The 281,980-nt window shown below is 50.3% G+C and overlaps 3 protein-coding genes across 4 annotated transcripts; 2 read left to right on the top strand and 1 right to left on the bottom strand.

The window, feature by feature from the left end:
• Positions 1 to 101,202: 101,202 nt before the first annotated feature.
• On the top strand, positions 101,203 to 231,518 carry ARHGAP32 (Rho GTPase activating protein 32). The gene is made up of 24 exons (XM_084275008.1): positions 101,203 to 101,311; positions 117,818 to 117,909; positions 118,997 to 119,038; positions 119,443 to 119,527; positions 141,132 to 141,218; positions 155,250 to 155,387; positions 156,583 to 156,675; positions 158,999 to 159,121; positions 161,003 to 161,080; positions 168,734 to 168,815; positions 175,782 to 175,832; positions 178,414 to 178,488; positions 196,601 to 196,750; positions 211,761 to 211,863; positions 214,625 to 214,769; positions 215,428 to 215,510; positions 218,279 to 218,386; positions 219,241 to 219,386; positions 221,396 to 221,597; positions 222,372 to 222,517; positions 224,434 to 224,508; positions 225,809 to 226,663; positions 227,368 to 228,272; positions 229,119 to 231,518. The coding sequence occupies exons 1-24, from the start codon at positions 101,204 to 101,206 to the stop codon at positions 231,366 to 231,368; spliced, it is 6,222 nt and encodes a 2,073-aa protein (XP_084131134.1). The 5' UTR covers position 101,203; the 3' UTR covers positions 231,369 to 231,518.
• Positions 231,519 to 237,198: 5,680 nt separating this feature from the next.
• Positions 237,199 to 242,093, top strand: PTS (6-pyruvoyltetrahydropterin synthase). Of its 2 annotated transcripts, none has more exons than XM_084274898.1 (6): positions 237,199 to 237,298; positions 238,883 to 238,962; positions 239,644 to 239,660; positions 240,656 to 240,712; positions 241,018 to 241,088; positions 241,548 to 242,093. In XM_084274898.1, the coding sequence occupies exons 1-6, from the start codon at positions 237,225 to 237,227 to the stop codon at positions 241,687 to 241,689; spliced, it is 441 nt and encodes a 146-aa protein (XP_084131024.1). In that variant the 5' UTR covers positions 237,199 to 237,224; the 3' UTR covers positions 241,690 to 242,093. The 2 variants fall into 2 exon arrangements, with proteins under 2 accessions (XP_084131024.1, XP_084131023.1); XM_084274897.1 differs by having other exon boundaries at positions 239,638 to 239,660.
• Positions 242,094 to 243,206: 1,113 nt separating this feature from the next.
• On the bottom strand, positions 243,207 to 246,838 carry LOC311200773 (uncharacterized protein). Its single transcript, XM_084275073.1, has 4 exons — positions 246,638 to 246,838; positions 244,743 to 244,953; positions 244,014 to 244,072; positions 243,207 to 243,414 (listed from the first exon to the last, which is right to left on the bottom strand). The coding sequence occupies exons 1-4, from the start codon at positions 246,798 to 246,800 to the stop codon at positions 243,287 to 243,289; spliced, it is 561 nt and encodes a 186-aa protein (XP_084131199.1). The 5' UTR covers positions 246,801 to 246,838; the 3' UTR covers positions 243,207 to 243,286.
• Between the last annotated feature and the right edge of the window lie 35,142 nt (positions 246,839 to 281,980).

The following is a 281,980-nucleotide window of genomic DNA, read 5'->3' as shown; positions in this document are numbered from 1 at the left end:
GGCAGCAGCGTTCATCTAGTTAGAAAGATGTTCAGCCAGTATTTAAGCCGCTGGTAAGAGGCATCCACATCTTGTTTCAATTTATCAGACAGCCTGCTCCTGCTAAGAAACATTTGACATGGCAGAGCTCTGTCAAACAGCTCAGAGGTTGTGGTTTCTGTCAAGAGGACCCAAGCCCATGTTAAAAACATACAAGGAGCAGCCTAGCTCGGTGTGAAGTCAAAGAAAAGGCAGCTCAACAAAAGATGCCTGCTGTGCTGCATGGAAACTGCCCCTGAGATCTTAAGTCAGAACAGAAGTGATAGAGCCCAGGGTCTGGCTTAGGAAGAGGATGTGTGCTGCTTGCACGTGGAGAAGCACTGTCCGTGTTCAACTGCTCAGGTCTGTTGTTTGGTAGATTAAAACCAAAAGAAACCAAACCACAAGCCAGGCTGGAGGAGAAGAATTGTTCTGTTCCACACAGCTGAAGTTTGTGTGAAGGCAGAAATGGAAACTGAAAACAAACCCCATCCAAAGCAAAAATGGATTCTCTTGCTCTTAGGGCAGGTGGGATGAAGGAGCCCGTGAAACCTAGAGAGAAATGGGAGGAACATACAAACAGGAGGGGAGATAATGGCAGGACAAGGGGGCTGGAGTGAAGCTGGAGGAGGGAAGGGTGAGAGGAGAGATTAGGGGGAAGTTCTTTGCAGAGAGAGTGGTGAGGGGCTGGAAGGGGCTGCCCAGAGAGGGGGTGGGTGCCCCATCCCTGGGGGTGTTCAAGGCCAGGTTGGCTGGGGCCCTGGGCAACCTTGTGTAGCTCCAGGCCTGGAGGTTGGTGTCCCTGCCTGTGGCAGGGGGGTTGGAGCTGTGTGACCCTTGAGGTCCCTTCTAACCCAGACCAGTCTGGGATTCTATGATTATATAAGGGAAGATGGGAGAAATCACAGCATCCCAGTCAGATCTCCCAGACTTCTGGTGGTCCAAACATTAAGCACAGCACCAGAATCTACTTGTCACCGCCAAGTTTCTCAGCATCCTCAGATAAAATAACTTCACACACTTATAAATTACCTTTTTATGTGAAATCTGTGAGGTGAGAAGCTCCTTATTTTATATAAAGCACCTAATGTGCTGAAGAAGCAAGTGATGGGCAGCTGTCAGCACACACTACTATTACACTGGGTGCATTCTTTACTTAGAGACCTAACGAGATAATTATAGCTTTAAAAATGAAAAACCTAAAAGAACTCGAGGAACTCCAGGCAGCTAACAGTTTCTGCAGCATTTGTTCCTCACCACAATTAAAAAAAGGTTTCTTTGAGAATTCATGGATTAAATATACAGGAGACTGAATATTAAATTAAGAACAGAGCATGGGACATTCTTCTCTCAGTTTGGTGGTTGGTACAGAAAACTTGCCTTGCAAGGAACGCTCTTGTTTAATGGCTTGATAAATTGGATTCCCTTCATGCTGTTTGCTCTTGCCTTCCTTAATCTCTCCTAATCATAATAATGATTTTTTTTGTCTGCAGTACATCTGACCTACTTCCACATTCTCCCTACCCTGCTGTTCTTTTCTGTGTTCTCCATGAAGTATCTGTATCCCACCCACCACCACCACTTTGTCCATGGAAAATTCTCAGTGAAATTTTCTATCTTTTAAAAATCTAAGTTAGATCCTTGGGTGAATCAGGACTTGTTTTGATTCTCACCACCCAGTGAATGCTGGAAACCTCATGGTAGGGTTCTCTCCCTTTTTACCCTGTATCAGTTCTGAGGTACAGTTGGTCTACGTGGAATTTGTTGAAGCATTTGAGCCACGAGGCTCTGACAGAGACCTGGAAAATGCAAGCAGCAGAATGCAACTTTTAAGCAATCCAGCAAAAATAAACTACAATTTGGTGATTAAAAAAATAGAAAAAGATCAAAGCATCTTCAACAGAGAGGAGGGGAAGAAAATAACTGGCTTGAAATAGGGGCAGGTGCATCATGCCAGACAATTTAAACAGCATCCATCCTGAACTCTGCCTGAAGCAGAAGGATAGCCCAGGGATTAGGGGTTTAATAGAGAATTTAGAATTAGGGATTACAGCCCCTGCTCCACTACAGCCAGTCAATAAGCTTTGGCCATAAACAAAACAGGGTTAAAATTTTTTCTCCTCTCTCAGGAATATTAAGAGACCAACAACACTGAATATTGACAGGCTGTTGAGTCTAAATACAATCTGAAAGAATTAATTCTTGGATGTGATCTTGGACTCCTAGCATGGGAGCTTCACAGGCATTTAACCTGAAGGCCATGATCCCTCTGCCCGGTACCTGTGTGCTCCTGGAAGCATTCTAATTCATAATACACTTACTAACCTAGAAGTATCCTGGGTGGCTGTGGGTTTGCACAGACCTACACAGTCCCTGATCTGAGGAGGGCAATACTTTAACTCATGTGTAAACTCTGGTATAGAATGGTCTGGGTTGGAAGGGACCCAGAGACAGAGACAGAGCTCCAACCCCCTGCCACAGGCAGGGACACCAACCTCCAGGCCTGGAGCTACACAAGGTTGCCCAGGGCCCCAGCCAACCTGGCCTTGAACATCCCCAGGGATGGGGCACCCACCCCCTCTCTGGGCAGCCCCTTCCAGCCCCTCACCACTCTCTCTGCAAAGAACTTCCCCCTAATCTCTCCTCTCCCCCTTCCCTCCTTCAGCTTCACTCCATCCCCCTTGTCCTGCCAGTCTCTGCCCTTGAACAAGCTGATTCCCCTCCTGTTCCTCTGCTCCCTTCAGGGACTGGGAGGCTGCAATGAGGTCCCCCCACAGCCTTCTCTTCTCCAGGCTGACCCAGCCCAGCTCCCTCAGCCTCTCTCTGTAGGGGAGCTGCTCCAGCCCTCTGATCAACCCTGTGATCAGCACAGGCAGGTGCTGATGTGGACCAGAGTGTCACGGCGCAGGGGAGCCGAAATCCAGACAAGGGGAATCAAAGTGTGCTGTGTCTGATGCTTTTTCAGGTCCTACCTCTTGACACAGCATGTTGCAGTGAGGTGGGAGAGGGAGGGTGGCTAAAGCAAGCCAGCAGTGACAGAGTAACACTGAAGACCTCAGGACTGCTACTATTTCTGCTCAGACCTTAATTATTTTCCATTTTTTACCAACTCTGCTCTCCCCTGGAGATCAGGAGAGGTAATAGAAAAGCAGCTTTTGCATCAAGAAAGTAATTTCTTTCCTCATTTCTGGCACAGTCTGCTAGGAAACCTCCACAGAGGTCATGCCTGTGGATTCTCATTACAGAGTCACTTTGTTCTATCTGAGCCACACTCCAGTTTTCACTTGATGTTTTGAGTGACTAAGTTAAGTTGAGCTTTCTATATCTGCCCTGGGAACAGGGCTGGCTGGACATGCTGGGCTTGGAGCTACTCACCTGGCTGGGTTAGGCAGGAGCCAGGTGACTGCACACATGAACTGCACTGTTGCCATAGCTTGTGCTGCGACTACAAAGCAGCAAAGCAAAATCAGGTTAAGTGGAAATCCAGTGTGGATTCCCACTGGGCACAGCACAGTAATTCAGCTTTGGAACTGGTCTGCATGGTGCAACTGATACTGGAAGTTTTGGGAAGAGCAGTACAGAATCCTTGACAAGCACTGAAAAACAAATAGTAATCAATAATCCTAATTTCCCTTGTGTCTGTCAATGCTGCTTAAATAATTGCTTCAGCAGCAGTATTCCTGATTTGCTGCAGCATGGGGGAAGAGGAGAACCTGGGCCCACGTTCAGGGAACAGAATGTTTAGAGCCAAGCAAGCAAAGACAAAAGGACAACAGGAATCAAAGAGTGTTGTATCAGAGCCAAGACCACAAAGCAGTCAGAAAACCAGTCTCAGAAGTAAATTGCAATAAATAGCAGGTACTGCAGTACAGAGAGAGCTGAGAAACAAAGGTATTTCCTGTGCAATAAACCAAGTAGCATGAGGGAAGAGAAGAACTAAATTTAAAGGGACAGCCAGCCTCTCACTGTGCTTCCTGCTGCTTTTAACACTTTGGTGACAAATCAGCGAGGCACCTGAATATTGCAGCGTCCAGGGGGAAGGTGTCTCACTTCCCCAAGAACCTCTGCAGTTATATTTTACAGGTGCCAAGCCAAAGCACAATGAGGATATGTGACCAAAGTCAGACAGTTTGTCACCTGGCAATGCAAGAGCTGAATCTGAACCTCCCCCAGTTCAGACCAATGCTGGGCTCCCTTTTAACACACAGACACACAGAGACACCCAACACCCCTCCCCTTTGTAAGAAAGGATGGGAAACTGGACTCAAACTGACTTCAGTTTATTTAAACCCCAGTGAATCAGCTCCTGATGAGAAAGTGCAGAATCATGCAGATCTGATGGTTCAAATCTCAGGGGAATGCTGAAACACATCCATTTCTTCCCTCCTTTTTGCCTGCATGAAGTGGATGTGCTGGGTGCCATTCCTGGTGTTAACAGCACAAACCCCACCATGCTAACTAAGCATTTGCATCTTGTCAGATAATTTACAGAGTCCAGAGAGGTTCTTCATCCAAGAGCTGTTCTTCTCCTTGCCCTGTGTCTTCAGTGGGTTAATTACAGGGCTCATTCTGGCTGGTTATCTTGCACTTGTCAGAAGAACTGTGCGAAGCTCCCCTAGAAATGAGAAAAGAAAGACTCCTAGAATAAGGAGGTTTAAAGGAAAAAAACCAACCCAAAAGCAATCAGTTCTTGACTGGAGTGTATATGTCTAATAGTTAATTATGATGCTAAATGATAAGGGAGCTGGGCTGGGTCAGCCTGGAGAAGAGAAGGCTGTGGGGGGACCTCATTGCAGCCTCCCAGTCCCTGAAGGGAGCAGAGGAACAGGAGGGGAATCAGCTTGTTCAAGGGCAGAGACTGGCAGGACAAGGGGGATGGAGTGAAGCTGGAGGAGGGAAGGGTGAGAGGAGAGATTAGGGGGAATTTCTTTGCAGAGAGAGTGGTGAGGGGCTGGAAGGGGCTGCCCAGAGAGGGGGTGGGTGCCCCATCCCTGGGGGTGTTCAAGGCCAGGTTGGCTGGGGCCCTGGGCAACCTTGTGCAGCTCCAGGCCTGGAGGTTGGTGTCCCTGCCTGTGGCAGGGGGTTGGAGCTCTGTGACCCTTGGGGTCCCTTCCAACCCAGACCAGTCTGATTCTAAGTCAGGGAATCTGATGTTAAAAAAAAATATAGCTACTCTCAGAAGACACAGAATCTAATGAATGTTCATTGTAAATCCAGCTCCTAAATATGCTGCCCACTGAGATAATGAAGAAGGGTTCAGTCAGACCCAGGCATCTCTTTAATTTCAGGTGCAGAACTGCTCAGTGTTGTGTGAGGCTGCTGGGGACAGCCAGGGGTGGAGAGGGATGATGACACACAGACAGCTGTGGGGGGACAATCAGCAGAAAACAGGGTGGTGCAGCCCAGGCTGCCAGCCTGGAGGAGCCCCTGCCCAGTTCCCTGGGGGCTGGAAGATGAGGACAGGAATAGGGCCATACCAAAGGCTTGGGGCAACAACTGCAAGTAGGATTCCAGGCGTAATTCTTGGCTTGATAGGGCTGTAGAGATGCATGTGTGGTTATGTTCAGCCCTTTTATGGAACAGAGATAAATTCTACCATGAAGACTTTGCTCCTTGTCAGCTATTCTTCTATCACAGCAATCCTCACATGTAACCAGATTCCCTGGCAAGTATTTTTACTTATTAATGCCACTGAATAACCAGCACCTGCCCTTTGGGTAGCAATACCTGGTGACCCTTCTTTATCCCTGAGCTGAGAACAAAGCTGTTATTATATTACCTTCCACAAAAAATCAGCAGCAGCTCCAGTGAGATAACGTTAGGCAGCAAATCTGTTAAATAAGTTGGGATGTGCTTTCTGTTTTCTGACCTACATATTTCATCAACTTGTGTTTCCAAGGGACTGATAGCACATGGCTCTGCTCCAAGGACAGGCTCAGAGTTTCCATATCATAAGTGAGCTGCAAAAAAAAAACAAACAAGCCAAACAAAGCCACAAGTGATAACACAGCGTTTTGCAACCCATTTCCAGATGCAAGGCGCTTCCTATCCACCTCCTGACAGAGGGAGGAGCCCAGCACCTAAGAGGGATTCACAGCTTCTGCACTGGCATGTGAAGCACATGTTAGGAAACTGGCCTTGCAAGGGACCTTTCTTATGCCTTTCTTGTTTGCCTGGCCCAATTGTCACTGTAGGATGCCCAGAGGGAAGGCAATCACATAAAAGCATTGCACACTTGACCTAAGGCCAATTTCTCTCCAGTGTAAGTTAAATCAATCAGCCAAGGAACCTTTTAGCTAAATTCCCTGCTTATTTCTCATCCTTTCTCCTTTCTGCCCATTGTCCAAAGCCACCCTCAACCTTTCCCTTCTTTCCAGTGTTTTTTTTTTTTCCCTCCAGCTTGTCCCTAATCCCATAGCCCCATAAACTGGCTGGCTCTGTGATGCTGCCTCCACTTATCTGGGATTCTCCACCAGTGTCCGAGGGCTTCGGAGCAGATATGGAACAATCAAGTTAATCTGCTGGTTCACAGGGCCAGCCCAACATGAGATGGGTTCCCAAAGACATTTCCTCCAAGAGCACTTTACTCACCCCTTTGTCTCTATGCCCTGTAGGTACAGGAAGCTGGGAAAGTATCTCACAGCTGCTGTTGAACTTCCCACATCTCTTGTGTACAGTTCTTATCACTATTTCTTCTCACTCACACAAGATTTCATCTGCTTGGGTGCACAAGACTTTTTCCTCTCCTGTTCCAGGCGTTTGGGGTAGCTAACACCAATGGCCAGAAGTCTGATGTGTGCCAGCACTGATCCCCTTTTACTTCCAGTAAATAAAGGTTGTAATCCTGGTATGGCAGCAGTGTAATGGTCCTGGTATCTGCACAGCTCTGCAGCTAGATATCAAGCCTGAGCTGCACTGCTCCAAAGTTCAGTGTTCCTATCCCAAGCTTGCTTTCTCTCTGCTAGTCTTTTTTTGCAGTTTTAACTTGCCTTTAATCTACAGATCAGGATTTCTGTAGAGTACTTCAGGTGAAATAATGCCTGTACAAGCCTCAAAGAATTATCACAGTCACAGAACCGTAGGGGTTGGGAGGGACCTCCAGAGCTCATGGGGTCCAACCCCCTGCCAAAGCAGGGTCCCTAGGACAGGGCACACAGGCCGGTGTCCAGATGGGGCTGGAATCTCTCCAGAGAAGGAGACTCCACAACCCCTGGGCAGCCTGTCCCAGGGCTCCCTCACCCTCACTGGGAAGAAGTTCTTCCCCACATTGGTGGGGAACTCCCTGTGCTCCAACTTGAGCCCATCGCCCCTTGTCCTGTCCCCACAGACACTGAGCAGAGGCTGCCCATGTCCCCCTGTGTCCCACCCTTCAGATCTTTATACCCATTGATCAGATCCCCTCTCAGGCTGCTTCTCTCCAGGCTGAACAGCCCCAGCTCACTCAGCCTTTCCTCACAGGGGAGATGCTCCAGGCCCTTCAGCCCCTTCGTAGCCTCCTCTGGACTCTCTCCAGGAGATCCCTGGCTGTTTGATCCCAGGGAGCCCAGAACTGGACACAATGCTCCAGGTGTGTCCTGACCAGGGCAGAGCAGAGGGCGAGGATCCCCTCCTGTGACCTGCTGCCCACACTCCTCTTGATGCCCCCAGGATCCCATTGTCCTTCTTGGCCCCGGGGCACACTGCTGGCTCATGGCCACCCTGTCACCCACCAGCACCCCCAGGTCCTTCTCTGATTACTATTCCATTGCCCCTATGGAGAGCAGTGTGTTTGGTTACATGAGGCACTGGGCGAGACTGGAAGTGTAACTGAATAAGGTGATTTTTAAAGCCCTGAACCTCTTCATGTGTACAGAAAGGTGTACACACGCAGTCTCTGGGCCTGCGTGCTACATAAAGTTCAAGTAGGTGTATGTACAAGCAGAGCAGAATAGAACTTTCCATTCCAGCTTGTCTCTTTGATGTCCAAATCCACCCAGATGAGCTCTCAGGCTGCTGAATGGAATTCTTCCAGCCATTGGGCGTATTTCTCCTTGCGTGCAAATGTGATGCTGTGCTTGGGATGGAGTAAAATTGCTCCTTTGACTGCTTGCTCTTCAATCCCCCCTTTATAGTCTGGTAAACGTTCCTGGAGCTATATGGCCATGAAGCATCTGTGAAATCCAGTGCCTGGTTGGGTCAGTCACATGGTTGTTCCTCAGAGAGAACAAACTTCAGGCAAGGCAGTCCAGCTACCGTGACCTTGGTGAGAAGCAGGACAGCCTTGCAACTGCTTGCCTGCTCGTGCCATTTCTCTCTTTAGACCACTTGTGCCCAGTTGTCCTGACGTTTGCAGACTTGGGACTTCTGGGTATAATCTGAGACAGCCCCCAGCTGTCAGACTGGCATTGCACCATCAGTTTTCCAAGCAGTTACAGGTGCTGGTGTGGGTGGAGAACTGCCTCAGCTTGCTCTGGTAATGAGACCAGAGATTGAGATGAATTCAAGAAGTATGTGAGCAGGAGCCCTGCAAGGCTGAGGAGACTTTAGCTCTTGCTTCAGTGACTTACTGACCAAATGCTCAAGATCTATGAATAAACTCAATGCTTGAGAATTTTTCTCCTAGAGGAATGAGCCTGGTTTTGGGCAGTGAGGAAATTAGGGAATTCACCTAATTTGGGAATTAGGACAGGCTAGCGTTATACCCACCCGGTGAGGAAACAGCTGGGGGAGAATATGACCATAAAACATCAAAGCACACCACTGAGTAAAGCTACTGGGCTGAGGGAAACCAGCAGTGCCCTGGAATCCAGCACTGCTCCTTAGCTGGGAAGGAGTATCTGAGCCGCTGTGTGATGGAGATCAGCTGCACAGGGTAGAGCAGACCCTGCCTTGTTTTCACAGTGACTGATTTAGTGCTGCTCCCTGTCGTGTTTAATGCAAATTATGTTGTGTAATAATTAGTGTATTTATGCCTGTGTGTGTGGTGAGAGCTGCCTGTTTCTATTGGTGTCTCTGCGTTGCCTGCAGTGAGTGAACGCAGCAGATTGGAGCAGGCCTGAGGCCTAGCCACGCAAGCTGGACAAGCAGCCTGGGAGAAGTGCAGGGTGTCTCATGGTTTTAATCCTAGATTTTCTCCAGTTCTCTTAGTGGCTTAACCCCTGCTACAGGAGCTATGACATCCAGATGTAATGATGACAACTGTTGGCAGAGGGCTGGGCTGAGTTAACCCTAGAAGCTGCTCTTTAGTTGGGAAAGAGGTTAAGAAGCCGAAGGGTGACTGCAAGATGGGGGCCTGAAAACAGCAAGGGAGGGAATCTGGAGGTGGACTGCTGAGATGGGGAGAGCTTAAAACAAAGTGAAGGGCTGTCAGGGTGCAAACTGGGGTGAAGTTTGAAAAGTCTGCACTCACACCCTCTGAACAGCAATCCTGGCAAGAAGAGCAAGTGAAAGGAGGGCAAGTGAGGGGCTGCACCGTGAGGAGAAGGACCTGGGGGTCCTGGTGGGTGACAGGGTGGCCATGAGCCAGCAGCATGCCCCGGGGCCAAGGGGGGCATTAAAAGGAGTTATTCTGTGAAATGATACCACTGTTTGTCAATGTACTGGGCAGCTAAGGAGAGCAAGCTGTGAGCCTGCAAAAGTTGGGAGCTCTGAGCTTTCGGTTGAAAGGTTTGAAGAATGTGTAGTTTTTGTGACGATGGGAGTTTTCAAAGCCTGTCAGGAGTAACTGCTGATAGCTGTAAGTGTGCAGAGTCTGGGACAATAGCTCTGAGACATGTGAGCTGCTTCCTATCACCATGTGCTGTGCCAGATGCCAAGGAACAACATGGTAGTTAAGGACCTTGCGGTGGATTTTGGGCTTTGTGGGTAAGGAGACAGCACCTCATCAAGATGTTGCATAGTATCCCCTGAAATGGGGGAAGAATGTAATTCTGTGGGCTAATAAAAGAGGGTGCAGAGAATACATAAATTATATTGATGATGACAAGGCACAATCATGTGACACTTTGTGCTCTGATCCTGTCAAACCTGCCCAGGTAATTGGGATGAGCCAGGACTGTACCCACACAGCTCACTGTTGATAAAACCTTGGGGCACTGGAAATGGGTTTGTTGGCTCCATACACAGGAGATTGCAAGTCTAGTTGTGTTTGTGGAGGTGATGCCTACCTATCCATCACTGTTCTGAGTGACTCTGAAATTCCTGGATGAAGGATACCCAGAGCATGCCAAAGTAGTTGATCCTTTCCCTCTTTATTAGATGCCTCCGTTGCTTTAGGTTTAGCCCTTCCTTACTCTGACTGCCTCTCAGTGCCTGATTTTTGCAAGGCTTGTTTGTTGCTCTTCCCAAGCAGAGGATTTTTCATGATGCCTAACTAAAAACAAATGGTGGGCTGCATGTGGGAATGCAGCTTGAGAAAACCAGAGATCAAAAGAAAGGTCTTGACTCTGTGCTGAGGATCCCTGCTGCATTTCCCCTTTAACTGCCTCCCACCAAGCTTGTGGTTTGTGATTTGGAGCTCAACTGCCTTTACTTTTTGTCCCAACATCTTGGCTCTAAGGAAAAAAAAATAATAATAAAAAGGAGAATGTTTTCCCATCTCAAACTTTCTCTGTTTCTTGTTTGTCGGTCCTTGGTCTTGCTAATTTTCTGGAAAACTTCAGTGGCTCTTCCTGATGCCAGCAAACCCTTCAACTTGAATGAAGAGCACAGAGCCCTTGTATCCAGTTCACCCAAACAGGAAAGGACTGATCTGAATTGCTTCAGCCCTTGCCAGTTCTAGGTTGCTGTTCTGTGTCTAGAGGGCTCGTCTGCCCTTTTCGGGCTGGATCTGAAGGTCACCCGGCCCCCATCACCTCACCAGCAAGTTAGCCAGGGCTTTCAGGACAGACAGTGCACCCACAGGATGAGAGGGAGGAATACAGCTGGATGTTGCTTCCTCCACGTCTCATTTTCTAGTTCCAGCTTCTAAAACGTGCCACACACTCACTTAAAGGTTTTTCTCCCCAGTGAGGTCTTTTTAGAGCCATGTGGCTTGCTACACATGTGCTGGGGTTTTTTCCACCATCCTCTTTTCCCACTGAGGGACAAGGGGAAGCAAATTGAAGAAGGGGGTTTTGGGGGGGCTTTTTCATCCAGGGTTGTGAAGGAAAAGATGCCTTGGCTTCTGCTGAGACAGGCTGCAGAGGGGTGGTGTTTTACCTATATATGGCCTGGTTCTGCTTTGAGAAGATGCTTATATGAGATAACACCATCTCTCTTCTCCCTTCACTTCACCTTCTGCTCCTCCTAAATATTTTCCTTGAAGTGAAATGAGAAATATGTAAGACAACCAGCTTCATTTGGAGGTTTCTGTTGAGCTTTCTGTGTGTGTTTGGAGGAGATGCTGATGCCACTGCTGAACAGCACTAGACTCTGTTTACAAAGTAAACTGGGACCACAATAAAGAAATGTGACAGGAAAAAAAAACACGGGTGGGGGAAAGGAAGAGTGAGAGACAATGTATTTCTGTTCCTGAAAGCTGCTTTGCATTTCTATGGCACCTTTCCTCCCAGTATTTCAGGGCACATCACAAGCATTAGTCATGCCTCACGCTGGATTTGGGAGATGCTGAGGCAGTTCCTGCCACAATTTAGAGAATCAGGCTCCTGGATATATATAACCCAGGGAGAAAGGCGAAGCCTTTCTGTGCTCTGGGAGCCAGACAGGTCACTGTTGTGTTCAGAGAGTGTGTTGGGGTGCTGGATTTGCACTGGGACTTGTAGAAGGTTACTGCAGAGGAATTTATCTGATTTATTGGAATTCTTAAAAAGCTGAACCATTGAAAAAAGAACTATCAGTGTAAAAATGTGACTGGCTTCCTTTGGTTTGAAGCTAATCTTCATTTCAGTTAGCAGAGCTTGTAACTCAGTTATGGTGGGGACAGCAGGTACAGGAGTGTTGCTAATGACAATCAAAGCCAGGCTTTCCTCCCAGAATTAGATGTTAGTGGTACAAGCAAGAGACTTTATCCAAGTAACTCCAGTAGCACGTTTGGCACTGGGTCTTTACTAATATTCCTAGCCATGTTTTCAGAGAATAAATCTATCTTGTCTTCACAATGGATATAGTGATGCTGGCTGGCTGCTTGTTCAGCTGGTCCCTCTGTGACATGCTGTGCTCCATCCCTGAATGTTTTGTATTCAGAGATCTTGGCTCCTATTCATCAGAGTATTTCTATTTCCTGCAGGATTTTATGGCTAAGTTATTTTATTTAGGCTTGTTTGGGGCTTTTTTTTGGTTGGTTGTTGTTTTAATAATACCTTTAGGTATCAGAATCCCCCTGACTCATCTAGAACAAAACCAGAACGCTATCTGTATGCTTGAAGCTGCTCATCCATGGCTGCTTACTTGTACTGCAACCACCCAGGAACAGAGAGCCTTAGCTGTTGTCAGTGGTGATGCCACAACTTGTTGCTCTTGCAACAGGCTGAGCAGGAAGACAGCTAAAACAATGTGGTCACGTCTGGCGTGTGCGTTGTGCTGTTGGTAGCAAAGAGAAGTAACTCCACGATTTTACCAAGGGTTGAAGCTTTGGTGGGGATGAACCCTGCTATCCCCAAGGTAAAAAAAAACCCCAAATACCAAAAAGCCCAAGGTAAAACCCCCCAAATACCAAAAACCCCAAGGTAACCCCCCCAAAAAAGCAAAGCATAGTTGATCTGGAGCCTTCAGTTGTGCATGTTCTTGCCCACATGGGCACCACTGAAAATCCAAGTGAATTTGAGACTTCCAAAGATACACACTCAGAATAACTGAGATCAGCTTTTTAATGAACTGTGAGGTTAAGACTACTTAGCAACCCCCCAAAAAATCACTGTCCTCTGAAAGGCTTTGGCTGAAACAGTCATCGAATACTCGTGGTGCTTGCAAACAGCAGTATAAATCTGCAATGATCTGTAGGCTTTACCCAAGGAATTGGACAGTTTTCCACCTCTTTAAACTCATAGAATCACAGAATCATAGAGGTTGGAAGGGGCCTCAAGATATCATCAGGTCCAACCCCCTGCCAAAGCAAATTTGGCAAATTTACCCAAATGCTCTGGTTAGCTAGTGGAGCAGCCTTCACATAGGTTACATACTCTATTTACAGTATTCCACAGATGGAAGTGAAAATCAAAAAGCATCAAGCTCATGGAAGAGTTTCAACTGTGCCTCTCAAACCATTTCTGTAAGTGTTATCAGGTTTGGCCATTTCAATGGAGCAGAGTCTGGCTGGAGACCTGTAACTAGCACTGCTCCCCAGGGCTCCGTGTTCTGTTTAGTCTCTTCATTGATGACCTTGATGAGGGAATAGTATCCACCCTCAGCAAGTACACTCTGAGGGTGAGGGAGCCCTGGGACAGGCTGCCCAGGGGGTGTGGAGTCTCCTTCTCTGGAGAGATTCCAGCCCCATCTGGACACCGACCTGTGTGCCCTGTCCTAGGGACCCTGCTTTGGCAGGGGGTTGGACTCGATCTCCGGAGGTCCTTTCCAACCCCTTTGGTTCTGTGATTCTGTATTTGCTTTAGCACCACAAACAGAGCTGGCATTACCTTCCAGTCACAACAAAGTACATGCCAGGTGCAGGGCCACACGTGTGACCCCATGTTACCCACAACCGTCCCCCTGGGCCCACGCCAGCCTCCCAGTAACCACTGTGCAGCGCCGCTACCGAAGGAATAAACCCAAGGCAGCAATCAGATGTGTAACCTCTGCGGTCACCAACTGGCTTAATTATAAGGGTTTGCCACATTGCCTACTGCCAGCAAAGTCAGGATGGGTGTTTCTGAAAGATGCTAATGATACAGTAAAATACCTACTGAGCACACTATAAAGTTTGGGGTCAGCTGCTGAAATGCAACACCGGGGTAATGTCTTCATCAGAAGATGCTCTGCTGAAGCACTGCAGGTGCTTTTGCCCAACAAGGCACCTCGCTCATGTGGAGGATGGAGTCTGTGGTTAGTGCTTCCACCTTGCTTAGATGTTTGCACCAAGTTAGCCTTTTCTGATAAAACACCACTGTCTCCAGGCTGGATTTGATGCATTTGAAGCTCCATCAGCAGAGGGGTGGCAGCAGGGACAAGGAGGGGATTGTCCCTCTCTGCTCTGCCCTGGGGAGGCCCCAGCTGGAGTCCTGTGTCCAGAGCTGGGGCCCCAGGACAAGGAAGATGTGGGACTGGTGGAGAGGGGTCAGAGGAGCCCCGGAGGGGATCAGAGGGCTGGAGCAGCTCCCCTATGGAGAGAGGCTGAGGGAGCTGGTCTGGCTCAGCCTGGAGAAGAGAAGGCTGTGGGGGGACCTCATTGCAGCCTCCCAGTCCCTGAAGGGAGCAGAGGAACAGGAGGGGAATCAGCTTGTTCAAGGGCAGAGACTGGCAGGACAAGGGGGCTGGAGTGAAGCTGGAGGAGGGAAGGGTGAGAGGAGAGATTAGGGGGAAGTTCTTTGCAGAGAGAGTGGTGAGGGGCTGGAAGGGGCTGCCCAGAGAGGGGGTGGGTGCCCCATCCCTGGGGGTGTTCAAGGCCAGGTTGGCTGGGGCCCTGGGCAGTCTTGTGTAGCTCCAGGCCTGGAGGTTGGTGTCCCTGCCTGTGGCAGGGGGGTTGGAGCTCTGTGACCCTTGGGATCCCTTCTAACCCAGACCATCCTATGATTCTTAGGGTGGAGGGGGAAAGGCTTTGCGTTGCAAACAGGGTGTGCAAGCAGCCTGGCCCATGGGCAAACAAGTCCTGTGGCTGAGGCAAAGCACCTTTCTTCATCTTGCACCAACACAACGCAGGTGGGAGAAGCCTGGTTCACACCCCTCCCGGGCCCATCCCCAGGAGAGGGAGCCTGCCTGCCTGAATCAAACCCCCCACCCAACCAAAGCAAGGCCCCTTCGGCGCGATTTTCAGCCCTCTCCCTCCAATGTGCCCGCTCGGAGCACCGTAGGAGCGGCTGCAGCCTGGCCACCAGCACACGCCCGGCGCGGCGGCCGAGCCCCATCCCTCCCTCCGCCTCCACGGGGCACCTCCTCCCGCCCCACATCCACCCTCCGAGCTCAGCAAACCCTTCCCCCGCCCGCCTGACCCCGAAGCCTTCCCCAGCCACAGACACCGCTCCCTCCCCCCCAAACACCCTGCCCCACGCCGCTACCAGCGACTGGGGGCTGCTCCCCCCACCCCACCCCGCAACCCCCCGCAGCCCCAGCTCCAGCCAACACCTCAGCCCCCTGTACGCACCCCGTCACGACCCCCCCCGCCCCCAGACGAGCGGCCATCACCACCGCCCACCCCTCAACACCTCCCTCCCCCTCCCGGGAGCGAACCCGCCCTTCCCCCGGCGTCGGGGTGGAGCCAGCGAGCGGCGGCAACGCGCATGGGCCCCGCAGCCTTTCTCTGGAGCGGCGAGTGTGTGTCGGGAGGGGGTGTGTGCGCCGGCCGCGGCTCTCCCTCGCCTCGCCTCGCCCGGCGTTCCGCAGGGCTCTTCCTCGCGGTTTCTCCCCCGTCCCCTCCTCACCTGCGGCCGCCATGCCGGTGCTGGCGGCGGGACGCGGCTGGTAGGCGGCGGGAACGGCGCCCGGGCTCGGCCCCCGCTGCGGCGGAGCGAGGTGAGCGCGGGCAGGGGAAGGGGGCCGAGGCGGGGGTGGGAGGTGGTTTCGTGTCGCGATAGCGCCCGCAAAGTCGCGAAGGTTGACGCCGGAGGGGGGGGGGTGGCGAACCGCCGGCGGTGTGGGCCGGCGCCCCGCGGTCACCCAGCGTGGCCGGGCGCAGGGAGCCGCCGGGCAGCCGCCGGTAACGGGGGAGCGGCGCTCCCGCATGGCGGGGCTTGCGCGCTCCCGTGCGCTTGTTCCGCGCCTCTCCTTCCCCCCCCCTCCCCTCCCCTCCGCCCCCGCGCAGTCGCCGCCCTCCAGGGAAGGTTTCCGAGGTGGGTAAATCCTCGTAAGCCGGGCTTTTCGGGGGAAGCAGGGCTGCGTGGCGCTGGGGCTGGCTCCTGCCGCTCCCCTGCTTCTTTGGGCTCGGGGAGACCGGGCGCCGCGCTCCCCGTGCAGCTGCCGCCCGGCTTTGTGCTTGGCCCTTCTGCTCCTTCTCCATTGTGGTGGCCGTTCCATGGGGGACGTGGAGTGGGGCCCTTCCGACGCCTCCTTAAGCCTATTTTCGGGAGCGATGGGGGTCTCCTTGGGGCGCTGAGGGCCACCCGTGTAACCGCGATGCGGAGGAGCGCCCGTGGGGCTCTGCCTGGGCTTCTGGAGATGGTTTTACCTGGAAGACCTGGTTGGTTTTACCGCTGAATGGCAGTGGGGAGGCGAGCAAAGGGAGAGCAGCGTGGGGAAGGATCCGTGCCCTGGTTGTGGCTGGAGTCACCTCCCCGAGCAGCCCGCACAGGTGAGCTGAGTCAGCCCGGGCTGTTTTCCACACCACCTGGCATCACTCCCCTATAAAAAGGCCCAGTGAGGGTTTGGGCTCTTGGAGTGATGGCTTTGACTCTGAGCAAAGGGAAGATGAACCGGTGAGACGTGTGTGTGTGTCATGGTGTTCCTTTTGCAAGCTCTGTGCCCCATCTCTTTCTCCCCTTGGAACGTGGCTCATATCCTGGCTCCAGACCGGACCGATGGCCCTTGAATTGTAAGCAGGTGATGGGAACAAGTCATTATTTTGTTCCATCTCTGTACGTTCCACATGGGATAGTGCAGAAAGCAGCAGCACTTTGGACAGAGGCTGGGACAATTTGTTGTGTTGGATGATACAGTCATTGGGAGGAATCCAGTTTAGGGGAGCAGGTGAAAAAGCAAGATGGTAGAAGCTTAAAATACGCTGTTTTGTTTCTAAGAAAGAGCTGTAACCCTAAAGTGTACAGTCCAAATGTGTCCAGATATCCCTCTGGGATGTGGAACAGAATGAATAAGTTTCCAAGACTTCCAGAAGAATATCTGTTCCAGGTGTTTGAGGTTTGGTGGAGCATGGGCTAGATACCTTTTCTACAGAAGCAGGGGTTGGATCCCCTGCCTGTGCTTAGTTAGAACCATGCTGTTTCTTTCCACACAGATGTTCTTTCATTCCAGCTTTTGCAAAACCAGGTGAGCCTCAAACAAGCCATTTAGTTTGTCTGGGAAGTAAGATGTTACATCTACTTCATGGGAAGAGAGTGAGGGAATAGTTCCTGTGTTTGGACTGATGTGTTGGCATCAAACTTTTCAAAGGTTGCTTCTGTTGTGTGCACCCTGGATGGGTTTATAATGTTTGAAAACACTGGAAGAATCCAAACTGGATTCCTCTGAGTGCACGTAGTGATTGAGATGATGAAGTGTGTGTGGGGAGAATGGAGGGAGAGGAGAGTCTGGCAATATGTGTTTTGGATAACCTATTATTCGGGGAGGCAACAGAACTGGGAGTGTTACTATGGTATCAACACCAAGCAGAAATATTAGCCCATCTCTAGGAGCAGGTTATTGTTCACTCTTCCAGCTTGTGGTCTTCAGCTGGGGCTCGTTTGTTGAAAGAGTATTTGTCAAGTGTTTTGAAGAAGCAAAGAGCACCTGGGCAGGAATGTCACCAGGAGTGGGGGTTGTTTCACCTTTAGATCTCCTGTGTGGTTTGTGGCTGGATGTTGAGGTGCTTTTCTGCTGCTTGCTGATGGATTGTGAAAGAATCTGTATCCCAGTCTGTTGTGCTGTAATAAGGGAACAGTGATGTCATTGAAACGAAGGGGGAAGGGTTGCAGGGGTGACTTAACTGCCTGAAGATCACAGAAGGGAGTGGAGGAAACCTTAACAGAACAGGGGAATAGTGCTACTTGGGCGGTTTTCCACTGGGCTTCTGCAGCTTTTGTCAGCTTCTGAAGAGGAGAAGTCATTTTGCTGTTTGAATGCAGTGTTTTGTGTGATCTCAGGCCACGTGGTGGGGATGATTCCAGTCTAGTTCCTCTATTTCTAACCCAAATGTGCTAATGCTGTAATGTGTTTATAGAAAAAAACCCCACCAAACCCAGAACCAGTGTGTTTTTCAGGAACCAGATAAACCTGTTTCCAAACAGAAATGATGCTTTTCGTACTTTCTTACAGCTAGAGGAGTTTGCAAAGGATAGAAAACTGGAATGGGCTCCCTTGGCCTTTGTGTCCTCCTCTCCATAATGAAGAGGAAGGTGTTGGCCTCTTCATGAACTGGGGGATGATTTTGGTTCCCACTTCCTCTCAAAATACTCTCAGGAGTTGTCCTTCTCTGACTGCTGTGGCTTGTGAGCTTGGCAGGAGGTGTTGTTTCCGAGCTCTTGGCTCCATACCCTTTTGAAAGGGAAGAAGATAGCAAGAGGTGCAGGTAAATTGGTGAATTTTACTTGCAAAAGCCTGGACTGTTGAGGCACCATCCCTGGGTGTATTGAGAAGATGGGTAGATGAGGTGCTGAGGGATATGGTTTAGCACAGGACAGGAGTGGTTGGACTTGATGATCTCAAAGTCTCTTCCAACCCACTTGATTCTTTGATATTCTGTGGCTAATTGGTCTCTTGAGACTGGGATAGGGGTGGCCTTTGTTGGGGGCTGGTTCCCTCTCACAGCTGCGCTCTTGGAGTCCCTGGTTTCAGTGACAGCAGCAGCATCTTGGACCAGCAGAGCCTGGTACAAGGCTGTACATCCACACCGAGGGGTTTGGGGGGTGAACACACAGGTCTGAGCTGAGGAGGGTCCTGCCAGCCCTGTGCTCACCCTGTCAGATGCTTGCTGGTGTGATGCTTGTGCCTAGGACAGTGAAAGTTGGGGTCTGGGAGCTGCCCTGGGGATGGCTAATAACATAATGTAAAAGGGAGAAATCGAGGTGTATGTCAACATTTAAAGTCAACAACTGTTTTCCTTGGAAAAAAAATAAGGCCATTTGGTATCTGGGGTGAAGCAGGTCAATGAGTCTGGCCGGGGAGCATGTGGATTTCCAGAGTGATTTCTATTCTTATGCTAATCCTTTGAACAAGCTGGCCCTGCCTGTTGGCCAGTGTGAGAGAAGGGGTGTGCATACTGAGGGCACTGAAGGAAAGCCTTTTTTTTAGGCTTTATTGTGATGCAGATTAGGTCTTCCAGCCAACAGGAATTTGGAGAATCACATAACCTCAGGATATAATGGTCCAGTTTGTGGGGCAGCAGTTCTGGAGTAGCCTGAACCGGTTTGGATGCAACTCTTTCTATCCAGTGTGAGTTGTGTGGTTGTGTTTTTGATTTGGTTTTTGTAAGCTTGTTGGCTCTAAATCCACGTTGTTGCAGGAAACAAATTGATGTTGACCAATTAAAGTGGGAAAACTTGACATTTTCAATCTTTAATTGTTGTGTTGGGTTACAGGTGTAGGAAGGCAGCAGAGCTGGCACTGCTGATATGGCTTTGAGCTGCTTGTTTGAATCCCACTTATATGGGGGGTGGGCACCTCATTGCAGCCTTCCAGTCCCTGAAGGGAGCAGAGGAACAGGAGGGGAATCAGCTTGTTCAAGGGCAGAGACTGGCAGGACAAGGGGGCTGGAGTGAAGCTGGAGGAGGGAAGGGGGAGAGGAGAGATGAGGGGGAAGTTCTTTGCAGAGAGAGTGGTGAGGGGCTGGAAGGGGCTGCCCAGAGAGGGGGTGGGTGCCCCATCCCTGGGGGTGTTCAAGGCCAGGTTGGCTGGGGCCCTGGGCAACCTTGTGTAGCTCCAGGCCTGGAGGTTGGTGTCCCTGCCTGTGGCAGGGGGGTTGGAGCTCTGTGACCCTTGGGGTCCCTTCCAACCCAGACAATTCTATAGAGAGACATTCCATTGCCTGAATTTCTACTGTGTGAAACACTTTTAGGCACATCAATACTTGAATAATCTGCTTGCTTGGGTCCCTAGGTGTGTCTGTGCCAGTTGAAACCAGGTGAAATATGTAAAATCTTTCTTGGTAGAGGTTTTATTTGTTGTATCTTTGCTTCCTAGAGTTTGTTTTAGAAATAAGAAGTAATGAAGCAGTGGAAAATCCAAAGGAAATGCTCAGAGTTGGGGGTTTTGTGGTGTGTTACACACGCTGCAGTGCTGTGTGCTGTCTGCCCTGTCCACAGGGGCTTCTGCAAAATGAGGAACTGGGCTGGGGCTCCGTCCTGTGTCTTATTCCACTGGTGGTTTGTGTCTGTCAGTGCTGGGGTAGATCAGCTTTACTGCCTCTGTGTGTAGGTGGGGTTAGATTCTTTGGAAGTGGGTGAAATAATTAAAAACTGCCCTTTAAACTATTTAGCAAATTGGATTTGCTTTGCCAGCAGTGGGACGGGAAGTTAATCGTGTTTAAGCTGATGTTGACTTCTCCAATCTGATTTTCTCTTGGAAGAAACTTTATTACCTAGCTGTTAAAAGCACAGTTAATTAGCTGCTGATTGTTTAAGCTGCTAAACCAATGCTACCAGGTTTATTGTAATCAGTTTGGGGAAGGTGCCCTGTATGTGCTTCCTCCTGTTATTGTCTTGCTTTTGGATGAAACACAACACTAACTGTTGCCATACTAACAACTTGGAATACATTTAGATGGTATTTTCATTTCACTGGTAGTTCTTTGGCTCTGTGCTTGGTTACAGGACACGTGTGTAAGTCTGGACTTTTGAGTGTCAGCTCTTGAGTTTTCTTGACAGGCTGGAAAGGTGGGTCTGGGTGAACCTGGTGAGGTTCAACACTGCCAAGTGTCAGGTGTTGCACTTGGGCTGGAGGAATCCCAGCCACAGATACAGCCTGGGAGAAGAGCTCCTGGAGAGCAGCCCTGCTGAGAAGGACCTGGGTGTCAGGGTGGGTGAGGAACTTCCCCTGAGCCAGCAGTGGCTCTGGCAGCTGGGAAGGGCAATGGGATCCTGGGCTCCATCAGCAGAGGGGTGGCAGCAGGGCCAGGGAGGGGATTGTCCCTCTCTGCTCTGCCCTGGGGAGGCCCCAGCTGGAGTCCTGTGTCCAGAGCTGGGGCCCCAGGACAAGAAAGATGTGGGACTGGTGGAGAGGGGTCAGAGGAGCCCCGGAGGGGATCAGAGGGCTGGAGCAGCTCCCCTATGGAGAGAGGCTGAGGGAGCTGGGCTGGCTCAGCCTGGAGAAGAGGAGGCTGTGGGGGGACCTCATTGCAGCCTTCCAGTCCCTGGAGCATGTCCTCCTTGTGTGGCTTGAAGCCACCACCTGAACCAATAGTTGAGCATCAGCTACTGATCAACAAAACATTCATCCTCTTGTCAACTCTGTTGCTTTTGCTGATGGAGAAACTGCAGTTGCTGCCCCTCTGTTCCCTTCCTGGTGCACCCGGTGCTTTTGCCTGTCTCCATCTCAGACTGTAATGTTTGTGGGTGGAAAGGATTGGGTTTGTGTAGCTGTTACAGCTCCTTGGTATCAGAGAAGGTGGAGTTTCTCATATACCCTCCATTAACTTATTAAATGGAGCACAGGGACTGTGGAGCCTGGCTTCCTATGAATTTCAGGGTAAAATGAAACACTGAAATATCCCTGAGGTTACTAGTTGGATGGAGGGATGTTTGGTCAGCCACAGCTGAAGTTATGGCCTTGGATCTCCTCCTCATGGTAGGTCCATAACATAAGGTCACAGGGGCACAGTGATGTTCTTGGATAAATTCACAGAATCACAGAAGGCTTTGGGCTGGAAGGGACATGAAAGATTGCCTAGCTCCTTCCCCCTGCCATGGGCAGGGACACCCTCACTAGACCAGGTTACCCAAAGCCTGGGCTTCAAGGTCCCTTCCAGCCCTGACAATTCTATGATTCAAACAACAATACCCAAACAGCTATTTCTCTTGTTTATATTCCAGCCAGAGCATAAGGGATGAGAACACAAGGGCCAGGTATGGAAAGCAGCTCCCCAAACACATCTGTACCTCATGAAAAGCTGATAGGGAAATAGTTGATAAACTTTGTAAAGCTACTATCAGATTCTATCAGCTGCTATGGAAATGTTGAGGGGAAAAAACCCAAGCAAGGTGTGTTACTGACCATGGCAACGGGCTTTTTTGAATTAAAAATTAATTTAAAAAGAAAAAAAGACTGAAATTACCCTTTTTAAAAGATTGATTGGGGCTGGCAGGTGGGAGCTGACTCTCTCACAGTGCTTCTTGTGAAGCACACAACCCAAAAACTATCAGAGCTGCCTTTTCTCCCCCCTTTTAACTAAATTGTCCCTTCAAGCTAGAGCATACAGGCCATCTGTTAGGAAACCTAATGAAGACATTAATGAATCGTAACAAGGAATAAAAGGGTAAATCCCAACAGATATTCCAAGGGCTTCTGCAACAATCAAAATTACACTCAAACAGGGGTTGTCCAGCAACGTTGTTCTTCCTGAGAGCCACAGCTCTGCCCCCAGTGAAGTCAGAACACAACCCAGTTTTGACTTCTGCATTTCAAATTTTCTATTTTTCTTTACAATGGCACAACATAAAGAGTCAAATACATAAAATACATCAAAACTGCTTTCAGAACTTCAAACAGTGTAGTTTTTGTTTCCCTCAACAACTCTCACAGGCACCTCCAGCACGGAGACCAAAAAACTCACCTCCCAACAGCCAGGAAACAGCGTTACTGAAATCAAAAAAACCCCAACAAACCAAACCCAAACAACCCACAAACAAAACCAACACCCCCAAAAACCCCAAACACAACCCCCCCATCCTAAACAAAGGTAAGGTTTTCATAGGAATTTGCTTAGTTGGTGGTAAGTGTAGCTCAGATACAAAACACACAGAGGAATAAGCATGGTCTTCTTGAAGGAAGAGTTCTCCTGCCACTTGTAAGAACCCAACACCTTGCCATCAAAGTTATTTTTAGCAAAACTGATTATCTCAATCTGCCAGTCAGCGATGACAGAGCTTTTCAAATACCACCTTTCATCCTTGTATCTTAAAAGCAACTCACCAGCAGTAATTCAATTGCTGTTATCCTCATCTCCAACTGTCTTCTGGGGCTCTGGCTGAAGGACCACTACTGTGTCCAGGTACTGCTGACTTCCTCACCAGCACAAGTGTCAGTCACAGCACATGATGGCACACAGACTTGTTCAGTTAACATAAAGCCTGCTAAAAAGTAAATGAACACCCAGAGAGGGAGAAGGAGCTGGGGGTGTTGAGCCTGGAGAAGAGGAGGCTGAGGGGAGCCCTTCTCCCCACCTCCCCTGCCCTGCCAGGAGGGTGCAGAGAGGTGGGCGCTGGTCTCTTCAGCCAGGGGCCAGGAGCTGGGACAAGGGGCAATGGGCTCAAGCTGCGCCAGGGCAGGGTCAGAGCAGCTGTGAGGAGAGAATTCTTCCCTGGCAGAGTTGTCAGGGCCTGGCCCAGGCTGCCCAGGGAGGGGGCTGAGTCCCTGCCCCTGGGTGTGTTTAACAGAGGGGAGATGAGGTGCTCAGGGAGCTGGTTTAGCACAGGACAGTGATGGTTGGACTGGATGATCTTAAAGGGCTTTTCCCACTTTGTGACTCTGTGAAAAAGTGCGGGTAATTTATTCTGGAAGTGTAAATGAGATTCCCTGGCCCTTTGGTTGAGCCATGCACAAGCTTCATTCTTAAAGTTCAGTCACTGGTAATGGCTGCAGCTTCTTTCATTGAAGAAACAGGAACAAAAGTTTGTTTGTAACTGCTCTGGAACTGAGAACAAAGGCTGGGGGACCTTTGAACCTTTGTGGCTGTGTGTCTGAAGGAGGAATTGTTCAGGAATGGGAAAAACTGCCAGAAGACCAGGGGTCTGCTTTTCCTTATGCCTTTCTCCAGCAGTGCTCAAGGACCACATTGAAATCAAAAGGGGAGGAAAAAAAGTTCCTTAATTGGAAGGCTTTCTTGCTCCTTCTTCCCACCAAGCTCTGATTTGATAATCAAGTACATGGGCATGGTTATTCTAGTGCTCTTTTTTTTTACTGAAGCAAGCTTTAAACAAACAATTGTGTGGGCTTTTTTAATCATTTTTAAAGAAATCTTAATGACTGGTTGCATCCTTAAAGCCCTCACCCTCTCTCTCAGATGTTCTGTGTGAAGAATTTTGGGCCTACGAAGCAGTTTGTTTTCTAATGGTGTTCTAATTTCATGATTGTTAGGATTTCACAGGGATGTTTTCATTCCATGGCAGCTGTCTCCTCAAGGAAGGTGGGAGGGGAGGAATCAGTGGTTCCAAGCTGGAGGAGGGCAGGTTTAGGTTAGACATTGGGAAGAAAGTCTTTACTCTGAGGGTGGGGAGGCCCTGGCACAGGGTGCCCAGAGAGGCTGTGGAAGCCCCATTCTTGGAGGCATTGAAGTCCAAGTTAGATGGGAGTTCAGACAAGCTGGTCTAGTGAGGGTGTCCCTGCCCATGGTAGGGGGTTGGAACTAGATGATCTATGAGGTCCTTTCTAACCCAAAGCATTCTGTGGTTCTGTGGTGGTGTTCTGGAGAAACTGCTACTTCTTGGCAGAGTGCTTTGGCTCCTGTGGTGGGGGTTATGGTCTGCACTGGTGGTCCAGCATGAAGGTTCCACTTCAGGCAGAGATCTGTGCCATATCCTTCCCCCTCATGAATTTTACAGGGCTTAAAGATGGGATGGGCTGTCCTGAAAGAACAAATTCTCTACATTGCTTTGTGCAGAGAGATGAAAAACCACGTTATCAAGTGGTTTGTAGTTTTTCTTGCCAGTAATGAATGTAACACACTGGCTGGAGAAAGCATGGTGGATGGTTTGTAAGTGTGAAGATCACAGGTGTGCCTTAGCACATCTGTCCCCTTGCCTCTTGCTCAAGGAATGCTCTGTGCTGCTTGGGAGTTGTTTGGAGGAAGGAAGATGTTTTCCTGGCTGGTGAGAGCATGGCTCAGCTGTTCTCTGGGGCCCTGGTCCCCATAAAGCAATTTCAGGAGCTCTGGATGACAGGGAAGAGCAGCAGCAATCAGACATGGTTTAGCTGACAGATAAATGTGTCAAGCAGTGATTCTTCTCATTGCTGGAGAGGAAAACAATCCGTTTCTCTTTGAATTGTTTGGGTTCTTCAGTCCTGTTCCTTCCCCTTGCTGTCTTTTCTGAGGGGGTGCATGCATCATGGGGTGGCAGTCAGGGTGAAGCTTGGTGTGTCCAGCCTGACTTTTCAGCTGTCCCAAATCACAGCAGACCTCAAAAGTCTTCTCTTGCTTCTCCAAACTTTGGCTGCGCTTTCTATAAAATTTGGTCCTCTTAGAGGGAAATGACCCTTTCTGTCTTCCAGGCAGTGTGTAAACCTGGCCCCTTGGAGCATGGGATAAGATGTCACTGCAGAGAATATTCTTTACCTAATGTTTTCAGTCATCTGTACAGAACCTCAGGGGTTGGGAGGGACCCCCAGAGCTCATGGGGTCCAACCCCCTGCCAAAGCAGGGTCCCTAGGACAGGGCACACAGGGCTGTGTCCAGACAGGGCTGGAATCTCTCCAGAGAAGGAGACTCCACACCCCCTGGGCAGCCTGTCCCAGGGCTCCCTCACCCTCACTGGGAAGAAGTTCTTCCCCAGATTGGTGGGGAACTCCCTGTGCTCCAACTTGAGGCCATCACCCCTTGTCCTGTCCCCACAGCCACTGAGCAGAGGCTGCCCATGTCCCCCTGTGTCCCACCCTTCAGATCTTTATACCCATTGATCAGATCCCCTCTCAGGCTGCTTCTCTCCAGGCTGAACAGCCCCAGCTCCCTCAGCCTTTCCTCACAGGGGAGATGCTCCAGGCCCTTCATCCCCTTCGTAGCCTCCTCTGGACTCTCCCCAGGAGATCCCTGGCTGGTTTATCCCAGGGAGCCCAGAACTGGACCCAATGCTCCAGGTGGGGCCTGACCAGGGCAGAGCAGAGGGGGAGGATCCCCTCCTGTGACCTGCTGCCCACACTCCTCTTGCTGCCCCCAGGATCCCATTGTCCTTCTTGGCCCCGGGGCACACTGCTGGCTCATGGCCACCCTGTCACCTGCAGGTATGCTGAGTGATTGAGAGTTGCATCAGGAGGCTGATACATCTTTGGCTGTTGAGTTGTATTAATTTAGGGAGAATGTGGCTGTCTAGGGTAGAGCTGAGTAGCTCTGGGAGCGTTTTCACCTGGATCACAAGAACTCCTCCTTGAGTGCGTCGCTCGCCATAGGTACCCCACAGCATTTCCTTGTTGTCCAGTGCCAGGGTTAATAATTAAACCACAGTTCATGTCTAAGATTAAACTTGGGCCTGAAAACATAGAGATGGGTGTTTCAGACAACTTAATTTGTCAGTTCTTCTTGCTAGCAACCATGTGTGAGGAGGAGGGGTGCCATATGGCTGCTAAATATAACACAACTTTCTCCTGGAAGCAGTCTGAAAAGTACAGAAGTTCACAATCTGGCATCTCCTGGTTTTAATAAGGATGTGCCACAGGTTTTAAGAATCTGAGGAGTGCAGACTAAGGTAATGGGAATAGAGCCAAGATGTAATCCAATAAAAATCTAAGTATTTCCTGCAAAGAGGTGATGTTGGCTGACACACCAGGAGAGATGCTCAGCATTCTGCAGATACTGGACCCTTTGTTAGCCATTTCGTGACAGTGTAAGGGTAGTAGTAGCTGTCCAGGTTACATCAGCTTTCAGTGCTCCCTACTCTTGAGGTCCAACAGCTTGTATTCTTGTTTTCTTTAAATATTTGTGCTGTTACATCATCCCAGTTCTGAGATGCTGGAGACCTTGATCTCCTTCTGTAGCTGTTTGGCTCGGCTCAGGAAGACACGGTTGTGGTGCCAGGGCTCAGGAGTAGTTAGTCTGGGTTGTAATTCCATTTTAAATTGTGTTACTATTACTACTTGCCTTTTGTGTCCTTGTGGAGATGCTGCCAAAACACAGATGTGGTTCAAGAGCAGAAATATAACTGAAATAGGATGGCAGTTGTAATTAATGATCTGGAAGTTGCCTGTGTATCTGGGTTTGAAGGGAGTGACAGCGAGCGACACACAGTGTAGTGGCTTCTACTCCAGGTTGCTGTGAAATACTCTGCCTGTAGGTTAGTAGTTGTCTGATGGGAAAGCCTGCAAAGAACACACCTCCAAGATAATTGTGCTTTTTTATATTGATTTTTTTTTTCCACCTCCAAGATGAGTTGTGCTGTCCCCCCCTCTCCTCTTTTTGAAAGAGAAACATCCAAAATAGGTACAGAACTTCTGATATAGCAAAACCCTTCAGAATACCCCTGGTGTAAGAGTGTGAGTAATCCTGGGGCTCTGTATAGGATGAAAGGCATCGCTGAGATCTGATAGGAAAAGCTTATCCTGGAAAAGAATCAGAAGAGAAACTATCTGGGTTGTGTTCCTTAAGGCCCTTAAAATATTTCAAAGGGAATGGGTATAGATGTAAGGCTGGGGTTTTGGTGACTGGAAATGCAGTTATGCAAATCACAGCTTGTCTGGGCAGGGAGGGGTAATTTATGTGCCTGAGCACATGTGCTCTCTCACCGTTCTCTCTGTGAAGTTGAATTCTAGACAAGAAGAATGCACTTTGTTGTTCTTTAATAATAAATAACAGCATAGCAGTTTTGATCTTCAAAGTGCTCCTCAGACCTTAATTAATCTTCATAATGGCCCTTTGAGAAAACAAAGAGTAGTCTCTACCCTTGTGGACAAGGAGCTCCTTAACGTGGAGGTGCTGGAGGATTTGACACATGGGAAGGCTGTGCTTCCATCCACTGAGGTCTGGACAGGCTGGGGAGTTGGGTGGGGAGAAACTTATGGAGATACAACAAGGGCAGGTATAGAGTCTGGCACCTGAGGAAGAACAACCCCAAGTACCAGTATGGCTTGGGGATGGACCTGTGGAAGAGTGGTACAGGGGAAGGGGACTTGGGGGACAGCAGGATGCCCATGACCAGCAGTGTGCTTCTGTGTTTAAGAAGGCTGATGGCATCCTGGGGTGTGTTAGAAGGGGGCTGGTTAGGAGGTTGAGAGAGGTCCTTCTGCTCTGCCCTGGTGAGATCCCACCTGGAATATCGTGGCCAGTTCTGGGCCCCTCAGGTCAGGAAGGACACAGAACTCCTTGGAAGAGCCCAGCACAGGGACACCAAGGTGATGGAGGGAGTGGAACCCCTTCCTTGTGAGGAGAGGCTGAGGGAGCTGGGCCTCTTCAGCCTGGAGAAGAGCAGACTGAGGGGTGACCTCATGAATGTCCATCAATATGTAAAGGGCAGAGTCAGGAGGCCAGAGCCAGGCTCTGCTCAGTGATGGCAGCGACAGGACAAGGGGCAGCGGGTGCAGCTGGAGCAGAGGAAGCTCCATGGGAATAGGAGGAGGAACTTTGTCCCTGTGAGGGTGACAGAGCCCTGGGACAGGCTGCCCAGAGAGGCTGGGGAGTCTCCTTCTCTGGAGACATTCACACCCTCCTGGATGTGTTCCTGTGGGGTTTAGTCTGGGTGATCCTGCTCTGGCAGGAGAGGGGGTTGGACTCGATCTTCTGAGGTCCTTTCTAACCTCAGTGGTTCTGTGATTTGCCAGGGGCCACGTTGTCTGTGATGGTTGGGACAGTTGCTCAGAAATTCCTGGCATTGGATGCTCTGGCAAGTTCTTGAGGTTCTGTTGCTTCTCTCATTTATGCGTTAAAACTTCCAAGAATTGGAATATATAAAGAAATGCAGTTCTAAATTCTTTGTGGAGTTTTGGATTTCCATCTGAGTGTGAACTGATGCATATGCATGTTGGAATTTCCCTTCTGAATATTCCTGTGGGCGCAGAGTGCTGAAGGTCTGTGTGTGTGGGAGCAGGTATGTGAAACAGCCTTGAGAGAACCTGGGTCTCAACTCTTCTGTCACAGAGGGTGGCAAAGAAAAGGATGTAGAGTCTACAGGACACGTGGTAAAGTGTCTCTCAATCCACCTTCTCTAATCTTCCTGTGTCTTCATAATTAAGGGGAAGAGGGGGATGGATTAAAGCTAAAGGAAGGAAGGTTTAAATTAGATATTAGGGGGAAGTTCTCTGCAGAGAGTGGTGAGGGGCTGGAAGGGGCTGCCCAGAGAGGGGGTGGGTGCCCCATCCCTGGGGGTGTTCAAGGCCAGGTTGGCTGGGGCTTGTGTAGCTCCAGGCCTGGAGGTTGGTGTCCCTGCCTGTGGCAGGGGGGTTGGAGCTCTGTGACCCTTGGGGTCCCTTCCAACCCAGACCAGTCTGGGATTCTGTGAAGAGGAGGAATTAATGACAATGCTTGATTTTCAACGTTTTTCCTACATAGCTGTTGATTTGCATCCTAAAACAGATTTAAGGAGCACAGGCCAGTCAGAAAACCTGTAGCCTACATTTGGAGAATCAAAAGAAGAACGGGGAAGTGAAACTGGGGCAGTTCAACTGGAGAAACAGATCCAGAGGAATTGTAATGTAAAGGTGGTGTTCTCCTGAAGTAACCAAAGGCTTTGTTACACCTGTGGTAAAATAAAACTGTAGGTGCTTCTTACTGCTGAAGGTAGGGGACTTGAAATGATGGCTAGCATGAGAAATGCATAGGTATCACAGAATCACAGGGGTTGGAAGGGACCCCCAGAGCCCATGGGGTCCAACCCCCTGCCAAAGCAGGGTCCCTAGGACAGGGCACACAGGTCGGTGTCCAGACAGGGCTGGAATCTCTCCAGAGAAGGAGACTCCACACCCCCTGGGCAGCCTGTCCCAGGGCTCTGCCACCCTCACTGGGAACAAGTTCATATCTGTGGTGGGTTCTGACATAACAGATCCAAGGTCAAAATGTTTAATGCTCTTAGTAAACTCCAGATAGTTTATTCATGAGCTGTGGTGCTTCAAAATAAGGAGTAGCCCCAGACTGGGGGTGGTATAATAAACTCCAGCTTTGGCATGAGGCACTGTAGTTTCTGCTGGCGTTTGGGGTAATTTGCATGAGGAATGAGCGCTGCTCTGGCTGGCGGTGATAGAAAGTTGACACCCTGTTAAACAGGTTTGAAGAATTCTTTGGTATGAACAGCTATGTCAGCAGGATCCTGCAAGTCCTGCCAGAAAACAGTTATGCTTAATCCAGGTGACCTTGCCATCCCTGAAAGGTTTGCTGATGCTTCTGGCTTCGTTGGGTGAAGTTCTTTTCAGTGTTCCTGCTGTGCTTCAAGAGCTCCTGATGATTTTTGTACAAGGGAGCCCAGAACTGGACACAGTGCTCCAGGTGGGGCCTGACCAGGGCAGAGCAGAGGGGGAGGATCCCCTCCTGTGACCTGCTGGCCACACTCCTCTTGCTGCCCCCAGGATCCCATTGTCCTTCTTGGCCCCGGGGCACACTGCTGGCTCATGGCCACCCTGTCACCCACCAGCACCCCCAGGTCCTTCTCCACAGAGCTCCTCCCCAGCAGGTCACCCCCAGCCTGTCCTGATTCCAGCAGTTATTCCTTCCCAGGTGCCAGACTCTGCACTTGCTTCTGTTAAACCCCATCTGGTCTCTCCCTGCCCAGCTCTCCAGCCTGTCCAGGTCTCTCTGGATGGCTGCGCCGTGTCCTGTGTGTCAGCCACTCCTCCCAGCTCTGTATCATCGGGTACTTGCTGAGGGGGAACAGTATTCCCTCATCAAGATTGTTGATGAAGATGTTAAATGTGACCAGATGATTTGTCAAAGGCTTGAAAGTATTAACACTTGAACAGCATCTGAATTTTCCTGTATCACTGTTCCCAGGAAGCTGGATCCTGTTTGTGTGGGGACACATGGGTGGCATGTTGCTTTGGAGAGTGATGTTTTTTTTGAAAGATGCTTTGCTAAGGTTGTTTGCTGACTGGCATATGGTGTGACATAAGGTGCTGTTTACCACCTCAGGGTCGAAACTTACAGGGAGATGATTTTCTTTTTTAAACATTTAAATTTATTAAGTACTCCTAGATGCCTTCCAACATTGGCCTGGCCAAATCAATTTACACTTTCCTTTTCTTCTCTTTGCCCCATCTGTCCGTGACAGTTTGTTTTCTCCTTCTTATGTTGTAAATAGACTGGAGTGTTTAAAGGGCTGAGGGTGTCGGTGGCAACTAGTGCTTGCAAATCTCTCCTAACTGTGTGTGAGGCTGCAGCTGGAGTGCTGGGTCCAGTTCTGGGCTCCTGAGCATCAGAAGGACATGGAGGTCCTGGAGCGTGTCCAGAGAAGGGCAACCAGGCTGGGGAAGGGGCTGGAGGGCAAATCCTCTGAGGAGCGGCTGAGGGAGCTGGGGGTGTTGAGCCTGGAGAAGAGGAGGCTGAGGGGAGCCCTTCTCCCCACCTCCCCTGCCCTGCCAGGAGGGTGCGGAGAGGTGGGCGCTGGTCTCTTCAGCCAGGGGCCAGGAGATGGGACAAGGGGCAATGGGCTCAAGCTGTGCCAGGGCAGGGTCAGCCCAGGCTGCCCAGGGAGGGGCTGAGTCATCTTCCCTGGATGTGTTCAAAAAAAGGGTTGATGAGGTGCTCAGGGATCTGATTCAGCTTAGGATGGGAATGGTTGGACTTGATGATCTTCAAAGGTCTTTTCCAACCTGGTGATTCTGTAACTTTTTACCTGGGTGTGGGGTGTCTGCTGTCTTCCTATGAGATGGAAACCTGTGCCACACCAACTACTAGGCTGGAAAAATTGCTCTCTAGTATAAACTTCTGTAACATCTTTCAAAGCCATCACAGCTCTATCTGGGAATAAAGAACTTTTGAAGCAGAGCAATGAGGATGAAGAAATGGCATTGTTCCCTTGAAACTCTGGTTGGTGGCTGAAGGAGGAGAAAATAATGTGCAATAAACTTACCTTAAGGCTGCTTTTCACCAGGTTAACATAGTGGAGAGTTTCTGGAAGAATACATTGAGCCTTTCAGCACTGGTGGGGGGTGTTGAAATGAAAAAGCTTTGGAGGGAGAGAAAAATGCACTGGACTTTAAGTGTGACTCTTTTATGCTGTGGAAGTTGCTGTTGGGGTTGCTGTCTTCCAGCAAACTATTTGTTCTTATGTTACTGCTTTTCCAACAAATACTTCAAATATTCCCCTTAAATGTATGTGTAACTGCAAATCTTAAACATGAAGATAAGTGAAAGAGATGCTTGAGGGGAGATGTATATAAAAAAGAAATTCAAAAGAATCACAAAATCACCAGGCTGGAAAAACCTTTTAAGATCCAGTCCAACCGTCCCTGTCCTGTGCTAAACCAGGTCCCTGAGCACCTCATCTCCCCTCTGTTAAACACACCCAGGGGCAGGGACTCAGCCCCCTCCCTGGGCAGCCTGGGCCAGGCCCTGACAACTCTGCCAGGGAAGAATTCTCTCCTCACAGCTGCTCTGACCCTGCCCTGGGGCAGCTTGAGCCCATTGCCCCTTGTCCCAGCTCCTGGCCCCTGGCTGAAGAGACCAGCGCCCACCTCTCTGCACCCCCCTGGCAGGGCAGGGGAGGTGGGGAGAAGGGCTCCCCTCAGCCTCCTCTTCTCCAGGCTCAACACCCCCAGCTCCCTCAGCCGCTCCTCAGAGGATTTGCCCTCCAGCCCCTTCCCCAGCCTGGTTGCCCTTCTCTGGACACGCTCCAGGACCTCCATGTCCTTCTGATGCTCAGGAGCCCAGAACTGGACCCAGCACTCCAGCTGCAGCCTCCCCAGTGCCCAGCACAGGGGCACAAGCCCCTCCCTGGGCCTGCTGGCCACGCTGGGGCTGACACAAGCCAGGATGCCCTTGGCCTTCCTGGCCCCCCAGGCACACTGCTGGCTCGTGTTCAGTCGCAGTCACCCAACACCCCCAGGTCCTTCTCTGCCTGACAGCTCTCCAGCCACTCTGCCCCAGCCTGTAGCTGCTGGGGGTTGTTCTGTCCCAGGTGCAAGATGCTGCACTTGGCCTTGTTAAACTTCATCCCATTGGTCCCAGCCCATGGATCCAGCCTGTTCAGGTCCCTCAGAAGAGCCTCCCTGTCCTCAGGCAGATCAACACTCACTTCTCCTCCCTCTGCTATACTGCCTTTTTTCTTTCCTGGTTGCTGAGGAAGCAGGGTTAGAAATTGGGAGCAATGAACTCATACAGGCCTGATGTGTTTGTTGCCTCAGTGTGCAGGTGGTATAACAATGGGGTAGGTGAAGGTCCAGCCTCTCTGTTTCCTGTATTTCCAGATATATGGCTAGGTAACCTCACTGCAGCTTCGTAAATATTGGTACTTGTGGTGTATTTAATACACACAGTGAGATGCCTGGAAAGGAAAGGGTTGGGTTGGTTTTTTTACTTAAGTTATTAAACTCTTTGTGGTATGAAGTTCTTTCACTGAACAGAAAAATCTTCTCTGGTTACATGAAGCTTTGCAGAGATTAAGAGATTGAAAACTGAAAGAAAAAATGTCTGGAATTATAAATCTGTTTCTTAAAACTGATTTTTAGAACGTGGAGAAGTGGTTGAGTGAGTGGTTCAGAACTGCAGGGCAATGCAGTCCAGTTGGCTAGTCCAATGCTTAAAACATCAAGCAAGACTTGAAGAGCCTTTCTGAACAGTATGAAACGTCCTTGTGGAAGTGTTTAAGTGAGTCTGGTTTTGCTTACAGGGGCCATACATTTAAATAAGCTTAAAATGTAAACACAACTGCGTGCCTTCTGAGGAAACATAAAGCAATGTGCTTCCCCCCCACCCTGAACTTTGTGCTCTCCAAAGTTTGCCAAGCAACCCCTCTTTGATGGCAGCCAGGAGAAGTGTTGGCGTCCTGAAGTGAGTTTACAGAGTCATCAAGCTGGTAGTCTCATCCTTTCCCTGTATGGGGTGGGATAAAAGATGTTTTTTTCCTGGATCTTATAATTCAGTGGAGGGGGAAAACTACAGGCCAAGTGGGAGAGAGACTGGGTGTAAATACCTTGTGATGGCAGCTCAGCCATTCTAGAAGAGGGATGGTGCAGGAAGCAAAGCACAGCCATGTGCCAGCAGCCAGAAGGGCTGGAGCGTGCTGTGGGAAGGTTTGTAAAAGCAACTTAGAATCACAGAATGATTTGGGCTGGAATGGACCTCAAAGATCATCAAGTTCCTACACCCCCAGACAAGGTCCCCCTCAAGTCTTAGAGTGGCTTTCCTGCTGCAGAAAGATATGGCCAGAAATAAGATGTAGAGCTCTTCGAGTGAGTCCAGAGGAGGCCATGAAGATGATCAGGGGGCTGGAGCACCTCTCCTGTGAAGCCAGGCTGAGAGAGTTGGGCTGGTTCAGCCTGGAGAAGAGAAGGTTCTGGGGGGACCTCATAGTGCCCTTCTAGTCCCTGAAAGGTGCCTATAAGAAAGCTGTTCCCCAGGGCATGGAGTGATAGGATGAGGGGTGATGGTTTTAAACAGGAAAAGGGAGATTCAGGTTGGGTATTAGGAAAAAGCTCTTCCCTCTGAGGGTGGTGGGTCACTGGCACAGGGTGCCCAGAGAGGTGGTGGAGGCCCCATCCCTGGAGACATCCAAGGTCAGGCTGGATGGAGCCACCTGCTGTAGTGAAGATGTCCCTGCTCACTGCAGGGGGTGGGACTAGATGGGCTTTGAAGGTCCCTTCCCACCTCACACATTCTGTTACTCTGAGTAGTCTTGTGGCTGCTGGCCCGTGGGCTTCCCTCGGTGGCTGCAGGAGGAGCCGTATGCTTTGGGCACCGGTGTCCTGCCCGTTGCCTGGCACACTCAGAGCCTGGTCTGTGCACAACATCTGTGTGGCACAGCACCAGGATTTTAAGTACAAAATATGTTAAAGAATTCCTGTTGCTGAGTAGATGCTTCCTGAAGTGAATGGTGCTGAAATCTGATTGCCAGTGAGAGGGTGTCTGTGATCTTCATTTTGTTGCAATGTTTCTACATCATTTTAGGGAGAGGGGACAGAGCTGAATCTTTAAGACATTTTCATTCACGCTGTTTCTGACAGTCGAAATGTTATTGACCAAAAACATGTTTGTGTTTGTTCACCACGAGTACACTCTTTGTGGAAGAGGTACCATCTGTTTCAGTTCTTCTGCATCTGTGGAGATTTTATTCTATTTTTTTTTCCTCTGGGTAGACTTCTTTTAAAGATCTGTAGTAGGTGATTAGTAGTTTTGTGTGTGTGTGGGGGTGGGTTTTGGGGTGATTTTTTTGTTTTGGTTTTTAAGGAAAAAGCCCTTGGTTGAAGCAGCAAATCCCACTGATGCACTCTGTACAGGTATGACTTAAAAGCAACTTCTGATTATCACAGAATCACCAGGTTGGAAAAGACCTTTAAGCTCACAGAGTCCAACCGTTCCTGTCCTGTGCTAAACCAGCTCCCTGAGCACCTCATCTCCCCTCTGTTAAACACACCCAGGGGCAGGGACTCAGCCCCCTCCCTGGGCAGCCTGGGCCAGGCCCTGACAACTCTGCCAGGGAAGAATTCTCTCCTCACAGCTGCTCTGACCCTGCCCTGGCACAGCTTGAGCCCATTGCCCCTTGTCCCAGCTCCTGGCCCCTGGCTGGAGAGACCAGCGCCCACCTCTCTGCACCCTCCTGGCAGGGCAGGGGAGGTGGGGAGAAGGGCTCCCCTCAGCCTCCTCTTCTCCAGGCTCAACACCCCCAGCTCCCTCAGCCGCTCCTCAGAGGATTTGCCCTCCAGCCCCTTCCCCAGCCTGGTTGCCCTTCTCTGGACACGCTCCAGGACCTCCATGTCCTTCTGATGCTGAGGAGCCCAGAACTGGACCCAGCACTTGAGCTGCAGCCTCCCCAGTGCCCAGCACCAGGGGATTATGAGATGTTCATTATGAGATGTTCTTTTCCACTTCTGGGTTTGATGGGTGTGTTTGACTTGTGGCTTTTTTGCAGCAGAGGGAATTTCTAACTCCTTCCTCAAGTGGGTTTGCTACAACACAATTGTAATTGTGCTCTAGTACAGCTGATACTGAGCTCTATTGTTGTGGAGTGAACTCCTCCCCTCTCATCACGTTTGGCTATTGTGTTAAGCTATCATCCATCCAGCTACCTCAGCTGCAACTGAGCTGCAGCAAGAGATTATCATCTTCTCGCTACCTCTTGCTGTCCCCTCAGGTCTGCTAGTCTCTTTACACTTCTTGTCACACCATAACCCAGTTCTGCCAAAGTGCTCTGGGTTAGAAGTGCCACCAGACAGCTTTGAGAAGGGCAGGGATGGAGTTGCAGGTACCACTGCCACCTGGGGACCTGGGGCAGCAGTACTACCCTGGAGCATTAGTATTAAATATGGTGAGGATTACATTTAATGTCACAGAATCACAGAAAGCTTTGGGTAGGAAGGAACCTCAGAGATCATCTTGTTCCGATCCCCTGCCATGGGCAGGGACACTCACCAGACCAGGCTGCCCAAAGCCCCATCCAGCCTGGCTTTGAACACCTCCAGGGATCCAGGGGCTTCCACAGCCTCTCTGGGCACCCTGTGCCAGGGCCTCCCCACCCTCAGAGTGCAGAACTCCTTCCTAACGTCTCACCTAACCCTGCCCTCACTCAGCTTGAAGCCATCGCCCCTTGTCCTGTCCCTGCCCTGCCTGGTGACAGCCCCTCTCCCTGTTCCTGTAGTATGGGTAGGCCGCAGTCAGCACTGGAATTCCTTTCAGCATGGGTAGGCCGCAGTTAGGTCTCCATGGAACCTTCTCTTCTCCAGGCTGAACCAGCCCAACTCTCCCATCCTGGCTTCACAGGAGAGGTGCTGCAGCCCCTTGATCTCCTTTGTGACCTCCTCTGGACTCGCTCCAGCAGCTCTACATCTTATTTCTGGCCATATCTTCCTGCAGCAGTGGTAGCTGTGCTCCTGCTGACTTCAAATGGGTTTGAAATTGCTTGGTGTTTAGGAAGAAGCTGGCACCATCATGCAGAACCAAAACTGAAGTCAGCAGTGGAGTGGTGGTTACCACCTTCCTGGTGCTGTAACAGACATCAGCATGGGAAAACATTTAGAGGGAATTCCAGTCCACATTGTCTCAGAAGATCAGAGATGATCTTTGCTGTGTTAACCAAGAAGATGCTGCAAAGAGTATTATTTATGTACTTGTTCCCCTTCAGGAGGGTTTATCTCTGTCTACTTTTTAGAGAGAAAGCTGGAAAAAAAATCCTACTTTTTCCTAGGTGTTCCTGGTGGTTGATTGTGTTTGGTTTTAGAAGAGGTAAAGTGCTGCTCTTGCATTCTGCTTTAATTTATTTCTTTGAGGAAAACAGCATTTGGAATAGGGCTGGTGATGTGAGGTTTGCAGGGCTTGATGTCGTGAACATGACAGGGCTTGAAATGATAGGGTGGAAAAAAAAAATCCCTGGCTCAAGGTAGTTTTAAAAACAAATGAGTTAATTTTCTGTGCTTCTGGCTTTGGTTGGTTGTGGTTTCTCTTCCTTTTTGTTGCACTGTGAAAGCTTCCAGGGGCTAAAGCCAACCTGTGGCCTTAGAAACCCAGTGCTGCTATTTGTTGTTGGAATGTCTGGAGTAAGATCTGTTCTGGTTTATAAAAACCCACCAAAGAAACAAGTAAGCCCCAAAAGAAAACCAGAGAAAGAGATCAGGCAGCTGGCAGTGTTGGGCTGTTTCGATTGCTGAATGGATTCTTCTGAGTAGAGCCCCAGACAGGTTTGGGTGGGAGGAGAGCTCAGAGCCCCCAAAGTCCCACCTCTGCCATGGGCAGGGACACCCCTCACCAGTCCAGGGTTCCCAAAACCCCATCCAACCTGACCTTGAACCCCTGCCAGGGCTGCAGGGGCAGCCCCAGCTTCTCTGGGCACCCAGTGCCAGGATCTCCCCGCCCACAGGGAAGGGGTAGGGATCTACATGTCGTCTCCTTCAGCTTAGTCATTACCCCTTGTCGGTCACGCCCTGCCCTTGTCAACAGTTCCTCTCATTTTCTTGTGGGGGTCCTGTTAGGGACCAGAAGGGTCTCTGAGGTCTCCCCACAGCCATCTCAGGCTGCTCCACCCCAGCTCTCTCACCCTGCCTCCATAGAGGTGCTGTGTGGGAAAGGGAATGCTCCAAAGGGTGGTAGGTTTGGCTGCAGTGATATTTACAGGCCTTCAGCTGCCGGAGGTGCAGCAAACCAAACCTTTCAGAAACAATTTCCTTCATAAACACTGTTCATTGAAGTTACAGATGCACTTGATTTAAGACAGGGCTCTGACGGCTGCTGAGCCTTCAACACGAGCAGCCCCCTTCACGTCAAGGGAAAAAATGTCTTTAACTTAAAGCATATGCTGAGCTGCAAGGAGATGGAAACCAGGGTAGTATTGAATGATTGTGGGAATTTAAACTCATTCCTCTCTACTTCTAGGGGGAAAAGGGCATTTTCTTCATGCTTCATTTCTCAATTTGGTAATTCCTTTGAGGGCTGGAGCAGCTCCCCTACGGAGAGAGGCTGAGGGAGCTGGGCTGGCTCAGCCTGGAGAAGAGAAGGCTGTGGGGGGACCTCATTGCAGCCTCCCAGTCCCTGAAGGGAGCAGAGGAACAGGAGGGGAATCAGCTTGTTCAAGGGCAGAGACTGGCAGGACAAGGGGGCTGGAGTGAAGCTGGAGGAGGGGAGGGTGAGAGGAGAGATGAGGGGGAAGTTCTTTGCAGAGAGAGTGGTGAGGGGCTGGAAGGGGCTGCCCAGAGAGGGGGTGGGTGCCCCATCCCTGGGGGTGTTCAAGGGCAGGTTGTCTGGGGCCCTGGGCACCCTTGTGTAGCTCCAGGCCTGGAGGTTGGTGTCCCTGCCTGTGGCAGGGGGTTGGAGCTCTGTGATCCTTGAGGTCCCTTCCAACCCAGACCAGTCTGGGATTCTGTGATTAGTTCCATTTTACAGATAGGAAAGATGGTCCTCTATAAAGTAACATTTCATCAGTGGAAGTACTTCTGATCTGAGACCCTATTCCAGCTATTCAGGAATGTATCTGGTAGGCAACTTGGGAGTCCATGTGGCCAGCACCCTGATGTGTTGCTGTGCTGTGTTACACATGAGCACATTCACCAGTAGATGCTGCAAATCCATTTGAGTTTCTATGGATTGAGCCTCAGCCATCAGTCTTCAGCTGCACCAAAGCTTAGGCCATAGCACTATTTAATCTTTTTGCCTGTTTTTTCCTTTATTTTTCCTTTTATATGAATGAAATTTTGCAGCTTACCTTGTCTGATCGTGCCTCTTTAAAATGTAGATTATTTTATCTGACAGCCCCTGGATTTTTGGCTTCCACTTGTGTATTTAAGAGGAGGTCACCACTTGAGCGTGAGAAAAAGTGGTTTATTGAATTGCAAAAGAGCAAACTTGTCCCTTTGAATCCCATAGAGAACAGGGGGACATTATGTGTATTGCTGCTTGCAGTTGGCCCCCCTGCATTTGGCAAGCACCAATGGGAGTGGGGAGTTGAGCTGGAGTATTGTACTTGCTGCTCTTAGTGCTGGATCCTGAAGGCTGGTGTGTCTTTAGGTTTCACTGAAGTCACCTTATCATTAAATTAGTCAAACAAGTGTGAGTGGTGGAAGTAGCTTTTAATTTTATTTCAATGGATTTAGTGGTTCAGAATTTTTCCCCCTTGTGTTCATTCACAGTGAATAAATCACAGCATTAAAATGCTGCTGGTGAGATCAGAGAATCATAGGATGGTCTGGGTTGGAAGGGACTCCAAGGGTCACACAGTTCCAACCCCCCTGCCAGAGTCAGGACCACCAACCCTGGAGCTACACAAGGTTGCCCAGGGCCCCATCCAACCTGGCCTTGAACACCCCCAGGGATGGGGCACCCACCCCCTCTCTGGGCAGCCCCTTCCAGCCCCTCACCACTCTCTCTGCAAAGAACTTCCCCCTAATCTCTCCTCTCCCCCTTCCCTCCTCCAGCTTCACTCCAGCCCCCTTGTCCTGCCAGTCTCTGCCCTTGAACAAGCTGATTCCCCTCCTGTTCCTCTGCTCCCTTCAGGGACTGGGAGGCTGCAATGAGGTCCCCCCACAGCCTTCTCTTCTCCAGGCTGAGCCAGCCCAGCTCCCTCAGCCTCTCTCCGTAGGGGAGCTGCTCCAGCCCTCTGATCCCCTCCGGGGCTCCTCTGACCCCTCTCCACCAGTCCCACATCTTTCTTGTCCTGGGGCCCCAGCTCTGGACGCAGGACTCCAGCTGGGGCCTCCCCAGAGCAGAGAGGTGCAGAGACTCCCAGCTGCTCCCAAAATCAGGTGTATCCTGAGAAATGGGGCCTGGAGGATTGGACATGAAATGTTTCTCTGCTTGAATTCAAACAGAGGAATCTGAGCAGCTCCTCTGCCAGGGCTCCTGTATGGCACACTCTCTGGGTTCCAAAGCCGTGGCAGATATGAAAGCGTTGTCATTGCTGGCAAACTAATTGTGCCAAACTTTATCAGGCTTTTGAAAGGCTTTTTCTCTAATTGAGCTGTTAAATTGGTTTAGCCAGAAGATGTGCAGCAGGAAATAATAAAGCCTGTTTTCTTCTGGGAGTATTTTTAATTCGTATTTTGGATATTTGATACTTGGAATTAAATATGGGGGAGTCTGGTGACTGCAGCCTGTTCTGAAGGGAAGTATCAACAGAGGGGTAGGGATTTCCCTCCTGACAAATGAATTTCTGAGCTGGCAAATCAGTCCTCTCCTCATTCCCAGATTGATATTTATAATCTATTGAAGTTTGCAGCAGCATCTTTGTTCTGAGGCAGTGTCTGCCACATGCTGTCCAGGAGTTAATTTATCTTGGCATTGACTTTTGTCTAAAACACAGATATTGAACTGGAGTCAGGAATTCAGAACTACATAGACCCTTTTCAGTGAGATTCTGCCAAAGAAAGGGTAGAGAATTGCTCACTGATCTAAACCATTTGATGGTCTCTTTGTCAGCTCCTTGTTTTTTAGGTTAAATACTGGTCTTTCTTACCTAGAGAAGAAGCTCAAGGATGAACTGCCCTCTTGTAAGACAGATGCTGCTAAACAGGGTGATGCAGTTTCACCTTTTAGGATGACTGAACTACAACAACAAAATCTGTGTGGGTTAAGCTGCAGAAGATGGATGGAACTGGATTATGGTTTTAGTTTTTTTCAGTGTTGTCTTGTTTTATCTGTGGGCTTTTTTCCCAGTTTAAAACCATCACCCCTTGTCCTATCACTCCAAGTCCGTGGGAACAGCTTTCTTACAGGCACCTTTCAAGGACTAGAAGGGCACTATAAGGTCCCTCCAGAACCTTCTCTTCTCCAGCTCAACTCTCTCAGCCTGGCTTCACAGGAGAGGTGCTCCAGCCCCCTGATCATTTTTGGGGCCTCCTCTGGATGTGCTCCAACAGCTCCATGTCCTTCTTGTGCTGAGGGCTCCAGAGCTGGATGCAGTATCCAGGTGAGGTCTCCCCAGAGCAGAGCAGAGGGGCAGAATCCCCTCTCTCCATCTGCTGCCCACACTCCTGGGGATGCAGCCCAGGATGGGGTTGGCCTTGTGGGCTGCAGATATATGTTGGTGGCTCGTGTCCAGCTGCTCATCCATGAGCCCCGCCCCCCCCAGGTCCTTTTCCTCAGGGCTGCTTTCCAGCCCATCATCTCCTAACTCAGGTGCAGATACATTAACCTGGAACACAGGGAGGGCTAATGGGGGGGGTGGCTGAGAAAGCAATACAGGGAAGGAATTGCAATGCTCAGTCATGTACAGTCTGTAAAATAGTTGAACCATCTGTAGATAGAAACAGAATGCTGAGGGTCTGAAAATGGAGCGTTCCAGAGTGACTTCCACACATGGCTTTAAGGTCTGTGTGAAATTGGTGGGGTAGTGATACCTTCCTGAACTGAAAGCTGAAGTGTCTGCTCTTCCTCATCGTTGTTGCTGAGTATGTTGGTAACAACATGTTGGTGGGGTCAAATGACTTCTATGCACTTCTTGTTTTGCCACTTGTTCCTAATTCAAAAGAGGTTTCCTTGGTGGTTCCTTACCTCTGGGTCACTGCAGATACATCACATGATCTATGTATCTCATCCCCTTGCTTCTGGGCAGCAGTGTACTTATGATATAGGAGACACAGAGGTTGCATTGAGAATGTAGGAGAAGCTCTGTGGCTTCCTATGGATACAGGGTTTACTTGGCCATGGGTTTATCTAGACACCAGGTTGATGGTTTTCTTCTGGCCTTGAATGATTAGATTGACTTTTCTTCCTGTATTGCTCCCTAGCAATCAAGTTCCACCCTTCCACTGAAGGGCAGTGTAGGAAGAGTGGGATGAGGTGTGATTAAAAGGTCTTCCAGCAGAGGAGGGATGACATGGGGTTTAGCTGAATGTGGTGGTTGCTGTCTTGTTTTCCTCTGCTCAGGCTGAATAACAGCAGGGCAGAAAGGACACCTAAAGGGAACAGATGCTTTCAAATGACAGCACTGTAAATTTGTACCTCTCAGTCACTGCACTGGAGGCACTGGACCTCTCTTCTGATGAGGCATCAGTCCAAAAAGCACACCTAGGTGGTTACTTAATGCAAAATAAGTGTGGCTGGAGGCCTTTACAGACCTGGTCTACAAAGGTGATCCAACCCAGGGATTTCACAGGCCAGTCAGTTTAAATTGCTCCATCCTGATGGATTTTTAGTGGAGCAGAAACCAGTTGAGGATTTAATCCTCTCTGGAGGTTGAAGAATTGTGTCAGGATAGTGTAGGGCTGCATGTGTACATTAATGTGTGTGTCATAATCTGTGAAGAACCACAAACCACATGCTCTGAATACATTTACATTAATCATTGTTAGATGTGCTGCTCTGGTTTCTATAGTGTTGATGAGTTCCTATGTTCATACACCCAGGTCTAAAATGTACCAAATCAGGGGCAATAGGAGATTTAGGGTAGACAGTGGGGGGAATGGAGTGAAGCTGAAGGAGGGAAGGGTGAGATGAGATATCACGGGGAAGTTCTTTACAGAGAGAGTGGTGAGGGTCTGGAACAGGCTGCCCAGAGAGGGGGTGGGTGCCCCATCCCTGGGGGTGTTCAAGGCCAGGTTGGGTGGGGCCCTGGGCACCCTTGTGTAGCTCCAGGCCTGGAGGTTGGTGTCCCTGCCTGTGGCAGGGGGGTTGGAGCTCTGTGACCCTTGGGGTCCCTCCCAACCCAGATTCTATCATCTTGCCGTGGAGTCAGTGTTTCATTTCAAGTGGCCATCATGCCTTGGAAGTACTGGGACTTCTTTCTTTGGCATTGAATTCCAAGCTTTGGAAAACAGTTCAGAGGCTTGGGAGCTGTTGGTGGGATACCATGCCTTTACTACCTGGGAGGCAAGGCCTTGGAAGTTACCTGGAACAGATTGACCAGGAGTCTGCTCCAAATGCTGTAACTACCTCAGTGTGGATGTAGCAAAGACCTTACTGAGGTCAAAACACATATTCAGCTTTGCAAATTGCTCTGAGAGGTCAGCTTTGCTGTCTCTGGGGTAATCACAGAGAGTTAGGGGTTAGAAAGGACCTCAGAAGACCATCTAGTCCAAACCCCGGCCAGAGCAGGACAACCCAGACTAAACCCCACAGGGACACATCCAGGAGGGTGTGAATGTCTCCAGAGAAGGAGACTCCACAGCCTCTCTGGGCAGCCTGTCCCAGGGCTCTGTCACCCTCACAGGGACAAAGTTCCTCCTTCTATTCCCATGGAGCTTCCTCTGCTTCAGCTGCACCCGCTGCCCCTTGTCCTGTCGCTGCCATCGCTGAGCAGAGCCTGGCTCTGGCCTCCTGACTCTGCCCTTTACATACTGATGGACATTCATGAGGTCACCCCTCAGTCTGCTCTTCTCCAGGCTGAAGAGGCCCAGCTCCCTCAGCCTCTCCTCACAAGGAAGGGGTTCCACTCCCTCCATCACCTTGGTGTCCCTGTGCTGGGCTCTTCCAAGGAGTTCTGTGTCCTTCCTGACCTGAGGGGCCCAGAACTGGCCATGATATTCCAGGTGGGGTCTCACCAGGGCAGAGCAGGAGAAGGACATCACTTGACATACTAACCAAAGTATTTTACATGGAAGTTTTAAAACAAGTAATTACTTTGGGGGGGTGGTGTTGGTGGGGTTGGAACTCTCTGATCCCTGTGGGGGTCCTTTCTACCCCAGGCCATTCTGTGATTCTCCCAGGAATTCAATCCAACAGCTGGATTCATCTTGTGTACCCAGCACGTTGGGAAGAGCTATGTTTCCATTTATGTTCAGTATAAATCCCTGGAATTAGCTACTTTTCCCAGTTTAGCCTCTCACTGGTTTTAATGGTTCTGTTGAAATGAAGAGAGAAGCTTTCAGGAGAGCGATACTGGAGCAGTGTCTGTGTTAAGCCTCTTGCTCCCCCCACGCCCCCTCAAGCTTTAATTCCAACCCAGCATCCTATCCAGATCCTCTACAGCATTTCCTTAATCCTAAGAAGTTTTGGATTTAATTATTTTTTTTTCCCTTTCAGAGGAATTTGAATTATTTTTAGTCACACATTTTATTTTTGGGGGAAAAAGAAGAATCCCCCCCCCTTTGCTGTAGTGTGAAAGTGAAGTCACCGGGTGGGTTCTGTGAGTATTCCAGTAGGGATTGGGAGAGTCTTTTTTAAGGTGTAGATGGACCCTTTGTTTAAAACCACAGCAGTGTTTTCTGCCTGTAACCTACAGAGATTCCTGTGTAGCAGCCCTAGACCTTGAAACCCAAAGACCTGGTTGCTTTCACTGTGACTGTGTCCAGTTCTGGGCTCCTCAGCATCAGAAGGACATGGAGGTCCTGGAGCGTGTCCAGAGAAGGGCAACCAGGCTGGGGAAGGGGCTGGAGGGCAAATGCTCTGAGGAGCGGCTGAGGGAGCTGGGGGTGTTGAGCCTGGAGAAGAGGAGGCTGAGGGGAGCCCTTCTCCCCACCTCCCCTGCCCTGCCAGGAGGGTGCAGAGAGGTGGGTGCTGGTCTCTTCAGCCAGGGGCCGGGAGCTGGGACAAGGGGCACTGGGCTCAAGCTGCGCCAGGGCAGGGTCAGAGCAGCTGTGAGGAGAGAATTCTTCCCTGGCAGAGTTGTCAGGGCCTGGCCCAGGCTGCCCAGGGAGGGGGCTGAGTCCCTGCCCCTGGGTGTGTTTAACAGAGGGGAGATGAGGTGCTCAGGGAGCTGGTTTAGCACAGGACAGGAATGGTTGGACTCAGTGATCTTAAAGGGCTTTTCCAACCCTGTGATTCTGTATAAATAAATTAAAAGGGGGTGTGTGTGTGTAATCTTTTGTTAAGGCTGCTGTCTGGGGCTCCTGGCTGCTATGGTAACAGATGAGGGAGAGACACTGCTTGCATGGCAAAGCTTTAATGGGGAAGCAGCTGAATGGGGTGATGAAGGAGGTGGGGGGGAGCTCGGATCCTTTCGTGGTGCTGGGAAACCAGTCACCGGTATGAGGCACAGACTGGGAAGGGCTTCCTCGTTTGTTTACAGATGATTTAAAATCAAATTCTCTTAATTATATTTTGAGCAGGAAGAGTGTCAGACTGGAGCTGGGGGAGCAATAAATTAGACTGTGGGTGGTTTTTTTCCTTCTGCTTTGAATCAGCTCCTCTGTGTAGCTTGTAAAGGTGAGATGTATTGCTGAGTGCTTCTGAAGTGGAGCCCTGAAGGACTTGAAGGACGCTGGTCCTTGCCATGAGAAGTCATAGAATCATCCAGTTTGCCAGGTTGGAAGGGACCTTCAAAGCCCATCTAGTCCCACCCCCTGCAGTGAGCAGGGACATCTTCACTAGAGCAGGTCGCTCAGAGCCCCATCCAGCCTGACCGTGGATGTCTCCAGGGATGGGGCCTCCACCACCTCCCTGGACACCCTGTGCCAGTGATACACCACTGACCACGAGGTTGAGAGAGGGGATTCTGCCCCTCTGCTCTGGGGAGACCTCACCTGGATACTGCATCCAGCTCTGGAGCCCTCAGCACAAGAAGGACATGGAGCTGTTGGAGCACATCCAGAGGAGGCCCCAAAAATGATCAGGGGGCTGGAGCACCTCTGCTGTGAAGCCAGGCTGAGAGAGTTGGGCTGGTTCAGCCTGAAGGAACAGGGAGAGGGGCTGTCACCAGGCAGGGCAGGGACAGGACAAGGGGTGATGGCTTCAAGCTGAGCGAGGGCAGGGTTAGGTGAGACGTTAGGAAGGAGTTCTGCACTCTGAGGGTGGGGAGGCCCTGGCACAGGGTGCCCAGAGAGGCTGTGGAAGCCCCTGGATCCCTGGAGGTGTTCAAGGCCAGACTGGATGGGGCTTTGGGCCCCACTGGTGAGAGGTGTCCAGGGCAGCGAGTTGGAACTAGATGGGCTTTGAGATCCCTTCCAGCCCAAAGTATTCTGTGGTTCTGCAGTGTGGGCACTTGCATGTTCATTGTCTTCTTTGTGATCTTCATGTTGTTGCAGGTGATTGTCAGACTCATGCCATGTAGTTCAGAGCTGCTTTTCTGCCATGCTTTGTGTTTTGCCATTATTCTTCCTGCCTGGAACTGGGAGCAGAATACCTGGGCTTGCTTCTTGAGGGGCTGAGACAGGACAGGGGCAGAACTAACTAGGTTGAAAAGAAACAGTTCTTACCTGTTCCTCATAACTGAGCAAAGTTGTAAATACTGGAAAGTTCAATCTGAGCTTCTGGATTGTGCTGTGAGGTTGTTAAAACGAGCTCTCTGTCGCTGTGGGGCAGGGAAAACGTCCTTGCTGTCTTCAGGAGTCTACTTGTACAAAGTGAGAGGCTTTGTGGGACCTTGCCTGTCCTCTCCAATTACTGCACCCTCTGGGGAGAGGTGGCACAGGTCTATAAAGGACTGTTGGTTTCCATTTCAGGCCAGGCCTTGCGATAGGATGTGAGAGGGAAATACTCCTGGGTCCTTTGCAGCCTAGTTCTCCTCGCAGGAATAGCCTTATTTTGCGAGCTCCTGTGATGTGAGATGTGCCCTGAAGGATAAGGCTGAAAGGCTCCATTGTAGGCTTAGTCCCTCCTGAGCTGGGGGAGGCTTGGCTGGGGGAGGCAAGCCCTTACAGTGCCCACAACCTCTTTGTTAGTCCTGTAAGTAAATGTTTGTTGTTCTCTAAAGGAAAGTTCCATTAGCTGAGCTATTTCCAGGGGGGGTGATGTGCAGGTGATGAATAATAACACTGTAGATGATTACAACCGGCTTCCTCTTTGCTTGTGTGAAGAGCATTTCATCCCTACATGTGCTTTTTGTGTTCCACTTCATAAGTCATCACTGTGCTGCTGAGCTGAGGCGAGTGAGAAGCACCTTGTTAGAGGTGGTAGTAAACTGAAGGTACAGGGTAGGTTAGTTTTCTTGCCTTGTACAAAGCAGTTCCTTTGCTTGAGGTAGTTAGACCCTTCCTGCCAAGACTCCCTTTCTTCCCTGAAAGCCCTCAGGCAAAGTTATTAGTTGGGACTTACTCCTCAGGAATAACTTACTCCAGATTGCAGAGAAGAATTTAAAGAGGCAATACCTCCTTTTCAGCAGTGGCTGTTACAGTGGACAGTGGCAGCTCAGCCTTTGCGTGCGGTGGGATGTGGGATGCACTCAGTCCTTGCTGGTCTCTTGGCAGATCAGAGTCCTGTGCTGGTTTTGGCTGCCAGGGGAAGGTGTAAAACTGTGTATTGAGAGAGATGAAGTGCTACAGGGAGATTACACAGTTGCTTATAGTATGTGTTACGTGTTCACAGCTTCACAGAATTGTAGGAGTTGGGAGGGACCTGAAGAGATCAGACAGTCCAAACCCCCCCCCTCCTCCCCCACCAGAGCAGAATCACCCAGACTCAATCCCCCAGGAACACATCCAGGAGGGTTTGAATGTCTCCAGAGAAGGAGACTCCACAGCCTCTCTGGGCAGCCTGTCCCAGGGCTCTGTCACCCTCACAGGGACAAAGTTCCTCCTTCTATTGCCATGGAGCTTCCTCTGCTCCAGCTGCACCCGCTGCCCCTTGTCCTGTTGCTGCCATCGCTGAGCAGAGCCTGGCTCTGGCCTCCTGACTCTGTCCTTTACATACTGATGGACATTCATGAGGTCTGGATGTGGAAAGGTAATGGCACAGAGGAGAAAAGCTGTGAGCATTTGAAGTCTTTGGGAAATAAAGATGCTCTGCAAAGCCTTTCCTGTGTTAAACAAAAGCAGAGTCTAGAGCTTGAAATAGAACAGAGGTGCCCTGACTTGCAAACTGTGCTGTTGGGAAGTTACTCTCATTTTCTAGCAGGAATCCTGGTGGTGTCATTATACTATTGGTAATAAAATGAACCAGAGAACATTTGTTTCCAGCTCTGTGGTGCTTTCCACAGGCTTCTCTCTGTTCTGAGGGACTATTCTGAATAAAACACGCTGAGGTTTTCTTTTTCATCTGGCTCTGTTGGGAAGTGCAGGCTTTGACCCCTCCACCAACCTCTCTGGATTGAGGTTCTTGCCTGGGTTTGTTGTGGGTTTCTCTGGTGATTGGAGTGAAGGGATGTTGGAGGTTGTTGCTGTTAGTTTGGAATTTTCTTCATCTTCCCAGCTCACTCTGACTCAGAGAAATTATCAGCCCTGTCTCTGCTTGTACATGGCTCTGCTGCAGTCCTCAGGTTGGCTGTCGCACCGTTAGCCTCTCTCACCCATATTTCCAGCAGGTTTTTGCTCTGTCAGCTCTGTGCTGAAAGGCAGCAGCATCTGCAGGGCTAAGTCAGATCCCAGCTGAGGAGGGGGCTGTGGGCAGGAGCCACAAGCCAAAGAAGTGGGATGCTTGGAGCTGGGAGGGGTGGGTATGTTGAGGAGAGGTGGGTTTCTTGTCCTCATAGAGTCACAGACTGGTCTGAGTTGGGAGGGACCCCAAGGATCACAGAGCTCCAACCCCCTGCCACAGGCAGGGACACCAACCTCCAGGCCTGGAGCTACACAAGGTTGCCCAGGGCCCCATCCAACCTGGCCTTGAACACCCCCAGGGACGGGGCACCCACCCCCTCTCTGGGCAGCCCCTTCCAGCCCCTCACCACTCTCATGATTAGGAGGAAATACAGCTTGCAAAGCAAAATGAATGAGCATATGGCAGAGACAAGAAAAGGATTGTCTGCTGGCTCCTGCTGAAGATGTGGAGCCCCCCTGGACCCCTGGGCATTACCTGAAGATCAGGGTGCTTGGGGCTCCCAGAGATCTGGCCCTGGAGACAGACAGATGGCTGCCGTTTCCTGACAGCTCCTGAGAGGTTTGCCAAGGTCACAACAATGTAATACTCTAAATCTTTTCAAACTGCCTGAAATGTGGGTGGACAACTCGGTGCCTTTAATAGCTGCCTGTTTTCTATTGCAGAGGAACAGCTATTTCTGGCTCCTCGCTGTCATTGACTCTTAATACTACAAGGGACAACCTACAGAGGGGAAAACAAACCCATTTCCAATGTTGTAGCACAAGCACTGGTCCCAGAGTACAGTGAAACCTTTCCTTTTACCTGGCAATTACTTCATACCCAGGTAGACCAGCACACTGGGAAGAGTTGGGCAAGACAGGACATGGCAAAAGCTGCTCTGCCTGAACACGTTTCACGTTCCCTGCTAAAGAGGAGCTGTAGGTATGTTGCTCTTGGGAAACTTTAACTGTTCCTGTGTCCTCCAACAGCCTCAACTGAGCTCTTTCCAAGGGCCTGGCTGGGCTTTGTAGCCTTTCAGGAATCCTTTGTGTTGCCAGTAAGAATGTGATTTCTTTATTCTGTGTATTTTTAGTGTCAGCATCACAGAATCACAGGGGTTGGGAGGGACCTCCAGAGCTCATGGGGTCCAACCCCCTGCCAAAGCAGGGTCCCTAGGACAGGGCACACAGGGCGGTGTCCAGACGGGGCTGGAATCTCTCCAGAGAAGGAGACTCCACACCCCCTGGGCAGCCTGTCCCAGGGCTCCCTCACCCTCACTGGGAAGAAGTTCTTCCCCAGATTGGTGTGGAACTCCCTGTGCTCCAACTTGAGGCCATCGCCCCTTGTCCTGTCCCCACAGACACTGAGCAGAGGCTGCCCATGTCCCCTTGTGTCCCACACTTCAGATCTTTACAAACATTGATCAGATCCCTTGTCAGGCTTTTTCTTTTAGAGAAAACCCATCCAGTGGTATCTTGCTTTTAGCCAGGGCCAGATGTGTTTCTGTGCTCCAAATCTGAGGCCCTAAAGCAGAAAGGGATGCTGTGGTAGAGTCCTTCCAAGATGAGGGAAGTGAGGGGAGAGCAGAAGATCTTTGGAGGATAAGATGCTGTTAATAACTGGGGGGGGAAGCATTGGGATTGGTGAGAGATCCTGGGTAACAGGGATTTGTACAGTACCACTGAGCCAATTGCAGAGTCCTCCTTAATTAGCAGGGGTGATGGTGCAACTGTCTGATGTCTCTGAGGGTGGGGAGGCCCTGGCACAGGGTGCCCAGAGAGGCTGTGGAAGCCCCTGGATCCCTGGAGGTGTTCAAGGCCAGGCTGGATGGGGCTTTGGGGAGCCTGGTCTGGTGAGGGTGTCCCTGTCTGTGGCAGGGGGGTGGAACTAGATGATCTTTTGAGGTCCTTTCCAACCCCAAAGCATTCTGTGATCTGCAGGGGAGTTTGTTTGAAAAGTGTTTTCTTTAAGTGTCACCATGAGGAGTCTCACCACCCCCATCCCCACAGTGTGTTTATTTCTGAACGAGCCCCTTTGTCTGTAATACTGGGGATCTCTGAGGCATCAATATTGTCATAGCGACTGGAAGTGCAGCGTTGGCTTCCAGCCAGGGGATCCAGTGATTCACGGTGTGGCTGTGGGTGTCTGGAAATGAAGTAACTTCTGATTCTCAGGTGAATCAACAGAGCAGGCTCTGTGTTTGTGTTGGCCTTGTTTTGGGTTGGTTTTTTTTTTCCCAGGAGGTATTTTGAACATTTGATTTCCCCATATATCCTTTTTTGTTTCCACTTCTACTGTTTTCAAAGCTCAGAGGGATGTTCTCTGCTGCTCAGACACTGAGCACATGGTTAAATCCAGCTCTGTGCTGTGAAGACTCACCTGTTTGCTTTGGTTTGCTTTTCACTTGAGCTCAGCTTTAAATTCACAATGCAGGAAACCTGGAAGCCAGGATTTCGCAATGGACAGGTTTGGGAACAGGTTTGTCCCCCCCATGCATGAGTGTGGTCTCTGTGTAGGACATCACAAGGTGATAATTGCACATGAGGGTTTTCTGAAGGCATCCTCAATTTCTCTAAATGCCCTTTGTGCCCACACCCAATCCTACATGTTGTTTATATTTATAGACTGGAGGAAAAAAAGGAGTTGCAGTGTGCTGCAGATGTGAACAACAGCAGCTGCGTTACAGGTAGGTGTAGTTTTGATTGCTGCTGTTGCTCAGGGCCAGAGCCTCATGCAGAATCCCAGGACGTTAGGAGTTGGAAGGGACCTCTGAAGATCATCTTGTCCAACCACCCTGCCAGAGCAGGATCACCCAGACTAAATCCCAGAAGTCGGTGTCCAGTTGGGGCTGGCGTCTTCAGAGAAGGAGACTCCACACCCCCCCTGGGCAGCCTGTCCCAGGGCTCCCTCACCCTCACTGGGAAGAAGTTCTTCCCCAGATTGGTGCAGAACTCCCTGTGCTCCAACTTGAGCCCATCGCCCCTTGTCCTGTCCCCACAGACACTGAAAAGGGGCTGCCCATGTCCCCCTGCATCCCATACTTCAGATCTTCATAAACATTAATAAGGTTCTCCCTTAGTCTTCTCTTCTCCAGGCTGAACAGCCCCAGCTCCCTCAGCCTTTCCTCACAGGGGAGATGCTCCAGGCCCTTCATCCCCTTCGTAGCCTCCTCTGGACTCTCTCCAGGAGATCCCTGGCTGGTTTATCCCAGGGAGCCCAGAACTGGACACAATGCTCCAGGTGGGGCCTGACCAGGGCAGAGCAGAGGGGCTAGGAACTCACTTTCCTCTGAAAAAGGCCATGCTCACGAATTAAAACAACATGTTCTTGGAAGCTGAGTGTGATTTAAGTCACAGGGAGGCAAAAGCAGTTCTGGCTGGACTGTAGGAACGACAAGTACCCAGGGAAAGCTAATGCTTCTCAGTGCTCCTAGCACTGGTATTACATTGTCAGCAGCTCTTTCTGCGCTGTCAACTTAAAGTCACTGAAGTTGCTCAAGTCAGGATGGTGCCTTGTGTCTCACTGCTTTTATCCTACCACCTCAACTTGAATGTTGCCTCAAAGACTACTTACTTATTCCCTTTCCAACACCCTTTCCAACTCTCATCTCTCTTTGGGCTTGCCAGGCAGTGCTGTGGAACCCTCAGCCTTGCTTTGTGTTTGAAGCTGTCACAGCTCAGTTTGCAGCCAGTGTCAGTCAGGGAAACTTTGACCAAGAGTGTGATGCTTCTTGAAAGGGAGGGATGAAGGGATGGGTTGGAGGGAAGAAGAAAAGGGGGGGGTACAAAGTCCAGGAGTGTCAGTTAAGTAACAGATTGGAAGTGTAGGGCAGAAGGGTTTATTGATGCAGAACTCTCCATACTGTACAGTTCCAATTGAAACCATTCTGGTTTTACTTTGCTGTGTTGGCTGTACAAAGGATTTTGGGATAACTTGCCTTCATGGACAGAGAAAAGAGTGCCTGAGAGGGAAAGAAAATGGAAAACCTGGGTATAAACGAGTTAGAATTTATTCTTGGGAGGTTTTCTTGGGGGGTGGGGAGGTGGCTGTGTGAATTTCTGAAGGAGAACTTTCTTTGTCTTCCCTCCCTGGTGATGGTTGCAGGGTGGTGGTGGGGTTGATGGTGGAAGTGGAGGCTGGAAATGGATGTGTGTTCTGGAGTAAGGAAATAAAGAAGAGAATAGGAGGTGGACAATAAGTATGTGTCTTGCCAGGGTCAGGTTGTGTAGCTCCAGGCCTGGAGGTTGGTGGCCCTGCCTGTGACAGGGGGTTGGAACTCTGTGCTCCTTGGGGTCCCTTCCAACCCAGACCAGTCTGGGATTCTGTGATCTCATGTGAACATGAGCAAACATGCTTCATGCCAGCGGGCTGCTTGTTTTAATGGCCTGCTCTCCATGCAAGGGTTTCCAAGGGCAGTGAGGTGGGAAGGTGGCAATGCCCCTCTCTGTACATGGGATGGGGACAAAGGGGCAAAAGTGACACACTGAATTTCATAGAGGGCTTAATGACACTTCAGATTCCAGGCAGGCTCAGCTGCCTCTGTCCCAGAGTTGAGCTTATGAGCTCTATGCTCAGTTAGTGTTGGGTTTCTTTTCTCTGTAGGTGTCTTAGTAGCTTGGAGGTGGTGTCTGCCTGACAGCTCTCCAGCCACTCTGCCCTCAGCCTGTAGCTGCTTGGGGTTGTTCTGTCCCAGGTGCAGGACTCTGCACTTGGCCTTGGTGAACTTCATTGGCCTTGTTGGACATGGGGTCTTTTGAGAAGTTCTTGGATTTATCTGCAGAAATAACTCAACGTAAACAGCCTTCTGCTCAAGAGTGTAGCTCCTGAAAGCTATACAAGGTCAGATATGCCTCCTTGCTTCAGCAACAAAACCAGGTCACCACACTGCCTGCCTACTTCAATTACTTACAACAGGTAATCCACTGGGAGCAATACCAGGGCAGCAGCACTCACTGAGGACAGATTTCAGAGTCTCAGGATTACCTGGATGTGAAAGTTGGCTCCATGATTCTCTGTTACCAATGACCATGCAGAAATTTGGGTTAGTGATGGAGGAGAGACCAAGAGGCTTGGGTTTAGAGGGCTCCCAGCTTTGAGTCACTTTTCTTTACACCACAGATACACTTGGTCAGGAAATGGAAGAATAAGCCCAGGTACACAGAGGTATTTTCAAAGAGCTGTTCCTTTCCAAACACCTCCTTAGGTGTACCTCCAGGTAAGCCTCTGCACTACATGGAGCTCTTCAGACCTCATTTCTTTTATCAGCAGGCAATTTTACAAGCACCTACTGCAGGAATGCTCAAAATAAAAAGTAGGTGCTTACATATTCCTGCATATGATTAAAATAATAACTAGTTCCCAGAAAGGCCATACGTGTGAAACAATAGTTGAACCTGTGGAAGGGTGCAGGCATTAATTAAATCAGGACATAAATGCAGAAGATACACTGCTGGAAATAACTCCTCCTACAAGCTAGGATGCCATTGGCCTTCCTGGCAAGTAGTGTGCCCGGGGGGCCAGGAAGGCCAAGGGCATCCTGGCTTGTGTCAGCCCCAGCGTGGCCAGCAGGCCCAGGGAGGGGATTGTGCCCCTGTGCTGGGCACTGGGGAGGCTGCAGCTGGAGTGCTGGGTCCAGTTCTGGGCTCCTCAGCATCAGAAGGACATGGAGGTCCTGGAGCATGTCCAGAGAAGGGCAACCAGGCTGGGGAAGGGGCTGGAGGGCAAATCCTCTGAGGAGCGGCTGAGGGAGCTGGGGGTGTTGAGCCTGGAGAAGAGGAGGCTGAGGGGAGCCCTTCTCCCCACCTCCCCTGCCCTGCCAGGAGGGTGCAGAGAGGTGGGCGCTGGTCTCTGCAGCCAGGGGCCAGGAGATGGGACAAGGGGCAATGGGCTCAAGCTGCCCCAGGGCAGGGTCAGAGCAGCTGTGAGGAGAGAATTCTTCCCTGGCAGAGTTGTCAGGGCCTGGCCCAGGCTGCCCAGGGAGGGGGCTGAGTCCCTGCCCCTGGGTGTGTTTAACAGAGGGGAGATGAGGTGCTCAGGGAGCTGGTTTAGCACAGGATGGGAATGGTTGGACTTGATGATCTTAAAGGTCTTTTCCAACCCTGTGACTGTGGGATTCTGTCTTTCACCTGCAGCTGGCATGAAGCTGGTATGGTAGTACATGAGGGTATGAGCATCCTGACTGTAGAAGGTTGAATTTCTCCCCATTACAGTTGTGGTTGGTGTTCTTCAGATCTGCACATCTGTGGCTTGCAGCAGGGTAGCGTTTTGGATCCGTATATCCAGTCACAGAAGAGGTTAGGCTATCGGTTAAGCCTCCTGCCTACCTTGCAACGATTTTCAGAAAGCCTACATCATGAAAGGTAAAATGTTGGAGCACTGAGGTCGTTTTACCATGGATTTTATTGAAAACTTGCTGACTACAAAGTCCACTTGTTTTCCTTTGGCTGACATCACTGAAAGCAGAGAACCCTTCGTGTACTCACATGCCTACAGAGCTGGGTTCCCAAACAGTGCTGTCTTGCACTTTAATGACCTCTCCTGATTGATTTGGCTTCTATTGTTGTTTGCCTTGTCTTTCCAGTAGGGCCATTATGTTCCCTAATTGATCATAACTCGACAGGCTAAGCTTGGAGGGGAAAAAAGAAGCCTTGAGCAGTTGAATTCTCCTTGCCATAGGAACTGGTTCACATAATGAGATAGCTGATGGTGTCATTCTGTTAAAGCTTCAAAAAAAAAAAAATAGGATGGATAATGGCTTCCCATCCATGAATAGTTCAGTTTGGGGCCTTTTTATTCTCATGTATTTTGCAGCTGCTGTTTAACAGGATCTCTGAGGAAACAAAAGCAATTAGAAGATTTTTGGATTTAAATTTCCAGGCGCGTTAAGTCTGTTAAGGTTCTCTCAGTCCAACAGGGCTATGCAAGCACGGGGTTGGGCTTTGTGAGGGCTGCTTGTGCCTCACTGTAAACCTCTGTGGTGAAGTCTTGGTGAATCTGGTAAGGGAACCAGTGGTAACCAGTGAATCTGTTCTGGTTACAGCTAATCATGCATCTGCATTCGTGCGAAAGGAGAGCAAAAATGTGTAGACCCCTTCACACAATAGTAGGTCAGGGGGCCGGTCCTGCAAATGGTTTCTTATCGTAGTCACTTCTGTGTGGAAGGTTTTGTAGGAGATTGTGTCCAGCTTTTCCTTCATCTTTTATCTTTCCTTAATGTGCAGTTCAAATGGTGTAGCCCTCGAACGGCGTAGGCCTCGAACAGCGTAGGCCTCGAATGGTGTAGGCCTCAAAGACGTCTTGTAGAGGATATAAACTTAGAATTGAGCACTTCATGGAAGCAACTTGTGCAGGAGAAATACTCTGTGTGAAAGGAAATCATTCATGGCTTTTAGCTCTTTGAAAACCTATCTTAACACTCCTGCTGGGCTCCTTTCACTCCAGAGCAATGCAGGGGATTAGTCAGCAGCATCTAATTAGGCAGCAGCAAAGCAAAAAATTATGTTGGACTGACTCTGCCCTGATTCAGTTTCCATTCATAGGACTTGAACATTGAAACCCAATGCAACCAGGCCATCTTAGTGATGGCATTTTAAATGTCAGAGCAAGCATGAGGTGAGGTATACTTTAAATGAGGAAATTCAAGGTTATTCTGTGCAGTTTCAATAGCGAAACGGTCTTCCTGGGGTTCAGTGTGGGTCTACGGGTAGCTGGAGTGCCTCCTGGCTCTTTAGTGGCTGTGGTGATTTGAGAGCTTCAATTCCACTCTGTCCTTCTGAAAAGGATGGGACTGAAGGAGCTGCTGGAGAGCCCTTCCTTCCTGGAAGTCTACACTGCCTACTTAGTGATGTACCTGCCGAGCCTGACGCGGGAGAGCACATCTTGGGTTCTTCTGGGGCGGGCTGATGAACAAGTCTTGGGATCCAATAACACAATTCTACAGTATAACACCCAGGGAGCAGAAGTGGCTTCTGTTCAGGAGGTTTGTCTTGGCCCTTCACTGCACAGAAGCACTTCCAGCACATCCTTGGTGGCACCTAGACCTAAGTGATATGTGCTGAGCAGTCTTCTCCAACTTAGGGACCTCACCGAGGAACACTGGCGACGTTTCAGTTCACATTCACATGTGAGGACAAGATGGGGTGTGCTGCTTTCACAGTGGTTCATGTAGGATTACGGGCAGGTGAGGAATTTGGGAAGAGCAACTCTGCCTTTTCTAAGCTGAGGTGATGGTTGAGCTTTGCCAACTGGGGCACTAGGTCCACAGAAAGGAAGGGAGGGATCTTTTTGTGTCGAGCGTTAGAACACAAAGAAGCAAACTGAAGGCTTCTTGTGAGTTTTGGGAGTGTGCAAGTGATGCTACAGAACTTTCAACAAAAGGCATCATTGTAGATGACATGTCATCTGCAATGAACAGAACTAGCTGGGATGTGGTGGAGGACAGAAGAGAGCTAGCTGCTCTGTTCTGTCAGGCTGCTTACTGCTTCCTAGGGAGAAGTGATGATGTTTATCAAACCAGTCTTATTGCTGGTATTGATCGCGCATCAGTAAGGTGTTCCTGAGCCTTCATGGCTCTTTGTGACTCCCCATTTCACACAGATCCCTGAACCTGAGCCTGCAAGCAGTCTGCTGGGGAAGGAAGGACACATACCCAAGCAGCACTGATTTCTTCAACTGTAACATCCCTTTTTGGTGGCTGTGAGTCTGGCTGGCTGTTCTGTTACACCAATGAGAAAAAGGGTTGAATTTCCATACTTAGAGCTGATGAGGAGCTCTTCTGAGGAAAGAGCTGTTGGAAGTGAAGACTGGGTGACTTGAGTGGAGAGGTGGCCACTACCAAAGGGGATGAGGTGTAGAGGAGAAGCACATGGATAGGCTTCCAAGGAACTGAGAGGATGGAGCAGCCAAGAAGGAAAAGAAAAAGAAAAAAGGTACAATTTGAAGAAGAGAGAGAGAAATCTGATACCTTTTTACCTTCAGACATTGTAGAAAGACAGAATCTGGAGAAGTTCTTTTTCCCTGCCTTCCACACCTCCCCCCAGGAACACCATCTGCAAAAATACTTCTCTTTTACAGTCTCTGGAGTCCCAGAGTAGATTAGAGCCCTGATTTTGGAGGAGAGTTCTCTAGGGACATGTCTGCCTAACTTTCCAGCCAAGCTTCAATGCTTTCTTCTTTATTTTTCTTGTTTTAATGGAATGTCCTTAATATAACAGTAAAAGCAACATAACAAGTCACTTAAGGGATTCCAGTAAAAACTGAAGCTATTTAACCTGACTGACCATTGAAGATACCTTTGAAATGATGTTCTGCATGCAGATGAGGTCTTGGATCCTCTTGTTCCTGATGCTCTTGCAGTGCTGGGCATAGGGCAATGTTGTGGAGCTTCTGGCTCACCTGAGAACCCCCACGTTGGTCTCAAACCTCAATTATCTCGTTGTCTTTACGTTTTTGTCAATGTTTTGGGATGAACTTTGGGGGAAAAGTCTTATTTCCATGTTGCTTTGCCTTTGTTTTTTAAGATTGGAAGAGGTACGTTGGAGGCAGCTCCAAGGTGAGTCACGGCTGTATAAATAGAACTGCTGAGCGCATGGCGTAAGCTGCAGTGTGCAGAGGGCAAAAACGCTGCTGAGGAAGGAAAGGCGCCTTGTTAAAGTGGCCACACAGTAAATGCCCATCCTTTAAGACTGCTGCCAAGGGTACCTGCTGCATCACCCTACCACCCTATGGAGAGAGGCTGAGGGAGCTGGGCTGAGTCAGCCTGGAGAAGAGAAGGCTGTGGGGGGACCTCATTGCAGCCTCCCAGTCCCTGAAGGGAGCAGAGGAACAGGAGGGGAATCAGCTTGTTCAGGGGCAGAGACTGGCAGGACAAGGGGGCTGGAGTGAAGCTGGAGGAGGGAAGGGTGAGAGGAGAGATTAGGGGGAAGTTCTTTGCAGAGAGAGTGGTGAGGGGCTGGAAGGGGCTGCCCAGAGAGGGGGTGGGTGCCCCATCCCTGGGGGTGTTCAAGGCCAGGTTGGCTGGGGCCCTGGGCAACCTTGTGTAGCTCCAGGCCTGGAGGTTGGTGTCCCTGCCTGTGGCAGGGGGCTGAAACTCTGATCCTTAGGGTCCCTTCCAACCCAGACCAGTCTATGATGCTATGATATTATTCCAGGAGGATTTGTTAACAGCACTTGAGAGCCTGTAAGCCTGTTTTCCTCAGTAATCTGATCAAGGGACGAGCAGAGGGATTGTTTCCTTTTACTCATTTTCTGAGAAAAAAAAAAAAAGCAGCCTGTCTTACTATCCCTGCCTTCCCTTTGTTATTTTAAGTAGGCCAGCACTAAAAATGGAAGTTAAGATCCAGAAATTTCTTTTGATTAACTGCAAGTTGGAAGGACTAAGTGGGGAGAGCGGATGATAGGGAGGACGCTGGAGAAGGCAGAAGTGGTATCTCTGTGCTCCACCTCTGCATAGTGCAAGAACTCCTGGCTCCCAGGTGAATAAGGAAATGAAATTCCAGTCTATAACTTTATGGGATGATTCTTTTGTTGCTTGATCATATGTTCTAGTTTTGCATGGCTGGGTCCTGGTGGAGAAGGGGGGTGCAGGGGTGGCTGCTGCAAGGAGCAGCCAGCAGCTCTCTGCAGCCCCGCAGAGCAAACACCGGCCGGCTCCAGGCCGGAGTCGCTGCTGCCCAAGGCCCAGCCCATCAGCCATGGGCACAGCGCCTCTGGGAGCCACAGTGAGGAGAGAAAAACCCACCAGCAGCCGCTTTGTGCCCCCAGAGAAGGGAGTGGGAAGGTGGGAGGAGCTGTGCAGGCACCAAGGGCAGGGAAGGGGGGGAGGAGGTGCCCCAGGTGCTGGAGAGAAAGATGCCCATGGAGGAACCCATGGAGAAACCCATGGGGGAGCGGGTGTCCCCCCACAGCCCAGGGACAAGGCCCAGACCCTCCCTGCAGCCTGTGGAGAGGCCCCACGCTGGAGACAGACAGGAGATGCTGTGACCTGTGTTGGGACAAGCCCCTGGCAGCACCTGCAGCCCATGGGGAGAGACAGAGACACAGAGATGAGTGAGGGAGAGAGATCCACACTGGAGCAAGTTTGCTGGGGACAGGGTCCTTGTGACCCTGTAGGGGACCAGGCTGGAGCAGTCTGGGCCTGAGAGACTGAGAGACACTGTGATTGATGGCTGCACCCATAGCACTGACCCACGCTGGGGAAGAGCTGGAGCCCCGTGGGAAAGGACTCGTGTTGAAGTTCATGGAGGACTGTCTGCCATGGGTGGGACCCCATGGTGCAGCAGGGAAGGGGGTGAGGAATGCACTCCCCTGGCAAGGAGGAAAACATTAGGAACGGACTGAAACCCTCATTCCCCCAGCCCCTGCCCCTTCCTGTGCCACAATGGGGGAAAGAAGGGAGCAAAATCCTGACTAAAGATCAATTTGTTAAGAAGGGAGGGGTGGGGAGAAGGTGCTTTAAGATCTGGCTGCACTTCTCGACTCTGGTGTCACTGGGGGTGCAGGGCAGGGTCACCAATTAGGGAGTTTTCTCTCCTTTATTCTGTCTTGAGTCTGTTCTGCCCATGACTCTGATTGCAGAATGATCTCTCCCTGTCCTTATCTCCACTCCTGAGTCTCTCAATACATATTTTCTCCCCTGTCCAGTTGAAAAGGGGAGTGATAGAGCATCTTTGGTGGCATCTGGCCTCCAGCCAAGCCTAAACCACCATGCTATTAAAAAGGTGTTCCAAGTTTCTGTTTGAAGGCGTGGGTTGTAATATATTTCTTGATTTCAGCTTTCTATAAAGTACTGGGAGAAGAGCAATGTGTTCTCCCTTTTGCAAGTCCTTGAAGGTTTTTTTTCCAAAGTGTTCCTCTCCCCTTCTTCCTCTCTTTTTCCTGTGGGAGTGTTTAAAATCCTCAACAATGTTAAAAACACACAGAATTTCACAGAAACTAATTTGAAAAGTTGTATTGCTTTTTAAAGCCTCTTGCCTGTGTGTGTTGTGACAGACCCAGGAGGAATTTTGAGGGAGTGGCTTAAAAAATTCAAGAAGATTCATGAATCCACCCCACAACCCCCTTGTCTCTCTTTAGATTTATTTTAAATAGATCAAGCCAGAACACAAAGTTGAAGGCTTCCAACTGTGAATATGAGTTTTGGGTTTCTTCTCAATGGGATTAAGTTTGGTGTGAAAATTAAAGTGCCTGAGGTAGTGTGGGAGCAATAACTGCTGGACTAGCAGAGTAGGGAGCCAGTCTGTCAGATTAGGATGGAGACATGAGAGAAGAAAGGTGTCCAGAAAGGTACCATGTCTTGTGGAATTCTCATCTATATGAGGGGAAAATTAAGTCTTGAATCACTTGGCAGGAAACCCCTGAAGGTTTTTAATATGAGACCAAACCAGGGGCTAAAGTGTTTGTGCATGGAAATGTGGTCACAGTGAGGATGATGCTTGAGTTGGTCTGTTTTAACAGCTTTACAGAATCCCAGCACCACCAGGTTGGAAAAGCCCTTTAAGCTCATCAAGTCCAACTGTTCCTGTCCTGTGCTAAAGCAGCTCCCTGAGCACCTCATCTCCCCTCTGTTAAACACACCCAGGGGCAGGGACTCAGCCCCCTCCCTGGGCAGCCTGGGCCAGGCCCTGACAACTCTGCCAGGGAAGAATTCTCTCCTCACAGCTGCTCTGACCCTGCCCTGGCGCAGCTTGAGCCCATTGCCCCTTGTCCCAGCTCCTGGCCCCTGGCTGGAGAGACCAGCGCCCACCTCTCTGCACCCTCCTGGCAGGGCAGGGGAGGTGGGGAGAAGGGCTCCCCTCAGCCTCCTCTTCTCCAGGCTCAACACCCCCAGCTCCCTCAGCCGCTCCTCAGAGGATATGCCCTCCAGCCCCTTCCCCAGCCTGGTTGCCCTTCTCTGGACACGCTCCAGGACCTCCATGTCCTTCTGATGCTGAGGAGCCCAGAACTGGACTCAGCTTCAGTTAAGAAAGAAGAATAAACCTGAGTTAGTAACATGGGATCTGGTCCTGGAATAAAACCCTGTGAGGTTTTAGCCTGTGTGTGTAGTGCTTTGTGAGGCCTCTTCCCCAAGGAAAACACTGCCTGGCACAAGTGCAGTGACAAAGGGTTTCTGTGCAGCTCTGAGAACGTGGTGCTTTGTCTGACATGGGCTTCTGTGCGTGGTCCTGGCAGGCTCACGGAGCTCAGCTTCTGCGCTGAGGCCAAGGCTTGAATGCAAGTCTGGTAGTGGCTTTGAAGTAAAAGAACCAGCTTCCCATCTCTGAAGGGGTGTCAGACATGTGAGATGTGATGCAGAGCAGCCCTGAGGAGAAGGACTTGGGGGAGCTGGTGGATGACAAGCTCAATGTGAGCCAACAACGTGCGCTCACAGCCCAGAAGACCAACAGTGTCCTGGGCCATATCACAAGGAGCGTGGCCAGCAGGTCCAGGGAGGGGATTCTGCCCCTCTGCTCCACTCTCCTGAGACCCCACCTGCAGTGCTGTGTCCAGTTCTGGAGTCACCAGTATCAGAAGGACGTGGAGCTGTTGGGATGGCTCCAGAGGGGGACACAAAAACGGTCAAAGGGCTGGAGCACCTCTCCTGTGAAGCCAGGCTGAGAGAGTTGGGCTGGTTCAGCCTGGAGAAGGCTCCAGTGGGAACCTTATAGTGCCCTTCCAGTACGTAAAGGGGCCTAGACAAAAGCTGAGGAGGGACACTTTAGGAGGGTGTGGGGTGATAGGATGAGGGGGAATGGGTTTATATTGGAACAGGGTAGATTTAGGTTGGATATTAGGAAGGAGTTCTTTGCTCTGAGGGTCGTGACACACTGGTATGGGTTGTCCAGGAAAGTTGTAGAAGCCCCATTCCTGGAGGTGTTCAAGACCAGTTTGGATGGGGCTTTGAGCAGCCTGGTCTAGTGAGAGGTGCCCCTGCCCACGTCAGGGGGTTGGAACTAAGATGATCTTTGAGGTCCCTTCCATCCCAAACCAGTCTGTGATTCTATGATTAATTTGGTTGCCCAGGGAATGTTCTTGATGTTGCTGTAGTACATCAAATCTATCAGGTATGTCTGCTGTGGGTAAACTTAGATCAGGGCTATTTGTAGCCATTCCTCCTCCTGTGTGTGACAGGTTATGCCAAGCGATTTTGTTTTGACCTGCCTGGCTTTAAACATTCTGGGCTGTTCCTGCTTTGGAAGCAACACATAGGGAAATGATTGAGTTGCAGGTTTGGGGCTGGAGTTATGGAGGAACATAGCTGGTTGCTGGTTTGAAACTTCTGGAAATGTTATTTTTCCTTCCTAGTTGGCCAATCTGATCTCCTTTCATTGATGCCACCTTATTTTGGGTTGTTAGTGTGTCGTTGGTTCAGAGCTAACATGGTGAGAGTAGGTCCTGTGCTTTGTCACCCTGATCACCCAGAGATGCTGAAATCACTCCTCCTACCTTATCACCCCAGAAAGAGGATTTTTAGGCTTCATTCAGTTCAATTTTGTTTAGGAAAAGAAAGATTCTGGCTGAGTGAAGCCTGAAAGAATCACCAGGCTGTAACAGAAGGTCTGTGTACTGGCCAGAGCTCTGGGAGAGGTAACAGGGTGCAGGAGTGAAGAGGAAGGACGTGCTGGTTCATAAATCTCCGTGGGGTTTGCACTGGGTCAACCTGCCCAGTTGCATTTTTCCATAAATTAGAGTGTTTCAGCATGCCCAGCCTTTTCTTTCTGGAGAGTCTGCTCCCTGCTCAGAGGCAAGTTTCTTCTCTTATGTCTCTCAATTCCACTATAATTGGGGGGGGGGGGAGGTATTTATGGTTGTTGGGTTGTTTTTTTGGTGGGTTTTGGTTCTTAATTTAGTTTCCTGCTGTACTCTGAGCTGGGGTGGCCTCACCTCCAGTTCTGGGGGCTGTTTTGGGTGCCACGGGGTAAGAGGGACACATAGCTATTGGAGAGTGTCCAGAGGAGGCAGGGAGGATGAGGAGGGTCTGGAGGAGAAGGCTTATGAGGAGAGGCTGAAGTCCCTGGGGTGGTTCAGCCTGGAGAAGAGGAGGCTGAGGGGAGAGCTCATGGGGTCTGTGGCTTCCTGCTGAGGGGAGAGAAGGGGCAGCACTGATCTCTCTCCTCTCTTTAGGGACCAGGGATGGAACCAGAGGGAACAGGGTGAAGCTGCACCAGGGGAGGTTTAGGTTGGGTGTCAGGAAGAGGTTCTGTATTGAGAGGGGGGTCAGGTGCTGCCACAGGGTCCCCAGGGAAGGGGTCACAGCCCCAAGCTGGGCTGAGGGCAAGAAGCAGCTGGATGATGGGCTCAGTCCTATGCCCTTAGCAGGGTATGTGTGGAGCCAGGGGTTGAACTTCATGGTCCTTGTGGTGGGTCCCTTCCAGCTCAGGAGATTCTGTGATTGCCACGTCCTCTAGTACCCCTGGGTACTGCCTGTCCCTGCATACAGCCTGTCAGCAGACCTGTCCAAACAGGTTTTCTCATGGTTTTGTGCCTGGCCCTGTTCTCTGGGGGTGTGAGGAAAGGATGGGAGGTCCAGCAGCTGAGGACCATGCATAGGAGAATGCTCATTTCTCAGTGTTTGGCTGTTTTCCTTTATTCCAAGCAGTGTAGGTTACCTTGTCACAGGGAAAAAGGGCAACAAGAAGAAAACCTGGCAATAGCATCCTTCAACTCTCTATTAAAGCTGCTTGTTGTAAAGCTATTAATAATTCTAGAAGCACTTTTCTGAACATCTGTCAGTTCCAGCACTTTTCTTCTAGTAAAAAAAAAGCATTTCAAGCCCTTTTCATTTTCATAATCTTGATTTAAATGCAGCCCCTTGAACTGTGCAAGTGCTAATTGGACACACGCTTTGCGAGGTGCTGGGTGCTTGGTGCTGAGAGGGTTTGAATGGAATCAGCTCCAGGTTCTCCTGTTTGATGTGTGAAGACATGTCTGCAAGCTGCTCTTCAGAGACTTCAAATTATGGGGATGGTCTTGATTTAACTTCTAAATACCAAGCCTTCTCCTAAGGTGAGCCCTCCAGCCCCTTCCCCAGCCTGGTTGCCCTTCTCTGGACACGCTCCAGGACCTCCATGTCCTTCTGATGCTGAGGAGCCCAGAACTGGACCCTGCACTCCAGCTGCAGCCTCCCCAGTGCCCAGCACAGGGGCACAATCCCCTCCCTGGGCCTGCTGGCCACGCTGGGGCTGACACAAGCCAGTAGCAGTGCATGGGGTTGTTCTGTCCCATCCTTCCTGTGTCTTTTCCCCCGGACACAGTGGGTTTTGTCCTGGTTTTCTTGCTGTAATGTGCACCCCAGCTTATGGGGGGGTTGTTCTCCATGCAAAAACTAATGAAAAATTTATGAAAAGGCTCCCCCAGCTCTTTCTCAATCTTCTTTTATTTTCCTGTGGTGTTTTGTAGGCTTATTATAGTTTGAAATGTTGAGATTACACCCACAAGGAAAGCAATTAACAAAAATCTGTGCATCCATAGATTGGAATGAGAGAAAATCAGATTTGGCTTTCATTTCTTTTTCCCCCTTATGAGAAGAAGGAAGGAAGTGTAATCTCTTCTTTGTGTTCAAAACAGCCACTTTTGAAGGGATTGTGAGTGTTCCCTCAGTAAGCTTGGAGATGATACTAAGCTGGGAGGAAGTGTTGATCTGCTTGAGGGTAGGGAGGCTCTTCAGAGGGACCTGAACAGGCTGGACTGATGGGCTGGGACCAATGGGATGAGGTTTAACAAGGCCAAGGGCAGAGTGCTGCACATGGGACAGAACAACCCCCAGCAGCTACAGGCTGGGGGGAGAGTGGCTGGAGAGCTGTCAGGCAGAGAAGGACCTGGGGGTGTTGGGTGGCTGTGACTGAACACGAGCCAGCAGTGTGCCCGGGGGGGTAGGAAGGCCAAGGGCATCCTGGCTTGTGTCAGCCCCAGCGTGGCCAGCAGGCCCAGGGAGGGGATTGTGCCCCTGTGCTGGGCACTGGGGAGGCTGCAGCTGGAGTGCTGGGTCCAGTTCTGGGCTCCTCAGCATCAGAAGGACATGGAGGTCCTGGAGCGTGTCCAGAGAAGGGCAACCAGGCTGGGGAAGGGGCTTGGAGGGTGGCTGAGAAGACTTTCAATGCTGGGGGAGGAGGAATAGTGCTGACAATGTCTCTGTACAGTCAGAGCAGCAGAGGGGTCATGAAGAGTCACTTCATGCTGCAGTGGAATCCAGCTTTGGTCAATGAAGCTCCATGCGGGCGTCACTGGGCTCACCACTGAGCTGGTGAGGTGGCCTGAAAACCATCAGCCCTTTATTGCTAATCTCTAAGGGCAGAGCACACAGTGTTTGCTGGGTAAATGGGAAGAACCTGGCACGAGGCTTAATCCAAGATGTGAGTGATGACACAGACGCCTTAGGTAATCTCTGAATAATCATTCCTCACCTCTTCTCTCTGCTTTCCTGCCGTTCACACTACGCACATCAAGCGTGTCCTTAGCTAGCGAGTGCTCAGATGAGGTGCTTGGATGTTGAGTGTGGAAAACAAAGGCCCAGCTGCCTTCATGTGGATAGAAGGAGTAGAAGTATGTGAACACAGAGGTGGGAGACCTGAACCCTGGTATCTGCCAGCTTGAAGGCCTGAACATTACAGGTTCAGTCATGAATGTGAGAGGATTGATCAGAATGAAAGAGCTGATGACCCTGCTACAGGTTGTTCAAGTCTTGTGACAAAAGAGGGGATCAGCTTCGATGTGATGAGCAGCTGGTTGAAAAGGGACTTGAGGAAGTTCCCTTTGGATGTTCAGAACTGAGAGTGAGGGTTGAAAAGGGACTTGAGGAAGTTCCTTTTGATGATCAGACCTGAGAGCAATGAATGGGCAGGGGAGGAATTTGAAATCTTTGAACTACTCTGTAAGGTCTTCTGGTTCTAGTTATGCAGATGCTCAGATGGCTTTCAGGATGTCACCTGTGTTTCCTTGTTACTGGTAACCTGTTGCACTGGAAAAAGTGTTGCTCCCTTAGGTTTTGTCCTTGGGGGGGCAAGAAGCTTTCAGCTGTGAGAACTCTGAGGTGGTTGCAGAGAAATGTGCTTATGCTAATCACCCTTTGATCTGTTCCCCTGTTACTCAAACCCTTGATTCCAGGCTTGGCCACCTTCCACCACACAGCCTCTCAAGCCATGGCTCTCTTTCACAGGCTGGGCAGTCCAGTAGCATCAAGCTTCAGTGTAAAGGCAGTGTTGCTTTCTTACCCATGAGGTGAGCAAATTTCTTTACAGGAGCATCGGGTGCCTGGCCACCTTCTCCTTTCCCAGGCCTGCTTCTCTCTGCTCCTGAACCTGCTTCTGTTTTCATTGAGCCCAGAGAAACCCAAACCTTGTGTGTGGCCATTGCTGTGCTTGTTTTCCTCTTTCACCTCTCTGTTCCCCATCCCTTGGGGCTCTTTCTTGTCATAGTAGCTTATCTTACATTTTTTTTCCTAGGTTGGGAGAAACAGGTTCTCAAGCCTTGACACAGGGTGCCCAGAGAGGGGGTGGGTGCCCCATCCCTGGGGGTGTTCAAGGCCAGGTTGGATGGGGCCCTGGGCACCCTTGTGTAGCTCCAGGCCTGGAGGTTGGTGTCCCTGCCTGTGGCAAGGGGGTTGAACTTGATGATGTTTGAGGTCCCTTCCAGCCCTGACCATTCTCTGATGTTTACACTTCATCTTGACTAGAAACACATGAAGAGGAAGCCAAGGAGCAACTTTCTCTCATCCACCAATGAGGTGGAAACAAGTCCAAGGCATGAAGTAGACCTGAGCAAGGCTGCTGATGATCTGTTTTGACAGAGCTGACTTCTGAAGGTGTGATTATTTAAGCAAGATCACTGTTGCTTTGATAACATTGAGTTCTCCTTCTCTTTGTCCCCTGTTCCCTAAAGGACAGGTGGCCGAGGTACCACCGGCGCAGGTGGATCACACCTTGGCCACAGCACCACAGAGCATCAGTACAAGCAGAGGCTCGTACCACACAGCAGCTTGCTCAGGCTGGCAGGGGAAGGAAAGCAGCATGGGAATACTGATGTTACTCAGAGTTTAGTGTCTGCTTCACCAGGCTGGTTCCTCTCTGCTTTGGGGTCGGGTTTCCCAAAGGATAAATTGTAGGGATTACCTATTTATTCTATTTCTGCCAGGGATTCCACTGGCAAAAAATACAGTTCCTGACTTAGAGATGCATGCTGCAGTTCCTGAGCTGGCTTCAGAGCTTGGTAGTTCCTCCTTGGCTTCCTTTTCATGTGTTTCTAGTCAAGCTGAAGTGTAAACATCATAGAATGGTCAGGGCTGGAAGGGTCCTCAAAAATCATTGAGTTCCAACCACCTGCCACAGGCAGGGACAGTAGACCAAGCTGCCCAAAGCCCCAACCAGCCTGGCCTTGAACACCTCCAGGGATCCAGGGGCTTCCACAGCCTCTTTGGGCACCCTGTGCCAGGGCTTCCCCACCCTCAGAGTGCAGAACTCCTTCCTAATATCCTGTTGTAGTTTTCTACTTTAACTTTTTATGATATAAAATTCAGATAAGAAAAAAATGAGGCGTTTTCATTGTGGGTTTGCCTGCAGATGTGTCAGTTTTACTGTGTTAATGTTGTACAGAAGTGTCATGAAGCAGGTCCTGGTTGTGGGGGGGGTGTTGCTGGTCTTTGCCCTCATGCTGCAACTGATGGCTTGGCATGCTCTCAGACCAAAGAAGGGGAGGTCATAGCACCCTGTGCCTTCTGCATGCCTGCTTGGCATCTCTAGCCAGAGCTGTGCAGATACATGTCCCTTTAATAGCCCCTGTTGTAATAAAAACTGTATTTGACACCTTAAAAAATAAGGTTGGGAGTTGAGGATGCTCCATGGCATGTTGCTCTTGGTGTCTCAGTCTCCCTCTTGCCTTCCAAGAGGTGTTTGCAGGGCTGGGTTTTTCATTGAGGTCCCAAATTTGTCTCTCCTCCTTCCCCTGATACCAGGCACAGGCACACTCTGCAGTTTGTGGAGATGTTGGTAATGAATCTGAGGTAGTTTGGTCATCGAAAGAACAAGGTCTGTAGAGAAGAATTCAGCGTGGCAGGAGGCGTCATGGTGATGTAATAATGTGTGGCTGTATAAACAGCCTTTGCAGATGATTAATTGTGGGGGTGTGCCAGAGTGGGGGGAGCTTTGTGTTTTAAAAAGAGCCTCCAGCACAGCACTTGTCCAGGAGACCGTGTGGGGAATGCTGAGTCCCTTTTGGACAGGGGTTGGAAGGTGTCTACTGCAGCCTGCCTGGCACTGGTGGGGAAGGCAGGGCTGAAACCAGCCCTTCAGAAAGTGCTGGGCACTGGGGAGGCTGCAGCTGGAGTGCTGGGTCCAGTTCTGGGCTCCTCAGCATCAGAAGGACATGGAGGTCCTGGAGCGTGTCCAGAGAAGGGCAACCAGGCTGGGGAAGGGGCTGGAGGGCAAATCCTCTGAGGAGCGGCTGAGGGAGCTGGGGGTGTTGAGCCTGGAGAAGAGGAGGCTGAGGGGAGCCCTTCTCCCCACCTCCCCTGCCCTGCCAGGAGGGTGCAGAGAGGTGGGCGCTGGTCTCTCCAGCCAGGGGCCAGGAGCTGGGACAAGGGGCAATGGGCTCAAGCTGCGCCAGGGCAGGGTCAGAGCAGCTGTGAGGAGAGAATTCTTCCCTGGCAGAGTTGTCAGGGCCTGGCCCAGGCTGCCCAGGGAGGGGGCTGAGTCCCTGCCCCTGGGTGTGTTTAACAGAGGGGAGATGAGGTGCTCAGGGAGCTGGTTTAGCACAGGACAGGAGTGGTTGGACTCAGTGAGCTTAAAGGGCTTTTCCAGCCTGGTGATGCTGGGATTCACGTAGGGTGAGGTTGAACAGGCTCTGAAGGAATGTGCTCTGTGTCTCAGAGAGGGCAAATGTCCTGTCACACACTTCACCAGAGAGCAACTTGTGACCTGTCATCGATTAGCAGTGGGATGCTGCTTTGGCTCAGGCTAGTGGTGAGATTGGCTTTGAAGTATTGTAGCTTCTTGGTTCCAGCTGTCCAGTTGGTCCTGATGTTCCCCGAGCTCCAGGGCTTTCTGAGCCACGCTGCAGCTAAAACTGTGGCTGCAATAAACGGTGTCAGGATGATGTTGCTTCCAGTCATTTATTCCAAACCAGGTACAGCTCCACGTTGAAATATTTTCCTATTAAATTAATTTGCTTTTGGATTCAAAAGCAGTGCTACATTATCTTGTCTTGCATGCATTATTAATTGTGATCCATTTTTAATTTAATGAAAAATGATGCTGAGAGTGAGGGAGGAAGCTGTCTCACAGCATCCTCACTCTTTCACAGAATTGTAGGGGTTGGGAGGGACCTCCAGAGCTCATGGAGTCCAACCCCCTGCCAAAGCAGGGTCCCTAGGACAGGGCACACAGGTCGGTGTCCAGACGGGGCTGGAATCTCTCCAGAGAAGGAGACTCCACACCCCCTGGGCAGCCTGTCCCAGGGCTCCCTCACCCTCACTGGGAAGAAGTTCTTCCCCACATTGGTGGGGAACTCCCTGTGCTCCAACTTGCAGCCATCACCTCTTGTCCTGTCCCCACAGACACTGAGCAGAGGCTGCCCATGTCCCCCTGTGTCCCACCCTTCAGATCTTTATACCCATTGCTCAGATCCCCTCTCAGGCTGCTTCTCTCCAGGCTGAACAGCCCCAGCTCACTCAGCCTTTCTTTGCATGGGTGATACAGCCCCTGAGATGAATCCCTCTCCTGAACTGGTTTGTTGTTTTCTTTCTAAATGGGCACGCTGTTTCCTGCTGGGTTCTTCTATCTTTAGCTTGTCCCATTCCTGTTTTGGTGAAACAAAGAGAAATTAGCACTGGGACAGAGGGATTTGGAACCAATCATTAGGCTTTCTAGGCACAGAACGAGTATAACCTGTTTGACTTTGCACTTTGCCAGGCTTGCATCTTCCCCCTCTCCTGGAACTGCTGAACTCATGGTTGGTGTGACCGGGTCCTTATGTATTAGGTCTAATTAACAAGGTTATTGTCACTTGGTTAGAAGGGATTTAGCAAACAGCGTTGATCCATCCACTTCAAACTGGGGAAAAAGAAAAGAACAAGAAGAAGAGTTTTGTATAATTTGGGGTTGGGGACCCTCTCCTGTAGGATTTGGAGGAAAGTGGGTTTATTTAGGAAATGTTTTGTCTGTGTAACTTAGTATCTCCTGTGCCTGAGGAGAACACTGTATTGCAGGCATCTGAAAATTACTGGGAGCTGCTAACTGGGAACACTCAGCTAACTGGGAACACTCAGCACCCCTACTGGGTCAAAGGGAATTGTGTAAATGTCAAGTATCATAGAATCACAGGCTGGTCTGGGTTGGAAGGGACCCCAAGGATCACAGAGCTCCAGCCCCCTGCCACAGGCAGGGACACCAACCTCCAGGCCTGGAGCTACACAAGGTTGCCCAGGGCCCCATCCAACCTGGCCTTGAACACCCCCAGGGATGGGGCACCCACCCCCTCTCTGGGCAGCCCCTTCCAGCCCCTCACCACTCTCTCTGCAAAGAACTTCCCCCTAATCTCTCCTCTCCCCCTTCCCTCCTCCAGCTTCACTCCAGCCCCCTTGTCCTGCCAGTCTCTGCCCTTGAACAAGCTGATTCCCCTCCTGTTCCTCTGCTCCCTTCAGGGACTGGAAGGCTGCAATGAGGTCCCCCCACAGCCTTCTCTTCTCCAGGCTGAACAAGTACTCCTAGATTGTGTTGTGTTTCCATGGGGTGTGTGTGTTACAAATTCCAACTTGAATGTTTGAGCTAGAGCTTCAGCAAACCCCAATAATAATAATAACACCAAAACCAAACCCAACTTGGGCTGTTCCAGAGGGATGAGAGAGAAAACCAGCATGGAAAGATTAAAACAACTCCATCAAAGTCGAGCTAATGGCAGAGTCAGGGCTGAAGGGCAGCCATCCATCATCCAAGGTCTCCTCTTGCTTTGCTTGACTTCTCTGCCTCTTACAGCTATCTCCTCATTTTTCCTCCTGTGGCAGCAGTCCAGTGGAAGGTTTTCAGGCTTTTAATGGGATTTTATAGCTGGGTGGTAATTCCTGCTTCCCATTTACGGGTCGGTGTATGAACTGGGAAGCGGAGTGTCAGTTTTGCATGGCTACTTCTAAGGCTGGCTGCAGGAACAGGGAATTAAATCCAGCCTTCTGTCCTCTCTGGAAAGCCAGTAAATATTACCCTGCTTTTGAAAAGGAGGACGTGGTCTAGTGAATACGTGGACGTGATGTATCCCAAGGTTAGGCAGCTGGTGGAGCTGGGAATATGCTCCTGCTCCTGGGAGGCTTACTGGTCACTTGCATCTGGAGTATTTTTTCAGAGTGGAAAGCATCTGGAGCGGGTCAGAGCATCCCTGAGGGTAGGAGGTGCTCAGGACAAAGCAATTCCTCTTCCTCCCTCCAGCTGGGAAAGGGTTACAGCAGTGACAGCCTCAGGAAAGCATGAATCGGCGCAGAGAGGAGGCGGAGGACCGGGAGCCGCTCGCTTCTTGGGGGTTAAATCCCGTGTTGTTGGGCAGATCGCGGCTGGCAGGCTGGAGACAGGGGGACAGAGGAGCGAGGGGAGGGGGGAACCCAACCTCATCCCTTGCTCCTACCTCCTCCCCAGCAGCCTCCAGCCAGCCGAGGGGGTGAGTGTTGTGAAGCAGCGAGTGTGCAACATGGAGGGAGGGACCGGCGCTGCTCCTGCCTTCGCCAGCATCTACCCGGCAGCTTTCACCGCGGGAGCCGTGGGAGCGGCGAGCAGCCTCCATGGAGCTGGAAGGTCAGTGTCACCCGTGGATTCCCCTGCAGGTGAAGGCTCTGTGGAGAGGCTTCCTGCCTCTCCCCACGGGTGGATCGCCTTGTTTATCCGCAGCCCTGCATTCTGGGCAGCGCTGTGTCACAGACCACAGCGGCTCTGCCAGGAGGGCGATGGTTTCCCAACTGCCCGCGGCCAGCAGCGCCTTGTGGAAGCCTAAGAGCTGGGTTGAAGAGGCAGGCACATGGGTTTTAGCATCGAGACAATGCAGCTTCAGTGTCATTTGTAGCATGGTTTTGTGGCTGGGTGTCTTTTCTAAGTGGCTGGGTGTTTGGATGGAGCCAAGGGGAATTTGCCTCGCTGGAGCAGGCTGCGCCGGGGAGGTTGCGCTCGGCGCGTAGAGAGCGGGCAGAGGGTGATTTCACAGCCTGGCCTTGGTGTGACAGGGCTCCTTGGGGCGTTTTTTGGGTGAAGTGTGTCAAATCTGGTTATGAGCATGGCTGCAGCTCACAGTTCTCCCCCCCCCCCCCCCCCCCGCTCCCTCAGGAGTGGAATGTATCCTCTCTCCGTGGCAGAGCGCATCCTCTGCACTTTGGCTGGTGAAAACAGCAGTTGCAAAGGGGCTGTGCTGAGTGCATCTCTCCCCCAACCCCCTGACTCCTTTCCCATGGATAACTAAGTGATATGTGGGTTTAGGAGTGATAGTTCTGGAGGGCCAGGTTATCACCTAGTTAAAAATCCTTGTGGAATGAGACGGTGCCGATTTATCTTCAGTGCTGCTTTATCTTTGTGGCTCCATCACCCTAGGCTTGGATTTGTGCTGCTCCTGATAGGGAATAAGCCTGTTCCTGGGGTGATTCTGTTTGGGATTTTTCTCATTCAGGGCTGAGAGCACATAAATATTTACTGGTGAAGAAAATAAGGGGGGGTTTCGGGGACGACGACACACGACACCACTTGAGGAACCAGTGTAATTTAAACTTGGCACACGTTGTTACCACCTATCCCAGTTTACACATCAAAAGGCTGTTTCTACCAAATGGAAAGTTATTTCTGAACATCACAGGGTCCTGTTTCACTGTATAATCCATTATCAACAAAGTCTTGTTAATTTATGCTAACTCCACCCTCTTGGGCTTCCGCTGCCAGAAACCCAACGGAGAGTAGTTCCTACCAGCACTGCAAAATTTCCTCTGGAGCTGCCTGCTTTTCCCTTCTTGGAGTATTTTGCTTTAGGAAAGCTGCTATTTGAATATCTTCTCATTGTTTATACTACCCAGGGACTCTGTGAGCAAGCTAGTGTGGTAATTTGGGGTCCTCCTTCCATCCAAACAACCCTTTAGAAATTCAAGGTGTGTAAGTGTAGTAAGGCTGGAGCCCTTGCGCTCCCCGGTGTCCTTTGAGGCAGGGAAGGCACCCTACACCGTGTATTAACATCTGCATATATAGGAACCTGCGTGGGCTGGAGGGGATTTTGTAAATATTTCTGTAAATCCCCTCTGTTTGGGGTGAGTTCCCTTGGGAACAGCGTGGAGCTCGCTGCCTCTGTAAGCAGCTTGTAGCGGTGCCGGCAGCGCTGGGGCTGAAGGAAGCCCCAAGTTTAGTGATGACTTGATACAACCTATGAGGTTTCATAGAATCACAGACTGGTCTGGGTTGGAAGGGACCCCAAGGATCACAGAGCTCCAACCCCCCTGCCACAGAGGGGGGGTTTCTTTCCAAATGGGCCTTTAATCCTCAGGCTGCCCCAAAACACAAGGTGGTTTTGTTTTGGTGGGGACAGTCCCCTTTCTTTTGCCTGCTCGTGCCAGATGGAGCAGAGCAGGAGAGAACTTCATCTTAATCTTACTACAGGTGACTCTCTGAGGGGGAGAGTTCTTATTCCTGTTCTCCCTGCACCCTGCTTTTTGGTACAGGGATAGAAACCTGCGTGGTTTCTGACAATCAGGTCGTGTGTTTAACTGCATTCCAGGGTAATTTTAACTTGGGACACTATCAGGTGCTCCTGAGCGATACTTGGAGCGTGGGGAATTGGCTGATTAGAGATGTAAAAGTAAATCTGGACAGAATGAACCGAGCTGATGCCTGTTTCTCTCTGAGCTCGTGGAAGAGCATCGTTCTGAAGGGCAGATGGACAGGTCCCTAGGACAGGGCACACAGGTCGGTGTCCAGATGGGGCTGGAATCTCTCCAGAGAAGGAGACTCCACACCCCCTGGGCAGCCTGTCCCAGGGCTCCCTCACCGGGAAGAAGTTCTTCCCCACGTTGGTGTGGAACTTCCTGTGCTCCAACTTGAGCCCATCACCCCTTGTCCTGTCCCCACAGACACTGAGCAGAGGCTGCCCATGTCCCTCTGTGTCCCACACTTCATTTTCTGCTCTAGACAGTGTTCAGTGAAGGAAAGTAAATCTCCTCTTCTTTTGCCTGTGGTCCTGTGTGGTAAAATGGAATGTTCTTAATCTTAGAACCATAGAATGCTTTGGGCTGGAGGGCACCTCAAAGCCCATCTAGTTCCAGTTCCCGGCCATAGGCAGGGACACCCTCACCAGACCAGACTGCCCAGAGCCCCTTCCAACCGGGCTTTGAACACCTCCAGGGATGGGGCACCCACCCCCTCTCTGGGCAGCCTGTTCCAGGGTCTCCCCACCCTCAGAATGAAGAATTCCTTCCTAATATCCAACCTAAATCTCCCCCCTTCCAATTTAAAACCATTCCCCCTCGTCCTGTCGCTACATGCCCTCCTAAAAACTCCCTCCCCAGCTTCCTTGTAGGCCCCCTTCATTCTTCCCAGCTTTCATTCAGTTATCAGCCTACCACCAAACCCTCCTCAGGGGACTCTGTGGAAGAGAGGAAGACTTTGAAGTGGTGGATGTGATAGACAGAAAGCAGAAGAATTGGGGTGAGATCTGAGCTTTCCAGTCATGAGTCCAGCAAACAAACCAGAAGCTGTGTAGCTGCTGAGTCAGAGCAGGGCAGGTTCACATCTCCCTTTACGTGTACACCTCTGGTGTATTCCTCTGAGCTTACTCTGTATTGGCAGTAGGAACAGGATGCAGTGGCAAGGAACAGGCATCTCCTGTCTGTTTGGCTTCTCAGCATGTCAGTACTCTGTTGTTACTCACCTCCTCGTTGCTCTTCAGTGTTTCTTTGGTGAAGAAGCTTTCTGTGCACTGTTGCTGGACAAGAGCTTGCAGATACCTTTGAAGTGTACATCCAGAAAGCAAGTTGAAACCTAAACCTCAGCACTGAGGTGCATCCCACTGCTGCCTGCTGCCTTGCTCTGGCCTGAGGGTAGAGAATAGAGCATGATTTGGGATGGGGGGGCAGGAGGAATTTGGGCTGGGTACCTTTGCTTTGAAGCACCATTTGTGTTCTCGCTTCTCTTCCATCCTGCAGTGTCAAATACGTGGTCCCAGCATCTCTGGAGATGCTTTGGAGGTGATGTCATGTCTTGTTCTGTCAGCTGTGTTCCCCTGAGTGACCCATAATCTAATTTCTCCCCTTTTTGTGGAAGATGGCAGTAACAGCTTTACCCTTCAGGGCTGACAGCAGCCAGCACATGGTCTGAGATGCTTTGTGGTGGCATCCTGAATGTCCACCCTCGGTTACAACGTCCTAACTGGGAGCACAATGATGGGCAGAGCCAGGCATGATCTCAGTTCATCTTCCTGGGCCAGGAACAGTGTGTATGTCTTGGATCATCTCTGTTAGGCCACTGCCATGGCCTCCACTTCAATTTACAAAGGCCTTGCATTCTTTTTCAGCAAATCCCATGGCTGAATAAACCTCTGAAGCATCCAGGAGGTGACAGTGCATTACTGCTTGTTGGGTTACGTATTTTTAATTACTCTAGCTTCGTTTTGAAGCTCCTCAGAGATCTTGAAACCTCTGGTTAAACAGACTTAGAGAAGGAGTCTTAGCCTGACACTTCTTGTAGTGTTCAGAGACCAGGAAGCCCTTGTTACATGAGCACACTGAGGCTTTAATGTGCCTCTTCAGTTTTTCATTCAGACAGGTCAAGCTGGGGGCAGTTTTAGCTGGGTGATCAGAAGCATCCTATTGCTTTTGCTGAATGAAGGTGATGGCTTTGTAGGGTGTGGACCTGAAACACAGGCAGTGCTGATGGTCTGCTGTCTCCTGGGAAATGAATTTAATGTGATTTGGTTGACTGCAGGCTGAACACGAGCCAGCAGTGTGCCTGGGTGGCCAGACCCAACGTGGCCAGCAGGCTCAGAGAGGGGATTGTGTCCCTGTGCTGGGCACTGGGGAGGCTACACCTGGAGTGCTGGGTCCAGTTCTGGGCTCCTCAGCATCAGAAGGACATGGAGGTCCTGGAGCGTGTCCAGAGAAGGGCAACCAGGCTGGGGAAGGGGCTGGAGGGCAAATCCTCTGAGGAGCGGCTGAGGGAGCTGGGGGTGTTGAGCCTGGAGAAGAGGAGGCTGAGGGGAGCCCTTCTCCCCACCTCCCCTGCCCTGCCAGGAGGGTGCAGAGAGGTGGGCGCTGGTCTCTTCAGCCAGGGGCCAGGAGCTGGGACAAGGGGCAATGGGCTCAAGCTGCGCCAGGGCAGGGTCAGAGCAGCTGTGAGGAGAGAATTCTTCCCTGGCAGAGTTGTCAGGGCCTGGCCCAGGCTGCCCAGGGAGGGGGCTGAGTCCCTGCCCCTGGGTGTGTTTAACAGAGGGGAGATGAGGTGCTCAGGGAGCTGGTTTAGTAGAGGATGAGTATGGTTGGACTCGATGATCTTGAAGGGCTTTTCCAACCCTGTGACTCTGAGTGGCTGCTTGTAGCTTTTTGTGGGAGGGAAGTGGTGAGATCAGCAGGGCTCTGATGGCTTCCACATACCTGATACTCTGACCCCCCCTGGAAGCTGTGACAGTGCCAGAGCTCCGTTGCTCTTGCACAGGGGCTGCCCGGGCAAAGCTCAAGAGTTGTTCTTTCTGTGAGCTGATGTAGGTTTGGTTGCTGGGATGATGGGGCAGCTCAGCTTCAATCTGTAGCCTTGGAGCCAGCGTGGTTTTAAGAAGCAGAGAAGAGATGCTGAGCCCTCCAGCCAGGGGGTTCATTATTGGAGAGAAAAGCCAACCCCCCTCCCCTTCCCTCCCCCAGATACCCTGAAAAGGGAAGCAAGTTTCATAAGAGGTAATTACACTGCTGGAAAAACTGCTGTGACAGCTCATGGCACCACAAGTGGAGTTCTTGTGGGGAAAAAGCCGTGTTAGACATACCAATTCCTTCCCTTTTTCTCCCAGTTTGGTGTATGCACAGAGCTGCCCTGAAAGGCCTTGGCTCTTACCTCCCTGCCTCAGCTTTCTTTGCCAGCTGATGGGTGGTAAGTTTAGGTGGTGGGGTTTTACCTCAAGTGCAGTGATCACACTCAGGATTCTGACTACAGATTGACCCCTGAATTCTGGGTTTGTTTTTTGTTCCCCCCTTCTTCTTTATACAAGTACCCACCATTGATTTTGGGGGCAAAATTAGAAGCTTTTTCTTTTAAGAATCACTGAATCACAGGATTGGAAAAGCCCTTTAAGATCATCAAGTTCAACCATTCCCATCCTGTGCTAAACCAGGTCCCTTTTATTCATTGGGGTTTCTTTATTCCATTTGGGATCAGTGTTGTCACTGTCCCTCTTAAGGGGCTTTTGACTTAGAGGGACACCCCCTTTTCAGGGATCCAGGTTTCTGGATCCATTGGGTCCGTGCTGCTTATGAACTTCAGGAGAATAGAGCCTTAGACCCTTGAGAATGAGCTCCTCTGTTAGGTCAGAAATGCTGCTGTGACACAGGAAGGAAAAACCTACACTTGTTGGCCACGGGGCTTTGTGAAGATCAGGATTTCCCTTCAAGGAATATTGAGTTCAGTCCCCTGATTCTGATTTTCCTTACTCTCATTTCTCTGTTGGGTGTTTTGTTGGGTTTTTTGAGTGAGGAAATATCACACCAAAGCCAACTGTAAATCCTCACAATCATTTTCCTATGAGTCAATGCCCAGTCAGCGTAACAACAGCGTGCACTCTTGACTGCATTTACACAGTGAGCAGCCAGGAAAGCCACCAGCAAGAGTAAGGCTGGGATTGCTTCTTGGAACCTTCTTGGCTGCTCCCTGAGCAGGGAAGAGCATGTGTAGCTATGCCAGCTGGAAGGCAGCTGCTCCTGAAGTCTGGCACCTAATGTTGAGCCCTGTCAAAGTACATAATGTTGAAGAATCCCCATGGGTTTTGTTTGCTGACAGAGAAGCATCGGTGAAAACTTGACTCACAAGGGTGGAGGGAAGGGCTGCTCCATCTCTAGGTGCCAGTCTTGAAGGCTTGTTGCTGTGGGGGTGGAGTTTGAGTGGGTTCCAGAAGCTGTGATGGGTTAATCGAGGGGCAAAAGCTAGAAAGGGAACGTGTTCAGGTGGAGGTGTTGTGTGTTGTGGCTCCACAGGTTATTGGAGGCTCCGCTCCCGTTTCAAGCCATGAGCATCTCTCCAAAAGGACTTGTACCACCTGCAGAACAGCCCTTCAAGGGAATTTGACCCAGGACAGTGATTTTACTGTGTGCTTGTTCTCAGGATTCTGTGGAGAAAGGTTTGGTGACACTAAACCTTTGGCCAGCAGGGACAGGGAGGGGATTGTCCCTCTCTGCTCTGCCCTGGGGAGGCCCCAGCTGGAGTCCTGTGTCCAGAGCTGGGGCCCCAGGACAAGAGAGATGTGGGACTGGTGGAGAGGGGTCAGAGGAGCCATGGAGGGGATCACGGGGCTGGAGCAGCTCCCCTACGGAGAGAGGCTGAGGGAGCTGGGCTGGCTCAGCCTGGAGAAGAGAAGGCTGTGGGGGGACCTCATTGCAGCCTCCCAGTCCCTGAAGGGAGCAGAGGAACAGGAGGGGAATCAGCTTGTTCAAGGGCAGAGACTGGCAGGACAAGGGGGCTGGAGTGAAGCTGGAGGAGGGAAGGGTGAGAGGAGAGATTAGGGGGAAGTTCTTTGCAGAGAGAGTGGTGAGGGGCTGGAAGGGGCTGCCCAGAGAGGGGGTGGGTGCCCCATCCCTGGGGGTGTTCAAGGCCAGGTTGAGTCACCTTCCCTGGGTGTGTTTAGCAGATGGGGAGATGAGGTGCTCAGGGATCTGGACAGAAACTGTTGGACTTGATGATCTTAAAAGTCTTTTCCCACCTTGTGATTCTGTGAATTTGATAAGCTGGCTGCTGGGTTTGGCCTGAGTTTGGTTAGAAGGTCTCATTGCTGGTATCTGTGTTGCCTGTGCTTGGGGCTGGCCAGGGTGTGTGATGGTCTCATGTGTGACACGCTTCCCTCTGGGGAGCGCGAGGGGTGAACTGGAGCGTGTGGCCCAGCGCTGACTCAGGCCTGTGCTTCAGCAGAGGGACCAGAATAACCCCCCCAGGGCTGCCCAAAGCATTTCTCCATCTCTTTCATCCCCAGCCTCTCTCACAGCTCCTTCCAGCTGTCCATCTCCTCCTGTTACATCACAGTCCTCATGCTGCTTCATGCCAGAGACTGGGGGGTGGGGTGGTTTGCCAGGATTTGTTCTCTTAGGGGAATCCCTCCCTCAATTGGGCTGCATATGGAGAGTTGCTTCACAGACTGACAGCCTGGTTTGGAAGAAGTGCCCATCTCCTGGCGTGACTTTTCAGCTCCAGTGTGACTTGACCTTTCAGAAACTTAAAAACCACCAGTCAGCTTGCTGAAAAATCACAAGATTGCCTTAAAAACGATGCCTTTCAGGATGCACTTTTATAATTATTACTTTTCCAACTTGTCCTGCAGTTTGAGATTTTACTGGCAAGATGGGTCACGTTGTTCACCTTCCCTCTGCCAGATGATTTAATAATTACAGTGAAAGCTGAGGCTATTTCTTTGCTGTTTGGCTCTGTGACAGGAGCTTTGTAAATAAGAAATGCTCAGCCCCTTGCAGTGGTGTGACAAGAAATTCTCCACGTGGGGTCTCACGTTATATTCTGATGTGTTTAGGATTAGAAGGTCATGTCCAGTCCCAGTGATGTTTACACAGGTCAGTGTGTCACAGGGCTTGGTCTGGCAGCAAAAAGATTTCCCTGCTTCTCCTCAGCTACTTGAAAAACAGCAGGGAAGATGCTTTTTTCAACATGTGTGTGTGTATATAGGATCACAGAATCCCAGACTGGTCTGGGTTGGGAGGGACCCCAAGGGTCACAGAGCTCCAACCCCCCTGCCACAGGCAGGGACACCAACCTCCAGGCCTGGAGCTACACAAGGTTGCCCAGGGCCCCATCCAACCTGGCCTTGAACACCCCTAAGAATGGGGCACCCACCCCCTCTCTGGGCAGCCTGTTCCAGCAGTCTCTCTGGAAAGAATCATGTTCAGTGTGACAGCATCTCCTGCTCCATGCTGCAGCTTTACCAATATAGGCAGGAGGTGCTCAGCAAACTTCATCTTGTTTAGGCAAAATATACTTGCTTTGCTGCCTTCCATACAGATGTGATACATATTCTTACTGCTGTCATGCCCTGTCTCTCAAACATCCTTTCCCAAACCTCACCCCAACATTCCCCCTTTCCCAGTTGCCCCACAACCAGTTAAATCAGAGGAACAATCCAGCATTTGATGGCACCTGCTGGTGGGTACAAGCAGAAGAGCAAGGCAAAGCGTGGCACATCCAGGGCTGTCACTATCGCAAGGCCAGGGATCTAATAACACAGTATTTTATTGCTACCTCAGGAGCCAGCTGGGGTGTGCTAGAAGTGGGAGGTGCTGTGGTTGCAACAGTGGCCAAGCCTGTAGCTGCTGGGGGTTGTTCTGTCCCACGTGCAGCACTCTGGCCTTGGCCTTGTTAAACCTCATCCCGTTGGTCTCAGCCCATGGATCCAGGCTGTTCAGGTCCCTCTGAAGAGCCTCCCCACCCTCAGGCAGATCAACACTTCCTCCCAGCTTAGTGTCCTCTGCAGACTGACTGAGGGAGCATCCAATCCCTTCATGGAGGCCATTGATAAAGATGTTGAACAGAACTGGCCCCAGAGGAAAGGAGCAGCAGCCTGAGGAGCTCTGTTTCCTGCCCTTTTCCTCGAGCATTGAAATTCCTGCGTGCCAGTTGTAACCATATCTGATTTCTTCTGGAAGGCTGATAGCCCAGTCACTTCATTATGCTGCCTTTCTGCACAAGTGCCAGTGTAATAGAAACGCTTTCATTTGCCAGGCTACCCTTGGGTGCTTGACAAATGCTTTCAGAAGCTGAGCCATGCTTGCTTCCCCCCCTCCTCCCCATTCTGAAAAAGCTCTTAACCATCCTTTTAGGTGAGCACATTGCACCTGCAACCTTGTTTAATGTCTCCAAAACAATCAGCCAGTGCACTTTCCCTCCTAGGTACTTCACTGCATCACTTCAAGCTTTATTTGCCCATTTATTTTCCCAAGAGGGCATTTTATTACTGTCTCCATGACTCAGGACAATTAAAGGTTGCGGTGAAACAGTCCAGCTTCTGATGTGATGCAATATGAACTGGAATGAAATGCTACCTTAGTCATACTGAAATAAGAAACAAAAAAACCTCTTCCTATTAATGCAGCGTGCCCATGGGTTATCCATGAGGGAGAACTCTCCCAGTTCTCTCTACCAGTAGATATGGGGAAGGCTCTATGTTTTCTACCTGGACTTCAGTAAAGCCTTCAGCACTGTATCCCACAGCATCCTGCTAGAGAAACTAGCTGCTGATGGATTAGATGGGTATACTCTTCATTGGGTTAAAAACTGGAGGCTGGGCCTGGAGGGGTGTGGTGAATGGAGCTAAATCCAGCTGGTGGCAGGTCACAAGTGGTGTTCCCCAGGGCTTGGTGCTGGGGCCCATCCTCTTTAACATCTTCATTAATGATCTGGACAAGGGCATCGAGTGCCCCCTCAGTAAGTTTGCAGATGACACTGAAGTGTGTGAGTGTTGCTCTGCTGGAAGGCAGGAAGGCTCTGCAGAGAGACCTGGGCAGGCTGAATTGATGGGTAGAGGCCAACTGCATGGGGTTCAGCAAGGCCAAGTGCCAGGTCCTGCACTTTGGTCACAATAGCCCCATGCAGAGCTGTCAGGCAGAGAAGGACCTGGGGGTGTTGGGTGGCTGCGACTGCACACGAGCCAGCAGTGTGCCCGGGGGGCCAGGAAGGCCAAGGGCATCCTGGCTTGTGTTCAGCCCCAGCGTGGCCAGCAGGCTCAGGGAGGGGATTGTGCCCCTGTGCTGGGCACTGGGGAGGCTGCAGCTGGAGTGCTGGGTCCAGTTCTGGGCTCCTCAGCATCAGAAGGACATGGAGGTCCTGGAGCGTGTCCAGAGAAGGGCAACCAGGCTGGGGAAGGGGCTGGAGGGCAAATCCTCTGAGGAGCGGCTGAGGGAGCTGGGGGTGTTGAGCCTGGAGAAGAGGAGGCTGAGGGGAGCCCTTCTCCCCACCTGCCCTGCCCTGCCAGGAGGGTGCAGAGAGGTGGGCGCTGGTCTCTTCAGCCAGGGGCCAGGAGCTGGGACAAGGGACAATGGGCTCAAGCTGCGCCAGGGCAGGGTCAGAGCAGCTGTGAGGAGAGAATTCTTCCCTGGCAGAGTTGTCAGGGCCTGGCCCAGGCTGCCCAGGGAGGGGGCTGAGTCCCTGCCCCTGGGTGTGTTTAACAGAGGGGAGATGAGGTGCTCAGGGAGCTGGTTTAGCACAGGACAGGAACGGTTGGACTCAGTGATCTTACAGGGCTTCTCCAACCTGGTGATGCTGGGATTCTGTGCTGTTGTTTGTTCAGCTGCCCTAGTCCAGCCCTTTCTTCCTTCCTGCCCCCAACCTCCCCCACCCCAGCTTCTGTCTCCCTGCTTTACCCCCCATCACTGTACAGGTGTGTCCCATTGCACAGAGAAGCTGTTGCCCTCCTCTCATCTTCTGCCACCCTGATGCTTGAGCAGAATGGTGGCAGAGACACTGTGCAGACTTTACCCTAGTGGCACAGTGCCAGGAGTGGTTTTAAGGGCAGGGGGGGAGGGAAGCAATAAAGGCATGGCGTTTTTCAAGAGATTGGCATTGGGGAGTGAACAATAGAAGGGAGTTGTGGTTACCTGATCTGCTTCCCTTTTTCTTCTCCCCCAGCCTTGCACAGCACGGAAGCACCTGCTGAAATTTCACTGAGGTCCAGCACGTGACTCGAGCTGTTTGCCCCACACCCAGGTTCTGCACCAAAGGGACAGTAACACTCCAGCAGCAATTTAGGAGGTTAGAGGGTTAAATGTTCTTGAAAAGCTGTTTGCAGGAAGGTGAGGACAGGTGTGGGTTGTGTTTGAACTGCCTTGCAGCTTGACTCGCTGGTCTGGTTGGACGACACCATCTACACTTACCAGATTAGGTTTAACCTCCCGGTTTCAGGGAGAGCTGCTGAGCTGCAGCAGCCAGGGAACTTAACTTTCCTCCTGGAAAGTTATGCAAGTAAAATGGGAGCTGAAATTCCACGCTGCTTTCTCAGGAGAAGCAACACAGGAGGTGCAGAAGCACCGTGACATCTGGTTTTTGTCCTGCCGTGCCACAACCTGGGGTGACTGGGACCCTCAGGCCAGGAAGGACATGGAACTCCTTGGAAGAGCCCAGCACAGGGACACCAAGGTGATGGAGGGAGTGGAACCCCTTCCTTGTGAGGAGAGGCTGAGGGAGCTGGGGCTCTTCAGCCTGGAGAAGAGCAGACTGAGGGGTGACCTCATTAATGTCCATCAGTATGTAAAGGGCAGAGTCAGGAGGCCAGAGCCAGGCTCTGCTCAGCGATGGCAGCGACAGGACAAAGGGCAGCGGGTGCAGCTGGAGCAGAGGAAGCTCCATGGGAATAGAAGGAGGAACTTTGTCCCTGTGAGGGTGACAGAGCCCTGGGACAGGCTGCCCAGAGAGGCTGTGGAGTCTCCTTCTCTGGAGACATTCACACCCTCCTGGATGTGTCCCTGTGGGGTTTAGTCTGGGTTGTCCTGCTCTGGCAGGAGGGGGGGTTGGACTCGATGATCTTTGGAGGTCCCTCCCAACTCCTAACGCTCTGGGATTCTGTGACTCTCCTTGCTCCTTCCCAAGTCTGTGCTGGCTCCCCTGGGGCAGCCCTTTCTTTCTGCTCACTCCTCACCTGGCTCCTGCCCTGCTTTGCTCACAGAGGAGAGCGCTGGTGCTCTTCTGGGAGCTCATCATTACCGGGCTCCCTGCAGGGTGGTGAGGCAGGCAGGGGTTAACACCAGCTCCCTTTCCTGCTCCTCTGCTTGCTCAGGTGTGCTGGAAAAGGGTGGGAGAGAACGGCTGGTCCGGAGAAACAACTCTGTGCGCTGAGCTGGTGGGAATGGGCAGACTTCCAGGCTGGCAACTCTTCTTCTTTCCATTTATTTCACTTATTTTTGGACAGTAGCTATCATTTCTGACAGCAAAGCCTTTCCAATTCCCTGCTATTTGCTGTTATTTTATTTTTATTATTATTTTTTTTTTCTTTTCCTGCTGAGTCATTGCCCAACTCACCGGCCGTTTGCACCACTCACTCGCTTCCTGGAGTCCTGAATGGGGTTGGTCACCTTCTTTCCTTCTTCCCTCCTCCTCCTTTTGACATAGCTGCATTCCTTTGGAGCACGCTGCAGCGGAGCCCCTTCTCCAATGGTCCCTGGGTGCATCTTTGTGAGCGGGGTGAGTGATGTACTGATGGCAGAGCCTGTGCTCAGGAAGCTGCTGTTCCTATAATACTTTAAAACTCTTTGTTTTCCTTACTCAGGGGGGCTGTCTGCCAGTGCAGACAGATTATCTTGGAACAGAGGGGACAGAAAACCCTGGTCTGCTTGTGCTTTTTCATGCATTCCACTCCTGGCATCTGCTTCTTCAGCAATTAAACACCTTGCATGCTTTGCATCCTCTCCCCTGCATTAGGAACAGGCTCCTCTTGGAATTAGTATCTTCTTAAGCCTGACTTAGCTGTGAATGGGGAGTTCAGTGGGTTTTTTTCTTTCTTCAAATCCTGCCTTTCCCCCCCCATCCTTATGCCTTTAAAAGCAGTGTTTGAGGGATTCTCTTGGCCTGCCTGATGTCAAATGCAAGAGGCTGCCTGAGCCCACAGTGTGTGAGCAGCCAGGGCTCTTAGTGTTTGGAAGGGGGAAAATTCCCAGCTTAATATTTGAAAATGCTTTTGTTCTTAGGCAGGGGTTGTCCTTTGATTACGTTTTATTGCTCGTTATGTACATTTGGAAAAAAACCCAACCCCAAAACCAGAAGCTTGTCCTCTTCCCCCCTCAAATATTTGGGTTTAAGATGCTTTCTCTCTCTCCCCACGCCCCAGTTAATTAGAAATAACAACCACTAACAAAACTAGTCCTTTTCCTGAGCTCTGGCACGCCTGAAGGACTGGGGTGATGATGGTGAATGATGAAGCACTGCAGCAACGTCAGGTCCTCACCTCCAGCATTGCTAGAGCTAAGACAGACAGATTCTCTTTGCTCAGTGCCAACAGACATTTGTCCCTGTCATGGTGGGATCTGCAAAAGCCCACGTTGAAGCTGCTTTGGCTGGAGAGCTGTCAGGCAGAGAAAGACCTGGGGGTGTTGGGTGACTGCGACTGAACACGAGCCAGCAGTGTGCCCGGGGGGCCAGGAAGGCCAAGGGCATCCTGGCTTGTGTCAGCCCCAGCGTGGCCAGCAGGCCCAGGGAGGGGCTTGTGCCCCTGTGCTGGGCACTGGGGAGGCTGCAGCTGGAGTGCTGGGTCCAGTTCTGGGCTCCTCAGCATCAGAAGGACATGGAGGTCCTGGAGCGTGTCCAGAGAAGGGCAACCAGGCTGGGGAAGGGGTTGGAGGGCAAATCCTCTGAGGAGCAGCTGAGGGAGCTGGGGGTGTTGAGCCTGGAGAAGAGGAGGCTGAGGGGAGCCCTTCTCCCCACCTCCCCTGCCCTGCCAGGAGGGTGCAGAGAGGTGGGCGCTGGTCTCTTCAGCCAGGGGCCAGGAGCTGGGACAAGGGGCAATGGGCTCAAGCTGCGCCAGGGCAGGGTCAGAGCAGCTGTGAGGAGAGAATTCTTCCCTGGCAGAGTTGTCAGGGCCTGGCCCAGGCTGCCCAGGGAGGGGGCTGAGTCCCTGCCCCTGGGTGTGTTTAACAGAGGGGAGATGAGGTGCTCAGGGAGCTGGTTCAGCTTAGGATGGGAATGGTTGGACTCAGTGATCTTGAAGGTCTTTTCCAACCTGGTGACTCTGTGATTTGCAGGGTGGTCACAGCAGAAGAAAATCCTCCAGGAGCATGTTAAATTCTTGCTCCATCTCCTCTTTGTGAAACTACATCCCAGTGCAGGTGGGAATGGTGCTGTGGCCAAGCGAGGTGTTTCCAGGGGTGGTTCTTGTAGCCATTGGCTTTGCTGCTGGAGAAGCTGCTCCTCTTTGAAACACCTTTATTTTTCCCTCCAGGGCAGTGTCTGTAGAGATGGGTAAGCAGCTGGTCCTAGTATGTGTGTTTGTACATCTGTCCTTATCTTGTTTTGAAAGAAGTTCAGAAGGTGATGGAGAAAAGCAAGGAGGGGATATTGCATAGAACTGTACTGGTCAGAGCTGTGGGTTGTTGGGAAAGAGCAGACTCCAGCTGAGGGCAGCTCCCACTGTAGGCTCAGTCTTCCTCTGAAATACTGGGTGGTTACTCGAGCTGCGAGTTACTGTGGGGTTTTGGAGAAGGGATGGAGATATTCTCATTGCTCCTGTCTGCTTTGATGCAGGCAGCTCTTGCCTTGATGTTTTCTAGTCTCATGGTGTTTCCAGCACCACATTGAGCCCGACTGGGGTCACTGGGTGCTAGACAACAGCATGTATCATCAGAAATCCTTCTGATGTAGGGTGACACGTGGCACTTCAGCATTGTGCTCCTCTGAGTCGCTCTAGATAGTTAACGGTTGTGTTAGATGATGTAGGATCTCTCAGTCTCTCCTCCAAAAACAAAAAGAAATCTTGAGTAGGACCAAAGCTTTGGCTAATTGTGTGCTCTCTGTTCATCTCTGTGGCAGCAGGAAGCCTGGCAGCAGGATTTCCATTCCAGCTCCAGCACCTCGTGTGGGGGTGGTGGAGGGAAAAGCAGTCGGGCAGCAGCGGCTGCAGCTGTACCCTGGAGAACTCCAGGCAGGAGAGATCGATGGTCTCTTTCCTGTGTGGTGGTTTTGAGGGTTTGGTTTGTTTTTTCATTTGCTGAAACAGGTATTGAACAATTGGGAATTATTCCTAAAGAGCCGAGACCACATCAGCACTGGTTCTGCTCAGAGTGCTGGTGGGTCACAGGAGGGGATCCTCCCCCTCTGCTCTGCCCTGGTCAGGCCCCACCTGGAGCATTGTGTCCAGTTCTGGGCTCCCTGGGATAAAACAGCCAGGGATCTCCTGGAGAGAGTCCAGAGGAGGCTACGAAGGGGATGAAGGGCCTGGAGCATCTCCCCTGTGAGGAAAGGCTGAGTGAGCTGGGGCTGTTCAGCCTGGAGAGAAGAAGACTAAGGGGGGACCTTATTTCAGTGTCTGTCGGCACAGGACAAGGGGCGATGGGCTCAAGTTGGAGCACAGGGAGTTCCACACCAATGTGGGGAAGAACTTTTCCCCAGTGAGGGTGAGGGAGCCCTGGGACAGGCTGCCCAGGGGGTGTGGAGTCTCCTTCTCTGGAGAGATTCCAGCCCCATCTGGACACCGACCTGTGTGCCCTGTCCTAGGGACCCTGCTTTGGCAGGGGGTTGGACCCCATGAGATCTGGGGGTTCCTCCCAACCCCTGTGATTCTGTTGGTTCTGCATGAGGGAAGAACAGACATGTCTCTGAACTGCAGCCAGACCTTCTGACCCCCACAGCACCTTTATCTCATGGCCTGCATTGTGCTCTCAGCCCTACATCTTCCGTATCTCCCGCTGTCGCTTCCATCACCATGTGCATCCAGAATGCTCGAGTGGGTTTGTGGTGGCTCCTGCTCTGCTCTCCCCGTGCAGTGTTGGCCTCTCAGCGACCTGCTTGTTTATGACACGTGTCTCTGCTGTCGAGAAATAATTATGGGATCCCTTTGCGTGGTGGATGCCCAAATGACCCTCACTGGGTTAAATCTGTCCCCAATGACTTTCTGCAGTTGTAGGTCTCCATTTAGCTGATCAAGAACAATCCAGTAGGAATAATAATAGGGGAAAGGATTAATGGTGATGTCTAAACGGAGAAAGGATGAGGCCATGGAGGGGATCAGAGGGCTGGAGCAGCTCCCCTACGGAGAGAGGCTGAGGGAGCTGGGCTGGCTCAGCCTGGAGAAGAGAAGGCTGTGGGGGGACCTCATTGCAGCCTCCCAGTCCCTGAAGGGAGCAGAGGAACAGGAGGGGAATCAGCTTGTTCAAGGGCAGAGACTGGCAGGACAAGGGGGCTGGAGTGAAGCTGGAGGAGGGAAGGGTGAGAGGAGAGATTATGGGGAAGTTCTTTGCAGAGAGAGTGGTGAGGGGCTGGAAGGGGCTGCCCAGAGAGGGGGTGGGTGCCCCATTCCTGGTGGTGTTCAAGGCCAGGTTGGCTGGGGCCCTGGGCAACCTTGTGTAGCTCCAGGCCTGGAGGTTGGTGTCCCTGCCTGTGGCAGGGAGGTTGGAGCTCTTGTGACCCTTGGGGTCCTTTATCAACCCAGACCAGGCTGTGATTCCATGATTAGTTGATTGCTCTCGATCACCCCTTGTGCTGAAAGCATCGTTTTTCCAGCAATCCACTTCTAGGAGGAAAATGAAATCCACCCTGGCTTTGCTTTGGCACTCAGCTACAAACCCCTGAGAGATCTGCCCAGATGAACGTCCTTGGATCTCAGTTTAGGTCACGCTTTACAACTCTGGGGTGGATACTTTGATCTCTGCTGTGAACAGATGTGGTTTATTACTGCCCTGTGCCACGGTGAGACCTGAAGGCTCGGGTGAAAATCAGAACAGCGTTTGTTGGTGGTGCTGCCCAAGGTGAGATCTCACAGCGAAGCAGGAAGGGCTGGAGCAGCTGCCCTTTCCCATCTCTCTCTGGATGTTGAAGTTTCAGAGCTGCTTTTGGCATTGGAAGTGAGAGGTTAGCTCTCTCTTTCCCCAGAGGCAGTTTGCTTTAATACTTTTATATTTGTTCCTGAATCAAACCAAAGAAATCCAAGCTGGGGCTCGGTGATTCCCATTGTTCTGTGATTTCCTTATTCCTTTTCTTTTGTAGGGCAGAAGTGGCAAGGGGGGACTTTCTTTTATTGACTGTCCTGAGGAGTTTTTTAACTTTTATTGACTGTCACTGCATTCTTCTGAAAGAAAATACCAAGCACCCACTAAACAACGGCTTTTAAGTGTTGCCAGAGGAAAAAGCAGGTTTGGTCAGTAATCCACGTGTGCAAAAATCGTGAGGATTCTGTGATTAATTTTATAAAGCCTTTTAATAACTCTGAACATGTCTTGGGGCTTGTAAAAGCTGAATATTCCAAGGCCTGGTTCTTTCCATGGAGTGGTGAAAGAAATTCCGGTTCTGCAAAACCCGAGTGCCAGTTGGGATGGCCCAGCTCCGCAAAGCTCTTAGGCACGTGTTCCAGGCCCTTCCAGAGCATGAAGTATGCATCTCCTGTTCCTTACCCATGTACTTTGAGATGGGTGTTACTGAGCTGAGGCATCAAATGTGACTGGGTGAGACAAGAAGCAGTAAATGAAGGAGCTGCAACAACAGCAGCAGAGCTGAGTGGAGAGAAGGTGGGTCTGTGGAGCTCTGGTTGCTGTTGTCTGCTTTCAGATTTAGAGATTTACCCAAGGTAGTTTGGGGCTGACCTTACAGTGTGCCTATGAGACAGTGTTCACAGAGTCACAGAATCACAGCGGTTGGGAGGGACCTCCAGAGCTCATGGGGTCCAACCCCCTGCCAAAGCAGGGTCCCCAGGACAGGGCACACAGGTCGGTGTCCAGATGGGGCTGGAATCTCTCCAGAGAAGGAGACTCCACACCCCCTGGGCAGCCTGTCCCAGGGCTCCCTCACCCTCACTGGGAAGAAGTTCTTCCCCACATTGGGGGAGAACTCCCTGTGCTCCAACTTGAGCCCATCGCCCCTTGTCCTGTCCCCACAGACACTGAGCAGAGGCTGCCCATGTCCCCCTGTGTCCCACCCTTCAGATCTTTATACCCATTGATCAGATCCCCTCTCAGGCTGCTTCTCTCCAGGCTGAACAGCCCCAGGTCATTCAGTTCATTCAGCCTTTCCTTCTGCTGAGGAAAAGAAGCACTTAGAGGTTTTGTTTTCTAGTGCTGGTTTATCCTGCCCCAGCATCCCTCCTCTCAGCCCTTGGTAGGGGGGCAGCATCTCTTCATTAGGGAGCTCACTGACTCCCTGAAGGTACCAGCAGCCTCATCAGCGGTGTCGAGGTCCTGCTGGGAGAGATGCCATGGATGGCCAAGGGCAGGAGGTCCTGAGATGTGTGTGGGAGTGAGAGCTCAGCCCTTAAGCACCAGGATATTCACTTACTGCCTGTCTCTCTTGGAGCTTGTGTTAAAGCACGCCCAGAGAGCTGAACAGGGCAGGACACCAGTGCATTGGTTAATCTCTGCAGTCCTGTTGGCTTTCTCTGCTTCTGTCACTTTAAGAATGTTAACAGCACTCATCCTAAATGTGTTTTCCTAATTTTCATACTCCTCAGCAGTTGATGCTAAGAGAAGCAGGTTTTCTTCTTAGAGAAAGAGATTCCTCTCCTGACAGGCAGCTGAGACCAACAGGTGGTGATGGATGTCAAGTGGGAAAGGGATTTATTCTTCCTTTAAAAATAGTCAGTAGGAATAGAGGCCCCAAAACTAAAAATAGGCATGAAATAGTTTATGACCTTCTAAATTGCCTTCTGGCTTTGAGTGACAATAGTTAGAGTTAGGGAACACGTGGTCCTATCATAGTATGTTGGTGGTGTCTCAGCTGGCTTCCCTGGGTCTGTGTATGGTTTTGCCAGGGTCAACTTGGAATTTAAAATTGGAAAAGCTGGAAATTCTGATACTGTGAAGTGGTTTAAGCCTGTCTGTGTAGCTGTGACGTGATTGTCTAGTTCTTCACTCTGAGGGTGGGGAGGCCCTGGCACAGGGTGCCCAGAGAGGCTGTGGAAGCCCCTGGAGCATCTCCCCTGTGAGGAAAGGCTGAGTGAGCTGGGGCTGTTCAGCCTGGAGAAGAGAAGACTAAGAGGGGACCTTATTAATGTTTATGAACATCTTAAGTATGGGATGCAGGGAGACATGGGCAGCCCTTTCTCGGTGTCTGTGGGGACAGGACAAGGGGCGATGGGCTCAAGTTGGAGCACAGGGAGTTCCCCCCCAATGTGGGGAAGAACTTCTTCCCAGTGAGGGTGAGGGAGCCCTGGGACAGGCTGCCCAGGGGGTGTGGAGTCTCCTTCTCTGGAGAGATTCCAGCCCCATCTGGACACCGCCCTGTGTGCCCTGTCCTAGGGACTCTGCTTTGGCAGGGGGCTGGACCCCATGAGCTCTGGAGGTCCCTTCCAACCCCTACAGCTCTGTGATTGTGTGATTCTTACAGTAATATACTGTTACTCTATTAATTTTTCTTTAGTTGCTTCCCAAACAATTGAATTCTGGCTCCCTGACTATGAACTTCCATCAAAAGCAGCAATTACAGCTTTCAACTTTGTCAGATCAATCACAGTAAACCATTTAGCCATGCCAGGCTTTCATTCTGTGGTCGAGGATTAAATCCAATCCATTTACCATTTGTTTATTTATGAGGTGTGCTTGAAGCTGCCCTTGTAGGCCTTTCCTATCTTTGCTTTGCATGATCTTTGAGACAGGCTTCAGAAACCTTGCTTTATATAACACAGGGGGACATAATGGAATCTCTTAAGGTGTTGCCAAAGCTGATTTAAAACATGGGAAGTGAAATCCTCTTTCAGGTCAGCACCATCAGCCTTCCAGGCCCATCTCTTGTTTCATCTTTCCTGGGGCTCATGAGATATCTCTGCTCTCTGTATTGCACAATCATTTCCTTTCTTTCCACTGTATTGGTCTTAACTTGGTTTACTGGGAGCATTGGCTTGGGGAGGGTATGTGCATTTTGGGTTTTTTTCCATCTTTCTTGTGATTGTCTTTTCTGGTGGGTGGTGGGGAGGGGCTGTTTGGTTGGGCTTTATATGTAGGTGGTACAAGCTTGAGGTCAGAAACAGGGGTATATCAGCATTCCTGACTTGATTCCAACTTCTTGCTGGGACTGATGTCAGTTCTTGCCCCCTACTTTTTCCACCTTTCCTTGTGGAGTCTTGATTTCTCCTTTGCAAGGCTTCAGGTGTGATAAGGGACAAGCCAAGAGTTGTCTTCATTCTGCTGTCACATATTGTGTGGTGACATTCATGGTTCTTTGCATATTCCTTCCTTTGTAGCATTGTGATTCCTCAGCTTGATCAAGTTGCCTTTAAAGCCTCTGCATCAGGCTTCTCAAGGAATCTCTCTGCTGATTCCCTGTTGACTTCCCTTTCCATGCTGTCACTGAGAGTTAGGGGATTAGGAGATGATGGGCTGGAGAGCAGCACTGAGGAAAAGGACTTGGGGGGGGACTTGTGGATGAGCAGCTGGACATGAGCCACCAATGTGCATCTCCAGCCCACAAGGCCAACCCCATCCTGGGCTGCATCCCCAGGAGTGTGGGCAGCAGATGGAGAGAGGGGATTCTGCCCCTCTGCTCTGGGGAGACCTCACCTGGATACTGCATCCAGCTCTGGAGCCCTCAGCACAAGAAGGACATGGAGCTGTTGGAGCACATCCAGAGGAGGCCCCAAAAATGATCAGGGGGCTGGAGCACCTCTCCTGTGAAGCCAGACTGAGAGAATTGGGCTTGTTTGTTTTAAACCAGGTGTGATGGTTTTACTGGAAAAGGGGTGATTTAGGTTGGATATTAGGAAGAAGTTCTTCCCTCTGAGGGTGGTGGGTCACTGGCATAGGGTGCCCAGAGAGGTGGTGGAGGCCCCATCCCTGGAGACATCCAAGGTCAGGCTGGATGGGGCTCTGAGCAACCTGCTGTAGTGAAGATGTCCCTGCTCACTGCAGGGGGTTGGACTAAATGACCTCTAAAGGTCCCTTCCAACGCGACACATTCCATGATTCTATGAGTGAATCCTGGAAACCTTCAGCTTGGTTTCCCCTGGGCAGGCAGGGATTCTGAGTCCAGGCTGTTAACGTTTCGAAGGGTTCATAGGTTCAGCATTAGCTTGAGGTTTCTGCAGTGTTTCCCCTGCAGTGAAGTCCTGAAGCCTGAAGAAAACCCAAATCAAATGCAAGCTCTGTGGTCCCTTTTTAGCACCCTGCTAAAGCCTGTGTTATTTTGGCCTTTTCTGCAAATGATTTGAGTGGTGTAAATATGGGGTTTTATCAGATGAATGTTTGAAGCTCATTAGTTTTCAGCATAGATTTGTGTCAGCACAAACCTCATTTACATGTGGCTTCTTGGGCAGAATTTCTATTCCCTTTCTGTGGAGCTCGAAATCCTCTTGAATGGCTGGTTCTGTAGGGCAGAGCTGTGCTTTCACGTTGGCTGAGAAATCTCCAGGCACAACACCAGGGCTGTATGAATAATAAATCATGGAATAATTCAGTTACCATTGGCTCTCACCTCTTCTGAGGAGGTCAGAAAAAAAAGTCATTAGTGGGAGAAGCAGCAAGAGGAGCTGAAATGCCTGATGTCCCCATTGGGGGGGTACAACCTAAAGATCACGCTTGGCATTTAATTGAAAAAATATATAGCCAGTCCATAATGAGTATCTGTCAAGCAGGGAATGAACTCCCTGAGATGAGGAGCCTGACATTCAGAGTGCTCCCTGTTTCCATGCTGCCACGTGGCTTTCAACCATCAGGCACCTCTGAAAGTAATTTGTCAAGACTCTCATGTCCTCCCGGGGGAGAGCTATTAATCTGTGTGTCATCAGCATCCAGATGACATCAAAGTCCATGACAATTATGTTTCTCCTCCTGCTACAATCTACCAGGGGGACATGGTGTGTGCCAAACAATCCAAACAAGGGGAACAAGCATTCTCCTGCAACATCTGTGGATAAAGGGAAGGTGACTGACGTTATCTGCCTGGACTTGTGCAAGGTCTTTTGCATGGTGCCCCACCACATCCTTATCTCTCAGCTGGAAGGATGAAGATTGGACAGGTGGACCATCCAGTGGATAATTAACTGGTTGAGAGAACGCAGACAAAGGGTGGTGGTCAGTGGGTCTATGTTCAGGTGGAGGCTGGGAACAAGCAGGGTCGTCCAGGGATCTGTTTAAATTAGATTTGGGGGAAGGTTTAAATTAGATATTATGGGGAAGTTCTTTGCAGAGAGAGTGGTGAGGGGCTGGAAGGGGCTGCCCAGAGAGGGGGTGGGTGCCCCATCCCTGGGGGTGTTCAAGGCCAGGTTGGATGGGGCCCTGGGCAACCTTGTGTAGCTCCAGGCCTGGAGGTTGGTGGCTGTGGTGGTTTGGCCCCTGGCTAGAGGCCAAATGCCCACCAAGCTGCTCGCTCACTCCCCCTTTCAGTGGAAAAGGGGAGAAAATATATTGGGAGGCTTAGGACTCGAGGTAAGGACAGAGGGGGCAAAACAGACTCAGCACAGAATAAAAGACAGAGAAGTGGTTTATTACACTGAGGCAGCCAGGTCTTAAAGCACCTTCTCCCCCACCCCTCCCGTCTCATCAAACGATTTTACTCCCTTCTTCCCCCCACAAGATGGTGCTGGGAGGGGCAGGGAACGGGCAGTGGGGTTCTGGTGGTTCCTCAGAAACTGCTTTCCTGCCCCAGATCTTAACACTTCTACTGCCCCCCACCCCTCGCCTCTTCACACTCTTGACTTTAATCACAGATTCGCTCCCTTCTTCCCCCCATCGCAGCACAGGGAGGGGCAGGGAGTGGGGAGTGGGGGCGACTAAGTTACAGCGATTCTGCTGGCACAAGGGCTTCCAGCTCCTCCTGGCTCTTGCCCATGCTGTGTACAGGGGTTTAGATGCACTTGAGATGGGCTTTGGATTTCAGCTCCACACTGACATGCCACCCCGAGGCTCATCTCTAGTGAGCCTGGTCATACCAACTCCTTCCCCCTTCCATCCTAGCTCTCGATAAGCCCCACCAACTCATGAGCAAGACCTTTCTCATCTCCCTCAGGACACAGCCTTCTGTTGTGACAGGAACCCTGATGCCGACCTCAGCTGCTTTTGTGGAGAGCGTGGCTGTCCCAGGCTCCCTACATGACCGAAGGGGACATTCAGTGGGCAGCAAGATGACAACATATTGTGCTGGGGAATGGGAGGATTCCCGAGGTCCACAACATTTCTGCTGCCCACAGCCCTGCCTCACCTCCCTTTTTGCAGCAGGGACATTCCTCCCCCTCTGCCAGTGTTGAGCTGTCACCCCGTCTCCCCAAGTGCCCACAGCCTGAGCCTTCCCTCTCCCCCAGTTCCCAGCACCAGTTCCCATCTGCTCCAGGGAAGAAATCAGGCCTGACTCCTCTCATAAACAAACAAACAAACAAATGTATTTTATCTACAGAGAAACACTGAGCACTAGCGGCCTGCGTGGTCGCCTGAGCCCAGCGCTTCTTCCCGCAGCCTTCGCAGCCAGGACGGATCTTCTCTGGGCACTGGCGGGGTGCGCAGTCTGCGGCGCCCATCGCTGTCCCACTCCGCGGAGAGGCTCCTGAGGCGCTGGCGGGGCACAGGGCTGTCGTCCTCCCCAGCCTGCTCAGAATGCCTGCGGCGCCGGGGACGTCTGGGACGCTGCTGCTGCTGCTGTGGCTGCTGCTCCTGCTGCCCCCGCGGCCTTGCACGGGGATTGAGGCCGCGGCGCCGCTGGGCCAGCCGGGGGTTGCCAGGCCTTTGCAGCAGGCGGCGGATGGCTCGAATGGGCCGGCGGCAGAGTGGGCAGGTGGCAGAGGCAGCAGTGGCAGCCCAGTGCTGGATGCAGGCCTGGCAGAAGCCATGCCCGCATGGCACCACAGCAGCTGGGTCTTGCAGGGGCTCTATGCAGATGGGGCACAGGTCCCCTGGCTGGTTGTTCCTGGCAGCCGCCAGTGCCACCTCCTCCACTCTTCCAGACGCCTCCATGGCTGCTGCTGGTCCTTAAGTTTCTTGACAGCTGCTGGTGGGACTTGCTGTCGGGACTTGCTGTTGGGATCTGCTGGGTGGCGTACGCAGGACTCACAGGCCGGGCTTCCTCTAGTAGGCCCAGTGTCTCTTTGGCTGCTGGCCGGTCTCAATCCGGTGTGGCGCCGGGAGAACTCTGGCTCAGCTGCTCTCTCACAGGACTCCAGAGTCTTGTGTGCTGTGGGCACTGGGAACCGCTGGTGACTATGGGTGCCCACGGGAAGTGATGTCACGGGGTGATTGTGACTGCTGGTGACCTCACAGAGCTCTCGTCTCTGTGGAACCAGTGCTGACCTTCTGGCCCAGACTCCCCCGGCCTGGTTCCCCGCAGAGTCACAAGTGCCCCAGCAAACCTGCTGAGGCGGGGATCAACCTCTGCACAGGCCGTAGATGTCTCTGCTCCCCATCCTCATCCATGGGCTGCGAGGGGACACCCGCTCCACCATGGGCTTCACCAGGAGCTGCAGGAGAAACTCTCTCTCTGCATTCTTCCCCCCTCTCCTTCGGGCCTGGCCTTGGTGTCTGCCCACCTTGTTACATCTTCTCACTCCCCTCTCCGGTGGCAAAGTGCCTCTGCCAGCAGTTTTCTCCTCCTATATGTGATTCACAGAGGCACAATGTGATTTGGAAGGCAACTTTTGCCTGAACTGGCCACTGTTTACAGTCTGGGGCTGGCAGAAAACTGTAACTAGTACTTGCAAAAGCCATCTCAGCAGCACAGCTACACAAAACTGCAACAGTGGCCCTGCCTGTGGCAGGGGGATTGGAACTCTGTGATCCTTGGGGTCCTTTCCAACCCAGACCATTCTATGAGTCTATTAATCCCACAATATTTTAAAGTTTCTGTCCTTTCTCCCCCCCTGTTTAATTTAATTTAAACTCTTTAAATTAAAGAAGAGGTATTGCCTATTTATATTGAGATGTTTTAATTCCTGATAAGCAGGCATGGTCCCAGCATAGATGATGGGGCCAGCAATCTGGATTTGAGAGCATAGAAAGGGGTATGAGATCTTTTCCTGAGATAGTTGGATCAGGTACAGCTGTATAAGCCCTGACTTGAAATTCCTCAGCTTGACCTACCAGAGATCTTTAAAGGATGGGTGTGAACACAGGCTGTGTCTTTTGTGAAACGTCCTGTAAACATTTGTTCCAGTACATTTGATTCTCAATTTACAATGAAGAAGGGTTCATTCATCTGAGGACAGATTGCCTAATGACCTCTGTATGGCCAGGTCTTTTATTAATATGATTGTTGCAGATGTCACCTGAAGGGCATTTGGAGCTACTTTCCAAGTGGTATTTAGAATAAAATTATATTTCTCTTCTTATGGCTGGGGTTAAACTTTGGGGTAAATTCTCAGTCATTTACAGCTCCCATGAAATCACCACATGGAGGCTTCATAGACCAGAGGAGCTTCTTGAATTTCTTGGGCCTTTCATGTTTACCAAATACATGTGTCGGTGTTTGTGTGGGTGCTGGTGAGGACTCAAGGTCTTTTCCCCTCCTGGGAAAAAAAGAATCCCTGGCAGAAACAAGATAATTAGTCTTGTTACAGCTTTACATGTGTGGTGAGTCAGATGGATGGATGTTTCTGTAAATTAAAATTATGTCAAATATACACAATACCTATGGATAGAAAAAGGTGCGTAGATCCTGTTAGATATATAACACAATACTGCAAATTTGCCATGGGCTGGGGAAAAATCTCTCCTTCCCCCAGCTGTGTGAGTCTTTTGGTGGTGGCTTTCCCTTGGACCCCAAGGTTTTGTTTTGGTCCCCATGTCATCCTTGAGCACGCAAGAGTTCCTCTGAAGTCTGTTGAAATAAGTTTCTCCAGGAAAAGCATTTCTTCCTCCTTTTCCTCCTGGCTGGCCCTACTCATGGCTGTGGTTCAGTATTGCTCCTTCACAAGGTTATTTTCCTTCAGCCAGATGAGGGAGAGGGAGGAAAAAGCCACTTTACTTAATAGCCAAGGGACTAATATTACCTGGAGTGTCTTCAGCCTTCCTCGGTCTTGTGTCTCAGGTGGCATGGAATTGAATAGTCGCTGTTAAAGATTAATAAGGGTTCACAGATGGTTTTCAAGTGTTTGTAATTGTGTTAGAAAATCTCCAATACTTTTCTGGTACTATGATGATGTATTTAATTTCCATCAGTAGAATATTCCCTTAAACAAGTCTGGCAAACGCTCAAAGAATCGATTGTTGTAAATACGCGGTTACACAAGCAGAGCCTGTCTTATTCCCAGCAGAAGTCCAGAACACCTTCAGGAGGAAGAATAATAGGATATGGAGAGGGTCCAGAGGAGGCCACGAAGGTGATCAAGGGGCTGGAGCACCTCTCCTGTGAAGCCAGGATGGGAGAGTTGGGCTGGTTCAGCCTGGAGAAGAGAAGGCTGTGGGGTGGCCTAATTTGTGGCCTACCAATGCTGAAAGGAATTCCAATGCTGACTGCGGCCTACCCACACTACAGGAACAGGGAGAGGGGCTGTCACCAGGCAGGGCAGGGACAGGACAAGGGGTGATGGCTTCAAGCTGAACGAGGGCAGGGTTAGGTGAGACGTTAGGAAGGAGTTCTGCACTCTGAGGGTGGGGAGGCCCTGGCACAGGGTGCCCAGAGAGGCTGTGGAAGCCCCTGGATCCCTGGAGGTGTTCAAGGCCAGACTGGATGGGGCTTTCATAGAATCATAGAATGGCCTGGGTTGGAAGGGACCCCAAGGATCACAGAGCTCCAACCACCCTGCCACAGGCAGGGACACCAACCTCCAGGCCTGGAGCTACACAAGGTTGCCCAGGGCCCCAGCCAACCTGGCCTTGAACACCTCCAGGGATGGGGAATCCACCCCCTATCTGGGCAGCCTGTTCCAGCCCCTCACCACTCTTTCTGTAAAAAACTTCCCCCTAATATCTAATCTAAACCTTCCCTCCTTTAGCTAGTGAGGGGTTAGAACTAGATGATCTTTGAGGTCTCTTCCAGCCCAAAGGCTTCTGTGATATCAGTGAGAAGAGTTTTGGAAGAGTTGGTCATGGAATTTTATAGGCATTGCCTGATCAATTGATGTGAGTGAATAGTTTGGAGCTTGGTAAAACAGACTGGCTGCTATGACATCCAGGCTTGACCACTGTGAGAGGAGAGCACCAGAACATGGGCCCAGTTCCCAAGTTAATTTTAAAACAACATATTTTTTCATTGCACTCAATATTATATAGCTGACACCCATACATGAAGCATCTTCTAAGAATTAGCCAAAATTATGTTCACCTCAACCAGGCTGAGCACCCAGCTTGTGTAATACATGTTGCATCCTGTTGTACATTTATTTTATCATCTTTATTACTGATTTCTGCCCTCTCCTCTGGTAAACTTTCTAGAAGGTAAGGCCAGCCTTAGGCTGACCCTCTATGGCCTGCATGTGGATGAAGGTCCATAGTGTCCTTGGGCAGCTCTGCCATCCTAGCAACATTTTAGACAGTCAGAACATTTCTTTCTCCAAAGGAAAGCAGAATTCCGATAAGAAATCCAGGAGGAATTGCAATTAGATGTATTGTGTAGTAAATTAATTTGTAATCCAAAGGGCTGATGGAGATGCAAATTCCATCTCATTGCTTTCAGGTCTTTCAAGGAAGAGAGTGGGTGTTTTGATAAGCTCTTTGTTTTCACTGGGGTGTGAAAGGTGAGTCTGGATGGCGTTGGCCTAATTGCTGTGATGGTGTAAACCTGCCTTGGGAGGGTTTGTGTAAATCTCTTTACACAGCTGTGGTGTTGCCAAACCAAAACAGCCAGCAATCTGGAGGAAAGCCTTTTTGGGCCCTTCTCATAGAATCATAGGATGGTCTGGGTTGGAAGGGACCACAAGGGTCATACAGTTCAAGCCCCCTGCCACAGGCAGGGACACCAATCTCCAGACCTGGAGCCACACAAGGTTGCCCAGGGCCCCATCCAACCTGGCCTGGAACACCCCCAGGGATGGGGCACCCACCCCCTCTCTGGGCAGCCCCTTCCAGCCCCTCTCCACTCTCTCTGCAAAGAACTTCCCCCTAACATCTAAGGGGCTGAGTCCCTGCCCCTGGGTGTGTTTAACAGAGGGGAGATGAGGTGCTCGGGGAGCTGGTTTAGCACAGGACAGGAAGGTTTGGACTTGATGATCTTAAAGGGCTTTTCCAACCTTGTGATTCTGTGTGTGACACCCCCTGAGCTGGCATTGCACCTCTCCCTTCTAAATAATGGTATTTTCATGCAAATTCTGTTCTTGTAGATACAGCTCACAGGTGTGTAGGTGTAAGGTGGTTTTTAGTTGCCTCATTAGGGATCAACCTGCTTTCCATTGGTGATGTTTGTGGTGGGAAGGCACATGGAGCCATTCAGCAGCATTAGCCTGAGGCATTAGGATTTTTGGGTTAGTGTCCCGTAGCTGTTCTCTGGGATGTGTTTTCTACTAGAGCAGAAATGTGATCACAAAGCTAGGTATGAAATTATACAGGGGGGGTTGCAACCCAGCCCTGTTATTACTGTGAGCGTTAATTAACACTCACATGGGGTATAGAGGAGAGTTAAATGCTTTGGCCCAGCTGTTTACATCATGGTGGCAAACAGCATAGAGAGCTTTCAGAGCTTTGGACCTGAACCAAAGGACTTTTCTTTAAAGCCTTTCACTGTGCTTTAGTCAAACAGCAGCTCGGATTATACTTTGTAGGGCATTTGTTTGGAAGATGGCTCCATATCCAAAGAGTTTACCTGGGTTCAGTGAGGCTGATTTGGGTGTATCCCTGCAGAGTTGGGGTGGCTGAAGGAGCCTCAGGGTCAGTGAGAACCTTAAGAGCTGATGGCTCAGGTCTTGGGATGTGAAATGGACTGAAGATTATTCCTGTTTTTTCTCCTGTTTTAAGACTTGCAGGTTGTGAAGTGATTAAACAAAATTATCCATTGATTGGGGAGGAAGCATGAACTTCTCTCCATCAGACTTACACTCTTGTTCTTGTATAATGAGGATTTTAGAGCTTTGTAAGATTTCTGGATTTATAAGAGCATCTGTATCATCATATAAGGCACATAACTGAGCACCATAACAAACTGCATGTAAGATGATGTATAAATTATCACTGAGTTATCAAACCTCTCTGTCTTCCTTTCCAGAATGATGAAGTCCTCTCTACATACAGAAGAAGATGACTTTGTGCCCGAGCTTCAGAGAAGCATCCATCCCAGAGAGAGGCCAGATTGGGAGGAGACTCTCAGCGCCATGGTAAAACACCTTGTGGAGTTTTCTCTATGGGTTATTTTTGGTTCTCAATCACCTACTTTGATCACACAGTGATTTCTGTTCTCTGAGTTCCAGATTTTTATGGGGATTGCATTGTACTTTCAACAAGACAGAAAGATTTTCCATCCTCTGGCAGTTTGTCAAGGAGAGAGAGCAGGAGCGTGCATAACACTTCTGCCCTATTAATGTGTGTCCCAGAGCAGGTCTGGTAATCAATGAAAAGGTCCATAAGCACAGAGTCACAAGGTTGGAAAAGCCCTTTAAGACCATCGAGTCCAACTGTTCCTGTTCTGTGCTAAACCAGCTCCCTGAGCACCTCATCTCCCCTCTGTTAAACACACCCAGGGGCAGGGACTCAGCCCCCTCCCTGGGCAGCCTGGGCCAGGCCCTGACAACTCTGCCAGGGAAGAATTCTCTCCTCACAGCTGCTCTGACCCTGCCCTGGCACAGCTTGAGCCCATTGCCCCTTGTCCCAGCTCCTGGCCCCTGGCTGGAGAGACCAGCGCCCACCTCTCTGCACCCTCCTGGCAGGGCAGGGGAGGTGGGGAGAAGGGCTCCCCTCAGCCTCCTCTTCTCCAGGCTCAACACCCCCAGCTCCCTCAGCCGCTCCTCAGAGGATTTGCCCTCCAGCCCCTTCCCCAGCCTGGTTGCCCTTCTCTGGACACGATCCAGGACCTCCATGTCCCTCTTCCTTGTTATTTTCAGATTTTTCCAAATAGCCTCATTTAGCTGCAGAGGATGTTGCTTTCTATGACACACCTTGGCTCAGGGGGAGGTCTGAATACCCCAGGACAGCCATGGTGCTCTCTGGGCCAGCAGTCCAGCAAAGATGACTCCCTGTGATGAGACACCAGTGACAGTTTTTCCCCTCTCATCAGATCATGTGGCAGCATCAGGGCTTCAGCCTGGAAAAGCCGATATGTTCTCTGCTCCTGGGCTGCCAGTGCTGCAGTGGCAGCCTGAGAGGTGGGCTGTGCTTAGCTGGGCACATTCATCTGATGTCTGGAGCCAAGGGGTCTGCAACCCAGTGGATTACTGGGAATTTACAACACTGTTAATAGCTGGCTGGGTCACATGGAATAAGATTTGGGGTTAACTGCTCTTTTCTCCATCTATGGAGATATTCAAGACCTGTCTGAATGCCAACCTGTGTGACCTGTCCTAGGGACCCTGCTTTGGCAGGGGGGTTGGACCCCATGAGCTCTCAAGGTCCCTTTGCACCCTTATGGTTCTGTGATTCCATGATATGACATTCAGAAAACATGGAGGTAAAAACCTTCCTATGAGCCAGATATTTCTTTTAAGCAGGGGAAAAGCTCTAGGGCTTGTGTTTTACCCTCTCAAAAGCACCATCAGACCCCGTAGAAATGCAACAATAATATTTCGTTCCAAACATTTGATTTCCCAGCCAAAAAACCCAGCCCCACAACACAAAGCTTCATGCTTCACCAGCATTTGTGTCTGCATCCTCTGTGCTCATCACTGTGTGACTCCTTGCTTACCCACCCTCAATTTTGCCTTTCTTTCAACCCTCCCTTTCCAAGTGTGGGGTTTTTTTTCCCCTTGATGTTCAGCTATGGTTTTATTCCTTTCTCTCTGCCTGGCCAGCAGCTGCCACTGGTGCTGCCGGTCAGAGAGCACTGTCTGTCCTCATCAGCGTTACTCGGGCAGCAGCGCGTGCTCCCAGCCCTCAGCCGTGCTTCCCTGAGCCTTGTGTAAATCACTGCTCCACACTGCGCTGTCTGTAACCTCAAGGTGTGTCTCTGGAATGTGAGCCTGCAATCCCAGAGTCACAGAATCACAGGGGTTGGGAGGGACCCCCAGAGCTCATGGGGTCCAACCCCCTGCCAAAGCAGGGTCCCTAGGACAGGGCACACAGGTCGGTGTCCAGATGGGGCTGGAATCTCTCCAGAGAAGGAGACTCCACACCCCCTGGGCAGCCTGTCCCAGGGCTCCATCACCCTCACTGGGGAAAAGTTCTTCCCCACATTGGTGTGGAACGCCCTGTGCTCCAGCTTGAGGCCATCACCCCTTGTCTTGTCCCCACAGACACTGAGCAGAGGCTGCCCATGTCCCCCTGTGTCCCACCCTTTAGATCTTTATAACCATTGATCAGATCCCCTCTCAGGCTGCTTCTCTCCAGGCTGAACAGCCCCAGCTCCCTCAGCCTTTCCTCACAGGGGAGATGCTCCAGGCCCTTCATCCCCTTCGCAGCCTCCTCTGGACTCTCTCCAGGAGATCCCTGGCTGTTTGATCCCAGGGAGCCCAGCACTGGACACAATGCTCTAGGTGGGGCCTGACCAGGGCAGAGCAGAGGGGGAGGATACCCTCCTGTGTCCTGCTGGCTACACTCCTTCTACCTGTAACACAAGTGAGCTGGCATTGCTCATCTGTTACTGGTTTGGGGTTGGGGTTTTCCCCCCCCTGTTGTTGATTGACAGCAAAGGGATGTTTCACACACTCTGCCCTGATCCATTGCATGTTCTCCTTGCAGTAGTTGTTCTCACAGACAGTATGTGCTGTGCTAAAGATGAATTTCATTCTTTAAACCACGTCCTCTTGTACAGCTCTGTGCCAGCCACATTTGAAATGCATGGGCTGGGTGGCTGTAAAGAAATAAGAGAGATTTAGAGGGTGACAGGCAAGAAAATCCCCATCTGAGATCCACTGCACAGTGCTGTGCTGCGCTGGAGCGCAGGGCTGCGTGGAGAGCTGTGTTTACAAAGGCTTGGCTTTGTGCTTACGGGGCTGTTTTGACCTCGTGGGCCTGTGAATACATTGTAGGTGGGTAGAAAAACCTCACTTGCTGGTGTTTACTGTGTTGAGTGAATCAGATTTCCACTTTCAACCTCTGCCTTATGTCCAGTCAGTAGGTAAGATGTAAGTATTTACAGGACAACGTTCAACTCTGCCACTTTCTATCCTCTATTTAACCTCTGTATCTACCATGCTCTGTCATTTCCCTGCTCAGTCCAAGCCTGGGATTTATGTATTTTTCCCTTGATTTTACACTTCAGCAGCCTCTGCTTGAGCCTTTTCCCAGGCTGTGCTCCTTGACGTGGTCCACGAGCCTCTCATGGTGGGACAAGATTTTGAGTATCAGGCTTCAGATTTTATTGTCACTCATGATACTGGCCTCTGGGGAGGAGGGCATGGAGAGGTTGGACATAGCTGTGGTGTTTCTCCCTCTGTCCTCTTGAATTACCTCTCATAGCCATCAGCTGGAGACCCAAATGGGCCCAGAGCTTTGTGGTTTTAAATGAACTTCACCATCTGCCAGGTGAGCGGATGGAGAGCTCAGGAAGCTCAGGCACAGTCAACAGTGAGGCTTATTCATGTGTCTCCTGAACTTTGCCTTCATACATGTTTTTGTACTTCAGGGAAATGTGGTTTGTGCCTTCACAGTTGGATGAACATAGTAGAGTTCAAAGTGCTTATTATTAATTTATGGCAGTGCTTTGTTTCTGGAGCTTTTTCTTAATGAGGAATGAACTAAAGGTCTTTGGGAATGTATGGAGGTTGGATGTCCTCTGATACTGTCAATATAAGATAGGGTAGAAACTCTGTTTTGAGTATTTATCTCATTGCCAATTTAGTTTGGGCACTGAGCTGCTTTAGTCCTTTGTTTGATACCATAGAACCACAGAATGGTCTGGGTTGGAAGGGACCCCAGGGATCACAGAGTTCCAACCCCCCTGCCACAGGCAGGGACACCAACCTCCAGGCCTGGAGCTACACAAGGTTGCCCAGGGCCCCATCCAACCTGGCCTTGAACACCCCCAGGGATGGGGCACCCACCCCCTCTCTGGGCAGCCCCTTCCAGCCCCTCACCACTCTCTCTGCAAAGAACTTCCCCCTAATCTCTCCTCTCCCCCTTCCCTCCTCCAGCTTCACTCCATCCCCCTTGTCCTGCCAGTCTCTGCCCTTGAACAAGCTGATTCTCCTCCTGTTCCTCTGCTCCCTTCAGGGACTGGGAGGCTGTATCTATGGCTGGGATTCCTCCAGCCCAAGTGCAGCACCTGACACTTGGCAGTGTTGAACCTCATCAGGTTCCCCCAGACTCACCTTTCCAGCCTGTCAAGATCCCTCTGGATGGCTCCTGTCCTGTTGTATCAACATGTAGCAGCAGGACACAGGGTGGCATCTATGGGAAGGGTGAGGGTGGGATGGAAGGATCTATCAACAAGGGCATTGACAGGAGAGGGACGTTCCGTACGGCCACGCTGTCATCAGGCTGCAGTAATATTTTGGTGGAAACACTTCTGCTTTGGCATCCCACCAGTAACCTACATCTCATGTTGAATTCCCATCATGCTTTTCCTTATTATTGCTGCCTGCATCAAGTGATGTTGGGTTTTCCCCTCATTAAGCTCTTGGCAATGAGTTGGGCATGAGTCTTTCTCTCCCTCTTGGTTCAGAGAGTCGTTTTTGTTTCTCAGGCAAACTCCCAGCGTGGAGCTCGTCCCTGGGAATCTTTGAAAACTGGGACAATCACTTAATTGGCATGTTGGCTTCCATTTGGGTTTAGCCAATTAAATGAGTTCAATTAAACCAGAATGGATACTGTATTTTTGGCAGTAAAGTATTAATTTATAGCAATCATTTGATTTCCATTGGTGATGCTATGGAAGCTCTTGTTTCTGGTTACATTGACTTTCTTGACAGCCTTGTAATATATATTGATATCATAGAATCATAGGAGGGTCTGGGTTGGAAGGAACCCCCAAGGATCATAGAGATCTTGGAGAAAACATCTTAAAATTGACATTTTCTGTATTTCTGGTTTGAAATCTGTGTGTAGGCATTGTTCAGCAAAGGGAATGAGGTAGAATTTGTGATGGTTGGATTGGTTAAGTTTGCCCACAAGGCCAACCCCATCCTGGGCTGCATCCCCAGGAGTGTGGGCAGCAGATGGAAAGAGGGGATTCTGCCCCTCTGCTCTGCTCTGGGGAGACCTCACCTGGATACTGCATCCAGCTCTGGAGCCCTCAGAACAAGAAGGACATGGAGCTGTTGGAGCACATCCAGAGGAGGCCACAAAGGCATCTCCTGGTTTTAACTGAGTAATTTTATGAGTGTGAGGAAACCTTTCTGGAGGACAAAGAGCCTCCCCATGAGCTCCTGCAGGATCTATGTTCCTGCTGGTGTGAGATCATCACTCACCTTCCTGGTTTTGCTGGCCAGTAGCATGGGAAGACCTTCCAGCAGCTCTCCCATCATACCCCAGTAGCTGTGTTCTGACTGCACATGAACGACCTGAAGCCCTTGCTGGAAAGCACCATCACCCCAGATCCTCCAGCACAGCCACCCACCTTATCTTCCCTGACCCTGTTCAGAGAACCAGCTTGTTGAGGCTGAGCAGGGTTTTGAGGGCAGATGTGAGGACTCCTGCCCAGGTGTGGTGACCAGTGGTTGCTCCAGTGGCTCAGCTAGACTGGGGTGCCAAACTCTCCTGGGTAACCCTTGAGCAAAGCTAACGAACTGACCCTTTTGTTCTCATGTTCAGCAGTTTATGGACAGCTGCTGGTCTGAATTGCAGGTTACAAGTGGACATGTTCTTCACCATCACCATGTCCTTCCATGGGGTTGGAAAAGGAGCCTGTTGGATATCACTTTTCCATTCTATACCATTAGAAACAGCTCTAAAAGCTGCAGCTGGGGTGGCTTTCCATGCACAAACACAAACTGGGGTTGCCTCCACTGCCTCAGATCAGTGTCAGGCTGCTGGTTTCCACCTTCCCAGCCTTTTATCTCCTGCACTGGGAAAATTCTTCTGTTTCTAAGCCGATTTATCTCTACACCATCCCATAATGTTGCTATTTGCATAATCACTGACTATGGCCGGGGGTCTCAGTGGAGTGGTGGCTGCTGGTTTCAGCCTGAATTAATCTCTGTCCTTTTTGTGTGAGGAGAAATCACTTCCTACCCTAACAACCCAAAGCTCAGCTTGTCCTTTTATAACTAAGCCCTGATTATGTACCCCCCCCTTCTCCCTCCCTCCTTGAAACAACAGGCTGTACAAGCTGTCCATCAAACAGAGTCTGGGGTTTTTGGGGAAGGGGTTGTCTTTTTGTTCCCTTCTTCCTCCAGCCAACAAGGAACTGGAACCAAAGCTATTATGTGAGGCTGTGTCCTTCACTGCTGCAGCTCCCCAGGCTGAGATCCTCCTGAATGGCAATCAGGCAATCTCAAAGCCAGACTTGAAGCTGCTGTGCTGACCTTGTCCTCAGTAGCCAACTGTTTCTGTTTGCTTTGGTGCATCTGGTTTTGTCTCCAAAAGAAATGAGTGTTGTGACAGAAAACACAAGGCTGGGATGGTTTTGTTGGAAATATCTTTATTAATGATACTGAGAGCTGGGTTGAGGACACTCTCAGCTAGTTTGGTGATGGCACCAAGCTGGGTGGTGAGGTTAAGGTGCCAGAAGGATGGGATGCTATCCAGAGGGATGTGGACAAACTGGAGAAGTGGGCTCAGATGAACCTCATGAGGTTCAAAGCCAAGTGCAGGGTCCTGCACCTGGGTTGGGACAATCCCTGTTATCCACACAGGTTAGGAGATGGTGTGCTGGAAAGCAGCCCTGAGGAAAAGGAGTTGGGGGGGGACTTGTGGATGAGCAGCTGGACATGAGCCACAAATGTGCTGGGCTGCATCCCCAGGAGTGTGGGCAGCAGATGGAGAGAGGGGATTCTGCCCCTCTGCTCTGCTCTGGGGAGACCTCACCTGGATACTGCATCCAGCTCTGGAGCCCTCAGCACAAGAAGGACATGGAGCTGTTGGAGCACATCCAGAGGAGACCCCAAAAATGATCAGAGGGCTGGAGCACCTCTCCTGTGAAGCCAGGCTGAGAGAGTTGGGCTTGTTTGTTTTAAACCAGGGGTAATGGTTTTGAACTGGAAAAGCGGAGCTTTAGGTTGGATATTAGGAAGAAGTTCTTCCCTCTGAGGGTGGTGGGTCACTGGCACAGGGTGCCCAGAGAGGTGGTGGAGGCCCCATCCCTGGAGACATCCAAGGTCAGGCTGGATGGGGCTCTGAGTGACCTGCTCTAGTGAAGATGTCCCTGCTCACTGCAGGGGGTTTGGGTCACAATGACAATCAAATCGTCCAGATAGGTTCCTCCAGCTGCTCCCTCTGCTCCTCAGACTCCAGGTAGTGAAGTAGTTGTTTGACCTGGGAGCTGGAGGTGTTTTTACCCACATGTCTGTGAGCTCCTGGACTTGATTTGAGAAAAGCAGAGGTTAACAACTCATTTTTTATAGTTTAAAGGCTGATCCTTTAAACTATAGCAAAGGCTGCCCTGGCCTCACTCCTCTGTAATGCTCCAGCTCAGGAATGAGAGGTTTCCCTTAATTTGCCAGTTCATGGCAATGCTTAGAAGTTTTTCTTATCCCCCCACCCCCTTTTGGAGAGGAGAAGCTGGGAGAAGGAATAAACCACATCCTGTGTGGTCTTCTGGAAGAGAAGAATTCCCTATTAACTGTGCTGTGCCACAAGTGCTGGCTGGAGCAATTCAGGCTTGACAGGCAGTGAGGAAAATGGAATGAAGCTCAAAAAAATGACCCATGTTCAAGTCTCTATTCAAGGCAGATTTCTTAGGCAGGGGGTTAAGAACGTGGTGGAACTCAGGAGTTGCCTTACTGGAAGCACTGGTCATCTTTTCCCTGCCTTTCCTCTAGTATGTTTTTCTCTTTTACCACGAGGTTTCAAAGGCATCTCAGGCTGGGTGAGTGTTTCCCCACGTTCCCCAATCCCTGAACTGAGTTAAATTAGCAAATCAGCACTATCTTTAATTACTCCAACCCTTGAGCTATACCCACAGCTACCCCAGCAGAAGGGCTACGGCTTCTAGCTTTATAAGGGGGGATGCAGGCATGTGGGGCTAGGTGAGGAGCTAAGTGATGACTTCAGCTGAAAGTCATTGGAGTGAGGGTGCAGAGATGGCTTCTACAAATCTAAATCCCAGGGCTCTTGGGTGGGAGAGCTGGGTTTGCAGCTTTGGGTGCACTCCCCAGGTGGTTATTGAGCGTGCCGGTGCTGCGCTCTGCTGCTCAGGCTGCGAACAGCACGGATGTGCATTCCCAACACGATCCATTGGGAATTGCAGGGTGGGAGCTGGGTGTTTCTCTTTATTTCTCACTCCCTCAGTACAGCTGCTGTAGTAGAACGAGCAGATATTTTTGTTTAAGCTGAGATTGTTGGACCTGGCTACATAAACCAGATGCAGTTGCCTCTTTATTTTAAATGTGACCAAATGTCTTCAGCAGCTCTGAACAAAAGCAGCTGAAATGTGCTGAAGTGACACAAACACCCTCCATGAAAACACTTGGGAACTCATTTGCATCCCCTCAGTGATTCAGTGGCACGTGGGATGGGGAAGAGCTTGGCAGATACTCCTGTGTCTCCATCATGCTGCTGCTGTACCGCTGGCGCTTGTGGGTGACCCTTGTATCTTCATCCATTACCACGTGTGTCTCAAGTGACCTGGTCACTGGGCCCAGGGATGCTTTAATCCTTTCAGGGAGGGTGCTTGGGCAGATCCACTCTACAGAATTGGGATCTTTCATTTGGAGTTGGGTCCAGTCCTGTTTAACATCTTCATCGACAACCTTGATGAGGGAATAGTGTCCCCCCTCAGCAAGAGCTGGGAGGGGTGGCTGACATGCAGGACACGGCGCTGCCATCCAGAGAGACCTGGACAGGCTGGAGAGCTGGGCAGGGAGAGACCAGATGGGGTTTAATAGAAGCAAGTGGAGAGTCTGGCACCTGGGAAGGAATAACCACTTGTACGTGGGGGTGACCTGCTGGAGAGGAGCTCTGTGGAGAAGGACCTGGGGGTGCTGGTGGGTGACAGGGTGGCCATGAGCCAGCAGTGTGCCCCGGGGCCAAGAAGGACAATGGGATCCTGGGGGCAGCAAGAGGAGTGTGGGCAGCAGGTCACAGGAGGGGATCCTCCCCCTCTGCTCTGCCCTGGTCAGGCCCCACCTGGAGCATTGTGTCCAGTTCTGGGCTCCCTGGGATAAACCAGCCAGGGATCTCCTGGAGAGAGTCCAGAGGAGGCTGCGAAGGGGCTGAAGGGCCTGGAGCATCTCCCCTGTGAGGAAAGGTTGAGTGAGCTGGGGCTGTTCAGCCTGGAGGGAAGCAGCCTGAGAGGGGATCTGATCAATGGGTATAAAGATCTGAAGGGTGGGACACAGGGGGACATGGGCAGCCTCTGCTCAGTGTCTGTGGGGACAGGACAAGGGGCGATGGGCTCAAGTTGGAGCACAGGGAGTTCCACACCAATCTGGGGAAGAACTTTTCCCCAGTGAGGGTGAGGGAGCCCTGGGACAGGCTGCCCAGGGGGTGTGGAGTCTCCTTCTCTGAAGATTCCAGCCCCATCTGGCCACCGCCCTGTGTGCCCTGTCCTAGGGACCCTGCTTTGGCAGGGGGTTGGACCCCATGAGCTCTGGAGGTCCCTTCCAACCCCTGTGATTCTGTGCAGTAGCTTGGACACACTGAATTTCAGTTCAGTGGAAGCATTTGTTTGTTTGAGGATGGATTTATTGTGGAGAACCAGGACCGTTGGTACATCATACAAGCAAGAGTAGAGGGTTTGCTTTCCCTGGAGTACGTGAGTGGCTGTGGAGTAGGAAGCTGAGATGAACCATATTTATTCTTTCATTGCTCTTCAGGCTGCCTCTGGAGCAGTAGTTGGTGAAAGCAGGACCGTGCCAGTGGAGCCATCATCTTCTACCTCATAGTGCTGAGGGGACTTTGTAGGCTGGTTTCTTTTTAGTGTTGCAAAGTCAACTCTGCAAAGAAGTTGAAGCTCAGCCAGCTTTGTGTAGCTGGTTGGTCCCCAGGCTTTGGAATTGCCATCCATGTCCTTGTGCTTCAACACCCATTTCAGATACCACACCATCCACTTCAGTTCATACCCTTGTCCAAGTGCAGTAGCCCCGTATTCACCACCCAGTAACGACTTTTCCTGAAACAACATTTCTGTAAATGAAGTAGAACTTCCTCAGGCTGAACCACAGGCTGGTCCTTGTGGAGCAAGGAGTTGGGCTTGATGATCCTTATGGATCCTCTCCAACTCAGGAGATTCTTGGATTTTATGAACTTTAAGAAATCAGGTTTTATTTGGAAACCTCTGGGGGAGGTTTGCAGTGGGGTTTGGGGTTTCCTACCCCCCCATTTCTCCTTTTGTTTCTCTCTTTGAAGAAGTTAATGGGGAAATGAAGATGTAAAGAAAAGACTGTCATGGAAACCAAGTGACATTTTGAATCAGCTCTGCTGTATTTAGAAACAAGGCCATGTGCCCAAAGAATCCGGAGCAATCTGGTCCCTACAAACTGGTTTTGGTGAGAGACTGGTAGTAGGAAGATGCATAGATGTTGCTGCCTGTGTGAGAGTTACCCTTGCTTTGTGTTAACCTTGGATTAAGAATAATTTCCCCCCTCAGGAATTCCTCTTGAACTCAGTAGCCAGGGTGAACACTGACCTGTCAAGTCCTGTGTTGCATCCGTTCCTCTGTCTGATGCCTCCTCAGGGGGTTGCTGGCAGCATTGCAGGAAACCAGCTTAACAGTTATGGGACTAGTTAAATTTCACAGAGTCACCAGGTTGGAAAAGGCCTTTAAGATCATCAAGTCCAACCATTCCTGTCCTGTGCTAAACCAGCTCCCTGAGCACCTCATCTCCCCTCTGTTAAACACACCCAGGGGCAGGGACTCAGCCCCCTCCCTGGGCAGCCTGGGCCAGGCCCTGACAACTCTGCCAGGGAAGAATTCTCTCCTCACAGCTGCTCTGACCCTGCCCTGGCGCAGCTTGAGCCCATTGCCCCTTGTCCCAGCTCCTGGCCCCTGGCTGAAGAGACCAGCGCCCACCTCTCTGCACCCTCCTGGCAGGGCAGGGGAGGTGGGGAGAAGGGCTCCCCTCAGCCTCCTCTTCTCCAGGCTCAACACCCCCAGCTCCCTCAGCCGCTCCTCAGAGAATTTGCCCTCCAGCCCCTTCCCCAGCCTGGTTGCCCTTCTCTGGACACGCTCCAGGACCTCCCTGTCCTTCTGATGCTGAGGAGCCCAGAACTGGACCCAGCACTCCAGCTGCAGCCTCCCCAGTGCCCAGCACAGGGGCACAATCCCCTCCCTGGGCCTGCTGGCCACGCTGGGGCTGACACAAGCCAGGATGCCCTTGGCCTTCCTGGCCCCCCGGGCACACTGCTGGCTTGTGTTCAGTCGCAGTCCCCCAACACCCCCAGGTCCTTCTCTGCCTGACAGCTCTCCAGCCAGTCTCCCCCCAGCCTGTAGCTGCTGGGGGTTGTTGTGTCCCATGTGCAGCACTCTGCCCTTGGCCTGGTTAAACCTCATCCCATTGGTCTCAGCCCATCAGTCCAGCCTGTTCAGATCCCTCTGATGCAGGCGGTTCGGGGCCCCTCCTAGTACCCATTGAGCAAACAGCTCTGATGACCCAACATTGGAATGACCAACAGACAGACAGGTATTCTCCCAAAATTGCTTAGAACAAACATTTCAGTGGGGTCTACCTGCCTCACATTCCATGTACCTGGTGTGAAATACTGAAGTGCTCAAATATTGTCCCACCTGCTAAGGTGGTGCTGCTCTTGAAGGCTTCAATGGCAATGTTAAGAGGACCCTGCCAGTCGCCCTGCTGCAGTCTGGATTTGTTTACCAAGTTTCAGTCCGAAGCAGATTGATGTAGCAGCAACATTAAGCTGTGAAAATTGGAATAGATCATTTGCATAAGCAGGTTTGCTCTGCAATTACTGGGTTTCCAGGGAAGAGGGATGCTTTGGAAAGAGGGAAGAGGGAAGCAGCTGATGGGGCTGGGTACCTGATTTTCAGCTGTAAAGAATTCAGCTGGTTTTAAATGGCTGTGACACAAAGCAGAGATGATGACAAATCTCACTTGGAGGGTTTTGTTTGGGGGTTGAGGAGGAGGGTGATCCAAGGTGGTGATTTTGTGTGCCAGGTTTTGGCTCTGAATGGGTAGGAACTGGTGCTGAACGAAGGGTTCTTCCCTGTAGCCACATAGATTTTGGTTTAAAGGGTAATAGTCACAGTTTGTTTCTGAAGGGAGCAGCGGAACTGAAGGGGAATCAGCTTGTTCAAGGGCAGAGACTGGCAGGACAAGGGGGCTGGAGTGAAGCTGGAGGAAGGAAGGGGGAGAGGAGAGATTAGGGGGAAGTTCTTTGCAGAGAGAGTGGTGAGGGGCTGGAAGGGGCTGCCCAGAGAGGGGGTGGGTGCCCCATCCCTGGGGGTGTTCCAGGCCAGGTTGGCTGGGGCCCTGGGTAACCTTGTGTAGCTCCAGGCCTGGAGGTTGGTGTCCCTGCCTGTGGCAGGGGGGTTGGAGCTCTGTGATCTTTGGGGTCCCTTCCAACCCAGACCAGCCTGTGATTCTATGATTCTGAAGTGGTGATAAATCTCTTATTTCCTCACCCCTCTCTTCACTGAGGTTTTGCTGGTGCTGGGACCTGAAGACTGTAGATTTTAGCTTGCCCCACATCACCATCCCACCCTTTCCCCTCAACTGGTGAGTTCCAGTGACTTCCTCAGAGACTGTTATCCCGAGTCCAGTGAGCTCAGAGCTAATTAGAAAAGCAACCAAAGTTAATTACCACGTTGTGCCTCCTTGTAGTCCGTTGAAAGGGCCGCTGGCTGTTGGAAGAGCTCTCCTTCCAGCACGATTTGGACATAACTGGGAAGAGGAGAAGAGATAATACAATCTCACAGAGAGCTGATGGCATTTAAGTCTCCCGGAGGTGTGAGTTTTGCCTACGCTGCTTTGAGTCAGATCCAGGGTAGTCTCTGCCCACTGCCACAAGCTGGCTTGAAGCCCACAGTTTTCTGTCAGATTTATTTCTCCATTTTTATACCCCCACCAGCCTCTACTGCTGGTGGAGAAGAGAAATGATTCCCCTTCCCACAGAAATTCTGTTCCTTAGAAAACGAAAGCGAGCGCATCCACCTTTGCCTGAAAGCAGCCTACAGGGATGGGTGGCAGGTTTGGTAGGGTCATTTTGTTACGTAAAAGGCTGTGAGGTTTATTAATTGGTGGTCCTCTTCATGTCAGAATTCATGGAGAGACTCTTGAGTGGCCTATTCCATACTGAAGCTGTAACCTCTAACTGTGATGGTCGGTCAGCCATGGGTGGGTTTATTTAAGTATATAAATATTCTCCTCAAGGATATAAATATTGTCCTTGGGGTTTTTTTCCATGAGTGGGTGCATGTGGCCCATGCAGGGCAGTGGAGTCAAAGCATTGCTGATGTTCAGGGCTGTGAAAGACACAACCCAGGAGAGTGACTGTCCTGGCTTACAACCTCCTCAGTAACTCCCTGTAGCAAGGGGGAAGTAGATGCTCCTGCAGTGTGGGTGGTTGAGTCTAAGCTAGCTGGCTGAAGTAGGTGAGGGGGATACGAGGTGGCTGGGTACCTCTGGGGGCTGTGAGAGTAGCCTTGGGTAGGTAAGGCAGTTGTAGCTGTGTAACCTCATGTGTGTCTGGAGCTGAATGGGATGAGTCACTCCCTCTAGCTCTGTTGCCTCTAGTTAATGAACACAGGCATGCTGAATGATTCTGACCTCTCACTGGGACTCTCTGTAGTGTGGTGAAGCACATGGGAACTTGACCCGTGTCAGGTTTGCCATCCAGAGGGATCTTGCCAGGCTGGGAAGGTGGGTCTGGGGGAACCTGATGAGGTTCAACACTGCCAAGTGTCAGGTGCTGCACTTGGGCTGGAGGAATCCCAGCCTGGGAGAAGAGCTCCTGGAGAGCAGCCCTGCTGAGAAGGACCTGGGTGTCAGGGTGGGTGAGGAGCTTCCCCTGAGCCAGCAGTGGCTCTGGCAGCTGGGAAGGGCGATGGGATCCTGGGCTCCATCAGCAGAGGGGTGGCAGCAGGGACAGGGAGGGGATTGTCCCTCTCTGCTCTGCCCTGGGGAGGCCCCAGCTGGAGTCCTGTGTCCAAAGCTGGGGCCCCAGGACAAGAAAGATGTGGGACTGGTGGAGAGGGGTCAGAGGAGCCCCGGAGGGGATCAGAGGGCTGGAGCAGCTCCCCTACGGAGAGAGGCTGAGGGAGCTGGGCTGGCTCAGCCTGGAGAAGAGAAGGCTGTGGGGGGACCTCATTGCAGCCTCCCAGTCCCTGAAGGGAGCAGAGGAACAGGAGGGGAATCAGCTTGTTCAAGGGCAGAGACTGGCAGGACAAGGGGGATGGGGTGAAGCTGGAGGAGGGAAGGGGGAGAGGAGAGATTAGGGGGAAGTTCTTTGCAGAGAGAGTGATGAGGGGCTGGAAGGGGCTGCCCAGAGAGGGGGTGGGTGCCCCATCCCTGGGGGTGTCCAAGGCCAGGTTGGATGGTGCCCTGGGCAACCTTGTGTAGCTCCAGGCCTGGAGGTTGGTGTCCCTGCCTGTGGCAGGGGGGTTGGAGCTCTGTGACCCTTGGGGTCCCTTCCAACCCAGACCAGTCTGGGATTCTATGATTCTAAGGTAACATGAGAGCTTCAGGGAGGGCACTAAGAAAGATTTCCCCATGTTTGTCCCGTTCGTGAGCTCCTGGCTTGAGTTGTAATGTCTGGGGGCAAGGACCACGTGTTTTCCTGTATGTTTTACTGCAGCTGTACAACTGTATTCCCTCAGATGGGACAGCTTTGGGACTGAGTGTATCTGGGATCTTTTGGAGGGCTGGGTTAGAGGCGTTGGGACTGATCAGGGAGCTCATCTGCTTACTCCTGTCCTGAGAAGATGGATCCCACCTAACCCATTTTTATTCCAGGCCTGGAAGAGGTGGGGGAATAGTGAAGCACCTCTCTTCCTTTTACTTAAGCACTGACTACTTTGGACATTACTCAAGGATTGTAGTGTCCTGTGTAAAGCAGCAGCAGCAGCTCATTCAACTGGTCTCACCCACATCACTAATGACCTATCTCTGGCCAACACCAAGGACCATATTTTTCTCCTCATGCTCTGTGAAGTCTCTCCTGCTCTTGTATGACCACTGCTCCCTTGCTAAAAGCCTCACCTAAACCTCCTCCTGCCTCCTCATTCCTTCAAAGCCTGGGAAAAGAAGTGAAAAGAGGGACTTGGGAGCTCTGGCCTTCACTAGGTTAATGAATTTTCCTGATGAAGGGATTTTTAATCCCTTTGTGCACTTACACCAGAAGCTTCAAAGATCTGTTTTAGAAGCTCACCTCCCACACACAAGCAGCTCTGTCGTTCGTTTGATTTTCCCACTGTATGAGCTGCCCATCTTCTGCTGGAGCCTCTGCCCAAATCTAAGGGGAAAGATGTTTAGAAATTGGATACTTCATGAGGAATCTGGGATACAGGGATGTAGCTCCACTGCATGGAGCTCAGGGCCATAAGTGAGACTCCTGCCTCTGCAAATCTCTTATTTAGAAACCAGAAGTACTAATGAATCATGGAATCATCAAATGCCTTAGGCTGGAAGGGACCTTCAAAGCCCATCTAGTCCCACCCCCTGCAGTGAGCAGGGACATCTTCACTAGAGCAGGTCGCTCAGAGCCCCATCCAGCCTGACCTTGAATGTCTCCAGGGATGGGGCCTCCACCACCTCTCTGGGCACCCTGTGCCAGTGACCCACCACCCTCAGAGGGAAGAACTTCTTCCTAATACCCAACCTAAAACTCCCCTTTTCCAGTTTAAAACCATCACCCCTCATCCTATCACTCCATGCCCTCGGGAACAGCTTTGTTATTGGCACATTTCAGGGACTGGAAAGGGCTATAAGATCTCCCCAGAACCTTCTCTTCTCCAGGCTGAACCAGCCCTCTCAGTCTATCCCCATAACAACCTGGATCTCAGGGTTCCCGATACGAATCAGCGAAGCTCTGTGCTGTGCTTCAGGAAGAGCTGATCACAGCAGGGCAGAATCCTGAGATTCAGTTTTCCTTCCTAAAAAGACAGAAGAACTTCTAAAACCTACAAGATTTGGCATGTGTTTGTACATATATATATAAATATATGAACCACTGGCTATCAGGTGGTACTCATGCAGTCACATTTTCACAGTATCACAGAATCACCAGGTTGGAAAAGCCCTTTAAGCTCATCGAGTCCAACCATTCCTGTCCTGTGCTAAACCAGCTCCCTGAGCACCTCATCTCCCCTCTGTTAAACACACCCAGGGGCAGGGACTCAGCCCCCTCCCTGGGCAGCCTGGGCCAGGCCCTGACAACTCTGCCAGGGAAGAATTCTTTCCTCACAGCTGCTCTGACCCTGCCCTGGCGCAGCTTCAGCCCATTGCCCCTTGTCCCAGCTCCTGGCCCCTGGCTGGAGAGACCAGCGCCCACCTCTCTGCACCCTCCTGGCAGGGCAGGGGAGGTGGGGAGAAGGGCTCCCCTCAGCCTCCTCTTCTCCAGGCTCAACACCCCCAGCTCCCTCAGCCGCTCCTCAGAGGATTTGCCCTCCAGCCCCTTCCCCAGCCTGGCTGCCCTTCTCTGGCAAGTCCCTTCATTTTTCTCCCTTTCTCTTCCCACAGGCAAGAGGTGCAGATATCCCAGATATCCCAGGGGAGTTGCCGCTCCGGACCTGTGGCAGCACAGCAAGTATGAAAGTGAAGAACGTGAAAAAGTAAGAGCAGTGATTTTCCTGTCTTTGCTGGGCTTTGAAGTATTGATATCTCCTGGGTTTGGGGCTGCAATATATATAGCTAAGGCACTCAGCAGTGGTTGTTCATAGCATCCTTCATCAGAGGAATGAAAATCTGTGTGAAACAGTGTAAATTCAAGCCAATGTAGCGTTAAAGCTGGGGATGTGAGAGGTTTCATTGGTGCTCTCACCTGGTTTTGCCCATAGTAGCAAAGCTTAGGAAGAATTTTGAACCTCACTGTTACTGTAACTTGAAATTTTTTGTGATTTGTTCCTAAAACTGAGTTTTAAAAAATGCCAAAACCAAACACCTATATCTACAAAAGCCTGATGAGAAGCCCAGGCAATGTCTGAGTGAGAAATCTCCCTGTCTCCCTATGCCCTGGGAAGTTAATCCAGGACAAGAGGGTGGCCTAGATAGATTTATTTTTTTTATTTGATATTTTTGGGTTTTTCTTCTCTCTCTTTTTTTTTTTTCTTTGCACAGTTTTTTCTGTTTTTAGAAGTGATTTTTTCCCCCTTCTCCAACCTCCCAGAGTATTTTCATTTCTCTGCTTTCTCTCTCTCTCTGTCTCTCCCAGAGAATATAAACTGGGTCGTTATGCTCACAGCTGAGGTTTCAAACCTCAAACCTGCAAGGGGGTTCAGAAATAATCAATATTACTGCCTTGTTTTGGCTAAAAAAGCAGATTTGAGGACCACAAATCCCCAATATCCCCTGATCTTGTGCGTTCAGCTCACCTCCCGGTAGCGCCCTGAATGCTGCAAGGGAAATGGCTCTTTGTTCTAGTGCTGAGCAGCCAGATGCTGCATCTCACTTCCCACTTGTATTCCCGTGGGAAGAGAGAACTAGATAATGCCAATCTCATTGGCTCCCCACCAGAAATATCTATAGGAGTCTAGAATAGCTTCAGCAGAACCAAGAGCATGTCGCGGAGCCAGAGGATCTCCTCGTCAGGCATCCTTGTAGCTGGAGAGACTTGGGAATAATTAATGCCTCACTTTTGAATTTGAACAACAACAAAAAAAAAAGGCAAAAGGATAAATAGCCTTTGTTCTGCACCCTCAGATACATCAACCCTGGACTGATGGGCTGTGATGCCTTTCACAGGTAAAACTTCTGCTTTCCTCTGTGTCTTTATTTGCACCGCAGGGATGCGCTTGTCAAGGTAGAGCTGCTTGTCCCTGCACCCCTTCTTGAGAGACGTGGGCTTTTGGGGGTGGTGAAATGCCACCCAGTTCTTTAGGGAGGCAATGAGAAAAAGCCACTATTGCAAGTTTAGTTCTTCCTTCCTCGCTCAGTTCCTTTCTCCTCTGTTTCTGGTGCATCACGTCAACAAACCCCCCTCCCCTTCCCCACCACCACCACCCCATCCTCTGTTCCCTTGGCTTGTGGGATGAGAAAGTCGTTGCTGTTTTTATATTGGTAACTGCAGTTTTCTGGCAGTGCTGGTTGCTGAGGGTTGTGGCAGTGATCTGCAGCTTATCTCACAGGGTGCTTTTGGTGTGCTTCAGGTTGTCCTTCACCAAGGGTCACTTCCCCAAGATGGCTGAGTGTGCGCATTTCCATTACGAGAACGTGGACTTTGGCAACATACAGGTGAGTTTGGGGCTGCTTTGCCTTACAAACCAGCATTACATTTGGCTGTTGGCTTGCTTTGGGGGGTGGGGGGAGGTCTGAGGGTGACCACCACCAAGGTTAGGCTTAGTTTGGTTGCAGAATGTGTGGTGATACAGAGCTAAAGCAATGTGATCTGCATCCTATCTCACGGGGTGCTTTTGGGGTGCTTCAGGTTGTCCTGATACCTCCCCAGCCATGGACCCACCCCTTTGAGGCTGGAGATGCTGTTATTTCTGATGTCACTGTTTTCAGACTGCATCAGGCAGTGGCATCACCCCTAATATGTGCAGTGTGGGTTTTTTAGCCTGAGTAATGTGTGACTGTGTCTGTGTGTGTGTCTGACCACAGCACATCCCTGTGCCGTGTCTCAGCTCTCTGCACCGTGTGGTGCAGCAGCTTCTGTCTGTCATCAGAAAGCAAAAAATTCCTAGAGTTGCATTTCTGGAAGCGTGGATCAGGGATCTGCTGGCTCCTTTGTGATCCAGGCAGCAGCAGAGTGGCACCAGGGAGGGCTGGGACCTGAGAATCACTCCTTGCTTCTTAGGCACGGGGCACGGCTTGTTCTGTGCTTAGAGGAGCAGGAATGCCTCCAGCATCTGCCAGCCTCCTGGCTGAACAGAGGGTACAACCTTTGCATTTGTTAAAACATTTCCTGTAATACAGAGTGAATTATTTACAGCCTTTGGTGTTTCTGGACTTGACAGTTTTGCAAGCAGAATTATACATCCCTTTCCCTGGCTAAAACTCCTCCTGAGGAGTTTGGGTCCTATTCAAGGCTCCTATCAACTGCTTTACTCACAGGTAGCAGCTCTGAGTAGCTCCATTCTGCATCAGCAGGCACAAAGGCAAGGGTGAGTTAGACCAAACCTCAGGTTTAAGAGAAGTTTTAAGAGCACAAAGCTCAGGTTTTAATGAGGCCTCTGGAAAATGGGCTGCTGACAGCAGCAGGAGCAGTCCTCACTCTTGTGAAGCAGAACTGTTTCTTTATGTGTGTAGGGATAGTGTGGCTCATTTATGTCCCTGGGGGGTTTTTTGGTCCCACTTGTTTTTCCAGTTGTTTTGGAGAGGAGTTTTATGTTGGAGTGGGTGTCAAGCAGGTTCACCATACTTCTAAGAGCAGAACTTTACTCCTGAAATATGGTGGGTGAGGAACTTGCCCTGAGCCAGCAGTGGCTCTGGCAGCTGGGAAGGGCGATGGGATCCTGGGCTCCATCAGCAGAGGGGTGGCAGCAGGGACAGGGAGGGGATTGTCCCTCTCTGCTGTGCCCTGGGGAGGCCCCAGCTGGAGTCCTGTGTCCAGAGCTGGGGCCCCAGGACAAGGAAGATGTGGGACTGGTGGAGAGGGGTCAGAGGAGCCCCGGAGGGGATCAGAGGGCTGGAGCAGCTCCCCTACGGAGAGAGGCTGAGGGGGCTGGGCTGGCTCAGCCTGGAGAAGAGAAGGCTGTGGGGGGACCTCATTGCAGCCTCCCAGTCCCTGAAGGGAGCAGAGGAACAGGAGGGGAATCAGCTTGTTCAAGGGCAGAGACTGGCAGGACAAGGGGGCTGGAGTGAAGCTGGAGGAGGGAAGGGGGAGAGGAGAGATTAGGGGGAAGCTCTTTGCAGAGAGAGTGGTGAGGGGCTGGAAGGGGCTGCCCAGAGAGGGGGTGGGTGCCCCATCCCTGGGGGTGTTCAAGGCCAGGTTGGCTGGGGCCCTGGGCAACCTTGTGTAGCTCCAGGCCTGGAGGTTGGTGTCCCTGCCTGTGGCAGGGGTTTGGAGCTCTGTGACCCTTGGGGTCCCTTCCAACCCAGACCATCCTATGGTTCTATGAAATTTACATCTTGGTTGGAGAGGACCAGTGTTAATGGCAATGTAAATGGCCATTATTAATGCAGGAGCAGTATTAATTTGCAGGCTGAAAAATAAGTTCACACAGGGCTCATAGGTTTTAATCCAGGGGCTCCTTTGTGCTAACAGGGTAGACAAGGAGAACAGCAGTAGGCTGAAGTGACTTGTAAATGACAGCTTGGCACCTAATAGTGAGCTACAGAGTTGCATCTGAGGAGCAGTGGGTGTAAACTCCCTTCCAAAATCTATTCAGGGTTGGAAATTTGCATAGGAGAAAGGCAGTATTAATCTGGCTGTGTCAGGAATTGTGTAATGCTGTCTATTAACAGCCTGGCCACGTTTCAGGTTGTTTTGTAACATTTATGTCATTTATAATATGGTTTCCTGGTGCAATTGGTATTAATAACTTGGCATTTCACCTCATGAGATCCTTTTAAAGTAACTTTCTGAGAGGTATTACAGGAAAAAGAAGAGGATTTGTTCTTCTCTTATCCCAGCTCTGTGCTGACTAAACCAGGGGCATTTTGGGGGATGGTTTTTCCCTTCAGAAGCTACACCACCTTTCCACAGCTACATATCTTAACCTTACCTGCATCTGGCCTGTGTGACACTGGTGTCATCAGCAGGAAATGGCTGGTTTACCAAGGCAAAAGGGTGTTAATGTCACAGGATGAGCTTTAGGGATTGCATCACTCTTGGAAGCTCACTGGTGTTTTGCAGAAATACCTTAAACGTTTCTTGCTTGATTTATCTTTTTTTTAAGGCTTCATCTTTGATTTTTAATGTTGCAATATGAACCCAGGTTCTGCAGGACAGAGTTTTCTCCCATCAAACGTGGGATAAATGGTTAGAAGCCTCGTTAGCAGGGGCAGAGCTGTGGTTCAGCCTCACCATGCTCTGTGTCTCCCAAACAAGGTGTTATTAGGCCAAGGCCAGATTCTGATTGCTCAGCATTAGTTGCATCAGTTCCTCTGGCTTCCTTCTGCCTTCAGCTCCTCTGCCTTGCTGCAGTTACTGACTGACATCTGCCCATCATGTCTCTTTGGAATGTCAAAACTCAACTCATTAATACTCAAAGGGAGTGTTGCTTGCAGACATAGTGCTGTACAGGGCAGCTTAGTGTCCAGTTAATCACTGCAGTGTGGGTTTGGAAGTCCTCAGCACCTCTTGGAGAAGAGGAGGCTGAGGGGACCCCTTCTCCCACCTCCCCTGCCCTGCCAGGAGGGTGCAGAGAGGTGGGCGCTGGTCTCTTCAGCCAGGGGCCAGGAGCTGGGACAAGGGGCAATGGGCTCAAGCTGTGCCAGGGCAGGGTCAGAGCAGCTGTGAGGAGAGAATTCTTCCCTGGCAGAGTTGTCAGGGCCTGGCCCAGGCTGCCCAGGGAGGGGGCTGAGTCCCTGCCCCTGGGTGTGTTTAACAGAGGGGAGATGAGGTGCTCAGGGAGCTGGTTTAGCACAGGATGGGATTGGTTGGACTTGATGGTCTCAAAGGTCTTGAGCTGGACCCAGCACTCCAGCTGCAGCCTCCCCAGTGCCCAGCACAGGGGCACAATCCCCTCCCTGGGCCTGCTGGCCACGCTGGGGCTGACACAAGCCAGGATGCCCTTGGCCTTGGCATACTGCTGGCTCGTGTTCAGCCACCCAGCAGGGATTTACCCCTTCACACACCTTCATGCAGCTGCCCTGTGGTGGGAGCAGGGCAGGGTTGTGGCCCATGTGTCCTTATCTGCCCAGCCTGGGCGCTGTGGGCGGCAGGAGCTGCCTTATCAGTGCCAGAGGAAGCACTTGAGCCACAATCACTTCCTCCTGCGGTGACAGGGGCTGCCAGGAGTTCCTGCTGCCTGAATGCCCTGGGCTGCTGCAGCCTTCCAGCCAAGGGGCTGCTGCCTCTCAACTGCGTGGGGGGGGAGCTGAGCTCTGTGCCTGGGGCTGTTTCCCTGGTGCCTTCAGAGCCCTGGGGTTCTTCTTGTGCCCTTTGTCAGCAGAGCCCAGCGAGAAGATCTTCTTCGGGGTCGTCATATTTTGGTTTGCATTTTATTCTCCTCCTCTCCTGCTTTCCTCCTCTCCTCTTCTACTCTTCTCATCCTCTCTTCTCCTCTCCTCTTCTTCTTCTCCTCCTCCTCTCTTCTCCTCCTCTCCTTCTCCTCTCCTCTACTCCTCCTTCCCTCCTCTTTTCCTCCTCTCCTCCTCTTTTCCTCCTCTCCTCTTCTCCTCCTCCTCTCCTCCTCTCCTTCTCCTTCTCCTTCTCCTTCTCCTTCTCCTTCTCCTTCTCCTTCTCCTTCTCCTTCTCCTTCTCCTTCTCCTTCTCCTTCTCCTTCTCCTTCTCCTTCTCCTTCTCCTTCTCCTTCTCCTTCTCCTTCTCCTTCTCCTTCTCCTTCTCCTTCTCCTTCTCCTTCTCCTTCTCCTTCTCCTTCTCCTTCTCCTTCTCCTTCTCCTTCTCCTCTCCTCCCTTCTGAGGAAGGGGGGTGCGTATGTGCAGTGTGCTTGTGAAGGTGTCTCTGCTAACTACACAGTAACATTTTTCCCTGAGATGGATTGCAAAGGAAAGAAAGCCTGGAAAGCCTGACCAGGTGCTCTCCTCTGGAGATAGTTTAGCCACAGGCAGAAGCCATCCTCTGCACCCACCAGCTAGAAGCAGGAATGGAGGAGCGCTCCCTGCCCGGGCAGCTTAGCTCAGCTCCCCGTCCCGCGGTGAGTTTAACGTAAGCCTGCTCTCTCCTTGGCTGGCAGAGGGCTTGTTCACTCCCCCAGCTCTTCTCTGGGCATAATCACTCACAAGGATGGTGGTGGCAGCCATGGGCAGGTCTTGTCTTCAGTTACCCCACTCATTCCCAAAGAGGGGAAAGAAAGAAATACTTTTAAAAATGGAGTGTGGAGCCACAGTGCTGCCACCCTGGTCCTGTTGGAAAGATGGAAATGCAGCTTAAAGATCAGGAAAACTGATCTGCTTTGTTGTGTGTTGATACAATGAAAGATGGTTTGGCTGGTTTTTGCTTTGTTCTTGGGAATATCTGAGTGGTTGCAGCATGTGTGCCCGTCCTGCCTGCAAAGCACTGCTCCTCTTCAGCCCTTCTGATGCTGTTAATCTCCTCCCAAAAATGACTTGGGCACAGTCTGGTACTTGGCACTGGGGAGGCTGCACCTGGAGTGCTGGGTCCAGTTCTGGGCTCCTCAGCATCAGAAGGACATGGAGGTCCTGGAGCGTGTCCAGAGAAGGGCAACCAGGCTGGGGAAGGGGCTGGAGGGCAAATCCTCTGAGGAGCGGCTGAGGGAGCTGGGGGTGTTGAGCCTGGAGAAGAGGAGGCTGAGGGGACCCCTTCTCCCACCTCCACTGCCCTGCCAGGAGGGTGCAGAGAGGTGGGCGCTGGTCTCTTCAGCCAGGGGCCAGGAGCTGGGACAAGGGGCAATGGGCTCAAGCTGCGCCAGGGCAGGGTCAGAGCAGCTGTGAGGAGAGAATTCTTCCCTGGCAGAGTTGTCAGGGCCTGGCCCAGGCTGCCCAGGGAGGGGGCTGAGTCCCTGCCCCTGGGTGTGTTTAACAGAGGGGAGATGAGGTGCTCAGGGAGCTGCTTTAGCACAGGATGGGAATGGTTGGTCCCTTCCAACCTCTACGGTTCTGTGACTCTGTGATCTGCTAAGGCCTCCAATAATCAGAGGTGTAGCTGTCCTGGGATGGGCAGGGAACTTCTTGGGAGCTGAAGCCTTGGCATTGAAAGGATCTACAGAAAGTAATGTGTCAAGTCAGGATGGTGGTGCTGCCTTGCTGTGGTCAGGGAAACTGGAGCGGGGTGAAGTGGTCCCCGATTCAGCATCCCCGACCATGTACCTTGTCTCATGGCTCAAGGTTGCATTTAGTGGCAGGTTTTGCTATTTGTTTTAAACCTAAATAAAAGCTAGATTGAGTTTGGGAACTCTTTATTCCAGAGAAGCAGAGCTCTTAGGCTAGGCAGGAGTTTGGAATTAGTAATGCCTTTTAGCAGTAACACCAGAGCTGTGATGTGCACTGTGAATACAGCCCAGCTGAGCTGGGTTGGGTTGTGTTTCCCCTGGTACTCAGTGCCTGCATTTCTCTGAGCTCTTTCAATCCTCCCCACATCTCTCTCTTTCTGGCTACTTTAAACTAAGTGGAGTTCAGAGCAAGCTGGAGGTGTTTTTAGAGCTGGTGGGGGTCGGTGCTGACTCAGCTCACGAAGTTATAAGGTTGGAAAAGACCTTTAAGATCATGAAGTCCAACCATTCCTGTCCTGTGCTAAACCACAGGTATGATGCTTTCTGTTAGGGAGATCTGGCATCTTAGCAGCATTTTCTAAAGCAAAAAAAGTCAAAGTGGGTGTTTCAGATCTGTCCATGAACCTTCATGCAGTTTTCCTGTACTTCTAACTCATGGAGTCCATACTCTGGAGTTGACCAACTAAGGTTTTGACAATTGGATTGAAAAACCACGAGTGGTTGATGAGCTTTTTCACAGAAACTGAAGCAATCCTATTGATTGCTACAGGGAGGGGATTGTCCCTCTCTGCTCTGCCCTCAGAGGCCCCAGCTGGAGTCCTGTGTCCAGAGCTGGGGCCCCAGGACAAGAAAGATGTGGGACTGGTGGAGAGGGGTCAGAGGAGCCCCGGAGGGGATCAGAGGGCTGGAGCAGCTCCCCTACGGAGAGAGGCTGAGGGAGCTGGGCTGGCTCAGCCTGGAGAAGAGAAGGCTGTGGGGGGACCTCATTGCAGCCTCCCAGTCCCTGAAGGGAGCAGAGGAACAGGAGGGGAATCAGCTTGTTCAAGGGCAGAGACTGGCAGGACAAGGGGGCTGGAGTGAAGCTGGAGGAGGGAAGGGTGAGAGGAGAGATTAGGGGGAAGTTCTTTGCAGAGAGAGTGGTGAGGGGCTGGAAGGGGCTGCCCAGAGAGGGGGTGGGTGCCCCGTCCCTGGGGGTGTCCAAGGCCAGGTTGGCTGGGGCCCTGGGCAACCTTGTGTAGCTCCAGGCCTGGAGGTTGGTGTCCCTGCCTGTGGCAGGGGGTTGGAGCTCTGTGACCCTTGGGGTCCCTTCCAACCCAGAGCATCCTCCGATTCTATGGCTCTAGGATTGGCAAACAGCTAAAGGTCACGGGGGCTGTGTTACATTAAAACACGTTCAGTGGTCAGTTTAGCCATAGACTAACCTTTATGTAAAACTCGGGGGGGATGTGGAGGGTGTGTGGCTGTGGGCATAGCAGACCGCTGAGTTTCACACAGCCTGGCTTGTCAAGATGAGTGGTTGTTGATCTTTCCCACTTCTGGGGTCATGGGAGGAAATGGAGTAGGCTTTCCCTCAGCTTTTATCGCTTCCTCCTGCCAACTAAGGGGAGATTATTTTCCTTCATTTGCTGCTCCTCGTGTCAGTGAGAGATGTTGGTATTCAGCCAGATAATAAATAATGCTTTTCCTGGGGAAGGAGTTCTCAGATGTGGTTGTAGTAACATCGATTTCTCTCCTCACTGCTTTCTGCCTTGAGCTTAGGCCTCCAAAATCCTGCTCGGGAAGACGTGGTTCATAGAATCCCAGACTGGTCTGGGTTGGAAGGGACCCCAAGGGTCACAGAGCTCCAACCCCCTGCCACAGGCAGGGACACCAACCTCCAGGCCTGGAGCTACACAAGGTTGCCCAGGGCCCCAGCCAACCTGGCCTGGAACACCCCCAGGGATGGGGCACCCACCCCCTCTCTGGGCAGCCCCTTCCAGCCCCTCACCACTCTCTCTGCAAAGAACTTCCCCCTAATCTCTCCTCTCCCCCTTCCCTCCTCCAGCTTCACTCCAGCCCCCTTGTCCTGCCAGTCTCTGCCTTGAACAAGCTGATTCCCCTCCTGTTCCTCTGCTCCCTTCAGGGACTGGGAGGCTGCAATGAGGTCCCCCCACAGCCTTCTCTTCTCCAGGCTGAGCCAGACCAGCTCCCTCAGTCTCTCTCCATAGGGGAGCTGCTCCAGCCCTCTGATCACCTGCATGGCCTCCTTTGAACCCTCTCCAACAGCCCTGCATTGCCTGTATGTGATGCACAGAGCTGTTGCCTTTTGCTCACAGGCTGCTGCTGAAGCTCTGTAACAAGTTTTCATGCTGACAGGTCCCTTGTCTTTGCGTACGGCTCTGGCAGACCCCGCGGTGGAAGGATCCGCTTGTGCACATTGATCAGCATCATTTACTCTCATCTGTAAAGCCTGAGACTTGATTTGCCAAGGCAGGCTTTGTCATCTTGGTTGAGCTGCTTCTCTTCTTCCAGAGCCTGGAAGGGGGCTGTACCCTACACCTGCAGCAGCAGCTTGAAGAGTAAGGATCCTTCTGTACATGGTGACAGAGGTGAAATGGGGAATGGGGTGTAAAGGCCACATCTTCCAGTCCTCCAGGAAGGTAACGCTGGCTCATTTCAGATTGGGACTTCAGGAACACAGCAGGATAAGCTGAAATACTCTCCTGAGCCTATGGAATTATGGGCCAGATGAGTATTTGGAGAAGAGGATGTTAGAAGGAGATAGTGTACCACCTATGAATGAGAGAGTCACAGGATCAGTCAGAAAGGACCCCCAGAGCTCATGGGGTCCAACCCCCTGCCCAAGCAGGGTCCCTAGGACAGGGCACACAGGTCGGTGTCCAGACGGGGCTGGAATCTCTCCAGAGAAGGAGACTCCACACCCCCTGGGCAGCCTGTCCCAGGGCTCCCTCACCCTCACTGGGAAGAAGTTCTTCCCCAGATTGGTGTGGAACTCCCTGTGCTCCAACTTGAGGCCATTGCCCCTTTTCCTGTCCCCACAGACACTGAGCAGAGGCTGCCCATGGCCCCCTGTGTCCCACCCTTCAGATCTTTATACCCATTGATCAGATCCCCTCTCAGGCTGCTTCTCTCCAGGCTGAACAGCCCCAGCTCACTCAGCCTTTCCTCACAGGGGAGATGCTCCAGGCCCTTCATCCCCTTCGCAGCCTCCTCTGGACTCTCTGCTATGAGCAGCACTGCTGTGCAGTTTGGGTGCTGGGTTTGCTTCCTCTAACCTCCCTCCCTTGCTGAGCGATGGGTCCCATGTTTTAAATGGGGTAGGTGGAGCTTTGGGGCTTCCCACCACCAGAGCTGCCAGGGGATGTGGTTCCAAATGAGATTGTAGCTTTATTCACATCCTACACCTCTGCGTGGGGTACAAACCAGCTTCTGCCTTCAGGGCTCTCCAGGGTATGTTTGGTTTTCCCCCTGTGTGTGTTACTAAGCTTGGTGTGCTGCTTAGTGCTCTGAGGAGCTTGGTTCCTCAGTCCTGCTGCTCTGTAAATGCAGACTGAGAAATATTACTCAGCACAGCTCTCCATTTGGCCCACAGATTAAAAATACCTTGAATGTGCCACCCCTTGGGTGACAGGAAGGTAAGAAATTGGAGTGTAAAAGTATCTTACACCCTGAGTAAGAAAAGGAGCTCCCAAAATGTGACAGTGAGACAGGAGCCATGCCTACCTGAAGCAAATTAAGCTTCTCATCCCATCAATTCTCTTCTCATCCCTGTGAAAACTATTGTTTCTGGGGGTTTTACATTGTTCTTTCTTGTCCCCTGGAGCCCCTGCTGGTATTTCAGGTATCCAAGGCATTTTTTCCAGTGACTCTGATTCTTATCAGCGTGGGGGAAGAAAGTTAATATTGATTTAGTGGGGGAGAAAGCAGAAAAAATGGGAGTAAGAGACTAATAACCCAGAATGACAGGACTGTAGCAATTTTAGGGGCTCTCAGAGGAATAGTACCCTTGTTTCCAGCAAAATGGAAGAGTAGACTGTGACTACAACTGTCAGTGACCTCCCATGGAATTAAATGGGGTTTGGAGCTTGGAGATGTAAAGGCAGTCATGATTTTAATGCAGTTTCCTTGAAAGTCAGCAGTTTTATGAAATGCCATATACAGGAAGATAAAATATATATATATATCTTATAGAGGTGTAAAAGAATTTATATCCACTGGCTTAAGTCTTTTCTTGCCTCTGGATGAATGTGTTTCTCAATAAGCTTTAAGAAAAACTTATTCTAGGTTCTAGGTGGTTTATATATTAACCACTTGTGTCAGTACAGGCTGGGGGTGAGCTGCTGGAGAGGAGCTCTGTGGAGAAGGACCTGGGGGTGCTGGTGGGTGACAGGGTGGCCATGAGCCAGCAGTGTGCCCCGGGGCCAAGAAGGACAATGGGATCCTGGGGGCAGCAAGAGGAGTGTGGGCAGCAGGTCACAGGAGGGGATCCTCCCCCTCTGCTCTGCCCTGGCCAGGCCCCACCTGGAGCATTGTGTCCAGTTCTGGGCTCCCTGGGATAAACCAGCCAGGGATCTCCTGGAGAGAGTCCAGAGGAGGCTACGAAGGGGATGAAGGGCCTGGAGCATCTCCCCTGTGAGGAAAGGCTGAGTGAGCTGGGGCTGTTCAGCCTGGAGAGGACTAAGAGGGGACCTTATCAGTGTCTGTGGGGACAGGACAAGGGGCGATGGCCTCACGTTGGAGCACAGGGAGTTCCCCACCAATGTGGGGAAGAACTTCTTCCCAGTGAGGGTGAGGGAGCCCTGGGACAGGCTGCCAGGGGTGTGGAGTCTCCTTCTCTGGAGAGATTCCAGCCCTGTCTGGACACCGACCTGTGTGCCCTGTCCTAGGGACCCTGCTTTGGCAGGGGGTTGGACCCCATGAGCTCTGGAGATCCCTTCCCACCCCTATGATTCTGTGATTCTATATCCTTAACATCTGTTGCCAGTGTGTAAAACGAGCCTGTTTAAAAAATGATGGAGTAAAAGTGTAATGCAGTCTCCTTGCTGGCCCATTCCAAGTGGCTTTTCTGGGGAAGTGGTTCCTGAATGAGGTGACTATAACAATGATCCTTCTCCTACAAGGAAGGGAACTGTGATTGGTGATGGCCAAAGTAAGTATCTCTTTATTTTGACCAGTGATAGTGAAAGAAAGGAAGCCTTGTTCAGTGGCAAAGCCACTTTTCTTATAAACAAATAAATAAGCTCTCTCCTTGAATTTAACTGTCCCTTTGTTGTTGCCTGAAGCCAGTGAGTGGTTGGTTCCTGGAGAATTTGGCTTTGTTTTCCCTGGGAATCATCACTGCCATAACTTGTAGTGTGATGCCATCTAGTGTGCAAAGGGCTGTTGGGCTTCTGGTACTGGGGAAGCTGGTGACAGCCGTGGTCCTCTCCTGGCACCTAATTCCAGGTTGCTCCAAGCAGACTCGTTGTCTGGTGGAGATGGTTGTCATTGAAATTGTAGTGTTCAGACCTTCCAGTTTTCCACAACTCTCATCTCGATGATTCCTTGTTTGGTTTTGGGGTCTTTTTGGTGTGAGGATGGGTTGGGGAGTAGAAAAGGGCAGGAGAAACGGTGATAACTTCTCCAGGCTGAGGAGGAGCTTTCTGTGGTTTTGTATCATGTAGATACATGTGTCAGAAATTGAGTTTTGGGTTTTTGGAGCGTGTGCAGGTGTTCATATCCAGATTGTTGTTACTGTTGTGCTGTCATGACTCGGGAGGCAGCAGAGAGGTTGTGGAAGCCCCATCCATGGAGGTGTTTAAAGCCAGGATGGACAAGGCTTTGAGCACCGTGGTCTGGTGAGGGTCCCTGTCCATGGCAAGGAGGATGGAGCCAGATGTTCTTTAAGGTCCTTTCCAACCCAAAGCATTCCATGATTCTATGGTCATTTTTCTGTCAGTAGGACAGAAGAACCTTTCCCTCTCCTGTTCTGAAAAGCCCATGCTGTGATTTGGTTGCAGACTGGCTTCCTTTTCCAATGCTTTTTGGGCAATACCAAAAATGCTTCATTCAGAATAGTGCCAGGAGGGGACCCGTGTCTGCCCAGGCAGTGGGGACAGGCCAGCATCATGGCAAAGGCCAACAGAGAGGATTGATTTGAAGGGCTGTGAAGGTGATTAAGGGCCTGGAGCATCTCCCCTGTGAGGAAAGGCTGAGTGAGCTGGGGCTATTCAGCCTGAAGAGGAGTAAGGGGGGACCTTACTAATGTTTATAAAGATCTGCAGTGTGGGACACAGGGGGACATGGCCAGCCACTTTTCAGTGTCTGTGGGGACAGGACAAGGGGCAATGGCTGCAAGTTGGAGCACAGGAAGTTCTGCACTGACATGCAGAAGAACTTTTCCCCAGTGAGGGTGAGGGAGCCCTGGGACAGGCTGCCCAGGGGGTGTGGAGTCTCTTTCTCTGGAGAGATTCCAGCCCTGTCTGGCCACCGCCCTGTGTGCCCTGTCCTAGGGACCCTGCTTTGGCAGGGGGTTGGACCCCATGGGCTCTGGAGGTCCCTTCCAACCCCTGTCATTCTGAGATTCTGTGATTTCTTGCCATCTCAAATTGTGAAATCAGATCTTAATAGGGTGTGAAATGGAGAGAGGTAACACCAGATGCCTTTATTTACATGTGCTAATCAACACAGACCCAAACAACAACAACAAATTAAACCAGAGCCATTCATAGAGGTTGAAATGCTCCATGTTTGGCCAGGAACTTTGGATAATGGGCAGAGAGGTAGAAGGTCAGTAGCTTATTTAAAAAAAACCCACAAACAAACACAAACCAGTACCAAACGTGCCAGAATCCTATCAGAACCCTGAAGTTAAGTGTATTTCAGCAATACCAAATGTGGCTATGGAAACCCATCATTACATCCAATTAGCTTTGCTTTGAAGAGGAAGGTGGATGCTGTTTACTCTTCCCTTGCTGAACGTAGCCCGCGGCGCAAGAAATAACCCACAAGAGAGGGCATGAGCTCTTTGTGTATCAAAGTGCCTGTTTCCAACTGGCTGGCATTATATTCCCCAGGGGCAATTAACTGCTGACTAAAGGTGGTTTCCTTTGGAGACAAACTGGGGGTTTTTTTTTTGCCTTCTCTGAAATGGTAAGCATGGCAATTTAATGGGAATTGGTGTCAGGAGCAAAGCTTGGGTTGCAGCCAGAAAGGTTTTGTAGTTAACTGTTTTAATTCAGCTCAGCGAGCTGGAGAGGGTGTGGAGGAGAACAAATACCTGGTGCTGATTGAGCTGGAGATGGTTTTGTCTCTGTCAAAACACATGATGTCACTTCTGGGTAATTGTCTCTATTGTTTGGCAGAGTCATTTGATTTGGGGTTCCTGGGAATTTTGATGGTGGGGATTGGGTTTGGGGTTTGTTGGAAGGAGGAAGATGGTTTCTCAAGGAAAGAGTTGAGGGAGGTTCAGGGAAACTCTGGCATTACTCCTCTAGAGAACTTTGCCCTGGAGAGATGAAGGGGATGGGTGCTAAGGTGTGTTGGTCACTATGCTCACCAGAACGTAGATTTACACCAGCCTGGTGCCAGTTGTAGCAATTCTGCCTGGGGCAGCAAGGGATGTTTCTCTGGCTGCAGGTGTGCAAAGAGTAGTTCCCTTCCAAGCACGGCTTCTTTTGGCAGTGAAGGGTGCAGACCCTCTTTTAAAACACTGCTTCTAGAAAGAGGCACCTGATGCAGGCTGCTCAAAGAGGAGAAGCAGCTTCCAGGCTTCAGCTCACTCCATTTCTCCAATTCTGTCCACAAATGGTTTCCCCCACCTCCCAAACTGCTCCAGCTGTGGCTGTTGCTCATCCTGATTCCAGGAAAGCCCACGGTGACATAGGAATAGTACAGTGATGCTCTGGGACATCCCCCCCTCAATATCCCAGCATCACCAGGTTGGAAAAGACCTTTGAGATCATCGAGTGCAACTGTCCCTGTCCTGTGCTAAAGCAGCTCCCTGAGCACCTCATCTCCCCTCTGTTAAACACACCCAGGGGCAGGGACTCAGCCCCCTCCCTGGGCAGCCTGGGCCAGGCCCTGACAACTCTGCCAGGGAAGAATTCTCTCCTCACAGCTGAGCTGTTGGTGGCCCTGTCTCTGGCAGGGGATTGGAACTCTGACCCTTGGGGTCCTTTCAACCCAGACCATCCTATGGTTCTATGACTTCTGATACTCAGAGTAAAAGCTCTTGGTGGTTCCTGAAAGATGAAGGCACAGCAGCAGCCTGGTCCTTGTGCAGACTGCCTTAACTCTGTGCATCCTACATCTTCCCCACCCCAGACTACAAAATTAAACTAGAATTTGGCCAAATGTCACACTGAGAGATGAAGATTTCCATTTGAACCTGTGAGTACAGATATGTCAAAGTGGGAAGAGGGAGCTAATTGTGTGTCCCTCCTTCAGTGGTGGATGAAATGCCAGGCAAGGGTAGATGGGCTCTAATTAGAACCACTTAGATGGGCAGTAATTTGCAAAATGCCTCTTTCTGATTAGAAACAACTGGACCTTGGTGTGTGGGACTAGCAGAAGTGAAAGGGCAGCATTACAGGGCATGGGGATCATCACTGGGACTAAGGCTTCCTTGAAGGGTAAAATTGCTACGTGCTCTTCAAACTCCAGCCAGAATTTTGGGCTCAGGGGAAGGGGTGAGCTCAGTGGAGACAGGACAAGGGGCAATGGCTGCAAGTTAGAGCACAGGAAGTTCTGCACCAACATGTAGAAGAATTTTTACCTGGTGAGGGAGCCCTGGGACAGGCTGCCCAGGGGGTGTGGAGTCTCCTTCTCTGGAGAGATTCCAGCCCCATCTGGACACCGACCTGTGTGACCTGTCCCAGGGTCCCTGCTTTGGCAGGGGGTTGGACCAGATGAGCTCTGGAGGTCCCTCCCAACCCCTGTGAGTCTGTGATTCTGTGTTCAGGGGTTAAGTGGTGCTCAGTTGCTGAAGGCTAAAATCCTGCCAGTGAATAATGCTGCGCAGAACAGATGCCTGAGGATCATTCTGTGGTCATCATGGACCCCTTGGGCAAGCTGACTGATACATTGAGGCTGCTGACTGAACGGGGAAGACTTTGACAGCCAACTTTTCATCACAGAAATACTCCTTTCCTTCAGGGAATACACAGAGTGAACAGAGAGCCCTTGTACCTGGGCGTGAGGGCACACATCCTGCATTGATTCCATTGATTCACAGCGTGCCCAGCACTGGGCACCGGAGAGGAATTTTCAGGGAGCTTTTAGTTCTGATACCAGTGGGAAGGGGAGCAGGATGAGGAATCAGCTCTCCTTAAACTAAACCACTCTGGGTTTCAGGCATGTGATGGGCAGTTCGCTGTCAATTTTCCGCTTCCCCCCCGCCTCCCCTCCTGCTGCTCCCCCCTCCTTTCTGAGCAGCAGCCGCCTTTGCCGCGCCTGAACACAATCCCTGCATGCATTCCCTCCCTCTCTGTTTCTCTTGGCTCTTGTTAAACTCTCCCTGGCTTGTCTTGTGGGACCTTTCCAATGAGAGAGCGAGCGAGAGAGAAAGCGCTGCCGCCGATTCCGCTGCCGCCGCCGCGCAAATTGAGCATGAAATGGGCAGCGGGGCCACGGCGAACGGGGCTACGGAGACGGATCCTACACCCTATCCATAGGCACCTTCATCTGAAGGAGCTCCAGGAAGAGATGAGAGCCTGTGAAACGAACCTGGGGAGGGGTTTGGGGGGTGTAATTTGAGGGGGTGTGTGTTTTTTGCTAGCCTGGAGTCTCGGCGTGTTTTGGAACCGATGCCGGGGAAGGTTTTTTCAATTAGCTGCTGGGAAGCTACGGAGAGACCTGGAGCTGTTAGGCCTTGGCTTAGGGATTCCCACCCATGGAAAGAATAGATCTTTGTGGCAGGGGTAAGTAAGCACGAAGCCTTTTCCTCCCAGATCCTCTCTGCTCCCTGGAAGATGCTTTTGTGTGTTTGTTTACTGGCAGGAGCTAATGCTAAAGCTGAAATGCAAACAGCTGGAGGAACGCCTTAAGGATGGCACTGCAAGCTCCTGTGCCCACGGGGTGAATCGGATTAGGGTTTAACAGGCAGCCCTTGCTTTGCTGAGTGATCAGATGGAGTTTAAAGAAGGGGAGGGGGGGGTTAGTGTGGGTTTGTGTGGGCTCTCTTGCTGTACAGATGTTAAAGCTCAGGGTGAGGCACACCACACTGTGGCTCTCCTTCCAGAGTTCAACCTGTGGCCTTTCAAAAGGCTTTCTCTTTTTTTTTTTCCTTTGCACTGAGGAAGTGGGTCTGAAAGCCATCCTAATGAGGTGTAAGGAATTAACTGGGGCTGGGGAACATCCCAGCGGTGGTTTCCTACCTCAGCTGAAGTGAAGGGCTGTGTGGATGCACGTTGTTAAACTTGCAGCATGTCTTTTCCTAATTAGAGAAGTGAGGGGCCAGTATAAATTGGAATGTGTTGGATTTTTGAGGTGCTAGACATGTTCCCAAGCTGTTGCTGATAATGCCTAGAACGCTTCCCTTGCAATGAGGGCAGGTTTAGCGAAGGTTTCTTTCTCTAAAAACTCTAAAATGAGTTTATTTCATCATCTCTTTCCTTTTCTTTGATCTTTCATGCACCTTCCTTTCAAAACAATCCTTGGAATCTAAAGTAGAACCTCTTGAGAATGCAGATTGGCTCTGAACTTTTACATGGATAATTTTGAAAAGCACCTTAGTTGCCTGTTTCTTTTGGATGCAGATGTGTCTGTAGGTGACACACAGGTTCATATACATCTTTAAGGGTGCAGGGACATGTAACACTCATCTTTGGTGCTGTGCTGACAGGAGCCTCAGAAAAACAACGTGGAGGACAGAGAAGTTTTCCAAGATGACTTGCATGTTTTCATTCCCAGCCGGTGAGTTACTCACTCACCGGACGAAATCAGCAGCTGGGCTTTCTAGGAATGACTTCACCCACGTGCCTACCTCTGAAATTCCTGCCATGGGTCCTGTTCCAAGCCCTCAATAAACCATCTAGATCAGTGCAAATCATCTACTACAAGACCCCTGCGAAATAACAATCATTCCCTTTGCTCCTTTCAGTGGGAAAGGGTCTCTTGGAAGCTGTTAGGATGTGTCCTAACTTCTCCCTTTGTGCTGGCTCAGCTCTCCTTGCCTTTTGTGCAGGAGAGATGGACTGAAACCACTTCCTCTTTCCTGCCTATCTTTGCTCATTGCTTTTCAGATGGCCCAACACGCCTTTTATCCCTCGCCCCAGAATTTGCATATGGGAATAAAAGGGATCTCTTTAACATCCTTTTCCTTCCTGGGGCTGAGTGGCACCTTTCAGTGGAGGGTTTGGTTAGCCTGATGAGTAAGAGCTGGTGATAAGGTACTTGAGTGACTCAAAAATCAGAGCTTAATGTTTTCTGTAAGCCAAAAGGAGAGTGTTTTTGTGTTTTATTGATGTCTTTGTGTGTGGCTGAGCAGTCTGAGTAGAATAAGGGCGGCTTTGGGACTAGCTGCTTGCAAAGTACTACACAGTTTGCATGGCAGTGCTGCTCACACACAACATTTAAGAGCTGTGTGATTTAAATTGATTATTTGGAACATCTGTGGGTAGCTGGATCTTCTGATTGTTTCTCTTGTCATCTTTCACCTTTTAAAAGCCAGGAATTCATAGGGAACAACTCAATAAACTCTGGAGATCCAGGGCACAAACACCTCACAGAATCACAGAGCCACAGGGTCGGAAAAGTCCTTTAAGCTCATCGAGTCCAACCATTCCTGTCCTGTGCTAAAGCAGCTCCCTGAGCACCTCATCTCCCCTCTGTTAAACACACCCAGGGGCAGGGACTCAGCCCCCTCCCTGGGCAGCCTGGGCCAGGCCCTGACAACTCTGCCAGGGAAGAATTCTCTCCTCACAGCTGCTCTGACCCTGCCCTGGCGCAGCTTGAGCCCATTGCCCCTTGTCCCAGCTCCTGGCCCCTGGCTGGAGAGACCAGCGCCCACCTCTCTGCACCCTCCTGGCAGGGCAGGGGAGGTGGGGAGAAGGGCTCCCCTCAGCCTCCTCTTCTCCAGGCTCAACACCCCCAGCTCCCTCAGCCGCTCCTCAGAGGATTTGCCCTCCAGCCCCTTCCCCAGCCTGGTTGCCCTTCTCTGGACACGCTCCAGGACCTCCATGTCCTTCTGATGCTGAGGAGCCCAGAACTGGACCCAGCACTCCAGCTGCAGCCTCCCCAGTGCCCAGCACAGGGGCACAATCCCCTCCCTGGGCCTGCTGGCCACGCTGGGGCTGACACAAGCCAGGATGCCCTTGGCCTTCCTGGCCCCCTGGGCACACTGCTGGCTCGTGTTCAGTCGCAGCCACCCAACACCCCCAGGTCCTTCTCTGCCTGACAACTCTCCAGCCAGAGAGTTCTGTGTGTGTTGGGGGTGAGGGAGAGCTCGTCAGTTTGTTTTTAATAACATGGGATATTTTAACTTCATGAAAATATTCTGGTTTCAAACCCTAAGAAGTTGGTTTTGCTTAATGGTGTCCCTAATGGCATCTAAGGCATTTTCATGAATATTTAATTGCTTACAGAGATCAACCTTCTTACACGTTTAGAGGAAATGAAAGGGTGAGACCACATGGGAAAACACTTGCAACTGAGTACCAGAAGATCTGGGGAGAGTGTCTCTAATACAACTCTCTGAGATATTATGTCTCAATGAGCTTAAGCATCAAATATCACAGAATCACAGAGGTTGGAAGGGGCCTCCAGAGCTCATGGGGTCTTTAAACATGTCCATCTTGTCTTTCATCAAGATATATGTGCTTGGGAGAAGAAGCTGCTATCAGAGATGTTCTTTGCTTGCTCAGAAGCCTCAGTTGGGTATGAAAGGGAGAAAGAGTGAGAAGATGGGGAACTGTGTGGGAGTATAAATTGTGCATTTAGCAAGATAAACCTGAAGAGAGGAAAAATAGGCCAGATAACTAATTACTCTGACAGCATAAATGTATTTAGAAGATGTTTCCCTGTGGAAAAAGATTTGCCAAGCTAAAATTTCCAATATAATAAAATGGGATCTTCAGATATATCAAAAAACAGGTCTGGAAGGTGCCCTGTTGCAAGACAAACTGATGTGAGTAATGGACTCAGCTAAATTTGGTTTAGCACAGGAAAAATTGGACTCGATGATCTTAAAGGTCTTTTCCAACCTTGAGATTCTGTGATTCTATAAATGAAGTGGTGTTTGAATCACCAGGGTAATTAGGGAGGTGGTGAAGGGGTTGTCTGTTAGGGGACTGGAGCTGAGAGGGGTGATAACAGCTTTTTCTTTTGAGTCTGCATCTGTGAGCTTGATCAGTATTAAGGCTTTTAATTTCTACAGGGTTTGTCCCAAGAATATTTTGAGCCCTAGAATTATTATTTTATTTTAAAAATAAAGCAGGGAAATAGTTCACAGGAAAATTAGCCTCATATTTCTTGCTCTTGGCCATCAGACATACTTTTCACCCAATGAGTCCATTCCAAAGTGATGCATAAAGGTGGCATTCACCCTGTGGTTCCTTCCTTCATCTGATTTGCTAAATTGCACCAAGGCAATAAATTAATGGAGGACAGACATCAAGGAGACATTCAAGTGGGGTGGTTTAGAGAGGGGAAAAAACCAAACCATCCCATTGCTAATACTGTCAGAAGAAGTTATCAGCTGTAGTAGTGGTTTGGAAACTTATTGAGCTTCTGATGTGGCTGAGTTGGAGTGGTAGAAGTTGCATGTGTCTGGATGCTTTCACCAGGGAGTTAACCTTAAATTCCATCTTGGAAAAACGTGAAAAGATTACCAGGTTTCCTTGGAACAATGTTGTATCCTCTGCCAGGAAAAGCATCAGCCTTTCCACTGACTTAGAGCTCCTGGAGAAAGACTCTTCCAGTTCTGGGCTCCCTGGGATCAAACAACCAGGGATCTCCTGGAGAGAGTCCAGAGGAGGCTACGAAGGGGATGAAGGGCCTGGAGCATCTCCCCTGTGAGGAAAGGCTGAGTGAGCTGGGGCTGTTCAGCCTGGAGAGAAGACTAAGGGGGGAACTTATTAATGTTTATGAAGATCTGAAGTATGGGATGCAGGGGAAATGGCCAGCCCCTTCTCAGTGTCTGTGGGGACAGGACAAGGGGCAATGGCTGCAAGTTGGAGCACAGGGAGTTCCACACCGATCTGGGGAAGAACTTCTTCCCAGTGAGGGTGAGGGACCCTGGGACAGGCTGCCCAGGGGTTGTGGAGTCTCCTTCTCTGGAGAGATTCCAGCCCCGTCTGGACACCGACCTGTGTGCCCTGTCCTAGGGACCCTGCTTTGGCAGGGGGTTGGACCCCAAGAGCTCTGGAGGTCCCTTCCAACCCCTGTGATTCTGTGATTCTTTGGCATTCTTGCCATGTCTCCTTAAGATCTTAAGGATGTGTGTTGGAGGTGAAACCCTCTCAAGTTCATGTTGCCCCCAGGGCTGATTCGTTGCCATCTGCTACATCATAACCCTGGTGATGGGGAGGTTGAATCTCCTGTGACCTTGTCATCCTGCCTGGGCCCCCTTGCCAGGTGCTGCCAGTGGCTTTGCTGGTGTCACTGCTACTTTATAGCAAATCTCTAAGAATTTCCATCTTAGAGAATCACAGACTGGTCTGGGTTGGAAGGGACCTCAAGGATCACAGAGCTCCAACCCCCTGCCACATCTTATGAAGTATTTCAGTTTCTCTTGATTAATACAGCAAGCAGCTGTATTAATTTGATGCACTTAATGACTTAGTCATTAAGGCAGCCTTGAACCTGAGGTGGGTTGAAAGCACGGGGGTGCAGGCAGGTTTGGGGGGAGCGATTCTGCTCCTTCTACCTGGAAGCAAATGGAGAGAGGATGAGGAGGAGAAGGCATCATATTTTCCTAGCTTAGTGCTGTGTTCAGCTCTGGGGTGTCCGGTGCAGGAAAGATGTAGAGCTGTTGGAGGGGGTCTAGAGGAGGTCACAAAAGGTGATCAAGGGGCTGGAGCACCTCTCCTGTGAAGTCAGGCTGAGTGAGTTGGGCTGGTTCACCCTGAAGAAGAGAAGTCTCCAGGGAGATCTAATTGCAGCCTCCAAGACTTCAAGGGGTCCTACAGGAACATGGGAGAGGGTGTATTTCCTGGAAATACACCAACTTGGGCTTTTCCTCCTTGGTCTCATTTGTTTCTGTCTTCATTTGTTGTTGGGGTGGTTTTGATCTGATTACAGGGGGTTTTTTTTTACAGAGTTAAAATCTTTATGTACTCATTCTCCAAGAGAACAGGAGTAGTACCTCCAGACCTCTGTGTAAAAAGTGCTGAACTCTTCTTCAACTCCTTCAATTTTGAAGCTGGCATTGTTTAGACTTAAGAAAGCCAGTAACTCTTGTGGCAAGCACAGCACTGCTTTCCCTGGGTGATTTAATGTCCATCCTAACTTCTGTTTTCTGAGATGTAACTGTGAACCATTCTAAGTGTGGGATATCAAGACTGGTAGGCATAGCAGGACCAGTTGTGGTGCTCAGCAATAAAAGCAGGTCCTGATGTTGTGTTTAACATCTCTGTATGTGATGAATGATGCCATAAAAAAGAATCTCTGCTGGGGTAAATTGCTTGACACCACTGAAATGAGGAGATGTGTTTTATTAGCTGATCTCAGCCTGAATTTATAAAGGAAAAATGGATAAAACGAGGACTTTACAGCAGAGAGGTAATTTTGCAGACTTCTAAGCTAGAGATTTAATCCCTGGCTTGAACACTTTGCCTTCCTGTGGCTGTTTTTGTTCTGAACCCTGGTTTTCCTTTGAAACTGTCAGGTGAGATGCCAGAACCCAATGGCATCCGAGGCTCTGGCTAAGCCCCAACTGCCGAATGCTTTTCTCTCTTGACAACTCCAGACAGACAAGCGCTTCCCTGATCCTCAGCATCTCAGGGAGCAAGTTGCTGGGGCCGTTGTGCTTCGTGCATGATTACATGCCTGGTTTCTCCCTGCTCGCTGACCTGGTCTTTCTCTTTTCTCCACCCCCCTCCCTGCTCCCTTGGTGTAGCTCTCGCTCCCGGAGGAACAGAATGAAGTAACGAGGAACGGCTGCGAATCCAAGGAGCTGGTGTACCTGGTACAGGTCTCTTGTCAGGTAAATGGCACCTTTTCTGTCCGTGTCTGTCCATCCCATCCTCCTCCCCACTGTAATATGATGCTTTTCTGCAGCACACATAGGGTGTTTGTCCCCCCCCACGTCTTCCCTAGCTCCATCCTCCAAAGGATGCTGCCTGTGGTACTGTGAGTGGCTCCTTTGAAGAAAAGGAAAGTGGGGAAGAGAAAAAAAGGAGTCTGTTAAGGAAATAATCCTCACAGCAGTCTGTGCTGCAGCATGATTAGCCTGGAGATAGAAGTGTGCATGCTCAGACCCTGCCTACATCTGCCTGGCTGTTGTGGTGGTGGGGGAGTGCACGGCGACACATGGATGTACCAGAGAGATAAACAGAGCAGGGGGGATGCTGGCCAGTGTGTTGGTGGATGAAGGCTTGCTGCTGGCAGCAGGGAGGTGGGGGGGTTCTTGATCTGTTCCCAGTTACATCTCCAGACACCTGGCATGAAATTCTGTCACTGCCACTGTGGCCATGGTATCAAAATAGCTGCTGCTTCGTACCGCGGATTCCCCATCCTCTAATACGGGGGGAGAGACTTTGTAAAATGCTGCAGTAGGAGGTTATCACATTTTAATGTGTTGAATTAAATCCTTTGTAGGAAGCACATTGTGTTCACCGTTTAGTCAGGAGTTACTACCCCTGTTTGGTCATTTTTCTGCTCTTAGAGTAGTGTTTCTTTCCCCAATTCATTGTGGCACTTCCCAAGCATCCATCTTACCGACTTGAGCTGACCATGAGTGGGGATGACTGCATCACTCTCTTCAGAGCTCTCAATGTGATTCTCCTGACGTTTCCTGGGTGCTAAAAAGGAAGCTTTGCCTACACTGGAATCATTCAGGGCAGGGAAGTAATCACTGTTGGGTTGAACCAGCGTTGTGACATCCGTACACACAGGGAGAGGTGATGGATCTGCGCTGTTCTTGCTCTTCTGCCCCAGTTCTGTGTGTGTGCTGGGGTAGGGTGTTGTGAGTGAAGCAGCCTGCTCTGTGTTGAAGGTGGAGCTTGGTGCTGGGCTGAGCTCCAGCAGCGTATTAGTGCGACGGCAACACACTGAATGATGGAGATGCTCACAGAGCGCGTACACACGTGTGTAGAGGTGTAGTTACAGGGCATTTAAGGCAACAGGACTCAGTGACATCTCTAGAGCTGAACAGGACACCTTCAGGTATGATTCTGTCCTTGAACCCTGCAGAATACGTGTGGGAACAAGGCCCAGGAGTAGCAAACACCTGATGTGTGGCATGTGAGGCGGCAGTGCCGGGGTGGAAGTGATCCTGTCTGTCCAGCAGCTCAGCTGACGCTTCCATCAGGCTCCTGGATGCTTTGCAGGGATGTTGCTGAGAAAACAGTGCAGAGATTTGATTAGTGTGGGGACAACACAGTGAATTCTTGGGCCTTGGCTGAGGAAGGGGAGGTTTAACCGAGCTGCCGTCCGGTAGATCCAGAGGCTGTGGACCATTCCCACCTGCTGAGTTCTGTTACCTGCTTTTTCAGTGGCACTGAACTCAAATTAAAGTCCTGGGAGTTGGCCTCACCTCTTTAAAGCATGGCCATAGAAACAGTTGCTTTTTCCTTTTTATTTTTTCTTTTTTCCCCCCTCTTTTTCCTTCATTTTTTTGATTTTTCCTCAAGTAATCCTGGCTAGCTGGAATTTCTCCCCACCCCAAGCCTGTGATTCACCTCTCATGTGTCAATCCCTCTACTTACAAAGCTTTTGAACCTTGTGGCATCCAGATTCAGTGAAGGAGAAGACATGGAAGGAGCTTGCATGCCTGAGCATCACTTTTACCATGGAGATACCTCACCCCTGACATCTCACAGCCTCTCCAGATGTCTGAGGAAGGATTACAAAATGAGATTCCCATTCTTTTGATTCCCATCAGACACCAGTGATGTCGGATGGGTTTGGCTCCACGTTGGGATTGAATGGGAGGTGTGAAGTAGCTCATGGGATGGGGAGAGATGTTGGCAGGACGCAGCTGTATCAGGCCAAAAAAAGTATCGAAGGAGAGAGGATAAAAACCCTCTAAACCAAATCTCACTTTGCTCATCCTCTTGGATCTGCTACTGGTGCTTAGTCTGCTGCAGATCTCAGGTCCTTCTCTGCCCGACAGCAGAGCCACCTTCCCCATTTCCCTGCTTTTCCTGGGATCATGTCAACATCCTTTAAAGGACAGCTCTTTCTCCTGCAACCTGGGTAGGTTTCTAAGGCTGTTCTCAAAGCAGGAAGCTCTCATGGTCCAAACAAACATGGGTTTTCTCCTTTTTATTCTGCTTGTGTTTGCAGATCCCACACTGGCAGCAAGCTGAGCCATGCACTGTTGTTGTACAGGATGCACTGGGCTTTGCCCTGTTCCTGGTTTTTTGTTGGATGCAGCAGTTGCTGTCTGTGCTGGGCTCATTTGATTGATAGAATAAGGCCTCTGATGTACTAGATGAGGGCGTTTACAGAAATATGTATGTCACTTCTATCCCCAGGCTCTGCCTTGCAGGAGATTCAAGCTCAGTATCTTCTGTTTGAAGAACAGTATTTGCAAAGCTCCCAAGGCAACCCCATCCTGCCTTCCATGGCTGGAAGTGTGGTCACAGTAATAAGCACTTCAAGGACGCCAGGAAAAAAAAATGGGATCTGAGTAGGAAGAGCAGACAGGACTCCCCATCCTGGGTAGTTTGTGGGAAGGGGAGAGGAGAATATGTTTTTGCTGAAGCAAATGGCTTACTCAGGCTGCTAACATGTGAGGGATGCTTTGCTGGCTCTGCCCAGCTTCAGTGGTCCACTCTAAAACCCACAGATTGCTGGCAGTAGGGATTGTGAGTCAAGCATTTGAAAAATTTTTTGTTTGAATGGTTTGGGGGGTGAGTGGGTGTTTTCTTAAAGGATTGCCTTTTGTCTCTTTTGTTCTTTAATATATTGATGGTTTTGTCTTGTGAGATTGAAGGGATCTTGAGGGAGACTGGCTGGAGAGGTGTCAGGCAGAGAAGGACCTGGGGGTGTTGGGTGGCTGCGACTGAACACGAGCCAGCAGTGTGCCCGGGGAGCCAGGAAGGCCAAGGGCATCCTGGCTTGTGTCAGCCCCAGCGTGGCCAGCAGGCCCAGGGAGGGGATTGTGCCCCTGTGCTGGGCACTGGGGAGGCTGCAGCTCCAGTGCTGGGTCCAGTTCTGGGCTCCTCAGCACCAGAAGGACATGGAGGTCCTGGAGCGTGTCCAGAGAAGGGCAACCAGGCTGGGGAAGGGGCTGGAGGGCAAATCCTCTGAGGAGCGGCTGAGGGAGCTGGGGGTGTTGAGCCTGGAGAAGAGGAGGCTGAGGGGAGCCCTTCTCCCCACCTGCCCTGCCCTGCCAGGAGGGTGCAGAGAGGTGGGCGCTGGTCTCTTCAGCCAGGGGCCAGGAGCTGGGACAAGGGGCAATGGGCTCAAGCTGCGCCAGGGCAGGGTCAGAGCAGCTGTGAGGAGAGAATTCTTCCCTGGCAGAGTTGTCAGGGCCTGGCCCAGGCTGCCCAGGGAGGGGGCTGAGTCCCTGCCCCTGGGTGTGTTTAACAGAGGGGAGATGAGGTGCTCAGGGAGCTGGTTTAGCACAGGACAGGAATGGTTGGACTGGATGAGCTTAAAGGGCTTTTCCAACCTGGTGATGCTGTGATTGAAGCTCAAACACCTAGAGACCAGTTACTGACCAGGTGCTTCTGATGTTCTTCCTGTGACAAGCTAGGGTTCTTTGAACAGATGACTCAAGGGGATAAATTCCAGCACAAACCTATATCCACACATGCCTTTTTTATATACATATTAAAACAACAAAAAAAGAGAACAGCTGGCCTCACCCCTGGTATTGTCACCATTCCACTTGATGTCTGGTTTCCATGCAGCTCCTGGATGGGTCCTACCAAGGATGAGACCTAAATACACCCCATGGGTCCCAGAATACTTCCGTGGTGGTGCAGCTGAATAGAATCAGGTGGAAAACTGAAGATGTTTGCAAAAAATCCTTTTTGTGATCTTGGGGATTTATTTGTCAGCTCCCCAAAACTTCCTAAAACCTGGCATCTATGGATCAAGTATTTTTATCCTAACCTTCCAGGGTACACCTTCAGCAGTGTTGAAACCTCTGTCCTAATCATTCCTCAGGTGAAGAGGGCTGTTCTCAGTCAGAAGAAAGCAACTAAGATCCTTGTTCCCCCAATGCTAATCCATCACTAGGTGTCCTGTGCTTGGATGCTTGATCTTAGGTCATGTACGACCTGTCTTGTGCTCTCAGCAGTGATAAATAAAAGTGAAGTGACAAGCGTAACGTGGATTAATAAAGAACCTCTGAAGCTGGTGAGCAGCCTGAAGAGCATTGTTGGGCTCTGTCCAGGGCTGAGGCAAAGTGCTGCCAAGGTGGAGTGTCTTTGAAGAACCTGGCTTTTGGAGAATAAACCAGATTCTGGAGGGAAGGTTTTGGATTATATTAAGCCTTTAAGAACTGCATAATTACATCTCTTACTCTGTAGCTGTTGTGATAATACTATAGGATGAATTAATTCATTAAGCAGGATAAGAGCAAGGATATGAGTGGATTTTGGTGTTTCTCTGCATACCACTGATTTTGGGCAGGGCTGTGCTCCCATCAAACAGGACTGACACTGTGGTGTGCTCTGTCCTTTTGCTTTTGGGGAAGCAACGTTACCCTCTGTTTGTCACAGGATTTGTATGTAGCTCTGAGATCGTCGACTCACACCAAGTGCTTTGGATGTGTAGGGCTGTTGCCCTGTCATCTTCACTGCCTTTTATCCTGAAGCATACAGTCACAGAACCATAGGGGTTGGGAGGGACCTCCAGAGCTCCTGGGGTCCAACTCCCTGCCCAAGCAGGGTCCCTAGGACAGGTCACACAGGTTGGTGTCCAGATAGGGCTGGAATCTCTCCAGAGAAGGAGACTCCACACCCCCTGGGCAGCCTGTCCCAGGGCTCCCTCACCCTCACTGGGGAAAAGTTCTTCTGCATGTTGAACGACTTCTTGAGCAATAATGCAGCAACAAGTACTGCCATGCTCCTTCAGCAGCTGCAGGACAGCATCTCCAGCTGTCCCCTCAATATACTAAGGATAGTTTTACTGTGATGGAAGCCTAGCACTGGTCTAGGAAGGATGATGAGCAAGAGGAAATGTGGTAGCCAGCAATGAGCAACATGCAATTAGATATGAATTTTAGGTGAAGCCATTTATTGGGTGAAATCACACAGATTAAATACCTTTGTTACTGCAAACGTGGCAAGTTAAAAACCTGCTAATTGGTTACACACACTGTTTACACCCTACTGATTGGTTAGTGATTATAATGAGTTCTGATAAACGTATCTTAACTAAATATCCTTAGTTTACCTTTGATGCCCAAAAGCATCTGCACACCAGCTGGTTTGACCATCTCACTATGGCTGGTTCTTAACATGTTCCGTTACTCCCAAGTTCTTCCCTTAACAGCTTCTTGGTTTAGGGCAGCCTGTACCCCTATAAACAAGGGCACTGTGTTTTGAGAATGTGATTATTAAGATCCTCTGAGCATGAGCAACTTTTCCTCTCTCATGGGAACAGGAGGATGTTGTCAGGGCCTATGTCTTGGGTGAGGAGAGCTAGGCCGTGGGCAGGCCTGCTGTCTTCCCCGACAAGGAAAGACTTGTTTCTCGGAATTAAGCTCAGTATCATATGGATGTGCTGCCACAAAAGTGGGGTTTTTTAAGCAACAGAAGCTTTTACAATGATATGGTAGTTTGTTAATGTGTCCTTGGGGCATTTTGCCTTCAGCAAGCAAGCTCTGAATTAGAGAAGACCAGTCATCTTGTAGCCACATTGTATCGTGCTTTAGCTCTGAAGTGAAAATGGCTGTTGAAATCTGAGAGGACAGGACAGTGATTATGGTTTCTCTAAGTGATGTGTTTTGGCAGGGCTGCTGATTGTCATGTGGTGCTTTGTAGACAAGGCTGGGCCTGGCCACAAATTGAAGAGGACAGTTGGTTTTACTCTGAAGAGACGTTGAATCCTGCCCTGTAACTAAACAAGTAGAAATGCATCACAGAGGAGCAGTTTGTCTGTGATTTTACTTGTTTTACAACTTCTCCAAGAGTTCAGCTTGGTTCAAATCCAGAATAAGAGGGGGATTGTGGTGGATGTTCCTGATTTTCTTAGCTGCTTCAATGTTTATTCCTTATAGAGAAGTCTGCCATGCGTGCATCTGTAATGGTGATGTTCCAGTGCCTGTTTCCTGGGGAAAGTAGATGGCCCTTTCTGCAAAGTTGTTTCATCCAGTATCATCCTCTGCAGGCTGCAACGTTATTTTGATCAGCCAGTGATGTCAGATGGGAGGTGGTGGCTAAACAAGCATCAGGAGAAAGACATCTGGGCTCTCTAGGATAAAAAAAACCATGGATCTCCTGGAGAGAGTCCAGAGGAGGCTACGAAGGGGATGAAGGGCCTGGAGCATCTCCCCTGTGAGGAAAGGCTGAGTGAGCTGGGGCTGCTCAGCCTGGAGAGAAGACTAAGGGGAGGGCCTTATTAATGTTTATAAAGATCTAAAGTATGGGACACAGGGTGAAATGGGCAGTCCCTTTTCAGTGTCTGTGGGGACAAGACAAGGGACAATGGCTGCAAGTTGGAGTATAGGAAGTTCTGCACCAACACGTGGAAGAACTTTTCCCCAGTGAGGGTGAGGGAGCCCTGGGACAGGCTGCCCAGGGGGTGTGGAGTCTCCTTCTCTGGAGAGATTCCACCCCCGTCTGGACACCGACCTGTGTGCCCTGTCCTAGGGACCCTGCTTTGGCAGGGGGTTGGACCCCATGAGCTCTGGAGGTCCCTTCCAGCCCCTGTGATTCTGTGATCTGATGCCTCAAACCTGCCTGACTTGCACCTAAGTGAAGTTCATAGGCCTTGGAAGAGCCCCTGCACTTCTGAACAGCAGATTCATTGGTGATAAAATGTAGGACAAGCAGGTTAGTAAGGAATAAACTCTGAAGGCCCAGGAAGCCTTCCTTACATAGCAGGTGTGTAAAGATGCTTTGGCAGTGAATCAAAGACAGGATGTTTTCATTGACTCTTGCAAACATTTACTCTCACAGACCAAAGAGGCAAAAATCTTAATTCAGAAAGTTCTCAGAAGTTACATCCTACTGAGTGCACTTTATTTAGTTAAATGAAGTATTGTAAAGAGGATGGATAACTGAGGTGTTTTGGGGAGAAAAACACCCAATTTTGGATGCTGATAACAAGAGTTGCTTTGCCTGACTGGATTTATGACCGTCTGTCAAATGAAAAATGGCTTTTTCTTTTAGAGGAGTTGGTGAGAGGATCCCCAGAGGGTTGTGGTTGAGCTTGTTCCATAAATCTTGGCACTCGTTACGGGTTTTTGGAACAGGTTTGTGTCCCAAGTGTGTTTTGGTCAGCTGCATCTTTAACATACCTGCTTACACACCTTTTTTTCTTGAAACACTCCTGTGTTTTATCTCTGTAACCCAACCTGGAGGAGTAGGAGCAGGCAGGACTGTGCTAAATCTTGGGGGTAGATACATGGGGAATGGGGGTTTTGCAAACCAAGTTTCCTAGCTTTAGGACCTACAAAATCCTCCCTCCCCAGCGATTAATGAAAACGTTTCTGTTTGCTTTGGTCACCTAAAAAAAATAGCAAAAATTAAAAAAAAACCCTCCCAAACCCACATTGTTTCTTCTGTGGTTAAGTACTGAGTACTTTATACTTGTGTTGTACTTGGTGTGGGCGCTTTCTGTATAACCAGAAAGCAAAATAAATAAATATACAGTGGTAAATACTCACTGCCTTCCTACCTGTGTGCTGGTCGAGTTTGATGAGCAGCTTTGAAGTGTTTCCTTTGTGGCTGGAAGCTCATGTTGGGTCATTACTTTTAATTTTCTGGAGTTTAGAAAAAGTTCCCCTGGCTGTGACCGCCCTCCCCTTCACCCCTGTGACCTGCTGCTCTTAAGGGTGTAATTTTACTAAAGGGAAGATTGATAGTGAGTTGTTTAAGTTACAACGCGTCGGGAGAACGGGGTAAATTTCCTTCACGTGCTGAGAGCTGTAAATCCTGGTACAGGTTCCTTAGGTGGCTGGCTGGCTGCCATTGAGAAACGGGCTTTCTTGTGGGAGGAAGGGTGGTTCTTAGGGTTTCAGAAGCTTTACACTAGGAATGCTTGTGTTAGGTTGTCTCACCGTGCCCGTATTTCATGATATGCCCGTATTTCGTGATACGCTATCAGAAATTGGAATTGGGGAGCACATGAAGGTGTGATTTTTAGGGGAGAAAAGCTGCAGTGGTTTCCATTAAAACCTTTTTTTTTTTTGTACTGATTGCAATTAATTGGTAATAAACTGATAATAAATGCTGAAATAAGTTCATTTTTTCTGTAGAATAAGGCTGTTAAGGAGTTGCCACATGAATATACTCAACTTTCTCCTCTGCCTTCTGCCTGCTCACCTGTCCATAGATATGTTCCCTTCATAGAACCGTAGGATGGTCTGGATCCCCAAGGATCACAGAGTTCCAACCCCCCCTGCCACAGGCAGGGACAACAACCTCCAGGCCTGGAGCTACACAAGGGTGCCCAGGGCCCCAGCCAACCTGGCCTTGAACACCCCCAGGGATGGGGCACCCACCCCCTCTCTGGGCAGCCCCTTCCAGCCCCTCACCACTCTCTCTGCAAAGAACTTCCCCCTAATCTCTCCTCTCACCCTTCCCTCCTCCAGCTTCACTCCAGCCCCCTTGTCCTGCCAGTCTCTGCCCTTGAACAAGCTGATTCCCCTCCTGTTCCTCTGCTCCCTTCAGGGACTGGGAGGCTGCAATGAGGTCCCCCCACAGCCTTCTCTTCTCCAGGCTGAGCCAGCCCAGCTCCCTCAGCCTCTCTCCGGAGGGGAGCTGCTCCAGCCCTCTGATCCCCTCCGTGGCTCCTCTGACCCCTCTCCACCAGTCCCACATCTTTCTTGTCCTGGGGGCCCCCCAGATCTTCATCGTGCAATAGCTGGTCTCTCCATGTCCATCTTCTGCGGGCCCAGGTGGAGCTCACAAGATTCAGTCTTTCCCTCTTCCTCACCTTGTGAAGCTCCCTCCTGACCATGTTTTGCTGTCTTCTAAGCCAGCTCAACTCCAGAAGTGAGCTCTCATCTTCTCGCCGTGGCTGTTGGCATATCGCTGCCCAGCTGAAAGGCTCATGGCAACAAGCACTAATGATTTTTAATTAAAACTGATCCATTCATCACTGGGGTTAACACAAGCATCTTCCAGTCCTTCCAGTGCCTGTTCCCTACTGTGTAATGTGGGGAGGGAAGGAGGAAACCCCCCATTGAGGTGTAGGACTGGGAGCATCCATCAGTGGCCTCAGGGTGCTAGAGAAAGAGCCTTATGCTGCTGCCTGCTTTTACTCAGAGGAAGGAACCCCCTTTAAGTTTTAGAATAAGACACCAGAAGTCATGAAATTATCCAGGATATTTTGCTGAACAGGCCTAAGCTTACATAAAGCCACCTATGGCACCAGCTGCAAACACTGGGTAAACTCTCCACGCTGGGTTCTATCAGCCTGATCCTCTGTTTTGACTCATTTCTGAGCTGTTTTCCGGTGTGACTTGAAATAGGAAAAGGGCCAAAGGGTCATGCTGGAATAACATACAGAACCTGAGAGCCAGACAGCTGTACAAGTCAGAGTTAAACTCTACTGGAGGATGCTGGCGTTTCTCCAGCTATTTAATACGTGGTGTTTTCTTACTATGGGGTCAAAGTGAAGTGACTTTTGCTGTATCCTTTCATCTCATTTTCTGGTCTCTGTCTCCACATTGACTGGTAAGGTTCATGAGAGCATCCATGTGATTTCTCTTAGGAAATAAGCATTTGAACCAGAAAAGAAAGGTCTATCCCTGCCTTAGAATAAATAAATCTTAGGTGCCACAGAGAAAACATACTCAGGCTGTGGGAGAGGAAAGTTGTGCGTGCTGGAACTCAATCGCACCCTGTTTGCCTTGAAGAGGTGCTGATGGATGGAAAGGAGATGCACAGATGTAGGCAGAGCCAGCTGGACCCGCTCTTCTACTCCACCTTACATAGTGGGGAGAGGAGATCTGCAAATCTTTACTATAAGGTTTACTTAGGCTACAGCTGCCTGTCTTCCTTCTTAGGCCATTTGACCAGTGGAGCTAAAACTTGTGCAGCTGGGGGATCTGAGTCCTTGTCCCTCTGAATCTGGTGTCATGCAAAGCCTGGGTAGCTCTTTATCATCAGAGATCTTGGTCTAATGGATTTACTAATGGAAGGGTCAAATCTCTGGAGGAGATCACAAAAGTTGTCAAAAAGGCTGGAGCACCTCTTCTGTGAAGCCAGGCTGATGGGGTTGGGGTTGCTCAGCCTGGAGAAGAGAAGGCTCCTGGGGACCTTCAGTACCTGAAAGGTGGCTGTAAGAAAGCTGGGGATGAAATGTTCCTGAGGGCATGGAGTGATAGGATGAGGCCTGGAGGTTGGTGGCCCTGCCTGTGGCAGGGGGGTTGGAGCTCTGTGATCCTTGGGGTCCCTTCCAACCCAGACCAGTCTATGATTCTGTGATAAGGAGATGATGGTTTTAAACCTGAAATGGGGGGATTCAGGTTGGGTATTAGGGAAAAGTTCTTCCTTCTGAGGGTGGTGGGTCACTGGCACAGGATGCCCAGAGAGGTGGTGGAGGCCCCATCCCTGGAGACATTCAAGGTCAGGCTGGATGGGGCTCTGAGCAACCTGCTCTAGTGTAGATGTCCCTGCTCACTGCAGGGGGTTGGACTAGATGGGCTTTGAAGGTCCCTTCCCACCTAAGGCGTTGGATGATGCTGTGATTCTCTCCTGGAGGTTGCTGCTGCTTCTGCAGGATAACTCAGCTGGTTGCTTAGCAGCTGCTGAGCTGCTGCAGTTTGAAGGCAGGGGAGCGGTGGTACGGGAGCACCTTCCCTCCCTCACCACGCTCACACCCTGCCTGCTCAAGGGTTTGCTCCCCGAGTTGTTGTGCGGCGTGAAGAACCTCCCAGAGAGCCAGTGGGGAAGAGAAACACCATCCCTGAGGTGAGGTAAGCTGCCCCTGCTCATTAATCAACTTCCTTGCTGGCTATTAGCAGCTTCATCAAGCTGGATGGGTTTCATCAGGAGGAAGGAGAGCGCTGTGCCTACAGTCCCTTCCCTGCCATACCCACCAGCAATTTGCCTACCCCAACTACTCCTGTCTTGTAAATGTAACTCCTCATGCTAAAGCAAGACCTCACATCTACAGCCTGGTGTTTGGGATTCAGACATGGTGAGACTGATGAGGGAATTGTGGTCATTTGAATAAATGGGTTTATTTGCATGGGTAGGGTCCCAGCTGGGGGAGAAACGTCCTGTTCATCACAGCAGGTGGGAGGAAATGAAGGATCATGGTGGTTTCTCAGGCTCTGGTTTCTTGAGGTGGGGACTAAACCTTGCTCAGCTGAAGGTTTAGCTCTTGCAGCTGGGAAGGGCGATGGGATCCTGGGCTCCATCAGCAGAGGGGTGGCAGCAGGGACAGGGAGGGGATTGTCCCTTTCTGCTCTGCCCTGGGGAGGCCCCAGCTGGAGTCCTGTGTCCAGAGCTGAGGCCCCAGGACAAGAAAGATGTGGGACTGGTGGAGAGGGGTCAGAGGAGCCCTGGAGGGGATCAGAGGGCTGGAGCAGCTCCCCTACGGAGAGAGGCTGAGGGAGCTGGGCTGGCTCAGCCTGGAGAAGAGAAGGCTGTGGGGGGACCTCATTGCAGCCTCCCAGTCCCTGAAGGGAGCAGAGGAACAGGAGGGGAATCAGCTTGTTCAAGGGCAGAGACTGGCAGGACAAGGGGGCTGGAGTGAAGCTGGAGGAGGGAAGGGGGAGAGGAGAGATGAGGGGGATGTTCTTTGCAGAGAGAGTGGTGAGGGGCCGGAAGGGGCTGCCCAGAGAGGGGGTGGGTGCCCCATCCCTGGGGGTGTTCAAGGCCAGGTTGGATGGGGCCCTGGGCAACCTTGTGTAGCTCCAGGCCTGGAGGTTGGTGTCCCTGCCTGTGGCAGGGGGGTTGGAGCTCTGTGACCCTTGGGGTCCCTTCCAACCCAGACCAGTCTGGGATTCGATGATTCTATGAAGGTCACACCAGCAACTTAGCAAGAGAGCAAGAACCTCTTCATTGTGTAAGAGGGAGGAACTGGAAAGGCCCCCATCATCTTCTTGAGGATAGTTGGACTCGTGCTCCTTGGCTTTCTCCTTTAGATGAGAAGTAAAATGAAATTGTGGAGTGTTTGTATCTTGCATAGGTACCCTCCTTGTAGGCTTGTGAAACATGGTTGGCTGCTTGAGGTAGAAAAGCAGGTGCCATAGGCAATCTGGGCTTGTTGTGAGTAAATCTGATGGAAAACAGCTATTAGCTGGGCTGTAGGGTTTATGTTTATGATTGCCTTGTGAGCTTTCAATATTAACACTGACACAATGCTTAGAGCTTTCCTGGTAAGCAAAGGAAGGTGGCAGAGTTGTGACTGGGAGGTCACCGTGGAAAATCCAAACCATGCTGCGTCCCCTCCTTACACCCTGCATTTCCCTCCTTTCCATCCTGGTTGCCAGGTGTCTCTCTGTGGCTTTTAATCCTTGGCCCTGCCTTTGGGTGGCTGCTTAACCTCATTTCTTCTTCCAACATCACCTGAGCATCAGTGTGCTGCAGGAGCACCTCAGTTGTTTTTCTCATCCTTTCCCAAGGGAGAGAGCTGCACACAGAGCACAAATCACCTAGTGCTGGTAGAGATTCCTTTCTTTTTTTAACTTTCCTTTTCAAATATCAGTCCTGCTGTAGATTTTAGGGAAGAAAGGCTGAAAATGAAGCGCTTTCTGCTTGGAAAGGAAGGCGTGGGAGCTTTGAGGAGGTCCGTGCTCACCAAGTCAGCTCGGTGAGGGAGCTCAGGGGCTCAAGGTGTTGAGCCTGGAGAAGAGGAGGCTGAGGGGAGCCCTTCTCCCCACCTCCCCTGCCCTGCCAGGAGGGTGCAGAGAGGTGGGCGCTGGTCTCTTCAGCCAGGGGCCAGGAGCTGGGACAAGGGGCAATGGGCTCAAGCTGCGCCAGGGCAGGGTCAGAGCAGCTGTGAGGAGAGAATTCTTCCCTGGCAGAGTTGTCAGGGCCTGGCCCAGGCTGCCCAGGGAGGGGGCTGAGTCCCTGGCCCTGGGTGTGTTTAACAGAGGGGAGATGAGGTGCTCAGGGAGCTGGTTTAGCACAGGATGGGAATAGTTGGACTTGATGATCTTAAAGGGCTTTTCCAACCTTGTGTTTCTGAGTCCTTGGCCACATCTGTAAAATGGGAATAGTCTCATTTTCAGGGCTGTGAGGGGAGTGTTGAGAGAGTCAAATGACTGTTTGTAAAGTGCTTTGACCTGTAAACCATCCCAGCAGTGTCTATTGATCATAGTAGGCCACGGAGCATTTAGAAGTAGCCATGAGGTATTAAAAGCTTCGCAAAGGAAATGATGCTGTGCTGCTCTCATCCCTTCCCTGTCCCCTGAAGCAGCATGTGTCCTGTCAGTATTTGAATTGGGGGAATGGTATGCACTCAGGAGTAAATCTTCAGCTAGTGTTACTCATCATAGCTTGGTGGGTTCTTGAATTCAGCTGAAGCTTTGCCTGGGGCATCTGACCGATTTTGCAAGCTTCAGTGGTGCCTTCAGATCCCTGACTTTCCTCTCCTGTGGGTGTAGAACCTCATCTCACACCATTTCTACAGCCCCATTGTCATTTACTTATGCACAGACACCTTGTGTATAGAAATGCTACAAACTCCTTGTAAGGCAGAGTGGAAATGAAAAGCTTTGAGTAGATCCCATCGTGCCAGAGCCGGGCTGTTGAGGAGTGTTGGGTTGAACCACGAGTGGCTGTTGGTGTAATTAAACCCTGAGAATCTCCTGCAAGCATCAAAATGCTTTGGAGAAGAAGACAGGTGTGTCTTCCTTCTGCACAGATCTTTGGTCTCCTCATCTAACCCCAGTGGGGGAGGAGCTCACAGGAGTGTGGTTCTCTTTGTGCAGGGGAGGAGCTGGATCGTGAAGCGGAGCTATGAAGACTTCAGAGTGCTGGACAAGCATCTTCACCTCTGTATTTATGACCGGCGGTTCTCCCAGCTCTCCGAGCTGCCCCGCTCCGATGCCCTGAAGGACAGTCCAGAGGTAAAGACCTGGCACCTTTTTAAAGCACAGTCATCATCAAGGGGTTGGAACATATTTTAAGTGTGAACAAAGTGGCTAGAACCTTCGATTTGGGAATTGATTAGGAGATCAGTATGTGCTTTCTAGCCTTAATTGTCATGATGCAGGGAAATGCCCTGCAAATTTCATATGAATGAATGTGGGGGGGATAGAGAGAGAGTCAGGACAGAAGCTGTCCTGTTAGTACCTCAGGGAAGAGTTTTGTTCTCTCTTTGGAAACTTTTTTTCAACAATGTGCATAATTCCAGCTGCGGGGGAACCTCATTGCAGCCTTCTAGTCCCTGAAGGGAGCAGAGAAACAGGAGGGCAATCAGCTTGTTCAAGGGCAGAGACTGGCAGGACAAGGGGGATGGAGTGAAGCTGGAGGAGGGAAGGGTGAGAGGAGAGATTAGGGGGAAGTTCTTTGCAGAGAGAGTGGTGAAGGGCTGGAAAGGGCTGCCCAGAGAGAGGGGGTGGGTGCCCCATCCCTGGGGGTGTTGAAGGCCAGGTTGGCTGGGGCCCTGGGCAACCTTGTGTAGCTCCAGGCCTGGAGGTTGGTGTCCCTGCCTGTGGCAGGGGGTTGGAGCTCTGTGACCCTTGGGGTCCCTTCCAACCCAGACCAGGCTGTGATTCTGTTATTTGTAAAGGGATTTAATGTGTGCTTTAGAGCAAGGGGCTGAAGATCTGTGCTGTATCGCTGAGCACAGGGGATGCATGGATGCTCTGCATCTCTTCTCAAAACTTCAAGTTGACCACATTTGGACAGATGTTTGAGGAGAACAGTGTTTTTAAACAGTCCCACAAACTCTGAGCTACAATACTACTCCCTGTCACCATGGAGCTTTGGAAAGACCTCACCAGCTTCTCTTTAATAAAAGCAAGTTGACTATGGTAGAAGGGGCATGGCTAAGCCTATTTCCAAACCTCTCTTCTACTGTTTGGACTGTTACTCTTTGGCCAAGGGGTCAAGTCTGAGTTGCCACGTGCAAGTGTGTGGGAATGGCAGGCAGTGTTTTCCTTCCCTCAGTGGTTCTCAGATGTCTTTGATGGCTGTGGCACAGCATATTCCTTCCAAAAGGGAATGTATTCCTCTGACGTGGCAATGGCTTGATTTATGGTCTCCTCAAACTACAGCCTATTACCAGGAGAACTGTAAGTCTCTGTGTTTCCTTCCCAGCTTGTCACCCAGATGCTGATGGCTTACCTGTCACGTCTCTCGGCCATCGCAGGCAACAAGATAAACTGTGGGCCTGCTCTCACATGGATGGAGGTACAGTATGAAACTCAGATTGTTCTTTGTTTTCCTGGCCTGTGTTCTCCTGCCTTTACAGAGAGGGTTATGATCCTTCCAGACCTGCTGGTGTAGTGCAGTGCTGTCCTGACAGCTTTATTCCCCGTTACAAGCGTGGAGGTGGCCACAAAAGGTGTAGGACAGATGGAATCAGGTCCAGCATCAAGAAAACAGGAGGGTTTGGGGTGGTTTTTTTTCTTCCCTCTTGCTTGGATATCTACAAAATAAAAGGAGGTGGCAGTGATGTCCCAGAAAAGTCCAGTTCATGGCTGAGGTCCCTGAGCAGTAGGTTTTCAACCCCCCACATTTTCATGCTCCTTTTTGGCAAGCGCGGCGGGTCTCTCAAACCCTTGGAGCTTCAGTTATGGTGTTTGACTGCCCTTTTTCTCTTCTTTTTCTTTTCTTTTTTACTTATTTATTTCATTTTTCTTTCTGAGAGCCACACAAACAATAGCTGCTGTCTGCTCCCCTTCTGCCACCGCCGTTGGCTGAACCGCTTCAACAGAGCCCGCGTTGTGCTTGCAGTGGCACCGCTTGTGCATTGTGGGTTGCAGCTGCAGCTTTGCTTTCTCTGCTAATGGTCTTCTGCCCCCTTAAACAATTGAGCTTATTTGGGGCATGAGTGGTGGAAAGAATGGGGCTAAGTGATGGAGGCCACCTGTCCGTGTCAGCAGTGCTGCGGCCGATTATTCCGGGTAGGGATCTGTGCCTCTTCCCATTGCCTGACGATGCTGCTGAGGGCCAGGAATAGAAACAACTATAATTAGACTGGTGCAATTCGGTTTTGAAATGGCTGTGAGAAGGATTGAATGTGTTTTGCTGCAGTTTTCCCAGCCCATGTGCTCCTCGCCTGGAAATCCTTTTGAAACTCTTTCAGTGTGGGGAAAGGAAGGAAGTTCTAGCAAAGGAAGTTCTAGAACTGCTGAATATGAGCCAGCAGTGTGCCCGGGGGGCCAGGAAAGCCAGTGGCATCCTGGCTTGTATCAAAAATAGTGTGGCCAGCAGGCCCAGGGAGGGGATTGTGCCCCTGTGCTGGGCACTGGGGAGGCTGCAGCTGGAGTGCTGGGTCCAGTTCTGGGCTCCTCAGCATCAGAAGGACATGGAGGTCCTGGAGCGTGTCCAGAGAAGGGCAACCAGGCTGGGGAAGGGGCTGGAGGGCAAATCCTCTGAGGAGCGGCTGAGGGAGCTGGGGGTGTTGAGCCTGGAGAAGAGGAGGCTGAGGGGAGCCCTTCTCCCCACCTCCCCTGCCCTGCCAGGAGGGTGCAGAGAGGTGGGCGCTGGTCTCTTCAGCCAGGGGCCAGGAGCTGGGACAAGGGGCAATGGGCTCAAGCTGCGCCAGGGCAGGGTCAGAGCAGCTGTGAGGAGAGAATTCTTCCCTGGCAGAGTTGTCAGGGCCTGGCCCAGGCTGCCCAGGGAGGGGGCTGAGTCCCTGCCCCTGGGTGTGTTTAACAGAGGGGAGATGAGGTGCTCAGGGATCTGGTTTAGCACAGGACAGGAACGGTTGGACTCAATGAGCTTAAAGAGCTTTTCCAACCTGGTGATTCTGTGAAGTTCTAGAGAAGGATTTAACTGGATCTCTCAGCAATGCAGCAGACACAGAGATAGCAGCAAATTGCACATGCAGTATGGGATAACCATTTCAATTAACTGAGCATCATAATCTATAAATAAATATTATAAATAGAAATAAATACCAATTTTCCCTGGAGCACAAAAAAATCAAGGAAATTTGAAAGCGAACTGACTGAGGCAAAGGGGTGGGAGCTGCCTTATCCTTGAATAAATAAAAAAAAAGATGAAAACAGGAGAAAGTTGAAAGCCACCCAAGATTTTGGTTTGACTGCATTTTCCCCCTCACCTCAGTGCCTCTTCTTGAGCATTAATTCCACTTTTCCAGAGATTTTTTGTTTTCTCTTGTTCTGGTTTTTCACCAAAGAGAGAAGGCTGTGGGGGGACCTCATTGCAGCCTTCCAGTCCCTGAAGGGAGCAGAGAAACAGAAGGGGAATCAACTTTTTTAAAGGGTAGATATTGGCAGGACAGGTAGATCCAGGCCTGGATGTTGGAGGCCCTGCATGTGGCAGGGGATTAGAACTCTGTTATCCTTGGGGTCCCTTCCAGTCCAGACCAGTGTGTGTGATTCTATGACCTTTAGGAATTGCACTGTGGCCCTGCACTCACTCAGTGCTGTGATCCCCCTGGGCTGTGCTGTCTCCATGAATCAGCTCCCAGTCTCCACCACCAATAAAATGCCTCCTCCCTTGTCCTCAGCTGCCTCACAGTCTCCTCTGCTTTTTCTTGCAGATTGATAACAAGGGGAATCACCTGCTAGTCCATGAGGAATCCTCCATTAACGTTCCTGCTATCGCAGCTGCCCATGTTATTAAGAGATACATTGCTCAGGCAGCAGATGAGCTCTCATTTGAGGTGAGTAATTAAAGGAGCTGATATTCCTTCTTGTCATACACAGAAGAGTGTAACGTGTGTGTGCATCAGGAACATATTTGGGCACTTTCAGCATGTTTTATGAGGTGAAGCATGGAAGATTGGTCAAACATCTGATCGGTGATGGGCTGGATGCAGCTTTTCTTGGCAGTTCTACCTTCTGCTGCCAAGTCCTCTAGCCTGGTGTTGGAGCAGCAGCAGACCCTGCATAGTTTGTACTAGCAGTAGTAGTTAAAATTGTTTAAAAATGTCAAAATTACATCTTATCTGTTACTGTTCACACGTGGTTTACACAACCTGTGCTCCTGTTAGCACGTCTCTCTGGAAACCCACCTTCAAGAGCTTCTGCTCCCCTTAAAATAAAGAACTAGATTTGGAACTTAAAAGCCAGGTGGTAATTTAAATCTGGTCTGAAAACCTGACTCGATGCAGAGTAGGAGGCAAGCTCTGAAAGATCAAGCCCTGGATGTCTTTGGGTCTCTGTCTCTTGTCTGTTCCACTTGGAAAGGGGTGTTTTCTGCTGTCATTGTTAACGCACAGCGGTGCTATCGGTGGAAGTATTCATGGAGCTACACAGAAACATGGCAGGGGAAACAGCAAGCACCCAAAGGACCTCTCTGTGATCACATTCTTAGCATGCAGCCTGGGAAGTAAAATTAAGAGTGATAACCTTGTGCTGCTGGGGTTTTGTTCCCCTGCAAAATCAGGGCAGTGATTAGTGTATGCCAGAGAACTGCCCGAATCAAGAAGACATGAGGGTACGTGATCCTCCGCGCTGAAACGCGTGGAGTGCAGGGTGCAGGCTGCTGGAGGCCATGGAAAAAAGTGCTAAGGTGGCATTCCCTGCTTTGCATCTTTGCTGTACCTCAGCCTGGCAGCTGCCATGCAGCCCAAGGCAGTGTTATGAGGGATGGTATCCACCTTCCTAGTCTCCCCAGTGCTGATGAGCACCAAGTCTCTGGCTGGCGTTTGCTCCCCGAGGCTGAGGAAGGCACCCGGCTTCTCTGCTCGCGGTGGTGACATGATGGAAGTTTGCTTTGCTGGCAGGTTGCTGTTCCCTCAAGGAAATCACTTCTCTCCTGCACTTCTCCTTGGCTGAACAAAGAGGATGTGTTATCCTCTTCGTACAGCACGTCGAGGTCCATCAATGTAAAGCCTCCAGCAAACGGTGGGCAGTACTTTTTGCTGTGTTATTTAGGAGTTATTTAGGTTCTGCCCCTTCTGCTCTGGCCCAGCTCATTTTCTGTTACAGATCTTGATTCCCTCAAAGCCAAATTGGTAATGGATGGCAGTGATGTCCTTTTGAGTCCCTGCAGTGATTTCCTTTTGAGTCCCTGCAGCATGACATGGTTTTTATGGGAACGAGCAAACTTGCAGAAGACCTGGTTGGTGTCTGCCCATCTTCCTGTTGTGGTCTCACCACATCACCTCCTCTTGTTTTCCATGTCTCTTGGTCAGTGTGTGAACTACACCAGGAGCTCCTAACTTTTCCCTGTGAACAGAAACCAGGAGACCTATGGTGGTGCCTACATCCACATCCATCGGGCATGTAGTAAAAATTCCTTCAGCTCCTTGGGAATATTTTCCTAAGGGCTTCGTGCTGTCACCGCTGGCTGAAGTCTGGGGTTTATTCCAACCAGTTCCATCCCCATTGTCAGAGAGCCTGCTGCTTTTCCCACATGGAGTATAACACAAGGACTCCTCTGCTTCTCTAGAGTCTGGCTTTACAGGTGTCTCAAGACTGGCATTGGTGCAGTCACAAGTTCCACGGGGTTTTTGCAGGGCTGAGGGTGGCAGTGTTGGGGCTGTGCCTGTCTCCTTGTCATGGTGCAAGCTGTGATCCATGTTGACCATCTTTTGCAGGTGGGAGATATAGTGTCTGTTATTGACATGCCACCGAAGGAGCTGACCACATGGTGGAGAGGCAAGCATGGATTTCAGGTAGGCACGAGCATCGGACCCAACAGGGTGGCTTAAATCAGGAATCCCAGAACCATTGAATGCACTAGGTGGGAAGGGACCTTTAGAGGTCATTTAGTCCCACCCCCTGCAGTGAGCAGGGACATCTTCACTAGAGCAGGTCGCTCAGAGCCCCATCCAGCCTGACCTTGAATGTCTCCAGGGATGGGGCCTCCACCACCTCTCTGGGCACCCTGTGCCAGGGATCCACCACCCTCAGAACGAAGAACTTTTTCCTAATACCCAACCTAAATCTCTCCTTTTCCAGTTTAAAACCATCACCCCTCATCCTATTGCTCCATGCCCTTACAAACAGTCCTTCACAGCTTTTCCCTTCAGGAACTGGAAGGGGATTGGAGGTCTCCCTGCAGCCTTCTTTTCTCCAGGCTGAACCAGCCCAACCCTCTCAGCCTGGCTTCACAGGAGAGGTGCTCCAGCTCTCTGATCATTTTTCTGGTTGCCTCTGGATGTGCTCCAACAGCTCCATGTCCTCCTTGTGCTGAGGGCTCCAGGGCTTGATGCAGCGCTGCGGGGGGGTCTCACCAGAGCAAAGGGACAGAATCCCCTCAGGATTCTGAGGAAACTCAGGAAGGAAACTCAGCAGGCAGGCAGGAAACTCAGCAGTGTCTGTGTACAAGTACTGTGCCTGCTCAGAGTTACTCGTGGGTGTAAATGGAGTGTTGCTGCATCAGTGGCAGAGGAGCTCCCCTTTCTCTCTGGGCTTGGGCAAGTTTAGGGACAGCTACCGCCCTCGGATCGACAGCTGGCCTGATGTTAGCGGACGCTTCTCTTGCACCCCCCAAGGCAGCTGACACTGTTACTCAAATCATCCCGTTCCCTCCACTGCCTAAATCTAAACCAGGCAGAACATAGAGGGTTTGGAGAAAGCCAGTAGATCAGACACCTGTGCTCTCATGTCCACATTGATTGCCTTGGGTTAATATTACCCAGAGAGATTCAGGCTGAATTTTCAAAAGATCCTAAACACACCTGGGAATTGGGTATCAAAACATTCTGCATCAGAGTGACTCTTCCTTCTAAAAGAGTTGTTATTCCCTGGCTTAGATTTTCTCATTAGGAAGTGTTTGGTTTTTTTTTAAGAAAGTCTTTCTTCTACAAACAGAAGCCCACCAAAGGTTGGGGTAATGACTTCCATCCCCTTGTGCTGTGGCATCTCAGTTTCAGCTCCCACAGAGTGGAGGGTTTTCTCATACCACCGTTGCTGCGTGTGAGTTAGGTGGATTCTGAGTTTGCTTATGAGTCAGGCTTGACCAGACACTTGTAGAAGTGAAGGCCCTTGTAAAAGTCTTCCACAGAAGACTGGAAAGGCTTCTCCAAGCACCTCAGTTTTTAAATGACACACCTTTCTGTGCCAGGTGTGGACTGTGGTTCTGCTGTCATTAATAGCAGGGCTGGGGGCGGTTGGGTCTCAATGCTATGGAGCCCATCTGAAGGGAGGGTTAGCTAAATGGTGGCATTTCTGTCTGGTTAGCCACAGCCCAAGAGCTTATGTTGGCATTATGGGCAGTAAGAAACCAGATGGGGCTCAATAAAATCAAGTGTAGAGTCTGGCACCTGGGAAGGAATAACTGCTGGAATCAGTACAGGCTGGGGGTGACCTGCTGGAGAGGAGCTCTGTGGAGAAGGATCTGGGGGTGCTGGTGGGTGACAGGGTGGCCATGAGCCAGCAGTGTGCCCCGGGGCCAAGAAGGACAATGGGATCCTGGGGCATCAAGAGGAGTGTGGGCAGCAGGTCACAGGAGGGGATTCTCCCCCTCTGCTCTGCCCTGCTCAGGCCCCACCTGGAGCATTGTGTCCAGTGCTGGGCTCCCTGGGATAAAACAGCCAGGGATCTCCTGGAGAGAGTCCAGAGGAGGCTCCGAAGGGGATGAAGGGCCTGGAGCATCTCCCCTGTGAGGAAAGGCTGAGTGAGCTGGGGCTGTTCAGCCTGGAGAGAAGCAGCCTGAGAGGGGATCTGATCAATGGGTATAAAGATCTGAAGGGTGGGACACAGGGGGACATGGGCAGCCTCTGCTCAGTGTCTGTGGGGACAGGACAAGGGGCGATGGGCTCAAGTTGGAGCCCAGGGAGTTCCACACCAATGTGGGGAAGAACTTCTTCCCAGTGAGGGTGAGGGAGCCCTGGGACAGGCTGCCCAGGGGGTGTGGAGTCTCCTTCTCTGGAGAGATTCCAGCTCTGTCTGGACACCGCCCTGTGTGCCCTGTCCTAGGGACCCTGCTTCGGCAGGGGGTTGGACCCCATGAGCTCTGGAGGCCCCTCCCAACCCCTATGGTTCTGTGATTATCTCGGATGTGGGAGCTCAGATATCTCCTGTAAAAGCAGAGCAGTGCAGACATACCATACCTGCTCTGAAAGGAAATTAGCGTTGATATTTCTTGAACAAACTTGACTGTTGCTCTTCCAGTTTTGAACCCCGTTTCGTCTTTGTGGGACTTTATTTGTCCTGCTCGTAGGCAGCCTCAAGCTGTATTTGCTGTCTGTATCAAATACTCATGCAGTGGTTTAGTACTCCTTGGAATCATCAGCCTGTGCCACATTCAGCTTCCAGTTTGCCTTCTGTCTGGGATCACAGTGATCCTCTGGTGCTCTCCCTCCATGAAGTTACATTGATGAGCAAACATCTTGGAAAGGGGTTTGTATCCCTGCACAGTCACTCTGCTGGCACAACTCATCCAAACAGCTGCAGAAATACAGCACCACGTTTTTCCTTGACAGAAAATTAGGGGGTGGAATAATTTTGCCTCTTTGGTTGTAAGCAGGAGCCTTTCACAAGGTGAATCAGATCGTGGAAACGTGGAACAGGCATTTTGGTGGCTCTCAGAGTGCTTATTGTACAAATGCAGCCAACAAAGTAAGATATTTAAGAAGTTAGAGCCTCTGAGTGTGGAGCTCAGCAAGGAGCCTGTGCTGCCAGGAGCTGGGCAGGTGCAGGTGGTAAATGCTGGCAACCAGAACGAAGGCTGTTGGACAGACATAGTGATTTCCATTCTCCCATCTCCTCACTCAGGAGGAGGAACTGCTAGGGCTGCTGGTGGCAGTAGGAGGTTGTGTTCTGGCTTCTGCACTGTGTCAAGATCTGGGGCCACAATACAAGAAAGATGTGGGACTGGTGGAGAGGGGTCAGAGGAGCCACAGAGGGGATCAGAGGGCTGGAGCAGCTCCCCTACGGAGAGAGGCTGAGGGAGCTGGGCTGGTTCAACAGAAGTTGTAAGTTTAAGCAGTTCTTCCCCAGCTTTCTTATAGGCACCTTTCAGGGACTGGAAGGACGATATAAGGTCCCCTTTCAGCCTTCTCTTCTCCACGCTGAACCAGCCCAACTCTCTCAGCCTGGCTTCACAGGAGAGGTGCTCCAGCCCCCTGATCATTTTTGGGGCCTCCTCTGGATGTGCTCCAACAGCTCCATGTCCTTCTTGTGCTGAGGGCTCCAGAGCTGGATGCAGTATCCAGGTGAGGTCTCCCCAGAGCAGAGCAGAGGGGCAGAATCCCCTCTCTCCATCTGCTGCCCACACTCCTGGGGATGCAGCCCAGGATGGGGTTGGTCTTGTGGGCTGGAGATGCACCTTGGTGGCTCATTTCCAGCTGCTCATCCACAAGCCCCCCCAGGTCCTTTTCCTCAGGGCTGCTTTCCAGCACATCATCTCCTAACCTGTGTGGATAACAGGGACTGTCCCAACCCAGGTGCAGGACCCTGCACTTGGCTTTGTTGAACGTCATGTGGTTCACTTCTTATCAGGTCTTGATAAGACAGTAAAGCTTCACCAGACATGGGGAAGAAATCACTTCTCAACTTAAACACCCAGGCAGAGGCACATTCCTGTCTGCTGAACATGCAGGTGAACAGGAGGCAGCTCTACAGACATCACCAGAAACACAATGTGGTAGGATGCAAGTGGGTTCAGTTTGAGCTGTGGCTTTGATCCAGGAGTCAATTTATTCCTTGCAAGCCAGGGCCATTCTTCAGGCATGAGTCACCATTTTTTCTTACCCTTTGGATTTCTGCATCTGAGCTGTGGGTGTCTTCCCCCTGTACCTGATCTAATGCCTGCATTCCGAGCCACTTAATCCATGCAGAGCAAACCGACCCACCACGCTTCTTTTCCATTCTCCTCCTTGAAGTGAAATGAATTTAAAGACATTTTCCCCTCAAGCCTTTTTCTTTTCAGATGCCCCTGGTGAGTCACTGCTTTCACTGTAAGGTTGTTACCGAAATTACAGCCACCTCCACTTTAACAGCCTCCCAGCCCTCTTTGTTCTCCCCTTCTTTTGCCTTCATGCTTCATCTTTGCAATCAGTAGCTGTGTTTCAGACAGCCAGAACACTCAGGACAGGCCCTTTTTTGATGCATAAGGGTCTTTTTTTGATATTCTTAATAATTCCCCCTTTTGGGTATGGTTTCACTCGTTGCACAGCTGCATGACAGCAAGCTGCATGGAGGATGGAGGTGACACAAGGCAAGGCATGGGGTGTGCCTAACCAGGGGTGGACTGGGCGTTTTCAGAACCAGCCTGAGCTTGAACTGGTGTTGAATTCTGCAGGTCCTTGCTTTCTGACTGTGTGCTGTGCTGAGCCTGAACACAGGCTGTAAGGCTGGTGGATCTCCCAAAGAGAGACGTCTCCTTCTTGGTTTGGTCAGGATTAAAGCAAGCTCTTAGTCAAGAGCATTTTTCTTTCCCTTGGGCATCATTTTGGGACAAACAACCCCTGTGTGATGTGAGCACAGGGTACTGAGAAGTGAAACATGGCTGGGGGAGGCAGAGCATGGTTTTGAGACCAGGGTCTCTTTGCAAACACCAGTTCTTGCATGAGAAGCCAGAGTTCGATTGCGGAAACTCAGTGTGAGAAGCAGCCATCTGCCTGGAGATGGAGATAACATGTCCAAGAGCCTGGTGGACATCACCAGTGACGTCACTTCTCAGCCAGATGGCCACTTCCCTTTGTAGAGCGGTGCTGACTGGGGTGACAGATCAGACCAAGTTACATCTGAACCAGTTGTCCATGGTTTGTCCCTGTGCTGGGCACTGGGGAGGCTGCAGCTGGAGTGCTGGGTCCAGTTCTGGGCTCCTCAGCATCAGAAGGACATGGAGGTCGTGGAGCGTGTCCAGAGAAGGGCAACCAGGCTGGGGAAGGGGCTGGAGGGCAAATCCTCTGAGGAGCGGCTGAGGGAGCTGGGGGTGTTGAGCCTGGAGAAGAGGAGGCTGAGGGGAGCCCTTCTCCCCACCTCCCCTGCCCTGCCAGGAGGGTGCAGAGAGGTGGGCGCTGGTCTCTTCAGCCAGGGGCCAGGAGCTGGGACAAGGGGCAATGGGCTCAAGCTGCGCCAGGGCAGGGTCAGAGCAGCTGTGAGGAGAGAATTCTTCCCTGGCAGAGTTGTCAGGGCCTGGCATAGGAGGGGAAAAGATCTAGTATCTGCAGCAGTGTTGGCCTGCAGCCCTAGCCCGTGCTTTCCTCCTTTGGGTAAGGTGTGTGATGTTTTTTTTTGACCTTTAGATGACCTTGTATTGATCTAAATATATCCTACCCTTGCTATCAATTTTCCTTTGTTGCCAAATCCTTTAATCCTGGCTCAAGCTCTAATAGTGCCTTGCTGCATCTGTTGAGATTAACTCTTGGGCTAAATTCACTTATTTATACAAAAAACATGGAAAAACTTTCCAGGGGAGGAAAAGCAGCATCTTTTCCAGTGGGTGGGAATGAGGGAGAAGTTACAGGTTATAAGTCTGAAGATGATCACTTAAGGGTTCCGAGGAGCCACGGAGGGGATCAGAGGGCTGGAGCAGCTCCACTATGAAGAGAGGCTGAGGGAGCTGGGCTGGTTCAGCCTGGAGAAGAGAAGGCTGTGGGGGGACCTCACTGCAGTCTACCTATACTGAAAGGGGTCCTACAGGAACAGGGAGAGGGGCTGTCACCAGGCAGGGCAGGGGCAGGACAAGGGGTGATGGTTTCAAGCTGAACGAGGGCAGGGTTAGGTGAGACGTTAGGAAGGAGTTCTGCACTCTGAGGGTGGGGAGGCCCTGGCACAGGGTGCCCAGAGAGGCTGTGGAAGCCCCTGGATCTCTGGAGGTGTTCAAGGCCAGACTGGATGGGGCTTTGGGTAACCTGGTCTGGTGAGGGTGTCCCTGGCCATGGCCAGCTCATGTGGCATGTTTGGCAGCTGTTCCCTCAGGAGTGGCTACGAGGGCACTATCCCCCCTTGGCTTTGCTGATGGGGAAACTGGGGCTTGTCAGCATTCAGAAGCAGACACAAGTGTGTGCACCACGAGCTCTGGCTCTTGTTAGAGGACTTTTGGCTGCAATGTGCTGTTTTTCCTATAAATACTTGTGTTTATTTCTACAAATCACTGGGTTCCCTCTTACAAATGTAGGTCTCGTTTTGCTCAATGTATATTTTATTAAGCCTGTTCTCAGGTCTAAGATTAAATGGAGTCCCATCTAACTAAAACCACCTCAAGCATCTTCAAACATTGTTGATTTGAATCCTTCAGGAGTATCACTTACTACCCACGCTCACCAGGCCAAGGTTGGGATGGAGTAGGGAGCTATAGTAGATTCCTTACACAATTGGCTCTTCCCCTCTCTGTCAAAAATTGAGTATCTCTGTCCTGAGTACCAAGCTTAGAAAACAGACTTAACAACTCTGTTTTAAAGAGCCCATTAATTGGTTTGTAGACTTTTTAGCTGCATGATTTTGAAGGATGATTACTCTTATGGTGGGCTTTATTTTGGGTAGTGTGTTGCAGCATCAGGCAAGCAGAGTCTGAGGAAAATCACAGAATCACAGGGGTTGGAAGGGACCTCCAGAGCTCATGGGGTCCAACCCCCTGCCAAAGCAGGGTCCCTAGGACAGGGCACACAGGTCGGTGTCCAGACAGGGCTGGAATCTCTCCAGAGAAGGAGATTCCACACCCCCTGGGCAGCCTGTCCCAGGGCTCCCTCACCCTCACTGGGAAGAAGTTCTTCCCCACATTGGTGTGGAACTCCCTGTGCTCCAACTTGAGCCCATCGCCCCTTGTCCTGTCCCCACAGACATTGAGCAGAGGCTGCCCATGTCCCCCTGTGTCCCACCCTTCAGATCTTTATACCCATTGATCAGATCCCCTCTCAGGCTGCTTCTCTCCAGGCTGAACAGCCCCAGCTCACTCAGCCTTTCCTCACAGGGGAGATGCTCCAGGCCCTTCATCCCCTTCGTAGCCTCCTCTGGACTCTCTCCAGGAGATCCCTGGCTGTTTTATCCCAGGGAGCCCAGCACTGGACACAATGCTCCAGGTGGGGCCTGAGCAGGGCAGAGCAGAGGGGGAGGATCCCCTCCTGTGACCTGCTGGCCACACTCCTCTTGATGCCCCCAGGATCCCATTGTCCTTCTTGGCCCCGGGGCACACTGCTGGCTCATGGCCACCCTGTCACCCACCAGCACCCCCAGATCCTTCTCCACAGAGCTCCTCTCCAGCAGGTCACCCCCAGCCTGTCCTGATTCCAGCAGTTATTCCTTCCCAGGTGCCAGACTCTCCACTTGCTTTTATTGAACCTCATTTGACATGTTGACCTGTTGCTGGTTTTACCAGTTCAGGTGTTAAAACTGCTCCCTTTAATCCTCTGCCTCTCTTTCTGCTTTTACTACAGGTTGGATTTTTTCCCAGTGAGTGTGTTGAGCTGATTAACGACAAAGTCCCTCAGTCTGTGACCAATTCTGTGCCAAAACCAGGTAGGTGTGTTAAGCTTTCTGATGCAGTGAAGTAAAAGGGGAGTTGCCAATTTTGCTGTTCCATGTTTACTATCTCCTTTCCACATATCCTGTGCGTGTTGATCATCTGTGATACGTGCCATGTTATCCTTTCTGTGTGAAGGTCCATCCCCACCTTACCTCACTCTGAGTAGTTTTCACTGTTGAATGTCTTTCCTCTACGGTGTTCTGTGAGCTCCTGTCAACGCCCATCCTCCTGCATGATTGGAGAGATTTTAGGCTTGTAAGAATTGAAGGAGACCTTTAGTGATCTGTAGCTGGGGACTGCAATACAAGAAAGATGTGGGACTGTGTGGAGAGGGGTCAGAGGAGCCACGAAGATGATTAGAGGGCTGGAGCAGCTCCCCTATGGAGAGAGGCTGAGGGAGCTGGGCTGGCTCAGCCTGGAGAAGAGAAGGCTGTGGGGGGACCTCATTGCAGCCTGCCAGTCCCTGAAGGGAGCAGAGGAACAGGAGGGGAATCAGCTTGTTCAAGGGCAGAGACTGGCAGGACAAGGGGGCTGGAGTGAAGCTGGAGGAGGGAAGGGGGAGAGGAGAGATTAGGGGGAAGTTCTTTGCAGAGAGAGTGGTGAGGGGCTGGAAGGGGCTGCCCAGAGAGGGGGTGGGTGCCCCATCCCTGGGGGTGTTCCAGGCCAGGTTGGCTGGGGCCCTGGGCAACCATGTGTAGCTCCAGGCCTGGAGGTTGGTGTCCCTGCCTGTGGCAGGGGGGTTGGAGCTCTGTGACCCTTGGGGTCCCTTCCAACCCAGACCAGTCTGGGATTCTATGATTCAGTGCAACACCCTGGTTTTTGGTATCCAGTGAGTGTTGTGTGTTTGGGTTTATTTCATACAGAACATAACAGGCAACACAAAAATGTTTATGCTGACTTGGAAGGGGTAGATGAATTCAGCACTGGAAGCATCTTTCTACTTGAGGATTGATGGAGAAATTCGGGTATAACAGAGCTTGGAATCCGACTTGCATCTGCCCTGGGTATATGATTTCATCCAATTCCTACTGCCTTCTGGTGGGCATGCTGTTGTACAGGCTACACACAAATTAATACCAACCTGAAAAAGAAATGGAGAATGAGAGCTCAGATCTGCTCCCATCCTCTGTCTGCTGGATGTGGTTGCAGTTAGATGTGCTGGCACAACTGAGATCTCTGCAGTATTTGCTGGTGCTGAGGCTTTCCTTTAATTCTTCAGCTACTTTATTTTATTTTTTCATTAAATCATTTATATAAAGATCCATCTTTTATATCAAGAGCAGCAGTCTGAAACTGCTGATCTTTCTTAAAATATTCTGCATCCAGCAAGTGGAGTTAAAGCTGCTTAACTGGTGTTCTTTTCATCTATTTTCTCTACTTTCTAAGGGTGGTCCTTATCCTACAAGATTGCTGACTTGATACTTTAAACCAAACAGCTGTGATACAACAGTTTGTCTTTTATGAAGGGAAATGCATCTTATCAGATCTTGTGTCACAGCTCAGATCTGTTTGGTTCAGCCTAAAAAGTCAGGAACACACAAAGCATTAATTTGGGTGCTTGAAAGAGCTGTGGGTGGAGGGAAATAGTTTTCAAAGGCATCTCCAGGGTTTGTCACTCCTGGGAACACACAAAGGTCTTTGCTGGAGTCGCAGGGATCACTTGTGACTCAAAGCACTGCAGCAGGCAGTCGTTCCAGGAATCCAGTGGCTGCCTTTCGGTGTTTGAGGTTCATCTCCAAACCTTGGTCGTTCTCTGTCAGCTGGAGCATGTTGACATGGACCACCTGAAGTCCAGATACAGCCCAAGATGATAGATGCACTCATGAGAAAGCATTTCTTATTGACTACCAGGCAGGCGATTAAATGCCGTGAGCCGCTAACGAGTTGTTTCTTGCTCTGCTTTAATGAGAGCTAATGAAGCAGCGTAGATTAACGGGTCCTCTTTGGCTTTTACAACACACCAAGACGTGGATTTCCTCTTTCAATCCTTTGTTATAAAGTTGGTACCAAAAGCCTGAGCCCTATTAAAAGTAAGAAGTTGGAACACACGGCCAAGTCATGAGGCTGTCCCTTCTTGACCTTCCCCATAGTTGTTCTGCATGTACAATTCAAGGCAAAAGACCACTCCAGGAGAACACTAATGAGCTTTCAGATCTGAGGATTGCTAGAACAAATGTCGTGGCTGTTTAATCCTTCCCTGAGCACAGAAATGATGACACCATCTCTTTCTGGCTTTATGCTTCTCAATTTTTTTCCACCTTGAGGAGTCACAGCGCTGGTGAAGGTGGAAGCCTGGAAGACTTCTCCTTGGTTGGGAGCTAGGAGGAGCTGGGGAGGAGCTGGATGTGATGTTGGAGAACTAGAGGAACCTGCCTGCCCCCAGAGGAAATACAGAAGGGATGAGGAAAGAAGGGGGAGGAAGGAGCTTCAGTTTCTGGGTAGATTAATTCAGCACTGGAAGCATCTTTCTGTTTGAGGATCCATGGAGAAAGTCAGGTATAACACAGTTTGTAGTCCAAATTGCTTCTGCTCTGGGCATATGACTCCATCCACTTCCTACTGCCTTCTGGTGGGCATGGTGTTGTACAGGCAGCAGAAGGGCAGAGAGGAGCTTATGGAACACCCTGAGTGGCTTGAGTAGCACTGCTGCCATTGAAATGGGATCCTGGCAAGTGATCCCACAGAGCATCCCTGGGGATTGTGTTGCTGGTGTGGTGCAGAAGAGCATGTCCCTTCCTCATCTGTATCACACACGCTTAGTCTACCCTGATCTGCGGCTTAACCATGTCATGTATTCCCCATACACTCAAACATCCACATCAATTAACTTCCCCCCTTTACTTGTACTTTAAACCTTTGGCTTTTCCCAGGGAATAGAGACTCTTCCAAAAGGAACCTCCTGGACCTTGTGTCTTTGCTTGACACGAGCAGGGTATTTCATCCAGAATTAATGCAACCTCTTCAGCCTTAGCCTTGATAAGACATCCTTATCAACGTGCAGGCTTGATTTTCTTTAATCAAAATACAAGTGTAGAGCATCCAGGCCATTTTATTTTCCTTTTATCTGCAGTGTAAAGCTCGTTGCCATCAGGGACATTTCCAAACACAGAACCCCTCGTGTCGTTTAATCGTCCGTAGATTTGGCCGCGTTGGGTCATCTAATGAAAAGCAGATGGAAAGCAAAGAACTTCCTGCCCTGTGTTTTGATTGTTATTATTGATAATTAGGCGTTTTGATTCACAGAGGTGATGGGGCTGGCATTTTAATAGCATCATAAACCATTGCAGTGGTGTGTAACACAGACCCAGTGGTGTCTGAGGCTCAAATGAAAATGAAACACGGGGACACTGCCCTGCCAGGAGGGTGCAGAGAGGTGGGCGCTGGTCTCTCCAGCCAGGGGCCAGGAGCTGGGACAAGGGGCAATGGGCTCAAGCTGCGCCAGGGCAGGGTCAGAGCAGCTGTGAGGAGAGAATTCTTCCCTGGCAGAGTTGTCAGGGCCTGGCCCAGGCTGCCCAGGGAGGGGGCTGAGTCCCTGCCCCTGGGTGTGTTTAACAGAGGGGAGATGAGGTGCTCAGGGAGCTGGTTTAGCACAGGACAGGAAGGGTTGGACTTGATGAGCTTAAAGGTCTTTTCCAACCTGGTGATGCTGGGATTCTGTGAGTGGGAGAGGAGGGTTGGTTTGAAGGGCTGACCGTGCTTTTAGAAACAACATATATTTTTGCCCATGCTCAAAGCAGTGGTAATGCAGCCAGGGCCTGGGATAAATGAAAGCAAACGAGCCGTGCAGGAAAGCTATCCCTTTTATTCACTTCTGAAAATTCAAAGTAATAAGAAAAAGAATATTGGTTTTGCCTTGAGTCACCTCTGAAATGTATTTGACAGATGAGTTTGGATTGTCAAAGCTATCACCTCCCACAGTGCTGCCAGGGGTAGGTGTGCTTGCAGCTGTATGTGTGTGTGTGCAAGAAAAAAACATCACCTGAAAATGAGTTTCATTATTGCTGAACCACGTTGTTCAGAGCTTTCCTTCAAGCGTTGTCCACGTGAGCTGGTGGTAACAAGGAGAAGGTTCCCTTTGGTGCTGTGCTGAGTCCACACCCCTGGTTTTTTTCACGTTGGGTTCTGTAAAAAAATGCTTTTTTTTTGGTTGGTTGGTTGTTACTTTATTTGTCCTTTTCCCAGGTGGGATGCAAAGTGCTGTCCCAACAGCACTTGTACCTACAAACCACCATAAAGATCCAGGCAGGTAGCGTGGGCTCCTCCTCTCCTTTCTCCCACCTTCTTCTCTAATTTACAGGGTGTCCAGAGAGGGGGTTGAGTCACCAACCCTGGATGTATTTAAAAGATGGGTAGATGAGGTGCTCAGGGATGTGGTTTAGTAGAGGATGGGTAAAGATTCACAGAATCACAGAGTTGTAGGGGTTGGAAGGGACCTCCAGAGCCCATCAGGTCCAACCCCCTGCCAAAGCAGGGTCTCTAGGACAGGGCACACAGGTCCAGATGGGGCTGGAATCTCTCCAGAGAAGGAGACTCCACACCCCCTGGGCAGCCTGTCCCAGGGCTCCCTCACCCTCACTGGGAAGAAGTTCTTCCCCAGATTGGTGTGGCACTCCCTGTGCTCCAACTTGAGGCCATCGCCCCTTGTCCTGTCCCCACAGACACTGAAAAGGGGCTGCCCATTTCCCCCTGCATCCCATACTTAAGATATTTATAAACATTAATAAGTTCCCCCCTTAGTCTTCTTCTCTCCAGGCTGAACAGCCCCAGCTCACTCAGCCTTTCCTCACAGGGGAGATGCTCCAGGCCCCTTCGTAGCCTCCTCTGGACTCTCTCCAGGAGATCCCTGGCTTTCTAGTACCTCAATGATCTCCAAGGTCTTTTCCAACCTTGTGATTCTGTGATTCGTTCTCAGACGCAGCACAGATGATAACTCCTTAGCCTGATTTCTGATACTGGGTCAACATCTAAAATTCCACAGTGAATAGCTGACAATGGAGTTGAGTTTCAGTACTACAATAGATGGGATCAGCTCATATTTATACAGCTTTTCAAAGGATGACAGGTTGCATTTGAGTTTCAGATCCTCAGTGAGAAGTGCAGCTTCTAAATATGAGAAGGAAAAATAAAAACAAAGGAAAAAGCTGTTTTCTTTTCCCCTTCTGAAGTGAACATTTGGGAACTGCCTGCAGATGGTGGCTGTGTTTACTCCTCTCATTCACCTCTGTCCATCTCTGGTCGGTCTTTGGGGAAGAATATGTGTGTGTGTGTTCATTTCGTCCTCGTCCATCATCTCAGCACCATTAACAATAGTGTCCCAGCTCTGTTTTTCAGTCTGTTCCATCTCATAATTGTGGATATTGGTAGTTTAACAATATTGAACATCTCACACCTCACCTCACACGTGTTTGTTTCCTGTCTGTTGCTGTGTGTACCAAACCCTGGCTGCACAGGGCCTTGGCATGGTTGATTCCTTGAAGGTTTCTCCACAAGGTCGCTGCCTGTTTGCAGGGGGGAGTTAGAGCTTAAGTGAAAAAACAGGGGATAAGAAAGTAATATCCTTCCTCCCCCTTTTCTTCCCTGCCCCCCTATAAAAAAGAGCATTTTTAAACCTTAAGGGGTCAATGCTTAGGCTTGATTGAGACCCAAGAATGAAGAACCCCAGCAGCTCTGCCCAGTGCTACAGGGGATTTGCCCAATACCTGTCTTGTCCATTGACTTCACTGAGATTTAACAGGCAAATGTTTTAAAAAAACCCAACAAACACCTACAATACACAACTAAGGACACATTTAGGGCACTTATTAGTATTACAAGCTGTTCAAAATGAATACCTTTAAAGAAAAAACACATATAACAATAATAATACAGATAATCCACCAAGGCTTGAAATTTATGTCTGGATCAGGCAACAGGCTCTGTCCTGACCTCCCAAAGACTGGAACAGTGCTGGATGAATTCATTTGAACTGCAAAAACACAGAGTGATGGTCATTGCATTAGAGCTGTTGGATCCGTCACAGGCTCTGGAGAGGCCTGGTTTGAAACAGGCCCGGGGCAATCCCTGGGGCAAGTAAAGATTGTTGCTTTGTTGAGGTTTCTTTTTTTAAGAAAAATAAAAATGGGGAAGAATTAGGTACAAATTGAACTTAAATTCTGCAGGCTGAGGAGGGCATAATATCTGTGTGTTTTCCTGAGGGAAGATGTGTGTCATTAGCACCTGTCTAGTTGGTCTAATGTAAACTAGTGTGGCCAGCAGGCCCAGGGAGGGGATTGTGCCCCTGTGCTGGGCACTGGGGAGGCTGCAGCTGGAGTGCTGGGTCCAGTTCTGGGCTCCTCAGCATCCGAAGGACATGGAGGTCCTGGAGCGAGTCCAGAGAAGGGCAACCAGGCTGGGGAAGGGGCTGGAGGGCAAATCCTCTGAGGAGCGGCTGAGGGAGCTGGGGGTGTTGAGCCTGGAGAAGAGGAGGCTGAGGGGAGCCCTTCTCCCCACCTCCCCTGCCCTGCCAGGAGGGTGCAGAGAGGTGGGCGCTGGTCTCTCCAGCCAGGGGCCAGGAGCTGGGACAAGGGGCAATGGGCTCAAGCTGCTCCAGGGCTTTTCCAATCTGGTGATGCTGGGATTCTGTGACCAGAAATGGTGTTCTCAGCTTCCACAGAGCTCGGACAGGGTGCTGGTGGGATTGGTGTTCAGGAGACTTTGGCAGGACAGTGTCAATGGGCTTAAACCCCAGAGTGGAGCTGCTCTCACCTGTGGGGAGGTATTGCCTGGACTATGTGTTTGCTTGCTTCCAGTCAGAAAAAAAAAGCCAAAAATTGACTGAATTCCCAAAGCATTTTGGGAATAAAACACTAAAGGATTGGATCTCTAGCTGAGCTTTGTGTGAAACATTTTCCATGGGTGCATGTTTTAACCAACTTGTGTTTTCTTTTTTGTTTCCCTTTTTTTTAATTACACCTTCCCAGTCTCCCCAGCCCACGGAGCCCGTCCAGCGTCCTGGAGCTACTTCCCCCCTTGTATGTTCTCATTTATTCCTCTTCTCTTCTTTCCCTCTTTCTCTCCTTCTCTTTCTTTTCTCTTCTCTTCCTGTGGAAGTCAGTAGCACCGGTGCTTTAAAGGGATATGTTGGGAAACCAAACCAACCCTTTAATCTGATTTTTTTAATGGTCTTTAATGGGAAAGAAAAAACCTGCTTCTCACTCTGTTCTGTTGGAGGTGATAGAATCATTTTCAATTGATTAAACCATAATGATAGTTAGTAATCAATAGTAATCAAAGTGCCAGGCAACCAAACATGAATGTCTGAGGAGGAGAAGTTAAAAACCTGTGATGGAGAGGAATTAAATACAGCTTTGAAAGTTTGTTAAGGCTTCAGAAGGCAAAATTCCTTTTAAAAAATTAAAAAAAGACATATATATAAGGGAAGTAACTGCCCCAGAAAATGGGGCTTAGTGTCTTGTGTCATGTGGGAGCAACTTCTCCAGGGAGCCCTGCCTCATGTTGCCACAGTCTTGTTGTAGTTCCTGCTGGTGCTAAGCTAAACCTCATCACAGTATCCCATTTCTGTAGGTTTTGTGGGGTTTTTTGGCAGTAAAAGGTCTCATGGACGCATAACGACCCCCCCTGAGAGGCTGGTTGGAGTTCATAAAGCTGGCTATGCAAATACTGTAGATATATGCTATATTTTGTTACATATATTTGTATATCCCTGTGTTTGCCCCATGCACCTGCACGCTTCCAGCTTGTTGGCGTAGAGGCTGGGTGCTGGTGGGGGGCAGCAGGATGGGGATTAGTGTTTTTAAGAAGGAAGGTGAAATTTATTGGTATATAAGACCAGCTCCATCCACTGATAACTAAATAACCTGCCAGAAGTCCAGTTAATCAGGAGTCAGGACAGTGAATGGTCATAATATCCAAGGGTTTTCCTTTGGGCATCCATGGAGAAAAGATATATTTTTATTTTCTATGGGTTTTTTTAAATTTTATAGTCAAGTGCCTTGAATCCTTGAGCCCTTCAAAGGTGTGATTCCTGCTCAGGATCAGTAGCAGGTAAAGGCAGGGTTGGGCTTTTTTTCCCCCTTTTTAACATGAAAACAAAGACCAGCCACGTGTCTGGTTACTTAGTACGACCTGGAAGGTTGACATTCCAGCTCTACCATTTCTGCTCAAAGGTATAAGGCTTATTAGCAGTTCTGCTAGGGTTTTTTCATGTGAAATTAATTCCTTTTGACAGCCACGTCCCTTTGTGAGTCATGTAATTGCAAGAGAGACTAGAAACTTGGCTATGGTGGTGCTGAGCACCATGTGCCACATCCCTCACATGCCTGAGCACTCCTCTGTGGTCTGCACTGGTGGCTCTTGTTTCCAGTATTTCTGTGTCCCAGACATCATGGTTGCACATCTCCTGTTACTGGCAATTTAAGGAAGATATTTACTTTATATATATATATATACATTTAAGCTGTGAGGTCCAGGCTCGGCTGGTGTTAGGGGGAAGTTACTTCTGGGCTCAAAAAGCAGTTTGTAGATGCTGAAGTTCTTTTTTTGGTCCTCAGCTTTCCCCAGATAAAACAAGCTGAGATCTGAGGAGGGAGGCAAGGGCCAGGATAGCTTTTGGAAAGTGGGAATCAGCTTTTTAAAAGGGTAGACAATGGCAGGACAAAGGGGGTGGATTAAAGCTAAAGGAAGGGAGGTTTTGAGTAGATATCAGGGGGAAGTTTTTTACAGAGAGAGTGGTGAGGGGCTGGAAGGGGCTGCCCAGAGAGGGGGTGGGTGCCCCATCCCTGGGGGTGTTCAAGGCCAGGTTGGCTGGGGCCCTGGGCAACCTTGTGTAGCTCCAGGCCTGGAGGTTGGTGGCCCTGCCTGTGACAGGGGGGTTGGAGCTCTGTGATCCTTGGGGTCCCTCCCAACTCAGACCATCCTGTGGTTCCTCTGAATTGAAATCTTTCCTCTCCCAATTGTACCAAAGGCCATTACTGTGCACGTTGCAGCTGTGGTTACTGATTCTTCCACCAGCATCTGCCAACCTAAGTTGAGATCTATTTTATATGACTTCAAAAAAACCCTAAAGCTAACTTTATACAGTGAAAACTCAGTTTATGGTGATGTATGCCCATCATAGGTGTGTTGGCACTGGAGATGGGGATTAGACTGGTCACACCTGAGCCAGTTTTAAACCTGGTTGTTCAGGTACCAGTAGCAGCCACCTTCATCTAATGACAATTTGGATGTTGACTCAGCTTGTTTCATCCCCCCATCATCTCTTTGGGGTTGTTTTTTTTTGCTCTTTATCCTGAAAGCTTGGCATATCACTTCACTTAAGACTTCTTTTTGCACCCAGACATTGCTAGATAAGAACACTTCAGGTCTAGGACATGAGGAAGCAACACCTCTGAATGAATTATCTGGGTTTCCTGACATCTGGGTTTCCTGAAATCTGGGTTTCTCTCACTGTTTCTCTAATTGCTGTCTCTGCAAATTACATTTTAAGCCTCCTGCAGTTTGTTCCAGGAGCTGTTTTAACTTTAACTTTGTCGTTTCTCCTCTCTTCTGTCTATCCCTCTGCCCTCTTCCCACCTCACCTTAACTCACGTGCAGATTTGGAGATGGATAGTGTAAAGCCAGGCTCTGCATGTGTTACAGAGGCTCTGAACCAGTCCCAGCCAAGCTCAGGTAGAGCCCATTACATACAATCAGTCTCTCAGTGTCCTAATCCAGTCTAACACTGTGTGTGATAGCAATAACAGTTTACTAACACCCTAGGTGTGGTTACAGACCTAGATGTAGTTGAAATAGTTAATTATCATTTGTTGCTGGTGTTTTAATAACTGATGGCTAGAAAAGCCAAAGCCCCATCCTGAGAATCCACCTTCTCACAGGTTAATTTGCTGTGAGGGATTTCATTTGGGTCAGAGTGCTGCTCACCCAGCCTGGGCTTTGCATGCAGATGCTCTGCAGTATCAGCAGCCACGTGGCTGGTAGTCTGTGTACCCTAAATTACCCACTTCCCCCCTCCACCCACCCACCCACCCACCCACCCAATTTCTAAATGCAAAGTATTCTTCCAGCCCAGGCTCAGAGTTTGTGCCTCAAAGATACACCCACAGAGTGTGCCAAACCCTGTTTGACCACGTTCTGGAGGAAAAAAAGCTTGCTTGAGTAAGAGAGAAGAGAAATGTGGTTAAATACTGTGGTTTGATGGCAACGCCAGCGACCCCAGTGTGTACCCTGTCTCACAGTGACAGCAGAAAACAACCGTGGTGTGTTGTCATTGTCATGACAACGTCGCTGTAGCTTCTCAGAAGGAGCATGAGGTAAAAATCAAGTGTTCCAGTGGAACCAAAGCGCGTTCCAGTGGAACTGTACAGCTCCAGTAGTATGTTTGATGTGCTTAAACAGTTTGGTCGTCAGTTGTTGAGAGGTGTTTGATGACAGATGGTTCAATTTGTTGAAATGGGGGGGTCCTGGTGGGTGACAGGGTGGCCATGAGCCAGAAGAAGGCCAGTGGGATCCTGGGGGGCAGCAAGAGGAGTGTGGCCAGCAGGTCACAGGAGGGGATCCTCCCCCTCTGCTCTGCCCTGGTCAGGCCCCACCTGGAGCATTGTGTCCAGTTCTGGGCTCCCTGGGATAAACCAGCCAGGGATCTCCTGGAGAGAGTCCAGAGGAGGCTACGGAGGGCATGAAGGGCCTGGAGCATCCAGGCCTGGATCTACAATAGGTTGCCCAGAGCCCCATCCAACCTGGCCTTGAACACCCCCAGGGAGGGAAGTGCCCACCATGCTGGGCTTCTCTCTGCTCATTAAGGAGGCTAACGAGCCTGGCATTCAGCACTGTGCAGTGCTCAGTGAGCAGCCGCCAGCCGTTCTAACTGTGCTTCAGCTGATTGTAAATCTTCCTGCAGTTGCCTCTGTGTGTGAAGCTCTGCCTCTGCTGGCAGCCTTGTCAGTATTGCTGTTCCCATCTCACAGTCACCAAAGGCAGATTAATTGTTTTCAGCTAGGCTTTAAGGCTTTAGTTTACTTCTTCAATAAGTGTTGTAGTCTTCCTTTGAACCAAAGAGATCTTATAGAATCACAGGGGTTGGGAGGGACCTCCAGAGCTCATGGGGTCCAACCCCCTGCCAAAGCAGGGTCCCTAGGACAGGGCACACAGGGCGGTGTCCAGACGGGGCTGGAATCTCTCCAGAGAAGGAGACTCCACACCCCCTGGGCAGCCTGTCCCAGGGCTCCCTCACCCTCACTGGGAAGTTCTTCCCCAGATGGGTGTGGAACTCCCTGTGCTCCAACTTGCAGCCATCGCCCCTTGTCCTGTCCCCACAGACACTGAGCAGAGGCTGCCCATGTCCCCCTGTGTCCCACCCTTCAGATCTTTATACCCATTGATCAGATCCCCTCTCAGGCTGCTTCTCTCCAGGTTGAACAGCCCCAGCTCACTCAGTCTTTCCTCACAGGGGAGATGCTCCAGGCCCTTCATCCCCTTCGTAGCCTCCTCTGGACTCTCTCCAGGAGATCCCTGGCTGTTTTATCCCAGGGAGCCCAGCACTGGACACAATGCTCCAGGTGGGGCCTCACCAGGGCATTATTCAGTGGTATTATTCTGCTGGTAGCCTGTGGTGTGGGTACATCAGGCACACCAGGTGTAGGCTGCATCACTGGCTTTCTGCACAGTGATTTCTGATACGGTGCTTATTTCATCTGAATCGCTCTGATAATTCCCTGGTTTTAGCAGAAAAGGCATTTATTGCCCTCCCAGGACTGTGCTGTCACAGTGGTTGGTCTTTTCAGGTCTTCTAAATTCGTGGATGGAATTGAAGCACACATCCAAACTGCAGCAGGATTGTCCTCTTAGTTTTTAATTTCCTTGAAGTCCTCCTTTCTCTCTGCTCTCCCTCCCCTGTTCCCAGTGATTTTTTTTTCCCTTCTTTTTTTTTTTCCTCTCTTTTCCTTTTTTTCCTCATTTCCTTCCTGTTTTTTGGCAGAAATAGAAAGGGACAAGAGCTGGGGGCTGATGTGTGGAAACAGTGCTAAATACAGGATTCATCTGGGCTATGAAAGTCACGCCATAAAAATCTGTGCTCTGCAAGAAAGTTTGGCAGAATGGCTCCCTAGAGCCTGTGTGCTGGGAGCAGGAATGGAGAGAAACTAACATAGAGACCCTGTGTGTATTGGGCAACTACAGGGTAGGCATGAGCATCCCAACAGTGGCAATGGATCTCCTGTGTTAGAGTCACTCTTTGACCCCATCACAGGAATCACAGAGCCCAACCATTCCTGTCCTGTGCTAAACCAGCTACCTGAGCACCTCATCTCCCCTCTGTTAAACACACCCAGGGGCAGGGACTCAGCCCCCTCCCTGGGCAGCCTGGGCCAGGCCCTGACAACTCTGCCAGGGAAGAATTCTCTCCTCACAGCTGCTCTGACCCTGCCCTGGTGCAGCTTGAGCCCATTGCCCCTTGTCCCATCTCCTGGCCCCTGGCTGGAGAGACCAGCGCCCACCTCTCTGCACCCTCCTGGCAGGGCAGGGGAGGTGGGGAGAAGGGCTCCCCTCAGCCTCCTCTTCTCCAGGCTCAACACCCCCAGCTCCCTCAGCCGCTCCTCAGAGGATTTGCCCTCCAGCCCCTTCCCCAGCCTGGTTGCCCTTCTCTGGACACGCTCCAGGACCTCCATGTCCTTCTGATGCTGAGGAGCCCAGAACTGGACCCAGCACTCCAGCTGCAGCCTCCCCAGAGCTTATCTGTCAGAGCTCGCCCATCGAGTCTTGATGATTATGTGATGGTGGTTGTGGTTCTGTGAGAGGCCTGGATTTGTAAGAGTGGATTTGCCATGTCAAAGGGAAGAGATTTGGGTATTACTGCTGTGTCTCAGGGGGCGGGGGGCAGAGGACTCTCTGGTCTGGAGGGAGAGCTGCAGGGAGGAGTCTGGGCTAAACCCAAAGGCTATCAGTGAGATCCAGAGACCTGGGGTGAGGAAAAGGACAGGGTTTAGATTTGCTGCTTCATCGATTTCTTTTTGTCTTTGGTTTGTTTGGGGGTTTTTTTAGCTGAAGAAAAGAAAGTCTTTTCTCATCTGAGAGGTGCTTGTGTTCCCTCCCAGCCCCACGAATGTCACGGGTGGGTCACAGGGATCAGTTATTGCACAGGAGCATCACCTTGTGCCCTGTGGATTCATCAGTGCAAGGGCACACAGCATGGAAGGCTATTGCTGTGGAGACCTTTTGGCTTCTTTGTGTACAGTTGGAGGTCTCTTCCTCCAACCTCAGGCCGTATTTACACCCTGAGTATGCTCTGTGTATGAAAAACTTAGCATCTGGAAGCTGAGACAGCTTATCTGGGGGAAAGACAACCCAAACCAACCCAAAAAAAGGTTTTGGGTTTATGCTGAGGGAGTAGCAGAGCTACTCCTCCACGGGGAGGCACTGGCAGTGTAATTACTGCCATGGGCTTCAGCCAGGAGCACAGGCAGAGGGAATGGGGAGAGATTCATGTCTGTATTCCCCATCGTTCAGTTTCTTTTTCATGGTCACCAAGGTTTTTGGATGAAGTGGAAGCCATAGCCAGCAGCTTCCAGCCTTCCCACATTCCCACAGGTAATTTTCTGGCAAGGCCTGGCCACGTTTCCTGGGGAAATTTTAATCAGAAAAGAAAATGAACAAGCACGGTGTCCAGCTCAGCCTGAACTCATCAGTGCAGAAATCATTAGCTATCTGTTGTGCAGGTAAAATAAAAACACATGTATTTCTGTTCCAGAAATGTTCAGGGCTGGTGTGCTTTGCCTTTTTGCTTAGCTGGAATGCCCCAAAATGGGATGACTGGTGAAGGAAAGTGGTAAAGCACAGGGGCCTTGGAGGCACTGATGTGCTATTGATAAAGCCAGCTTCCTTTTCACGTGGTCTGTGCTGCCTTCTCACTCTGCCTGCTCCCCACTTGTTCAGGTTGGGGGGGTTGGGAAGTGTTATTTTTAAATGAGGGGGTATTTTTGCCTTTCTCAGAAGCTCTGTCAAAATAGGACTTAACTATAATAGCAGTTGGCTTGAGCAAAACTCCATGGTTATGCCAGGAGCTTTGAAATCACAGGGAGAGGTAGGTTGTTCTGCTCTGCTTTTCCTCCTGCTTTCTCCTGGATAACTCTGTAAATGAGTTGTGGCTCAGAAGGAATGTCAGGCAGCTTTACCCTGAGGTGCCAGCACATGGCTCTGCTCTCTTCTGGCTTTGGCACATGGATTTATCTGGTGCCTATCTCCAACCCCCAATTAAAACCTGGCTGGGTGAAGTTCAGGCAGGCTGAGCAGCTACACCGTCACCTCTCTGCACACTGGGGAGCGGCGCAGGGGCTCAGCCTGTCACTCTGATGCCCATGGGGATCAGAGGTGTCGCTGCTGGGATGAGGTCTGCAGCCTGTTCCCACCAGAAATCCCTCATAAGCAGCTGCAGCAAGGCAACTTCTCTGCTCCTCTCTCCATCACTCTTGTCCTCAGCGTTTAATCCCGTAGCTGCAGTGGGGAGCTTGCATCACGTTCTTCCACTTGTCCTCATGGGAACTGGCTTTGGCTAAAGCAAAGGCAAGGGAAATCCTGTGTTCCCTGCTTGGCTGTGTGGTTTTGTTTTCCTCCCTGGGGTTTATTGGCAATATATTTCTTGCAAACCTGGGCAGCTGTGGCAGGCGGCGGCTGCACCCACCAAAAGGCAAGTCACCTCGTTCCAAAAGATCTTCATGTCAAACCTGGTGTGTGGGGGCTCTGTGAACCAAATCCCATCCTTTTGAGGTTATTCCATGGCAGAATCCTAGCACATCAGGAGTTGGGAGGGACCTCCAAAGATCATCCAGTCCAACCCCCCACCGTCAGAGCAGGATCACCCAGACTAAATCCCACAGGAACACGTCCAGGAGGGTGTGAATGTCTCCAGAGAAGGAGACTCCCCAGCCTCTCTGGGCAGCCTGTCCCAGGGCTCTGTCACCCTCACAGGGACAAAGTTCCTCCTCCTATTCCCATGGAGCTTCCTCTGCTCCAGCTGCACCCGCTGCCCCTTGTCCTGTCGCTGCCATCGCTGAGCAGAGCCTGGCTCTGGCCTCCTGACTCTGCCCTTTAAATATTGATGGACATTAATGAGGTCACCCCTCAGTCTGCTCTTCTCCAGGCTGAAGAGGCCCAGCTCCCTCAGCCTCTCCTCACAAGGAAGGGGTTCCACTCCCTCCATCACCTTGGTGTCCCTGTGCTGGGCTCTTCCAAGGAGTTCTGTGTCCTTCCTGACCTGAGGGGCCCAGAACTGGCCACAATATTCCAGGTGGGGTCTCACCAGGGCAGAGCAGTGGGGGAGAAGGACCTCTCTTGACCTACTCCCCACACCTGCCTTCCCAAGCTTGGCATGGATTAAAAAGCCCAAAAACAACCCCAAACCAACCCCAAACCCTGTTGTAGGGACCATATAACCCATCCTGATGGGTTTGGGCAGCTGCTAACGTTGCTGCTCTCAGTCCCATGTCCTGTTTATGCTCTTTGGAACTGTTGTATGTGCATTTTGCTTGTACAGTTTGAATAGCATTTGCTTCTGTTGCCTGTTTTGTGCTGGGCTTTTACCAGCTTTTATCCATGGGTTCGTTGGGAAGAACATTCCTGGACTGGTGAGTTGATATCAGGGAGTTTTGCATTTGGAATCGCCTGGAAATACATCTAAATCCAGATTTAGGAGTCATGCTTGGCTGCAAAAGGGGAAGAAGAAAGGTGATGGTGTGATTGTTGTGCAAGCAGAGAGTGATACCCAGTATTAAATACCAAGTACAATAAGTAGCTGGAGAACAAATGTTGTTTGGAGATGTGAGTCAGCAGAGAACTTTGAAAATAACACTGTTGCTTGAGGAGAATCTGTGATCGGGGGTGGGGGGGGGGGGGGGGGGGTGGGGGGGGAAGAAACGAGTTTTACCTCCTGGTCACCCAGATGCCTGCATAAATAGCAGCAGATTCCTCTTTAATCCTTCTGACCCTGAGGTTGTCCAATTTACCTAGTGAGCCTGCATCTTCCAGGCGTGTGACAGCAATTACTGAGATTGATAAAGCACATCACAGCCCAGGTCAGGGCCATAAACACAGGTAACACCACCAGCTTCCTCAGCACTGGAAGAAGGCTGGAAGGCTTGGCTGAAGCCTCCCTGAGCCCCATCACCTTCTCCTTTATTGGCCTCAGTACCAGCCAGCTGAGCCAGGGATGCTGGTGGTAAAGTCAGGTTGATGGTGTGTCATAGAGTTGGGGTTTTTTGCTCAGTTTTGGGGATAGTTTTGGGGATATTTTTGGGGGAGGGGGGGCTGAGCTTTAAAAAAATCAGGTTGCCATAAAATGATCCGTGTCGTTTTGCTTTGTTTTTAAACAGCAGAATCATAGAATCCCAGACTGGTCTGGGTTGGAAGGGACCCCAAGGGTCACAGAGCTCCAACCCCCCTGCCACAGGCAGGGACACCAACCTCCAGGCCTGGAGCTACACAAGGTTGCCCCCATCCAATCTGGCCTTGAACACCCCCAGGGACGGGGCATCCACCCCCTCTCTGGGCAGCCAGAACTCCTGGAGAACTGTTAATTGAGTTTGTTTTCAGTGGTCTGATCAGTGCAGCCACAAACTGTGCTGGTTAACAGCCACTCAGAGGGGAAGGGAGCGTAATTCCTTTAGCACTGTAATTAAATGAACAGAAGGGAGACCCTGGGCACAGAGTGTCTCTGCTGTCCCCAGAGCTGGGGGACAGACGGGCTCACGTGTGCGTGGCCCAGCCTGTGTCCAGTCTGAAGGTTCAGCTGTGCTTCCAACCCCAGCATCCCAGCGTGCAGGCTGGATGCTGCTCCCTTCCCTTGGGACGTGCCCAAGGCAGCCTTTGAGCCAGGATTTGGGGAGTGGGCGAGGGAGCCACGCTTTCAGTGGCGGTGTGGATGTACCCCTCTCCTCTGCAGGCTTTACGGGGTCGGTCAGTGTTCCTCTGTAGCTTTTGGGGCGTGAAGGTGCAGTGTAACTCTGCACAAGGAAGGAGAAAGCAGTGGATAACCCCCAGCGTGGTTCTCCCGGCCCCATTCCCCCCCCCCCCCCCATGGGTTTCTGCAAGCTAGACAGGGGTCTGCCCCGATAGCAGCCGCTGCCGGGAGGTCCTGGGTTACGCTAAGAGATACCAGAGCTCTGACATTCCCCAGCCGAGCTGCCTTTGGGCTTCCCTGCCTTTCCCACCCTCTGCCCTTTGTCCTCTCCCGGGGCCGAGGTCCGAGGGGCCGCAGGGGGAGGGAGCTGGGGGCCGGCAGTGGCTTGTCCCCGGGGCCGGGCTTGCCGGCTGCGGGGGTGGGGGGGTGGGTAGCGTGGGGCAGCGGCGTCCCCGGGCAGGTCGCGATGGGGACGGGGCTGGAGTGATGGGGGTGATGCTGACCGGTCCCCTCGGAGCATCCGAGGAGAAACGAGCAGCGAAGGAGGTGGGGGGAGAGAAGAGGAACCGGATCTCCGGGAGCCGGCGGGAGAAGGAGGCACCTGCGGGAGGTGGAGCCGGGCCGGCGGGGCTGGTTTGGCCGGGGAGGGGCCTGGCAGGAGCCGCAGAGGCGGCGTGTACCCCCCCCCCCCACCCCGCACCTCCCAGAGCCGCGCTGCCGCCGCACCGTGCGGGGGCCCGGGCCGAGCCGCGCCGCCACCTCCCGCTCCGCCTGCAGCTAATCCCGGGGCGGGCAGAGCCCACAGCCCGAGACCCCGGCATCGGGGACACGCTGGGGCACGGCGGCCGGAGAGGTGTTCAGTGAGACGGGGAAGGTAAGGGGATATAAGGGGGGGTTCCCCCCTCGCATCAGCGTGTTCCTTACGTAAGGCTCGCCGGGTATTTTTAGGATCCTGCGCCCACTTGTTGCTTAGTAACTTGCCAGGTATTTGATGTGCAGGTTCGGGGAATTAATGGGGGTTGTGGGGGTTTGTTCCCTTTCCTGGCGGTGGGGGGGAGGGAATTGGGGGGGCTCAGCAGTCCCAGGGGTGAAGACCCCGGCTGGGCTGCGGGGTGTCCCTGGGCTCATCCCTGCCACCCAGTCACTTCGGGGGAGGGGGGTGGGGGAAAAGAGGGGGTGTCATGGTTTATCCAGATGAAAAAAATACCTGTCAGTGACTCCCGTGCCGCTCTCTGGTCTGACACCCCGGCTGCGGGTCGGTTTCAGCTGTCGGGGGAGAACCCCGGGGCTCAGCGCCCTTGGACAGGTTACCTGCCTTGGGGGTTGGCTTCGCCACTGATTAACCCCACATACTCCCCCTCCCACCCCCGCTAATTGTTTTGCTTGTTTCCTTCCTACTAATCTCTGGCTTTGGTTTCTATTGCACCCACAAGGTCCGTAGTTGCCACCTGGTTTATTGGTCTCATTCTAGGGTCACAGGGTGTGTGTGTAACAAGCCGGGGCTGTTAAAGGGAACCTTTTGCGTGGCTGGGATGATTTATGTGAGGATTCCTTCCCCCATTCCCCGGGGTTTGGGGGGATGGAAGGGGGGGGGGCGGGGAGAAGGAATTTCAGCTTGCAGGCCCCCTCCTGCGCAGTCCAGTACGGCCCCACGGTCCTTGGGCTTGCAGAGATGTGAGATCAGTGCCTCCCCACTCGGATTTATACCTACCTTCCCCCAGAGGCAGCTGACAGATGGAATGTCTAGAATTTGAATTTCAATAGGGGTTTTTTTGCATATCTCTTTATCTTTTTGCTTTCCCTCCCTCCATGGACTGGCACTCGGAGGACAGAGGATGCATTCCTAAGCGGTAATATTATTGATGCTCTTGTTGAGGAGAAAAGGGGCTTCCTATTTAAAAATGCTAGTCCTTTGTTTGCTGGAGCCCCAGGGCAGTGAATGCACACTCTGGAAAATACAAAATTCCCAGGGAGAGTCGTTACCATGATGGTAGGGAGACGCTTTGCAAGTAGCCATGGCTCGTCTGTTCGGATTTGTTCAGAAAGCCTCCTAGAAGCTACAGTCCATTTTAAGGGCTAAATGCCCCTCAGGATCTTATTATTTATGACAGAGAAGACAGGAGGCCTTCCCTTTCCACTCTTCCCTGACCTCCTTTTGTCCTCGGTCACTGTAGAGGCATGATAAAAGAGTCTCATTTGAAATCAAAGCCCTGGCCTGCTAAGAGAAAGGAAAAGGCTAAAAGCAGGAAAAACAATACAGTATCTGCATTCCTGAGCCTTAGAAAGCAAGCAGATTTAGTTCACAACAAATCCCCAAACATATTGGGCCGGGTTTTCATTTTTTGGCAAAGCTTTTGTACACTTCTTTAGCTGCATAAGGAGGATGTGTGGGAAGATGTCGGGTTTTTCATCCTCTTTAAAAGCTGTTGCATCCCGCGAGCGCGGATGGGGATGCAGCTTCTGGCCCTTGGCTTTGGGAGGACAAGGGGGATGGATTAAAGCTAAAGGAAGGAAGGTTTAAATTAGATATTAGGGGTAGATTTTTTTACAGAGAGAGTGGTGAGGGGCTGGAACAGGCTGCCCATAGAGGGGATGGGTGCCCCATCCCTGGGGGTGTTCAGGGCCAGGTTGGATGGGGCCCTGGGCAACCTTGTGTAGCTCCAGGCCTGGAGGTTGGTGTCCCTGCCTGTGGCAGGGAGTTGGAGCTCTGTGACCCTTGGGGTCCCTTCCAACCCAGACTAGTCTGTGATTCCTTAATGGCTGAAGTCCACAATTCAGAATGAAAAAACCCCAGAGAACTGATATATATTGCTCTCAGAAGGGTGGGTCACTGTCATTTGAAAGTCCAGGCTGCAAACAGCTGCCCTCTGGCTAGAGAAAAGGGAGATAGGCATCTTCAGGGAGAGGAGTGGTGATGCTACCTGCCCTACTGGGAGTACAGCATACTTCAGAAGGATTGAAGTAGCGGCTGTGCCACCTGCTTAAAGCAAAGGGAGGCAGTGTGCTTTGACCCCAGTCTTCTCCTTACTCCAGATGGATTGCTCCTGTCCCTTCCCCATGGAATAAACAGGTTCCTTCCCAGCATCTCCTGAAGGCCTTGCATAAGAGCAAACACCCTCTCGCTCCAGGATTGGGCTCCATCTGCCAAACTCCTCATTATTCAATTTTGGTTTTGTTGATTCATGTCAGATCTTTTTTTTTTTCCACTGCCTCCTCCCACCACCTGAGCTGGGGCTGGGGCTGGGGCTGGGGCTGGAGCTGGGGCTGGGGCTGGAGCTGAAGCGTGCTGCCACTCAGAACTGGAGTAACTTGACTGCTGCAGTCACTCTGGTTAGCCTGGTTTAGCCGATGTCAGGATTAAGCTGAAGTGTGATTTGTGTTTGAATGACTAGTGAGAGCTCTGGGCTGCGTGCGTGTGTCCAAAGTGCTCCATGTTATTCAGGGTTGGCTTAGGTTACTGTCAAGGGGTTTTTTTTTTAAAACCTCCTCCAGCGCTGCAACTGTTGGTAGCAGCAGAAGAAACACCATGGGTGAGGCTCCAGGAGCCAGGCTGCAGCTTCCCTGGTAAACTGGTTTGAAGCCTTTTGATGATTAGATATTATTAGATACTAGGAGGGAGTTTTTTACAGAGAGAGTGGTGAGGGGCTGGAAGGGGCTGCCCAGAGAGGGGGTGGGTGCCCCATCCCTGGGGGTGTTCAAGGCCAGGTTGGATGGGGCTCTGGGCAAACCTTGTGTAGCTCCAGGCCTGGAGGTTGGTGTCCCTGCCTGTGGCAGGGGGTTGGAGCTCTGTGATCCTTGGGGTCCCTTCCAACTCATGCCATTCTATGATGAAGGAAGGGTACTGCATGCAGCATGCAGCCAGTGTTTGGATTGGGGAGGGCAGAGGCAGTTAGCCTTCAAGTAAGACTGAGCTTGAGAACAGTCGATTCTTAACATTTCTGAAGCCATGGCTGTTGAGGACAGGACAACAATCATTTGGTTTAGGTTGCATTTAAAGGAGGTTGAGGTCAGCCATCAGGAAACTGTAAGGATAGCCAGCAGCTTGAGTAATTACCAACAGGGAAAGAGTGATATTTTCATCACTGGAGACGGTTGGGTTGAAGAAACAGAGATGGCTGAGGTAAGGCTGAACCTGCTCTGGTGTCACCTAATGGGTTTGGTGGCATCTTTATTTTTCTCCCCTCTCTTCCTTATTTGCCAAGTATCTGGGGAGTATCTAACGTGCAGTTACCTGGCTGATCTCAATGCCTGCTTGGATGTCAGTGCTAGTGCTTACCCCGTTGTCCTTAACACTGCTTGAGGCATGAAGTCTGCTAACCAGCAAAGCCTTTCATGGGCCACAGTACAGCACTTTGGGGTTGTTCTAACGTAGGGTTCCTTCTCAACTCTCTGAATTGTGTAGTAGAGATACGTTCAGGTTACAGTACCACATTCTCTTTAGTGGGATTTTAGTGCTACACACAGAGGCTTGGTGCATTTCAGTGTCAAGATCTCACCTTTGTATGGGCACAGCATGTGCTTGGGCCTGCAAGGTCCAAACAATTCTGATACCCCACAGTGAACATGGGCCAAAGATAGTCTCCCTGATGGGCCCACCTGACTGTGGTGTCCAAACCAGTCTGCTTTAAGCTACAGCCCCATCCATGGTTATTTCTTCACCTCCAACCACAAGCCCTTCAGACCCTCCTGTTACCTACCCAAAGCCCATCCTTCCCACACTGGCACTGTATTAGCAACGTTTTTTTCCCCCTAGATACACTTCAAACAGGTTAATAAATTTAATAGATTGACCTCATCGGGCCTTGTACCCTTGAAAACATTCTCCTTTCTGTTAGCCTTCAGCAGATTTATATCTCCTGACCATACACTGCTTCCTTCTGGGTAGGTGTGCTGTGTTTGGGGGATTAATTCAGTGGTCTGTCTGCTCAGGGGAGGTCAGGTTGTGTCATCTTAGTGCTCCCCTATGGCCTTTGGCCCCAGGAAAAGACCAGGCCTATCTTAGGCCCGGCAGGCATCGCGGGTTTCTTGGTACCAAGCTTTTGCTATCTGTGGGTAGGTGACATAGCTGTGCATCTAGCTGACCTTGTGGTCGTTGTTTTTAGCCAATTATAAATAATTTGGCAACAATGGGCATGGAAAGAGTTTTTCTCCTTGTAAATAGCTCGTGGTTCTCATACATGTTTTCTCACTGAGGTAAACCTGCTCCAGACAGCTCAAACTGTGGATAATCCTTGTGCCTGTCATTAGGTGTGTGTCTTCCATCAAAGAAAGAGTATCTTGGAAGGGATTGATGCTGCTGTTAGCTTTTGAACTTGCAGTCTCCTCTCTGGAAGAGGACTGATTAGCTGAAAGCAGACAGAGGTGGTTCTACAGCCTGGGCATGAGAATGCACTGAGCAAGTTGCCAAGCTGGTAGATCTCCCATGCCAGATGTCCCTCTGCTCACTTAAATCACCTGGTAACTCCCAGCTTGAGCCAAAGACTGAGGTTGGCAAGGACAAGGAAGACTTGTGGATTTGGTGCTTCCAGACTCTGCCCAATGGATGGCTCCAGAAGCCTGGGCAGAGACAGGAATTAGAGTGGCTTCCTTATTACTAGACTTTATAAATAAGAACAGCAGCATCACTAAACAGTTTCAGTGACCTGCTTTATTCTCCATGTGTGTGGTGTTTTTGTGATGGCTGGAATAGGTGTTTATTCTTGGCTGGTTCTTGTCATCATTGGGGCCCGCAATACAAGAAAGATGTGGAACTGTTGGAGAGGGGTCAGAGGAGCCATGGAGCTCCAGGGCTGGAGGTTGGTGTCCCTGCCTGTTACAAGGGGGGTTGGAACTCTGTGACCCTTGGGGTCCCTTCCAACCCAGACCAGTCGGTGATTCTATGATTCTATGATCATCATTAATTTTATTGTGGGTTGTTTTGTGGTTGTTTTTTTATCTAGACACTGAAATTTCCTCACCTTTAAACATACTTCACAACTTCTTAACTGGTGTCAGCCCAGCACAAGGTAGATGCTGCAGCATCAGAGAGTATGCAGCATTTTTATTTGGTTTTTCTTTTCCATAACCAAATCAGTAAGTCCATATTCATGAAGGTTATTGGAGGTTGAAGGCTGTTTTTAAACTCACATCTGTGGAATTTTAAAATCACTTTCAGAAAATCTTTCCTGTCCCACAAGGGAGCCCTGTGTAGAGATCAGGGCAGTTACTGATGTGGCATTGGCTGGTCCTTCTTCAAAACCAGCATCCTCTTGAAGGGCTCAAGTACGGTGCTTGGTGGTGCGTGGTTCCAGATTCTGGTGAGGTTTTTAGGGCTGTATAAATTAGCTTCCAAAATAGAATCTGCTGCGGCAGGAGGAAAAGGAGTAAAATGTCTTGTTGCTAAGGAACATGACAGAGAACTGGGAGATGTGACTCAGTTCTTGGCTTTGTATAATTTCTCTTCAGCAGGGGCTGCAGAGCATGTCTTTCGAAGTGTGAGGGGATGGATATTAAAAATATTTACTGGGGTTTTAAGGAGGGGCTGAGATAAATGATGCTGTGGGGCAAACCAGCTGAACTTGGCCTGCTCAAGCACTTAAATATATTCCTGAGCATTCATAGCCTTGAGAGCAAAGGAAATATATGGCAAAACCAAATGTGGCTTGTCACCTCCCGGTTCCTGGTAGCGCTCGTTCTTCAAGAGTCCCTTGCTGCTCTTGTCTCTCCCCTCAGTAGAGTTAATTTTAGAGGAGAATGGGTCTTGAGGGAGCTAATAGGTTGGAAACATTTGAGCTTCACTGGCTGTAAATCCCTCCTCAGAGAGGATGGAATTTGCTTTTGTTTTGTAATACCCAACTCTGCTGCTTTCTCTTTTCTTTTGCCTTTTCTAATGGCATCTCTGCAGCTGGATATTGCCACTATATTGTTTATATATTTTAAACTATGCAGCCACACGTGTTCTTGCTTCTTGACCTTAGCACCATGGTCTCCTTGCTGTGGGGAGGTGGAAGGGGGGGACACACAGCTGGGTTCTGCAGTCTGCAAAACTCACCGCTGTTAAAAGAAGGGAAACAAAGCTGCTGGCTGTGTGCCGGGGACGGGGTCAGCGTACCCCTGCTGACATCTTCCCCCTTGAGACTCAAGGTTTACTGACCCCCCGTTGGAAAACACACTGCTGAGGACGATCCCACACAGGGGATTGTTGGCCAGGCCTGAGTTGGGAAGCAAAATACACGGGGTAGTTGCAGCAGGAGATAAGGCAGGTGTGGTTTATTTGCCTGGTGTGGGTTTGCTTTCCCTCGTCCCGAGTGAAAACCAGGCCTCAAGGCCTCAAGGGTCAGGCAGCGGGTTTGTGACCATGTCCTGCAGCAAACTGCCACCATCTCCTTGGAAATGTCTCCAGACCTTGGCTGAGCAAAGCCTTAGCTTTGTTTTTTGGTTCATGTTAAATGTACAAGACTTTAAAACCTCCTCTTTGCTTTTCCATCCTTATGTTTCCTCCCCCCCCCAGGCTTTAAAAAGGCGCAGGCCCTGTGTGTGGTGGGAGATGCTGTCCTGTGCTGCAAGGCTCTCGTTACATTGTCTTCTCTTTTCCTTCTCCAACCTTTTGCACCATGTTTTTTTTTTCCTAATGGAAAGAATCATAGAATCATAAGGTGGTATGAGTTGGAAGGAACCCCAAGGATCATAGAGTTCCAACCCCTCTGCCACAGGCAGGGCCACCAACCTCCAGGCCTGGAAGGAGAAAATGCACAGGCAAAATAATTTGGAGGGGGGTTTATTAAAGGTCTTCTCCTGTTTGGTCCCCGTGTTTTGAAGCCTCTCAGGAGCCAGCACTCTTCTCCATCCCACCTTTTCTTTCTCTTTCCAATGTTTTGGCAGTTGGAATGAAATATTTCATTTCACAAGTGGTCTCAGGCCTGGCTGTGATACTTGTGGAGTAGACACATGGGATTGTTGTAATCCTAGGGGTGTAAATCTGAAGTAATTGCATCTCTGTGGGCACAGGAGGGATCAGGAGATGCTGCTCTGTGCCTGGGATGTACCTCAGTGAATTCAGCTTGTTTGCCAGCCTCAGTTGGGCTGCTGCAACAGCTCACGTTCTCCCACCTGAAGAGCATCAAGTTCCATGGATTATTTTTATTAATTAAAAAAAAAAAAAACCCAACCAAACAACCCAACTCAGCTCACAGGACAGCCTCATGGGCCAAAGCATGCAGAGGGATGCCGTGATGGATGCAAGGGCAGCAGCTTAGATAGCCTTCAGCATACCCTGAGGGATCCCCACCGACTTTTGATGGCTTCTCAGAGTCACCCAGGAGAAGCAAATTGTGCTGACCAACCACCAGCAAGCTACTTGGGCTGCCCCATTTCTCCTCGTGGCATTAGGGCGAGCTAGCCTGGCTTTTAACGAAGTAATTTATAGTTATTTAATAGTTTTTATCAGTGTCAGGGGAATTTTGGGCCCCAGGTAGACAAAAGCTTGGTGGTACAGCAGCTGTGGCCATGTTTGATTGATAAGTGTTGCTGGGGGAGGTGCAGTGCTTGGCAGTTCCCCAAACCCACATTAAACTACCTGGCATGACTGTTCCCTTTCCCTTTTCTTGCCATGTAAAGGGATTTGGCCAGTGTCCTTCTGTCAGCTAAGGGTGGGATGTGGTTTCTCACTCCTAATTGACACGTTCATGCCAGCAAAACTTCAAAAGTAGTCCAACCTCAGGTGGGTTTGTGGGGTTTTGTTGTTGGTTTTGTGGTTTGATTGAGGTTTCTTTTCTTCAGCCAGCCTCGCTGAGGTAGGTGGAGAATTTGCCTGGGCTTGTTGAAGCCAGGGTATTTTGCCAAACCTGCCTTTCTGAGGAAAAACAACCCCTGCTACTTCATGGAAAGCCTCAGGTCCTTGGTGGAAAACAATGTGGATAAATGTCAGGACTTTCTGTTTCGTTTTGGTCACCTTTAGTCAGCATCTCTGATAGAGCAACCCTGTAAAATTGGCATAGACTCATGGAATCCTCGAACGCATTAGGTGGGAAGGGACCTTCAAAGCCCATCAAGTCCAACTCTCTGCAGTGAGCTTCCTCCCTTCCCTCCTTCAGCTTCACTCCATCCCCCTTGTCCTGCCAGTCTCTGCCCTTGAACAAGCGGATTCCCCTCCTGTTCCTCTGCTCCCTTCAGGGACTGGGAGGCTGCAATGAGGTCCCCCCACAGCCTTCTCTTCTCCAGGCTGAGCCAGCCCAGCTCCCTCAGCCTCTCTCTGTAGGGGAGCTGCTCCAGCCCTCTGATCCCCTCCATGGCTCCTCTGACCCCTCTCCACCAGTCCCACATCTTTCTTGTCCTTGGGGCCCAGCTCTGGACACAGGACTCCAGCTGGGGGCCTCTGAGGGCAGAGCAGAAGTGACACTTGTAGAGCTGCACCTTTGTCCCTGGGGCTCTTGCTCTGTCTGTTCAGAATAGGGGGAATCCATGGTTGGCTTTCCTCTCCAGGGTTTGAGAAGAGGGATTTCCTTGAGATGCTTCAGGAGCCTTCAGGACTTTCCAGGCTTCCTCAAAAACCCCAGCCTTTTTGACCTAGCAATTTGCTCTTCCCAGGAGAGCTCTGCTGTTGAAGTTAAACTGCTTGGAAATCATGTACAGAAAGGCACTTTTGTTGGGGAGGAGGGAGCCCTGAGCTTTCAGAATGGGCCTGGAAAGAAAAGTTGACATTCAAGGGCATTGTCCTGCTTCCCATTCAAACCAGTGCTCAGCCTCTCCTCCCCATCAGCATGAGGTTATTTGTGGCACCCGCTTCTGCCCTGCCTTACTCTCCCTTCCCTTCTGCTGCCCAGTCAGGGGGTGGTTGGAAGTGGCTGATCTCACCAGCGCAGTGCAGGGACCACGCGGCATCGCGTAGGGCAACGGAGTAGGAGTGCTGGACCATGGGTCCTGAGTTTACATGTTCAGCTCTTTGTAGACCTCTTGTATTTATTCCAGAGGGAATAAACTGCCTTAGTTTTAAATAGAAAACCCAGCGAGTAATGCTTTTGGCTTGCAAAGGCTTGAGAATACTCAGGGACCTGGTAACACCCTGGAAGGGACTGTACCTCCCCGGCTGCAGTAAGGTTCACTGAAGTCATGGGTATGCTGGAAGGGCAGTCTGCAAGGCTTAGGGCTGAGTGTCCTCCCAGCTCAGATGTCACTGGTCATAGAATCATAGACTGGTCTGGGTTGGAAGGGACCCCAAGGATCACACAGTTCCAACCCCCCTGCCACAGGCAGGGACACCAACCTCCAGGCCTGGAGCTACACAAGGTTGCCCAGGGCCCCATCCAACCTGGCCTTGAACACCTCCAGGGATGGGGCACCCACCCCCTCTCTGGGCAGCCTGTTCCAGCCCCTCATCACTCTCTCTGTAAAAACCTTCCCCCTAATATCTAATTTAAACCTTCCTTCCTTTAGCTTTAATCCATTCCCCCTGTCCTGCCATTGTCTACCCTTTTGGTCATTCATCTGTTCTGGAGTTGAATAAGGAGCATTTACTTCTGCTTGTAGATTATAACACCGTGTTTGTCAACAGACAGGAGATAACTAGTTGGTTAGTTTAACCCTGGAGATGAAAACTGTGGTTCTCTGTCACTGCCCACCATCCCAGATACCTCAGTGGTCCTTTTGTACACCCCCACATGAAGCTGCTTTGCAGATAAACATGTCTTTGTCTTCCAGTCTTCCATTCCAGTTGTCTCCTGTTATTTCTACACTAGGCAAGAACTGGAACAAAAGCCAAGTCTCTGTTTAGCATCAGACCTGGGAAAATCTGTTTCTGTAAATAACATTGCTATGGGTCTTGCACACTCCGTGCCCAGTGTTGTGCTTGACCTTGGCCAACTGGAGCAGAGTGGAAACTGAAGTGGGTTTTGGTTGGTTTCTTGTGTTTATTTTGGGCAGTATCGAAGAAACACGGGAAGCTCATCACCTTTCTGCGTACCTTCATGAAGTCGCGCCCAACGAAGCAGAAACTGAAGCAGCGGGGGATCCTGAAGGAAAGGGTGTTTGGCTGTGACCTGGGAGAGCATCTTCTCAACTCTGGCCATGACGGTAAGAAACAAGCCAGGCTTGAGTTCTTCCTCTGTTGGGTGTCTTATGTCGGGGTGATTCTGTCTTGCAAAGGGCTGGTTGGTACCAGCAAAGCAATGAGTAACAACAGTCAGTGGCTGGAAGATGTATTGAGGGTAATGCTAATAAGAAACATCACAGAACCACAGGGGTCGGGAGGGACCTCCAGAGATCGAGTCCAACCCCCTGCCAAAGCAGGGTCCCTAGGACAGGTCACACAGGTCGGTGTCCAGACGGGGCTGGAATCTCTCCAGAGAAGGAGACTCCACACCCCCTGGGCAGCCTGTCCCAGGGCTCCCTCACCTGGGAAGAAGTTCTTTCAACTTGAGGCCATTGCCCCTTGTCCTGTCCCCACAGACACTGAGCAGAGGCTGCCCATGGCCCCCTGTGTCCCACCCTTCAGATCTTTATACCCATTGATCAGATCCCCTCTCAGGCTGCTTCTCTCCAGGCTGAACAGCCCCAGCTCCCTCAGCCTTTCCTCACAGGGGAGATGCTCCAGGCCCTTCATCCCCTTTGTAGCCTCCTCTGGACTCTCTCCAGGAGATCCCTGGCTGTTTGATCCCAGGGAGCCCAGAACTGGACACAATGCTCCAGGTGGGGCCTGGCCAGGGCAGAGCAGAGGGGGTGGATCCCCTCCTGTGACCTGCTGGCCACACTCCTTTTAATGCCCCCCAGGAAACATATCTTAGTTTGACATGGGAGAACCAAAGATGGATGGAACTACTGAGTAGTTCTCAACCTCTTTGAATAAAAAAAAAATCTTCCAATAGAACTAATTAATTTTTTTTCAGGGAAATCAACTTTGTGTGTAGGTGTCAGTGAATAATTACCTGGTATGTTAAATCCATACATTTCTCAGTACCTTTGGTTCTAGCACAACTTGCAGTGTAAATCCTTTATCTGCCTCTCCTTGGTGTCACAGAAGTCATGGGACTTAACTGATGCTGTGTTTTGTCCCAGCTTGCTTGACTCTGTTTGTTGCTGTGTTTTCTGGAGCTCTTCTTGGTCCCCTTCACCTTGCTATCAGCAGTTCAGGGATGTAGCAGAGAAGAGCTGTCCCTTCTGAGAAAAAAACCTAACATGGTTGTCACTGTGCTCTCCTTTGGATGCACTTTTGTTTCACGTGCTCCTTCCTCCCATCTCACCAGGCTCTGAAGTTGGGGAGGTCCCTGCACTACGGAGGAGCAAGGACTCGAGTTCTTTCCCAGCTCACTTGTCCCCATAAAGGGCTCATGAAGTGGACGGGTGGAGTAGGAAAGGAGTTTCCCTGGTCCACTTGTTCCCAGTGGTCTCTTGGAAAAGGGATGGAAAAGGGTGGGGAGCTGTTCTGTGAGGGGTTCCAACAGACTGGGTTGGTCACAGCCATGTGCGCTCCCACGCCTGACCTGGAGTATTTTACTACCAGTTGGTGAATAATACGAGCTCGTTCTTAAAGCATCAAGACTGTGACATGGTTCATTGGCTTGTTAATTGGAACCAGTAGAGATCTTTATGGCTGGGGCTTGAAAAACATCAGAGAGCCAGAAACTGGATGGTTTGGAGGCAGAAACAGACAGTAACCCCACGCAAGAACTACATCAGGAGTAGGTAATTCACACCGCCGGGTAGCTATAGAGCTGGTTTTGTATTCATGCTGTGGGAGCAATCTTGGAGGGCAGGAGACATGCCAGCAGAGTGAGCTCATTAATAGGAGAGAAATCTCTTTCATCCACAGCCCTCCTCCTGCCCATTTAGTTAGGCAGAAGGCAGCAGGAACTGGAGCTCTTCCCTGCCCTCCACACTGGCTTCTTCCCCCAGCTGTAGGGGGTGTGTGTTTTATTTAGCACTCAGAGACACATCCTGAGCTGAACTAAACTGTTCTTGCTCCTCTGGAAGCTCCTCTGTGATGGTCACTAGGACATTGCTTCTTGTTCTGGCTGCTCCCCTCCCACCACGTGCAGCTGAGCTGAGCTGTGCTAATGAGGACTCGTCATCGGAGACATTACCAGTTGCTTTCCCCCTTGGTTTTAATAACTTTTTCCTAACTCCCTGGAGTGAAAAGCAGATCCAGTTTGGATGTTGCTAACAGGGGCATGTCTCCATTTCACAGGGCAGGATGGAGTTTTTTCCTGTGTGATTCAGCCCTCTGACCTGTATTCCAAGTGATGTCATCCCTGGGGCTGGTTTTGTGGAGATGTTTCTGGGCTCCTGTGAATCGAGCTCTGTGCAGGGACAGCATTTTAAGGGTCCCTCCTTCCATAGTGTTTAATGTTCCACGGTTTGGGGGCCAGCTGCAGTGCTGGGGTGCAGAAAGGGGATGGAGATCTCACAGGACACCCTAAGATGAATCAGGTAGAGCAAGGCTAAGAGTACTGGCTGTAGCTGTGCATGGTCCCTGCTGCTGATGCTCTGGGATTACACCCACAAAATATCTCACAGAATCAGCAGGTTGGAAAAGACCTTTAAGATCATCAAGTCCAACCATTCCCATCCTTTGCTGAACCATATCCCTGAGCACCTCATCTCCCCTTTTTTAAAACACACCCAGGGAAGGTGACTCAACCACTTCATCTCAGCTCAGAAAACCAAGAAGGAGCTCGATACACTCATAGATTCCTTGAGGTCAGGACTAGTTTGGGTGGGTTGGTGTCCCCTACCCCCAAGGCTTTAGCAGGACTGAAGGAGGAGATGATAGGGCGTTTGTGTGCTCCTTGGAGACAACACAGCATTGAACCAAACTGGAGTTACATTGGGAAATTTTATTAATTACCAGTCTGGGGAAGCTGACAATGCTTAAGTTCTTGAGAACTCACTGTGATGAACCAATATGAGTGGAATCAACTTTTTAAAAGGGTAGATAATGGCAGGACAAGGGGGATGGATTAAAGCTGAAGGAAGGTTTATATTAGATATTGGGAGGAAGTTCTTTGCAGAGAGAGTGGTGAGGTGCTGGAACAGGCTGCCCAGAGAGGGGGTGGGTGCCCCATCCCTGGAGGTGTTCAAGGCCAGGTTGGCTGGGGCCCTGGGCAACCTTGTGTAGCTCCAGGTCTGGAGGTTGGTGTCCCTGCCTGTGGCAGGGGGGTTGGAGCTCTGTGACCCTTGGGGTCCCTTCCAACCCAGACCAGTCTGGGATTCTGTGATTCTATCAGCAGATGTGAACGTCCAAACCTGGCTGTACCAGGCTTGTCTTTCAGGTAGGAAATGGTGAGAGAGGAGCAGACTGAGAAGATAAAAGGGAAATAAGGAGGGACAAAAACTGAACTAGAGCTAACATTTTTTCACTAAACCTCCTGTTCAGGCAGCTGGCACACATGGCTTAGCTAGGAGAGGAGCGTGTTTGCTGTTGTCTGTACCCAGAGGGGAATTTTCCAGCACAGAGGAACTGTTTCCCCTACTGCAGCATGTTGGCTTTCTGTGGGCTCAGCACTCCTTCCACACCACTTGTGTCCCTTTCAAAAGGAGAGTAAAGTCCCATGAGATGTATGGGAGGGAAGTGATGGAGAAATGTCACCTGTCTTACAGGGCAAGAGCCTGGGTGAAACCGCCCAGCAAAGCTCTGTATGCAGGCTTTACATCCAGTATGAGCTCTGAACTAGCAAAGCCATTGCTTTAGTTTACCTGAGGGTTTGAGATGAGTCTTGCACAGAGGTAGAGAGCTCTGTCCTCCAAGAGGGTCCTCCTCTCAGCCTGGGAGAATTGGGAGCCACCTGTGCTCCTGGTCAGCGGGCTGAGGTGTGCATTGGTGTGTCCCTTCCAGGGAGAGTAACAGTGCTCTGTCCTCCTGGTCCCTCTTCTGTCTGTCACGTGCAGGTCCTGAGCTGTGGGCTGGTGCATGTAGGAGTGAAACCAGCTCTGATGTGAGGGATTGACAGCTCTGTTGGGTCTGAATCTAGCAAAGCTTGTGGTGATGCTCTGGTCCACAGTAGCTCTCCGATCGGCTCCAGTCACCCGTGTGATCCTGCCTTAGGACACCCAACTGTTTAATTTTAGTTCCTTATTTATTTGTTGGCTCCTTCTGGGCTTTGAATCCTTCCCCTGCCAGGGAAGCGTCATTTGGATGCAGACCAAGCTCAGCAGGGAGTAGCTGTTCCATGGAATCACAGAATCATTAAGGCTGGAAAAGACTTCCAAGCTCATCCAGTCCAACCATCCCCCTACCACCTATGTCACTCACTAAACCATGTCCCTGAGCACCTCATCCAACCTTTCCTTGAGCACCCCGAGGGATGGTGACCCCAACACCTCCCTGGGCAGCCCGTTCCAATGCCCAATTGCTCTTTCTGAGGAGAAATTTCTCCTCATTTCTAACATGAACCTTCCCTGGCACAACTTGCAGCCATTCCCTCTTGTCCTGTTGCTAGTTCTCTGTGAGAAGAGGCTGACCCATCTCACCACAACCTCCTTTCAGGGATCTGGAGGAGCAATAAGGTCTCCCCTCAGCCTCCTCTTCTCCAGGCTCAACACCCCCAGCTCCCTCAGCCGCTCCTCAGAGGATTTGCCCTCCAGCCCCTTCCCCAGCCTGGTTGCCCTTCTCTGGACACGCTCCAGGACCTCCATGTCCTTCTGATGCTGAGGAGCCCAGAACTGGACCCAGCACTCCAGCTGCAGCCTCCCCAGAGCTTATCGATCAGAGCTCACCCATTGAGTCTTGATGATGGTGTGGTGGTGTTTGTGGGTAAATGGGTTTTCTATGGGAGGCCTGGATTTGTAAGGGTGAGAGATGGTCCCAGTTGCTGTGGTTCTGCTGACACCCACCATGCTGGTTTGTTTCATGGAGCTTGTGAGATGCAGCAAAATGAAGGCAGTCCCCGACTCCTGAAGAGTCCTTGTTCCCTTTGTAGGTAGAGAGACATTCTTTCCCCCCCTGTAATTTTGTTTTCTCTCAAAGGAAACCAAAGAGAAGCTCAGCCAAATTTAGCTCGACCCCAATTAGAAAGAATTGGGCTTGCAGAGGATGTGAGTGTTCCGTGGGGGAGCTGCTTCAATGCTGCATTGCAGCATCTCTACCATGGCCTCATTTGTGCCTCAAGTATGTGGAAGCAGAGCTCTGTGCAGCTTCTGAGCCGGTGCTGAGCGTAGGAGACCTGTGGTAATGTGGGAGGAGGAGACTTTGTGCCTGTCTGGATGCAGAGGATGGTGGGGTAGAAAGCCAGACATGTGCTGGACTGTCTCAGCCAGGTCTCTCCATGTGATTAGGACGGCACAGAGAAGTCACGTTGCTCTTCTGGGAGTCAAGGAGAGTCAAGCTCAGCGGGTGAGGTGTTACCTTGATGGTGTAGTTCACAGGGAGGTGTTGCTGGGGATCACGTGCTGGAGTTGCTTGGGATACAGATAATCACAGTATCACAGAGTCATAGGGGTGGGAAGGGACCCCCAGCGCTCATGGGGTCCAACCCCCTGCTAAAGCAGGGTCCCTAGGACAGGGCACACAGGTTGGTGTCCAGATGGGGCTGGAATCTCTCCAGAGAAGGAGACTCCACACCCCCTGGGCAGCCTGTCCCAGGGCTCCCTCACCCTCACTGGGAAGAAGTTCTTCTGCATATTGGTGGGGAACTCCCTGTGCTCCAACTTGCAGCTATTGCCCCTTGTCCTGTCCCCACAGACACTGAGAAGAGGCTGGTGAACTCTGGTGAGTTCTCAGCTTGTTCTGAGGTCTTATCCTTCCCTTTGAGCAATCCCCTGGCTTCAGTTGGGTGATGCAGTTGCCTTTGATGCTTATTTGTTGCAGGTTTGAGCACAAAGAACAGAGGAACAGAAGGAATGAGATCTCGGGCAGCATCTTGGCAGGGACAAGTGAAAATCTGGGTCCCCTCAGCTCAACTTTTGAGTTTAGTAATCTGTGCATGATCTCTTCAGTCCCTAGTATTAGTATGAGGAGGAGTCCCTTTTATTAGCTAATAATTTTCATTATGCCAATAAAAGTCAGCCTGGCTGGCTTTGGACCTTCTCTGTCTGTGAAGGAAGCTGTGATTTGGCATTGGGGACAACAGAGTCTTACACAGTTACTAATTTTTAGTTTTCTGGGTCTTTTAACTCTTTGACTGTAATAATTTAACTAGTTTCCACACTCTTTTACTGCTAGAGAACGAAATTGAAGGTGGCAAGAAGTAAAACCAAGGGTTGATGAACACTAGAAAGTTATATGTAAATATTTAGGGATTTGTTGCCTTTCCCCTTCCTTCCTGTGAATCCTGCTTGAACTGGAGACACAAAGTGTCCCATCAAGTGCAAGAACTTCCTTTTTTATGTTCTGAAGGGCCATCTGAAATCCCTTCTCACAATGTCCTTGGAAGGGAATCACTTTGCTCCAAGATTTTTCCTGCTTCAGCAAGAGGTTTTTTAGCATTTGCAGAACTTCCATTGGAAGGAAATCCTCACACTTCACCTGTGCCCTCTACAGTTGGGAGTAGCAAATACTTCTTGTGGCAGTAGGGCAACCCTGGAGTGTAGTTCCCTAAGGATGCTTGGAATTGTTATGGCTTGAATGCCACAGCAGTAATCTGCTTAAGCAATAACCTCTTGTTCTTACACAAAGGCTTATCCAAGTGCTGCACAGGAAAGGCAGGTCCTGTGTTTGCTGGGAGCTTTAGATCAGAGTGATGCAATCGGTCACTGTCATCACAGCAGGCTGAGGAGGCTGATGGATGAGGCAGAAGGTTTGTATTAGATGCCTTCATTCTGTGAATGAACCCTTGGGGCCTTTGTGTGCTTTTAAGAGGTGTTTTCAGAGCATCCAGACAGACAGGTTTGGGGACTAAGAAGTTTCAAACCTCCAAGGAGGTTCGGATCTGGCATCCTGCTTTTCCTTCCCTCTCTATTTTTAAGCATTCATACGCCTGAAGATGTTGATGGTTGGGACCTAAGTCTGAGTTTGAAGGGTTTGTTTGCATTTCTCTTCTCTGCTAAGACATTTCTTGTGAGACTTTTGGGCAAGCCCTTTAAAGTAGGATTCATCCCCTTCACTCTTGAGCATCTGGCAGTAACCCAAGTGATTCAACCTGCCTACCATAATACTGGTGTATTATGTAAAGAGGTGGATCCTAACTTCTCCATTGGCAGAGCAGGAAAAATAATGCATCCTCACTTACCCAGTAATGTTTGTAACACCCTCCCTGATAGCTGGGGAAAGATTGCTGAAAAGAAAGTGTGCAGCAAGCAGAAGGTTCCTGTGCAGGGCCACAGCTCGCAGATGAGGGTGTTGTTTCCCCCCTCTGCTCTACCCTGGTCAGGCCCCACCTGGAGCATTGTGTCCAGTTCTGGGCTCCCTGGGATAAACCAGCCAGGGATCTCCTGGAGAGAGTCCAGAGGAGGCTACAAAGGGGATGAAGGGCCTGGAGCATCTCCCCTGTGAGGAAAGGCTGAGTGAGCTGGGGCTGTTCAGCCTGGAGAGAAGCAGCCTGCGAGGGGATCTGATCAATGGGTATAAAGATCTGAAGGGTGGGACACAGGGGGAAATGGGCAGCCTCTGCTCAGTGTCTGTGGGGACAGGACAAAGGGCGATGGCTGCAGGTTGGAGCACAGGGAGTTCCCCACCAATCTGGGGAAGAACTTCTTCCCAGTGAGGGTGAGGGAGCCCTGGGACAGGCTGCCCAGGGGGTGTGGAGTCTCCTTCTCTGGAGAGATTCCAGCCCTCTCTGGACACCGCCCTGTGTGCCCTGTCCTAGGGACCCTGCTCTGGCAGGGGGTTGGACCCCATGAGCTCTGCAGGTCCCTTCCCACCCCTATGATTCTGTGATTCTGTGTTGATCTGGTGTTTCCTGACAAACCTACCCAGTGCTGGCTCAGAGAAACTGGAGATCTTCCTGATCATCTCCCTCCACAGTATTTCTCTGAGTGCTGTTGAGGAATCTGAGGTGTAGTCACTGTGAAAGGGCAGATTCCACAGCAGGATGCTTTTAGCTAACAAGGAATTGTAAGAGGTCAGTTGGTGCCCATGAATGAGACAACTCCCTATAGACAGGGGGAACTGGGTTTCCATCAGTAAATACTTTCCACTACTTGAAGCTTACAAGTAGTTTGCCACAGAGATATGTTAAACTCTTTCTCCTCCCCAAGTCATTGTGCCTGAGAAGTCCCTAGTGAAGGGGAGGACTTGGCACATACCCCTGCTGATTTGGCTTGTGTGTCAGAGCCCAAACTGACCCGTCTGTCTCCTATGATCCTTTCTCATTTCCTGCTGGGTTTATGTTCTGCAGTGACAAAATCCCAGTGCCAGACAGTGCACACCAGGGAAGAAATGGTTGTGAAGTTGCAATATGCTTTTTTATTTCTTTTTTTTTTTTTTTAAATCAGAATCCATCTCTTGGGCAATCAGACCTAAGTGTAATAGAGTTCTGGTTGAGGAGGTCAAACCCTGTCTCCCAAACACATTCTCTGGCCTCCAGGAACTTGTTTGGTATCTCCCCTTCCATCTCCATGCTTGTAAAGTCAAATTGATGGTCTGTATCTGCCCCCAAGGTACTTGTGAAGTACTTGGCAGGTGAAGAGCATGGTATAAGCATGAAGTAGTATTTATTCAAGTGTTAACCCATGTTGACATGTTGGAGTAGCCTTGCTCATATCTGTAGGAGGTAAGTCCCTTTAACCTGTGTGCATCTTCTACAGTTCTGCCTTAGTTGGCTTTGCATAATCTCACAAATCTAAATGTGCCCATTAGGGCAGAGACTGGCAGGACAAGGGGGATGGAGTGAAGCTGGAGGAGGGAAGGGGGAGATGAGATATTAGGGGGAAGTTCTTTGCAGAGAGAGTGGTGAGGGGCTGGAAGGGGCTGCCCAGAGAGGGGGTGGGTGCCCCATCCCTGGGGGTGTTCAAGGCCAGGTTGGCTGGGGCCCTGGGCAACCTTGTGTAGCTCCAGGCCTGGAGGTTGGTGTCCCTGCCTGTGGCAGGGGGGTTGGAGCTCTGTGACCCTTGGGGTCCCTTCCAACCCAGACCAGTCTGGGATTCTATGATTTTGGAAACCCACCAGTGCCTCATTTGGTGGAGCAATTCTGTAAGCCATGAAGAGCCTGCCTGTTTGGGTTGGTGACATGGCTGCCTCTGCACGTACAAACTCCTGTAAACATCAGCAGTGGATCCAGCAGCCTGGCCAAAAGTCCAATCCTTGACCCAGAGTTCAGATGAGCAGAGGATATCCCACGCCTTCCAGATGCGTTCTCCGCTCCGCAGGCTCGTTCGACGCGACTCCATCCTTTTGAAGGCCAACAGCTTTGAGCTGCTTTAGGCACATTTCCAAACATAACAGGCCCTGTTATTGCTTCACCATCTGCCCTCTGAATTGTGGGAACTCTGGATGATTGGGTAGGGGGTTAGCATTACAAAGAGGTCCGCAGGATCCCCGCAGAGAATTACTTGTTTGGGGGAAAGACGTTGCAGAAAGGGAGAACGAGCTTTTCCAGTGACCAGACCACTTCTCTGTCCCCATCTTTTTCTTTTTTTCTCTCTTTTTTTTCTCTTTCCTCTCTCTTTTTGCTTTTTCTTTCCCTTCCCCCTGCCTGCAGCTGCAAGAAGAGAAATTCCTTACGCCTGAGTGACCCAGAGGACAACCGGGAGTTGGAAATTAATTTGCATTTGGAAACACTACAGCTGTGGGGGGAGCAAGCATGAGGAAAAAGATTGCAGTCAGCACAGGAATTGCTTGTGCTGTTATCCCCCTCTCCTCTGCTCTTGGCAGGGTGGATACTTCTTTTTCCTTCTCAATTTATTACAATAACTTTAACTGATCAGAGTGAAGAGGCTGGATTGATGGGCTAGACCAATGGGATCAGGTTTAACAAGGCCAAGGGCAGAGTGCTGCACATGGGACAGAACAACCCCCAGCAGCCACAGGCTGGGGGGACACTGTCTGGAGAGCTGTCAGGCAGAGAAGGACCTGGGGGTGTTGGGTGACTGCGACTGAACACGAGCCAGCAGTGTGCCCGGGGGGCCAGGAAGGCCAAGGGCATCCTGGCTTGTGTCAGCCCCAGCGTGGCCAGCAGGCCCAGGGAGGGGATTGTGTCCCTGTGCTGGGCACTGGGGAGGCTGCAGCTGGAGTGCTGGGTCCAGTTCTGGGCTCCTCAGCATCAGAAGGACATGGAGGTCCTGGAGCGTGTCCAGAGAAGGGCAACCAGGCTGGGGAAGGGGCTGGAGGGCAAATCCTCTGAGGAGCGGCTGAGGGAGCTGGGGGTGTTGAGCCTGGAGAAGAGGAGGCTGAGGGGAGCCCTTCTCCCCACCTCCCCTGCCCTGCCAGGAGGGTGCAGAGAGGTGGGCGCTGGTCTCTTCAGCCAGGGGCCAGGAGCTGGGACAAGGGGCAATGGGCTCAAGCTGCGCCAGGGCAGGGTCAGAGCAGCTGTGAGGAGAGAATTCTTCCCTGGCAGAGTTGTCAGGGCCTGGCCCAGGCTGCCCAGGGAGGGGGCTGAGTCCCTGCCCCTGGGTGTGTTTAACAGAGGGGAGATGAGGTGCTCAGGGAGCTGGTTTAGCACAGGACAGGAACCGTTGGACTCTATGAGCTTACAGGGCTTTTCCAACCTTGTGATTCTGTGATCTAAGCAGCAAACAGAGAGCTCTCCCACCATCCTAGCTGGATGCCACACAGCAGGTTTCACGTTTCTCAGGCTTGAACTTTGCTTTTTCTGTGCAGTTCCTGGGGAAGCCACCATAACAATAAAAAAATCTGACCAAAAAAAAGCCCAGTCTGGTGCCAGAGTCCGAGTCAGCGCTGCGTGGTACCTGCTCTTGGAACCAACCAGTGGTTTATGGCCCCTTTGTGCATTATTGCACTTTTCCCAAGTGCAAAAGTCACACATGAGCTGAACACCAGTTGCATGTTAGCAGGCAGTAGCGAGGGTTGTGATAGCACAGGCAGACTTTACTCGTTGAGAGCGTGTGGTTCAGCATTCAATCCCTTCATCAAAGTCATTGATAAAGATGCTGATTTCCTTTTCCTTGTTCCTTCTGGGCTGCAGGTTTAGCTTTCCCCACGTGCTTGCTATGTGTGGAATTCAGCTGAGCAGCTGCATTTCAGCACTCTACGCTCCATTAAGCAGCCAAAAAAGCCCAGCTTGGGCAGCAGTTCACCTTATTGCTGTAATGTGGGGAGCTTGATGGGAGGCCTCCTTCCCCAGGCTGAACAAATAGTTCTGATGCCAGTGACGTGCTAAGAAAAATAAATAATAAACCAAAAAGCAAGCCTTCCAAAACCCCAGGGAAGGCAACACCAGGAAAGACTGAGAAGGGAAAACCAAACCTGAGATGCCAGGAAAGGAGATGAGCCTGATTTTGGGATGAATCAAACTGTTCTTCAGGATGAAAACTGTAAAACTTCTGCTCCCTCTTAAAGGGGAAGAATTAACTGGTTAACGAGCCCTAGGAGAGGCAATAAACCTTTCAAACCAGCTGAGAGGTTCTCAGGAATGAGTGGAATAAATCCCTTTAGCTGCTGTGGTGATGAAATACTTGGGACATCCCCATCCAGCCTTTGGTGCTTGTTTTGAGATGGCAAAGGGAAGGAACACCTGGGGGTGTTCAAGGCCAGGTTGGATGGGGCCCTGGGCAACTTTGTGTAGCTCCAGGCCTGGAGGTTGGTGTCCCTGCCTGTGGCAGGGGGGTTGGAGCTCTGTGAACTTGGGATCTCTTCCAACCCAGACCATCCTATGATTCTATGATCGATGGATTTTTTGGGAAGGGAGATGTGTACAGGTTCTCCCCCAGAGGTGGGTGTTCCGACCCCTGCCCGCGGCGAGGACTTTGCAGAGAGATTGTTTGGTGCTTGGAGACCATAATGCTCTTGAGAAGGAATAAACCCAACAGTTCTGGTGCACTTTGGTCACCTGCCTGGGGAGATGGAACAAGGGGGGGGCTCTCTGCTGGTTTTATGAATCACGGGCGCAGGTTCTGGGCACAAGAGGTTTTTCTGAGCAGAGAATCGTTGGGGCTGGAGGACTGTACTGCATGGAACAGGCTGCCCAGGGAGGGGGCTGAGACACCTTCCCTGGGTGTGTTTAAAAAGGGGAGATGAGGTGCTGAGGGATCTAGTTTAGCACAGGACAGGAATGGTTGGACTCCATGATCTTAAAGGGCTTTTCCAACCTTGTGATTCTGAATATCTCTGCGTGTTCCCTCCATGCATCTCACCCAAAGTGAGATGGTAGCTGTTGGAAAGCAGGAGCTTAGCTAGGCAGAGCTTTATGGTTGTTGCTACAAACCACATGTGTCATCATGTCTGGCAGTCGTAATTGCAGGAAACCACAGTCACTGACTCCCATTAAGAGAGATTTTTAGTGTAGATGCCTCTGCATCCTATGAGAGGAAATCTCCCATGGGTTCCCTGCTGCGATGCGGCTGAGACAGCTTTCCAGTGCTAATCTGGGAGCTGCTTTGGGATCTAGAAACCAATATCAGGCCCCAAATGCTGCAGAGTTCACCCCTGCAGCAGGGGAGGGATCCATGAGATGGTACCCAAAAAAGTCCCAGTGTGACATGAGGTGTCACCGTAGGTGGTGGTCTTGGCACACTTTGTGGTCGCAAGAAGTCTCTGCTTGTGCTGTCATCCTGCCATCTTCATCCTGGTGGTGACAGCCACTGTTCCCTCCATGCATGGGTATATACATCAGGAGACAAATGTATATTTACCTAAAGGGCTTGGGATTCAAAGGGCAGAGGGAGGTTAAACACATGGGTAATTGTCAGTTGTCGTTCAGAACTCAGAAGAACCAACCACATCACCACTGCAGCAAAGGGCCTTCAGGTATAATTAGAGCCCTACTTGAATTTCAGTCACTTCTCCAACCATGCAGAATTCCCCCAAAATATCCGTGGTGCTGGTGTGATATATTTAGCTTAAAGAACAGATCGTCCTGGTAACCAGATTAGAGAATGCATAGAACAAACCTGTGAGAACTTTATGTATGTTAGCTATTCTAACTGTGCCCAAGGTTTTCCATGACAAACAGGTACTTTAAGAAGCAGGTTATGGGTGCTGCATCCCTCACCTTCCCTCTGCTCTCCCTTAACCCGACTCCCACCACCTGATGCCCATTTCACTGACATCCCCTGATCCAGGGAGGGGATTGTGCCCCTGTGCTGGGCACTGGGGAGGCTGCACCTGGAGTGCTGGGTCCAGTTCTGGGCTCCTCAGCATCAGAAGGACATGGAGGTCCTGGAGCGTGTCCAGAGAAGGGCAACCAGGCTGGGGAAGGGGCTGGAGGGCAAATGCTCTGAGGAGCGGCTGAGGGAGCTGGGGGTGTTGAGCCTGGAGAAGAGGAGGCTGAGGGGAGCCCTTCTCCCCACCTCCCCTGCCCTGCCAGGAGGGTGCAGAGAGGTGGGCGCTGGTCTCTCCAGCCAGGGGCCAGGAGCTGGGACAAGGGGCAATGGGCTCAAGCTGCGCCAGGGCAGGGTCAGAGCAGCTGTGAGGAGAGAATTCTTCCCTGGCAGAGTTGTCAGGGCCTGGCCCAGGCTGCCCAGGGAGGGGGCTGAGTCCCTGCCCCTGGGTGTGTTTAACAGAGGGGAGATGAGGTGCTCAGGGAGCTGGTTTTAGCACAGGACAGGAACAGTTGGACTTGATGATCTTAAAGGTCTTTTCCACCCAGTGATTCTGTGATTCCATTGCAGTGACCACCCCAGAAAGCAGCCCTTGACTTCCAAGGCTCTTTCTCTGATGCTGCTTCGTGTACAGGAGCTCTGCTTGCCCCAAAGTCTGCACCTTGCTGTGGAACACAGGGTGAGGTGCTGTAAACGCCTCATAGCCCCTGACTGATTTAGTTTAGACCCTCTCTTGATCTGAGTGTCAAGGGTCCGTGACATAATCTGCCCCAGCTTAGCCTGCCTGATTGACATGCTGCACAGACTTAGAGGTTTCATTCTGTCCTTTGCCCAAGCATGGAGCAGATGTGCCCTTAGCCCGGGATGCACCCCCTGATTCCAGGGAACCACTGCACATGAATCTCTTCCCGAGCTGTGCCAGGGCTCTCCACAAGCCGGAGGAGAAGCAGGGAAGCGGCTGGGGAGGGGAAAACACAGAGCATCTAAGTTCAGTGGCACTTAGGAGAGCTGACTGGCAGATGGCATTTGCTGCTTGATATAAGGGGATTTGCCACATGACCTATTCCAAATCTGTGTCGCCTGGCGAATTGATCAAACCTGGCATCTGATGTAAGAATAAATCTACATCATCACAGGAGCTGCAGCAAAAAGGTGGCTTGCAGAGGAATCTAGGGGAGCTGAGCTTTCCCCATTAAGACTTGCTGATGTTCATGAGAGCTCAATCCTCATTTTCTTTCCATATCCAGGGCAGTTTTGTCTCCCTTTTATAAATAAAGTAATTTGCTCCTCCTTAAGCTTACAAGGATGGACAGATAGCTCCGGCTGGAGATGCTGCGTGAGGCTGGGAAGTCAGCTGGAAGGAATAGGTTGGCAAAGCGGCTTGAATATTAACTTGACACCTAATTATATCCTCTGGGTTTATTATTTTCCATTCTGTCATACTGTGGTCTGTCTGCAGTTTCTGTGAGTGTGGTGTGCTGTGTAGCTATCTGAGTCAAATCATGCTCTGGGTAGAAATTGGGGATGAAATTATCAGTGGTAAAAATTCTCCTGGCCCTGATGCAGCAAGTAGCATTTTATATTTGCTCAAACCAAACTGTACAGATGAATCCTGTATAGATTTTATAAAGCAAAGGAAGTCTTTAGCTAAGGAGAGCGTTTATTGGATTTTACAGCTCTTCTGGAATGGGATTTAACACTGCAGCTCTCGTGGGAGCTGGGATGGGACCTGCATTGGCTCTGCTTGAACAGAATTGACTTTTTTTGCAACCTCATTCATATACTGGCTTTTTTTTTTTTAAAGCCAAAACAACCCTCTGACCAGTCTCCACAGCAGCTCCTAAAGTTCCATCTATCTCTTACAGGCTTTCTCCTCCAAGGAAGAAGTAAAGCAGCAGCCCAGCTGGGCTTAGTTTATTGCACATTGACAAGACCATAACCTGAACTGGGACTTTTAAGAACCCCCTCAACTAAACCAACACTTCTTGTTCTTTAGTCCCCCAGGTCCTCAAGAGCTGCACTGAATTCATTGAGAAGCATGGCATTGTGGATGGGATATATCGTCTCTCTGGGATTGCCTCCAACATCCAGAAGCTGCGGTAAGGGTGCTGCATGTCATGAACCCCTTCACAGGGGACGAGGGAGGCGGGTGCCAGTTTCAAGGCTCCACTGGTCCCGCAGCTCCGATGTGGGTCCATGGTCTGTACACCCTAGGCAGTGTGCTGGGTTTGCCACGGTGCTGGAGCACTGTGGGGGTTGCTGGCTAGAGTTGATTTATTTCTTTTTTCAGGAAGTTTTCCTTCAGGATTGGCTGTCAGAAGCCTTTGGGATTTGGGCTTCTGGCAGATTAGCAATTAATTGGTAACACACCAAGAATTCTTGTGTAATTCTCAGTGGGTGGCATTGCCATTTTCAGGGGAAGGCTGAGTGTGTGTCCTCATCACACCAACCTGGCTTTGGCCTCCAGTGAAGCTGGTTTTCCTCCCATCATTCAGTGTGCATCTGTCTGCAAAGGGACAGACAGACCCCAGTGGGGTGTGACTGACTCCAGTTGTGATCCTAGGCCCACAGCCTCACAGAGGCAGTGAAGGGGTATTTCCATGTGAAGGATACACATCCCTTTTGCACCAGCTATTCCCAGGTTCACTGGGCAGGTTTGAGCCAGTGCAGACACTGTACAACCCCCCCCAGATGGACGAGCTTATTCTGGTTTGGCTTAATCCCAGTTCTCATTTCAGATCTGGTCCCCAGACTGTGATACACAGGTCCCAAAGACTTTTGAGGGGCACTGCTGCCCACCCCAGTCTTGGCTGAATGAAATGTTTGCCCACACTTCAGTTACATTCCTTTAATTCCCTGTTTTGTCTTGTGCTGGACTGTGGTTCTGATCACTGTCTTAGTCCTTCCACACCCCCGTTATCCCCTCATTGTTCTCCAGAGGGGCTTTTCAAAAGGTTTTCTAAACCTTTAATGGTGTAAGTCCCTGGTATAGCGCAGAGAATGAAGCAACAGCCCCTGTTTCATGTTTCCATGTTCTGAGATGTCCCAAAGACAAAAGGAAAGGAGTACATGGCACTGCTGTCCCTGCTATTCACCTAAATCACTGTGGGTTTTCCAGAGGGTTTGATGGAGGTAGCACAGGTGTCATTGCTGTTGTTTCCAGCTGTATAAACAGATCATGAAGATCATTAGGCATATTTCAAAGCTAGAGCTGCAGCATCATTATTAAATGAGTTGCTGTTGTTAAGTTTCACATAGAAGAGTTGGGTCTCTCCTGGATTTAAAGGGCTTTTTGGTTGGAGAGAAAGTTGGTGAATTTATTCCATGTGGGACATTTACTCCAGGACAGAGGTCGAGGAAAGGCCTAACACCAGGTTTCCCTTTCTTCACTCCATATTCTGCTTCTGCAGGGCTTGAGATGGGTTCCTAGCCGAGCAGGGCAGGTTAGGGCCAGGCTGGAGGGGGTTGTGTCTTCCCCCAAGCTCCCTCCTGAGCTCCCTCTTCTCCTGTGGAGCCAAGCACAGGAATTCAGATTCTCTCCCCAGTGATGAGTAAGCGATGAGTCAGAGCGTGGGAGCAGCGTGTGCTGAACGCTGAGGGTTGTGGCAGAGACCTTTATTTCCTCCTCCTGAGCCAGCTTTGGGATGAGGAACCAGGTTGGACTGTTCCCCCCTCTTGGCTGAAGCAGAGGCCGCTTCGGCCCCCTGGCCTGGGGTGCAGTTTGAATGGCTTCCCTCACACAGGGGAGTGAGGCCTGGGGTGCAGTTTGAATGGCTTCCCTCACTTCCTTGTCTCTAGGGCAAGGAAGGACAGAAGGAAGGAGCTCTGTCCTGACCTTGTGAGGGGTGTGTGGTTGCCTGCCTCTGTTAAAAAAGGCTTTGGAGAAGGTACAAACTGGTTCCATCCTGTAGGCAGAGCAGAGGAGCTGAGTGTCTGAGCAGTGCTGAAGGCCTGTTTTCTAAACGGCCTAGCTCTGACAGGGGGAGAAGCCAGGGGGTGTTGCCACTGAGCCCCTGACGTTGTTGTGGTTGTAGTGTAGACAGGATGACTCCCCATTTCGATGATAAGCTGGTTTGGTTTGCAGCTTAGAGGCTGCTGTTGTAGGGAAACCAAGCTCCAGCTAGAGCAGCCACGTTCTCTCAAGCTCCCTGTGGCCTCACTCGCCACGCTGGGCCCTGCAAATCCATCCTGCTAATTTGAAACAGCATATATCCCAGCAGTGAGCCAGCTCTTGGCCTTCTAAGATCAGCTTTTATTTCCTAAATGTTTGTGATTGTGGTTTTCGTGTCTCTGAAAAGCAAAGGGAATGCTCAGGGGTTTTCTTGATGTGGTTCCTGGCTCTCTTCACCCTGCAGCTCAGCTCACCAGCTTGTCCCCCCAAGGAATTTCTGCACACACAGGATTCTACATGTGCCCATGGCACTGCTCTTCCCTTTGGCATTGCTTTGTGACTTTGACTTCCAGGCCTCTGAAATGCAAAGGGACAGCAGCTTTCATTCCAGCCTGGGAGCACAGCCCTGAGGTGTTAAATACTCCATGGTCTTGGAGGAGGTTTTTCTGGAGGCTTTGTGAAGGGCCCTGTTGCAGGAAAAGGGATTGCAGACTAGCCAAACAGGTGTAAAGCTCATTGAAAATGCCTTAGTGTAGAGAGAGGGACAGGGGGAAGTGTTATTTTGGGGAAAAAAAATCCAGTCTAGTAGCACCACAGCCATGGGTCATGTGGCTTTGGTGCCTATTTATTTTCTCCTGTAACTGAGGAAACCCTTGTTGTTCCTGATTGTGATCTGTGCTGGGTTTTATTTTCCTCCCTCCTTTTCCAGCCCCCCACTTTGCTCATTTTTTTAAAATTCTTATTTCCAGCCACGAGTTTGACTCTGAGCAGATTCCTGACTTGACAAAGGATATTTACATCCAGGACATTCACTGCGTGGGCTCCCTCTGCAAACTCTACTTCCGCGAGCTCCCCAACCCTCTGCTGACCTATCAACTCTACGAGAAGTTCTCAGTAAGTAGCTGAGATGCCTTTCACCTTCCATTTCAGCATGACTTCATCTCTAGCTTGCACCAAGAAATACTGAGAAGGCTCCAGCAGCAAGCTGCCCCCATCTTCCACACACCATTCTTTGTCCTACTTCTGCCAATGTTGGGCTTTTTGGAGAGATCAGAAGCACCCATCTCCCAAATTAACAGCCTAACACCCATCAGGTCTGTGCTACCCACACACCCAGTTCCCACTGCTGGTGGTAGCATCCTGGCTTTTGCAAAGTGAGGCAGTTCCTCAGGTTTGAGGTCCCTTTTCTGGTTCCCCATTAGGTTGTCCACCACACCATACTGAGTCCAGTTTTGAGACTCCAGTAGAAGGGTACTGGGACACTGATGATGCTTTGCAAGAATTCCCCTTTCGTTTGCCATTCCCTGGTGATTTCCTGAACAGGAGCAGGATTAGAAGCTCCTCCTTGGAGCTGAACAGGGATCACTGTACAATTAAGATACAAAGCAGCCCAGGTCTTGATGTACTTGGCCTTGCTTGAGTACCTCAGTGAAGGTAGAGAGCAACAAACTCCACTTTGCTACTGAAGAACAGCACATTGGCTGCTTGTTTCAAGTAGCTGGGACAGGTATCTAGTCTATTTGCAGCTAAATCCCTTCCTGCCTTCTTCCAGGATGCTGTTTCTGCTGCTACAGATGAAGAACGGTTGGTGAAAATCCATGATGTCATCCAACAGCTGCCCCCCCCTCACTACAGGTTAGTGCAGCCTTTACACTGGTTACCCACTGCTCAGTGTTTACTAGTGCTAGTATTTCAGGAGTGAACTGATGTGGTTCCAGCTTTCCTTCACAAGAGAAGTTGTACATTGCAACAGTTTATGTCTATATCAATTAAGTTGATTTAGATTTTAATTAGCTGATTACCAGGTAAACACTATATACTTTCCATGGTCTTATTTGACTTCCATGGAAACTATCTATAGGTGGCAAATACAGGCTTGTTGTGGCTGATAGGAGGTTCAACACTGCCAAGTGTCAGGTTGGAAGAGTCCCAGCCATAGATACAGCCTGGGAGAAGAGCTCCTGGAGAGCAGTCCTGCTGAGAAAAACTGGCAGGACAAGGGGGATGGAGTGAAGCTGAAGGAGGGAAGGGTAAGAGGAGAGATTAGGGGGAAGTTCTTTGCAGAGAGAGTGGTGAGGGGCTGGAAGGGGCTGCCCAGAGAGGGGGTGGGTGCCCCATCCGTGGGGGTGTTCAAGGCCAGGTTGGATGGGACCCTGGGCAGCCTTGTGTAGCTCCAGGCCTGGAGGTTGGTGTCCCTGCCTGTGGCAGGGGGGTTGGAGCTCTGTGACCCTTGGGGTCCCTTCCAACCCAGACCAGTCTCTGATTCTATGATATCACTAAGGAAATGGGCACAGGGGATAGGAGGGGGCACAGGACCAGCTCTGGGAATATCAATTAAGCAGTGAAATGTACCCAAAACCAGTGGTCAGCCCATCAGTTTAATTTGGTCATGTGTAGTCTGCCCCCAGCCTTTCCAGTAGCTAGAACAATGCTCTAGTAGAATAATTAATTACATAATGTGGTGTTTACACATCACCAACTAACTGTAATAGTAATGTCTTCCAATTAGTATTAATTAATAGCTGTTTGTGCTAAACAGCCATGAGTCTTGACTAACTGAGAACGTGTTGGTGGTCCTTAGTATTCCAGATCAGGGCAGGGTATGTGTGGTAAGAAGGCATGAGACACCACTGTGTGCCATGGGGTATGCCAAACTGATACTGTACATCAGGGATTCTTTAATAATATTAATAACTAATGAATAGTAAGTAAGCTTGACCAGTTGTGCATCACAACTGGTATGAATAGCTAATGATGCTGTATGGTGAAAGTTAGTTAAGTGTCAGTAACTGTTGTAATTAGTTGTGATGCTGCATCCCCAGTGGCTTTACAGCACTTACGGGGGATGCAGGCAGATAGCTGGCAGCTGCTGTCATCTCATTGTAATGCTTAAAACCAAATTTACTTAGAACCTTTTGTAATAATCTGTGTTAATAGCTGACTATTAATTATTGCTGTGGCTGGTGATTAGCTGGACAATTGCCAATGCTGTACCTGATTGGTATAAATAACTCATTGTAAGCTGTGCTGTTTGACTGTCAGTAACAGTAGTTTACAATTAGCTAGGGCTAATTAATGTTATGAGCAATAAGCTATAAGTGATACTACTTGCTATTTAAATTAGCTACTCAGCATAATCACAGAATCACAGAATGTGTAAGGGGGAAGGTACCATCAAAGGCCACCTAGTCCAGCACCCCCAGCAAGCAGGGAAATCTTCTGGTCCTGTGTATTAGCTAATAGTAATGGTTTATTTATGTTAATTGTGGGGTTAATTATTAATTAATTGCCTTTGCCTCCAGGTCTGAGGTGCATTCTCTTTTTCCCTACAATAATTATTTGATGGGATAAAGAGTGATGCCTGCATGTGCCTTAGGCTTAGAATGGAGAGGTTGCAGGAGACAATTGGACTCAAAATGATGTCTAGAGACAGCTGCTGGGAAAAGGAAAAGAATGCTTTCTTTCTCTGCAGTGGGAAGGGAGCATCCATCCATCTGCACTTAAGCCTTGTCTGCACCCATCCCCTGCCCCCTCAGAGGGTGCACAGAGAGATGGGCTGCTGCCACCAAGGGCACAGAGGTGGAGACATCTGGGTGTCAGGGTGGGTGAGGAACTTGCCCTGAGCCAGCAGTGGCTCTGGCAGCTGGGAAGGGCGATGGGATCCTGGGCTCCATCAGCAGAGGGGTGGCAGCAGGGACAGGGAGGGGATTGTCCCTCTCTGCTCTGCCCTGGGGAGGCCCCAGCTGGAGTCCTGTGTCCAGAGCTGGGGCCCCAGGACAAGGAAGATGTGGGACTGGTGGAGAGGGGTCAGAGGAGCCCCGGAGGGGATCAGAGGGCTGGAGCAGCTCCCCTACGGAGAGAGGCTGAGGGAGCTGGGCTGGCTCAGCCTGGAGAAGAGAAGGCTGTGGGGGGACCTCATTGCAGCCTCCCAGTCCCTGAAGGGACCCCAGGAACAGGAGGGGAATCAGCTTGTTCAAGGGCAGAGACTGGCAGGACAAGGGGGCTGGAGTGAAGCTGGAGGAGGGAAGGGTGAGAGGAGAGATTAGGGGGAAGTTCTTTGCAGAGAGAGTGGTGAGGGGCTGGAAGGGGCTGCCCAGAGAGGGGGTGGGTGCCCCATCCCTGGGGGTGTTCAAGGCCAGGTTGGACCCGATGAGCAGTGAAGGTCCCTTCCAACCCCTGCAGCTCTGTGATTCTGTGACATGTCAGGAGAGGCTCCCCTCACCCCACCCAAGTGTAATTATTTGCTAAACAGAACTTCGCCATCAGGTTTAGGGTGCATAGTTCAACCTTTATTCCTATGAGCTATCAAGCCAACAGAAAACAACAACCTGAGCTCTGGGTTGCAAGCTGCAGCGTGGCTTTGCTCAGCAGTGCTGAACAGTTGCCCATCTCCTCTTTTCCAGGACACTGGAGTTCCTAATGAGGCACTTAGCTCGTCTGGCTGATTACTGCTCCATCACAAACATGCACACCAAGAACTTAGCAATCGTCTGGGCTCCAAACCTCCTACGGTACTCTCTTGTTTTTCAATACAAGACAAGCTTTTTTATTGTTTTAAAAAAGACAGATGCTTGTTCTCCAGAAAAACCATAGCTTTCAGCAGCTAAGGGATCTTTCCTTTCTTCCATCCAATGCTGCTCTTCTCCTGTAAAACTTCTAATGGGAAGTTATCTGAAGCAGGGGCTTCAGGTCACCTGGGAAGCTCCCAAACCAGTAATGAAAAATAGCCACCCAGAGAGAAGACCCCAGTATTATTCTGTCTCACCCCACTATGAGACAATGAAGGACCCACCCCTCTTTTCTGGACAATCTTGTCCCCTCTCCTGGTTAGGTAAGACTAGTGTGTCCTTGATCATCCAGGAAAATCTGTTCAGTGGCATCACTGATTTCCCACTGCATAAATCTCTGGAGTCTTCATTTGACAGCTTTTAGCTGCAAAAATTCAAGACTTAAGGAAATGAACTTGGATAAATCTGTCCCCTAAAGTCAGTTTGAAGTGTGTGTAACAGGGTAGATTAAAATTAATGGGGCAATTGAAAAATTTGGCTTTAAAAGCCACAAAGAGAGGAGTCACCCTGGCCTCTGCTGTATTGTTTTCTGGAGTGCTTTTGTCACTGACCTGTCCCAAGTCACAGGTCCCCCTGTGTGCAGCTAATGTTAAACCAGAGTGAGTTAAAGCACTGGTGGGTATGGTCATTTGTTTAATGCTTTGATGAGATTTAACCTCTTAACTGCCCCTATGTCTCATCTGCCTGAGCCACCAGGTGCAACAGGTCAGTGCACACCAAAGCCTTCCTGGGGAGGAGCACATCTTCCCACGTTCCTCTGGCTGTTTGTGTTTGATTTCCTCTGCCTCTCCCCTCAGGTCAAAGCAGATCGAGTCCGCCTGCTTCAGCGGGACGGCTGCCTTCATGGAGGTGCGGATCCAGTCGGTGGTGGTGGAGTTCATCCTGAACCACGTGGATGTCCTCTTCAGTTCCAAACTCAGCTCGGTCATCCGAGATGGAGCAGGTATGTGGCCTCCTCCACTGGCTTGACCTTGATCAAAAAGAGGTAGGAGACACTTAGCAGGTATCTCTGCCTGCCCTGGGACATGTAAAACACTCTTTTACTATAGCCTAGAGGATGGATCTCCAGGGTTACCATGAGAACCTGGCAATTACAGCCTGGCTTTCAAAACTGCTGTCCATACCCATCTTAGAAGCTGAGGATGCTCTGTGGAAGTGCACACCTCAGTGCTACTGCTTGTATGTCCTATCACTGAGAAATTGTAAGGACTCTCTAAAATCTTTGGCCACCTGCCCTTCTTTTTAAAGCCATCGTGCTCCTGCAGGCTCATCTCTTGGAGCTGCCTGGCAGTACAACACACCATCCACCCTCATCAGCACTTTGGAACACAAACAGAAAGGGACCAGTTGAAAACAAGTGCTCTACTCAGTAATGTTGATGCTAAGAAACTTGGGCTTGCTCTTAACAGGGAATATTTTGCCATCAGCTCTCTCATGGTTATTTCTTCTGCATACAGTCTGTATGGGTTATATCAGCAGGGTGGCCCAGCAGGGCCCTGTGGCTATTGCCCACTTCTCAGCTCACTGTGCCAATTTGTGGCTTTAGGGTGGGGAATGAATCACAACACATTTGTGCCCAAACCCAGAGCACCTGAAATGCCATCCAGCCTTGGAACCTACAAACCCCTTTGAGTAACTGAGACCATAAGTATACCCATTCCATTGAAAACAAGCAGAGTTGCAGCAGGAAGAAACTTTACTCTGCATGTTAGATCAACAACCAAGGATACCATGAGCTATTCTTACTCCTAAGCTGCATTAAGTGTGTACCATCTGCTTGGATAACCTGCCCTTGCTATGAAATGTGCAGAGTCACCAGTCACCCCCCCTCTCTGGAGCACAGAGAACTGTTTTTTCCAGTTTATTTGCTGCTTTTAAGCAAGCCCTATCTCTACTTCAGAGAGCAGAGTTGCTCCAAGTCAGCTTTTGTCCCTACAGGAAGGCAATTTTAAAAGTCAGTAGGACCAGAGGTTAGTTTGGCTGAGCAGTAACAGCCCACAGCAGGCTGAGCTCTGCCAGGGAAAGATAAGCGTGCAAAGAGCCTGAGCCAAACGATTATCCAGGCTTAGAATGGACCATGTAAATTCAGTGGCTAATTGTTTAATGACTTGGTCATTTGCATTCAATGTGCTCAGACACAAAACCTGCCAGGAGAAGGGTCAGAGTTGCAGGAATGCTGTGCTGCAGCGAGGCAGCATCCTCTTTGGAGGTTCCAGGAGCCTCTGGCTTTGAGGACAGCTTCTTACCTGTAAGAGATAGAGCTAGTGTACCCACACCACACCCAGGACAGTGTTTACAGCTCTCCCAAGAGACTCCACACACTTTATGCAAGAGCTGTGATGCTAAAGGGAGGGTGGAACCAACCAGGAGGTTGATGTGATGACATACTTCCCCCCCCTACACCTCTGAACTCACATGAGAATAACCATAGCAGTACTTACCCTGTAAGCTCCTACACCAGGCTCCTCATGCTCCTCCCCAGCTGTCTCTACGCTGCAAGCAGGAGGCACCATCAGCTACCATTACAACCATGTCCACATGTCCAAGCCCAAGGCTTACAGCTGGATTCCCTTTACTGTGCCCACCTGCACAACAGTTTATTGCACCCACAGTCACCTGTGGCACCAAGATCTGGAACCTAGGAATGCCTGAAGCCAAGAAGGAAAGACCTCACTTTCAGACTCCTGCATGCAGGTGAAGCTGCAGTACAGTGTGTCAGGGAAGGTTCCTCACCCACCTCCTTTGTTTCCTTCTGAAAACACACTAAGCTGCTCTCAGAATCGAGGCAGTGCCTTTGTCATGATCACATCCCTCTGACAGAATGCTTGTTTGAGCCCATCTGTTGGTGGCTGGGATAACACAGGCTTAGATAAACACAGCACCTCCCTAGACACACAGCCCCAGCACTCTGATCTGCTGGTTTCTCATTCTCCCTGGGGTTTTCCCTTACAGGACACAGTTCTTTATCAAGGCCCAAGTCTCTGTTGGTGTCCTCTCCTTCCACGAAGCTGCTCACACTGGAGGAGGCCCAGGCACGGACTCAAGCCCAGATCAACTCTCCCATCGTGGCAGACAGCAAGTACATAGAAGTGGGAGAAGGCCCTGCAGCCTTACAGGGGAAGTTTCACACCGTCATAGACTTCCCATCTGAAAGGTAGAGACTCATTTCCTTCCCAGCACGTGGCATAACCAGAGTGTGGTTTGGTTTAGAGCAAAAATGTGCTGTTACCAGTGTAAACTCATTGGACCCTGGGCAACCTTGTGTAGCTCCAGGCCTGGAGGTTGGTGTCCCTGCCTGTGGCAGAGGGGTTGGAATTGTATGATCCTTGGGGTCCCTTCCAACCCAGACCAGTCTGGAATTCTGTGATTCAGGACTAATTACCTGCAACAAATCCAGGTTCCCCTCAAAATGGAACAGTTGGGCAGACTCCATGACATCAGAAGTTAAACATGGCAGCAAAAAGAGGTGACATGGGATTTTTATAACATGAGTAAGAGATGGTTGGATGGGGCCTTGAGCAGCCTGGGCTGGTGAGAGGTGTTCCTGCCCATGGCAGGGGGGTTGGAACTGTATGACCCTTGGGGTCCCTTCCAACCCAAACCATCCTATGATACTATGGTTTTAAATACCTTCAGCTGCACTGTTCCTGAGCGAACTGATGGAACAAGAAAAGCCATCCCCTTAGCTGCTATACCATACAGGTGTGGAGCCCTTGCTCACCTGCACTGCACCTCCTTTGCACAGTTTGGTGGGATTTACCCAGCAAGACTTCAGGGCTGAGCTATAACAAAGGAAAAAACATCCTCAGACAGAGGTTCTAAGCTTTGCTTCAGCAGAAACCCAGAGGGTGCTAATCCCAGCCAAGCAGTAGCAGGAACTCAACACAGCTTCCCCCTCCCAACAACTGTCTCTATTTTCTCACGCCAGAAAAAGGCCTCCCAGCAAGATGAAGAAATCTCCAGTTGGCAGCTGGCGTTCCTTCTTCAACCTGGGGAAATCATCCTCCGTGTCCAAACGCAAACTGCAGCGCAACCCCAGCGAGCCCTCGGAAATGAAAGCCATAGCCCTGGCAGGTAAGGGGCAGGGGGGGCACATCCAGCTTCCAAAAACACCCAGGATGTTTCAGCAACGCAGAATTCCTGTTGACAGTGGGCTTTTACCTCCTCCTAGCGTTCAAGACATGTATAACACCTTATCTTAATTCCTCCTGCACACTTGCGGGTGGGAAGGGCGATGGGATCCTGGGCTCCATCAGCAGAGGGGGGGCAGCAGGGACAGGGAGGGGATTGTCCCTCTCTGCTCTGCCCTGGGGAGGCCCCAGCTGGAGTCCTGTGTCCAGAGCTGGGGCCCCAGCACAAGAAAGATGTGGGACTGGTGGAGAGGGGTCAGAGGAGCCCCGGAGGGGATCAGAGGGCTGGAGCAGCTCCCCTACGGAGAGAGGCTGAGGGAGCTGGGCTGGCTCAGCCTGGAGAAGAGAAGGCTGTGGGGGGACCTCATTGCAGCCTTCCAGTGCCTGAAGGGAGCAGAGGAACAGGAGGGGAATCAGCTTGTTCAAGGGCAGAGACTGGCAGGACAAGGGGGCTGGAGTGAAGCTGGAGGAGGGAAGGGTGAGAGGAGAGATTAGGGGGAAGTTCTTTGCAGAGAGAGTGGTGAGGGGCTGGAAGGGGCTGCCCAGAGAGGGGGTGGGTGCCCCATCCCTGGGGGTGTTCAAGGCCAGGTTGGATGGGGCCCTGGGCAACCTTGTGCAGCTCCAGGCCTGGAGGTTGGTGTCCCTGCCTGTAGCAGGGGGTTGGAACTTTATGATCCTTGGGTTCCCTTCCAACCCAGACCAGTCTGTGATTCTATGATTCTATGACTTTGCTATGAAATAAGAATACAGCCCTGTCTCCCTTGTCTGAATTTGCTAGACACACAATTAAACTAGGTAAAGGTGCTTTTCCACACACACCGGCGTGCCTGGAGAAGGCATCTGACCACCTTCTGTAGCCACATCCAATCTGTGGAGAGTGAATTTTCCACCCTTCCCATAGTTTGCTACTGTGTTGAAGTTTCAGACTGGCAGCAATATGGTGTTGTGATAGGACACACCACAAATCCCTAAACATGGGCTGGTGAGTTCTTAACTCCCAGTGCTGTTTTCAAGCTGTAACTCTCACCCTCTCCCATATAACAAGCACATTGATCTAAAAGCAGCAGTGTCCTTCAAGGCTGCCTGGAAAGGGACCTCCTGGAAGGGATCTCCATAGGCCAGTCTCCCATGCGGAGCGGGACTGCGTCTGTCTTAGACAGCAAAGCATGTTAACTGGCAAACAGGAGAAAGGTTTTTCTTCAAGGAGCTTTGGAGTAAAAACAAATCCCCCCAAAAAAAAACCCAAAGAAACAAATTGGCTGGCCCTGTGTGGAGCCAGGAGTTGGAGATGATGATCCTTATGGGTTCCTTCCAGCTCGGGAGACTGGATTCTATGAAGAAATTGCTGGGACTGTGCACCCTAGAGAAGAGAAGACTAAGGGGGGACCTTACTAATGTTTATCAATACCTTAAGTATGGGACACAGGGGGAAATGGGCAGCCCCTTCTCAGTGTCTGTGGGGACAGGACAAGGGGCGATGGCCTCAAGTTGGAGCACAGGGAGTTCTGCACTAACATGCAGAAGAACTTTTACCCAGTGAGGGTGAGGGAGCCCTGGGACAGGCTGCCCAGGGGGTGTGGAGTCTCCTTCTCTGGAGAGATTCCAGACCCTTCTGGGTGCCTCCCTGTACAATACGAGCTGGGGAGCTGCTTTGGCAGGGGGTTGGACCCATTGATCTCTGGAGGCCCCTTCCAAACCCTGTGATTCTCTGTGATTCTGTGAAAAAGCACAGCTGTTACTCTCAGGACACCAGGGCCATTGCTAGAAACCCATTTGTTTTTAACCTGCCACCACCACATACCCAAATACAAACCAGTGTTATAAAACTCAGCTTCTCCCTCTTTGGTTGCTTTTCCTTAGGTGGACGAGGAGACAGCGGGACCCTTCGCTCAGCTAAAAGTGAGGAGTCCCTTACCTCTCTGCATGCTGTTGATGGTAAGACATCAATTGTACCTACACTTTTAATGTGTGTGGATTAATAAATAGGAAAAAACAAAAAAGGCAGTTTGACATTGCTGACTACAGATGGGCTGGTTTTCCACCCCTCTGGTAAAAGCTGAGCTTGCTAATTCACAAAGTAGCTTACCCCTGCCCACCACAGATGGGTACCAGAGAGAGAGATGCTCTTCAGGTCTTTGTTTTCTTTCTAAGGTAAAAGCAAACCTCTCACTTTCCTGTAGCCAGTACCCCTTAACATTATTCCTTGCCCCATCCCCTTTACAGTCTGAGGTGGTAAAAAGCAGCATCAGGAAGGAAAACGCTTTCTAAGAAAGCCCTGGGTGTCCAGCAGGCTTGAGCCAGCTTTGTGTTTGCAGGTGGATCCCATTCAGACTAAATTGGACCTGACAGCTGCTGGAGGGGAGTTTGAGCAAATGTAGTAAAGGCTATTGCTGACTACATGTCCTGGTTTCAGCTGGGATGGAGCTCATTTCTGCATTCTGTTTATTTATTTAATATTTAATGGATTATTTATTACTTGATCCACATCTAATAGTGGGTTATTTATTACTTTTATTATTATTTTTTCTATTTAATACTTAATTATTATTTATTTATTTATTATTTAATCCACATCTAATAGTGGATGGAATGCCATGTTTGAGAGTCAGGATGAGAGCAGTGCTGATAGCACCCTGATGTTTCTAGTTGTTGCCCAGCAATCAAGGACTTTTTCAGTTGTTTATATTTCCCTACTAACAAGAAGGGAGGGGACACACAGCCAGGACAGGTGACCTGAACTGGCCAAAGGGGGTATTCCATACCAATTACATCAGGCTCAGCAGAAGAGGGGGGCTGGTTGGAGGATGAGCAGGTGGCTCCAGGACATGTGGTTTTGGGGACAGTCCAGTTTTTCAGGACAGCTCTGGGCTGAGTTTTGTGGTTGGGTGACAAACTGCATTGTGTATCACTAATTTCATATATTTTTTGCTATAAAGTCCTGTCAGCATTGTTGTATTTTATCTTTCTGCTATTCTAGTAAACTATCCTTACCCAACCCACGGGGTTTTGGTTCCTTGGGTTGGGTTTTTTCCCTTTTCCCTTCCCTTTCCCCACCTCCCATGTTCCTCCCTCTCCACTCCCTTTTAAAGAACAAGTGACTGTGTGGTGCTCAGCTCTCAGCTGGGGCAAAACCACCCGCCCTACATTACTTCTGTGTTTAGACTTCACCAGGTGAACCACCCATCACCTCCTGGGCAGCAAGGTTTGGACACTAACCTATCCCACTCCTTCCTAGGTGAATCCAAGCTGTTCCGACCCAGAAGACCTCGGTCCAGCAGCGATGCTCTGTCTGCTTCCTTCAATGGAGAGCTCTTGGGAAACATGAACCGCTGCAATTCTTACGACAACCTCCCCCACGACGACAGCGACGGGGACGAGGGGCTGATCCACGTGCCTGCCCTGATCTCCCCTCGGTCCGCTGAGGACGTTGACCTGAGCCCACCGGAGATCGGAGTCGCTAGCCTGGACTTTGACCCAATGTCTTTTCAGTGCAGCCCACCCCAGGCAGATTCTGAGTGTCTGGATAGCAGCACCTCCCTCCTGGAGTCAGTGGGTTTAAATAAGGAGAAGCCCAGCCTGCTAAAGAAGGATGTAGAATCAGGCAGCCAGTCGCAGACACCAGGCAGTGCCACCAGCTCTGAGCCAGTCTCCCCCTTCCAAGAGAAGATGAGTCCGTTCTTTACTCTAGACCTGAGCCCAACTGAAGAGAAGACCTGCAAACCCCACACCTTCTCCCCCAAGATGGGCCGAAAGCCCCTCAAATCTCCACCTCTGCCCTCATCAGAACCCGTCTCCTTCGTGCTGCCCGGCCGCGCGGCTGAAACGATTGGAGGAGCGCCCGTCGCATCCAGAAACTCCTCTGCTTCCAGCTGGAGCAAAGGGATTGGCATCACTGAGGTCACAAACAGGTCCCCAACCCAGATGTCCTTGCCCCTGAAAAACAGTGAAACAGGAGCAGGGGAAGGAGCCCACCAAGAGCTACAGCATGCCCAGCTAGTGGCTGCTGGCAAGCCCGAGCTGCCAGAAGAAGGGGAGAGACCAATGTCAAGCAGTCAGAATAAGACTGTACCCTCTGGACACACACAGCCAGGTACAGTGCATTTTCCTCCATTCTTTCTTTAAGTTCCAAAGGGGACCTGCTCTCCAACCCATCCTGCTCTGCGTGCCTTTTAGGAGAGGGGATTGCCCATCAGTTCTGATCACAAGTGTCTTGCAGGGCTGCGCAGATCAGTGAGGTTTCTTAACCTCTGCCTTCCTCCCTACATCACACCGGTCTCAGAGAATTTTTTTTCCATTCTATTCCCACTTTTTTTTCCCCACCCTGTCATAACACAAAAATCTAGAGCATGTCCTTCTAAACCATTTCAGCTGACAGACCATCTAAGACCTCTTCTTTATTTTTTTTTTCTCTTAATTAAAAATCTGCCAACGCTCGAAGAAGGGACCTTCTCACCTAAAAACTTATGATCAAAATTGTGTTCAGGGTATCTCTCATTCTCTGCTACCTGCTTCCTACCTCTCTAGAAATGCAAGAAGAACCTTTAGACAATCTCTTGTGGGTTTTTTTTTCTTTTCCCTTTTTTTTTTTGCCATGAACTGCTGTACTACTGAGGATTGGCAGGTGGGACAGAACCTAGTGGCTCACCTCAGAAGGAATCACCGCTGAGAAAGTGGGGAAAAGCCTCTTTTTTTTAATTTTTTAATTTTTTTTTTAAATAAAGGTCATTAAGGCTACATCACTCCTCTTATTGGGTAACATAAAATCACTCTCTCTCTCAATTTTCCCCCCATTAGGAGCAGTTGCCCTCGACTCCCCCCAGGATCCTGTTCCCGTCAGTTCCGTGTCTCTTATCCCTCCTCCTCCTCCGAAAAACGCAGCGCGCATGCTAGCCCTAGCGTTAGCTGAGTCCGCCCAGCAAGCGTCCGCGCAGTCCCAGAAAAGGCCAGGAGAGGCTCCCTCTGACAGCACCAATTACGGGGAGGCTGAAGCTGGCGCAGCTCTAGAAAAGCTCCATCTCTCCGCTGGTGCTCCAGACAAGCTCCACCTTTATACTGGTCTGCCAGAGAACCGACTTCACTTCCAGGCTGGTGCTGCGCCGGTAGAGCAGGATTTCCAAGGTAGCGGAGCACCCGGAGAGCAGAACCACCCGCCGGGTGCGCCGGGAAACTGGGACCCCCCACCTCTCCATACTGGGGACGTGCCTGGTGGCAGAGATGCAGAGCAGGAGCAGCCCAGCTTCCATCCTGGTAAACCGGGGGACAAAGATCACTTACCCCCCCACGCTGGGGACTGGGAGCACCCCCCTCACCATACTCCCGGTGCTCTGCCTGACTGGGAGGCGCCTGCAGCGGACTTGCCTGTAGATAAGCCCCAGCACCGCGCGTGCGTGGCTGGGGACAAGCACCACGTACCTGTCTGCGCAGACGACGACAAACTTCAGGCTCCTCCTGTTGTAACTGCTGGGGAGAAAAGCACCCCGGCTTCCATCCCCTATTTAACAACCATCCAGACAACAACCGCTGAGCCGAGCCGGGAACCGGCCGGTCCGGCCGCTACAACCCAAGCTGATGTCACCGTTACAGCTGCTCAGCGCCTGCTCCCAACCAGCCAGCCGGCCCCGCCGCCGAGGCAAGACCACCAGGCAGCCATGGGACAAGTGCCAGCGGCCTCTGCAAAGGCGTCAAGCGGTGCCAGTCAGGTAGGTGGATGTGACACACACTCACACAAATCCACACAAAGCCCTGAGCACAGCGTCTGTGCACAGCCGAGCTCTAGGAAAGCTGGTTGAGGCCCCGGTGGCAAAAGCTATGGTTAGGGGGGTGGAACCAAACCCCTACGTGTTGTACACCACAGACACAGCCTCACAGAGCAGCAGTGCTGTGTTTCTTAAGGAAACACCCAGATGGACCTACCCTCACTGATTTCACACAAGAGGTGTCTGCTGTGTACAACATGGAATGAGTTTCTAACTGCTGAGGAAAAAGCCTTTTGGCATCCTCTCCTCTCCACAGCCTGTTCTTCCAGCAGTCTTTAATAAAGCAGGTTGGGGTCCTGGTGGAGAAGTGAGATGTGGGAAGGGAACCTCAAATCCCACCTACCCACTGCACGTGTGCCTGCAGCACTGCACCTATGTTTAAGGGAGGGATCACTGCTGTGTTACCCTCCTCCATCTGCCCAGCAGGGCGTGAGCAGTTTCAAATTGGGGCGTTGCATTGAGACAAGCGTGTTTCTGAGCAGACCTGTGGCACCTGGGTTTTACCTTTTGCTGTCAAGAGACAGCCACCCCCTCCCCTCCCTCTAGCTTGACATTCCCAGAGAGTGGCAGGTCCCCAGAGGCACCACAAACATACCCACCCAGAACATACCCACCCAGAACATACACACCTCCTCTTCTCCAGCGAGCAGTGCTACCTCTCCACAGCCAACAAACCACTGAACACCTGCAATTGAACCAGCCCTTGCAAGTGGCTGTGATGCTTTAGCTTGTTAGTAGGAGCAGGGAAGAGTTCCTTGCCTCTAATTTCTGCTGGTCTCTCCCCTACAGGTGTGGGGTGCAGGTGCACCTGAAAAGCCCCCCGAGCCCACGCCGGGTTTCGTCTCAGAAAGCAGTTCCACTGCCCGCTGCTCCTCCTCTGTGCCCACGGGGCACCAGAGCCATTTGGAGAAGCCTCGGGAGACTACAAGGGCCCCCCCGCTGCACATGCGCTCCGAGTCCGTCCCGACCCACTCCTACAGCTTCACCCCCCCTGTCCCACCCGTGAGAACGCTGGAGAGCAAAATTGCTGCCGCCATGCACTCGAACAACACAGACGCCATCAACAACTCCAATTACCACGCCTTCCTGTCCTCCTCCATGCTGGTGTCCTCTGTGGAGGAGGCCCTGCTGCCACCGCCACCCCCTCCTCCGCCCAAGCATGCTTCCCTGCAGTCTGTATACGTGCCCCATCCCAAGCCTGAGGGCATCCCCGAGCCCTCGGGGCCGGATGGTTACCTGCACCACAAGCCACCTTCCGTCCACCAGTACAGGCCTGAGAGCGTTCCTCCTCATGTCTACCACAGCAAGCCTGACCAGCACCAAGCCTACCCGCCCCGGTCTGAGACCCCTGCTTCTGCGGGCACGCGCTACAACACCTACACGAACCAAGCGAAGAGCACCTCCGCTCTCCACTCCAAGCCCCGCAGCCGGACGGAGTTTGTGTCCTCTGTCAGCCCCACGGGCCTGCGCAACGCCGGCTACGCCGAGGATGCTCCTCCCTACCCCACTATCCGAAGGGTTCAGTCGCTGCACGTCCCCACCCCTGCCGCCTCCGCTATCCGCTCCGTGCCCATTTCACGGACTGAGGTACCTCCAGACGACGAGCCGGTATACTGCCCGCGGCCCCTCTACCAGTACAAGCCATATCAGCCCCACTCCGACTACCACGTAACTCAGCTGCAGCCTTACTTTGAGAACGGGCGGGTACACTACCGGTACAGTCCTTACTCCAGCTCTTCTGGATCCTCCTACTACGCCGCCGCGGATGGGAGTTTTTACGACCTGGATCCTTACAGCACCGTGCGGGTCAGACCCTTCCACCCGCTGCCCAGCCGTGACTTTGCGTCCTACGCGACCCGGCTGCCAAGCAAAGGCCTGTACCGCTTTCCCAGCCTGTCTGCCTACCCTCGGGGAGGTCTCATCGGTCACCTGGCAGGGAAAGAGCACAGCTTCATCAGCAGAGACGTGCCTCCCGCCCCGGACATAAAGCACATGTACATGTCCTGGGACCTGGAGGACATGGAGAAGTACCGCATGCAGTCTATCCGCCGGGAGAGCCGCACGCGCCAGAAGGCGAAAGGGCCGGTGATGTCCCAGTATGATAACGTGGCCCCACTGCTGCCAGAAGAACTGGGAGGACTGGATGTGATTCACTTACGCAGCAAATCGGATCCTGGGAAAACTGGCCTCCTCACCGTGGCAGAAGGGAAGGAGGGCAGGTACCCGGCCAAGGCAGCTACGCCCGAGGGGGACGAGCGTTACTACATGCAGCACCCCGAGGCAGAGCTGGACAGAGCCCACTACCACGGAGCCTACGGGAACGGGCAGTCGGAGAAGCCGTCCCTGCCCCAGAAGCAGAGCAGCATCCGCAACAGGAAGCTTCACGAGCCAGGCTGCAGCACAAACGAGCACAGGACGCACTTGCAGCAGGAAGCGAGCCATAGGCAGCCTTCCGAGCCCAAAAACGGGCCCCCTTACCCTGACTACAGGCCCAAGGGCGGCCCGGAGCCCTCTGAGCCCATCGGTTACCAGCACTCGGGTGGGAAGTACATCCCAGCGAGCCAGGAGACCCTGAGACTGAACCACAAGGAAGTGAGGTTGGCAGAGGACAGGCCAGATTTGGAGAGGTCTCGAGCCAGACCGAGCACATCCATGGAGAAGCACTCCAGAGACTGCTATAAAGAGGAGGAGCATGCCGCCCCCCCCATGGCACCGCCGCCCAAGCCCGAACGGAGCCACAGCCTCCGAATGCAGCACCCTGAAACCATGGAGAGGGACTCTGCCCTCCTCTACCCATACCAAACCCTTGGGAAACGCCAAAGCACTATGACTGTGGTGTCCCAGTACGATAATTTGGAGGATTACCATACCATGCCTCAGCACCAAAGAGGGGGCTATGGTGGAGGAGGAGGGGGGTTCGTGCCCCCCAGCTTTACCCACGTGCACAGTAGAACTTATGCTACAGCCCTTGGGCAGGGAGCCTTCCTCCCAACTGAGCTGTGCTTGCAGAGGCCTGAAACAGAGGTCCACGTTGAGTGAGCTGGTGTGGGGGGGGATGGAGGGATAGAGTCTAAGCAGCCTCTGCTGGACAGTGGACTGTTTTATTTTTTCAGTGACAGAAAAAGAAAAAAAAAAAAAGAAAAAAAATTAATAACAAACCCACCCCCTGCCCCCCATGAGCAAAGCAAACCCCCCCCCCCTCCTCTTTCTTCCCCACCCCTAGCAGCCACCACTCACTGTTTTTATGTAGTAGCGATAGAGCTTTTCTCATGTAGTTTTGAGACAACTGGAAGGACAGGGCAGGCTGCTGGCACGCAGATGCTGCTGGAGAGGCTGGGCAGACCTGAAAGATGCTGGTGGGGCAGGGAAAGGAGTTTTTCCTTCTCTGGATTCGCCATCGGTGGCTCCCACCGCTTCCTCAGCACTTCTCCTGTGGTGTGGTCCTGTGCATGATGGACTGTGCATGCAGCTCTTCCCTCCCCCATGTGTAGTACACTGCCCTTCCCACCGCTAGCTTCCAAGCAAGGGGCTCCACACCATGCCCTGGGAAGAACCTCTGTTCCACCCCCTCTGAGGTTACACAGCCAGAGCCAGGCTGGGAGGTGGGGTTGGGGGGGGGGGGAAGTCTGACCAAGAGTTTTCTTGGTGAATGCCAAGGTCCTGCCTTTCCCTGGAAAATTAATGCTTAAGTCTAGCAGATCCACTTCGATTCCTTTGAAGTGGGGTGGCGGTGGGGAGCCTGCTTTTGCCTTCAAGCCTGCAGAAAAGGCTCTCCAGCTCAAACTGCAGTGTGCTTTTTCAGTTGCTTAAGCTGCTTCTGACTACAAGAAATTCAGTTCCTTTGAGGTTCCTCTGTTGTCAGCAGAGGCTGGCTATGGAAGATGAGTAGGGCAGGTTTGTAGGGCTTCATACCAAAAGGAAAAAAAACCCAAAAGGCAGATGTACACTGAACCATGCACACACAAGGTGGGAACAGCACACCCCTTTCATGCCAGCTCCTCTTTACTGCTAGGCTAGCTGCAATCCAGAAGGATTTAACCCCCTGTTGTGGCTGGCCAGGCAGTATCATCTCTCCACAAAGAAAAAAAAAACCCTCCAAAAATGCTATTTAAAATAAATAATAATAATAATATAGAATTACATCCAGCTTGTAAATTGGAGCCAAGCTTCCCAGCTGGGAAATGACTGTGAGTAAGTGCCAAGTTACCTGCGTGACCAGCTACTCACTGTGGGTCAGATTCTGCTGCTCCTCCATCAGGGAATGCTCCTGTTGACCTTCAGCTGCAGGCCTGTGGGATGCAGCTCTCTGTAACCTTCAAGTTCTGTGTTGGCAGGGGCATCCCTGGGAAGCTGTGACACACAGAGTAGCTACGTGCTGTGAAATGGGGCTGCCTCACGAGTTGTAGCTCCTACCAGTATTCATTGAGTAGGGACTGAAGGCCAGTGCACTCTAGAACATGCTAATCACCCTTGTCCCAGGTGTTTAAAAAGCTTTCCCTACTGTAAAAGAAGCCTCTCAGCCTCCCCCTGCACCCCCCAACTTACTACAACCCCACCTTAAAGCACATCCCTGTTGTGATGGTATGAGCAACACTGGAGATGTAGGGGCTTTGACATCTTCACCAGTGAAGTCCAAGGCCATTCCTTCTCCATGCAGATGAACTTCCCTACCTGCTTTGAGCACTGATGCTTTGGTAGAAACCTGGAGGCCTCACAGTTAGCCCATAGCTGTGAGAGCTGAAGGAGCTTGGGTTATTTGAACAGAAGCTTCATGGCTATTTTGGGGCTTTTAAACTGTAAAGAGGGAAAAAAAACCCCAACCCAACCTTCTTCTAGTAGCTAACCAGGCTTCTTTTAATCCTGTAGCCTTGCCCAGGGCTGCTTGAGCAGCCTCATGGTCCCATTTAACCTGCAGCACTGCTGTTGGGAGGGTTTTGTTTAGAGGGTTTGTTCTTAATGTGATACAGAAATAAATCTGGCACACTCACTCACACACACACACACACAAAGGAGCAGCACTGTGATCAGGTTACCCCAATCTGTGTGACTAGCAGTGGGGTTGGGCTTCTTTTTGGGGGGTGGGGGGGTGCTGGAATGTTACTTTGTGGGGTTTTATTTCTTTTTGGGAAGGAAAACTAATGGAAATAGGTGGAAAAGGGCCATTAGGTGAGCCATGGTGTGGGCCACCCTGTCTGCATCTCCCTCCCAAGGGAGAGCTGACCTCTCTGCATTCCTCACCCAGGGAGCCCAGTTTAAGCACATGCTCTCTCAATAGAGGCATGCAGGACTGGTACCAGTCCTCAGCCAGTCTCCTGGTTACCTGGTCTCCAGTGGAAGCAGGGACAGCATGCTTGGTTCAGGCTATTTGGGATTCAGGTAAGGAGAGCTGTAGGTCCAACCTCTCTCTCCATGAAAGCCTTAACTCACCCGCTCCTGCCCCCGCCACAACCCTCCTGACCTCTGTTTTGGCCTTACATTAACCAGGACTATCCTGCTCCAAGGGGTTGCTGATCCCAGCTCCCCCTAATTGCAATTGCCTCTCTGGATTTTCCTGCCTGAAGCCCTTTCCCCTCATAGAGAACAAGTGCCATCCCCAGACAACTCCTGTCCCTTCGAGTCTTTGTGCGACTACTGCCCGAGCCTGGGCTCTTCAGCTCACCTGGCTGAGGTGCCAGGTGCTCATCCCATGGGAAACAAAAGCTCCAGAAGGGCTCAGACAGCTGCTACAAACCCCCCTTCCCCTTGAGAACGAGGAGGCAAAGAAAAGAAACCAAGGCAGCAGAAAGCTTCATGCCCAGCCTCACGCTGTCCCTCCATGTAGCCACGTTGGTGTGGTCCAGAGACCAGGGCTGAGCCACAAAAAAGGTTAAGGCACCAGGTTTTCCCAGATAATGAGGTGAACACTCTCTTTTCCATGTTGCTGCTGGCCCTGGCTTAAACATCTAGTGTGATTCAGCACTCCCACCCCCCCAAACCCTGCAGCTCCCCCCCCCCCCCACCAAGCCATATAGTGAACTATGCAGTTCTGCTCTTGCACTGTGGTTAAATCTGTTGGGCCTTCAAGTTCTACATCCTCATCAGTTGAGTCACCCTGAAGTGAAACCAGCCTTTGCATCTGTCCAGAAATTGTAGCTGAGATTTAAGAAGGGCAGCAGAGCAAGGAGGGGATGGTCACAGCTGATGTCTGAGGAAAAGGTGGATGATCTCAAGGTGAGGTGGGAGGTCAGGTCTTGGAAGAGAAATGGGAGGGAGCAAAGGGATGGCAACACCAGTCATGCTCTATTGCAAGTCCAGTTGGGCTCCAATGGAGTTAGTTACTGCCTGACCTAAGCTCCAGCAAGGTGACAAGCAGCAATGTTCCTAAATAGTTCCCTCTCTGCAACCTACCTGCATCTTAAATTGCCCTTTCCCAAGTACCGAGCAGAGTTCCTCCCTGGTGCGTGCGAGGGTTTGGGCTCCAGCAGCGACTCCAGCTCTGGATTTCCACCTCTACGTTGGAGCAGAACATGCAACCTATAGGAGATCTTCCCCAGTGAAGGGGGAGTGTGGATACTGGGTGAGTAAGGAGGACCTGGGCCCTGTGAAGTCTTAACTGCTGATTTTTTAGAGCCTTACCAGGTGAAATCGATATTCATACGCAACGAAACACCCACAACTCTGTGCCTGTGTCTTCCCAGAGATCCTTGGTTCATGCTCATCACTCAAAGGGGTTGGTGTGTGGGAGGGTGTCAGGAAGGATTGCTGTACAAACCCAAAACCCAACTTGAACCTGTACCCATTCCCCTTTCAACCCCAGGATGGGACGGGGTGCTCTGTGTGCTCTGCCATCCGTCACCGCGCTACGTTGACAGGGCATTGACTGAAGTGATGTGGTGTTGGGAAATCTGGGCAAGAAGTTGGGTTTCCTTTGGTGAAAGGTGGCTTAGGCATGCAGCTCTTCTTTCTTTCTTTAATTACTGGTAATTTCCCAGCACCTCATGCTATGGACACCCCACTATTGAAAGGCATGGTCCAGTTTAAACAACCATACAGCCTAATACCTTTGTGTGCAGAGTCTTGCCTCGTCCAGTCAGGGGGGAATTCGGGGTGGGGAAGGTGGGAGGGTTGGGGTAGGGGGAGAAAAGGGTTGTTTTGCAGTTCATTCTCCTGCTGTAGAAGACTTGATTCATTATTTTTTTTTCTCTTCTTTCCCTGAGCCGCATGAGAGAAACATCCCAGAGAGTCTTGGGTTCCCTTTGGAGTTCCCTTCACTTTAATTTATATAGTGTCTTCTTTTTTTTTTTTTGTGAACTGGTGTAAAATGTATATGCTGACAAGCTCCTGTATTTTTATGTAAATATTTTTTGTGGGTTTTCCCCCCTCCCACCCAAACCCCCACTTGCCCCTTTTCTGTAAATATTTAGAATTCTCAGATTCTTCTCACCTTGTATGATGCAGATGTGGTTTTTTTGTTTCTGGTTTTTATTTGTACTGTAATGGAACAATCCAGACTGAGGTGTCTTGTGGTATTAAACAAAAGCAACAGTCCCACTGAGCTCACACTCAGATGTACAACTTGACAGCATTAATCAAGCCAGGTTAAAAACTACTCTGTGGTGTTTGTGTGTGGTTTTTGCCTCGTTAATTAAGGGTATATTTAAAGTAAAAAAGGGGAAAAGCCAGTTTGGAAGGATGCTGGCAGGTATCACTAGAGACAAATGAGCTGACCTAGCTGGAGTCCTGTGTCCAGAGCTGGGATCCCAGTACAAGAAAGATGTGGGACTGGTGGAGAGGGGTCAGAGGAGCCCCGGAGGGGATCAGAGGGCTGGAGCAGCTCCCCTACGGAGAGAGGCTGAGGGAGCTGGGCTGGCTCAGCCTGGAGAAGAGAAGGCTGTGGGGGGACCTCATTGCAGCCTCCCAGTCCCTGAAGGGAGCAGAGGAACAGGAGGGGAATCAGCTTGTTCAAGGACAGAGACTGGCAGGACAAGGGGGATGGAGTGAAGCTGGAGGAGGGAAGGGTGAGAGGAGAGATTAGGGGGAAGTTCTTTGCAGAGAGAGTGGTGAGGGGCTGGAAGGGGCTGCCCAGAGAGGGGGTGGGTGCCCCATCCCTGGGGGTGTTCAAGGCCAGGTTGGATGGGGCCCTGGGCACCCTTGTGTAGCTCCAGGCCTGGAGGTTGGTGGCCCTGCCCGCAGCCATCGGCCGCGCTTGGGAACCGGTCCCGGTAACAGCAGGAAGGCTGCCCGGTAACAAACACCCCCCTGCCCGGCCCGCCGGCTCCCGGGGCTCCCTCGGCTGGGCCTCCGCCGCCTTCCAGCCCCGCAGCCGAGCCGCCGCGGCACTAATCCCAGCGTGGCCCGGCACAGACACCCCCGGGACGCCCCGAGCCCGCCGCGCTGCCGGGACAGCGGTTCCCCGACCGGGGGTGGGGGGGGGAGCAACCGCCGCTGCCCCCGCTGGGGGCTGTAGTGCGGGACAAGGGGCGGGTCCCGCCGCGCGTTGCCATGGCGACGCGTCGTGCCCGGCCGGGTAACCGCAAAGGGCCGGGCCGGGCTTTCCAGGGTGGGGGAGCAGGTAGAGGCAGGGAAGGATCAACACCGGATTGTGTGTTCGCACAGCACGCCAAGCAGAAGCAGCTCACAAAGCCGCCCTTACCCGAAGGAGCACGGAAAACCCCACCCACCTCAAATCACTGCGCTCTGTCCACTCCACAGCCCCGCGGGAGCGGAGAGGCGTGCGTAGCCTAAACCGCCCCATGGAGCCCCCCGGCAGCCCCTCTGACCCCGGGCTCCAGGGCTTTCCTTTCGACTGAACAGTCCGAGCGGTGCCCGGTGCGGAGCCGCCTCGCCGGGCGGCGCTGCGGAGCCGCCGCTCCGCCCCCGGGGAGCGGAGGGAGCCGTTGGGCAGCACCGCCCGCCATGGCGCCGGCCGCAGCCCGGCTGGCGCGGCTCTCCCGCAGCGTCTCCTTCAGCGCCTGCCATCGGCTGCACAGGTGAGCGACCCACCGCACGCCCGGCCCCGGCCCCGGCCCCGCCACCCCCGGGACGCGACAGCCCGGCCCTGCAGCCCGCTCAGGGTGCAGAGGCCTCGCAGGGCTGCGGGGCCTTAGCGCGTTGCGAGCCGCCTCTGCGGAGCCGGGTCCGTGGCTCAGCTCCTCCGGCCTCCGCGTCGCTGCTGAGGGCTGCCCGGTTGCCCTGGGCACGGCCGCTTCCCGCAGCCCGCAGCAGCCGGGCCTGTGGCCTGCAAGGTCGGCTTGGAACGGGAGGAGTTACGGGTGCGGTTTGGAAGCGACTCCCTGCGCCCCCTAAGGATCCGTTGCCTTTTTTCCTCCGAAATTGGGTCTTCCCCAAAGAGTTGCCGTGGCCTGGAACAGCTCTGGGAATAGGCACTTGAATTTCCTCCAAGGGAAGCTTCAGGCAGGGAAACCACCCTGCTTGGGGAAGGTCCCCGTTGGTGGTTAATAAATAGTAATAAGCATCGTGCACCTAATGACATTCAACAGGAGCAAGTGGAGAGTCTGGCACCTGGGAAGGAATAACTGCTGGAATCAGGGGGTGACCTGCTGGAGAGGAGCTCTGTGGAGAAGGACCTGGGGGTGCTGGTGGGTGACAGGGTGGCCATGAGCCAGCAGTGTGCCCCGGGGCCAAGAAGGACAATGGGATCCTGGGGGCAGCAAGAGGAGTGTGGGCAGCAGGTCACAGGAGGGGATCCTCCCCCTCTGCTCTGCCCTGGTCAGGCCCCACCTGGAGCATTGTGTCCAGTTCTGGGCTCCCTGGGATAAACCAGCCAGGGATCTCCTGGAGAGAGTCCAGAGGAGGCTACGAAGGGGATGAAGGGCCTGGAGCATCTCCCCTGTGAGGAAAGGCTGAGGGAGCTGGGGCTGTTCAGCCTGGAGAGAAGCAGCCTGAGAGGGGATCTGATCAATGGGTCTAAAGATCTGAAGGGTGGGACACAGGGGGACATGGGCAGCCTCTGCTCAGTGTCTGTGGGGACTGGACAAGGGGTGATGGGCTCAAGTTGGAGCACAGGGAGTTCCCCACCAATGTGGGGAAGAACTTCTTCCCAGTGAGGGTGAGGGAGCCCTGGGACAGGCTGCCCAGGGGGTGTGGAGTCTCCTTCTCTGGAGAGATTCCAGCCCCATCTGGACACCGCCCTGTGTGCCCTGTCCTAGGGACCCTGCTTTGGCAGGGGGTTGGACCCCATGAGCTCTGGAGGTCCCTCCCAATCCCTGTGATTCTGTGATCGTTTTCTCCAGGGGCTTCTTCCTGGGAGCCCAAAGGGATCTGGCCGTGTGCACCTGTGAGTAGCTGTTAGTGTGTTTACACAGCAGTGGGATCAGGCAGTTGTTGTGAAGCCTGCATGTATAAATACAGAACCACAGCTAAAAAACCCCACCAGTGTCAACAACATCTTCCCATGGGCCAAATATGCTGCTTCTGTTTGTGCCTCCTGAGTGGAGAAGCTCGTGGCTTAAATTTGGGGAAGCACAAAGATGGAAGAGCTGGAAACCTGCCCCAGCTGAAGAGTCTGAACGGCTGTGATGGATCCTGAGGTGCCATGTCTGTGTCCCTCACAGTAAAGCCCTGAGTGATGAGGAGAACATCAAGCTGTTTGGGAAATGCAACAATCCGAATGGCCACGGGCACAACTATAAAGGTAAGCAGTGGGCTTCTGTGCAGGTAGCCACAGGCAGGGGCTGCTCTCAGGCAGGCTGCTCTGGATGCACAAGAACCCACAGGAGAGCTGGGCCACTCGTGTCCCAACAGGCTGGTTTGGGGGGTTTTCAGAATTAAAACCAGTGGGGGGAAGGGGGAGGGATTGAATCATGACCTGCTTTTTACAAAGTATTAAATAGATAATATTTATCTCAAAATACCACCTAATTAATCAAACCTCCTTGTTAGTAATAAGCAAAATCCTTGTGTTGTGAATGAAGATATCTTTTTCCTAAGCAAAAGATGTGCAATTTAAACAGCCTGTAAACTTCATGTGGACATTTTCACAAGTTCTTCTCCTGCCATCTGTCCCCTGTGCACACAGAGTCAGCCCTCCCTAGTTATTAGGCTGGCTCCCTCTTTAGCACTGTGTAGTGTAGGTACCCTGAAACTTCTGCTGCAAGACCTGCCAGCTTTACCAGGGAAGGCAGATCGATGCAGATTCCTGTTGTAAAACATAAAATTGCTGGAAAGATAGGGAGATAGATGCCTTTGAAACTGTTCTGGGGTGGGTGGGAGAAGGTGAAGAGAGTGAGAAGAAGAGCACGAAGAGGAGGAGAATCACATCTATAGGTTTCAATCACTGTCTTTCTTTGATGTCTCCGTTTTTTTCCAGTTATAGTCACTGTGCGTGGAGAGGTAAGTGCCATCAGCATTTTCTTCCATTCCTTAGGGTGGCAGGATAGATGGGTCCCCATCTTCCATAGTACTTAAGTTCTAACTCAGTTGCCAGGTTTCCCCAGGTGTTTGTGGAAACTCTGTACACCTCACTGGAGAAAAAAGGACTTGTGTAATCACTGTCCTGTCCACCTTGCCTCTAACAAGGACTTTACAGGTGACCATATTTAAGTCCAAGGTTTGTAATCCTCCTCTGGACATGGATGCCAGAGCCTCACTGCAGAATGTGTAGGCTCTGGTTAGATTTGTGGGGCACCTTTGAATGACTATGGAGTGAGGGGGAGGCTGAGCACTTCTAGTAGCTGATTCTCTCTGCTGTTTTACCAAATACCAAAGCAAATTCTGCTTTTTTGTAGTTTTTTCCCCCCTTCATCCTGTCCTTGTTCTGTGTATCCTGGAGAATGAGTTCTTTAGATAGCACTTTGGCTTTGATGGGTTTTGTCAGACAACTTTTGGAAGATCTCCAGTTCATGGGAAAAGGGGGTTTCTGTTCACATCTGAAACAACAATTTTAAAGCCTCCTCTTTCTGCCTTCCCCAAATACTCTGTGGATTACACAACCTGATTTTGTTCCTGCCAGGCTTTCTCCAGCTGGAAGGATGCTCTGAGCTCCCTGGCTGTTCAACCCAGTAGTTGAATGCCCATTTTCCTGCTTAATGGTCATGCTGGATTGCTGCTGGAGTATGAAAGGTTTCAGTTGAGTTCTTCCTCCCTGGTTTCAGCTTTTATGAGAGAATGAAAATTACTGAAGTTGCTTGTATGGTGTGTCTAACCACTGGGAACACCACAGGAGTAGAGTTGGAACTCAGGGTGTGAAGGTGGAAAGATAATTTCCTGGTGGCTCAGATGCCCTGAGCACACAGATATTGACAGCCTGATGGGTACAGGGCTCCAGACAGCCTTGCTGATAAGGATGTGTAGCTAGGCTACTAATCTCCCAGTTGTTTTCCCTGCAGATTGACCCAGTCTCAGGAATGGTTATAAACCTGACAGACCTGAAGGAATATATGCAGGTAAATAGCACTGTTTTCCTACACATCACTGGGAGAAGTGGTTAGAGCTTTGCAGTTTGGCTGGTGCCAAGGTGGAGAGACATGGTGAGCTGATGATTGTGGAGAATAAAGAAGAAATTAAGGAATGATTTAATGCTCAAGTGCTTTAGTGCTGTGATGTCAGGCAGTATTGTGTCTCCATCTAGGGAGTTAACAGGTTGATGTAGGGTTCTTTTTCATGTTGTTGCCTTGTTCTAGTCACAGTAGTTTGAAGCCCAGCTCTACTGACCAACTGGAACAAGACTGTCACTCTCTTCTGTCTGCAGGAGGCAATCATGGAGCCCCTTGACCACAAAAACCTGGATAAGGACGTGCCATACTTTGCTGAGGTTGTGAGGTGGGTACTGGGACTCCTCCCAGCTTCAGGGCTCAGTCTGACAGCTGAAAGAGCAGCCTTGGTACCTGTGTGACACACGTGTGACACACCTGGGCATGTCAGGGGCTGGGCACTCTGCCTTCCAGCCTTGTGCTGGGCCAGTGCAGGCTGGCTTGGGGCTGCTGCCATCCCACATGCCCACACAGGGCCCCACTCCCTCACACCTGAGGAGCCCTTTGCAGGCTGACATTTGGCACATCACTTAGCTGTGTGGACAGCTTGGGGAAACAGATACAACCTTTCAATTAAACCTTGTTTCAACCACGTTTGCTGGCAGTAAGCCCCACTTAGATCTGGGATATCATCATGCCAAAGCATGGTTCCCTGGGCCCTCAGCAGCACCCCCCCCCTGCTCCATGCTGGGTACAGCCACCAGTGTCCTTGCTGTCAGTGCTGAATCTGTTTGTGTTTCACTCTCAGCACCACAGAGAATGTTGCAGTATTCATCTGGGAAAACCTCAAGAAGCTGCTGCCCATGGGGACTCTTTACAAAGTGAAAGTGTATGAGACAGACCAGAACATTGTCGTTTACAAAGGAGAAGAAACAATCTCTGAGAAGTGAAAGGAGCTGAAGTGCAATTGGCCAGAAACTCTGCTGCATAATTACATCAGTTGATTACTTCAACCTTGCTCGTTCTGTTTCCTGCACCTAGACACTGGTTATGTGTCTCCTGGGGACAAACACGGATGTTTCACAAGAATTCTGCAGCAATCCCATCATTCAGCTTCTCAAATTTGGTTGATTTCTCTGCTTTTTCTCAAGATGATGTGGCTGTTGTGCAAACCCAAACCACCCAAGCTGGTGGGAAATGTATAACTCTGCCAGGTTAAATAAAGCAGCTTTCTAGAGAGGAGCCTGCCTGGCAAAATGTGTGTCCTGCCTGGCCACAAAAGCCTTAGATTTATCTCTAATTTGTGATTTCTGTTAACCTGCATCTTGATCAAATAGAGAACTGCATGATTGTCTCTTTTCCCCCCTCCTTTCTTCCCCCTCCCATCCCTTCTTTTTCCCCCCTTCTTTTTTTTTCCCTCTTTCCTTGGGCTACAGTTCATGTCTTCCTGCACCTAGCAGATCTCCCTCTGTATAAGGAGCTAACAGAGTGATAAGGTTATTTACAACCCCACAACCCCATCAAAATGAAGCCAGGACCAGGTGAGGTGCAAAAGCCAACTTCCATTCCTTAATTTATTTAGATCAGTTGAAGAAAAAAACTACTTTCCAGAAGTTTGAAAATCCCTGAGTAAGCGCTGCCCATATAAAAATACAAACAGTAGTCATACAATCAAGATACTCAGCAGTCCATGCATCCATGTAGCAAAATCAGCTGGTGATTAAAAAAAAGTGAATAAAATATACCCACCCCACCCTTCCAGAAAGCTACTGGAAAGCCAGAGAAACTTCATAAGGCATCCACTGAAATAACACAATTTAGAGGATGCTGGACCAAATGAGAGTGTGGAGCATAAAGTCCCAGTGCCTCTGTGGAGGATACCTTGCCAGCAGGATCTCCAGCTTGTCCTGGTGAGGGTCTCCTCCTCAGGTGAGTGCACTTAGTTACTTCTCTGGAGGTTTTGAACTGGCTGAGGCTTGTAAATCTTAACCCAGTAATTGCCCTTCTTAGTCTCCACCCTGTTGCCAACAGTTCTGGTGAGTAATACTGGGGGGGGACTGTACCAGGCTGCCACTGAGGCACCTATGCACACACCATGCTGTGAGGGCAGGGCCCAGGCTGCACAGGCAAAAGCCAAGCTGTACCCTGATGAGAAGAGGGTCTTTTCCCTCTCCAGCATTTCCATGCTTTGCTGTGCTTTACAGAACCCCAGGTGGTAAGGAAGGGGTTCATTCATGCAGTGTTCTTTTTGTTAGAGGGGTTAGAGCCCATGGTAGGCTTTTCAAGCTGAAAAGCTAGGACAGATTGATGCCTGGCATGCTGTGACAACGTGCCATCTTGCTGTGGTTGCAGTCCTTGGGCAAGGGGATTAATGGGAGGATCAGGCCTGTAGTCCAGTAGACCTTTATAATTTAATAGAGGAGGGAAGTTACCACCTTAACACACAGAAGTTAACAGGTTTCCTGAGTAGATCAGCTGCCCTCACAGGCATATCTCAAGCAAGGAGGAAAAGTGCAGCACAGCTGGGTCCTCTTCTCTTCCTGGCTTCTAGGAGAGCAGTTTGCATGTGGCCAGGAGCAGCAGCACCTGGATGGCAGCGATGAAGAAGGAGCTGCCCTGCGCCGTGCAGACAGAGTTGGGGGGGGTGGTTGGTGGTGCTGTGGTTGTTCTCAATTCTGCAATGGAAGGAAACCCTCATGGTTGATTAGAAGTCCAGAGAACCAGCCCAGCTACAGACCTACTCCAACAGGCTGTGTTTAACCCTTGATTTCTCAGAAATGAGGGGTGAAACCCCTGGAGAGTGGGGTGTCTGAATATACCCACTGACCCCCAGTACAGCTGTGAGGTTCCTGGGTGGTAGGGGATTCTCTGGAGTACCAGAAGCATCTGTGATGGCAAAGCCACTGTCTCTGGTTTGTATCTGCATGGCAGATTGAATATGTGGATGAAGCTTGTGCCAACACCTGCAGAAATAAGCAAGCCTGCCCTTTTATTTGTAGCTGTTTAGTGTCCTTCAAACCTAAAAGGAAGCTTGAAAAGGATTTCAGTTTAACATTTTAATTAGAAAAACCTCTAGCTAGCTCTAGAGGTTTTTGTCTAGAGCAAAGTGTCTAGTGTCTTTGCCTTGTCTCCTGACTACTGAAGAGATGAGAGATTCTTCAGCTGGAGGTATAGTGAGCCCATCTTTGCCCTTTTCCAGAAGACCAGAACACACATGAAACCCTTGCTTGGTGTGTCATTCACCCTGCTGTTTCCCTAACTGAACCTTACTTACCTTTTCTCAGAGTCACAGTCTTGACCTTGGCAGATTTATCAGTGAAGATGATGTATACCCTGTGGAAGGAGGCAAGAGAGAGGAAAATAAATTCAAAGAAAAGAAGCTGCCTCATGTAGACCCATGTAAGGGATAGAAAGGGGACATTAAAAGCAGATGAAGAGACAGGGAACCTGAAGCCATCCTGAGCCCACCAGGCACACTGCTCCTTTATTTTTCTTTGCTTTTAATGTCTGAAACACTGTTTCTTCATGACACTCTGGCTGCTTTGCCACCCATCTTTGGATGGGAATGCCTTGGAACAGGGTTGCAATATATTGTGACCATTTATGTCTCACTATGGTCATGAACTCTTGCATTCTTCCTTCCTGCAGATAAGGCCAATCAGGCTAATGGCTTATGGTTTCCTTTGACCAGTGGTCACCACTGATGCAACTCTGTCAGCATTAATGGAAACAAGAGGGGTGTTCAGTCCACCCAATTTCCATAAAGCCAATCCACATCCCTATTAACATGAGCAGACCTTTAAACTATGAAACCATCCATGGAGTGACCTCTAGATAGGGCTTTGCAGAACATGTTTCTATAGCATTTTCAAGAGAAATTCCAGAGAAGACTTGAGATGTTTGTTTCAACCCCTGCTCTACAGCAGGTCTAGGGCTTGACTCTGGCCATTGCCAAGAGAAGCACTCTCCCAACTGGATACTTAAAGGTGGAGTGTAGACTTACCTGATTTGCACAGAAGATATGTTACTGTCTGGAGAGGTCCAGCTTGCTGCTTTCTGAGTGGCATTTAACACTGCTGTGTCTGTAGAACTGCAGTTGTCCCTCTTTACTGCCTTCCATTCTCCTGAGGAGACGTTTTGTGGGCTCAGGGCTTGCAGCAGATACTCGCTCACAGCTGTGCTGTTGGTGAGGTTTCTGTTGTCACTTATTTCAACTGGAAACAGAGCAAGTTAGGCAAAGTAAGTTGTGTGTTCTGTAAGGCAGCTGACTCCATGCTTTCAGGGCTTTCAGCCAAGGAAGTATTTGCTAGCACAGTGCTCTCTGTGACACAGTCCTCCCCCAACCAAAGGAAGAACCCCCACTTATCTGTCCTGTCCCCAGTTAGGGAATCAACTAGGAGGAACTCCTCAGTCACCAGATTCAGCCCCTATTGTGGGTACCATTTCTGTAAGCAAAAGCAGAGCTCCTTGTGAGTAGATCCTCTTCTGGATCCCATGGTGTAGAAGAGTTAAAGATGGGGGGAAGCTTTTGGGCAGTCAGTGACTTCCTTCAGCCCACAGCTGAACGTGCCAGTCACCACCCTTTCTCTGTGCCAGGTTGGTGTTTCACAACTGTGACCAGTCTGCACTGTGCTGCTGTGCATCATGGTTGTGTTGCAAGCAGATTTGGGAGAAGAAGCAAAGGAAGCAGGAGGACCTGCTTGCCAGGAAGAAGTGACTGCCCAGCTATGGCTTCCCAGCCCAGGTTGCCATATGTGCTGTGCTGTCCTGGCCCTCTTGGCTCTTTGCACCCTTCAGGTCAGGACTGTTTCAGGTGAAAGCTGCCAGGAGCTGATAGGAGCCTGTAGCTTGAATTCTGTGCTCAGAAGATGAAGTGACAGCAGTGAACAGAACACCTTTCTTCAAAAACAACCAACTCCAGTGGATGTTCTTGGGTGAGATCTGAAGGAATCTGCCCATTTACAACAGCAGACTGGCTTCCCCCTTGCAGGAAGGGATGATGATGTCTCTCTTCCACTATTTTCTTAGCATTTTTTTGTTTTGCTGAATCTCAGGGCAAAGAGAGATCTGTTGTCAGGGCTGGGGAATGGTCAGCCTGCCATTTACTCTGCAGCTATGTTGTTTGTGGTATTAAAAGCCATTTTCTATGATTGATGCTGAATATCTGCCAGCATTGAAGCAACCTTTTCCCCTTTGTCTTTACAGCCATTGCCACTGAGAAGGACAAATTCTCAGAATGAAGGAAAGGGAACAAATTCACCAAACAATCCCCCCCCCCCGCCTCAAATTCTGTGGTTTTGGAGCATTCAAGTCCTAGGCAAGTTAAGACAAATTGATTAAAAAACACCCTAAGGAAGGCAAGAGCATTTGGGAGCGACACTGTAAACAAAAACATGAACTAGGAACAAATAAGTAACAACTGGTGCTGTTCACCTATCTCCTGTCTGAAATTAAAAAGAAAAAGAAAAAACAATGTTAGACCTCACACACTTTTAACCCCATCTAAGAATCATAGAATTGTAGGGGTTGGAAGGGACCTCGAGAGATCATCAGGTCCAACCCCCTGTCAAAGCAGCTCCCTAGGACATAAAGAACACTGAGAGACTGGTGAGGGACTGGAACAGGCTGCCCAGAGAGGGGGTGGGTGCCCAATCCCTGGGGGTGTTCAGGGCCAGGTTGGATGGGGCCCTGGGCAACCTTGTGTAGCTCCAGGCCTGGAGGTTGGTGTCCCTGCCTGTGGCAGGGGGTTGGAGCTCTGTGACCCTTGGGGTCCCTTCCAACCAAGACCAGTCTGGGTTTCTATGACTCTATGAACACCACAAGACTCCAGAAACCAGCTGAGTTAGGGGTGTTTGCTAGAGATGCATTTCTGTGCAGACCCAGAGAGAGCTGCCTTACCTTGGTAGGTTGTGTTTGCCTGGTACGCTGCTGGTGTCACAGTTACAGGGAAATTCATTGGAGTTGCCTTCAGGAGCAGGTGACATCTTCCTGCCTGTGTGTATGCTGGGACCATTTGTATCCCAATGAGGAGGAGCTGCACCCAGAGGAAGCAAGTTGCCATGATCCCCTTCGATGGCTGCTTCACACACCTGCACTGGGAAAGCCTTACGCCTTCCAGCCTATTTAAACTCTGCTTTGGATGAGGTAAATGCAGATCTTCTGTCTGCCCCACCCAGCTGACGTGCACATCCCCTGTGGGAGGTTCCACTCATGCTTTTAGAGATTACTTCATTTTACTTGCTTAGCCTCTGAGAGAACTGACTAAAGTGAACAGTTGACCAGCTGAGAGGGATTAAAATGAACAATGTGGATGTTACTCAGGAGTACATGGGCTGGAAATTAAGCCTCTCTAGGCCTGTATCCCTTGAGTTGCCTTTGCATGGTGAACACTGTGTTGTGTCCTTGCATGCTCATTGTCCCTGTGACCTCTTGCAGAAGCCCACATCCTGGAAATGTGTCCACAGTCCTGTTTCCAGCCCTGGTTCATTCTTTCATTAAAGGCCAAACAGCTCCAGAAAGTGTGGAAAACCCAGCAGGGATATATCCTTGTAGAGATGTTCAAACAGAGCCTCTACTGCTGCTTGGAGAAAGCTGGGTAGTGAAGGGCCAAGAGCCTGTGAAAGGATGGTCTCTCTAACCCTGAACCATAACTCCCTTTCACAGCACTTCACCAATGAAGACAGCATGTTATTGTTAAGGGGCAGATCACTTACATGATACTCATTGTACTAGTCTGATAAGTCATTTTTGGCTGTATCCCTCAATATTATGTGGAAAAAAGATTGAGTTTCTCCTTTCACCCTTTCCTCTTGCCTGGAGTTCCCTATTCTTTCTCTAGGCCGTTGGCTGGGGTTTTCAGAAGCTGATTTTTGAGGTGCTCTTGGAGCTGTTGGGGTGGTGCTGCTGTGTGACGAGTTCTGTGGGTGCTGGGGAGGGAGGGAGCACTGCCCCATTTCTACAAGCAGGCGGGGTTCCTCCAGCCTGTATCCTGCCTTGTTGGGAAAGGAGCAGTGGGTACAGTCCAGAGCGAAACCTGGCATGTGTGACACCCAGTAATTAGAGATGGTGATGCTCCTGAATCAGTTTCCCTTAAATGGAGATCACTCAGGAAACCTGTTCCCAGTGCTAACTGGGCTGAGGGCAGTTGTTTCCAGCACCCAGAATTAGCAATACACTCAGTGTGTAGGTACTCCAGATGAGCTCAAGCATCATAAAGGAGAAGTCTATGCCCTTTCTTGCTCCCTTTCTGCTTTACACTCCCAGAGGTTTCATTGGCAGTCCACAGGAAGAGCCTGGAGACATTTTTTTTCTGCCTTTTTGCTGTAGTTTTGTGAAGCCCACCTGCTCCACTTCATCCCAGGCTCTGCTGAGTCACCTGTCTGGTGGACGAGTGGGAAGACTGGGTTTCCCTCCCCGTGTTCCTCTTCCCTTTTTCCAGCCCCAAAGCACTTTGCCCAGGCAGGCCTGGCCACCCCACAGGTGTAGAAAGAAGCTGTTGTGTTAAAGTGTTTCAAATAAAAGTTGAACAGAAAGGGCAAGTGCAAGAAAAAGAAGAGGTGAGCTCAGGACAAGTGGAGTAGGAGGAGAGCAGCAGGAAAGGTGCCAGAGCAAGAGGGGATATGTTGGAAGAGCTGGTACATGTTCAGTAATGCTAACTTTGGTTGGAGACAAACTGGACCCTAATGCAGAGAGCGTGGAGCAAATGAGAAACTGAGCTTTTCTGGCTTGAGTTCACAGAATCAGTTACTCCAGGAGGGTTTTCTTCCTTGGGAGGTTCTCTGGCAGCGTCTGTGGCTCTGTTGATGCCCAGTGTCAGTGGGCAGCGTGGTACTCAGTTCAGATACACTCTGCATATTCCCCCCTCAATGCAGAGAAGCAGGAGAGTGTTCTCCTAAGGGGCAGTAAGGCTGCAAGACTCCTGGAAATAGAAACTATTCTCCTCTACTTGTTGTACAACCTTTTCTGGAAGCACCTTAAGGAACGCGGAAAGTCAGTCAGCAAAACAAGAGCAAATGGAATGGGGAAAACACCAAGAGAAGTGGAAGCAGAGGGTTTTGCAAGCACAACTTCATTGCTGATGCTATTTGCCCTTGGCAGTTTCATCTGAAGTCTCCTTGCAAAAGCTCTGTGCCATCAGTCAGTCAGTGAGGATGACTCAATGGCATGTCACTGAAACAAACAGGCTTGGAAATAGATACACTTGCCTCTTGGAGAGGGTTAATTTTGGAGAAGAAAAGGCAGGATGGGATCATGTCACATGTATAAAGACAAACTGCTATGAAAAATTATCCAGGGCAAAAGGGATCTTTGTAAGTGATGATGGAATTACTGGTGCTTATTATGTGATGTACACTCAGTGGGGCTTTTCAGTTCGTCAGTGCTGGAGGAGGTTGAACTTGCATTGGGAAAGTGAGAGCTGAGGCTTGGCTTTGGGGAAGAAGATAGTCAGAAAGGTCTGTGAGGAGAACATCTCTGGAAAACAATAAAATTAGTGGTTTTAGCCCAAAGGTGATGTCACAGTCATTAATGTAGCCAGTGATAAGTAATGAAGCAAATCAAATGGGTGTGGAGTCCAGTGGAGGAAGGGCAGGCAAGGAGTAGGAATTAGTCTGGGAGACTCATGTGTGTTACAAAGAGGCATTTGAATTATAGGATTCATAAGGAGTCTGAGCTTCCAAAGCACCCATAATATTTGGACAGAGCGGTAGAACAGATGAAGCAGAAGCTGCCAGGGCCTGGGCTGCTCAGCTGTGCTCATGGCAGCACCAAAAAGCACCCCCAGGGACCTGAAGGACCCTGACCAGGCCCAGCAGGAGCCCAGCACACCTCAACATGATTCTCATCCTAAATCCAAAACGTAGCACTGCTTCTAGAAAGAAAATGAACTCTATCCTAGCTGAAACCAGGACAGCACCACATCCTGCTTTTTAAGCCCTGAAGGGGCTTTATCCAGCCTTGAATGAGAAAAGGTGTGTTGTTCTCTGTCTTTGCCTCTGAGGGATAAGGTCCTAAAAGCTTCCCTGTTGCCTGCATCAGAAGGGCTGTTGGCTGCAGGGGAGTGAGGGCAGGCTTGCTCTGCCAGTTTGCCAGGGAGGAATCTGGTTTGAAGGACAGGTAGTTTGCAAAAGGGCACATCCCTAAAGTGAGTAGCTTAACAAGGGAAATTCCTGCTTGGCCTCCGTTGCATCTTTGTACTTCCTCCTGGTTAGTTGACCCTTCTTCCCTTGGGTTTTACAGGTACAGCTTCCCATCATGTTGACTGTCTACCAGCCTGGCCACCTCCTGAGCCAGCAGCCCCTGCTCCTGCCCTTGACCATAGTCGTTCCCTTCCTCTTTTTAAGTCTGCTAAGCCTTTCTGGAAGGAAAACCTTGTGGGCTGTCCCAGTGCCACTACTGCAGTCCTTCCTGTTTCAGCATTTGGATGCTTGCCTGGGGTTTCCACTACAGTCTGTCCCCAAACCTGTCCATGGGAGAGGAGGAGGAATCTGTCCAGCACAGTGCAGGTACTTTGGAGCCATCTCTAGCGAGTCTGGTGCAAGGACAGACATCAGGGGCCTAAGTACTCGTGACACCTTGGGGAAGAGAATTTACCTGGGTGGGACCTGCACATCTGACCAGAGCACAGCAGGAGCTCAGCCTGTCAACTGTGTCACACAGAGGGCCTTTGGAAGGAGGTACAGCCCTCTTTGCAGTGGTGGCAGCTCCTGCCTTGGTGCCACGGGCTCTGGCAGCGGCTCTCAGAGGGTAGCGCAGGGCTGCAGAGGGGGTAGGCCTCTAGCCCCTGGGGGAGGCATGGGGGCCAGGAGGGAGCAGGAGTCCTTGGGGAAAGCAAGGAAGGGGAAAAAGGTGCCAGATGGAGACAAGCTACCCAGGAGATGGCAGCAGCTTTCCACCCTCTGTGTCTGGGTTTGCTGTCCTGGTTCTGGTGTGTGCTGGCACAGGACCCTCTGCCTGCCCCACTGCAGGGGGGCTCAGCAACCACCCCTGCTTGGGCCAGCACGCCTGGGAAGGTGGACACACTGTCCCCTGGGGAATAGGGTGTGTGCTGTTCCACTCCCTCCCTTGCCTTGGAGGCTGTGTGGGAACCCTACATGCCCCCAGGTTTCCCCACCACCACATTGGCTGCTCCCTCTCTGTTCCATGGGGAGACGTGGGAGTCTGGGGAGCTGGCAGGGTGCAAGGAGCCAGGCAAACTGCAGGGAATTGGGTGCCAGGTTGCACTATGGCTCTGATCTCACCCCACTGCCTCCTGGAAAGCCACTGTCACCAGTGGCTTGATTTGCACTTTACACACACCCTGTCCTGCAGTTGCAGGCAGCACCAGACTGGAGGAAGCAGGGATTCTGATGAGCCCAGCCATGAAATGTACACAAACAGCCCTCAGGAAGGAGCAAGGGAGAAAGAGAGGATGTCTCTTCAGCCAGCTCTGCTTCTTGTGCACTCTCCTCCTCATCTGGGCAATCCACAGCCCTCATCTCATCTGGATCCACATTTCCAATGATGCCCAAATGCCTGGGGTGCTGACTGGGGGTGTAGTTGAGAAGGGGGATTTCTATTTCATCCTCATTGCAGCCTCTGAAGGGTGCTGTGGTGGGATGAGAGCCTGGAAGGGTTAAGAGGGCTGAGCCTGAACTTCACAGGTGTGAGTGCTGCTGAGAGTATAAGAGGGGCTGGGATAGAGCTGGGCTGGTCCTGCTGGGGTGGTGGGAGACCTGTGAGTATTGTTTCCTGTAATAAAGGTATGGAGAGAAATCTGTTCTGAAGGAGGAGGGAGGAAGCCAGAGGAGGTTTCAAATGAATGTATGTGACTGTGGTGGGCTGGGGCTTGCAGTTTTGGGCTGGAAGTTGCCTGGCTTGTTTCCCCACTCTGGCCATAATCAGCTTTGCTTTTAAGGGCTGGGAAGGAGAGCATCTCTGCTAGTCACTGTGGCCCCTTCCTGCCTTCCAGAGATGCATGCCTAGGTTTATTAACTTCCCTGGTGCTCAAGCTTCAGATGATGGGAGTAGAGTGGTGTCTGGAGAGAAATCGGGTGCTCTGAGAAGCTGCATTCATGTGGCATTATTCTGTTGAAAGAGGGTGTATCTCCAGGTGGGAAGGAGATGTCAGAACCTGCTGGATGTGGCTGAGGTCACGATGGCCAGTTGTGGAGATGCTGTAGGTTCCAGGAGTTGGCAGGGCTGAAGGTTGGTCCCAAAGCCCCCAGGCACAGCTTGGGCGGCTGCTTTGACTCTTGGCTTGAGCAGCACGGGTGCTCTGATGCCGTGTTTAACTGGGCAGCACTGACCTCTTGCGTGAGCTGCGAGGATTACAAGCCACCTTGGCAGCTCCCCAGGCTTGCTGGTTCCAGCATGGGAGATGGTGGCTGAATGGAGAGCTTCCCCTTCAGTGGCTGCTGCTCCTTTGGTGCCAGCTGGCAAAGGCTTTGGAAAGGGTGGGGAAGCACTGAGCAAGGGATGCTGCTGGAAGGGATGTGGCCAAGAGATTTGCTCAACCATGTTTTGGGGAAGTTTTTTTGGTGTAAAATACATGTTGAAGCTCTAATTCCCTGCTTAAGAGAGGAGCAAGTCAAATAGCTCTACCACAAGGTTTCCTATTTAATTAGTAATTAATGGGGCTGGAAATTAATTCTGCAGGACTCTTGGTGCCCTGATTATTGCTGAGTGGCTTCTGAGCAGACCTTTGTTTTGGGAGAGGCTAAGGAGTAATGAAACTGCTGTGATGAATTGCATCCATTCAGCAGAAGACTTCTTTTCTGCTTCCCTCTGACAAGGGAAAATCCTTATTTTGTAAATCAGGAGGTGTGAGTTTCACCCTTTTTTGGTAGGCAAGATGTAAAGGGCCAGCCACAGCCACTGTATCTCTCTGCCATGACCCTCTCACACCCTTGAGGCACTTCAGAAGGAGATGCTTCCCCTGGTTTCTCCCCCTAAGCTCCTGTAAGTGGTGCAACGTGTGGCTTGTGCCTGGCTACATGAGGGTTGGCTACCTGGGCCGTGCTCTGAGATTGGCACGTTCCTGGGCAGTGACTAATGAGCAGCCTGATCTGCAGTTTCAGCTGCTAGGAGCTTTTAATAGTAAGTAGGTTAAAAGGTAGTGAGGAAGGGGCTTGTGTTAGAGGGGGCCGTGATGAAATGTCTGCTGATGAAAATGCACATGTGTGCTACAGAACCTGGCTGTTCCATTCACCCTTTGATAAAATGCTTACCTCTGTCTCAGGGCACCTTGACCTGAATCACTGGTGGCTGGTGAATTTGCACTGACCAAATGCAAAAGGAAAAATAAAAAGAAGGAAAATAGAGGGGGAAAACTATTAAAAGTGCTACACTTGGAGATTGAGCGCTGCCTTGGCTTACTGCTGCCTTCAAACACAGCAGCAGAACCCCTTGTGTTTAGCCCCAAAGGAGTCCCTAATTAGTGGAGAAGCTGCAAAGCTCTGAACATGTTTGGGAATGCTTTAGTGCAGTGGCCCCCTGAGATTCATTAAACAAATAAATTCAAAGCACTCAAATTGCTGGGATCTTCAAAGTGACAAGGACCTCAGCCTCAGAGAAGGCAGCATGGCCATGAAAGCAACCTGGAATAGCAAATAATGTGTATTCTTATGTGGGTGGAGTAAAGGATCTCTGCAGCATGCCTGAATCTGTTGGACTCACAGGCTTACCATACTGTTCAACATGAGAATATACACCAAAAACCCACTTTAAAAATCACTGTTCAATCTTAGCTTCTCCTTCTCTTCCATCCCTTCTCCCTACAGTCCTGCAGACCACTTGGCCATGGAGCTGTTTGTGCTTAGGTACAAATATGCTCCAGCACCAGAACTGGCCCATAGGTGGGTGCAGATGATGCTTACCTGCAGGTACTGATACATACACACACTTACCCAGACACTGGATCATGGCAAGGCTGAGTAGTTGGATTTCTGCAGGGAGTAGGCATGTAGGTACACTTGCACCCCATCTGCTGCAGGGCATCCTGGAGAAGTGTTGGCACTGGGGGGAGCTGGCTCATCACAGTATTTCCTTCAATGGGAAATACAGGAAAATCCTCTGCTCTGCTCTCAGCACCAGGATTTGGGGCCAGGGAGGAAAGGCAGGACATAGCCAACTGAGCAAAGGTAAATGCTGCATGGGATATCCAATCCACTTCTGTTCCTGTTTGGCCTTGGGATAGCTCTGGTACAGGGCTAGAGAGTCCTAAAGCAACTGTGCTGATTGCTCAAAGTACATTAGGAGTACTCAAATTATAAAGAGATGGATGGGATTCTCTCTTTTAATAGTAAATAACAGCATGAAGCCTTCAGGATGTACAAGAAGTAGCTTTAACCTGCTTAGCCCAATGTCTGGCAGTGTTAGTGAGACCTGGTTTACCTCCCTGAAAATTCCTATCCTGCCCCTGGGTTGGATGCATTTCAAGATGGGATATGATTTTCAGTGGTATCTATATTTTCAGGTATCTTTTTATGGTTTGGCTAAACACACTGAAGCACAGTCATGTCTTTAAATTGGAGTTTAACCACAAGTAGCAAATCAGTCTTCAACAATGGAAAGTACAGCATGGGGGACCCATCTCACTGCAGAATTTCTCAGCCCTCGTGCCTTCTGTGAGTCTCTTCTGTGTCCTGCTTGGGCACTGCAGAATCTTTGATAATATTGAGTAAATTGGCCAGAGAACACTTCTGCTCATTGTTCACAAATCCCATGTAAATTATTTCTTAGGTGCTAACGTTAAAGAAGCTAGAAAAACACTTTGCCACCCTGTGCCTCTCAGTAAGATGCTCTGGTCTTCACTGGCTGTCAAGGAGGATTTTTGAAAGCTTGTGTGAGAGAGATGCTGTGCTCCAGGTGTGTTTTCAAAGCTACACAAATGCAGTAAAGGCAGGCTAAAGCACTTATTGTCCCTCCTATTATTTTGCTTGCTGTGTTTACTTAAATTGGGCACCTTGGGGGGGGTTGAGGAAGAGTGGTGTTGGCCTACAGTAAAAAGCTCTTGTCACCACTAATCCCTGTGCTCTGTGCCCAGGCTGGTGCTCTGCTAAATACCATACTCTGCATTCATTTATTTATTTCTTCTTCCCCCCTCTTTCCTCCTGTTCGTCTACTGGCACAGACCAATGCTGTTGAAGAGCAGCAGCAGGGAAAGCTAAGAAATAATCCAGAAGCCTTTCTTGATAGTCAGTTCTGAGCAGTGACAGGCTCATGATGTGCCACAGCAGGTGAACCCCTGGTCTCAGGGCTCCATAGACCTAGCCAGCAGGTATAGAGAGGAGGCTTATATCCACAGAGCAATAGTTATTCACATTGTTTTGCTGTCTTCAGAGAGGAGGCCAGGGCTCTTTAGAAGCCTGGAGCCTGTCAAGCCACAAACTGACCCTTATTAAGAAACCCACTGGTGAGATGTTTTGCAGTGTTGCCCTTCTAGTGCAAGAGCTTGTCATCTGACTTTGATTTAACTCTTTAATATTCCTTAAAATGGCATGTACTCTGACAAGCAGGCTGTGTGGGTTCTGTGAACGTCTGCTCTGTCATGGAGAAACTGGAATGTTTTTATTCAAAACCCCCACCAGATCAATGCCTTCTGTTCTGTGAGCTCTGCAAAAGCCTGGGGTTGTGCCAGTGCCATCAGACAAGTTGAGGAGCTAAACAGAACACACCTGCCTTGTCCTGAAGTGACTTGGTTTGCCCTTTATCATCACCTACTTTTATTATTATGATAAACATGCAAAGTCTCTTCTGAAGTCATTATGTTAGCTGCTGTCCTGAGAGCAATTAGCCTTATTTTTTCCTTTAAGTGCTTCCATCTGGAATGAGAGAGATAAAGGAGGAGAAAATGTCAGTTCTCTTTCTTTTGCAGAGGTGGAAGCATGGGGCAGATGAATTAAGTGATGTGCCATGGCCATAAAGAGGGTCTGTAGCAAAGCCAAGAATTGCTTCCTAATTCCCAGTCCTGTACTTTAACTGCACAGCCGACTTTCAGCAAAGCTCTGAGCAACTTCAAGCACACCAAAGGCAGCTAGCAGTTAACCTGGGTGGTAATAACCATGAATAAAAGGGAGATCAAGCTTGGCAAAACCAACAGAATAAAGCAAATAAGCAGGAACCTCCATGTCTTACACAAGAGAAGGACCTGAGCTGACTTCACATGAGAAGGATGCCACTCTGAAGCCTGGTGAACAAATATGGGAGAGACTCCTGCTTTCCACTGGTTCTGGAGGCTGTGGGATTCCCCAGCTTAGATTTGGTCTGGCCTCTCTCCTCTTGTTTGCCTGACACAGTGTGATCAGTTTGTTTGCTCCAGTTCAGCAGCTCTGGCCTGTGGCTGATTCCTCTGCCTGTGGGTAAGACATTCCCTGAAATTCCAGCATCCAGGAATGACAAACTAATGAATGGTACTCTTTGGAGAGCATATATGGGCAGCAGTGTTTAATTTACCAAAGGTGAAGAGGGACCAGAGTTAATTATATACCAAGAATTGTACTAATCCGACATGAAAGGCGTTGGTGAAGCCTCTCACAGCCTGGTTCTTCAGTGCATGGGCACTGGATCCTGTTAATTCTCTGGGATGTGAATTTTTCTGACTTGCTGTCATGTCCTAGAGGAAAGTAAAAAAGCTTGCCTTGTCCCAGGTTTTCTTCCCTGTTTGTTTTGGCCTGGGGGTCTGCATGTAAATCAGTTCTTTCTGACTAGACATTCCTCTTTGAACTTTAGCTCTGGCTGTTTCTCTGTGTTTCAGTCATCATTACTAAGCTGCTGCTAGAAGCAAGCCTGTTCCTTCTAAGTTTTGTTTAAATGCAACTTCTGGGCTGGATGCCTTTGTTTTCTCTCTCCTTAGAAGCAGCTGGTTTCTGCTGCCTGGACTGACCTGCCCTGCACTTGCCCTGACCCTTTACAGAGGATGGTGGGTTTGCTTCAGCAAGACTCCAGTGTTGTCTGCTGGAGCTGATCCCCCCAGGGGTGAAGTCACACTCCAGGGATAGCCCTCTGACAAAATACTAGTTTCCTGTGCCTTGCTATGAGATTCCTGCTGAAGAAATTGGGGAGGAAGAGTTTGGGTGGTGAGAACCCTTCAAAGGTGAGGCTGAGGGACAGAGCCAGAGACATCCAGGTAAGTGAGAGGAAACCAAGGTGCCATCCTACATGAATCACTCTCATATTCTTACTCTAAATATACCCACTAATTAAGTATTGCAAATCCCCAACAATCATTCAACTTCATAAACTCTGTGGATTTATTTTTGAGCCTCAGTGAAATCCTCCCTCCCAGTGACCACCTGTGTGATCCAGGTTCATTCATATGAATGATACAGTGATTTATTTAATGACCTTTAATATTATGAATTCCACAATGTCCATGCAACTTGTAGTTTAAATGTCACATAAATCAGGCAGGGCAGAGAAGGGGGAGAATGTGCATGGAAGGAAATAGCTGATGTGATGCCTGACCAGGAGGAAAACAAGGTGTGGAGTCCAAGTGGTACACGTGTGAGGAGGTGCTCTGGGACTTGTACAAACGTGGCTGGTCCCACTCAAACACTTGTCAGTTGGCAGGTGATTTCTTATACCCAAATACTATCCTGGACTATCTGCTAAGATACACAGGACCTGGCATGGCTCCTGTTATTTGACGTGGTTGGAAGACTTATCCTAACACTCTTTGGCAAGAACAGACTCCAAGTTTATCTGGATCATATCTAAAGTTTCTAAGGCAAGCTTCCTCCTCTCAAGTCCTTTGCAAACCCAGTGACTCCTTCCTCCTTCCTTTTTGCACTTCAAGGCTGATTGGGTATTCTCAGCAGCTACCAGGGGAGAGATGTGGGGCTTTGCCTGTGTGCAGGTGGCTGTGATGAAAGTGTAAAACTGTTGATATCCTCTTTGTGGCGAATGTAGAAGGCGACTGTGAGGAGACCTCCTGTGTGAAGGGTCTGTGCACAGAGGAAGATGTGACTTGAATGTCATTTTTCAAAATTACTATTGACTCAACACTCTCCTAATGCACAACAGGGCTGAAATCAGCATGTTTCTGCACTTACTGACATGCAAGTCAACCCCCATTCCCATAAAACAGCCTGGCTTAGCTCCTGTTTCTTGGACTAGCTTCAGCAAGTACAGTTTGGGAGAGTTCTTCAGCTAAAAATATTGCAAAGGCATTGATTGACTCTGGTGTTCCACACTCCCTGACTCTTTCAGAGAGCACCCCACAGAAAAACATCAAAAGGCAGTGTATGGTCTCATCCCTGTTTTACCACCTGCTTTCCCTCTCTTCCAACCTGAGGAGAAAGTGGGAACACGTGCAGATACATGAGATGGGAGAGCTGCTTTCAGAGGCATCTCATGTTAGCAGTTGTGTGCTGGAGGAATGACCTCCAGCTAAAGATGCTCTAAATTAAACAAAGGTTTCAACAGTGTTAATTAGTTAATGGTTGCAAAAGAGCTCTGAAAATGCAAAGAACTCTATAAATGATAATTATTATCGTTATTATCAAGTCCACAGCAGTGAAGCACACATAATTGATGATTAAGCTCCTCAGACACAGGCTGATCCAAAGGCACAACACTGCTCCTACCACTAAGTGGTATAATCAGGGTCAAGTCAGGTGAACTTGTGGGAACAGTGGAAGGGTTGGAGCATGGTGATGTCAGACACTGGTGGTCTGTCAGGTCCCTTTGGTACCTGGGGCCAGACCTCATACTCTTGTGTGATACCACCTTCTTTCTTCAAGAACATGAAATTTACTGTTGTTAGATGTCTCCTTTTATGTCCTACATCAAAAAAGGCATGACTTTGATTATTTTCTTTATTTTTTATTCATGCCTAAACTCTTCATAAGAGGAATTTTATGCCTTGGAGCCCTTGTGGACTCAGAGAGGACTGAAATCTAATTATGAGCAGCCTGAACGTTGCCTCCTAGTGACAAAGCCAGGAACAAACATCTTCTGTGGGTCCAGTGGACACTTTAACACTGCCCAAAGCCTTGAGTCAGCTCTCCATGTGTCTATTTACAAGCCTACCTGTCTTCTTTTGCCTGGGCTGCTTTGAGTTTCCCTTCATGCCTGTTGACTGCTGGTGGCCCAGTGCAGGCATTCCTGGCTGCTTCTGTTGTGCTGGAGAGTAAAATGTGGTTCCCATGCTGGAAATGATCAGACATTTGTCACTGAAATAAATGACATCATTTAAAAATGAGTACTGGCTGGTAAGCACTGTCCCTATGGAGTGGTGCAGCCCCATTCATCTGCCCAGATGCATCTTCAAGGAGTGTATATCTGAATGAGAACCTGAGGGAATGGATGTTGGCAAAAGCCCATTTCATTAGAGACCTCATATTTGGTCCTGTCTCAACAAGCTTTTGTGCTGATCCTTGGCACAACATTCTTTCTTATCGGCTCACAAAGGGCTTAATGGCTTGGGGGACAATCTTTGGCTGTGCTGACTAATTGTGTGTCTTGTGTTCCTGCCAAACACAAGGCACAGTCTGTGTGTTTGTCTTTGTGTGACATGAAGATGCATTTACCCTGTTCTCAGGTAAGTAGGTTGCTGATAAATGTTTTCATGACACCTATCAAACATACCTGGTTTTGTTCTAAAGACAAAGCAAACACCCACCCCTGCTTCAGCCTCATCTTCTCTGTGGTAACTTCATACAGTAACTTCATCATGAGATCAGGGAAGTAGGAAGACCTGTGCTTACAACCACCAGAGAGGAGCCAGAAGCATTTGGGGATTTTTCAGCCCTACTTGGTGCTTCTATTGGTAAATATAAATTTGATGTGCTAGAAGATATTTTTATGGAAATGTATCTAGTCTAATAACTTTTACCAAGAGGGTTTCTCAAGTACCCCAAGGAAAAGGAGAAAATGGTTGTGTATACACACCCAAATTCAAGATCTGGGCTGTGCCATCCTTTATTCATGCTCAGCTAGTGGCTTATTCTTGATTATGTGTATTGCAGTATCTTCTACCCTGGATCAGCACTTGTATGAGTGATTGCATCTTCACTGACAGGGGATTGTCCATGCCACCTTCCCAAAACCCAGCTAGATGTACAAAGATACCCTTAGTCTAGGTGTGCCATGGGAGTGTGAAAGGGTAGCTGGAACATGGAAGTTAATTCCCCACATGAGAGAGGCCAATAAATAAAAGAAGGTGTTCAGAGCTGTGCTGCTAGCAATCCTGGAGCCCAACCTGATGGGCATGAGCCTTCTTACCTTGGGCTTGTACTCAGGAGAGGTGATGTATTTCTATCAGTGAGTTCTTCAGATATGAAGCCAAGCTCTGAAGTGTTCCCCTTGCAGCCATTCAGTTTGGGGAGTGGACTGCTGGAGTTATATGGAGGTAAAGTTAGTTGTCTTAATGCCAGCACGGCCCAAAGGTGGACTGATGCTTTCCCACTGTGTTTTGATTTAACCCCCCTCAGTGGGTAACTAAATGCTATGCAGCTGCTTGCTTCTGCCCCAACAGGATGGGGAGGATAAAGGAAACAACCCCAAACTTGTGGGTTGAGATACAGGATTAAAAAAATGAAGATAATAATAATAATAATAATAATGATGCACAAGCACAGTCTCTCACTGCATGCAGGAAAAAATCCCAACCCATTGCTCAGTCTGTTTCTCAGCATTGAATGTGCCTCCTGACCAGCTTCTCCAGTTTATATACAGAACATAATGTTATATGGCATGGAATATCCCTTTGGCCACTCTGGGTTAGCTGTCCTAGCTGTGCTCTCCCAGTTTCTTAAGCACCTGGGAGAGTGTGAGAAGCTGAAATGTCTTTGGCTTAGTGTGTACACTGCAGCTACCTAGCAACAACTGAACACATCAGTGTGTTACCAACAGTATTCTCCTGCTAAATCCAAAACACAGCCCTACACAAGCTACTAGAAAGAAAACTAACTCCTCAGCTGAAAGCAGGACACATCAGCAAGATGGGCCCTATGCAACAGGTGCCACCTCCCCTAGTCATGTGCCTTCTGCCTTGGCATGAAAGTCCTTTAAGCAATTACTGGAATTCAGCCTCTCCCACCTTGCCATGAGAAAAGCATCTGCACAATATGGGCAGCAGGAGGTAATTTCATCCTTGGGCAGCCATGACTCAGAAGACCCCCTGTACCCTGCAGCTGAGGTCAGCATGCTAGCCTCCCCCTCTCTGAGGGAAGTGGGGAAACTTGAGTACTTTATTTTTATTTTAAAATTTATTCCTTTTTTTTCTTTTCCTCCTTTCCCTGTTCAGATAAGAGCTGCTGCCTGGAATCAGATTGTTCTTCTTAGCTGTTCTATAACACAGTCTGATGCAAGAGGTCTGCATGGTCCCCTCTGCTCTTGCTTGCACCTGTGTCTGATTTAAAGACAAAGGAGAATAAAGATTCACTCCAGCTGCCAGCATGTTCAGACCTGGAAGACTAAATTGGGCTATTTTTCTCCATAGCAGCATATAATGGAACCAGGTGGTTTCTTGCAGCATTTAGCATTTAACATCTGTATCATTTGATACCTTAGCTGCTTCCACTCTGTCTCTCCAGACCTTTTTGGGCAACACAACATAGAGTTTGTTTCCCCTTCTTTGTACTTAGTTAGGGGTAGTGCTGTTGGGGGTGTGTGAGATGGCTTGGCACAGCCTGGGAGGTTGGAGCACATGAAGCTAATGTGACAAGCCAATAAAGCTGAGAGTGAGGAGCTAATTGTTTTATTGCAGCAGATAGTTGGTATCACCTCTTTGGTAGCTCATAATTTAGGTCTGTGCTGGGGGAAGAACAGTGGAGATGCATCCTTAGGGGCTGCTTACACCAGATGAGGTGCTGGCCCAGCTAATCACCCATGTTACAAGTTTCAACAGCCACTTTGATTCTTAAAGCTGGAAATTGAGGCAAAAGGCTTGAAAGTGTGATGGTGAATGGAAAGAACTTTTGGCTTGGTGTGAAGCATAGAAGGCTGCACTCCTACCTAGCTAAATATGTATTTAAGCCCACCCACTGATTTCTTTCTCAGAGAGCACAGAGGGTTTCTGCCAGAAGGGACCACTGTGCTGCTGAAGATGACCTGCTGCAGAAACAAGAGGGAGAATCTTTGCCATGATGTCTGCTTGCCCCTTGCAAGGTGAGTGGCTTTGCTTGTTCCTAATTATGGGACATGTCATAATGACATCTGGCTTGCCTCCAAGTACATCTAACAGCCTTGCTCCTTCTGTAAAGGGGAAAGAAAATATGAAGTGAGTTGTCAGAGTCCAGGGGGGAAGGGATGCAGGCTTCCTGCCTCTGTAATAACTGCATCTCTTGAAGCTGACCTCCTGTTGCAGAGTTGGATGCCGTGCCAGAATCAAAACGGGGAGGAGGTGCAGAGGAGACTGCCTGGCTTCTGGGGTGAGAATGGTTGTGAGCACAAACCCACTCAGCAAAAGGACCATTACCCCATAAAGGTAACTTCCCCTTGCAATGTTGCACGAGTTCTTTGGAGCAGGGACTGTCACTGTCTGTGGCTAAGCAGATAGCCCTCCAGATACCAGAGCCTGTGTTTCCAGCCCTTTATATTCTCACACATCTGGTGCCTCTTTTATTGAGGCACCTTTTCCAGAGAGGAAGGGGTAATCCTGCTTTGATGGCAGTAAATTCCAGTGGTGAAGTCAGCTACTATTCTTCAGCCACTATGAAACCCTGAGCAAAGCAGGAGCTGTTTCTGTTTCCCTGGTATGTCTGTGTCAGTAATCTCCTGGGATAGGTGTTATCTGCCTGCCTTAGTGGTGTCTGATCACCAGTTCTCAGTGAGAAGAAATGAAAATCATTTGGCTATTTTCAGTAAACTCCCAGATAATAACTGGAAACAGGCTTAGGTTGCTTCCTGGCAGAGATGTCCCTTTCTTTTTCAGATATGGAAAAGGTGTATATATAGATCTTGCCTGTTGTCAGGGCTGTTTCAGTATTCCACACACGGGCAGGTAGCTTACAAACACCTCATGATTTTCTTTCAAGACTTGCAATATTGCTGTGCTGTAGCTCTTGCTTCCCAAGTCCAGTGACCTCCTGAAAATACAGAGGTTTCATTTAAAGGAAAGGATTCTAACCCTTATGACAATATAGAAGGGCAGAGAATGAGTTCTGAATGCAGCTTGTGGGATTGGAAACCCAAACCAAATACAACTGACTTGAACTCATCAAGTATTTTGTCTGTAAATCTCCTGGTGTGACTCGTGATGTTTGAACTCTTGGGATTAGTGGTGTTTCCAAGAACAAAGCAGATGATGTTTTTCTTTGGTTAAGAGAAGGAATGAGAAATAAAAGGTACAGAAAACATGCAAGACAGGCTGTTTCTTTCCCTCCTGGCTGACAGCAGCTATGAGAACAAACAAAAAGCCAGGTGAAATAAACACAGGCAAACTTAGTGCTTCAAAGGAATAACGTTGAGGTCCCCTGATGATAGAGAACAGAAGTTTGGCTATTTGGCAGTTGTTTCAGACAAATTATTTACTGGAGACATGCAAAATCCTAGTGTGATGATGAAGCCATCACACTTCAGCAGTAAAAATGTAATCTGGCTTCAGCATAATTGTTCAACAGTCCTGTTTGGCCATTTGTTGTTTGCCTAAGGCTGTTACTGAGATGAAAGGCACACTGTCCCTGTATGCACACACAATGTGCAGTGATGGAAGCAACAGAGCATTGCTGCTGCTGTTTCACTCTGAAGGAGCAGGAGAAAGGCTTTGAGCTCCTCTAGTCATCCAAGGATTTAGCAAACAGCTGGGGCTCCTACCTAGGCATGAACATCCTTGTGCAGGAGGCGTGTCTGAGTATCTGGCCCTAAGGAATCTCTGAGCACTGGACCACTTCTGAAGCCTGGCTGTGAGTACAGAGCACTGGCTCTGTGCTCCAGAAAGGGCAGACATGGGGAGTAGTGCCATAACCAGCCTCTTCCCTATGCCTGTTTGGTACATCAACATCAGCAACAATTTATCTGTTACAGGTGCCCCACCAGGATTAGGAGATTCCTGACCTGCCTTCCTGTCTGTTCAGCCTGCAGAAAAGAAGACTAAGGGGGGACCTAATTAATGTTTATAAATATCTACAGTATGGGATGCAGGGGAAATGTCCAGTCCCTTCTCAGTGTCTGTGGAAACAGGACAAGGGGCAATGGCTGCACATTGGAGCACAGGGAGTTCCACACCAACATGGGGAAGAACTTTTCCCCAGTGATGGTGAGGGAGCCCTGGGACAGGCTGCCCAGGGGGTGTGGAGTCTCCATCTCTGGAGATATTTAAGACCCATCTGGATGCCTATCTGTGCAATATGAGCTGGGGAGCTGCTTTGGCAGGGGGTTGGACCTGATGGGCTCTGGAGGACCCTTCCAACCCCTGTGATTCTGTGATTCTCCAGTGACCGTGTACAGATTTTTCTTACCACACAGGTGCTTGTTTGGTTTTGCTGTTGTGTTTTTTTTAATTTCTTTTTCTGCATTCTTCCCTGGGGCAGTTCAGTCCTGCTCAAAACTTCCTTGCTGTGAGGTATGTCCTTTCAATGCACTCAGCTGGAGGAACATTGTTCTCTTCTTCATTCCTTATTTTGGTGATTTGTGTCTCAGCTCCCTGTTCTTCCCTGTTTAGCCCTGAATCTGGCAATGGTTTCAGGCTAATGGCTGTGATCACAAGCAGCCTTAGAAGTCAGGGCCTAGAAACAAAGATGGTGTTAAAAGAACATTGTAAATCAAAAACTGGAAAGAAGATATTTTTAATCTTCATTTTATAGAGAGGAAGCAGAGGCCCTTCTCATTCCTCTCCAGTCCCCTAAAAAACACTGTTATTTTGTGCTCAGTATTTAATCAATGGAGAGAGGTGAATTTTTTTGGGGGGGTCTTCAGTGAAGACAGTTATCCCCATGGAAAATGTTTCTAGCATTGACTAAGCCTACCCTGCTTGCCTTGCTTAGGGGAGTCTAAAGTTAGTAGGAGAACCAGGAATAAAAGGGTTAGGTAACATGACCAAGGTCACCCCAAGAGCCTTCAGCAGCTCCATCCTGTCCCTGTTCAAGGCCTCTACTCAAATGATACAAGTATTTTTTTTGTTTTTCTCTGCTGTCATGGTCATTTTTAGTTGGATTTCTGCACTTTTGAAGACTGCTAATTAGCTCCTTTCAGAGCTTTTCTCATCACACATGGATTTTCCCATTTTAGCACACTGATTATTATTTCAGGCTGCAGTAATGAGCAGAGGGAAGAAGATGTCATTTTAATGTAGGTTAAGTATTACAATGTCAATAGTAGGGGTCTTTTTTTTGTAATTACAGAATATAAAGAGGACAAATAACTAATTGCAGAACATTGAGAGGACAAGTGAGTCCAAATAGCTGAAGTTTTTGATGACCTATGCGACCCTTATTTTCTTTTTTTATTAGAAAGCTACTTTTTTGATGAAGCTTTTGGCATAAAGAAGGTTCTCCTCTGCTGTATCAGTGGGTAGACTCAGCACAACAGCCACAGATTTGGTTACTCCCCATATTTTTTTGTATCAGTGCAATGAAGGGAGGAATTATACCCCAGTGAGCATGGAAGTAGAATCTGAAGTGAGCGATGGTGGAGGATGATTTTGCTGATAACACCACAGGAAAAAACAATAGATGAGATCAAGGAAAAAACTGGAGGAAGGATTCAATGCAAATGTAGAGCCAAGTTTGAAAGGCTTGACACATCATGAGGAAAAAAACCTGCAAGCAACTGACCCGGATTTCAGGCATCAGAGAATTTGGGCATGGGGATAGACGGATTCCTAGAGGAAGTGTTGATCTGCCTGAGGGTAGGGAGGCTCTTCAGAGGGATCTGAACAGGCTGGATCCATGGGCTGAGACCAATGGGATGAGGTTTAACAAGGCCAAGGGCAGAGTGCTGCACATGGGACAGAACAACCCCCAGCAGCTACAGGCTGGGGGGAGACTGACTGGAGAGCTGTCAGGCAGAGAAGGACCTGGGGGTGTTGGGTGGCTGCGACTGAACACGAGCCAGCAGTGTGCCCGGGGGGCCAGGAAGGCCAAGGGCATCCTGGCTTGTGTCAGCCCCAGCGTGGCCAGCAGGCCCAGGGAGGGGATTGTGCCCCTGTGCTGGGCACTGGGGAGGCTGCAGCTGGAGTGCTGGGTCCAGTTCTGGGCTCCTCAGCATCAGAAGGACATGGAGGTCCTGGAGCGTGTCCAGAGAAGGGCAACCAGGCTGGGGAAGGGGCTGGAGGGCAAATCCTCTGAGGAGCAGCTGAGGGAGCTGGGGGTGTTGAGCCTGGAGAAGAGGAGGCTGAGGGGAGCCCTTCTCCCCACCTCCCCTGCCCTGCCAGGAGGGTGCAGAGAGGTGGGCGCTGGTCTCTCCAGCCAGGGGCCAGGAGCTGGGACAAGGGGCAATGGGCTCAAGCTGCGCCAGGGCAGGGTCAGAGCAGCTGTGAGGAGAGAATTCTTCCCTGGCAGAGTTGTCAGGGCCTGGCCCAGGCTGCCCAGGGAGGGGGTTGCGTCACCTTCCCTGAATGCCCTTAAAAAAAGGGTAGATGAGGTGCTCAGGGATCTAGTTTAGCATAGGATGGGAAGGGTTGGACTTGATGATCTTCAAAGGTCTCTTCCAACCTTGTGATTCTGTGAAACCAGGCAAACCAAGGCAGGAAAAAACACAGAACTTTTTCCACCCCAAGGGTTTCTGGGTTGGTTGAGGATATTTTTTGTCCAGTGGGTTTTTAACCTTGAAGCAATTAGCCTTACTAGACATAATTGTATTTTTCAGTAACATGGTAAATGAACTGGTTTTCACCTGCAATTGATTGGCCTGAGAGACTGACACTGAGACACAAGTCCCTGCCCTGTACCAGCAGTGATGATTTAGATTTAGAGACACAGTGCCTCTTTAAGGCCACCTTCATGTCCACCTCATGGAAAACATGTTTACTGCAGAGACAGAGAAAGGCCAAATATAGAGTGAAGAGCAGACAAATGAGAGGGTACATCTGCACTGCCTTCTGTGTAGCTTTGATGCAGGAAAGCATGTCCTTCAGAAATGATTGATGGGTGACCATCATGTATGAACTGGGCTTCCACTCTCTGTGTGAGGTGCAGCTGGGTCTGCACTGTCTGTGGCTCGGGTGGCAGGCAATTATCTTTGAAAATGGAGTGGAAATCACTCTTCTGTGATTCTTTCTTTCTTCCCATCTGCATGGCCTCACGATGCAGCAGCAAAACCTGTTGCAGCTCAGGGTGAGCTCTTGCTGAGCAAACTGCCTCTGGATGCCTGGCTGCTGTTGTGAGGAGGCATGTGGGCAGGCAGGGGAGGGTGACTGAGGTGAGGGCCGATGAGATGACAGTACATGGAACTCTCCCTCAGGATCTTCTAGCCAAAATGAGTTTTCTTTTAATTCTCTTAAGCTGTGGAAGAGACAGACTTGTGGTGTGGAGATTTGATAGACTCCAGGGAATGTCTGTTAGGGAACCTACCAGCAAAACTGTGACCTGCAGAGTCCCAAACTGGGCTGATCTTTTCTCCAGACCCACTGAGCATCCACTGTGACCATCCCAATTAGTGCTCTGAACTGTGTTCTCCCTGCCTTCATGGCCAGAAAGAAGAGGGGACAAAACTCCTTCCTCTTCCCAGGCTGAATTATGTCAACTTCTCCTCCTGAAGGAAACAACCAACACAAATCCAGGGTGTTTGGAAAAAAGGGAGGTAAGTCTACTTCTACTGGGGAGAAAATACTGACCCAATTGAAGTGTGCAGCTAGGAATCCAATGGGAGGTGCATCACTAACTTTACATTTATTTAAAAGCACTTGACAGTTGCTGCAGAACTCAAACTTCATGCCTCTGTGGGCTATCAAACATCACAGAAGAAATAGCACCTGCCTCAAATGTAGGAAAGCTGAATGCTGGAACCTGAAACCTGGCTAGAAGTTGCTGCCTTCCTCCTCTCCAGCTCTGGCTAGGTATTTCTAGTTATTTATACCAGCTCACTGCCAGTCCAGCCTCTGAAGCCCATATTCATTCTGGATTGTGCTCCACAAAGGCTGTACTGAGATTGACAGAACTCTTTTTGGACAGAGCTATGGATGCTGCAGCACAAGGTTATGGGAACCAGGCTGAAGTTCTGGCTCTTTGTAGTCGATGGGACTTTTGCCATTGATTTAATTGGAGCCAGAATTTCCTGTCACTGACAGTGTTAAAAGCAGGCACCAATCCAAAGGCATTAAGGCAGGGATTTGCTAAAGCATTTATTTTAGCAGCATGGCCCAGGTTTGCTGCTGCAGGAGTGCACTTGGTGCTGGTGTAACTTCCCAGGGTTTGATGGGATGGCAGTGGCATAACCCAGCATTCCCTGCCCACAGAGGACAGTTGGAAACCCAGTTTGCCAAGTTCTCTTTGGATTTGGATTCTCAGCTGGAGGCTCTGCTTGTTTGCAGTGGAGCATTCTGCCATGTCTGGGGAGAGAACAACAGCATGTTCCTGACACCCTTTACAGAGAAATCATATTGATACAAATCTCCCTGTGCTGTGTTTGTTCAAGTTAATAAATTAAGCTGGAGAATAAATAGATGGTAAATTACATCTTGGCCTGGCCAGAAGTTTTATCTTGCCTGTCAGGAATGTATAATATTAATTATGGCCTGCCTCAGCTGCCCTTAGGGAAAGCTGGCAAATGGCTGCAGCAATCATCCCTGGCTCTTCTGGCTCTTATTTGATTTTTCATTTAATCAATGCCCAATAAATCAGCAATCTCCTGAATCTGGACATCTGTGTTTAATGTATCCAGGGAGTGACCTAATTAAATTCCAGATTAAACCATGCCACAGTGGGATGGGACACTTGGATTTCTGCTTTTGTGACATCATATCCCCATGTTTGTCAGTGACCTTTGTGAAGTCCAGGCCTGAAGAGGAGGATTTGGAGAATAAGATGTGGGGAATAAACAGGACAAAGCTTTTCAAAAGTGTTGCAGAGGTGGTTTGCTGCCCACTGTGCACTCAAACCTCTTTGTTTGCCAGGCACAGCTCCAAAAACATGTCCACTGGAAAGCGCTCCGGAGAAGAGCTGCTACTCAGTTGAGCACATCCTCTACTGCAGTGCAATGTACAGTCCTTCTCTGCAAAACACCCATCCCTCTGGCTTGTCAGGGGCTGTGGATTTTACAGCCACCCCATTTGTGTGGTGCACTGAAGATGAGCCATTCCAGCTCTGGTTTTGGCTTGTGTTAGGTTTGATGGTCGTGTAATGATCCCTGCAGAGCAGGTGTGACTGCTGGACCTGCTCTCTGCACAGACTGAGAGCATCTTTAAGCAGGAGCCATTCCCAGGGCTTGCACCATGAGGAGGCTGTTAAGCTCTTACAGGTGCCCAACTAAAAGTGAGAGTGACACACGCTTCATCATCACAGTTTATGTGAAGAAACAATGCTATTTAGCCCAGCATAAAGATAGGGGATGGACAGACACTGGACTGGGTCTCCCTGGTTTTGACAATAGCAGTAGTGAGTATTTAAAGATGAATGCAAAACCAGAGTATATGCAGTGTTGATATCAGATTTCCTTGTGCTGGAGGGCACCTCTAGACCGTTGCCTTGAATAGTTACTGATGACTGATAGAATGACAGATACATTTCCTGCTCTTTGGTGATGCTTTATCAATCCTGATCACAGTGATTTTTGCTTGTGGCCTTGAACCAAAGCATTTTATCTGCAACTAACTTACTCCCCCTGACCTCCTAATCTTCAGAAATGCTTGCCCTGGATGAAATGGATTCACAGGTCATAGTTTTTATTTCAGATGAATAGGAGATAAATTGTTATTCTGAGGAATGAGATTTGCTGTTTATTCATGGTTGGTAATACAGTTTAACCTTCCTATGGACCCTGCTCTCCACTGAGCATTATCTGCATTATAAAGAAGAGATTCCCTTATTTTATGGGTTAAGAATCTGCTTTGTTTGCTTTGTGCTTCTTTCAATAAACTTCGTTTAATAAATGCTAATTGTTCTTAATGCCTTAAATTAATTACAGTCATTTTCCCTGCCCCTCTGTATCTGTGCTGCATCGCCAAAGGATCACCATGGCAACTTGCTCACCAGGATGAACATGCAGAGTCAGTGTTTCCTTGGGCCTGGTAGTTAACAGACAGCTCTGGGCTTGGAGGCAGCACAGGCTGTTCCCTGCCCTCTTGGCTGATGGTTTGTGGGGTGAAGAGCCCAGAGAGGCTCAGAGCATTAGGGTATGAGCTGGGAGCAGCCCCAGCACCCACCCTAGCTGGCCAGCAAAGCAAAGCACCTCACTCAGGACCTTGGTTTTCCCTTTTGCAATGCAGAGCTGAACCCAGCTCCTTCAGAGGTCTCCAATGCTTTGGTATCCATGGATGGAAAGGGGAATCTGTTTACATCTCCTCCTCTACTTTTGTGGATGGGACTGATTCTGTATGAGCTTAGGGCCCTCCAATTTCTCCTACTGAAGGAAGCACAGACATGCCAGGTCCTAAGTGTTTGCTTATATCAGCAGGGGCCCTGGGCTTCTTGTTGGCACTGCCTGGCCATGGAAGTGCAGCAATGTTGCTGGAGGGAGGAAAGCAAGAGGAGGTTGCTAAAGTGAAGGAGAGAGATGTTTGTGCTCTGGGATGCTCTTGAAGCTTGAGAGGGGAGCTGGGAACTCCAGCATGCAGGCTGGGGACAGAGCCTCTGGAGGCTGTGGGGCTGTGCACCCTGTGTGTGTGGCCTTATGGCAGCCAAATTCAGACAGGACCCTGCTCAGACTCACTGCATCTAGATCAGCCCAGGAAATGATGCATTTTGTCAGCTGCTGGGGCAGGACTTTGGGCATCCCTGTAGTGATGGCTGAAGCAATCCCCACTCTTGCTCCATTTTGGCTGTTGAGCAGAGGAAAGCCTACACTGCACTTTCTTGGCTCAACCAAGGGGAACACAGTCCTTCTTCTCCCTTCCACTGTTTGTCTACACAGCTGTGGAGCTTGTGATGATGAGAGAGGTGTTCCTCACAGTGCATCAATCTGCTCCCTGCACCCCCCCCCCCAGCATCTGACAATCCCAGATCCAACAGCTTCTAGATGCTCCTAAGCAAAGGATTTAGTGGGTGCCAACTAGCAAGGGGGAGATTAGAAAGAGGGGGCTCTGAGAGATGCATGGGGCTTCTTTTTCTGTGATTGTGCCTTGCAGAAGCAAGCAGGCAGCTGTGACTACAGAACAGCAGTGGCAAAGCCATACTCCCCTGCCTCCTCCTGCTCTGATCAGGGCCGGGCTGCAAGGGTTGTGTCATGCATAATTTACAGCTTTGCTGCAGTGATTCTAAGTCAGTTGGCTTTGAAACATTAATTTGAAGGGCAGAAATGCTGTTGGTTTTGGTTTTACTCTTGTCTGCTTTGGGCAGGAACCTTAAAAGGAGTAGAATTGAGATTAAGAAATTGGAAAGAAGGAGGCTAAATTGACAGGTTGTCTGCAGATGGTTGAGGAAACTTTCAGCATATAATTCACCTGTGGATGAAAGGACAGCCTCAGCAAAGGCAGTCAAGAAAGAGGGGGATTGCCAATACGACAGGGAATGTGCTTATTTGGGACTATTACTTCAGTTCCTTGCTCTGACACAGATTTCCTGCAGCAACTTGGTTGAATGAATCCCTTAGGCTTTGGCTGCCTCTGTTTTCTGGCTGCAGGGAAGAGGCACAGCCTCTGCCAGGTCAGAGGGCACTGTGCTATGGAGGGTTGTCTCCTGTGGGTTCCCTAGGGATGGCAACTGTGGCCAAAAGCAGTAGTGTTCCTGAGGGGGGTATTTTAGGTGGGTACAAAGAGGAGAGGCTGGGGCTGCTCAGTGATGTTAGTGATTAGACCATATCTGTTCTTGCACTGTCCTGCACTTACCATCCACAGCATAGTGGTCTCAGTTCAGTAGCTCCACCAGCTGAGGAAATAACTTCTGCTTCTCTTCCTTACTGTTTGCTATTTCTCCATGGACTGGTGACTCTGATATTCAGTGCTGCTGTTGTTGGGGAAACTAAATGAAAACGTAGGGCAACAAATCAAGGAGCACTTGCTTCAGTGGCTTTGGATGAAGTCTTTGCAGCTAAGCATGATGGTTTTTTCTCCAGTGACTAGCAGGCACATGCATTTACCCATGGCATTGGTTGCAAGAGGTACAAAGTCCTAGGTTTCACTATTATTTTGGTTCTGAAAGCCTTACTTGAAGCAGAGTGGGTCTTCCTTCTGACAGGGTTATTCAGAAAATAGGCAGGGCATTGCCTCCACCATAGCCCCCCACCCAGGGATGTGTCAGCAAAGGCAAACTGTGCAGCAACTCACTCACCCAAGACCCCTGAGGGTTTTCCAGGGGGTACAGCTCCATGAAGAGATGCTGTATTGGTGGTATGTGCTGGTGTGCTAAGCAGCAGCCTGAGACTGCTGGAGGTTACAAGAAAAGCAGCATTTGTGCTAATGGTAACATGGCCTAGAAATCTAATGGAGCCTGAAGTTCTGTGTTTTCTTAGCTTCAGAAGGGGGGATGGATTATGCCCTTTTTTACTACAAGCATTTTCAGTTCTGGCTTGAAATGGCCTCCATCAGAGATGGTGAGTCTTCACTGCAGATTTCATGCCAGGATCTCTTCTCTTGCTATGAAAAGCAGCATATTTTTAAATGGGCTTAAAAAAAACTGGACTCTTTCATTTGTGCTCAGGCTGTACCTAAAAATACTCATTAATTTTACAGTAACACCTCAAAACATTTCTTGTCTCATTACATTAAACATGTTTTCCAGAGAATGGACAGGCTGTAGATCAACCATTTCTGGTACCATTATAATTTAAAAGCAAATAGATACACTGTAATTGCAAATGCCTTGGGTAACTTCCTCCTGACAAGAATCTTCTAAAGGATTTCTGTCCAGGTTTGCAATGAGCAGGGTGGGATTTTTCTTTTGCTAGATTTCTCCTACAACACATTTTCACTAGCATCTTGCATTTCAGTCCTGCTGGATTTAGTACCATGGAAAAAAAGTCTCCTGGGATATTGTTATGGCAGACATCTGAGTCAAGCTTTGATCACTCTGTGTGGAAGAGTTACAGCAGTTAAATAAGTGGGATCTTTTCTTTAACAGGTGGCAGAACACCAGCAAAGGCACTAGGCTATCATCCAAGTATTCTGGGAGATCAGAGTGCAGGGAAGTCTCTGCAGCAGGAATCAGTAGGAGCAAAAAGGGAAAAGTAGGAAATCTACAACACCATCAGTAATTCTGCAACAGGCTTCAGATCCTTGGGAGTAAAGACACATCTCAGTAGCTGGGAGGAAACTCAATTCCAGGGAGCCACCTGGTCCCAGCACTGGCTGTGCATTTCTTCAGCTCAGCAGCACACCAAGCTCTCTCACCAGTGCATCTGCATTTCAAGATGTGTATAGCTCAGCCTCCTGAGGGCTTACTTAGCATGACATCTAAAAACACCCCAAACCTTCCCTTTTTTTCCTGGTGAAACAAGCACGAGCAAATTTGGGAGGGGGTGGGGGTAAAGGTTTGGTTGGTTGGTTTTTGTTTGATTGTTTGTTTTACTTAGTGACTAAGACTGACCTCCAACCAGCTGAAGTCCTTCACCATCAGAGACAGCCCTTGCCTCAGCTGGAAGTGATCAGCATCTGTATTTATTGCCAGGGAGCTGCAGGCCTGGTTTTGCTTGGGAAATCTGACTGTTAATGTTAGGAGCTCCTGGATGGAGCCCTGTATGCAGCACAGATTTGAGGGGTGAGTGGATGGTTTGGGGTTTTGATGGTGTCAGTAAAGGCTTCACTTGTCAGTTGGGATTTTGGATGGGCCAGTGTTATTTATCAGAACAGAATCCTAACTAAAGAACAGGCAAATGAAAATAAATCATGGAATCAAAAAGCTCAGAAATGGGCATGTTGAAGAGGTAAAAGGTACTTGACTGTGTCCTTGTACAGTAACTTTTGCCTTGTTGTTTGAGATGAGTTTGATAGGGCTTTTCAGAGCTACCTGTCCTTTGAATCAGCTCAGGAGAAAACAGATGCTGAAATGGACTTGTGCTTTGGGAAGCTTCACTGTCAGTCCTACAGACCCCATTTTTGAACCTTTTCTTCTCTGTTGAGATGGATTTTTGTCATTAACACACGTGCTCTGGTGAGATTGGGTCATAGAATCACAGAATGGTCTGGGTTAGAAGGGACCCCAAGGATCACAGAGCTCCAACCCCCCTGCCACAGGCAGGGACACCAACCTCCAGGCCTGGAGCTACACAAGGTTGCCCAGGGCCCCATCCTTTGTTACAATTTTCCTACAGTAACAGGCTGTGGGGTTGATAATGTAAACTTCTTGTAAGCAACCAGTGCAATTAAAACAGCAAAGTACATCAGAATCTGCATTAAAAATCTCCTAGCCAGGAAAGTTGCTTGCAGCTTTTCCATGTTTTTTACCATCCTCAGTCCTACCTGGTGAAAGGCAGCGTGTTCTGCTTTGAGCCTGAGAAACGATCAGCAGAAGGAAACTGTTATTCTTAAGAGCCTTATTGCTTATTAATGGAGGTAATTAAATGGCTCTAACTAAGCTATGCCTAAGAGTGCATGTATGCATATTCCCTGATCTGAATACTACGCTCAAATTAATGGAAGAATTGATGTAGACAACAGCTAATATCTGGGAATTGCTCTTCAGACTGTGATGAACACAGTTGTCTCTTTTAAACTTCCTTTTGCTATAATACAGCTAAAAATAGCTCAGGTTGGCACTTGCAATACAGGAGCTGTTGTGCACCAGCATTAAATGCCACAGAAACACCCAAAATGAATTAAGGAGTGGAGGACTCAGGCTGTTACAGCATATCTGACTTAAATGAAGGAAAACAAATAGCTGGAGCAGAGCAAGGAGATGAGTTCTGTAGTGGTGCAAAGGAAGAGTTAACTGCTCTGGGGAGTTAGCCCTGTAGAAGATGTATATTCACACTGGTGAGCTGCTCTGGGATGCTGCACATGCCAAGTGGGGTTTTTAGAATTACCTGGAATGAAATAGCCCCCTTGTCCTCTTGTCTAATAGAGTTGCTTGTTGGGCTTGGGAGTGTGAGGCAAGAAAACTGTGAGTAGTGGTTTCCCTCTCCTCCCTGCTAAACCTGAATGGAGCCCAGCTCCCCCAGGTCTGGGGAGAGAGTTTGAGTGATATCTCTGTGTAAATAACAAGGATACGAAGCATAAATGTCATATTAGTGCCATTTCTGATTAAAGTCTCCAGGGTTCCAAACTTTCTATAGCTCAGACTCCTTGGTGTTTGCACAGTGGTCCCAGGATGCAGCCCAGGCTGGGCTGCCTCCTGCAGCGTGCACAATGGGGCTGTGCTACTTCTCCAGCAGCTGCATCCTGAAAGATGGACTAAACTGGCCTGGCTCCAGAGGTAGTAGAGGGATAACAGGGGTATGGAAGATGAAAACTCAGCTAGTAAAGGCTAAACTGACCCCCAAACCTGATTTCTTTCTCTATTGCTCAACTTCTGCATGGCCATTGAGTAGTGTGGTGAATTAAAAATTCACTTGGGTGAATCAGTTCTGAATAGAAACCTGAAGAACCTTGTTATAGGTGCTTGGTCCTAAAAGACTAGTTCACTGAAAGCACTGGCTTGATTCTTAGTGGCACTGCAGGTATACCCAAAGCCCTGTCTGAGGTAATTGGGAGTTCATTTGTACAGTCATTTTATGGACATCTAATGAGGAAAATCCCCCCTCTGTGAAGGGTGTATACTAAATGTACTAGAAGTGCAGAGGCTGGAAGAAGGGACTAGTGTTAGGATCTCTGAGAAACTATGTAGGGCAGCCAAGTACACTCCTGGGAAGGTCTGCAAGGCCTCCAGGACTTCCCAGGGAGGTGAGGAAATCATAAAGCAGAGGACACTCCAGTTCATGAGAAAATTGTTTAGGGAGGATCTACTAATGGCAGGTTCTCATGTAACAGTTACTGCTAGTTTGCTCTAGTGTGTTAATTGAAGGTGTACTTTGTGTGCAGCTGTGAATATTATTAAGGAGCTGGAGCATGGGAATAGGCCAGAAAACGTCACCAGCTCTTTTGCATCTGTTTGTTTCGTTGCACCTTGGCTCTCAGCTTCTCAAGTGAATGTTTTGTGACTTGCCACCCATATCAGTCCCTGCCTGTGGCAGGGGGGGGAGCCCTGAGTGGTGATGTGTGCAAGGCCAGTTGAACGTGGTTTCTAGCAAACACACTGCTTGCTAAAGACATATACCTCTCTGTCTCCTCTCTTTGAGCCCTAGAGCTGATTCTCTGAGCTCAAACTTAGCCAAGACTTTGTCTAAAGTGTCCATGGTCCTATACACCTGGCATTTGTGGCAGGACCTTGCTGGATAAGTAGTGTTTATTAACACGTGTTACAGAACAGAAGCTTTGCTCTTCCTGAGATTGAACACTCACATCTCTCATCTTATAACTTTGTGCTATAATCCAGGAAAGGTTTTTGAGCCTCTGAGTGCTGGTGTAGTGTCTGCTGAGACATCTGCTCTATGACGTGTTCTGTAACAAACAATTCATTGCTGCAGCATGAACTTGCAATCACTGGCCCAGGAGCTTGGAGTTGGATGTGGCATTCTGCAGTCAAATCCTGCTCGGATCTGGGGATTACACATCATGTTTCATATTGGTTGTGAAACCTACACTCAAGACAATGGATATTTGACATGTCTAGGGATGGAGTTGGTGTATTTACTTCTCCTGAGTTAGTCTGTTTTGGAGATGAACACTCAGGCACACAGGCTTGGCATTAGAGATCAGTGTGGGGCTGCACTGCCCAAAGGAGTAGTCTTCTTCCTGGGTGGCTCTTCCCTCACGTTCTCAGTTGAAATGCCACCACCCCTATGTGGGGTCTGGGGAGGGGAATGGGTTTGACCTCTTGGCACCAAATCTGCCATCTTTGGTTGGACCACAGATGTTCTCCAAAGAGAAGGTAACCAGCATTTGGAGGGAAAATGGTTGTTGCTAGACAAGACTCACTGGGGAGGAGGTGAGCAGATAAGGACGATTCATTCTTTCTCATCCCTCTTCCTCTGACATTAGCCCCTTCTTTTCAGGAAGGTGATATGATGGCTTCCAAACTGAGAATTACTTCCAAAGCCTACCTAAAGAGGGCTCACTCTGTAAATGGCAGAATTTTACTCTTCAAGCTAAAGAGCTCCCTTGCTGTGAGCATCCAAGGCAGTCCCTTAAAAATGAACACCCTCAACTCTCCCCAAAATCCCACTAATTATTGTGCTGGGCTACTCAGACTGGAGGCTTACCACAGCCCTCAGGAAAGGACAACTTGATTTTTTTGCTTCTTTTTTGCTTGCCCTTTGCTGCTGCTTGTGTAATCTGCTATAACTGAATTGCATGGTGGTTGGTTTGCTTCACTCAAGTAGCTCTGCTTGGCTGGGGCTTTGTGATAGCCCCCTGAATCCAAGCACATCCAAGGGCTCTGATATAATCACATTGTGCATTGTTCAAAATCTCAACTACTCTGTGGCATCAGGAGACAGACACTACTGATTTCTAGAGGCTGTGATTTAATGTGAAGATGAGGGACTGGAAGCACTAAAAAAAATAGCTGTAGTTTGGTCTTAATGCAGCTTTCTGGCTGTGAGGATAGATATTACAGATAAACTCCTCATATTCGAAGGAAGAGCCCTAATCCTGGAAGATTTGCTTAGTTATGAAGTATTTAATCCAAGTTGTTTCCTTGCTGCCTGTTTGTGGGATTGTAACAATTTGTTTGTCTTGATTTTGTTTGGAATATCAACGATGATCTGTCAGAGGAAGCACAGTGCAAACTGCTGTCTCAGGTGCTAAATTATGGCTGGAAGTTCTACCTGTCCTGGAATTGAGATGCCATTGGGCATAGCAAAGAGGTTGGTACTTTGGGTCCTTGGACAGAGTCTTAGGGCTGCCTGAATTCCCTCAGTAAGGGAATTTAGGTTATCAGACTCACCTGCCAAGGGCAGGGTCAGCTCTAAGTATTTTTGTCCACACTGTTTTGAAGGTCAGAATTATTATCACAGGTAAGTCTTTGCCATTGCTTGGCAAGTTCAGTGCTCAGTAAATGTTCAGGTGTTTTCCTCCCACCCTTGATTCATTCTGAAGTCCTTTCACTGCTTAAAGAATAGCATCATTCAGAAACAGGTAACACCTCCACTGCAAGGAGAGGAGGCACTGGCACAGTTGAGGTCTCACCTGCTGAAGCAAGGCTCCCTCTGTGAAACTCTCCTTAACCTTGTTTTTACTGGTTAGGATCTCTTCTTGTTTAGACCTGCCCTATTTTTCTGGTTTGGACCTGTACTTCATCAGGTCTGTAGTTGAGATCAGCTGTTGTGGATGATTCAGATGAGCTTGCTTTGTCCAGGTTAGCCACCAAGGTTTCTGACCTGGCCTCCTCTTAGCAGAAATGGTCCAATCTGAGAGAATGTGTCATCACTTATAATGGGGCTGCATCCTGGCCTTGTGTAAGAACAGGTCCCCTTCTGGGGAGGTGCCTGTGCTCAGCCTGTGTGCCAAATGCAGTGGGATGCACTTGAGGTACCATGTGTTCTGCTCTCTGGAATGAGCTCTGGGCCTGGGATGAGGCAGCTGGGAGCCACACAGCCCAGTCCTTGCTCAAAAAGATTTGGGATGCTAAAATGAAGGCTCTTGGGAAATTTTCAGCTCCAGTAATTAGAAACACCCTATTTTCTAGCCTCAGAGGTCACAGCTTATCAGCTAACATATTAGAGGATTTCCTGGAGTCTTCACCCAGCAATTAAAAAGTCAGGGGAAGAATGGTTCAAGGGGGTGGTAGAACACAGGCATGATACTCTTCTCTGCCCATCTCATGTCAAAGAGCCTGATCCTGGCTTGAGGGCTCTTCAAGTCCTAGGGTCTAGAAGGTACCTGGTGTTTCTTGCAGGAGGTGAGTTAAGTGACAAGTCTATTACAACAGCTCCCAGATGGTGACAAAAAGATCTCCAGTCCTCTGATGGTGGAGCAAGTTGAGTGGCAGCTGCAGACATGGAATGTACACCACACAGATAGAGCTGACGTTGATGCCTCCCCATGTTATTAAACTCTCCTGACATGCTGCTTTTCTCTATGGGAAGCACTCAGACATGCCAGTGACACTGCACTAAAGCAGAGTGGGGAGCACATACTGCAATGGGTGCTGGCTCACCACCTCACAGAGTCAAATCCTGCTGACTGGATTCATTAAGCTGTTCTTCCAGCAAGATGAGACTCCTTTCCTGCCTGCTGGGTCAGTGCAACAGAAACCAGCTCTGTCAGCAGCTGTCACACAACAAAGGCAAGCATAGGGAATACACGTTAAAATACCCTCAGGAGCAGTGAAAGTTGGGTCCCACACAGCCATGCCTGTTGCATTCATAGAACCATAGAATAGTCTGGGTTGGAAGGGACCCCAGGGATCACAGAGCTTCAACCCCCCTGCCACAGGCAGGGACACCAACCTCCAGGCCTGGAGCTATGCAAGGTTGCCCAGGGCCCCAGCCAACCTGGCCTTGAACACCCCCAGGGATGGGGCACCCACCCCCTCTCTGGGCAGCCCCTTCCAGCCCCTCACCACTCTCTCTCCAAAGAACTTCCCCCTAATCTCTCCTCTCACCCTTCTCTCCTCCAGCTTCACTCCAGCCCCCTTGTCCTGCCAGTCTCTGCCCTTGAACAAGCTGATTCCCCTCCTGTTCCTCTGCTCCCTTCAGGGACTGGGAGGCTGCAATGAGGTCCCCCCACAGCCTTCTCTTCTCCAGGCTGAGCCAGCCCAGCTCCCTCAGCCTCTCTCCGTAGGGGAGCTGCTCCAGCCCTCTGATCCCCTCCGGGGCTCCTCTGACCCCTCTCCACCAGTCCCACATCTCTCTTGTCCTGGGGCCCCAGCTCTGGACACAGGACTCCAGCTGGGGCCTCCCCAGGGCAGGGCAGAGCAGAGAGGGACAATCCCCTCCCTGTCCCTGCTGCCACCCCTCTGCTGATGGAGCCCAGGATCCCATCGCCCTTCCCAGCTGCCAGAGCCACTGCTGGCTCAGGGGAAGTTCCTCACCCACCCTGACACCCAGGTCCTTCTCAGCAGGGCTGCTCTCCAGGAGCTCTTCTCCCAGCTCATGCTGTAATCATTGTACCCACTGCTCAGGCAGCAGGTTGTGCTGCCAGGATCCCCTTGGGCTTTGCAAAGAAAATCAGGCTGGATTTTCCAAATTGCCTTTTCCCTCCATTGCAGAAATCCATTCCCAGGCCTGCAGTCACAGCTTGTCCTGCTGTTGTGTCACCCAGCATGCCCTTATCCTGCTTCTCTCTTCCATGAGGCTTCTAGTTTGGCTGTGGTTTGCACAGCATCTTGCACATGGGGTTCTGATGCCTCAGTCACACAGGTGTGGTGATAATGAGCAATAATCCAACTCAAAGGAGTATTTGAATAATTCTGGGGACAGGGAGGAACTGATGATAGCAGCTGTCACTGGTGTTTGTGGGCTTGTGAGCAGCCTGCTTGGGTTTGCAGTAGCTGATGGAGAAAGGTGTCAGTGTGAATGTTCACTGATGCTGAGATGCAGTTGACACTCTGGTGATGCTCTCTGTGTTATCCTGCGTGTTGTGAAGTCAGGCTGTACTGTCTGAGGATGAGTGAAAGACTTGACCTCATGCAAGACCTGAATCTTTCACTTCTAAAGCCATGGCTGCTTATCAGAACCAAACAGCTAACTTGCCCTCAGTCTGTGGGATCCCTCAGCCCTCCTGCTCCAGCCTGTTTTACCTCATTCCTTTTCCATGCTTTCCCTAATTCAAAACCTCTTTGGACTTTCCTGGGCAGCTGAACCCAAGGTCTTCTGTAGCATCCTTTCTGGTGTTTGTCTTTGCAGCACAGACCAGGAGTGTTGGCCCAGTGTCCTGAGACCTCAGAGAACTCAAGTCCTTTGGAGATCCAGAGAGGAGTGTGAGCTCCTTTAGGGATGTTTAGCCAAGCTGTTTGATACTAAAAGAAAGAGGAAAGAAAGTTTCTGCTCTGCAGCAGAAGGTAAATCTACAAGGGGACTTTTCTTTCTTGAATGACTTTGCAGAGGTTTGGGGTTTATTTTTTGCAACACCTGACTGTTCAGGGACCTTGTAACATCAGGCAGATTTGTGCTGTCAGTCAGTACCATGCAGAGCCAGTGTGGCTGCACAGATGTGTGCAGCAGCAGCCATGTGCCTCCCTGGGAGGGGGTGGTTTCTATCTGGAGGTGGATCATATAAAGAACAGAATTTCAGGCCATACATGGGCCTTTTACATGAACAGCACGTGAAGAAAATCCACATGAAGAATCCTCCACACAAGGCTTTCAGAGGAAAGCTGTTTTCAGGGGGAACAGAAGGCAGTGGGAAAGAGTCAATATAGTAAACAGAAGATATGGGCAAACTAGAGCTTAATTCTGGCTGAGGGTAAAGAGCTAGAGCTCAACAGAGGTGAGCTTTTGGAAGGGAAATGAAAGAATCCCTGTAAAGGCTAGGCTTGCTGGTATTGTTGTTATATCTGGTTAAAAATCCATCCCAAGTAGCTTATTGACTAAGATAACAAGTGACTGAGTTGGGATGTGCCTCTGTAGCAGGCTTCCAAAGTGTTTATGTCATCCTGGTGATGCCAAGGAGTAGCAGTTGACAGCAGCCTTGCAGTGAAAGGCTACAGGAGGAGTGTTACAGGTGTGCAAGTGCAGGCAGGAATGCATACTTGCTCAAGCATATATGATGGCAGGAGTGCAAATGCATCATTACACTGTACTGGCATTACATGGTGGATGTACTGGGAGTGTTTGAGGACGCATGAAGTAGCAAGAGGGTGGCACGTGGTGGGGGAAGCTGGAACGTGAATACCTAACTGGGTGAATGTGTATAGGTGTCAGGGCAAGCAGTACTGTGAGCTCAAGCCTTAGTGAGATAACAAATTTCTCCCCTGCTCAGTGAAGTCTGAACTGCATGTCAGCCACATCTGCTAGTTGCCTCCTGGACCAGAGGGAGAACATGTTTTCTTTTGCTGGGAATGGTAATGCTGAAAAACTCTGCAGCAGGAAAGGGGTAAGGGAAAAATGTTCTGCATTTGAAAGGAAATGCTTTGGAGATGTTGAAGGCCTTTTAGTGTTGGGGCTATTTGTATTGCCTCCCTGGCTCTGCAGAGGTTGTCCCTGGTGTCAGCAAGCTGCTGAAGTTGAGCACATCCCAGTGCCCTGCATCAGGGGGTGCAGCAAGAACTGACTCATAAACACTTGCTTGGAGGTGTGAGCATGTTTTTTTCA

Source organism: Gallinula chloropus (genome assembly GCF_964237585.1).
Source record: "Gallinula chloropus genome assembly, chromosome: 24".
In the NCBI taxonomy this organism is placed as follows: Eukaryota; Metazoa; Chordata; class Aves; order Gruiformes; family Rallidae; genus Gallinula; species Gallinula chloropus.
Note: the sequence above shows the minus strand (reverse complement) of the source record. Positions and strands in the feature narration are given on the sequence as shown.

Coding starts and splice junctions, on each gene's coding strand:
- PTS (XM_084274897.1), top strand. CDS start 237,225: ATGGCGCCGGCCGCAGCCCGGCTGGCGCGGCTCTCCCGCAGCGTCTCC. Junction 237,299..238,882: donor GCCTGCCATCGGCTGCACAG/GTGAGCGACCCA, acceptor TGTCCCTCACAG/TAAAGCCCTGAGTGATGAGG. Junction 240,713..241,017: donor ACCTGAAGGAATATATGCAG/GTAAATAGCACT, acceptor TTCTGTCTGCAG/GAGGCAATCATGGAGCCCCT.
- LOC311200773 (XM_084275073.1), bottom strand. CDS start 246,800: ATGGCAACTTGCTTCCTCTGGGTGCAGCTCCTCCTCATTGGGATACAA. Junction 244,954..246,637: donor GGCAAACACAACCTACCAAG/GTAAGGCAGCTC, acceptor CTCTGTTTCCAG/TTGAAATAAGTGACAACAGA. Junction 244,073..244,742: donor ATATCTTCTGTGCAAATCAG/GTAAGTCTACAC, acceptor CTCCTTCCACAG/GGTATACATCATCTTCACTG.
- ARHGAP32 (XM_084275008.1), top strand. CDS start 101,204: ATGATGAAGTCCTCTCTACATACAGAAGAAGATGACTTTGTGCCCGAG. Junction 119,039..119,442: donor GGCTGTGATGCCTTTCACAG/GTAAAACTTCTG, acceptor GGTGTGCTTCAG/GTTGTCCTTCACCAAGGGTC. Junction 222,518..224,433: donor GAAAGCCATAGCCCTGGCAG/GTAAGGGGCAGG, acceptor GCTTTTCCTTAG/GTGGACGAGGAGACAGCGGG.